Source organism: Phacochoerus africanus, chromosome 8 (assembly GCF_016906955.1).
Source record: "Phacochoerus africanus isolate WHEZ1 chromosome 8, ROS_Pafr_v1, whole genome shotgun sequence".
Lineage (NCBI taxonomy): Eukaryota > Metazoa > Chordata > Mammalia > Artiodactyla > Suidae > Phacochoerus > Phacochoerus africanus.
Genome location: NC_062551.1, coordinates 88,249,226 through 88,517,922, shown reverse-complemented (window position 1 = coordinate 88,517,922; position 268,697 = coordinate 88,249,226). Strand labels below are relative to the sequence as shown.

Genomic DNA, 268,697 nt, shown 5'->3' with positions numbered 1-268,697 from the left:
GTCAAGTTCAGAGAAAATATAAAACTAGTAAGAATAGGAGGTTTTGTGTTGTCAAATACTAACATTGATGGTACATCAAGCCCTTCTTCTGACATATTTACATCCCTAATGTTTAGAGTACACACGTCAGGTTCTATATCTGCTAACATCATAAATCACTGAATATTCATTGTTAGCAGGCAAACATTAATTCTACAAACTACGTTTTCTAGTTCCTTCTGCTGGGGTCAGGTATTGAAAAGTACTGTGATATAGTAAAACCGAAAAAAAGACTCAAAATTTTAAAACATTTAGTTTTTGTTGGATTTCTCTCTTTTGTCACACTCAGTCATACTGGACAGAATTTATTACTGTGGTTTCATCAATAGTTAGCTATGTGATTTGAGGATCATAGTCTCTACTAGAAGGATACAAAATATTCACAACTATCTCTTGATGTCACTTCTGTATTACTTGAGTTATTTTGCTACTTAGTTGCACCTTCTCACATTCTGAACAGGTAATTGAAAACATGTTTGAAAACCGGCTAAGTATCAGGAGATTTGGATGTACCTGAACTATTCTGCTAGCATCCCCATTGAGAATTCTCCCCCAAAGACCTGGGCATTGTTATCACAAAGGGTTTTATTTTAGCCTTAATTAATTAAAACATGCAAAAAAAGTTCTACAAACTTGTTCCTCAAGAGAGCACATCCTTTGGTGCAAGGAAAAAGTAATGGAAGTTTTTTCCCTCAACTTCCCCCTCCTAGCTTCTGAAAGTCAATTTATATGTTTGGCGAACTTCTTACGTTATGAATAATTGGTGGGAGGTAGAATCTGCCTTCTGCAGCAGAATCTGGAAATGCCAGTGACTTGCTTTCCCAGAATCCCTTGTGGCTAAGGCAATGGTCATGGGCTACACTTTGATAATCAGAGGCACTTACTGGGGACTTTGATGAGGGAGCTATACCACCAAGAAGCAGGAACCTCTAAGAATCTTTTCTGACAGTGGTGACTGTTGCAGCAAGATAGTATCTCCAGGTGTCATAGAGGCAGTGCTGTTAGTGGCAGTATCCGCTGTCCAGCACTAGGGCTATCTGTGGTGCCAGCTGCCAGGTCTCTGCTGAGAGCAGTGTTGGTATCCTTACCAGGCCAGTTCTATGGTATGACTTACTGTTGTTTCTACCTGGTTAGCATAGGCACCACACCCTATGCTTTGCTCTTCCCATAATTCTGTAAACTTTTAATACATTCATTTCTGTTTAAATCAGCCAAGGCAAATGAGTCTGTGTCACTAAGAACCCTAGATAGTACAAAATGTTAAAAGGCATTTGGACATATGGCCTGGAACATAATAGATAAAATTATTTGAGGTAAAGTGTTGTCATCAATGTAGCTAGAAATTAAAACCATGGATATAGATAGAGAAAGAGAATATAAAATAAGAAAAGAATAAAGCATAGAACCAAGCATCACTAGCTTCATCATCTAGTGGCTTCCTAGAGGAAAGTAAAATTGCAAGAATCTAAGAAGTGACTGGGATAGAAGGAAGAGATGTGGGATAGTGTGGTGTTATGGAAACTAGGAGAGGAGGGGGTTTCCATTGTGGCTCAGCAGAAACAAACCCAACTAGTATCCATGAGGATGCAGGTTCGATCCCTGGCCTTGCTCAGTGGTTGAAGGATCCGGCGTTGCCATGAGCTGTGGTATAGGTTGCAGACGCGGCTCAGATCCCGTGTTTCTGTGGCTCTGGCGTAGGCCGGCGGCTACAGCTCCTATTGGACCCCTAGCCTGGGAACTTCCATATGCCGAGGGAGTGGCCCTAGAAATGGCAAAAAGAGAAAAAAGAAAAAAAAAAAAAGAGAAAACATCTATTGGATTTAACAACTTGGAAATCATTGACTTCAGAGAACATTATTACGCTTGAAAGAAGGGAGCAAAATCCAGATTAGGGGGCTACATGGGGATAAAGAAATAGAGGTGGTGAGAATAGACGACCCTTGAGAGATGTGGTTGTGAAGGGTGAAAGTCTAGTTACCATTGCTGTGTAATAAATCAACCTGAACTTTGTGGCATAAATCAAAGACTATTGGAATTCCCTTGTGGCACAGAGGGTTAAGGATCCAGCATTGTCACTGTAGCAGCTTGGGTTGCTGCTGTGGGGTGGGTTTGACCCCCGGCCTGGGAACTTTCACATACTATGGGTGTGGCCAAAAATAAATAACTAAATAAACGAAAGACTATTTTATTATGCTTATGGAGTCCATGGCTCAAGAATTTGACATGTCACCACAAGGGTGGCTTGTCTCTCTGCTCCACAATGTCTGGAGTCTCAGCTGGGACGGCTCATACCACTGGGGGTGACTTGAGCGGCTGGGAACTGGAATCATCTGGAGGTTTCTTCCCTCACAGATCCAGCACCAAGGCCAGGATTACTTGAAAATTAGGCTCAGCTGTGACTGTCATCTGGCATCCTACACATGGTCTCTCCATGTGACTTGGGCTTCTCGCTGCATGGTGGCTGGATTCTGAAAGAGTGTCCCCAAGGGAGGATACCAAGAGGGAATAATCCAAGAGAAATAGGAAGGAACTGCATGGTCATTGGTAACCATCTCCAGAAGTTGCATTGTCTCGCTTGCCATATTCTATTGGTTAAACTAATCACAAGCCTACTAAGATTCAGGCGGAAGGGAATATAGCTGTTTTCTCTTAATAGAATGCCAGGGAATTTGAGGCCATGTTTTAAAGCTGCTACAGGCAAAGAATGAGGGTGTTAGCTAGAAGGAGACATAAGTAAAAGACTTTTGAAAATGTGTAATGATGATGGAAAGCATGAAGATGAGAGGGAGATATTAAATAAACAGGAGAAAGAATTAATAGGAAACTAATTTCTGCAAATTCAGGTAGGAGAAAGTCAAAATCTCAAATAGAGGAACAGCCCCTAGATCGGAAAACTGGAGGGCAAGATGGATAGGTGTGTTGGTTTAAAAATGCCTGCAAGGGGGAGTTCCCGTCATGGCGCAGTGGTTAACGAATCCGACTAGGAACCATGAGGTTGCGGGTTCGATCCCTGCCCTTGCTCAATGGGTTAACGATCCGGCATTGCCGTGAGCTGTGGTGTAGGTCGCAGATGCGGCTCGGATCCCGCATTGCTGTGACTCTGGCGTAGGCCGGTGGCTACAGCTCCGATTGGACCCCTAGCCTGGGAACCTCCATATGCCGCAGGAGCGGCCCAAGAAATAGCAAAAAGACAATAAAATAAAATAAAGATCCCGTGTTGCCATGAGCTGTGGTGTAGGTCACAGATGCAGCTTGGATATCCCGCGTGGCTGTGGCTGTGGTCAGCAGTACAGCTCTGATTTGACCCCTAGCCTGGAAACCTCCATATGCCGTGGGTGCGGCCCTAAAAAGACAAAAGACACAAAGGCGGGGTGGGGGTGGGGGGAATCCCAATTCCCCTCTGTATGTGTGTGAGCTTAGACTTGGCTTCTAAAGAAATGATTAAGGCAGAAATGATAGTGTTGGATTCCAGACTCTTGATGATAAAAGGCCAAGCGACTTCCTGCGTTTTCTCTCTCTGTCTTGGATCAGTTGCTCTGGGAAAAGCCAGCTGCCTCGAGATGCTCATGCGGCCATGTGGAGATGAACAGAGGCTTTTTGCCAATAGCCATGTGAGTGAGCCATCTTGGAGTGTATCCTTCTGCCCTAGACAAGCCTTCAGCTGACTGCAGTCCCAGCTAACAGCTTGACTGAACCCTCATGAGAGACCTTGAGCCAGAACCAACCAGCTAAGCTGCTCCTGGATTCCTGACCCTGAGAAACCTTGTGAAGTAATCAGTGTTTGTTGTTTTAAGCCATCAAGTTGTGGGGATAATTCATCATACGGAACTAGACAACTTATACAGATCGTGGTGCCTAAAAGTGCTACCATAACAAAAACAAAAAAAAAAAAAAAGTGACTTTGGAGTTGGGCAGTGGGTGGAAGCTGGAAGGACCTTGATGAGTGTCAGTGAAATCTTGAGTCTTTCAAAAAATAGTGGAGTTCTGATGGCTTTTGCGGAAGCTGTAAATGAGGACTTAAAGGAAAATCATAAAAATATTGGACCCTGAAGGAGGTGGGGGTCTTTGTTATGTCCTGACAGAAATTTAGCAACACCATCGCCTGCAGTGAGGTGAAACGCAGAAAACATACCTAGTGAGTTGAGTGATCTGGCTAAGATTTCTAAGCAGAGGGTTGAAGGGGTCACTTGATATCTTCTTGCCACTTGTAGTCAGCTATGAAAGGAGATAAGCCAAAGTAAGGACAATTAAGCAAAAGGAAGCCAGACTTCCTGCTTTTGAAAATTCCCAGGGTGCCAACTGATGCTAAAATTAAAAAAAAAAAAAAAAGGCTTCTGAGCAAAGATTAAATCCAAGGCAATGCCAGGAAAACACAGTCTAAAGATGAAATCAAGAAAATTACAGGCCAATATCACTGATGAACATAGTGTTGCCCAAACTTCAACCTCTGTCTGCTGGTGCTGAACAGAAACACCGAGATAGTTTTGGAGAAGAGGAAAGGAAGAGCTTTTATTGCTTTGCCAGGCAAAGGAGGCTGTCATGGTCTGTGACCTTCTTTCTAGAATAAAGAAGGATGTTTCATCAAAAAGTTAACATCTTCCATTTGTTGGGGGTTTTAGTTCTGCAGAAGAGCTCAAAGATATTTTATGTGTATCCCTTGGGGTGGAACCAGGACCCTGCCCCAAGGCTGCACTATTTTTCCCTGTCTGTTCCTCCCTTTTCTCTGCATCCCCTCCCTCCTCTGATTAGCATCTGTTTGAACCTGCCCTTTGGAATTCAGGAAGGTTCATAGAGGCTGAATTAAGCCTACAGCCTACAATCAAAAAATGGGGAACACATAAAAGCTTTTTTTGTGCCCAGGAGCTCCCACAGGGTCCTACTTGGTTTCAACAGACATTAAAAAATCCTCAGCAAAATACTAGCAAACCAAATGCAACAAAACGTTGAAAGGATCATATACCATGATCAAGTGGGATTTATCCCAAGGATGCAAGTGATAAGGATGGGGTAGGATAGTTACATGGGTAGTTGTAGAAGTCCCAATAGGGGACCATAGATAGCAAGGGAAACCTAAGGACCTTTGGGAGAACACTGTAAGTTAATAATCACTCAAAGAAACCACCAACGAAGCAGAGTTGCTTAACTATGAAACCACAAATAAAAGCATGAGATAGGCCCCTGGTCATTAAGTGAAAGATAAAATGAGGCCTGAATTCAAGTTTAGCGAGACAATGACCCTTGAGACCCAGCACCAGAGTTTAAGGGAAAGATGACTTTCCAAAAGAACAGACCCTATTTATACAGAAACCTGAGATGATTCAACATTATTTTTTCTCTTTTTAGGGCTGCACCCACAGCATATGGAAGTTCCCAGGCTAAGAGTCAAATTGGAGCTACAGCTGCCAGCCTGAACCACAGCCACAGCAAAGCAGGATCCAAGCCGTGCATGTCTGCGACCTATATCATAGCTCACAGCTACATTGGATCCTTAACCCACTGAGTGAGCCCAGGGACCGAACCCACATCCTCATGGATACTAGCTGATTCGTTTCCACTGAGCCACAACAGCAACTCCCGATTCAACATATTTTAGCGTATATTACCACCCTTCTGCTGATTTTAATAAGTACCATGCAAGTCCTAGTTTGACCTCATAGGGTCAAATACTCTCTTACCGATACAAAGGAGGAGCTAATGATGTAAGCCTGACGTCTACTCGAAGAAAGAGGAAGAGGCAGTCTTTCCCCACTCCCCACTTTCCTTAGATTATAAAAGTGCAGCCCAGGAATGTCCATTGTGGATCAGTGGTAATGAACCCAACCAGTATCCATGAGGATATGGGTTTGATCCCTGGCATTGCTCAGTGGGTTAAGGATCCGACATTGCCCATGAGCCGCAATGGAGGTTGTAGACATGGCTTGGATCTGGTGCTGCTTTGACTATGGTATAAGCCGGCAGCTGCAGCTCTGATTCAACCCCTAGCCTGGGAACTTTCATATGCTGCAAGTGTGGCCTTAAAAATACAACAACAACAACAACAAAACCCTGCAAATCAAAATTGCAATGAAATATCACCTCACTCCTGTCAGAATGGGCTTCATCAAAAAGTCTACAACTAATAACTGCTGGAGAGGGTGTGGAGAAAAGGGAACCCTCCTACACTATTGATGGGGGTGCAAACTGGTGCAACCACTATGGAAACCGTATGGAGGTGCCTCAAAAAACTAAAAAAGGAGTTGCCGTATGATCCAAATATCCTACTCCTGAGCATATATCCAGAGAAAACTATAATTTGAAAAGATACATGTACCACAATGTTCATAGTAGCACTATTTACAATAGCCAAGCCACCTAAACATCGATTGACATGATGAATGGATAAAGATGTGATATCTATATATAGATATATCTATATATGAAGGGATATCACACCATAAAAAGTGAAATAATGCCATTTGCGGCAACATGGATGGATTTAGAGATTATCATACTAAGTGAAATGTCTTACAGAGAAAAACAAATGCCATATGATATCGCTTATATGTGGAATCTTAAAAAATGATACAAATCAACTTATTTACAAAACAAATAGACTTACAGACATAGAAAACAAACTTATGATTACAAAAGAGGAAAGGGAGTAAGGAAGGATAAATTAGGAGTTTGGGATTAAGATATACATGATAGTGTATAAAAAATAGATAACCGACAAGGACCTGCTGTATAACACAGGGAACTATATACGATAAAAATAAATAAAAAATAAATAAATAAATAAATAAATAAATAGTTCCCTTCTGGTTAATCGGGTTAAGGATCCAGCATTGCTACTGCAGTGGCTCAGGTTGATGCTGTGGCACGGGTTCAATCCCTGGCCTAGGAATTTACACAGCCTCAGGCACAGCCAAAAAAAAGAAGATTCACAGAAAACTCACTTTTGTTGTTGGCTGTTTGTTTGTTTGTTTGTTTGTTTTGGTTGCTCCAAAGTATGCAAAAGTTTTTGAGCCGGGGGTTGAACCTGCACCACAGCAGTGACTCATGCCATAGCAATGACAATGCCAGATCCTTAACTTGCTAAGCCACTATGGAACTCCAGACTTACTTTTTTTTATTTTTTGGTCCTTTTGTCTTTTTAGGAACACACCCGTGGCATATGGAGATTCCCAGGCTAGGGGTTGAATCGGACCTATAGCTGCTGGCCTACGCTACATCTATAGCAACACCAGATCCAAGCCACATCTGCAACCTACACCACAGCTCAAGGCAACACCAGTTCCTTAACCCACTGAGCGAGACCAGGGATCCAACCCACACCCTTATGGTTCCTAGTTGGATTCGTTTCCAATGTGCCATGACAGGAACTCCAGTAGTTGTGTTCTTAACCCACTGAGCCACATTGGGAACTCCTAAGAAAGTACTTAGAGGAACACTCCCTGCTTGGACTGAAAGAGTCAAAGCCTATACAGAATGAAAAAATGTCTTCTGAGCTTCCAAAATTCAGCTGATGAAATGCAATCTATGAAAACTGTGCAATTGCAAACAGGCTATCTTTCATACAAAAGGAAGAACAACTTAGAGGAAAGAAGCAAGAGCCCAGAAGGTAGAACCAAGAGCCACGCAGAATTATCCCTAGTCCTAATCAAAGGATTTCCAACATTTGCCCATCTGCATTTCAGTATTGCTATAGATCAGTGTTTCATTTGTGTCTGTATTTCTGCCCTTTTTGGACAGGAATGTCCACCGTGGTTATCTTATACGTACCACCATTGCCTGTTAGGTGTGAATGAGGTGAATAACTTGACTCTTTAGTTCATGAGTCTTCAGATCAAAAGAAGCTGTATGAGGAGCTGTAATTAAGGAACTACACCCTTAGTCAGATGACAGGGTTAGAGTGGTCAGAGAATGAATGATAAGGAATTTTAAACCAATCCCTGAAATATGAATTGGAAATTAACAGACAGAAAGGAAAGAAGTATGTTTTCTGAATTGGGGCAATGGTTTATTGGTCCTTGCTTCATTTGAATTCTAATTGGCTAAGTGACAGGAACCCCAAAGTAACAATGGCTTAAACAAGATGGAAGTTTATTTTTGTCTGACATAAAGAATCTGGAGGTAGATGATCCAAGGCTAGTATGGGAGCTCCATTCTATGAAACTCTAAGGGAATCAGGCTGTTACCAACAGGAACTCTGGTTTACTTCTGTCACATTATTTTATATTTTACATTTGTTTCATGTTTTTTCGTTTGTTTGTTTGGCTGTGCCTGCAGCATCCACAAATTTCTGGGCCAGGGATCAAACCTGAGCCACAGCAATGATAACACCAAATTCTTAACCACTAGGCCACCAAAGAACTCCCATGTTTTATTGATTTTATGCTATTGTTGTTCTTCCACATAGTCCACTGGCTAGATTGAGTTTTCTTCTGCTGATTTAAAAGCTGTATATTTATATTTTGTTCACATTGTGGTTGCCCTTAATTTATTACATATAAATATATATACATATAATCCTAATGGATAATTACATGTGTCACTATTTATTTCATCCCCTCAACAAGAAAGTATTCTCATATCTCTTTTCCTCCACTCCTCCCCAATATTGGTATTATTTGTAATGTTCTTCTTGGTTTTCTTTTATGATTTCTCATTATTGCCTCATATGATTAAAGTAATCTGTTCTAAGTATATTTATCACTCCTTTTTTTTTTTTTTTTTTTGCCACACCCTCAGCAGACAGAAGTTCCCAAGCCAGGGATCGAACCCAAGTCAGAGCTGTAACCAGAGCCACAGCAGTGACAACACTTTAACCCACTGAGCCACTAGGGAACTCCCATCATTACTATTTTGAAATTTGGATCCTTCTATTCCTATAATTCTTAGACTGCATATGTATAATTGTGTGTGTGTGTGTGTGTGAGAGAGAGAGAGAGAGAGAGAGAGACAGAGAGATTTAGTTGACTGTTTTTCTCATGATCGCTCTGTTTTGGCCTGTGAACTCGTGTCCAGGGGTGGGTATTGACTACTCTGCTAATGCAGTGCTTCTCAAACTGTGTTGAAGAACAAGATTGCTTTTGTTCCCACTCTGTTGCAGGCCTATTTATTATATAAAACTTTTTAAATTCCTAATTTTACTTTCTATACTTATTACAGACCAGAAACATCCATCCTTGAACCACCCTTTGAGTGGTACTGTCCTAATGCATACTGGAAATGGTATTAGTTCAGGGTGGTATATTGTATTAGGTTTTCCATCTATTTCCTTCCTTCACTCTGAGAGGATTTTGTGTCAGCACCATTGCTATGTGACTTCAATGCCTCTCTGGAGACAAAGTGCATCTTCCTGCCCCAATGTCTGGTTTGGTTTTGTGAACTGCTTGGGCCAGTGGAATATGAGTACAGCATGCCAGGTCTCATGTGTTTCCACCAGCTCTCTCGTTCTTCCACTCTGCTGCAAGACTCATGGGACCCAAATAGAGGCTGTTCTTATAGCCCAGTCTATACCCTAGAGCCACATATGGCACATATGGCACATGGAGCCACAGAGGCTGATCTGGAAATACCAACATATAAATATTTGTTTGTTGTAAACCAAAGCTTGGCGAACTACAATTCATAGACATTTCCAATCTACTGTATTTGTAATGCCCATAAGCTAAGTTTTTTTTTTCTTTTCTTTTTTCTTTTTGGTTGCAACTGCGGTGTGTAGAATTTCCCAGGCCAGGGGTTGACTCTGCACCAGAGCAGTCACCCAGGCTGCTGCAGTGACAATGCTGGATCCTTAACCCACTGAGGGGGCCCGGGATTGAACCTGCATCCTCATGGATGCATACTAGTTGGGTTCATTACCACTGACCCACAACAGGAATTCCATGGCCAATTATTTTACGACAAAGTAGAAATTCCCTGGTGGCTCAGTGGGTTAAAGTTCCAGCGTTGTCACTGCTGTGGCTCAGGTCACTGCTGTGGCTCAGGTCACTGCTGTGGTGTGAGTTTGATCCCTGGCCTGAAAACTTCTGTATGCTGCAAGCATGACCAGAAAAGAGTGAAATGAACACCATACACAAAAAACAACTCAAAGTGGATTAAAGGCTTACATATATGCCCTGAAGCCATAAAACTCCTAGAAGAGAACTGCCTGGCCCTAAGCTTCTTGACATAGGTCTTGGCAATGATTTTTTCCTTTCTTTTTTTTCTTTTGGCAATGATTTTTTGGAGTTGACACCAAAAACAAAGGGAATAAAAACAAAAATAGACAAGTGGGACTATATCATACTAAAAGGCTTATGCATAGCAAAGGAAACAATCCACAAAATGAAATGACAACCTATCAAATGGGAGAAAATATTTTCAAATCATATATCTGACAAGAGATTAATATCCAAATACATATAAAGAATTCATACAACTCCACAGCAAAAAAACCAAACCGTCAGGAGTTCCCTGGTGGCTCAGCAGGTTAAGGATCTGGCATTGTCACTGCTGTGGCTGGGGTTGCTGCTGTGGTATAGATTCCTGGCCCAGAACTTCTGCATGTCACAGGCATAGCCAAAAACCCCCAAAGAACCAAAAACCAGAACAAACAAAAAAAGCCAAAAACAAAAACCAAAGCAAACCAAAACAAAAGTCAGAGGAAAGACAGATAACATACCATACCATATAATCTCACTTATATGTGGAATCTAAACAAAGCAAAACTGGAGTCCTCCTGTAATGCAGCAGGTTAAGGATCCAGCGTTGACACAGCAGAGGCTTGGCTCAAACCTATGGTGTGGGTTTGATCCCTGGCCTGGGAACATTTGTATGCTGTGGATGCTGCTGAAAAATAAAAAATAAAATAAACAAAACAAAGCAAATGAGCTCCTACATATGGATTGGTGGTTGCCAGATGCAGGAAGGTAGAGGGCTGGGGGAAACGGGCAAAGGGGGTCAAAAGCACAAACTTCCAGTTATAAAATAAAGATGTCACGGTGACGTAATGTATAGAATGGTAACTATAGTTAACAATACTGTATTGTGTATTCAAAAGCTGCTAAAAGAGTGGATCTTAAACATTCTCATACAAGGAAAAAATGTATAATGATGTGTGGTGGTGGATATTTACTAGACTCGCTGTGGAGATCATGTCACACAATGTATACCAATACAAAATCATTATGTATACCTGAAAAAATATATACTGTTATACATCAATTATATCTCAAGAAATAAGTAATCAGTGGGAATTCCTGTCCTGGCTCAGAAGAAATGAATCTGACTAGCATCTATGAGGACGCAGGTTTACTCCCTGTCCTCAATCAGTGGGATAAAGATCCGGCGTTGCAGTGAGCTGTGGTGTAGGCTGGCAGCTACAGCTCTGATTCGACCCCTAGCCTGGGAAACTCCATATGCTTCGAGTGCAGCCCTAAAAAGACCAAAAAAAAAAAAAAAAAAAAAAAGAAAAAAGAAAGAAAGAAAGAAAGAAAGAAAGAAAAAGTAATTAAGGATTTCCCACTGTGGTGCAACAGGATTGACAGTGTCTCTGGAGCGCTGAGATGAAGGTTCAATCTTTGGCCTGGCACAATGGGTTAAGGATTCAGCATTGCTGCAGCTGTGGCATACATCACAACTGTGGATGGGATCTGATCCCTGGCCAGGAACTCCATATGCCTTGGGGCAGCCAAAACAGAAAAAAAAAAATTATCAAAAAACAATAATATTTTGTGATCGTGACACATGAAAACTACTTGAAGTTTAAAATTCAGAGTTCATGCAATTTTCTCAGAACACAGTCATATTTATTCATTTACATATGTCTCTGGCTGCATTCATGCCACAAGGACAGAGCCAAGGAGCTACAACATACAACCCTGTTTCCCACAAAGCCCCAAATATCTATCTGCCCTTCACAGAAAAAGTTCACCAGCCTCTATTGTAAGCTACAGAGATTTTGAGGTTAGTTGTTACATTTAAAAACAGAATAGTTCCCACCATGGCTCAGTGGTTAACGAATCCAACTAGGAACCATGAGAGTGCAGGTTCGAACCCTGGCCTCACTCAGTGCGTTGAGGATCCCGCATTGCCACCAGCTGTGGTGTAGGTCACAGACATGGCTCGGGTCTGGAATTGCTATGGCTGTGACATAGGCCGGCGGCTACAGCTCCGATTAGACCCCTAGCCTAGGAATCTCCATGTGCCGTGGATGCGGCCCTAGAAAAGGCAAGAAGACAAAACAATAAAAATTAAAAATAAAAAAAGAGAATAAAAATTAAATCTCACCTTGTTTCATTTAATGTATTGCTTTGCCCAAAATAATGTCATGCTTAAAGTTATTCATCATCATAACATTAGGTTAGTATTTCCATAATTCATTCTGCTTCTCCCTACTCTATTGGCTATAAAATGTTGCCCAAACTGTGAAAGTCCTCATTTACTAAGATCAACAGTACTGGACCCAGATTTGCTCAGGGCTCTTTCCTCTTAGTGTTGTTGAAAACTCCCCCAGGAGGACTGCCTGGTAGTAAGCACATTCCTCTAGGCTGCAGGAGGGAGGCTTGCCAAACTCCTGAAGCAGAGGCCATAATTTCTGGGTGCTCCACCAGTTTGTCCAAGAGGGCCTACCGTGGGGACACATCTTCGCTCCCCAAGTTGCTCACAGGCACAACACATTCTTGTCTCAAGCCGCAGAACCATCCCAGGGGCTTATCTGTTCCTGCTGAGACAAAGGGTTCTGTAAGACCCACTCAGCACCCATGCTTGTGAACTGGCTGGCTAGGCTGGTTCTAGAAATGTGGGGGAGTCGATGCCTTTTGGGGTCCACTGCCTAGTGAGATACAGGAAGCAGCAGGTCCAGTTAGAAGATGCAGTAGTTTCATGCAGCCTTGCTGATGGCATCCCTGGAGACCAGTCACCCATGTCTGTTATGATGCTGGGGCCAACTCAGTAATGCATCTATATTTTTATTGAATTCCTTCCCTGTTTTACTCCCTTTTTTGCCCTTACTCCTGCTTCCCTGGGACTGCACTATTCCCAAAAGTGTTAGCACATAAGTTTTGCCTCAGGCACTGCTTTCTAGGAAATTAGACCCTCTCATTCTACTTTCTTCCCAAAAAGTTACCATTTTTAACAGTTTAGTATGGACCCTCTAATTAATTTACTCCCATCAGTGAGGATTTGTTTTGGTTAGGTTTTTGTTTGTTTTTTGCTTTTTAGGGCCAAACCCACCCATGGCATATGGAAATTCCCAGGCTAGGGGTCAAATCAGAGCTATAGTTGCAGGCCTACGCTACAGCCACAGCAACTTGGTGTCTGCGACACTCTCTGCAATGCCAGATCCCCGGCCCGCTGAGCGAGGCCAGGGATTGAACCCACATTCTCATGGATACTAGTCGGATTGTTTCCCCTGTGCCACAACAGGAACTCCTGTTTAGTTATTTTATATACTATAGTTTTCCTCTGAGCCTTTTTTTTTTTTCCGGCGGTGCCCATGGCATGTGGAAGTTTCCAGGCCAGAAGTGGGAACCTGCACCAGAGCAGCAACCTGAACCAATGCAGTGAAAACGCCAGCTCCCCAACTTGCTGTGCCACGAAGGGGAGCTGTAGCTGCTGGCCTACACCACAGCCACAGCAGCGTGGGATTCAAGCCACATCTTCGATCTACCCCACAGTTCACCACAATGTCGGATCCTTAACCCACTGAGTGGGGCCAGGGATTGAACCCGTGTCCTCACGGATGCTGGTCGGGTTCGTTAACCTCTGAGCCATGATGGGAACTCCTCCCTGAGGCTTATTTTTAACAATATGTTTTAGATATCTCTCAAAGTCAGTACACACAAAATTGATGTCATTCTTTTTCCCAGTGTTTTATCACAAAAAGTTTCAATTATGCAACAAAGTTGAAAGAATTTTACAGTGAATACCCATGTACACACGACCTAGACCCTTCAATTAATGTTTTAATAGACTCGCTTTATCTCACATCTATCCATCCCTCTATTCATCCATTCATTTTCCATCTTGATGGATTCCAACGTAAATTGCAAGCATCAGTACAATTCTCCCTTAAAAAATCAGTGTACAGGAGTTCCTGCTGTGGCATAGCTCCCCAAAATATACATACTTTAATTTAAAAGTCCTTTATTGCTGGAGTTCCTGTTGTGACTCAGTAAGTTAAGAACCTGATGTCATTTCTGGAAGGATACGGGTTCGATCTCAGGCCTTGCTCAGTGGGTTAAGGATCTGGAGTTACTATAAGCTTTGGCATAGGTCACAGATGCAGTTTGGAAGCAGTGTTGCTGTGGCTGTGGTATAGGCCTCAGCTGCAGCTCCAGTTCAACCCCTAGACTGGGAACTTCCATATGCTGCAGGCACAGCTGTAAAAAGAAAAAAAAAAATCGTTTATTGCTAAAAATTTCTAACCATCACCTGAGCTTTCAGCAAGCTATAGTAATACCATCCAAGATCATGGATCACAGAGTTCCATTGTGGCTCAGTGGGTTAAGGATCTAGCGTTGCCACAACCTGCAGTGTAAGTTGCAGGTGCCACTTGGATCCAGTGTTGCCATGGCTATGGCATAGGCCTGCAGCTGCAGCTCCAATTGGACCCCTAGCCCAGGAACTTCCATATGCCATGGGTGTGGCTACGAGAAAAAAAAAAAAGATCACAGATCACCATAACAAATCCAGTAATAATGAAAAGTTTGAAATATGGCAAGAACTACCAAAATGTGACATAGAGACATGAAGTGAGCAAATGCTGTTGGGAAAATGGTGCTAATAGACTTGCTCGACTCAGGATTGCAACAAATCAATTTGTAATTTAATATCTGTGAGACTTACCATAAAGCAATGTGTAATAAAATGAGATATGCCTTACAAACGATAATGCACAGAGATGTAAGCACTCATATGTCTCACTTGTAATGTGTGGACTCGGTTGGACTAAACTACATTTCCCAGAATTTCCTTTCTGTGTGTTTCCTTTAGTGTGGGCCACAAGGGAAATTTGGAGAGCAGAGGAAAGCAGCAGCCCTTTTGTAGTTCATAAACAGTGTTGGTGACCTGATGACTAACCTTCTTGGAGATAAAACCACAGCTAGAACTGCAACTTCTCTACCTTCCCCTGGATCCTCCTCCAGTTTCTCCAACTCCCAGCACAGTTGACTATGTTTTGCTCTGTGACAGAGGGCTCTGGCTTTTGTCCATATCAGCAAGACTGCAAGCAGTGAAAATTGCCATGCATGGTTCCAGTCCATCCCTGTCGGGTGCTGGCTCTTGCTGGTAGGTCCAGACTGCTTCTGATCTCCCCACTTACCCCCATCATCCCTTCCACATTGCCTGTCTTCATTTCCGTAAAAGAGATTCCCTAGAAGTGGAATTGCTGGGGCAGAGGGTATGCAGATTTAAAATTTTGATATACTGACAAATTGTCCATCCCTACCAATGTGCACTCTCACAAATGGTGTATCAGAGAATGCAAATGAAGTATTCACCTGCAAACTTCATCAAACTGGATTATTATGAATCCTTCTAATTGTTACTAAAGTGATTGGTTAAAAATAATAATAACTTTTTTATTTTTTATTTTTGGCTGAGCCTGCAGCATATGGGAGTTACCAGGCCAGGGACTGAACCCTTACTACAGCAGTGACCTGAGCCACTGCAGTGACAGTGCAGGATTCTTAACCCACAGCACCAAAAGGGAACTGCTTTTAATTACTGTAGCTTTGTATTGTATTTTACAACATTAATTTTCAGTGGAATAACTTTTTTTTATTAACACTTTATAAGGTACATTTTTTTCCTTACCATTTTACTACTTATTTTTACACTAAAATTAAAATGGTATAATTTCAGGAATTCCCGTTGTGATGCAGCAGAAACAAATCTGGCTGGTATCCATGAGGATGCGAGTTTGATCCCTGGCCTCACTCAGTGGGTTAAGGATCCAGCATTGCCGTGAGCTGAGGGGTAGGTCACAGACGTGGCTTGGATTCTGTATTGCTGTGGCTGTCGTGTAGGCAGGCAAGCTACAGCTCCAATTGGACCCCTAGCCTGGGAACTTCCATACTCCTCGGGTGCGGCCCTAAGAGGCAAAAAATTTTTTAAAAATTAAAAAATATACATATTATTTCAGCAAATAACCTTGTACAAAAGCACTAAGAAAATGTTTACTATTGTCGTTACCTCCCATGCAGTCAATCAACTTCGGCTTATTGACACAATTGTGTGGGCTTTTCTTACTAGTCTAGAGTGAATGGGTTTAAGACCAAATCTCTCATCCAGATTGAGAAGCAGATGCTGAGTTAGAGTTGGGACTATAACAGGACTAATGGGGAGTGACACTTTTGAAGGAAAAGGTGCAGAAGCAAGATTGAGAAAAGAGATCAGTCAGTGACAAAGTCTCTGCCGGCCTATTAGGAAACTCCAGAGCAAACACTGTCATATGGAGGAATCCCAGGTTTTGGCTGGGCTCTTGGAAGCTAAAGCAGTCGAAGGTACTAATAGCTGGAGGCTGTCAGCAAATTCTTTCAAGAAGAGAAATAGATCTCAGTGGCACATCCCTTGAGGTCTGCCACATCACTCTTCTCAGCTCTGTGCTAGTGAGCATGGGGATGTCTTATAGTCATTCAACAAACTTTTTTTTTTTTGTCTTTTTGCTATTTCTTTGGGCAGCTCCTGCGGCATATGGAGGTTCCCAGGCTAGGGGTCCAATCGGAGCTGTAGCTGCCAGCCTACACCAGAGCCACAGCAACGCGGGATCCGAGCCGCGTCTGCAACCTACACCACAGCTCACGGCAACGCCGGATCGTTAACCCACTGAGCAAGGTCAGGGACCGAACCCGCAACCTCATGGTTCCTAGTCAGATTCGTTAACCACTGCGCCACGACGGGAACTCCATCAACAAACATTTTTAAGCACTTCTTATACATCAGGCACTGAGCTAGATACTACTGCTATGAAGATGACTGGAATATTTTCTTTTTCTTTTTTCTTTTCTTTCTTTTTTTTATTTTCTTTTTCTTTTTCGCCATGCCCTTGTCAAGTTGGAATTCCCAGGCCAGGGATTTGAACCCACGCCGTGGACGCAACCCAAGCCATTGCAGTGACAATGCCAGATCCTTAACCCACTATGCCACAAAGAACTCCTGGAATATTTTCAATGAGCTCCTTTTCTCAAATTAGTCTCAGTCCCTGCAGAGATAGGATAGGAGCTCGCACTACTTGTGGGGTGGTTTGTTTTTTATTTTGTCTTATTTTATTTGGGCTGCACCTATGGTATATGGAAGTTCCTGGGTCAGGGCTTGCATCCGAGCTGCACCAGTGACCTACCCTGCAGCTGTGGCAATGCCAGATCCTTTAACTCACTGAGCTGGTCTGGGGATCAAACCTGCACCTCTGCAGCAGTGAGCCACTGCAGTTGGATTTTTTTTTTTTTTTTTGGTCTTTTTGCCATTTCTCGGGCCACTCCCGTGGCGTATGGAGGTTCCCAGGCTAGGGGTTGAATCGGAGCTGTAGCCACCAGCCGGCCAGAGCCGTAGCCACAGCAACGTGGGATCTGAGCCACGTCTGCCACCTACACCACAGCTCATGGCAACGCCAGATCCTTAACCCACTGAGCAAGGCCAGGGATTGAACCCACAACCTCATGGTTCCTAGTTGGATTCATTAACCACTGAGCCATGATGGGAACTCCTATTCTGTTTTGGGGTTCTTAACCCACCATACTACAGTGGGAACACCTTGTGGGGTGTTTTTTAAATGCACGATCTTTTACTTATCCATAATATAAGATAAAATACGCTAAATGAAAAGATTCAAAAGCTCTGGAAACTAGTACAGGATCTGGCAAATAGTAGGCATCGAATAAGCATTGTTGACTGAGAGGCTGTGGGAATCAGAGGAGGGGGAAATTATTTTGTCCTGGGGAATATATTTGCTGGTCACCTACTAATCAGTAACAATAAGTTTTTTTAAAAAATCAATTACAATCTATTTAGCTGATACAGGATTCAAATAAAACTCACAAAGTAGACAAAAATTTGTCTTTATAGGTCTCCCTTCCTCCTGCCTCCTTCAAGCCCTCCTCCTACCCATAATTTTTTCTTCCTCCCAATCATAATTAAAACTCAGAGTTCCAGTTGTGGCTCAGTGAGTTAGGGACCCAACATTGGCTCTGTGAGGATGCAGGTTCGATACCTGGCCTGGCTCAGTAGGTTAAGGTTCCAGTGGTTGCTGTAAGCTGCAGCGTACATCACAGATGCAGTTGGGATCTGGTGTTGCTGTGACTATGGTGTAGGCCACAGCTGCAGCTCCAATTCGACTCCTGGGCCAGGAACTTCCATATGCCAAGGCTGTGACCATAAATAAGATAAAAAAAACTCTCATTCCCTAACTCTGCTGTGAGTTGATTTGATTGTTTTACTGTAATGCCTCACAGCAATTTAAGAATGCTGTTTAATGGAGTTCCCGTTGTAGCTCAGCAGGTTACGAACCCGATTAGTATCGTGAGAATGTGGGTTCCATCCTTGGCCTTGCTCAGTGGGTTAAAGATCCAAACTTGCCGTGAGTTTTAGTATAGGGCACAGACGAGGCTCCTATCCCAAATTGTCTTGGCTGAGGCTTAGGCCTCAGCTGCCACTCTGATTCAACCCCTAGCCTGGGAACCTCCATGTGCTGTAGGTGTGGCCCTTAGAAGAAAAAAAAAAAAAAAAAAGCAATGTTTGAATGTCACAAATACATTTGCATTTTGAAACAAGAGTTTTTAAAACACAATTATTCTGTAATTGGCAGGGCTTGTGAGAGCTGACTTTGTCATTTGATGGCTCAGGCCTCAAGAGGAGGCTGTTCACCTGGGGCCGTGGCCTCAGGATTGCTACTATGGGAAAATTGTTTCTTTAGAGCAGTGTAGGCAGGGGTTTCTAGGGGAAGAGCCTACTGGGGAGTTTTCCCTGCTGTGGCTGCACCCACGTCATAATATTGGTATAAGGGAAAAGTGAGAAAGGTTTCTTATATCTGTGATCGTTCTCCCAGGTACCTCTATTTAAGTGTCCTCCCCCCCGCCTAGTACAGCTCTGCCAATGGCTGGTGAAGGCTGAGTGGGCACAGGGACTCATGGCAAGGCCCATCCTCTGCAGACTTCCACGGTGACCCCTTAAAGGAAATTGGGAAGGGATTATCTCAGAAGTTCTGCAGAAAAATTTGGCTTTCCCAGCTCCTGGTTTGGTTCCCCTCCTAGGTGCTCCCAAGCTCTATGCTTTTGCACTTAGCAAATTGTATTAAAGTGCCTCGTTGGTTTGTTGGTCATCCCCACAGACCACAAGATACTTGGGGCAGGGCTGTCTCTCATTCTCCCAGGTATCCCAGGACTTAGAAGTACTCAATAAACATTAGAATAAAGAGCAGTGGTGAAGGCTGTTATACTGTGTGTGTGTTATATTGTGATTGTTTCTGGCACAGAACCCCCAAATCCTTGGAATTTCCTAAGTGATAAGAGCAATAAAGGTGTCTTGATATTTATAACAAATCCCTTTTAATCATACCTGCATTTATCCTAATGAAGTAACTTTTTGTCCGGGTTTTTTGTTTTTTTTTTTTGTTTGTTTGTTTGCCTTTTCTAGGGCCGCTCCCGCAGCATATGGAGATTCCCAGGCTAGGGGTCTAATCAGAGCTGCAGCCACCGGCCTATGCCAGAGCCACAGAAACACGGGATCCGAACCGAGTCTGCAACTTACATCACAGCTCACGGCAACACCAGATCCTTAACTTATTGAGCAAGGCCAGGGATCGAACCCGCAACCTCATGGTTCCTAGTTGGATTTGTTAACCACTGAGCCATGATGGGAACTCCAATTAATGAAGTAACATTCGGAAAGCATCTAGAGGTGGGAGCTGGACTATTCACAATAGCCAAGACATGGAAACAACCTAAATGTCCATTGAGAATGAATGGATTAAGAAGATGTGGTACATATATACAATGGAATACTATTCAGCCATAGAAAACAACAAAATAACGTCATTTACAGCAACATGGATGCATCTAGAGATTATCACACTAAGTGAAGCAAGTCAGAAAGAGAAAGACATGGAGTTCCCGTCGTGGCGCAGTGGTTAACGAAACCGACTAGGAACCATGAGGTTGCGGGTTCGGTCCCTGCCCTTGCTCAGTGGGTTAACGATCCGGCATTGCCGTGAGCTGTGGTGTAGATTGCAGACGCAGCTCGGATCCCGCGTTGCTGTGGCTCTGGCGTAGGCTGGAGACTACAGCTCCGATTTGACCCCAGCCTGGGAACCTCCATATGCCGCGGGAGCGGCCCAAGAAATAGCAACAACAACAACAATAACAACAACAACAAAAGAAAAAAAAAGAAAGAGAAAGACAAATACCATATGATATCACTTATATGTGGAATCTAAAACATGGCACAAACGAACCCATCTACAAAACAGACACAGACTCACAGACATAGAGAACAGACTTTTGGTTGCCTAACGGGAGGCAGGAGGGAGTGGATGGACTGGGTGTTTGGAGTTAGTAGATGAAAATTATTACATTTAGAATGGATAAGTAATGAGGTCCTAGTGTGCAGCACAGGGAACTATATACAGTTTCTTGGATTAGACCATGAAGAAAAGGGAATGTATGTGTGTATATATGACTGGGTCACTTTGCTGTACAGCCGAAACTGGCACAACATTGTAAATCAACTATACTTGAATAAAAATAAAAATAAATAAAAATAAAAATAAAGGTGGGGGGAGTTCCTGTCATGGATCAGTGGTTAACGAATCCAACTAGGAACCATGAGGTTGCGGGTTTGATCCCTGGCCTTGCTCAGTGGGTTAAGGATCCAGCGTTGCCATGAGCTGTGGTGTAGGTCGCAGACATGACTTGGATCCCGAGTTGCTGTGGCTGTGGTGTAGGCCGGCGGCTACAGCTCTGATTAGACCCCTAGCCTGGGAACCTCCATATGCTGCAGGAGCGGCCCTAGAAAAGGCAAAAAGACAAAAAAAAAGTGGGGGCTGGTTACCAGGGGCAACTGCCATGGGATTAGAAGGTTAGAACATTTAGTCCCACCCCCTTAATCTCAGAGGAGGGAGGAGAGGCTGGAGATTGACTCAATTGACAAAGGTCAATGGCCTAATCTGTTATACCCATATAATGAAGCCTCCATAAAAAACAGAAAAGAATAGGGTTTCAAGAGCTTCTTGGTTGGCGGACACCTAGAGATTCGGAAGAGTGACACCCTCAGAGAGGGCATGGAAGCTCCAAGCCCTTTCCCACATACTTTGTCCTATGCATTTCTTCCATCTGGCTGTTACTGAGTTACATTCGTTTATGATAAACTGGTAATCTAGTCGGTAAACTGGTTTCCTGAGTTCTGAGAGCCACTCCAGCAAATTCTTGAGCTTGATGAGGGGATCACTGGAATCTTCAATTGGTAGACAATCGGTCAGAAGCACAGGTGATAACCTGGACTTGAGCTTGGCCTCTGAAGTGGGTGGAAGGCCGTCTTGGAGAACTGATCTGATGCTATCTCCAGGTAGAAAGTGTCAAGGAGTTCCCACTGTGGCGCAGCAGAAACCCGAGTAATATCCATGAGGTTGAAGGTTCGATCTCTGGTCTAGCTCACTGGGTTAAGAATCTGGTGTTTCCACGAGCTGTGGTGTAGGTCGCAAAGGCACTCGGATCCCACATGGCTGTCGCTGTGGTGTAGGCTGGCTACTGTACCTTTGATTCAACCCCTAGCCTGGGAATTTCCACACGCCATGGGTGAGATGGGGTTGGAGAATTGCTTGTTGGAGTTGGTACCAGAATCGCAAAGAACAAGGTCAAGGTTCCTGCCCTCCTGGAGCAGGAATTTGGAGTAAAGGAAGTTTACTTTAAAAGAAGTAAATTTTCACCCTGATAAAGTGTATATGGGTGTGTGGTGTGAGAAAGAGATAAGAGCACAGTGCAGCATGGAAGGGAGTGCTGTTTTCAGGGAGTACCGCAGATGAGGCAAGTGCGAGAGTGAGGTCACCTTTGAAGATGATGCCAGTTTAGATGCATTAGCAAAAATATGACCTCCTTGAGTTAATATTTTTATAATTTTTCACTATGATTGTTTAAAAATTTTTTTAAAGTCTGATGATTTTAAGCAGTATATTCTACTTGCTGGAAATATTCTACTTAAGCTTACTTTTTTTCAGATCATGATCTAGACCTATACTATCTAATAGGTAGTCTCTAGCCCATGTGGCTATTGAACTGTTGAAATGTGACTGGTTTTAATAACACAAAATATGCCATTTTGACCATTAAGTGGTGGTCTTTTGAGCCTGGTTTCTCTCACTTAACATAATGCACTTGAGATTCATTCATGTTCTTGAACACTAGTTCCTCCCTTTTCTTTTCTTTTCTTTTTTTTTTTTTTTTTTCCTTTTCCTTTTTGGGGCCATACCTGTGGCCTATGGAAGTTCCCAGGCTAGGGGTCAAATCAGACCTGCAGCTGCTGGACTATACCACAGCCACAGCAACTCGGTATCTGAGCTTTATCTGCAACCTACACCACAGCCCATTGAAATGCTGGATCCTTAACTCATTGAATGAGGCCAGGGATGGAACCCGAACCCTCAAAGATCCTAGTTGGGTTAGTTAATTGCTGGGCGATGAGGGGAACTCCCCTATGTAGATTTTTTGTGTGAACCTAAGTTTTCGTTTTTCCTGGGTAAATACTTAGGAGGGTCTCCAGGGCATATGCTAGATGTGCATTTAACTTGATAAAATAAAACAACTACCACACTGTTTTCCGAAATAGGTGTACTGTTTTTCATTCTCACTAGCAGCATATGAGAGTTCCTGTGCTCTGCATCCTTGCCAGTGCTTGGTATTGTCAAGTTTTGTTTTTGGGTTTTTTTTGCCTCAAAGAGGTGTGTGGTGGTTTTACTTTGCATTGTGGTTTTAATTTATATTTCCCTAATGACCAATTCTATTGACTGTCATTCCAGGTGCTTATTTGCCATTGATATACCTTCTCTGGTGAAGTTCAAATCTTTTGCTCATCTTTGAAGAATTGAGTTGTTTCTGATATGTTTCAAGATTATTTTTAGGAGTTTCCTGGTGGCTCAAAGGGTTAAGGATCTAGCATTGTGACTACTATGGTAAGGGTTCAGTCCCTGGCCTGGGAATATCTGCATGCCTTGGACATGCCCAAAAAAGAAAAGTTTATTTTTTTAGGAGTTCCCATCGTGATTCAGTCATTCATTTTGCTCAGTCAAATCTGACTAGTATCCATGAAGATGCAGGTTTGATCCCTGGCCTCACTCAGTGGGTTAAGGATTCCACATTGCCATGAGCTGTGGTGTAGGTCGAAGACACAGCTTGGATCTTGTGTTACTGTGGCTGTGTCATAGGCCAGCAGCTGTAGCTCTGATTAGACCCCTAGCCTGGGATCCTCCACATGCTGTGGGTGTGGCCCCCAAAACACACACAAATACAAAAAAAGACAAAAAAGTAGAAAAGTCTTTTTTTTTTTGTCTTTTTGCCATTTCTTGGGCCACTCCTGCAGCATATGGAGGTTCCCAGGCTAGGGGTCTAATCGGAACTGAAGCCACCAGCCTATGCCAGAGCCACAGCAATGTGAGATCTGAGCCGAGTCTGCAACCTACACCACAGCTCAAGGCAATGCCAGATCCTTAACCCACTGAGCAAGGCCAGGGAATCGAACCCACAACCTCATGGTTCCTAGTCGGGATTTGTTAACCACTGAGCCATGACAGGAACTCCAGAAAAGTCTATTTTTTTAAAGAAAACTATAGCCCTGCCTTCCTGTAGAGATGTTTAAGCATTTCTCACCTTGTTTTCTTGTGTTTTAAAGTATGTAAGAGATCTTCAATCAGCATCACAGAATTTCTGCAATCCAGATATCACCAGAAAAATTATCTTTTAAAGATTGGCTGCTGACAAACCCTTGCCAAAAGCCTGGTTTATATGATTGCTCAAAGGGTCAAAGGAATGTGCTAACTATTTGTTCCTCTAGATTTTATGAGCTCTGTCTCTGAGTCAAGCTACACACTTAGACGATATTAGCTTATGATTTAGTATTGCGTACTTGAGGTTTACTGATGGTCCATACTGGAAACAGCCCCTGTGAATTCTGTAAAACCACTGAAAAAGAATTTGCCAGAGTTCCCGTCGTGGCACAGTGGTTAACGAATCCAACTAGGAACCATGAGGTTGCGGATTCGATCCCTGGCCTTGTTCAGTGGGTTAAGGATCTGGCGTTGCCGTGAGCTGTAATGTAGGTCATAGATGCAGATCAGATCTGGCATTGCTGTGGCTGTGGTGTAGGCCGGTGGCTACAGCTCAGATTAGACCCCTAGCCTAGGAACCTCCATATGCCGTGGGAGCGGACCAAGAAATGGCAAAACGACAAAAAAAAAAAGAATTTACCCATGATATTTTTTCAGTATACCTTTTAGAGGGAACTGTTTAATAAATTCCTTTTAGGGTTTAGTGCCAGAAAAACTTCCTTGGTCCTGACAAATAGCCATTTTCCTATTATTATACAACAAGAATTATCACATTTATCAATCTTTCTGCTTACATTCTTGACTGCTAGAATACTCAGAACTCCATTTTTTAAAAATTTTTTATTATAGTTGACTTACAATGTTCTGTCAATTTCTGCTCTACAGGAAGCGACCCAGTGATTCATATATATATATTATTTTTCTCACTTTATCCTCCATCATGGAGAACTATATTTAATATTCAGTTATACCAACCACCTTTAGCTTTAGTTATCCCCCTGCTCTCCATGGCTTTTCAATTTTTATACTTCTTTTACTGTTTTATATAAGGTCCTTTATTGAGACATTATTGTGCCAGTTATTTCTGCTGTACCACACCCATCCCAAACTTGGTAGTACAAAACAACTTTTTTTTTTTTTTGTCTTTTCTGGGGCCACACCTGTGACATATGGAGGTTCTCAGGCTAGGGATCTAATCGGAGCTGTAGCCGCTGGCCTATGCCAGAGCCACAGCAACACGGGATCCGAGCCCATCTGCAACCTACACCACAACTCATGGCAACGCCGGATCCTTAACCCAATGAGCGAGGCCAGGGATCAAACCCACAACCTCATGGTTCCTAGTCGGATTCGTTAACCACTGAGCCACGACGGGAACTCCAAAACAACCATTTTGTTGGGCTTATTGATACCATGGGTCATGAATTCGGAAAGGGCATAGTGAGGGCTGCTTTTCTTTGCTCCATCCTGTCTTGAGCCTCAACTGGTGACTAACAGCTGGAAGCTAGAGTGGTTGGTGTTGCAGGAGTCACTCCAAAACGGCTTCTTTGTTCACACGGCAGAGCCAGGGTGGAAAGCTGGAAGGCTGGGCTCAACTGAAACCATCAAGCAGAGCGCCTATGTATATGGCCCCTCTGCGTGGCTTGGCTTTTCACTGCACAGTGGCTGAGTTCCAGGGGGCAGCAAACCCTCAGGGAGTTTCCCAAGAGCCATCATTCCAAGAGAGCTAGAGGGAAGGTACATGGCCTTTCTGAGCCTCAGAACAACACTTCCACCATATACTTACAGGGTAGAGCAGTCACAAGCTCACCCAGACGCAAGAGGAAGCTGTAAAGACCCCACCTCTAAATGAAATAAGTATTGAAATAATTGCCTTAAAAAAAAAAAACTACAGGAGCTCCAATTGTGGATCAATGGTAACGAACCTGACTACTCTCCATGAGGATGTGGGTTTGATCCCTGGCCTTGCTCAGTGGGTTAAGGACCTGGCATTGCAGTGAGGTGTGATTTAGGTAGCAGATACGGCTGGGATCTAGCGTTGCTGTGGCTGAAACAGAGGCCGGCAGCCTATAGCTCTGATTCAACCCTTAGCCTGGGAATCTCCATGTGCTACAATGTGGCCCTGAAAAACAACAACAACCAAAAAAAAAAAAAAAAACTACAGATACAAATAATAAGAATAATCAACTCCTGTCTGATCTTTGGTCAAAGAGATCCAAATAGAAGGTGTCTCAGCATTTACTCCTGCTCAGACCACATGGCTGGGGATGGGGAAATATAAGGCAGAGAAGCCTCTTCAGCTCCCTCCCATCTTTCCATGTTTGTTACAGAGCCATTTTTAAAAAATTTTTATTTAATAAAAGATTCTTTTTTTCCCCTTCTTTTTCCATTTTTCAAGGAATATGGAAGTTCCCAGGCTAGGGGTCAAATCAGAGCTACAGCTGCCAGCCTAAGCCTCAGCCACAGCAATGGAAGATCAGAGCTGCATCTGTGAACTACACCTCGGCTCACAGCAACGCCAGACCCTTAATCAACTGAGTGAGCCCAGGGATCGAACCCACATCCTCATGGGTACTAGTTGGGTTCATTACTCTGAGTCACAACTGGGGAACTCCTAATGAAAGATTCTTTCAGTTCTGTAGTGCTTTAGAGTTTTCAAAAGTTTCACACACACACACACACACACACACACACACACACGATTTCACAGAATCCCATAATAACCCTTTTATCCCTCCTGCCCTATATTGCCCCTCCCCCCTTTCCTCTCCCCACTGGTAACTGCTAGTTTGTTCTCTACATCTGTGCATCTTATAGAGCCATTTTTACAATTCACCAAAGCTTCTGCAAAGCTAAGGGGAAAAGCTAGATAAAATTAGACATATTACTAAGTTGGTAACAATAAGATATTTTAGCCCCCAATAATTTTTTCAGAGGACTTTAAGAAGCTTATTATTTTAGTCATGAAAGATTGATGAAAGACATCTTTCGTTTTGAGGACCAGTAAAAAGACATCTTTTCCATGAGTTGGGAATAATAAGATCAGCAAATACCTGAAAAGAGACACGTCTAACAATCAGTATTTCTCTACCTCTCCCTCTTTTTCCTCCCATTCCCTTCCTTTCTGAATTATTTAGTAGAAATTCCTTTATTAAGCACCTAAAATGTACTACATATTATTGGTGTCACTCCCATAATATCTCAAAGCACAGGTTTTGCAGCTACTTTAGTAATGTGAATAAAATGTAATATTTGGGGGTGGGAGTTTCCTTGCAGAAGAGGGGATTAAGGGCCCAGTGTTGTCACTGCAGCACCTCAGGTGGCTGCTGTGGTGCAGGTTTGATTCCTGGCTTGGGAATATGCTGCCAGCGAGGCAAAAAACAAAAACCACATTATTTCAGGGGTTGGCAAATTTTTCCCTAAAGGGCCAAATAGTATGTTATACTTTCCAGGCAATTGGCCACTTGTAGAACTATTCAACCCTGCTGTCATAGGGAAAAGGAGACATGGAAAATTTATAAATGAATATGCATGATTGTATTCCAATGAAACAATTTATGGACACTTACATTTGAGTTTCATCCAATTTTCACATGTCACAAAATATTATTCCTTTTTTGATTTGGTTTCAACCATGTAAAATTTAAAACCAATTTCAGTTCACGGAAAAAAACAGGCAGTGGGCCAGGTTTAGGCTATGGGCTATAATTTACCTTGTCCTGCAAAATCAAATGAAAAAAAAAAACAAGGTGTAGAATTGTATTTACAGGGAGTTCCCGTCGTGGCGCAGTGGTTAACGAATCCGACTAGGAACCATGAGGTTGCGGGTTCGGTCCCTGCCCTTGCTCAGTGGGTTAACGATCCCGCGTTGCCGTGAGCTGTGGTGTAGGTTGCAGACGTGGCTTGGATCCCGCGTTGCTGTGGCTCTGGCGTAGGCCGGTGGCTACAGCTCTGATTCAACCCCTAGCCTGGGAACCTCCATATGCCGCGGGAGCGGCCCAAGAAATAGCAACAACAACAACAACAACAACAACAAAAAGACAAAAGACAAAAAAAAAAGAATTGTATTTACAGTATGGGACTCCCTATAACTTAAAAGAGGAGACCTACCCATAAAGAAAAGCTTCAAAGTAAATCTACAACGTGGATTTGTTTGTTTGCTTTTTAATGCTGACGTTATAGTTAATTTCCCTCCTTTTAGTTTTTGGTAGTTTCAGATTTTATTGACAGAAATATTTTACTTTAATGATGAAAATAAACATTTTTGAAAAAAATAAATGTGCTATTCCCCTTAGCATCACATATACCAAAAATCAAGAAGAGGGAGAAAATTAGAATGAATTCTACGGTGTTGGACTACAATTAGAGTTACCTGTCTACTTGTCAATCGCTCTCTGTGTATCTGTGGAAATGTCCACTGAGAGGGCCTGAAAGCAACACTTCATAAGCAAGGAGCACACTTACTGCTCAGATCTTGGTTTCTAAAAAGAACCAAAGTTCCTTAAGAGAATTATCTGATTCCGGAGTTGGGGCAGGGAAAAAGGACACGATGAACACAGAACATCTTTTCTAAGAAAGGAATAAAGTGTTCAAATAATGATAGGAACATATCAAATGGGTACAAAAGTTGGCTTGATACTGGCCAAATCTGGGACAGTTTGAACATTAGAATAGATGATAGCAATAGATTATAGCCTAATGAATAAAACAGGAAACCATGCATCCATATGACTTAATAAATCAATAGGTGAGGGAGATTAAGAGGTACAAACTTCTGGAGTTCTCTTATCACATGGCAGGTTAAGGATCCAGCACTGTCACTACAGTGGCTCAGGTCAATACTGTGGCATGGGCATGGCCAAAAAAAAAAAAAAAAAATTTTAAGTTGTACAGCAGTTCCTGTTGTGGCTCAGTGGTTAACGAACCCAACTAGCATCCAAGGGGTCGAGAATTCGATCCCTGGTCTCACTCAGTGAGTTAAAGATCTGGCGTTGCTGTGAGCTGTGGTGTAGGTTGCATTACTGTGGCTGTGATGTAGGCTGGCAGCTACAGCTCCGATTCGACCCCTAGCCTGGGAACCTCCATATGCCATGGATGTGACCCTAAAATAAATAAATAAAATAAAATAAAATAAAATAAAAAGAGGTACAAATTTCCAGATGCAAAATAAATGAGTCACAGATATGGAAGGTACAGTGTGGGGAATATAGTTAATAATAATGTAATGTTTTTGTGTGGTGACAGATCATAACTAGACTTACGGCATTCATTTTGAAATGTACAGAAATATCCAATCACTATGTTGTATAAAAGGAAATAATATAGCATTGTAGGTTAATTAAACTTCCAAAGACAAACAAACTCATAGGAAAAGATATCAGATTTGTGGTTACCAGAGGCAGGAGGGGAGAGTTTGAGGGGTGGGGGGAGAATTGAATGAAGGCAGCCAAAACAAACTTTCAGTTATTAAAGTACTAGAGATGTAATATACAACGTGAAAAATAAAACTAACACTGCTGTATGCTATATATGAAAGTTAACATTAAATGCTAAGAGTTCTTATCACAAAGAAAAATATTTTTTCTGTTTCTTTAATTTTATATCTGTGTGAGGTGATGGATGCTCATTAAACGTATTGTGATAATCATTTCATGATGTAAGTCAAATCATTATGCTGTACTCATACAGTGCTGTATGTAAATTATATCCGAATAAAACTGGAAGGAAAAAATTAATGAATAAAATTTTAAAGGTGTGATGAGAAATGGGTGATTTATGTAGTTTCAAAGTACCTCCCTATGTAATACTTTACAAATGGAAAAAATGTACCTTTACAGTGGCGAAGCCTGGCAGACGTTTTTAATCAAGGATCCACGTGAACATCATCAGTAATGAGGTAAACTGACAAGCTGACAGTGTGGGGCACTTGACGTGATGATGCTTTGAGAAGGAAGCATCACTTCTGTGACAGTCCTGCCAAAACGAATAGTCTGAATCTAGTCAAGGTGACACCCACCAAACCAAACAGCGGGAGATCCAACAATTTAGCTGGCCTGGCCCCCTTGCCACGCCATCCGCGCAGCCAATGCCCAGAGTCGGCGCAGCCCCACGCCTCCAGACACGCCGGGCACAGTTCCCGAGCCGCCTTCTCGCCGCCACCAGGAGGCTCCGCGCACCTTCTCGCCTTTCGTCGCCGCCGCCTGGCGGGCGCGGCGCTCGGCAGGGGCCGCTGGGCGGGCAGAGACGGCAGGGCCATTGTCCCGCAACCCCTCCCGGGTTCGCAGGCGGACTGGGCCGGGCGGCCGCGCAGTCTGGGAGCCAGCGCGCCCGCCGCCGCCCCGAGGCCAGGTCTTCGGCGCCAGCTGCCCGGGCCTCCTTTGTGACCGTCTCCAGCCCCTCGGAACCCGCGCGCCGCCGCGGCTGCGCCCGAGACTGCAAATGGCGCCCGCTCGCCTCGGCGCCTCCTGCCCTGTCTGGACCCGGGACATCTCGGGGCGCCAAGCCCAGGCCCATCCCGCTGTGGCTGGGCAGGTCCCCCGCCCCCTCCCCCCGCCCCCTCCCCCGCCCCCAGAGATGCTCCTGGGCCTTTCCCGGGCAACCCTGATGCCCCGCCACCCTCCGGTGAATACCTACGAGAGTCCCAGAAACAATAACTAGATGGTTTTTTAAATTGTAAAGTGTATTTAAAAGGTATCATTTTAAAGCACAATTCAGTAGCAGTAAGTACATTCATAGCGTTGTGCAACCATCACCACCATCTAGTTGCAAAACTTTTTCATCACCTCAAAGGGAAACCTGCCCCCATTTGTAGCCATTCCCTCCTCCCTGCCCAGCTACTGGCAACCACTTATCTGCTTCTTGTCTCTATGGATTTGCCTGTTCTGAGTATTTTATATACATGAGATTATACAGTAGATGTCGTTTGTGACTGGCTTCTCTCACCTAGTGCACTATTTTCAAGATTTATCCATGTTGTAACAGGTAACTTTGTTCCTGGAGTTTCCTGATGGCACAGTGGGTTAAGGATCCTGCCTTGGCACTGCTATGACTTGCGTAGCCCCCTCGCCCCTCAGAAAGAACTTCATGACTTTTCTTTTCTTTTCTTTTTTGGCTGTGCCAGTGGCATCTGAAAGTTCCAGGGCCAGGGATGGAACTTGGGCCACAGCAGCGACCCCAGCCACTGCAGTGACAATGAGGGATCCTTAACTTGCAAGAAAACTCCAGAACTTTTTTTTTTGTCTTTTTGCCTTTTCTTGGGCCACTCCCGTGGCATATGGAGGTTCCCAGGCTAAGGATCTAATCGGAGCTGTAGCCGCCGGCCTACACCACAGTCACAGACACAGCCACTCGGGATGCGAGCCGCGTCTGCAACCTACACCACAGTTTATGGCAACGCCGGATCTTTAACCCACTGAGCAAGGCCAGGGAGGGGACCCTCAACCTCGTGGTTCCTAGTCGGATTCGTTAACCACTGAGCCACAAAGGAAACTCCGAACTTAATTCCTTTTAATGGATGAAAAATATTCTGCTGTATTTATACACCACATTTTGTTTACCCATCATAAGTTGCTGGACATTTGGGTGTTTCCACCTTTTGACTATTAAAATAGATCTGCTAAAAATGTTTGTAAGTTTTTTGTTTGAAAAAAAATTTTGTTTTCAAGTTCTTTTTTTTCCTTTTCTTTTCTTTTGGCTGTTCCCTGGGCATGCAGAAGTTCATCTGGGGCTAGAGATTGAAACCATGCCACAGCAGTGACAGCACCAGATCCTTAACCCTCTGAGCCACCAGGGAATTCCCAAATTCAATTCTTTTTTTTTTTTTTGGTCTTTTTGCCATTTTTTGGGCTGCTCCCGCAGCTTATGGAGGTTCCCAGGCTAGGGGTCTAATCAGAGCTGTAGCCGCCAGCCTACGCCAGAGCCACAGCAACTCAGGATCCGAGCCGCGTCTGCAACCTATACCACAACTCACAGCAATGCCGGATCCCTAACCCACTGAGCAAGGGCAGGGATCAAACCTGCAACCTCATGGTTCCTAGTCGGATTCGTTAACCACTGCACCACGATGAGAACTCCAATTCTTTTGAGTATATAACTAAATAGACTTTTGCTCCCCTTCTAATGTAAAACCTTACAGCCATCTGCAATTCTCTCCCCGTTGATTCTGGGAATTTCTGGAGCTGAATAAGGCATGCTCCTAGAAAAATTTCCTGTCTACCTTGATTTTCTTGGTATAGGGGACATATATGTCAATATACCTGTCCTCTCCAGGGTCCCTTCTCAAGGGATCTGTTTCTCATCCCGTCATCACCCAACGTAAACTTCCAGATAACATCCCCTGACCCTCCTACTCCACACCCTCACCTCCAGTTAGAGCCCTCCTCTGCCCAAGGTACCATATGACCCAAAAGAACCCATCCTTTGCTGAGCAAGAAACTGAGGTGTTTCTCTTTGGAGGATTTTTTTTTTTGTCTTTTTGCCTTTTCTTGGGCCGCTCCCACGGCATATGGAGGTTCCCAGGCTAGGGGTCCAATCAGAGCTGCAGCCACCGGCCTACACCAGACCACAGCAACGCAGGATCCAAGCCGCATCTGCTACCTACACCACAGCTGACGGCAACGCTGGATCCTTAACCCACTGAGCAAGGGCAGGGACCGAACATGCAACCTCATGGTTCCTAATCAGATTCGTTAACCACTGCGCCACAACGGGAACTCCCTTTGGAGGATTTTAACTGAAGGACAGGTAGGAGCAGTCATTTAGAACTGATAAATGTGCAGAAGAAAGCTAGCCTGAGAATGAATGAGGAACCTTACACAGGCACAGAGAGGTGGACAAGAAGCATAAACAAGGACAATAACAGCCTCAGCCTTGACTTTCTAATTCTAGATGATCTGTTGACTTCCTCTCCTAGGATGCTCAAAAAGTCACCTATTTTATTTTATTTTATTTTATATCTTTTTAGGGCCACACACATGGCATATGCAAGTTCCCAGGCTAGGGGTCAAATCAGAGGTGCGGCTGCTAGCCTACACCACAGCCACAGCAACACTAGATCCAAGCTGTGTTTGGGACCTACGCCACAGCTCATGGCAACACTGGATCCTTAATCCACTGAACAAGGCCAGGGATCGAACCTGAATCCTCATGGATCCCAGTCGGGTTCGTTACTGCTGAGCCACAAGGGGAACTCCAAAAAGTCACCCATTTTAATCTTGAAACAAATCTCTTAAAACTGTTCTCAAACTTTACTTTGCATCAGAATCCCCTGGGGATGGTGCTATTGTTGCTGGTCCTAGAGCCAAACTTTGAGAACCATTATCTTTTTTTTTTTTTTTGGTATTTTCATGGCGGTGCTCGTGGCATATGGAAGTTCCCAGGCTAGGAGTTGAATCAGAGCTGTAGCTGCTGGTCTACACCACAGCCACAGCAACACAGGATCTGAGCCACGTCTGTAAGCTACGCCATAGCTCACGGGAACACTGGATCCTTAACCCACTGACCAAGGCCAGGGATTGAAACTGTGTCTTCATGGATGCTAGTCAGCTTTGTTTACGCTGAGCCATCACAGGAACTCCAGGAACCATTCTCTCTCTTTCTCTCTCTCTCTCTCTTTTTTTTTTTTTTGGTCTTTTTAGGGCTGTGCCTGAAGCATGTGGAAGCTCCCAGGTCAAATCAAAACTATAGCTGCCAGCCACAGCCACAGCATGGCAACTTGGGATGCAAGCCTAGTCTGCAACCTATACTACAGCTCACAGCAACACGGGATCCTTAACCAACTGAGTGAGGCCAGGAATCAAACCTGCATCCTCATGGATATTGGATGGGTTCATTTCCACTGGGCCCCAATGGGAACTCCAAGAAACATTGTCTTAAGCTTCTCGTTCCTTGAAGCCAAAAGTGCCCTGACCGAGATGGGTGCTTGGATGTCTGCTATTGAATTCATGGCTGCTGGGAAAGCTGACATCCCAGCTGCCTCCAGTGCTCACCATTAGTGCCTGTCCGTCTGATTTAACTGCTCTTGCTACTGCCTGTGAGCCGCAGCTGTACCGAGAATACATCAGGGAAGTGCGGGGTTACAGAAGTGCAGGGCAGTCAGTTGCCCTGCCCTCCCACTTGGCCTCAAGCTTTTGCATCAGATATTCAAAGCAGTGTAGTTTGAGGTCCCAGCATCTCAAGATCTTGGATTGTGTCCATTTAGTTTCTGTCTCTAGTGCTCACACTGAAGGCTCAGGCATAGCTTCGCTGGAGCTGAGACAAATGACTCTCTTTTTTCCTGGTCAGATCCTTCCTACAACTTTCCCCCAAAACTTCACACGCATCAGCTGCACCCCTCCACTGACCCTCATACCTATCAGATGTGTTTAAATCCTAGTGATGCTCACCATATTGGTGGAACCTACCTCACCTCTATCACCTCTACATAAGGAATAACAGATGGCACGTTCTGTCCAGCATTCTAGATCACAGGTGGGTAAACTCTCTGTAAAGCAGCAGAGAGTAAATACTTGGGGTTTTGTGGATGAAAGATGTTTGTTGCAACCACTCAACTTTGCTATTGTAGTGCGAATACATATACAATATGCGATATGGAAAAGAATGGGTGTGCCTGTGTTCCAATAAAACTTTATTTGCCCAAAACATGCAGCAAGCAAATCTGACCCAACCTCTACTCAATTTTTTTTGCCATTACTAAAGTTAATGAGCCTTCAAACAGATGGAAAGGGTATTTAATGTTAGCAGTTCTATATTGTTATGAGAGAATCTTTTTAAAATCTATAGACTATAAATGTTTTTCTCAAGAGCTGGCAGTGAGCCCAGCCAATCTTAAATAAACCTGCCTCAACATTTTTTAAAATGTAAAATTATATCAATATATTGCTAAAACAGAATCAACTTCCTGTCTTCAGAGGATAAATATTTGAAACTGTTTAAAGAGAAATAACTTTTAAAACAAAAATATGCCCAAGGCTTAAAGATTTATCTAAAAAACGGAATGCCAAAACAACTGAAATGAGAAGTCAGATCTAGATTATAAGATTATATCCACTAATTTACTACTTTATTCTGTCTTGTTTTTAGTTCTTTATATATAAAAAGTAAAAATAGCAAAACAACACATGACATGGACAACACTGAATCACATAAACAGATCTGTACATAACCACTTTAACATAGAGACTAACTCAGTCCCAAAAAGCAGAAAGCTTTCCAGTCCTTCAAAAAAGGTATCAGGAGTTCCCCGGTGGCTCCATGGGTTACAGATCCGGCATTGTCACTGCTGTGGCTTGGGTTTAATCCTTGGCCTGGGAAATTCCATGTGCTGGGGGTGCAGAAAAAAAAAAAAAACGAACAAAAAAGGTATCAGCTGCTGTTGTTTTAATGGTCGGTATCATTTTCAACTTTGTCTCTTTTTTTTTGTCTTTTCTAGGGCTGCTTCTGCGGCACATGGAGGTTCCCAGGCTGGGGTCGAATCGGAGCTGTAGCTGCCAGCCTATGCCAGAGCCACAGCAACACAGGATCCGAGCCTCATCTGCAACCTTCACCACAGCTCACGGCAACGCCGGATCCTTAACCCACTGAGCAAGGGCAGGGATCGAACCTGCAACCTCCTGGTTCCTAGTTGGATTCGTTAACCACTGAGCCACGATGGGAACTCCTGTCTTTTTTTTTTTTTTTTTTTTTAATAAATACATAGCAATTTTGACAAGTGCCTTTGTTAGAGGCAATAATCTACTTGGGAACTTGACAGCTAAAGATAAAGTCAGTTTCTCTTCTGCTAAAAGTTGTTGGAAAGTGTATGACTGTAGAGCTGAGCTTAGAATGGTTGCGTCACCTTTGACTTTACGTCATCTGCCGTCACCTTTGCTTACGTTGATACGGCATTACCCACTCATCAAGCAGCGGTCTGTCTTCTCTCACAGAATCTGAAACATCCCGGCTTGGGATACTCTGCCCAGAAACTGTCTCCTATAAGGAAGTAATTGATCCTAATACTATGGGACGAGGGGTGGGACAAGTATTTAATGGAAATGTCTTCTGTTTAGAGCTCTGTGTAATAGTTCTCTTTGTTTTTAGAGAGGAGTGTTCTTAACTAATATTATATTCATAAAACTTTGTAAAATATTGCCGTGAGAAAACCAGTTAACTAAGTTTAAATGAAGCAGGATTATTAATTCATTCATGTGAGAGGATCAACCCTCAACATATTTCATTCTGAAGAAACTGTTTTAGCCACTTAGAAACTGTGTTAGAAACTTAACAGTTGTCTAATTTGAGTCCATTTTTAATCTGGAATGTACAGAAAATAGTTACATTACTTTTGTTTCTGAAGACAAAATGAGCAATAAAGGACTAAAAAATTTTTTTCATGAACCTGGATGAGGCTGTTCCTATTCTAAATTTGTCCCTAGGGTGTCTTATTCTTTTTTTTTTTTCCCCTGCTTTTTAGGGCCACATTCGAAGCATATGGAGTTTCCCAGGCTAGGGGTCTCATCGGAGCTACAGCTACCAGCCACAGCCACAGCCACAGCAACGCAGGATCTGAGCCTCGTCTGCAACCCTACACCACAGCTCACAGCATGCCAGATCCTTAACCCACTGAGTGAGGCCAGGGATCAAACCCGCAACCTCATGGTTCCTAGCCGGATTCGTTTCCTGTGCCACAATGGGAACTCCCAGGGTGTCTTATTCTGACTTTCTATAAATCAAAGCAAAAATTTAGTTTGAGACTATTTCCTGTTTACCCCCAGGGTGATTAAGCCAAATTAAAGATGATATGCATAATTTTAATCCCAAACTTGATAAATATTCCATTAACAATCAGGAGCACTGCTTCTAGGTATTTTTAGATCGTCAAGTGGCTAATCTGTTTTACTAATAACTTATATGTATTTTCACAGAACTTCAAATAAAATTAGCTTTTGAATGAACCTTTCCACAGAAAAGAAACTCATGGACTTGGAGAAAGGACTTGTGGTTGCCAAGGGGGAGAGAGTGGGATGGACTGGGAGTTTGGGGTTAATAGAGGCAAACTATTGCTTTTGGTGTGAATAAGCAATGAGATCCTGCTGTATAGTACAGGAAATGATATCTAGACGCTTGTGATGGAACATGATGGAGGATAATGTGAGAAAAAAATATATACATATATATATGACTGGGTAACTTTGCTGTACAGCAGAAATTGCTAGAACATTGTAAATCAACTATAATGGAAAAAATAAAAATCTCTAAAAAAGAAAAAAATTAGCTTTTGCAGTAGATTTCTCAAAATCACTGAGTCTAAAGAGACTTATTTAGAGATATCTAAAATACCTTTTCACTCAATACTGTAATATTATGTGGGCCACAAAATATTACAGTATTATATAATATTACTATATGTGAAGTTTTGTTTCAAATATGATTCCTTGCCAACACCCCTGAATCATACTCCATTTATATGTCTTTTTAAAAAGTTATTTATTTTTTTGGCCATGCTTGTGGCATGCAGAAGTTCCTGTGCCAGGAATTGAACCCTTACCACAGCAGTGACTATGCCAGATCCTTAGTCCATGGAGCCTCCAGGGAACTCCCCCAATTTATATTTCAAAAATCATGGGAGTTCCTGTGTGGCCCAGTGGGCTAACAATCCGGCGTTTCTCACTGCTGTGGCTCGTGTTGCTGCTATGGCATGGATTCTATCCCTGGCCCAGGAACTTCTGCATGCTGTGTGTGTGTGGCCGAAAAAAAAAAAAGATCAGCTAGAGAGGTTGGCAAAAGTAATTTCAAGATAATGCAAATTTTTTAATTTGAAAGTTTTTACAAAATGAATACATGAATATCAAATACTCGATACACATTAAATAAGTGGACAGTAAAATTTTGACTTACCTCTGTGTGTGTGTGTGTGTGCGTGTGTGTGTATGTGTGGGCGTATATGCGCATGTGTGTTGATGGTGGTTGTTTATGTTGTTTCAAATATGTGTAAGTATTATAGGCAAATAAATTAAATTAACTCCCCCAGGCTCAACATGTGATTCCCCCTTCCTACCTAAGCATTACAAGAATTCAGGCTATGATCACAAAAATTCACATGAGGCTAAAACAGCATTTTCCTCTTCTGTGGTTTTAGTCTGATGGGTACCCAAGGAAACAAATGCTATCTACAGATGGTCTTTGCTGCCTGCCCAAACACGTTTTGCTTGTCATCAGCATTGGCTTGGCAGGATCCAGTTTCTGATCCTAACTAGCTGTGTAGGAACTAAAAATTAGTCATTTCATTTCTCTGTTAAAATCTCTCTGGACAAGACTATCTCTAAAGTCCTTTCTATTTCTCAAATCCTTTGATTTAATGGTTCTGTTCCATATCTATCTGGTTTGGAAATTAACTAACTTACATGGCCAACCAAGACCCGATCCAGATGCAATGGGGCTCCTCCACATCTAAAACAGGAATAATACTTTTGTTCTATCTCATTATTGTGGGTGGAGATAATGGGAAGTTATTTGTTGCTGCTTTTTCTTTTCTTTTTGCTTTTCAGGGCCGCACCTGGGGCATATGAAAGTTGCCAGGCTAGGGGCCGAATCAGAGCTGCAGCTGCTGGCCTACTCTATAGCCACAGCAATGCCAGATCTGAGCCATGTCTACGACCTACACCATAGCTCATGGCAACTCCGGATCCTTAACCCACTGAGTAAGGCGAGGGATTGAACCTGAAACCTCATGGTTTCTAGTCAGATTCGTTAACCCCTCAGCCACGACAGAAACTCTGGATGCATATTTTAAAAAGACTAGGAGATTCTGAAAACTTTGTGATATTTTTATATCCCTGGAAAAAAATGTAGTTTAAACACCGTTCATGTCCAAAGCCACCATGTTTAGAAAAGGGAGGAAATGTCAGAAACTACTGAAGTCGCTCATAAATTGTATCACAAAGCTAGACATTTACTGAATGGGAAGGACCACAGTCACAGTAGCTTAGATAAGAAAGCCATCTCTTATCAGCATTGGCTTGGCAGGATCTGGTTTCTGATCCTGGGCTCTCAGACTGGGCTAGAAGCTCTACACAAGCACTCTCAGAGCACTCTGTCCTTGCCCCTGTTGTCACACCTAAAACTGTGTTTAATTGTCAGTCTCCCTGATTACACGCAGCAAGTTCCCTGAGGGCAGGGATTGTGCTTCTTCACTGATGTGCCCCTAGTACCTGACGCATAATAAGGACTCCCTGAATAAAGGTTGGGTAACTGTTGAATAAATAACTCTCTGTCCCCACTTATTGACCTGACAAGAGCAACAGATGCAGACAAAAGTAGCACCACATAATAAGAGGCACCATTATCAAGAGCCTAGTGCTTGGTGGTTGCCAGGTGGGTATAGGTGCCCATCAAAGTGTGATTGATGGGACCCCCAGAAATTTCCATTCAATGAGGTCCCTCTAGTATGTCATACTATATCTGCCTACTCTGAGCAGCACCAAGGGATACAGTTTGGGAGGAGGGCTACATGAAGTGCCTGGGCCAAGAGGTCAAATCAGAGCTACAGCTGCCAGCCTATGCCACAGCCACAGCAACACCAGATCCGAGCCACATCTGCAGCCGGATCCTTAGCCCCCTGAGTGAGGCCAGGGATCAAACCTGCACCCCCACTGACACTACATTGGGTTCGTAACATGCTGAACCACAACAGGAACTCCAGGATACATTTTTTTTTTTTTTTGGTCTTTTTAGGGCCGCACCCACGGCATATGGAAGTTCTCAGGCTAGGTGTCAATTGGATCTGTAGCCACCAGCCACAGCCACAGCAATGCAGAATCCAAGCCGTGTCTGTAACCTACACCACAGCTCATGGCAACACTGGATCCTTAACCCACTGAGCAAGGCCAAGGATTGAACCTGAGTCCTCATGGATACTAGTCAGGTTCCTTAACCCCTGAGCCACTATGGGAACTCCCCAGGATACATTTTGATAGGACATTTTGACTATTTATCCAACTCTTACACATACCTCAGTAAAATCTTCAGAGTATATTAATCACAAACAACTAAGCACAAAGAATGAATACTTTTCAAGGGAGGAAAAATGAGTTGGTGTGGGCTATATATTAATGGGAAATTCCTCTGGCTATATATTATAGGAACTAGGTGGGGTATCTATTATGCAATTGCTCAGCATACCAGTTGATAAAGGATTAACAGAACTCTTTTCTCTTCTGTGTGAGAGTTTGACCTTGTGTTCACTTTCTAGCTCTGTTCCCCCGGCAACCTAATAAAGTATAGTAGATCAACTACGTTACTAGGCAACATTACATATGGTAGAAATGATCTCGAATTGGTAAACTGCATCCAGACCAGGAGAACTATAGATGCCTGATAGGAAGCCACAGCTCTGAGCTTCCCTAACTAGAGTGACTCTTAGAATAGATTAGTCTCTTGTGGGGAACCCAGAAGCAATTTCTATGGGGTTGTTATAAGAGATATTGTTTCCCTGGGACAAGAGGCTTTTGAGATTTTAAGCTCCCATCATTGCCTGATGTGGGTCTGTCCCCTTGCACCTGAGCCACATGGCCAGAAGCACGGACTCTGACAGAAAGGCAACATCTGGCTCTGCCCTGCTGGTGAGCCATGCTTCCCATCCTATATCCTTCTAAGTGAATCTGATGTTGTAGTTGAGTTTGAATGTTTCTAAACATTCAGTTGAGCCTAAGTAGACCCCTGGAGGGCAATATATGACAATTGGCTTTCTTTTTCTGGTGGTAGTAGAAGCTCCACAGAGACTATGGATAGTAGAAAGATGTGAAACTGTGTGGCAAGTTCTTCTGCTTCCAAAAACAATCTAATCATATACTTCATAGTCTTCATGATGGTTAACCCATACCCATTACATGTTACTGAGACATGTATCTCAAACTGATGCCTTCCCTTAAAATCCTCAAGCTTGTTACTGCTAAATCTTCTTCATCTAAGGACATAATCCCAATCCTAAACCCCAATAATGTTTTGTATGTTACTGACAGAAGTCCAAGAAAATCAAATGGTGGAAATTCAAAAAGAAACATGGGAGTTTCCGTCGTGGCACAGTGGTTAAGAAATGCAACTAGGAACCATGAGGTTGCGGGTTCAATCCCTGGACTTGCTCAGTGGGTTAATGATCCGGCGTTGCCGTGAGCTGTGGTGTAGGTCGCAGACGTGGCTCGGATCCCGCGTTGCTGTGGCTCTGGCACAGGCTGGCAGCTACAGCTCCAATTAGACCCCTAGCCGGGGAACCTCCCATATGCCGCGGGAGCGGCCCAAGAAATGGCAAAAAGACAAAAAAAAAAAAAAAACATGCACGCCAATGTTCATGGCAGCACTATGTACAACAGCCAAGACATGGAAGCAACCTAAGTGTCCACTGATAGAGGAATGGATAAAGAAGATGTGGTACATATATACAATGGAATATTACTCAGCCATAACAAAGAATGAAATAATGCCATTTGCAACAATAGGATGGACCTAGAGATTATCATACTAAGTAAGTCAGACAGAGAAAGACAAATATCCCTGTGATATCACTTATATGTGGAATCTAATAAAAATGATATAAAAGAACTTGCTTATAAAGCAGAAACAAACTCACAGATTTCAAAATCTAATTTATGGTTACCAAAAGGGAGACCATGGAGGGGGGAAGGATAAATTAGAAGGGTGGGATTAACACATATACACTACTGTATATAAAATTCATAACTAATGAAGACCTACTGTACAACACAGGGAAATTTACTCAATACTCTGTAATAACCTATATGAGAAAATGAATGGATATATATTTGAATGATTCACTTTGCTATACACCTGAAACTAATACAACATTGTAAGTCAAGTATACGCCAATAAATTTTTTTTTTTAAATCATGAGATGGGAAAAAAAAAATCAAATGATGGATATAAAAACTGCTCTCCCAAAGTTGTCAATGAAGAATTGGAAGAAGTAAAATTATCCACCTGGAGGGTCAGAATAGATGCTAAATATCCTCCTCAAGTTATGAAGGTTCCATGTCATCCGATCACAATGGTGTGAGCTAGTGTCACCTTTTAAAACTGGGACGTATTAGAAACCAACCAAACCACCTCTGCCAAAAAAAAACCTTTTCATTTATCTCTACAGAGGCATTATTTAAAGAATTCAAGTTTTCAGAGCTTTAATGAAAAGTTTGAGCAATATTTGCTAGAAATATTGAATAAAAATTAATGGAAACCTTGCCTACCGTAAGCAACTGAATAAAGCGCCCCCTCTTTTTGAGTTAGAAGATAGTACAACCACTTGAAAGCATAAAGCAACCTACAAGGGACCAACAATGACAGGAAATACTCAAATGGTATTTAATACTCAAGTGATAATGCTTAAAACAGAGCATAATAGGAACTTCTCACCCACACCAACCCCTTGCCCCTTCCTACCCCACTACACTAGATCTCACAGAGATAATTCTATTGTCAATGCACAGAGGACACACAAGGTAAACCTAGAAGTCCAAATGAAACTGTTTGAAAACAGTTGACTGAAGGCCACTCCAGTCTCCCCACCACACTCAGCATCGGCACATGCAGCCCTGGCCTGTTGCCTTTCTCTCCATGGGGTTTATCACAACATCAATTAACAATAATGACAACAAAATATACAAAGCTTCATAGTATTCTGAACATCCAGAATACTCAATTTCACCACATTTTGCAGATTACTAGCTCCATAGCTTTCTTAAAGAATATGCAGAGTCTAGTGACAGCCAAAATATTTACATCAGAAAGGCATCTTTCTGCCAAAGGACCAGAAACCACAATGCTCTACGTCATTTGTAGATATTACAGATACGGGCCTCATTTACATTCCTTCCCAACCCTTGTTATGAAAGCCTGTTCCCTTCCCCCAAGAGAAACCCTTCCCAAAGACACCACTTTTAAATTCCACTACAAGTAAGAATCCTGTTTGCATCCATGCAACATATGTAATATAAGACAAAAGATCCCTTTGTGAACTTGGGACTGAATGCGCCAGAAAGATGCCAAGTATAAACTAAATCACTAATATTCTGCGTTGGGCCCACAAATTTAAACTTGAGAGACACTACGCAGATTATAAATATTCACCACCAAATGTGAACATAAGTTTAAAACTGAGGACAAGGGAGTTCCCTGGTGACCTAGTGGTTAAGACTTGATGCTTTCACCACTGCAACCTGGATTCAACCCCTGGTCTGCAAACCGAGATCCCACATCAAGTCCATGAAGTGGCTGCTTGCCGTGGGCAAAACAAAAACAAACAAAAATCCTAAAGATAATTTATGATCTGATAGTTCACAGAGAGAAAGTATCTCCTTTAAAAGTGACAGAATTCAGCAACCAAATCCAGTTATTCCCAAGGCCAACACACAAACTCCACACAGGCAACCTGGAACACCACAATCCGAGACATTATGGAAGAAAGAGAATCATTCAAATATTAAGCTTTATGTTCCATTTTCCTTCCAATGATTTTGCTACTTTAAATTTTAATAACATGATCAGAGCCCGGTAATGGTTCTGGAGGTATGAATCAGATCAGAATTTCTAAGTTTCCACATCACAAACCTAATCAGATCTTGGGCAAGTTATGAAAATCTGGCCTCAACTCCCCATTTCATAATCCTCTATTTTCCAAAACTTGTGGGAGCATAAGGACCCATTAACTATTATGAAGGTAACACAAAATGAAGTCCATTCATTAAAGGTATCATTTAAAAAATCCTGCTTTATCTCATGGCCGGTTTCTCGGTCTTGGTACTCTTGACATTTTGGACTAGATGCATCTTTGTCATAGGGACCGGTCTATGCAGGATGTTTAGCACCACCCCGTGCCTCTACCCACTAGACGCCAGCACTCTGCCCCAAGTGTAACAGCTGAGACTGTCTCCAGGTATCTGGCCTCTGGGGCGGGGGGGAGTCACCCCCAGTTGAAAATCACTATCTTAGAATGAAATCTCTAATGCAAAATTTATTTTGCCCCCAGTTGATCCTCTCATGGGGTCACCAGAGAGAATCATTGTTCTGCTGGAGAAAGTAGGCAGACTTGAACTGTGAGGTAGAAAAGTCATATTAAAACATCAGAAAAACTTTAAACGGAGAGAACAAAAACATCAGACACAACTTCTTGCAAAGTATATCTTCTGCACCCCCATTGAAGCTTCCCTTCTGCTAAGGTCTCTCTTTTACAACACTCACATTTTCATTTCTGGTTAGAACAGTGTTTCTCGTCCTTGATTTTTATTGTGTAACTCTTGATCTAGAAGAATAATTTCCCAGATAGCTCTGATAAAAGGTGAGTTTTTACATTTCCAATCTACCATCTGGAATGGTAGTCCTACCGGCCAATGTGTGGTTCTACTGTGCAGACTGGGATCAAAGAATTCAGGAGCAGCGGTTCCAGCCTTCTGCTCCCAGTGTGTCTTGGGCCACAGTTTGAGCAGTGCCATCCTAGGGTTCTAACTTCTGTTGAGAAGTATGGTTTAAACACCTCTGAACTCTTCAGTGCTAACATTTATTTGCAAGCCAATTTATGATTGTTGGATTATCTCTTTTTGTTCAAGAGGCAGAAAGGAAAGCGGGTTTTGTTTTGTTTTTAAAATCACCTTTTGAAATAAAACTATAGGGAGTTCCCATTATGGCTCAGTGGGTTATGAACCCAACTAGCATTCACAAGGATGCGGGTTCGATCCCTGGCCTTGCTCAGGGGGATAAGTATCTGGCATTACTGTGGCTGTGCTGTAGGCTGGCAGCTGCAGCTCTGATTTTGGAACTTCCATATGCCATAGGCACGGCCCTCAAGAGCAAAAGTAAAAAAAAAAAAAAAAAAAAGCAAAGAAAGAAATACAACTATAGTAAAATTAAAGGAAGAAAAAGGAATTTCTTTTACAATCCATGTTGGATATTTTAACATACGACAAAGTTATGAAAGTGCCTTAAAGATCTTTAATCCCTAATAGTTCCTGTTCTCTAGCCCTTTAAATAAGTACAGTCTCTTTTGTTAGAATAATTGTATGACTGCAAAGTGGGTGCAAAGATCCAGAGGACCTTTTAAAAGGTAAACAATTTAGAAATAGAACTTGCTTATATTGGCTTACCCTTTCCCTCCAATTAAAGTTCTACTCATAAATGAAGTAAAAGAATGTCAGCAGTGGCTCCTGGAAATGTCTGGAAAATGCAGGGGAGCATTTTGAGTTTTGCCCAAATGACTTGTTTTATGATCATAAAACAGGTTATTTGTATGCACAGAATTGTCAAATACCAAGCCAGACAGGGAAACCAACCAGACTTGGGCTCACAAGCTCCCTTCCCAAGGCTAACTTAAAATTTAATTCAACTGGGCAAGTCAGAGTGCCATAAGGAGGCTTTCTGCTCATTTCCATGCTTGTCTGCACATAAATACCCCCAGCCCTTCAAACCGCAATCTGAGATTTAGAAAGTACCTTTTACAATCATAGAGCCAGGCAGCCCTGCCTGCCTTATATCAATGAAGCTTTCTCCTTAATACTTCACTAGAAAATTGAAGTGTGGAATGCATTAGGAGAGGCTTGGCAGAGGTAAAACTGGTCTCCAAACTTAATATATTCCTGCCACTTTTTCAGAGAAAGAGGATGATGGCACAGGAATGCAGAGGATTGAGACCCTTGGAAAACAAGCACGGAGGCTTTCTTATCTTTCTCCAAACCAGAGTCCGGATGCACAGCAGGAAAAACGGGAAGCCTTGGGGTCAATCTTGATTGATTCAGAAAGTCTTGGGGAGTTCCCGTCGTGGCGCAGTGGTTAACGAATCCGACTGGGAACCATGAGGTTGCGGGTTTGGTCCCTGCCCTTGCTCAGTGGGTTAACGATCCCGCGTTGCCGTGAGCTGTGGCGTAGGTTGCAGACGCGGCTCAGATTCCACGTTGCTGTGGCTCTGGCATAGGCTGGTGGCTACAGCTCCGATTGGACCCCTGGCCTGGAAACCTCCATATGCCACAGGAGTGGCCCAAGAAATAGCAAAAAGACAAAAAAAAAAGAAAGTCTTGGGAAACTTGGGGCACCAGGTTAAAAAGTCATTAGTCCTTTGGGTCTCAGAATCCAACCTCCACCATGCAGTCTAACAGAAACACAAATCATTAGCAGTGAAAACACATTTCTCTCAGGGCTCCACCACATTGGACAAAGGGTGGCTGTCAATCACAGAATTAGCAAGAACCAATTCTAAACCCTCTTCTCCGCCCATCTCCTGCTACGGGAGCATCTCTCAATCCGGTAAACTGGGCCGCCTTTGGGGTCTGTTGTCAGAATCCTCTCCAGCGGTGTCATTTTCCTCACCAGATTCCACATAGATTGGCCAGTCATTGTCTGTGTCACTCTTTTCTTGGCTCTCGGACGATGCCTCCACCAGACTGAGGTTGATGGGCATCAGCTCGTCGTCGTGTGTGTCTGTCATGCAGGTGCAGCTGTCACACAGCCCGAAGCGCCGCAGCCCCTGCGATAGGTGACTCGTGAAGGTTCTTCTGCAGCCCTTGCAGGTGATGGGACGGTTGGATCTATGGACCTAAAATCACAAGCAGACACAGGAAATGCCACAGAAAAGGAGCTGAGCGGTGGCCTTCAGTGCCCCATGCGACATGGCCCCGGGCTGACCCTCCAGTCTCATTTCCCCCCCTGCTCCCCCTTGCTATCTCTGCCTCAGTTTCAGCCTCACCAGGGTCCTTGCCACTGCGGGGCCATCGGACATGTGAGGCAAGCCCTTCTCTCCATTGCCACTCCTACTCCCCTTACTAATGCTTCTCAAGGAAGTCTTCTCTGCTGCTCCAGGCCAGATTAATTGCCCCAGCTATACTTTTTTTGGTCTCCTTTTTAGGGCCACACTTGTAACATATGGAAGTGCCTGGACTAAGGGTTGAATAGGAGCCAGCCTACACAACAGCCACAGCAATGCCAGATCCGAGCTGCACGTGCGACCTACACTGCACCTTGTGGCAACTCTGGATCCTTTAACTCACTGAGCGAGGCCAGGGATCAAACCCACACCCTCATGGATATTAGTCAGGTTCCTAATCTGCTGAGCCACAGTGGGAATTCCAGAGCCTCTCTTTTAGAGGGCTCTGGATGTGGGATACACACAAGAAGCAGAGACAGAGACAGAGACAGGCGGATGCAGGAGAAGGGCCAACCACGATACCCGGGTTGCTGGAGCTGTCATTACATCTTGACCAATGTTCCTGCTACCCATGGGGTTTCCTGGGCTTCCACTGCTAAATCTCCAGTACCTAAGCCAAGCTGAGTGAGTATGTGACCCTTGCAATCTGATGAGGGCTTTGAAAACCACTTCTTTGGGATGCAGTAGACTGGACCTCTTACAAAGTGGAAAAACAGAGGGGAATGAGGATTTTAAGCAATGGAACATCTTAGAGGCACCCAGGGACCTACTGCTGCCAAGATGGACTGGAGATATAATTTGAACAACCAAAAAAGACACACAAACAAAAACTTAAGGTCTTGGGATAAGACCGTTCTCAGACAAGTGTGCTGGAGTCAGCACTGAGAGCAGACACAGTCAGTAACCTTGTACTTTTCTTAAATCTGGATTCTTTCAAAACCATAATTCACATACCATAAAATTCACCCTTTTAAAGTATACAATTCCATGGCTTTTAGTATACTCCTAAGTTGTATAACCATCACCATCATCTAATGCCAGAACATTTTCAAAACTCCATAAAGAAAGCCTATGCCCACTAACAGTCATGCCTCTCCCATCCCCACATGCCCCAAGCCACTGGGAACCACTAATCTACTCTCTATCTCCATGGGCCTACCCACTTTGAATATTTCATATAAATGGAATCACATAATAGGCGGCCTTTTGTGACTGGCTTCTATAACAGAGCATAATTCTTTCAAGACTCTTCCATGTTGTAACATGTACCAGGACTTCATTTCGTTTTATGGTTGAGTAATAGTCCATCATATGGATACACCCTATTTTGTTCATTCATTTATTTTGGCTGCACCCATGTCATGCTGAAGTGCAAAGGCCAGGGATGGAACCTGTGAAATAGCAGTGACCCGAGCCACAGCAGTGACAACACAGGATCCTTAACCTACTGAGCTACCAGGGAACTCTTATTTATTCATCTATCAGTTGATGGACATCTGGGTTGTTTCCACTTTTTGGCTATTATGAATAATGCTGTGTGAACATCTGTGGGCAAGTTTTTGTGTGAATGATTGTTTTCGGTTCTCCCTAGATGTAGAATTGCTGAGCCCTAATGGTAACTTTACGCTTAACTGTTGGAGGAAACTGACTTTCACAGTGGCTGCATCATTTTATGTTCCAACAGGCAGTATATGACATTCCAGTTTCTCCAGATCCTTGGCAACACTTTGTTATTATCTGTTTGTTTGGTTTTTTTAATGTTTATCTTTAATGATCCAAGACTGCAAGACACACTGATATACCCAGAATTGGGTAGAAATATAGCATCTCAGTGGTGCTCTATCTGTTTTTTGTTTGTTTGTTGGTCGCAGTATGCAGCGGTTTGATGTGGGATCTCAGTTCCCAGACCAGGTATTGAACCCTTGGCTGCAGCAGTGAAAGCTCAATTCCTAACCACTAGACCACCAGGGAAGTCTCAAAGGACTTTTGTTTTTGTTTTGTTTTGCCACACCCATGGCACGCAGAAGTTCCTAGGCCAGAGATTGAATCTACACCACAGCAGTCATGTCAAATCTTTAACTGCTAGGCCACCAGGGAACTCCTTTTTTTTTCTTTCTTTCTTTTTTTTTTTTTTTTTCTTTTTTGGTCGCCCCACGGCACATGGAGTTCCAGGGCCAGGGATCAGATCTGAGGCGCAGTTGTAACCTACACTGCAGCTGAGGCAACACCAGATCCTGTGCCAGGCCAAGGCTTGAACCTGCTTCCTGGTGCTGTAGAGATGCTGCTGATGCCCTTGCTCCATAGCGGGAACACCTGGTTTTTTGGCTTATGTGTTTGTTTTTTATATCAATCCTAGCATGTGTGAAATGGCATCTCATGGCCTTGATTTGTATTTTCCAAATGACTAATGATGTTGAGCATCTTTTCATGTGCTTATTGGCCATTTGTTTATCTTCTCTGGAGAAATGTCTATGCATATCCATTGTTTAATTGGGTTGTCTCTTATTGTTGAATTGTGAGAGTTCTTTATATATTCTGGCTATTAGATCCTTAGCAGATAAATGATTTACAAAAATTTCCTCCCATTCTGTGGGTTGTCTTTTCACATTCTTGATAGCATCCTTTGCATTTCAAACCATTTCTATATTGGATTTTCCAAAGACTGATTGCCCTGCTCAAAGATGATCTTATATTCAATGCCTTTTTAAATGGCCTGAATGTTTTTTAGCAAGTGGGAATCATCTGCTCACATGGGAGACAGAATCCTAGGTGGAAGCCACTAAGTCCCCTTGGGCAAGGGTCCTCACACATAGCCCTGTGTATGGCAGTATACCTCTTCCCCACCACAGGGTGATGGGATCAGGTGGGAAACCAAGGATGCAGCTTACCTTTGGCATCATATCAACTGGAACAGACCCACAATCCCCTAAGCCCCAGTGTTCCCTGCCTTTTGACAACCATCCTTAACTAGGACTTAACTTTCTTGACTTTGCTCCTAAGAAAACTAGTCTCTTACCATAAAAGTTTTAACCTTCTGTAGGTGCTGCCAACCCAGCTGTAATTTAGTAAAAGAAATATGTGTTTAAATTTTTCTGAAAATACCCCAGTGGACAGACAAATGAAAGACAGGCTGACCTTACCCTTACGTTAAAGAAATGTCATGAACCGGTCCCCGTCATTCTGAGAGAACTGCCAGCTCTTACACTTACGCTGAGCGCGTGGCTCCGCAGATGCTCCTGGCGTGTGAACCTCTTGCCACAGGTCTCACAGGGGTAGGGCCGCTCCCCCGTGTGCGAGCGGATGTGCCGCTTCAGGATGCCCTTCTGTTTGGCAGTGTAGGGGCAGAAAGGACACTTGTGCAGCTTGATGGGCACCACCAGCACCTCACCTGGGGAAGCAGATGGATTGATTTAGCTGTACTGTAAGCAGCAACAACACTGGGCACCCTTCAGTGGATGGGATCCAGAGCAGGGGATTCCACCAGCCTAGATAGAGAGGGAAGACCCCAACTCTGCCACCACCAGCTAACAGCAAGACATTGTCGGCAAATGCCAACTCTGTCTGGCTCCCAGTCAGCCAGAGGGGAAAGTAGGCTTCTGATATAGGGCTGCCAGGAATGCTATAAGGTATCAGCTTTCAAACTTCTCTGTGCTTTATAATTAGAAACACAGCTTAGGAGTTCCCTTGTGTCTCAGTGGGTTACAGATCCAGGTGTGGTTCAGGTTTGATCCCTGGCCTGGGAACTTCTGCATGCAGCAGGTGCAGCCAAAATAAATAAATAAATAAATAAATAAATAAATAAATACACAGCTTAGATTACGACCTTAGAACACACATACCTTCATGTGGACAACTTAAATCTTCCTGAAGTAACACTCATTCTGACAATGTCTATGCCCTTGATTTTATTTTAGGACAGTAATGACTGAGATCCTATAACAGACTGAATTGCACACACTCCCAAATTCATAATTGAAGCCACAACCCCCAGTGTGACTATATTTGAAGACAGGGCCTTTAAGGAGGTAATTACAGTTAAATGAAGTCATAAGGGTCGAGCCCTAATCTGATAGATTTGATGTCCTTATAAGAAGAGGCAGTGATGGAGTTCCCGTCGTGGCGCATTGGTTAACGAATCTGACTAGGAACCATGAGGTTGCGGGTTCGATCCCTGCCCTTGCTCAGTGGGTTAACGATCCGGCATTGCCGTGAGCTGTGGTGTAGGTTGCAGACGTAGCTTGGGTCCCTCGCTGCTGTGGCTCTGGCGTAGGCTGGTGGCTACAGCTCTGATTAGACCCCTAGCCTGAGAACCTACATATGCCTTAGGAGCGACCCAAGAAACGGCAAGAAGACCAAAAAAAAAAAAGAGGCAGTGATACCAAAAATGGCTTCCTCCCCTTCTCTTGCACAGAGGAAACGTCATGTGAGGACCAGTAAGAAGGCAGCCATCTTCAAGCCAGGAAGACAACTCTCACCAGAAACCAACCCTGCTGGAACCTTGACCTTGGACTCTGAGACTCCAAAACTGTGAGAAAATCAATTTCGGTTGTTGAAGCTACACACTCTAAGATATCTTGTTATGGCTGCCTGGGGGTTGACTAATACAGACTTCCCGATATGATTTCATGACCCTCAGGAGTTCGAAAAAACTATTATGATGGATCAGACCTCTGAACCAGGATTCATGCTCTCTTTAACAACGGCTCCTAAGAATAGCTTCCAGGCATGTAGAGAAGAGGTTTGCTGGGATGCAGACCCCACACTGTTTGGAATTCACATTAACTCTATATACCCGAAATCATCAAATACCTAAAAATACACTGAAATCCTTTCTTTTTTTTTTTTCTTTTTAGGGCCTCACCCATGGCATATGGAGGTTCCCAGGCTAGGGGTCAAATCAGAGCTGTAGCTGCCAGACTACACCACAGCCACAGCAATGTAGAAACTGAGCCATGTCTGCAACCTACACCATAGCTGGATCCTTAACCAACTGAGTGAAGCCAGGGATCAAACCTGCGTTCTCATGGATGCTAGTCAGATTCATTAACTGCTGAGCCACAACAGGAACTTTTAAATCTTTTTCCAATTCTTTTTCTTCTCAGCTTTTTCACATAACCATTAAGATGACAACATGGTAGTTCCTGTCGTGCCTCATGGGGTTAAGATCCTGACATTGTGTCCGTGAGGATGAGGGTTCGATCTCTGGCCTCGCTCAGTGGGTTAAGGACCTGGCATTGCCACAAGCTGTGGTGTAGGTTGCTGATGCGGCTTGGATCCAGTGTTGCTGTGGTTGTGGCCAGCAGCTGCAGGTCCAATTCAACCTTTAGCCTGGGGGTATGTATATATATTTGGTATATATTTCCATATGCCACAGGTGCAGCCCCAAAAAAGAAAAAAAAAATTTTAAAAGATGACCACATGATTATCACCCACCTGTATAAAGACTGATCAAGCTTCCTGAGTTACCCCACTGGCAGTGTTCTGAGGTCTGTTTCCTCTATCCATGGCCTTTAAGATTTTGTAGATTTCATCACATCACATTATCTTTGAAGGCACTAGTAACTCACACTTTCCAGGAACAGAAACCTGGGTTCAAGTCCTGGGTCTACTGCTTGTGTGACCTTGGGCATCTCACTTAACTTCTCTGTGCTTTATTCACTTGTAAAATAGAAATGGTAATAATTTCCTGAGATAAAGTATGGCAAGCTGAGGAGTTTCCTTGTGGCACAGGAGGTTAAAGGTCATTGCAGCAGCTTGGGAAACTGCTGTGTCTTGGGATCCATCCCTGGCCTGGGAATTTTCATATGCAATGGGTGGAGCCAAAAAAAAAAAAGCATGACCCAAACTGAATTTCAAGTGAGAACCCAATATCATTCTATGTAAGGGTGAAGATTATTCTCTTTAGTTTCTAGTTCCCACCCTAACAACACCTAACATTTTACGTAACCTATAGCAACTCCAAAATCTGTTTCCTGGAATAAAGGCAGCAATTCATGGCTCATCACTATATATGCATGTTGGATTATTTATTTCTCACTGATCACACTAGTGCTGAGATGCCAGTTTTATGCTCACTCCTCTGGCACTGTAGACTCTTCCCATCATTTATCCCCCTCAGCCTGGCATTGTCCTATAACCTTCTTCCCAATTATCTACAAAAACATTAATGAGTCCTTAGAGGGGGAGGAGGAGGCGAGGGGGGAAGGAGGAGGAGGGAGGAGGAGAGGTGGAGGAGAAGAAGGAGAAAAGACAAAAATCCCTGCCTTTGTGATGCTGATATGTTAAGGAATTTGGACCTTATTCTCGAAGCAGCTAGGGTTTTAAGCAGGGAAGGTACGTGGTGAAGCTTGACTTTTAAAGGCTCCCTGTACAGCACTGGGAACTATGTCTAGTCACTTATGATGGAGCCTGATAAGGTGAGAAAATAGAATGTGTACATGCATGTGTAATTGGGTCACCATGCTGTACAGTACAAAAAAAATGTATTGGGGAAATAAGTATTAAAAAATAAATAAATTGATACTGCTTTTCAAAAAATAAAAAAATAAAAATAAAAAATAAAGGCTCCCTCTGGGGATAATGCAGGGGAAGGATTTAAGAGAGGTGAGATTAAAGGCAGGAAGTCCAGGTGGGAGGGGATGAGTGATGACTTGAATTAAAGCTGTGGCTGTGGAGGTGGAGAGGAGGAGAGGTTTGAGAAGTAAAAGTCCCAGCACTTGGAGTTCCTGTCATGGCTCAGTCGTTAACGAATCCAACTAGGAACCATGAGGTTTCGGGTTCGATCCCTGCCCTTGCTCAGTGGGTTAAGGATCCGGCGTTGCCATGAGCTGTGGTGTAGGTTGCAGACGCGGCTCGGATCTGGTGTTGCTGTGGCTCTGATGTAGGCTGGTGGCTACAGCTCTGATTGGACCCCTAGCCTGGGAACCTCCATATGCCGAGGGAAGTGGCCCTAGAAAAGGCAAAAAGACAAAAAAATAAAATAAAAATAAAAAGTAACAGCACTTGATGACCACACTGAGGAGGAGAGAGGAGGGAAAGAGAAGTTTCTAAATGACACTGATTCTGGGTTAGCTGACTTGGTGGGTGACGGAGGAAGAAACCCAGGTAGGGAACTCGGGAGGAAAAGCATGTGCAGGATGAATAAGGAGGTCAGTTTGGGTGTTACGATGCTTGAGGCAGGCTCAGAGCATCCACAGGTAATATCTGGGTTAGACAGATAAAGCTGGAGCCTGGGGAAAGAGGAAAAGAACACAGTTTTGTTTGTTTGTTCAGCCTCACCCAGAGCACAAGGAAAGTGCCTGGGCCAGGGACAGAACCCCAAGCCACAGCAGTGATAACGCCAAGTCCTTAGACACTAGGTCACCAGGGAACTCCAGAACATAGTTTTGAGAGTTTGGGCAGATTGGAGCTGTTGCTTTAACTGAGGCCCGGCTCTCCCCTTAGCACCCTGCTTCTCTATCCCACTGCCTTCACGTCCTGGATCAGAGGAGGGTGGGCCTTCCTTGTGCTTCACTGTCAGCTCCAGACCACCTTCCCTCCCTCCTTCCTGAAAAACCTTAAGATCTTCTGAAGCTCAGGCCATCAGAGGATACTGTTCCCCATCCTTGCCCCCGTTGTCCAGGAGTCTCCTCTTTCCTTGGAGATTGATTGCATTGCCTTCAGACATGACTTCTGGCACAATTCTTGGTGTAAATATCCTTCCAACATCCTGGCCTCTTTGTTCCTTGATCTCCTTTCCTCCAAAGACCTTGTCCTCCACTCTGCCTCAGCCAGCCAATCCTAGACGGGGAGCTCTCAACTCTGCCTGCATAGCAGAATCACCCAGGAAGCTTAAAATGTAAAGCAATACTGATCTCCAATCCCTATCCCGAGCTAATGGGTGGGATGGGCCCCAAGCTTTTTTTTTTTTCTTTTTTGGCTGCCCATCAGCATATGGAGTTCTCAGGCCAGGGATCAAATCTGAGCCGCTGTTGAGGCCTACACTACAGGTGCGGAAATGCCAGACCCTTTAACCTGCCGGGCCAGGGATCAAACCTGCATCCTGGTGCTACAGAGACACTGCCAATTCTGTTGCGCCACAGCAGGAATTCCCATTATATTTTAAAAGCACTCTTCCCAGTCTCATGTACAGACAGGGATGAGACTCATAGGCCCTTACCTGGCTATTGCCAATAGCTGTATTCAGTCTGTAATTCATATTTCAAGTACCCCATTTCCAAATCACCATCTGGCGTCTTTCCCACTCACCTCCTAGGAACTCCTTCTCCACTGGGCCATTCAAGTCATGGATTATACCACCATTTTACTGCCCTTCCCTCCTCAAGTCCTCATTCCCCTCCTTCCCCAGCTGAGTGCTTGTACTCCCTCAATGAAATCACTCCTTTGCCTACACCCTCAACGGCTTCAGTCCGCTATCGCCCTCTATCTGCCTTCTTCTAGTTAAATATAACCATCTGCCTATTCTGTATGTGAAACAAGGCAAGTATACATCACTGGAAAAAAATATACAACTCTGTGTTCTGGTCTCACTTTAAATCCATCCAACCATCCCCATCTGACTACTAATATCAAAGGAGGCATGGAGTTCCCTTAGGGTTCAGGGGGTTTAAGAATCTGGCATTGTCATTGCTGTGGCTCTGGTTATGGCGGTGGTACAGGTTCAATCCCTGGTCAGGGAACTTCTGCCCGCCATGGACGTGGCCCAAAAAAGGAGGCTTTGGTTCTGCCCAGACACCCTAAATATTTCCCTGATTCACTCACTCTCCCACTCTTTTCAATGACTATTTCACACCTTCCCTCTGCTCAAATCTCCCAGCCCGCCTACCTCTTCCTCAATTTTAGCTGCTGTCCTTGCTTCTTATTTCATTGAGAAGGAAGAGCAAGCAGAAGAGGACAACTGCGTGCTCCCAGCCACCCCCTAACTTCCAGTATGAACATATATGATCTGCTTTCACTCCTGTTACTAAGAATAAATTGTCCTCCGTCCCATCCAAGGCAAGACCAGCCCCTCCATCTATACATGGACTCGGGACCCCATCTCCCCTCTCTATCAATCATCCCTCACTCTTCCATAATCAACTCTCCTCTCTCCTGGATTGTTCTCATCTGTTACTAGACCCTCCACCTTATAAAAAACCTCAAACTTATACCTCCCTTCAGCCACTGAAGGATTTCTTTGTTCCCTTCACAGCAAAGTTTCTTGAAAGAAGCAGCTATACTTCTGAGTTCTTGCTCTTTTATTTTTTATTTATTTATTTATTTTGCTTTTTAGGGCCGCACCCATGGCATATGGAAGTTCCCAGGCTAGGGGCCCAATCGGAGCTACAACTGCCACCCTGCACCATGGCCACAGCAACACAGGATCCGAGCTACATCTGTGACCAACACTACAGCTCACAGCAACACCAGATCCCTGACCTCATGGATACTAGTTGGATTCGTTTCCACTGAGCCACGATGGGAACTCCCGAGGTCTCTTTTAAGCCTGATCCATTTGGTCTTTTGCCCCACCGTATCATTGATACTGCTTACCAACTACCTCTCCATTACTAAACCCAACGATTGGTTCTCAATCAGCCTTTATGCAGTATTGAACATAGCTGATTTTGCCTTTTTCTTGGAATATTTTTTCCTTTGGGCATCTATCACTTTTTTTTTTTGGCCAAGCCCATGGCAGGCAGAAGGTCCCGGGCCAGGGACTGAACCTGAACCACAGCTGCGACCTGAGTCACAGCAGAGACAATGACCCATCCTTAAGCTGCTGTATCACCAAGGAACTCCCCATCATTCCTTTTTTTAAGGCCTCATCCTTGGCATATGGAAATTCCCGGGCTAGGGGTCGAATCAGAGTTGTTGCTGCTTGCCTACGCCACAGCCACAGCAACGCTGGATCCAAGCCATATCTGCAACCTGGGGCAATGCTAGATCCTTAACCCACTGATCAAGGCCAGGGATCAAAACTGCATCTTCACAGGTTCTTAACCAGCTGAGCCACAATGGGAACCCCCCTCATTACTCTTTCTTGACTTCCTCTTACCTCATTGGCTGCCCCTTCTCAGTTTCTTTAGCCAGTTTCCCTATTTTCCTGACCTCTAAATGTTGGTGTTTCCCAGCACTCAGTCATCAGATTGCTTATCTTCTCCTTCTAGGTCTATAAGTTTATGGGATATACAGGTTTTTTTCAATTCCATAGACTCTGAAATTTATATCTCAGCTCTAATTTCTCCCCAGAATTCTAAACGCATTGATGCAATTGCTTACTGCACATCTTTGGTGGGATATCCAACAGGCACCAGAAACATATTTAAATCAATTGCTCAAAAGAGAAATTCTAGGGTCACTTTTGCTTTTTTTTTTTAAGGGCCACACTTGTGACATATAAAAGTTCCCAGGCTCGGGGTCGAATCCGAGCTGTAGCTGCCGGCCTACACCACAGCCACAGCAACGCCAGATCCAAGCTGCGTCTTCAACCTACACCACAGCTCATGGCAAGGCCAGATCCTTAACCTGCTGAGCGAGGCCAGGGATCAAACCTGCATCCTCTTGGATCCTAGTCATGTTTGTTAACCACTGAGCCATGATGGGAACTTCTAGGGTGATGTTTAACTCTTCTTTTTCTCATACCATTCATACAAATCATTAGCAAATCTGGTCAGCTCTACCTTTCAGAGACAGTATAGACCTAATCCAACCACATCTCACCTCTCTGTTGCTACCACACTGATTCAAGGAGCACATCTGTCACCTGGGCTATGGCAGTCACCTCCTAAAGGGTCCTCTTGTTCCCACCTATGCACTCCTATAGTCCACAGTCTTGCACACAGTACCCAGAAGCACCCTCTAGTGGAACCCCTTCTCAGAGCAAGAGTCAAAGGCCTTCTCATGGCTTTCAAGGCCCTGCCTGATCCACCCTCACTCAACTTCTCTGACCTTATCACCCATCACTCTCTGCCTTGCTTGCTCCATTCCAGCCACACCCACAGCCTTGCTCTTCCTTTTGTTTACTCGCCAAGTGTGATCCTACACCTGTGTCTTTGCCACCTTCCTCTTGCCTCTGCCTGGAATGTTCTCCCCGGTATCTGTAGAGTTTGCTCTCTTACTCCCTCAAGATTTCTGCTCAAAGGGAACCTGTTAGAAAGGCCTTTCCTGATCAACACTAAATAAAATAGCATCCCCTTCACGCTCTATCAACTTTGTCCCCTGCTTTAATTCTTTGTATTATGTAGGTACTTACTGTTTATTATCCGGCTCCCTGCACTAGAATGACTGCCCTTTGTTCACTGTGATGAACAGTGCCCAGCTTATAGTAGGTGCTCAATAAATACCTGTTAACTGGATGAATGAACAGGAGTGATAAGATGCTGACGAAGCAAGGCAGTGTTGGAATGCTGATACACTGACATGAGGCTGACAAGGAATGGGCAGAGGTAAGAGCAATGGGTACTCATAGTGTTAGAAGCCAGGGCAAGAGAGAATTTCAAGAAGGAAAGATCAGAGTTAATTACCAAGAGAGGTCAAGTAAGTTAACACCTGAAAATCATGCATTGGATTGGCTCTGGAAAGCTGACATCAGGACAGCAGTTTCAGTGGGGGTGGGGTGGAGGGGGGATGGAAGCCAGACCACAGTGGGCTGAGAAAAGAATGGGAAGGAAAACAGTGGAGGTGGTCAGTAGAGACGAACTTTTTAGAAACCAATGGGAGGTGCTAGGGTGGGGGGCAGGAGGTCTCAGGGAGGAGCGATCACAGGTGGACCATATGCTCTAACCATGTCTGCAAAGGTGAGGGATGAGCAACGTGAATATGGAACTGTTGTCACAGCCTCTGGACCATCTCCCTGCCCTGGTCTCCCATCTTTGCACCATCTGTACTGAGGCCAAATTAATCTCTCCTGTCCACTCCCAAGCTCAGAAACTACCAAAAATTCCTCTGTGCCTACAGATAGAAACTCACCTCTTAGTATCTAAAGTTTTCCATGATCTGACTCAGATTTCTCCCTGGGGCTCCTCGTCTTACCCTCAGATGCCACTTTCATAAAGCTTCTCTGATCTATCACTAGGAAGCCAGTTCTTCTTCTGGACTACCGTGAAACTCACACCGCCATCTGTCTTCCAGCCTTAGTACCTTTCTGCCACTTACACGTGTCTTAGCTCCTCTAAGACATCATTGGTTCTTTGAGAGCTAGAGCCGCTTCTGACTTACCTTTGTATCTTCATAAGCAAGGTGCTCAAGTATCTAAGCAAGTAAATGAATGACCAAACAAATCAGTCCTACTCTGTGCCTTGGCACTTGGAATAAATTTACTCCAGAGCCATGTGAACAAAATAAAAACCTGGCAGACACCAGACATGGGGAGCAGCCAGGGTAACTGCTTCACCACAGGCCCCTGTAGTTGGAAACATGCATTTTCACTGACAGATGGACTTGAAAGAAGGTGGCATAGAGCTAAATTACTATTTCTTGATACTTGTACTTACAGGCAGAGAGGGTGAGATAGAAAACCATTGCACTGAAATCCTCTATCCCCTTATGCTGCCTTTACAGTTTGTTTTATGAGTGAAATGAAGCCAGCCCAGGCTGCTAGTTTTAGCTATAACACTTTCCAGTTCTGCATTCTTTTTTGGGGGGTTGGGGGGGCGTGCCTGGAGCATATGGAAGTTCCCAAACCAGGGTTCAAACCCACGCCACAGCAATAAACTGAGCCACAGCAGTGACGATGCTGGATCCTTAACCCACTGAGCCATCAGGGAACTCCCAGTTCTACATTCTTAAGAGATGCACTAGGCGCTCTGGGTCTCAGTTTCTTCATACTTCCTCTACAAACTATTGAGGCACTATGAGGGTCTGATGGATGGGAAAAGGGCAGACACAGTCTGTGAAGTGTTACTGTGTGCACAGAAATTAGATTTCAACAAGTTCCCACAGTGTGTTCACTGAGAACAGATACTACCTTTTATTTTTATTTTATTTTTTTGCTTTTTAGGGCTGCACACATGGCATATGGAGATTCCCAGGCTAGAGGTCGAATCGGAGCTACAGCTGCCAGCCTACACCACAGCCACAGCAAGGCTAAATCCGAGCTACATCTGCAACCCACACCACAGCTCACAGCAACGCCAGATCCTTCACACACTAAGCAAGGCCAGGGATTGTACCCGCAACCTCATTGTTCCTAGTCAGATTCATTTCCACTGTGCCACAAAGGGAACTCCCAGCCACTACTTTTTAAATGCTGGTTAAGCCAGTGTCTCTGAGGACCAAGAAACAGTATTTTCAAGTTTCTCAGGTCTAGATTTAATCAGATATACAGAGCATTCTTGCTTTTAAAAAAATGAGTTTTGAAAGTCTCAAGACAGACTCCATTTCCTGGGTCCCTCCTATGTGTACATGTTATTATATTTTTGTTTGATTTTTTTTTCTTTTTTTTTTTTTTTAAGTATTGAGAGCTCCCTGGTGGTCTAGTGGTTAGGATTCAGCACTTTCACCATTGGGGCCCAAGTTCAATCCCTGGTCTGGGAAATGAGATCCTATATCAAGGCCAAAAAAAAAAAAAGGTCTCAAGACCGTCATTTAGTAATGATAAAATCACATGATTCCCCCTACTTAATCAACTTTCAATGCTCAATACTGAATGGTGAATTAGAAATGTGACTCATTAAGGTCTTGGCTTGAGATTTTAGAAGCCATAGGGTGCCTTCATCAGCAAGATGACAGCCAAGTCTATTTCTACCTCCTACAAGATAATTTATAACACAATTACCTCACCTGTTGAGACATCTCAGAATTGTTCAGGCTACACATGTGGCTCAACTAAATTCCTTTAAAACACAAAAGCCTACAAAAGGACTTAAAAAATTTACTCACATGAAACCAAATCCAACTCTAAAATAGCCTCAAGTAGATCACACCATCAACCATGACATGTTAACTGAGTGACCATGTGGGCCAGGCCCCAGGGTTGACACAAAGAAGGATAAACTTCCTACTTATATAAAACATGTTATCATATGTGAGAAAAAATTCTGAAAACCTTTTCATTTGGTGCTCAACCCTGTGAGAAAGACAAGGTGGGAGTGTTTATTTCTGAACAAAATGGGTTCTAAGAAATTTCATGATTGGAGTTCCCATCGTGGCTCAGTGGTTAACGAATCTGACTAGGAACCATGAGGTTTCAGATTGGATCCCTGGCCTTGCTTAGTGGGTGAAGGATCCAGCATTGCCAGGAGCTGTGGTGTACGTCGCAGAAACGACTTGGATCCCAGGCCTTGCTTAGTGGGTGAAGGATCCAGCATTGCCAGGAGCTGTGGTGTACGTCGCAGACACGACTTGGATCCCACGTTGCTGTGGCTCTGGCGTAGGCCAGCAGCTGTAGCTGTGATTAGACCCCTTGCCTGGAAATCTCCATATGCCATGGGAGCAGCCCTAGAAAAGACAAAAAGAACCAAAAAAAAAAAAAAAAAATCATGATTTAATCAAAGTCCCCTGGCTGGTTAGTGGAAGAGAGTGGGTTCTTCCCATGTCTCCAAACCGCACTCGACGTGCTTATACTTTAGTTGCAGAGGTAAAAGACAAACATACGGGAATAGACAATGCCCTGCACACAGCAGGTGCTCAACACCTGACAGGTGGTGGCAGCGATGATATAGTGATAACAGTGGCAGTGAGGATAGTGATGATGATGGTAGTGAATGACAAGGACGAAGATGATGGCGGGTGACCACGAGGCACACAAGTATGTGCTAAATGACTGGCAGAGATGATGGAGGCTCGTGGGGCTCACCTGAGTCCTCTCCATACCAGTCAGTCTGCATGTCCATCACGGAACTCATGGCTACTCCTTCACTATCTGGTCTTCCCTCCAAACTCCGAGAAAAGGGATGGCCCACACCCTCTTTGCTCTGGACGGCACTGTTGCGCAGGAGCGCCTCCAGGAACTGCTTCACGTGGTAGTTACTGTAAGCCAAGTCAACAGCCTGGCCGCTGGGCAAACCCCCCTCCACATGGGCCAGGCTCAGTGGGGCAGCGCACTGCTGCAGCTGTCCCCCAGCCTCCACCTCTCCTTCGTCGGCATCAAACTCCACCTTGGGCTCTATCTGTTTGGGCAGCGTGGAGAGGTCACTGTCCACAGAGCCACTGCCCTGGCTGTCTTTTACCACCAGTTCCAGAGGGTGGCAGCCTCTACAGTCACTGCAGGGAGACTCTCTTGGCTGGTCCACACTCTCCTCCCCCTCCGCTGGAGAGACCAAGCTCTTGGGACCACCAGAGGTCCCTTCCCTGCCTGAACTGGTGCTTCCGCTGTCCACCTGATGAGCCGCTGCGGCCGCGGCTGCTGCCGCCGCCGCTGCGGCAGCCGCCACCGCTGCAGCCACAGCCGCCTCCTTCTCTATCTTTCGGCAGATGTCAAGGGACGATCTGATGTATGTCTTGCAGAAGTTCACCACGTCGTTCATCTGCAGATAGCTGGCAGCTGACATAACTTCAATCACATTCTCCCCACACAGATCCAACTTCCCAGAGTAGAGGAAGTCTAAGATGGTGGAGAAGGCATCGGAGGTGACAATGTCCAAGGAGGCGGTGCTGTGCCGCCCGCTGTCCTGGATGTAGTGAATGAGCAGGGCTCGGAAGTAGCCGCTGTTAGCAAACAAGATGTTCCTGTGGGCCTTGAAGATCCGCCCTTCCACAATGATGCTGCAGTCACAGAAAAAGTCCCTCTGCCGCTGTTCATTCAACTCCCCCAAGAGCTTCGAATAATAGGATTGCATCTCCATTTCTCCACCAGCTGCTGCCCTTCGTTCAGGAATAGCCTGGATCTCTGCCAAGATTTTTTTTTTCAGTTAATTCACAAATCTCAAAACCTTACCTCTAATAAGATGTTCATTTTTAATTTTTTTCTTTTAATTCTTCCCCAAAACCCTGGTTCAGGAATGCCTTTATGATATGGGCTGTTTGGGAGCTAACAAAAAGCCAAGGTTGTCTAACTGGGTTAACTCATAAAAAACCAAGTAACTACAGTTAACTGTACATGGGCACAGTACTTATTTCATATTTTATATGGATTCTTTCAATGAATTCTTACCAAAAAAACCTATAAGTATTTTTTTTTTCTTTTGTTGTTGTTATTGTTGTTGTTGTTGCTATTACTTGGGCCGCTCCCGAGGCATATGGAGGTTCCCAGGCTAGGGGTCCAGTTGGAGCTGTAGTCTCCAGCCTACGCCAGAGCCACAGCAACGCAGGACCGAGCCGCGTCTGCAACCTACACCACAGCTCAGGTCAATGCTGGATCCTTAACCCACTGAGCAAGGGCAGGGACCGAACCTGCAACCTCATGGTTCCTAGTCGGATTCGTTAACCACTGCGCCACAACGGGAAATCCATAAGTAAGTATTAATAGTAAACAATACTGTGCTTACTAGTATTACACTTTTTCTGATAAGGAAATTGAGACTCAGAGAGGATAGGTGACCTAGCTGTAAGAGAGCCAAGACTCAAAACTAGGTCAGTTAACCTCCAGAGTCCATGTTCTAATGAACTACATTCTACATTTTTCAAGGCTCAAAATATAGTTAACACTGGAATCTAAGAACTGCAGTTTCCAATTCAGTCTCCAGTGTCCCAATACAGAACTTACAGACTGGCAAGTACAGTCTTAGCTCACATCTGTTACCATAAGACTGTGGAAACATTTGGTGGATGCTTGGGCTAGCCAGCATGCAGTCTCCATTCTTAAGAGTTTTAGGGCCTCTTTTGGCTTTGGTGGAATCATCCTTGCCCCATCCATGGCCAATGTGCTTGGCATAAAGGTGGCACCATCTCCAGGCTCCAGATGTGTAAGATGTAAGAGAAGCTAAAATCATCAAAATATCTTACCCTCTGACCCCACAGTATTGGCTCAGAGATGGCCATGTGATTTGGCCAGAGCCAATGAAATGCAATGAAGTGTTTGCCGGGGGTTCCAAAAAAGAGCACCCTCTGCTCTGTGGGCATGTGGGATGTGAGGCATGCTGCTGCCACACCACAAGGGGAACCAGGCTAACACAGATGAGAGCCCAGCTCAAGCAGGAGCAACAGATGGAGCCCAGGGACACCATCTGAGCCCCAGTTCATGCTGTGCTAGAAGCCAATTAAGTCTTTTTGATTTAGCTGGTGGTCTAAGTTGGATTTTCTATCTTCGGCAACTGAGACACTCCTAACTGATTGACTCCACGACCCTTGGTTCTCTCCTCTATTTTTTTTTAAATGGCTTCACCCAGGGCATATAGAAGCTCCTGGGCCAGAAACTGAATCTGAGCTGCTGCTAGAATTCCTCTCTGTATTTTTATGTCTTGGTTCTTCTCTGTCAGTGGACTATAGGCCCTTTGAAGGCATAAGCCATGACTTATTTCATTTGATTTCCCTCACAGCACCCAGCAAAGTACATTAGACAGGAGTTGCTGCCGTGGCACAGTGCGTTAAGAATCCTTCGAGTTCCCATCGTGGCTCAGCAGTTAAAAAATCTGACTAGCACCCATGAGGACGAAAGTTCAATCCCTGGCCATATTCAGTGGGTTAAAGGATCCAGCATAGCCGTGAGCTGTGGTGTAGTTCACAGATGCGGTTCGTTTCCTGCGTGGCTGTGGCTGTGGTCTAGGCCAGCAGCTGTGGCTCTGGTTCCTCCCTGGCCTGGGAACCTCCATGTGCCCTGGGTGTGGCCCTAAAAAGCAAAAAAAAAGAATCCTACTGCAGCAGCTCCAGTCACTGCCTGGGTACAGGTTTGATCCCTGGCCACACGCAGTGGGTTAAAGAATCTGGCATTGCCGTAGTTGTGGCGTGGGTGGCAGCTGAAGTTCAGACTCAATCCCTAGCCCGGAAACATCCATATGCCCTGGGTGCAGCCCTTAAGAAAAAATGCTTTGGACAAAGTATGTTTGTTCAATACAAAGGAATACTCCTTCTTACCGGCTAAGTAGAACAAGTATAAATCACGTTAAAATTCTTCTGCTAGTGACAAACACAGAAGCTGACCTTCCCTGAGCTCTCTTCTCCATCCTTGCCCATCTCACAAACCACACAGCCATCTGTCAACTTAGCACTTTTATTTATTGACCCACTGAGCTCAGAGAAGTTCCTACATCTTCTCCCTCCAATAGGAATCCCAAAAGGCCTAGTGAGAGCTGCCAACCACAGCTAACAACTCCTCAGCACTCTTCCCGAAGAGAAACGGAACACGATAATTACCTCATCCAACAGAAATGAGGCACCTCCCCCCTCCAGAAAGTCTTTCCATGGACAAAATAGATCCCTCAAGGCCTAAGCACTAACTGAACAGACTTTACTCATAAAAGACCACCAACAAGCTTATTAAATGGCAGTTTACACCTACATTATACACATTTATAGCAAGTGATGCATTAAGTTTAGAAACTAGAGAACCAATTAGGGAAAGAAGTAGAGGAGCCTCTATAAGCAAGTAAACTGACAAACTTCAAAGTGAGAACTGACAGCTAGGAAAAGGTAAAAAAGTTACAAAAAACCGACTTAGAAATGTTTTCAAAATATCAGCCTGAGGCCCCCTAGCTAAGGGTATTAAATGTTCCTACATATTCAAAATGGCCTAAAGACATCACGAAATTATAGCCCAGGGCTATAATGGATGGGCCTAAATCATCGAGATGATTCCTTTCATATTCATTTTAAACTCAAGGAAGTTATAATTTCAGGAATTTTCTTTCATCCAAAGTAATTACAACTAACATTTTGATTCAGAAAGGAAGAGAACTGTCAGATAGCTAAAAAATGCTAATTCTGCCCAAAAAAACCAACTCTGAAAGTTTTCATAGGACTAAGGTTTCACTGTCATTCTCACCTCTTTCAACTGCTCCAAACAAACCTCTTGGTCTTTGGCAATCAAAATATTAAGGGAAAAACAAGATACAGGAGAATGTTACATTTAAATACATTCTAGTCTTCCTCTAGTCTTCCTCAAAACTGAAAGTCCTACCAGACTGGGAAAGTCACGTTTTTCAATGTAATAATGTCCACTGTTGATGCAAATGTAATTTGGAACACCATTTCAGAGGGAAATTTATCAATCTATATCAAAACTTAAAATGTTACACATCTTTTGCCCCCAAGATTCCATGGCTAAAAATGACCCTTTTGGAGGTATTCCCAAAAGTATATCAAATCATAATTTCAGAGATGTCTATTGTACCAGGTTTTTGTAAAACCTGGTTAATGCAAAAGTAGAAACAATCTGAATGTCCACCAATAGGGGACAAATTAAATCAATGAGGTACATTCACACAGGGGAATAATATGCAACCATTCTTTTCATGAGTTGGAGTTGTATGTGTTTGTATGAAAAGATCACTAAGATATATTGGAAAAAGGCAAGATGCAAAACAAAATATAGCATACAACCCTATCTATGTATATGCTCTTGCTGGTATATGTAAGAAGTTTTTTTCCTGGGAGATTATATGAGCAAGAATTAACAACAGATACCGTTGAGGAGAGGGACTAGGGGCTAAGAGGTGTGTGGAAGGACCTTTATTTTTCATTTATAACCTTTTGATTATAACAATATATAATTATAACAATACATTGTTACATCTTTCACTGTGTGTGCACATATTGCTTCTTTTTTTTTTTTCTTTCCTTTTTAGCAAAGAATAAAAAGTGGAGGGATTAAGGAGTTGGTAAATCAGGGAGATAAATACCTAAGTAGGTAAAGTACTTTTCAACTTGTGGAACGTTCTTATCTACAGGGTATCCTCCCAGGCACTTGCATTTTTCACTGGAAGATGCTACTTTTCAGCAATAGCGCCAGAAACTCATTTCCTCTGACATTCTCTCTGCAAACATTCTGAATTCCACCTGGTCATCTAAACACTCCCTGACTTTGCGAAAGTCTATCTACATACTTTGTTCAAATGTTTCTCCAATCCTGTATTTGGCATACAGTATGGAAATATTTATTCACATCAATCCCACTTGCCTTTGTCGTTCTGCATCCCTGGGACATGCTGAAGATCACCACTTCTCCTGGAAAAGAAGCTCTTAGGGTACATCACTCCCAGAGGCACATTTATCCACAGTCTAGCAGCGACCCTCCCAACCTTCCCATGGTTCAATTCAACACTTACTGGCTACATGCAATGCCTGACACAAGGAAGATGCCAGAAATAGAAAAATGAACCAAGTACAGCCGTCCTCCAGGAGAGGGCAGATGCCAACACCACCACCTGCAACAAACTCCCACACTCCCCTGGGGGGATCGCTGTCTTCATTCCAGCGCCAAAAGCAGCTTTGAATTCCACCCACTCTTTCTGACAATGCTCCTCCAGTCTCACCAACAGAATAATGAAAACCTGCTCATCAATCGTTAGCATTTACTGAGCACGACTCCTCATGAAGCACTGTAAGAAGTACTTCACAAGCATTAATTAATTTTAACCTCACTATAACCCGGTGCAATAGATAAAATCATTACATCCTCTTTTTCAGAGGAGAAAATTGAGGTTCAAATTACAGATAACACACTCAAACTAGGATTGAGACTGAGCTTGGTTTGGGTCCAGAGTTGACGTCCTTTAACTACTATGCCAACTGGACTTCCTGAACCCTCCAGAACGCCGTGAGAAGGGCTGGGGAAGTCATTCACTCCTTTTCCCCAACGCACGGAGTGGAGGGGAACGACTCGGAAGAAGAGTTTCCACTCCCACAGAAAGTATTTCTGGATCAACTTCATCTTTGATTCACCGGTTAAACTCGCAAAACAAGAGGATGCTCCCCCTCATCTGGAGTCTGACGACCCTGCAGAAATCACGGGAAGCGGTTACTGGACACGATCTTGGGCCCTTGAGTGTGGGAACCGAGGCCCTGTCCCTCCCATGGCCTCTCCGGCACAAAGTGACCAGCGCCGCGACGGTCACTGCCCCAGCCTGGCCGAGTCTTTGCGCCCGGGTATCTTCAGAACGAGCGCGCGCCCAAACCACCAGCTGAACGACGCCGAGGCTGAAGGCGGCCCAAAGTCTGGGAAAGCGGAGGACTTGCTGCCCCGCCGCCCCTCCCCATGCTGGAGGGGAGGGAGGGGATCGGTCATTGAGGGCAGCTTCGCTCGGGGGTTCGGGGAGTCGCCGGGGCCAGGTGGTCAGAGGGAGGCCGAGCGAGGAGTGTCCCCGTCCGCTACCCCCCATACCCCCCACCGGGTGCCCTGAATGCTCCCCAAGCCAATGAAAACCTCAGCGTAAACCTGCTTCTCGGCTCTCACCTTCCGGTGGGTTCCAGCCGCGCGGCAGCCGAGCTACGCGCAGCGACACGCCCCCCTTTCATTCACCTGTCGCCCCCTCCAGTGAGAGGCGAGGCAGCTGACCAATCATGGACGCTCCTGGGCTCAGAAAGGCGGACCCTTTGGCCAGCAGGTTGTTCAATGGCGCCGGTGCCCGCTCGGGAGGATGCGCTCTGAAGGCTCCAGTACTCGCTGGGTGATGGGAATTGTGGTCTCAGTGTTCATTTTTTCCAGTAAAGATACTGTGGACGAAACTACAAGTACCAAGATGCCAAGAGGGGCAAAGACCAGTGCTTGTAAAAGGCTGGAGATCGGTTCTGTCTTCTGAGACCAGCTCGAGGGACCTGCCAAGTATCGGCCTCTTTGTCCGGAGAGCTAAAAGCACGTCGTGCATATTAATACAGCCTGGAGAATAAGATCTATAACCTGTCAGTCCGCACACTTTTTACAACTGCCTGAGCTCTTCGCAAAAATTCTGGAAATGAATAAAATGATTTCACCTACTCAACAGGTTTTTCTTGAACACCTGAAACACTCTCTTCCCCTGAAAGGCTTTCAGATTTGTATTTACAAGTGAAATTATTAAATAGCATTACCTACATGTTCCTAAGTAATAGTACAATCACGTTCTGGGAAAGCCGTGTAAGAGACAAACCAGGTTACCACTCTCAGAGACCTTAGTTCTAATGGGGGGGGGAGTGTATTTGTTTGCTAGGGCTGCTCTTAACAAAGTACCGCAAACTGCTTAAAAAAACCAGAAATTTATTGTCTCACTATTCTGGAGGCTGAAAGTCTAAAATCAGGAGTAGTCACGGTTAGTTCCTTTTGAAGGAAGGAGGTCTGTTGCAGGCCTCTCTGGCTTATAGAGGACCATCTTCATGGTCACATGGTGTCCTCCCTGTACACATTTCTGTGTTTAGATTTCCCCTTTTTATAAGGACACCAAATTGGATTAGGGGTTCACTCTACTCCAGTATGCCCTCATCTTGACCAATTACATCTGCAACAACTATTTCCAAATAAGGTCATATTCTTTTTTTTTAATGATTTTTAAATTTTTTCCATTATAGTTGGTTTACAGTGTTCTGTCAATTTCTACTGTAGAGCAAGTGACACAGTCACACATATATACATTCCAAATAAGGTTATATTCTGAAGTACTGGGGTTAGAATTTCAACATAGGAATTGGGGGAGTGATGGGGAACACAATTCACTCCATAATAGGGAGAGATGGCCAATAAAACTTTAAACAGGAAATAAGGGAGTTCCCTGGTAGTCTAGTGGGTTAAGGATACAACACTGTCACTGTCGTGGCTCACGTTCAATCCCTGGCCAGGGAAATTTCACATGCCATGGGTTTGGCCAAAAAAAAAAAAGGAAATAGATGAAGTAAATGGCAAAAAAAACAGGGTAGTGAAACAACAAAGAATGATTTGGTGGCTAGGTTAGGTTAAGGAACAGAAATGGCCTCTTTGGTTGAAGGTATTTCAGCTGAGACCCTAATTAAGAGGAATGAGCCATGCTAAGATTAAACAAAAGAGTATTCCAGGCAGAGGAAGAATTAGTACAAAGGCTCTAAAACAGAAATAAGAGGATAACCCCTGGGGAAGGGGGGTGGATGACAGGCAGATGAGCTTAACGAACACGCAACCTGTGCCATCACATGAAGCCATACTCTCAGAAAGGCCCCATCTTGATTTAATGTGCACTAGCTTAATTGCCCTCTTGCAATTCTTAATAATTTTTTAACATGGGAGCCCTATATTTTCATTTCGAACTGGGCTCCAAAATTATATAGCCAGTCCAGGTGACAGAAAATGTGAAGATAGGGGAGGAGAGGCCAGATCACATAGGGATTGGTAGGTCAAGTTGAGGGGTTTGGATTTTTTATTGTTTTTAAGTGTGATGAGATATCTTTGAAGGATCTTAGGCAGGCTAGAGATATGATCTGATAGTAGTGCTTCCAGTAAAAGATGCAGAGAGCTGGGCTTAGGGTAGAGGTGGTAGACATGAAGAGGGCTGGTTTAGAATATATTTTACAGCTCGGCAATGATTAAACTGCAGTTCACGCTAAAGATAACTTGGGTGATCTAGATAAAGATAATTAAGGAGTGATGGGAGTTCCCATTGTGGCTCAGCAGGTAACAAAACCAACTAGTATCCATGAGGAAGCCGGTTCCATCTCTGGCCCTGCTCAGTGGGTTAAGGATCTGGCGTTGCTGTGGCTGTGGAGTTGGCTGGCGACTACAGCTCTGATTTGACCCCTAGCCTGGGAACTTTCATATGATGTGGGTGGGCCCTAAAAGTAAATAAATAAAGAGATAAAAATTTTTTTAAAAATAAAAAAATAAAGAGTTGAAATGTCAGCCAGACACCATTATATAATCCAGCAGAGAAAAGCAGTCTACCTGTCTCTTACAAAACCAAACACACAAAGAAGGATAGCAGCAATTATATATTTTCTTTCAGGGTGGCTCTCCTTGCCACCCAGTTCCCAGTGACCAGCTCAGGTCTCAAGAACATCTGAGCCTCATGGCAGTGGAGAAGTCATCAGAAGGGAGGCAAAAAGACAAACAAACAAACAAAAAAAACTTCAATAAAAAAATAAAAATAAAGGGACTTTTTAGGGCAGCCTTAAAGAAGATACCTCTGACCATGAGGTATAGGAGACATATTTTTTTAACGTACATTTATTTATTTATTTATTTATTTATGTCTTTTTAGGGCCTCACCCACAGCATATGGGAGTTCCCAGGCTAGGGGTCAAACTGGAGCTGTATCTGTAGGCCTACACCACAGCCACAGCAACATCAGGTCCGAGCTGCATCTGCGACCTATACCACAGCTCAAGGCAATGCCGGATCCTTAACCCACTGAGCCAGGCCAGGGATCAAACCTGCATCTTCGTGGATCCTAGTCAGGTTCATTACTGCTGAGCTGAGATGGGAACCCCTATAGGAGAAATTCTTATGATCCCTGGATTTGATATGGCCTATTGTGGAAAGTACTATTTCCAGACCAACAAAACCTTCTGTATTTAATGTCCTGAACCTCAGTATATTATTCAAGGTTCAGGTATAAGAAAGTGACTAGTTTAAACGGAAAAGGGTTCATACAAGGAATCAGGTAACAAATTCTTGAGAAGGCTATAGAAGCAGACCCTGCAGGAATGACTCCAAACTGCCCCACCAGGGTAGCTGCAGCCTTTGCTCAATCAGGAAGAAGTCAGGAAGCCACCACTGTACCTGCTGAGTTTAAAAATATGCCTCTGCATCTGCAATCCATGGATCCGAAAGTCACCATCACCATCGCTGCTTCCAAAACAGCCTCTCAACACCCATGAGGCTAGCGACTGGGACCCTGGGACCCACCTTCAGAAACTCCTCACACCTCCACTGCATGCTCACCCTAAACATTAAGTAGTGGGAAGGTGGCCCCCACCTCTCTTCTGCCTTCCAAACTTGGCCATGGCATTTTAATTTTCCAGTTTCTGCAGCACGAGAACATAAGAGGGAGATAAGAAAGGATGCTCGGTAGGAGTTCCTGTTGTGGTTCAGCGGGTTAAGAACACAACACAATGTCTATGAGGATGCAAGTTTGACCCCTGGCCTCGCTCAGTAGGTTAAGGAATCTGGCATTGCCATGAGCTGTGGTATAGGTCGAAGATGCTGCTGGGATCCCATGTTGCTGTGGCTGTGGTGTAGGCTGGCAGTTGCAGCTCTGATTCTCCTTATGCTGAATGTAAAGCTGCATAAGGAGAAAAAAAAAAGGAAGGAAGGAAGGATGCTTGGTTCCAATCCAGCACACCCAACACCATGGATGGCACAGCACCGTGATACTAAATCTAAAAGCTAGGAGCTCTAAAGCAAAAGAGAGAATTAAAAACTCTCAAGTGAGGACTTCCCATCATGGCACAGTGGAAACGAATCTGACTTGGAACCATGAGGTTGCAGGTTTGATCTCTGGCCTTGCTCATCGGGTTCAGGATCCAGCGTTACCGTGAGCTGTGGTGTAGGTCACAGAAGCGGCTCAGATCTGGCACTGCTGTGGCCGTGGCATAGGCCAGCAGCTTTAGCTCCGATTAGACCCCTAACCTAGGAAGCTCCATATGCCGAGGGTGTGGCTCTAAAAAAATAAAACACAAAAAAACTCTCAAATGACATTTTCCTATAGGACAATCAATTCTTGCCGAAGGAAGATGAGAAACTGATACCACAGGCACCATTTATTTCCTTTGCCTGTCCTTTAATCATTTCCATTAAAACTATAATAGGATATTTTGAGCTGCTGGTTGTTATTGGTTTTACCACACCAGAGCAGACTGATGTAGCGAGGTATAACCTCCCCCCCTTTCTGGCAGCTCTAAGTGACTGAGGACTGTTCGATGTCAGGAGTCTGCTTCTGTCAAGAAGTTGACCTTTCTGGAGTGTTACAAAGAATACATTCATGAAAACCTCTAGTGGTCTGGGACAAATTGTGAATATTCACAAGGTAATTTTTACTGTACAGAAAAGGAAAAAAACAAATCCCCTACCCCTAATATCAGGACATAATCTGGCCTGATGGTGCTTTGAGGAAGCACTTGTTACAAATGGGTGGAGGGATGGTGTCATGATGCCATCTGGCTGCAAGTATTTAATGGGGCAAGTGCTTGACCCAGGATCAGACATTGCAGAAACTGTAGATGTTGGCCCAGGTTCGGTCCTCACAGAACCACAACAATCCTCCCTCTGATACATGCACAGAGTCACAGACTTTGTGCTTTACCTAGATGGGTGCCAAGTAGGGTGAGGAGCAGGCTCCCTTTTTTTTTCTCTCTCTTTTTGCCTTTTCTGGGCCCACTCCCAGAAAAGAGAGCTACAGCCACCAGCCTACGTACCTACACCACAGCTCATAGCAACGCCGGAACCTTAACCCACTGAGCAAGGTCAGGGATCAAACCCTCAACCTCGTGGTTCCTAGTCAGATTCGTTAACCACTGAGCCATGATGGGAACTCCCATTGTGTTTTGTTTTTTTTTTTAATACATGTCAATGTTTTGCAAGGAAACACAGTAGTAGAGAAATGTATGGTGCCTCCTTTTCTGATCTGTGAGTACTCCTCACGTGAGGTCTGGTTAAGAATTATCAATTGGGGGGAAGGGAGGCAGTGGGAGGGATTGGGAACTTGGGGTAAATAGATGCAGAATGTTGCCTTCAGGATGGATTAGCAATGGGATCCTGCTGGGTAGCCCTGGGAACTCTGTCTAGTCACTTATGATGAAACACATAATGTGAAAAAAGGAATGTATACATGTAAGTGTAACTGTGTCACCATGCTGTACAGTAGAAAAAAATATGTATATAAATAAATGATTTAAAAAAAGAATTATCAATTGGCTAGAAAAAAAGAAAGAAAAAAAAATTTTCCCTACCTTAAGTGGCCTAATCCATAGGCTGTGAAAATGAGATTTCAGAGATCTTGCGGCTCAGTGGTTAACGAACCCAAGTGGTATCCTTGAGGACAGAGGTTCGATCCCTGGCCTCACTCAGTGGGTTAGGGATCTGGTGTTGCCATGAGCTGTGGTGTGTGTCATAGACGCGGCTTGGATCCTGCATTACTGTGGCTGTGGTATAGGCCAGCAGCTACAGCTCCTATTTTACCCCTAGCCTGGGAACCTACATATATGCCCCAGGTGTGGCCCTAAAAAGACCAAAAAAAAAAAAGAGAGAGAGAGAGAGATTTCTAGGAAGGAATGTAAACATGGTGTTTTATGATGACACCCAGCAGGCTTCTCCCCCAAGTCCCTTCCAATTGCTTGTTTTCTCTATGGATGACGAAATTTCAGGGTGTTCATTTTCCCAACTTGGATTGTGGATAGAGAAGCACAGGGACCAATAGACTTCCAGAGTTTGGGTACAATGAAGTCATTGAACAGGACAATATAGGGAATTCCTGTTGTGGCTCAGCCGAAACAAATCTGACTAGAATCCAGGAGGTTGCAGGTTTGATCCCTGGCCTTGCTCGGTGGGTTAAGGATCTGGCATTGCCATGAGCTGTGGTGTAATTCGCAGACAAGCTTGGATCCTGCATTGCTCTACTGTGATGTACGCCAGTGGATACTGATCCAATTAGACCCCTAGCCTGGGAACCTCCATATGCCACGGGTGCAGCTCTAAAAAGCAAAAACAAACAAACAAACAAAACGGCAGGACAATGTATAATCCCCCAGACTGAATAAAGAGTGCCAATCATGCCTGCATGTTTGAGACCAAGGAACCCCTGATGGACATACTTGACTACAGGATTGTATCCATTAGCTGTATTTGATTTCTGTTTGGGGAAGATGGGAAAAGGCTATACCCCTTCACTAAGACTATATTTCTCTCCAGAGCAGAGGGGGCTGGAACCATTGCAATATAACAAAGAGTAGCTACCCTGGCAAGTCACGGAGCATGTTCTGATGTCAGGAAAAGGCCACCAATGGAAACTCTCCAGGGTTACCACTGTGGCACAGTGGGTTAAGAATCTGGCTGCAGTGGCTCAGGTTGTTGCAGAGGCAAGGGTTTGATCCCTGACCAGGTGCAGTGGGTTAAAGAAGCCAGCATTGCAGCTGCAGAACAGATTCAATCCCTGACCCAGGAAATTCCATATGCCACAGGTATGGCCATAAAAGAAACAAATAAACAAAATCTAAAAACCTCTTCAAGTTAGCATTCAGGCAGCTTTGGCAGTGAGCAAAAACTCAGATGATATTCAGTCTCTCACTGGCAGCCACATTACTGGTGCCCCAGGATTTGGGATGTGTGTGGCCTATTACGGGGGCCATTTATGAGATAAGCAAAATGTGCTATATACATACGATGGAATATTATTCAGGCATAAGAAGGAACAAATCACTGATATATGCTACAAGTTGCACAAACCTCAAAAACGTACCAAGTGAAAAAAGCCAGACACAAAAGGTCATATTTTGTTTGATTCCTGTTATATGATATATCCAGAATAGGCAAACCCTAGAGACAGAAATCAGATTAGTAGTTCCCAGGGGATGGGGGAAGAGGAAAACAAGAATATGAGGTGTTTCTCTGGGGTGATGAAAAATTTGAAACTATAGAGAGGTGGTAGTTGTACCACATGACGAATACACTAAATGCCACTGAATTGCATACTTTTAAATGAACTGTATATTATATGTTACATGAATTTTATTTCAATTTTGTTTAAAAGCTTGGAGAAAAAAAAGTGATCTTAGAAGGGAGTTCCCGTCATGTCTCAGCCACTAAAGAACACAACTAGCATCCATGAGGATGCAGGTTCGATCTCTGGCCTTGCTCACTGGGTTAAGGATCTGGCATTGCCATGAGCTGTGGTGTAGGTCACAGATGGGGCTCGGATCTGTGGCTGCAGCTCTGATTGGACCCCTAGCCTGGGAACCTCCATATGCCGTGGGTTCAGCCCTAAAAAGACAAAAATAAATAAAGTGGTCATGGAGAATATCAGCTAATCAAATAAGTCAGATAAGTGTAGGTCAATTAAGGGAGGTTCTTCTGGGGACTTCCTGTCATGACTTAGCAGTAATGAACCTGACTAGTATCCATGAGGATATGGATTTGTTCAGTGGGTTAAGGATCAAGTGTTGCCATGAGCTGTAGTGTAGGTCGCAGATGTGTCTTGGATTCTGTGTTGCCGTGGCTGTAGTGCCGGCTGGCAGCTGTAGCTGAGATTCCACCCCTAGCCTGGGAACTTTCATATGCCACAGGTGTGGCCCTATAAAGACAAAAAAAAAAAAAAAAAAGAGGGAGGTTCTTCTGGGAGTTCCTGCTGTGGTGCAGGTTACAGATCCAGCATTGTCTCTGCAGCAGCTCAGGTAGCTGTGAAGCATGAGTTAAATCCCCAGCCCAGTGGAATGGGTTAAGGATATGGCATCACAGCTGCAGCTCAGCTTCGATCCCCGGGATCAAATATGCAAAATTCCATATGCCATGGGTGTGGCAAAAAAAAAAAAAAGAGAGAGAGAGTCTTCTTTTTTTTTTATTTGTCTTTTTGCCATTTCTTGGGCCGCTCCCTCGGCATATGGAGGTTCCCAGGCTAGGGGTCGAATCGGAGCTGCAGCCGCTGGCCTACACCACAGCCACAGCAGTGCGGGATCCGAGCCACGTCTGCGACCTACACCACAGCTCACAGCAATGCCGGATCCTTAACCCACTGAGCAAGGCCAGGTTCCTAGTCGGATTCGCTAACGACTGTGCCACAACGGGAACTCCGAAAGATTCTTCTAACATTTAATCCAAGTTTTGAGACTGGACTCGATTTCTCAGCAAGAGTGTAGACGGTTGTCTACTGAGCCACAAAGAAGGGCTTTTTCCTTTCATGCCTAAAGATTTTGATCCTCCCTTAACTGACAAGACTAAACCCTCATTGCTGGAGAAAACTTAAGTCCCTTCTTACTCCCTGGCCAGAACCAAAGTCCAAACCTAACATGTCCTGTAGGATGAAAAGCAGACCAAAAATAGGGAAGAGGAAGTCTGCCAAAAGAAAAAAAATGCAGGAATTTGCTATTTTATATAATGAAAAAGCAGGAGACTATTTATGGAGGTGGATTTGGAGGGTACTTAAGGAAAGCCTGAATATAATTTCAAGTTAAAATGAAGGTATTGATCTGAGTATACTTACTGGAGAGTCTGCATTCAATATGCTCCCTTTGGCAGCTGGCAGCTGTTATTCTAGCTTTTTGATGAGTCGGTTTATGCAAACATGAATACGATACTGACCCATCATTAATTGATATGACAGAAGAAATCTCTTGGCATAAGCCAGAGGAAGAAATCCAAAGATCTCAGGAGGTGTGAGGATTTAGTAAATCTCTATATGCATCTTGCTGACCAAGACAATAATACATTCCATGAAAAGGCCCAGAATTCACCTTCTTTGCCAAAGCTGAAGAACAGTTGATGAGGGAAGTGCCAAAAATCATTAAAAAGCATTTTTCTGACCATCCGTCCTCTCTAAGCCAGGAATGGCAGTGGATGGGTCTGCAATTGAAATAGACTCTCATCTCAAGGAGGATGGGCAGATTCTGGGGTGATAGAGCCCAGGTGGTGGCAGTTACCTATCAAATACAATGTGAGAAGGGCTACCAATAAGCAGCAGAAACTTCAATGCCCAATGAACAAGGCCTATATTGACGTAATAGACCATTTTGATCTTTCATCCAATCCACAGACTCAAGTCAATTTACAAGTGCCCAGACCACTAAGAAAAAAGAAAATTAAGGACCTTTATGGAAAAATCCAACAAAAACACCATAAGACCGTATTCTGAGTCTTTCTCATGCTTTGTTCATAGAACCTGTGCTCAGAGACTGACCACACTTATTCCTGAGCATCTAAAATGCCTCTGTGCTGTGTAAGAGTGTGGGCTTATGGAAATGTGTCAATCAGTGTCCAGTTAGGAAAACAAGAGTCCACCCTGCATATTTTAAGCAGAGAGGCATTTAATACAGGTGATGATGGGAAGATGTTACCAGAATCCAGGTTCTTGTTCACAGAGCCAAAGAACGAACTTTGAGAACACACAAGCAGCAAGCAAGCAAAGTCTTTATTACAGGAAAGCAAATAGCTCCTAGGACAGCTGGGAGGGAGAAGAAGAGTCCCCCTCATTATTGACCTAGAGGGGGTTTTAATCCCTTAAAGATGGGGGGTACCAACGTGTGGTCCAGAAAGATGTGGTTTTCTCCCATGGGCCTTGCCCAGTTACCTATATCAGTCCTTGTCCAAGAGGGGTCTTAGGGGTGGAAATGTCCCATAAGACTCATGGTTTCTTTGCCCTTCTCTTCCCATAGACTGAGTCACAGGGGGTTAGAGATTAATGTCCATCTGGGTGTAGGTACCCTCCTTATAGTAAACAAGGCCTGTGGGAATGTTACTCCCTGGAGCCCTTAAGCCACAAATGTTAATCAATTGCCATATCAAAGAATGCATCAAAACCCATGCTCCTACACTGACTACCTGAGTTAGTATTCTGTCTCACAGGGACTTGGTCACAAAGATATGTTTTCTTTCTTTTTAGGGCCAGACCTGCAGCATATGGAAGTTCCCAGGCTAGGGGTCCAATCAGAGCTACAGTTGCTGGCCTACACCACAGCCACAGGCAGGATCTGAGATGTGTCTTCAACCTACACCACAGCTCACTGCAACACTGGATCCTTAACCCACTGAGCAAGGCCAGGAATCAAACCCACGTCCTCATGGATACTAGGCAGGTTCATTAAAAGTTGAGCCACAACAGGAATTCCTCATTTACATTTTTATAATGGTTGTGTTCAAAAACTAGTTTATAAAATTCCCAAAATTTTAATAGTAAACTCTAGAAAGCTGAACTAGAACCATTCTGCTGGCTTTTAGGCATGTCCTATACTGCCTCCACTAGCTACTTAGGCATTTTCATTTCGAATGAAAATAACCACAATTTATGTAGCTGGTCCTGCCACCAACTCTATGCTGGAATTTCCACAGCAGAATCAGGGTGGGTTTTGGAAACTTCGCCTCCTAGATCATCCCAGGTCTGGTTGCCTTCCATTGAGGAAGCCCAGCCTCTTCAGAGGAGCCAAAAGGGTATCCTAGGACCATTTCCTGTCCCCACTACAGGAGACAGGCAGCCAGCTTCACTTGAATGAGTCCACAGCACCATCTGGTGGCATCTGGATGTTAGGGCCTCCTGGGAGCCAAAACTGGGAGGATCCTGGGACAAGAATTGCTGACCAAGAGGGATCCAGCAACACAGAAGAGGGGATGTGGGTCAAAGGAGGGTTTGAGGGTCAGATACAGGGTGAAATCATACATTCATACTTCACCAAGAGAACTTCCTGTTGTGGTGCACTGGAAACAAATCCGACTAGTATCCATGAGGTTGCAGGTTCAATCCCTGGCCTCACTTAGTAACTGTAGGTCACAGACATGGCTCAGAACCCACATTGCTGTAGCTGTGGTGTAGGCCGGCAGGGGCAGCTCCAATTCAACCCCTAGCCTGGGAACTTCCATATGCCTCAGGTTCAGCCCTAAAGAAAAAAAAAAAAAGTATCCATACTTCACCAAGAGCTATAAGAGAACTTAGAGGTCATTAGAGGATGGTGAAAAAACAGTTCCAGAGAGAAAAAAAAATGACCAATGCCCATAACCCAGGATTAAAATCTACCTCTGCTGACTCCCAATCCAGTGTTCTTTCAACATTTAATCCAACAGATGCTAATGAATCCTCTACCAGTGCCTAGGTCAGGGTTAAGGGGCTAAGATAATAATAATGACTACAATAAGGACTCTGGCATATGATGTGTTAGGTGTTTAACTTCTTTTACTTAATTCTCACAACAACCAAGAATGGTATCCCCATTTTAATGATGAAGACACTAAAGCCAGGAGAAGTTACTTGCCAAAGGCCACAGTTGCTGGGAAGTGGCTGAGCTGGGATTTGAACCCAGATCTGCCTGATGTCTTTGAAGGGAGGCAAGGATCAAGGTACGTGGATGACCAGATAGGGAAGCCCAAAGAGATCCCAGAAGAGGCCACTCGTCCGCACACATTGAGGACCACATGGGCAAACAGTGTGCTAGTCCTGGGGGTGAAGCAATGCAATCAGGTGGGTAGAGAGCACTGGACACAGCCCTGGCCCCCCTGCAGCCTCTGGGCTGGGAGGGGATACAGGACATGAGACTGGATGAAGTGAAGTCATATGCTATATGCAGAAACTTGATTTCGTCAGACAGCCTTGGGTTCAAATCAGAGTTCTGCCATTTCCTATCTGGGTGACCCTGGAAAAACCACTCCATCTCTCTGAATCTCAGCTTCTTCCACTACAAAGTAGCAAGCAGAAATAGTTCCCACAAAGTACACTCAGGTAAAATGCTCACCTGATTAATAAATGGCACCATTAGCACATGGTCCTTATGTCAATTACCTTCACAGCATGAGTCATTTCCTTATTCAAAAAACTCTAGCGACTCTCCTCAGTCCATGTATCAGGTTTAAATTTTTAGCCGTGCATCCAAGGCTCTCAGAAATCTGGATGTTAATAACTTTTATAGCCTCACCTCCGTCTTCTCTTTTCCCTTCTCATTTTAGCCACTCCAGCTTGCTCCCAATTAGTCTTGTCTTTGTCCTTACTCTCCTTACATTTTATTTATTTATTTATTTATTTATTGCTTTTTGGGGCTGCATTCGGAAGTTCCCAGGCTAGGGGTGGATGAATCGGAGCTGCAGCTGCCAGTCTACACCACAGCTCATGGCAATGCTGGATCCTTAACCCACTGATCGAGTTCAGGGATCAAAGCTATGTCATCACGGATTCTAGTCAGATTCGTCACGGCTGAGCCACAGTGGGAACTTCAGACTTTTTTTTTTTTTTTCCCCACTTTACAGCAAGGGGGTCAGGTTATCCTTACATGTATACATTACAATTACATTTTTCCCCAGCCTTTCTTCTGTTGCAACATGAGTATCTAGACAAAGTTCTCAATGCTATTCAGCAGGATCTCCTTGTAAATCTATTCTAAGTTGTGTCTGATAAGCCCAAGCTCCCGATCCCTCCCACTCCCTCCCCCTCCCATCAGGCAGCCACAAGTCTCTTCTCCAAGTCCATGATTTTCTTTTCTGAGGAGATGTTCATTTGTGCTGGATATTAGATTCCAGTTATAAGTGATATCATATGGGATTTGTCTTTGTCTTTCTGGCTCATTTCACTCAGTATGAGGTTCTCTAGTTCCATCCATGTTGCTGCAAATGGCATTATGTCATCCTTTTTTATGGCTGAGTAGTATTCCATTGTGTATATATACCACATCTTCCGAATCCAATCCTCTGTCGATGGACATTTGGGTTGTTTCCATGTCTTGGCTATTGTGAATAGTGCTGCAATGAACATGTGGGTGTACGTGTCTCTTTTAAGTAGAGTTTTGTCCGGATAGATGCCCAAGAGTGGGATTGCGGGGTCATATGGAAGTTCTATGTATAGATTTCTAAGCTATCTCCAAACTGTTCTCCATAGTGGCTGTACCAGTTTACATTCCCACCAACAGTGTAGGAGAGTTCCCTTTTCTCCACAGCCCCTCCAGCACTTGTTATTTGTGGATTTATTAATGATGGCCATTCTGACTGGTGTGAGGTGGTATCTCATGGTAGTTTTGATTTGCATTTCTCTTATAACCAGCGATGTTGAGCATTTTTTCATGTGTTTGTTGGCCATCTGTATATCTTCTTTGGAGAAATGTCTATTCAGGTCTTTTGCCCATTTTTCCATTGATTGATTGGCTTTTTTGCTGCTGGGTTGTATAAGTTGTTTATATATTCTAGAGATTAAGCCCTTGTCGGTTGCATCATTTGAAACTATTTTCTCCCATTCTGTAAGTTGTCTTTTTGTTTTCTTTTGGGTTTCCTTTGCTGTGCAAAAGCTTTTCAGTTTGATGAGGTCCCATGGGTTTATTTTTGCTCTAATTTCTATTGCTTTGGGAGACTGACCTGAGAAAATATTCATGATGTTGATGTCAGAGAGTGTTTTGCCTATGTTTTCTTCTAGGAGTTTGATGGTGTCCTGTCGTATATTTAAGTCTTTCAGCCATTTTGAGTTTATTTTTGTGCATGGTGTGAGGGTGTGTTCTAGTTTCATTGCTTTGCATGCAGCTGTCCAGGTTTCCCAGCAATGCTTGCTGATTTTTTTTTTTTTTTTGGCTTTTTTAGGGCCACACCTGTGGCATATGGAAGTTCCCAGGCCAGGGGTCGAATCAGAGCTACAGTTGCTGACCTACATCACAGCCATAGCAACGCGGGATCCAAGCCATGTCTGCAATCGACACCACAGCTCATAGCAATGCCATATCCCCGACCCAGTGAGCGAGGCCAGGGATCAAACCTGCATCCTCAAGGATACTAATCAGAATTGTTGCCACTGCACCACAAAGGGAACTCCCCAGACAATTGTTTTTAAGAGTAAAAAGTGTAGTATGTCAGAGGGTGGTAAGTAGTGTGAAGAAGAAAACCAAACAGGGGAGAGGAGTGGGAATGCTGGGTTTGCAAGTTGCAATTTTAAATAATGTAGTCAGAGTAAGATGATGATATTTGAGTCAAGATTTGAAGGAGGCAAAGTTCTGAAGCAAATGGATATCTGGGGTAAGAGAATTCTAATCAGAGGGAATAGCAAGTTCAAAGGCCCTGAATCAGGACAGTGCCGGGAATTTTCAAGGAACATCAGAGGGGTAACATAGTTGAAGCAGAGGAACTAAGAGGCCTAGCAGGTCAGGGTCAGATCAACTACGTAGGGCCTTAAAAGAAATTGTGAGGATTTAGTGGCTTTTCCTCTGAGTGAAATAAGAAGACATTGGAGAATTTTGAGCAGAGGAGGATTGTGATCTAATTTACACATATTTTATTGTGGTAAAATACACATAACATAAAATATACCATTTTAACTATTTTTTAAACTATTTTTAAAAATGTATTGGGGATTCCCACTGTGGCACAGAGGAAATGAATCCAACTAGTATTCATGAGGATGCAGGTTGGGTCCCTGGCCTTGCTCAGTGGGTTAAGGATCCAGCATTGCCCGTGAGCTGTGGTGTAGGTTGCAGACACGGCTTGGATCCTGAGTTGCTGTGGCTATGGTGTACGTTGGCACCTGTAGCTCCAATTTGACACCTAGCCTGGGAAATTCCATGTGCCACAGATGCGGTCCTAAAAAGCAAAAAAATTAAATTAAATTAAATTAAATTAATTTATTTTATTGAAGTACAGTTGAGGTACCATATTGTGCTAATTTCTGCCGTACAGCAAAGTGATTCAGTTATACATACACACGTACATACATATTCTTTTGAACTATATTTTATTACTGTTAACTTTTTGTTTCGTTTTGTTTTTGGCCATGGCCTTACGTGGTATCTCAGTCCCCAGACCAGGGTTTGAACCCAGCCCATAGCAGTGAAAGTACTGAGTCCTAACCACTAGACCACTAGGGAACTCCCTGTAGTTGACTGTTTTTTGTTTGTTTGTTTGCTTTTTTAGGGCCACACCTGCAGCATTTAGAAGTTCTGGGCTTAGGGTCGAATCCGAGCTGCAGCTGCCAGCCTATACCACAACCACAGCAACTCAGAATTTAAGCTACAGCTCACCACAAAGCTTGATCCTTAGCACACTGAGCAAAGCCAGGGATCGAACCTACATCCTTATGGATACTAGTCGGGTTTGTTACCACTGAGCCACAACAGGAGCTCCCAGCTAACTATTTTTAAATGCACAGTTCAGAGACATTAAGTACATCTTCATTGCCAAGCAACCATAACCACCATCCATCTCCAAAACTTTTTCACCTTCCCAAACTCAAACTCTGAATCCATTAAACAATAACTCCTCATTTCCATCTTCCAGCAGCCCCTGGTTACCACCATTCTATTTTCTGCCTCTACGAATATGACTATTCTAGGCATCTCATATAAGTGAAATATTACTGTATTTGTCCTTTCATGACTTACTTCCCTTGGTGAAATGGCTTCATGGTGCTTCCATGTTGTAGCATGTGTTAGAATTTCCTTCCTTTTTAAGGCCAAATAATATTGCAATGTATGTATATATACCACATTTTGTTTATCCATTCATCTGTCGATGGACACTTGGGTTGCTTCCACTTCTTGGCTATCATGAACAATGCAGCTATGAACATGGGTGTACAAATATCTGTTTGCCTTCCCACTTTCAATTTTTTGTGGTATATGCCTAGAAGTGGAATTGCTGGATAACATGGTAGTTGTATATTTAATTGTGTGTGTGTGTGTGTGTGTGTGTTTAGAACCACACCCGAAGAATTTCTAAAGGATAGGGGTCGAATCAAAGCTGCAACTACCAGCCTACACCACAGCTCCCAGCAATGCCAGATCCTTAACCCACTGAGTGAGGAAGGGATCAAACCCACGTCTTCATGAATACTAGTCATGTTCATTACTTCTGAGCCACAGTGGGAACTCTGTATGTTTAATCTTTTGACAAGTCACCATATTGTTTTCCATAGCAGCTGCACGATTTTATATTCCCACTATCCTGTGTTTTTTTTTAAAAAAAGATTACTTTTAGGATTAATTAAGACTAGACTAATGGAAAGCAAAAGTGGACACAGAGATACGAGTTATCCAAGTGAGAGATGATGATGACCTGGACGTGCATAGTAACAGTGAAGGTGGTGAGAAACATCTGGAGTCTGTTGTTTTTTGTTTTTTATGTTGTGCCAACTAGATGTGCTGAGGAATTAGCTTTGGAATATGAAAGAAGTAAGGAATTAAAGTCTCCAGGCTTTTTGGTTTGAGCAACTGGAGGGATAAAGTTGCCATTTATAGCTTTGGGGAAGTGTGCAGGAAGTTAAGTGGATACATCAGGAGTTTGGGGACATGTTAAGTTTAATAGGTCCATTATACATCCAAAAAGAGATAGTGATCTAGGTTTCAGAGATGTGTGAGTTAGAGAGAAAACTGGAGAGACACCAGTGGCATTTTAAAGTCATGAGACTTGATAACATTACCTGAGGAATGACTGCAGACATTGAAAAGGAGAGAGTCAAGGACTGAGCCTTAAGGATATTCTAGCAACAAGAAATGGATGAGAAAATGGGAGTTCCGGTAGTGGCGCAGCGGATCCATGAGGATGCAGGTTTGCTCCCTGGCCTCACTCAGTGGGTTAAGGATCCAGCATTGCCATGAGCTGTGGTGTAGGTTGCAGAAGTGGCTCAGATCTGGTGTTGCTGTGGCCAGCACTGTAGTTCCAATTCAACCCCTAGCCTGGAAACTTCCATATGCTGAGGGTGTGAGTCTTAAAGAAAGAAAGGAGGAGTTCCTATTGTGGCTCAGTGGTTAACAAATCCGACTAGGAACCGGGAGGTTTCGGGTTTGATCCCTGGCCTCACTCAGTGCGTTAAGGATCTGGCGTTGCCAGTGAGCTGTGGTGGGTCACAGACGCAGCTTGGATCCTGCATTGCTGTGGCTCTGGCGTAGGGCAGTGGCTACAGCTCTGATTCGACCCCTAGCCTGGGAACCTCCATATGCCGTGGGTGCAGCCATAGAAAAGGCAAAAAGACCAAAAAAAAAAAAAAAGGAAAGAAAACAGCGAAGAACCTCGAGGAAATGCTTGTGAGGTAGAAGGAAAGTCAGGAGGTCATGATGTCCTGGTAGCCACGTGAAGAAAATGAACATGAAAGAGATCAATTGCGTTAAATAAGATACTATAAAGAGCTGAAAATTGGTCATTGCCCTTGGCACCCTAGCAAAAGTGATTCAAAGTACAGGGGAGAGGTAGAAACCTCACTGAAGTGAGCTCAAGAGAGAATGGAGGTGTTCCCACTGTGGCTCAGTGGGTTAAGGTCCTGACTGCAGCAGCTGCGGTGGCTTTGGAGATTCAGGTTCAATGCCGGGTGCACTGGGTTAAGGATCCACACTGCCGCAGCAGTGGCATAGGTCGCAGCAGTGGCTTGGATTTGATCCCTGGCCCAAGAACATCCATATGCGGCTAGTACGAGTGAAAAAAGAAAAAAGAGAATGGAGGAGTTTGTTGCAAAGGGGACCAGGGAAATGATGAGGGTCAAGGTTTTGTTTGCTTACGATGGGGGTAATAAAAGCATACAGGATGACACAAATAATCCGGTAAAGAGGGGAAAGAGAACGCAATGGGGGAAAATAATTACTAAAGCTACGCCTTCAGACAAGAGGTAATGGGATCCAGTACAAAGTATGAGGATGCAGGTGCAGGCAAGCAAATGAGGCAGCGTGGGCAGTGGAAGCCTGCTCCGGAAAGTCTGTCTCTAGCTCACACACACACACACACACACACACACACACACACCCCATTACACACACGCGCATACACACTCAATCCCCTTCCTCCAGACTGTCTCCGGATTTCTCCAGACCCCATCCAGCTCACGCTATTCTGAGTTAAGTCGCCAAGAACTGAGGTAACTAAATGTGTGTCTCCCCAATATCCTGAGACCTTCTCCCGAGGCTGCATCGAAGTCACTTCTGAATTTTCCTCCAAACACCTCCAAGCCCTGGCCCAGAGCTCCGCAAACTGCGGTCGCTGAATTAGCCCAAAGAGCCCCAGGCAGCTGCTATGCGGCTGGTTTCATAAAGGGGGGCGGTCCTAGCCTTGAACTCAGGGCCTACGGACATTCGAGCAGCGGCCAGGCTCGCTCCCTTTCTTCCTCTACTTCCAGTTCTCTAAGCCCACAGCCAGAGGGCTGATCTTGGTCCAAAGCGGCCACCGTATCGCATGTCCGCTGATATCGATAAAGGTTCTAGGTTGGTGGGGTGGGGCTAACAGTGAGGGGGAGGGGGCCTGAAGACGAAAATGGGTGAGGATTGGACCGAGCGTTCAGGGGCGGAGTTTAGGTCCGAACTCTGGACAGAGACTAGAGGCAGCTTAAAGAGGCGGAGCCTAGTGAAGGAGCGGGGCGGAGATTGGGCTGAGGGCGGTGTCGGCCTGTGGATTGGGCCCCGCTCTCCGGGGCGGTGCTTGAGGGGGCGGTGCCGTGTCGGAAGTCAAAGGTCAGTAAATAGTGATGATGTCATGCGGGCAAGATGGCGGAAGGGTGAGCCCGTCATCTAGTTCTCGGGCGTTGGGCCCTGAATTCTCCCAGGGTTGGGGTGCTGGGCCAGGGTCCTCGCGGGGAGCTGGAGGCCAGCGTGGGCGTGGACGGAGCTGAAAAGGCGGGGAGTCGCAGAGTGAGGGGGTGGGGAAGCGGCTTTCGAAGCCTCGGTCCGCGGGCCACATCTGAGGGGGAAGCTGAGACCCGATTTTTGCGCGGGCGAAAGTCGCACCGCGGGGCCGCCAGATGTGTCTGTCTTCCACAGGGAGGACGTGGGATGGTGGCGGAGCTGGCTGCAGCAGAGCTACCAGGCAGTCAAGGAGAAGGTAAGCCGGGCCAGCGCCCTTTCTAGGGTAGGGCCCCGCGCCGCCTCACTGCAACCTGGTCCGAGCCACCCCGCCCGACCTGTGTGGCCGCCAAGCCTCTGGGATGAAACCGACTGAGGCCCTACTTTTAGCTCCTGTTGGTCTAAGGGAGAACACAACCCGACTCAGACCAGTGTCTAACTACCGTGAAATAAAGACAGTCTTAGAGGCTGGAGCGACCGTGTCGTGGAAACCCATGGGAAGGAACAATTTATTTTTGCTTGGAAAGTACACAGCTTCGTAGAAGAGAGAACATTTGATCTAGACCTTGAAGAAAAAGGACTCTAGAAATAGAAGCTTACTCTTATATTCATTCAAATATTAAGAGTCTATGCCACAGCCAGCACTCTCTGACAGGTCCCGAGGATACCGATGTTAGCCAAACAGATGCAGTTCTGGGTCTCCCAAAACTCAGTCCAGTGGGGAGACAGCAATCCCTGTGGGATGAGTGAGACTTGGCTTTGCCAGTGGACAGTGCCCGGTGCATTCCTGTTTCATTCCATGCTAGTTTGTCAAAACCAACCCAACTGAATTCTGGAAAAAGTTAATTACTATTTACCTCAAGCAATTGGGGTGAGTCCTGCTTCAAGGCTGACTCCAGGAGGCTTCCCTCCTACACCCCAACAAATCTAAGAATGCCCTGAGGTGTTTATGTTGTTGATGAAGACTCAGAGGATTTCAGTCTGAGGCTTAATGGAAGAGACCCCAAAGTAGCTTGCTTCTTGTTGAGCAATCTGCTGGAAGGAGTCTGACATTCATTTAGCGAATGTGGTATGAGGGCCTCTTGTGTGTGACTCTCAAGGTTGGTCTTATCATGACTCACAAAAATTAGTAGTTAACTAGCCTTCCATCTTTGTTTTCTTATTTGAATTTAGGGGAGTCGGTGTTGTTTCTGCCTTTGACGGTTCCCCATTTGGAAAGAAAAGATTTAATTTTCTACATCTCTATGAACCTGGGCAAGTGATTTAACCTCTCAAGCCTGTTTCTCATCTGTAAAATGAGAGTCTAGTAATACCTGACAGGATTGTTCTGGAAATTAAATATGTAAAGGTAAAGCACAGAGAACAATACCTAGCACATAGTAAGTACTGTATAAGCCTTAGCTATTTTTATTAAGTACTGAGAGTGATAGGGAAACCTCTCAAATACCACCCGTCCATTTTTCCTTCCATTTCATTCTTGGTCTTTCAGTGCTTACGTGGCCTTGCTCCCCTTCCTATTCTGGCTCCATCTGTACCACTCAATTCCCAGCATCCCTAATTCTTTTGTACCCCATAGTATATATTGCCCTAGAAAATACAGCTCTGAGATGGTACTGTAATCTGCCTTCCTCTGCTCCTTACTTCCTCCTGGAGTGTGTGTGTGTGCTTGCCCACAGACAGTGGTAGGAAAGTCACGTTGCTCTTTGGCCCTACCACAGGTTCCCCAAACTCATCTGGGACCCTCACCCCCAAACCCCTGCCCCAGCAAGTTTTTTCAGTCTCATCTTTGCTTCTCCCCGTGCCTTGAGAAACTTTGCCCAAATCTAACTCTCCCCTCAAGTCCCCTGTTCAGCCACTTCCTCTTTTACTTCCAAGAGACAACCTATCCTCCTACTTTTTAAAATTGGAAGTCAACAGCAGGATCTCTCTTCACTCCTTCCCCACCCAGAAGCCACTACACAGACTTATCTATATAAACACTAGGCTTCACCTCCCACTTGCCAGATTCACTGGATGTTTTTCAGCCCTTATCTTCCTGGACCTTTCTGCTGCATTAGACTAGTGATCACTCCCTCTTTCCTGAAACTCTACTCCCTTGACTTTTGTGACACGATTCTTTCTCAATTCTCCACATGGTTTTCCAGGCTTCCTTTCCTGTTTCATGAGTTCCTCTCCTCTGCCTGCCCCTTAAAGGTGGTGTTTGAGGGGCCTTGTCCTCAGCCAGTTGCTCTGTTCACCCAATACATTTCCTGAGTGAGCTCCTCTATTTTCTTATTACAGTGACTCCTAGTCCTCTTCTCTGAGCTTTAGTATTTAAGAATAGCTCCTGCTGGACAATTATCCCAGATATCCCACTGTCACCATAGACAATACACACCGAAGTCATTGTCACCATCTTCTCTCTAAACCTGCTCCCCCTTCAGCATTTTCTCCCTCATCTGACAGCACTGCAACCACCCTGTCACCTGTTTAGAAGCCAGTAACTCTTCTTGACTCTTCATTTTCCTGAGTCAACACACCTATTTAATTACCCAATACATCTTTTTTGCCTAATGTATCTTGAACCAGTCCCATCCTCTCATCCTTTCCATCACTGTCCTTATTCATATTCGTGTATTTTCTTTCCTAGACTATTACAACAGCCTCCTGACTGGTCTTCCTCCATTTCTGATCTTGTCACTCTTGGACCTATCATCCATGCCCATCTCTGGAGTGACCTAGCAGAAGTGTGAATGTCGTCATGTCCCACCTCCTTCAAACTTTTGGTGGTTCCCCATCAGCAGCAGGGCTGACCAGGCCCTCCATGGGTCGCCCTCTCCAGCTTTATCCCTCACCACTTCGGCATTGCCCTTTATTTTCTAAAATCTTGTAGGCCTCAGGAAACCACAGGCCCCTTCCTTAGCCCGGCTTCCTTAGCTGACTCCTGCTTATTCTTGAGGGCTCAGTCCAGGTTTCCCTTCACCAACTCTTCCACACTCTCCACAGTACACTGGTCACTGTTTTGCTCTCGCACATCAGCACCGTTACTTCTTGAGGGCTGGCACCGTGTCTGTTCTTATTTGTCCCCTCAGAGCTCACAGTGCAGTGAGGGAGAAACCATTCATCAAGTAATCAAAAAGAGAACAAGCAGGTGCCCCTGAGCAGCAGAGTCAGCCTAGTCTGAGGTGGCATCAGGGAAGCTTTCCCCGGGGAAGTGACATGTAAACCTAGCTCTGAAGGAGGAATAGGAGTTAGCCAGGTGAGAGGCTTCGTTCTTTGGTGGGGGCAGGGCCACTGCAGTGACAGTGCCAGATCCATAACCCACTTGCCACATGGGACTTCCCATTCATTGTGTTTGTTCACTTGTATTGAAGAGTTAGAACCATGGGTCAAGGAGGGGGGATGATGTGTTCAGACACCCTGGGGTAGGGAAGATATTCGAACTTTTGGAAAACTTAAGGAAGGCCAACTGGAGCTCATTGAGGGGCCCAGTGGGAAGGGATGAGCGTATGCTGTGGGTGAGATTAGATGGGCTTTGTAAGTGAAGGTAAAGATTTTATACTTACCATAGGATGCTGTGTAACCACTGAGGAATGTAGAGCAGGGGCAGTGGGCTGCACTGACTTAGAAAGCGCCTGCTAGGGTCACAAGGAGAAGGCAGTGAAGTATCTGATGCAGCCTGGGAAAGGGGTCTGGATGAAAGGCAGGTTGGCCTAGACTCAAGTGGCAACAGTATAGATGAAGAGGGAATTAACAGAAGACTCTTCCACTCCAGTTATGGAGTCCTGAGTCTGAAATGGAGGCATTTGCACCACAAGAGAAGCCTCTGGCTGATTGGTGAGACTCGCCCATTCAGAGACTTCCCCGGCTGGAGTTCCTCTTGTGGCTCAGCAGTAACAAATGCAACTAGTATCCATGAGGATGTGGGTTCGATCCCTGGCCTCCATCAGTGGGTTAAGGATCCAGCATGAATTATGGTGTGGTTGTGGCTCGGCCTGGTATTGCTGTGGCATAGGCCTGCAGCCACAGCTCTGATGCAACCCCTAGCCTAGAAACTTCCATATGCCATAGGTGTGGCCTTAAAAAGACCAAAAAACAAGGAACAGAGACTTCCCAGGCTGATAAAAACTAGGCAGGCCCTTCCCCAAAAGAAAAATCACCAGAACACTCAAAGGCATGCTTTAAAAAATGCAGGTGATTATCCCTGAGTAAGATGAAAGGGCTTGCAGGGGTGAGCACAGAGATAGTCCAGGAAGGTGTTTTAGAGTGGGTTTGAGGATGGAGCAAGACCAGGGGAGACTCAGCAGCTGAGTGCCTGCTGTCTCACCCTGGGGCTGAGTGCAGAGTGAGAGGCAGCAGCAGGTATCAGGTCTGTGCAGATGAGCTCTGTGGAACCTTGGAATGGTGGGACCAAGAAGGCCTAGGAGAGAATCCAATCCATTACTTCTCTTAACACCCCCCTTTGTTGAATGTAAAAAATCACACCTTTTTACTGGTGTTGCCCAAAACTGCTCATAAAAGCTTTCTAAACTATTGCTGTTACTAATGCAACATGTTTATGCAACCTTTCACACAAATGCTTTCACCTGTTGCCTTATATTTCAACTGAATTTCCCTGTAACAAAAGAAGTAAAAAGGGACACTTTTCCTTTGATTAAAAAAATCACACACGTTCTCTTCATGTTGTTTGAAATTGGAGACAAAGGTCATGACGTACAGCATAACAAAGTGACACTTCAAAGTCTGTTCTGTTTTCCGGCTACACATGCCCCCTTCCTCAAGACATGTGCTCAACACAACGACTCATCTAGTCTAGGAGAAACCCGAGGACTCAAAGTGTCTGTGCTGAGCTCAGTCCCTGTCCTCAGGGCAGCAGGAAGTTCCGGTGCTCTCTGCCGTTGGGTAATCCCAGCTTGTGGAATTGGGACAAGTGAGCTTTGTTTCTGAGCCCAGGCTTCCTGTGTCCCTTGAGTTTTCCATGTGTCTCTTTGGTACCGAAGCATGGGGAACAGGAACAAAGGGTGGTGGAGCCCGCTGGCGCTGTCATCCGTCTCTGTCTTCCCTTAGTCCTCTGAAGCCTTGGAGTTCATGAAGCGGGACCTGACCGAGTTCACCCAGGTGGTGCAGCATGACACAGCCTGCACCATTGCAGCCACCGCCAGCGTGGTCAAGGAGAAGCTGGCCGTAAGTACCCCCTGCACATTCCAAGCAACTGTCCCCCGTAGCCTGACCTACATGGGACCCAGGTAAGGGCTCCCGGTCTTTCCCCCATTAGGTGATTGTTTTTCCCTGTAGGCTCCCATTTTGAAAATTGTGTCTGTCATAAATGTAGCAAACAAGCTACATAGGTTAAGTAATAATGAGTTTTCTCACTTCTGTATTGTTTCAGCAAGTGTTTCCTCTCAGCAAAGTCATTCATTGTAGACTGTTCAGAAAATACAGATAAATACAAGAAAAAGAAAGGCCTAGAGAACTGTAATTCTGTCTCCCAGAGATTAGCTACTGTTAATATTTGAGGAGTGTACCCCTTATGTACACTTTCTTTTTCAAAACTGGAATCCACTGAATACGGTGTTTTATACTTCTTTACTTAATCATTGCATACCTCGTTCTACAGCATCATAAATGACAACGTGTTCTGTTGTGTGGATTTAACCAATTTCTAGTTTCCTATTTCAGTTTTTTTCAGTATTGTAAACAGAGGTATAGTGAACATTCTGATTGCTAAACCTTGCCATTAATATTTTCTTTGTAATAAAGTATTGGAAGGGATATAGGGTGAGTGCAGTTTTTATACCTTTTAATATCTGCTCAAAACTACCCTCCAGAAAGGTTTTGCCAACTTGTATTCTTACTGGCCCTAATGATGTATAGTGGGATTCTCTTTAGATTCTAAAAGTCAGTGTAAAAAGCAAGAATTGTATATGGTCAGAGATAGACCTGCAAACCTCAAGTTCTGATGAAGAATAGTGTGCTGGCTTTCTAGTACAGTTTCTCCTTTAGGAGTAGAACAGATTTCACTTTCTTTTTTTTTTTTTTGTCTTTTCTAGAGCCGCTCCCACGGCATATGGAGGTTCCTAGGCTAGGGGTCGAATCGCAGCTGTAGCCACCAGCCTACGCCACAGCCACAGCAACGCAGGATCCGAGCCGCATCTGCAACCTACACCACAGCTCATGGCAACGCCAGATCCTTAACCCACTGAGCAAGGTCAGGGATCGAACCCGCAACCTCATGGTTCCTAGTCAGATTCATTAACCACTGCGCCACGACAGGAACTCCAGATTTCACTTTCTTTGATCACCAGCTGAATCAATTGCCTTGTGATTCAAGGCCATTTTGGGCTTTTTTGTTTGTTTGTTTGGGGGGTTTTTTGTTTGTTTTTTTGTTTGTTTGTATTTTGCTTTTTAGGGCTGCACCGTTGGCACATGGAGGTTCCCAGGCCAGGGGTCAAATCAGAACTATAGCTGCTGGCCATAGCCACAGCAGTGCCAGATCTGAGCATTGTCTTCGACCTACACCACGGCTCACAGCAATGCCGGATCCTTAACCCACTGAACGAAGCCAAGGATCAAATCCGAAACTTCATGGTTCCAAGTCAGAATCGTTTCCACTGCACCATGACGGGAACTCCCTAACTCTTTTTTTTTTTTTTTTTCCAAGGCCATGTTCTGAAAAACATGTTAGGGAGTTTTTTAGCCAAGCTTCTTTTGTCGAATCTTGTAAAATACTGTCAGCCTGCTAAGCACGGCTACTGGTAATCATGAATGACAAGCAGTAATCCAGCTGAACTCCTGTAGGTCTAGCCAGTAGCAGAGGCACCACTTGTTTCTTTCATTTATTTATTTCTTTTTTCATTCAACAACAACAAAAAAAAGAGTTCCCATCATGGCGAAGTGGAAACAAATCCAACTAGGAACCGTGAGATTGCAGGTTCAATCCCTGGCCTTGCTCAGTGGGTTAAGGATCTGACATTGCCTTGAGCTGTGGTGTAGTTCACAGACATGGCTTAGATCCTACGTTGTTGTGGCTCTGGCATAGGCCAATGGCTACAGCTCCAATTTGACCCCTAGCCTGGGAACCTCCATATGCTGCGGGTGCTGTCCTAAAAAGACACAAAGACAACAAAAAAAAAATATGATTATATACTGGGCCAACACATACCTATTGATAGGCTCTAGGTTTAAAATGCCTGGGGAGCCTAATCAGGAGTAAATATTTCTTTGTCTTTTTCTTTTCCTTTTTTTGGGGGGGGGCCCCACCTGCGGCATATGAAAGTTGCCAGGCTAGGGATCGAACTGGAGCTGCAGCTGCAGCTGCCCACCTACACTACACCCGATCATTAACCCATGATCATTAACCGGATCATGAACAAGGCCAGGGATTGAACCGTCATCCTCATGGATACTAGTCGGGTTCTTAATCCACTGAGCCACAAGGGGAAGGTCTCACTTTTCTATAAGGTTTGCAGAGCCTGGCCCTGTCTCTCAGCACCCACCCTTGCTTGCTCAAGGGTGTTCTGACCAGTGTGGCTCAAGATTGGTGCCCCACTTGCCCCTTCTGGGAGGTCTGTTCTTATCCTGCCCATATTTCCTCAGCCTTTCATATACAATACTCTACTTCCTGAACAACGATGATGATGAAATTGTAGTATTACAGTACTGCTATTTGTTAAGTGTTTGCTATATGGCAGGCAATGTATATGCCTTATCTCTTTTTTTTTTTTAGCTATTTCTTGGGCCGCTCCCGCGGCATGTGGAGGTTCCCAGGCTAGGGTCTAATCGGAGCTGCAGCCACCGGCCTACGCCAGAGCCACAGCAACTCGGGATCCGAGCCGCGTCTGCAACCTACACCACAGCTCACGGCAACACCAGATCGTTAACCCACTGAGCAAGGGCAGGGACCGAACCCGCAACCTCATGGTTCCTAGTCGGATTCGTTAACCACTGCGCCACGACGGGAACTCCAATATATGCCTTATCTCTTAATCGCCATAGTAACCCCCCTGAGGAAGTATATTCATCTGCATTTTATAAATAAGGAAGCAGGCTCCAAGAGGATTTAGGTCTCATAACCAACAGGCAATAGAACTGGGATTCAGGAGTTCCCGTCGTGGCGCAGTGGTTAACGAATCCGACTAGGAACCATGAGGTTGCGGGTTCGGTCCCTGCCCTTGCTCAGTGGGTTAACGATCCGCCGTTGCCGTGAGCTGTGGTGTAGGTTGCAGACGCAGCTCGGATCCCGCGTTGCTGTGGCTCTGGCGTAGGCCGGTGGCTACAGCTCCGATTAGACCCCTAGCCTGGGAACCTCCATATGCCGCGGGAGTGGCCCAAAGAAATAGCAAAAAGACAAAAAAAAAAAAAAAGAACTGGGATTCAGATCCAAGATTGACCCCCAAAGCTAGTACCTTTCCCATCACTCTACCCCATAAGTCTTCTTTCCTACTGAATGTCCTTGCATGGATCCTCTCCGGTCATTTTTTTCTTTGACCTCGCCCAGAGCATGTGGAAGTTGTCAGGCCAGAGACTGAACCCGCCCCACAGCGGTGACCCAAGCTACTGCAGTGCCAACACCAGATCCTTAACCCACTGTACTGCAGGAGAACTCCTCTCCTATCAATTTTTCATCAGCCTGATTGGCCTTGAAATTTTGATGAAATAGACAGTAAAGGAGCTCTGTGCTGACATGCACAGGCCTACTGAGGCGCTGTTCTGCACCCCCATCTGAGGGATGGGGACCCTGACTGTTTCTTTCTCCTTCTCCATCCCCAGAGGTGGGGTGAAAAGTCATGAGCATTTCTCTGCGCCCCCCCCCCCCCCCCCGCCAGTACACCTTGGCCCCTGACACTTCAACCTCCGTACCGCATTCCCTGAACTGCATCCTACTCCTGGGCCACTTGCTTCCTCTGTTGCCTTCTCTCTGCAGACCGAAGGCTCCTCAGGAGCAACAGAGAAAATGAAGAAAGGGCTGTCTGACTTCCTAGGAGTGATCTCCGACACTTTTGCTCCCTCACCAGACAAAACCATCGACTGCGATGTCATCACCCTGATGGGCACACCATCTGGCACAGCTGAGCCCTATGATGGCACCAAGGTATTCACTGGTGGCTTTTCCTGCGGTTGCCCAATGACACCAGGCTTCCAGCCTGAGCTCACAAAAGCAATAATGTTCATAAAAAAGAAGTGTATGTGTATAGTTAAACTGGAGAATACAGACAAGCAAGATAGTTATGTCTAAACCCATAATCCCATCACTCAAAGCGAACCACTGATTTTTCATTGGTGTGTATAACCTTCTTTTCCTTTTTTCCTTTTTCTTTTTCTTTTCTTTTTTTGATTTTTAGGGCCACACCTGTGGCATGTGGAAGTTCCCAGGCTAGGGGACCTCCTAACCTTCTGTTTCTTTTTACTCACAAACAGTAGTAAAGATAGTTTGAGTTTTTTCTTTTTAACAAAAAAAGCACTTTGTACATGCAATTTTGGTTTTGTTTTGTGTTTGTTTTTGGCCATACCTGAGGCATATGGAAGTTCCCAGGCCTGGGATCAAACCTGCATCTGTGCCACAGCAGCAGCCTGAGCCACTGCAGTGACGACACCAGATCTTTAGCCTGCTACACCACAGGGAACTCCTGTACATGCAATTTTGTAACCCACTTTAAAAAAATTTACAATTAGAGGAGTTCCTGTTGTGGTACAACGGAAACAAATCCAACCAGGAAACCATGAGGTTGCGGGTTCCATTCCTAGCCCTGCTCAGCGGGTTAAGGATCCGGCATTGCCATGAGCTCCGGTGTAGGTCGAAGATGCGGCTCAGATCTGGCGTTGCTACAGCTGCAGTGTTGGCCAGCAGCTATAGCTCCAGTTCAACCCCTAGCCTGGGAACCTTCATATGCAGTGTGTGTGGCCCTAAAAAACAAACAAACAAAAATTTACAGTTGGAGTTGCCATTGTGGCTCAGGATGTTGCTATAGCCCTAGTGTGGGAACTTCCATATGCTGTGGGTGCGGCCCTAAAAAGACAAAAAAAATTATAATTAACTATTAGCATCCTTCCCAATCACCATCATTTTTCATATCTTTAAATTTTTTTTTTTTTAACTTTTTTGGCTACAGCTACAGCATGCAGAAATTCCTGGGCCAGGGGTCAAGCGGGAGCCACAGCAGTGACAACACCAAACCTTAACTGCTAGGCTGCCAGGGAACTCCAATGTCTTTAAATCCTTAAGTGTATATAGCATAATTCAGTCATTTCCCTAGTGTTAAGGAAGGGGAGGACTTTCTGTTTATAGCTGAAGTTTGCAACTCCTGTGTCCCTAATGGGAACACAGTTTATAGTTCATTTGGTAGACTGGCTATGAAATTAAGAAATTTTTTTTTTTTTCGTCTTTTTAGGGCTGCACCCGTAGCATATGGAAATTCCCTGGCTAGGGGTTGAATTGGAGCTGTGGCTGCCGGTCTACACCACAGCCACAGCAACACCAGATGCAAGCCACCTCTGCAACCTACACCACAGCTCATGGCAACACTGGATTCTTAACCCACTGAGTGAGGCCATGGATCAAACCGTGTTCTCGGAGTTCCCGTCGTGGCTCAGTGGTTAACGAATCCAACTAGGAACCATGAGTTTTTGGGTTCGATCTCTGGCCTTGCTCAGTGGGTTAAGGATCCGGCGTTGCCATGAGCTGTGGTGTGCGTCGCAGATGCAGCTCGGATCCCACATTGCTGTGGCTGTGGTGTAAGCCAGCAGCTACAGTTCCGATTTGACCCCTAGCCTGGGAACCTCCATGTGCCATGGGAGCAGCTCAAGAAATGGCAAAAAGACTTAAAAAAAAAAAAAGTGTTCTCATGGATACTAGTTGGGTTTAACCACTGAACCATGAGGGGAACTCCATAATTAAGAAATTCTTTTTTTCTTTTCTTTTTTTTTTTAAGGGCCGCACTAGAGGCATATGGAAGTTCCCAGGCTAGGGGTCAAATCAGAGCCACAGCTGCCAGCCACAGCTATAGCAACACAGGATCCGAGCCGAGCCTGCAACCTATACCACAGCTTATGGCAACACCAGATCCCCAACCCACTGAGCAAGGCCAGGGATTGAACCCACACCCTCACTGATACTAGTCAGATTTGTTTACTCTGTACCACAATGGGAACTCCCCAATATTAAGAAATTCTTGATGAATTGTTTTAATTTGAGGAAGTTGTATTATTTCAAAATTTTCCAGTAAATTTGGACTTTAGTAATACATTTTCACTAACATTTTTCATCTCTTAACATAATTCAGAACCATTGTATACTATAATTTTATAGCCTGCTTACACTTTATTTCCTTAGTTCCCATGGGTGAAATATGGGTGAAAGACCAGTTTTCTAGGAGCTCCGGTCTTAGACTCTACTCTGTAGCCCACAGTGTTAATTGCCAAGTCCCCAATGGGGAGAAGCTGAGTTGTCATTGATTGGCAGAAAGGAGTTGCTTTCTATCCCTCGCACTTCAGAAGTTTTGTTCTTTTCTTTCTTTCTTATAGGCTCGTCTATATAGTCTGCAGTCAGACCCAGCAACCTACTGCAATGAACCAGATGGTGAGGGGGTAGAAGTGAGGGGCAGGCTTGCTGGGCAGGTGACCAAGGGGTCTGGATTGCATGCCCTCTTTGTCTCTGGCCGCAGTGGCCGGGCACCCCCTGTGTAGAGGGGCCAGAGTGGGGGTAGTTTGAACCTTACATCTAGTGGGATGGGTTGATGGTCCCTCTTCCCCCCGAACCCCAATTGCTTCATCCCCTTCTACAGAGGCTTTGCTCCTCTCACCCCCATCCTCAGCTCAGGCTCCCTCCCAGCCCTGCTGTCTGCCTGCCTTCCCTTTGGCCTGTTTGCTAAGCCCTTGCTGTGCAGCAAGCCTTAGGCTGAGAACTGGAGACCAGAAGTGGGTCAAACCCTCAACCCTGTCCAAACCTCCAGGAACATGCTGTTAGGAGAGGGCTAAAGCAAAGATAATAGAGATGGAGTGACTGCTTCTGCAGAAAGATAGAGGCAGTGGGAACCCAGAGGATGGTACCCAGCCCAGCCCGGGAAACCTAGGGTGTGACACCTGAATTGAGGTTTTAGTGATGAATTAGAGGTAAACAGGTTGTACTTCCAGAAGTAGGTGGAAGGTGTTCAAGCATGGCACCAGGACATTTGAAGATCCAGAAAATCTAGGCCTTGGGGAAGGTCAGATAAAGGGTACATGTGAGGGCATGAGGGCAGCAGCACCACCAGAGGCACCAGACTGGAAGGCACCAGGCTAGGCAGCTGGAATTTTGTCCTAAAGAGCTCAAGATAGGGTTCTTAACATTTTTTTAAGTCACAAGGCCTTTAAAAATCTGTGGACAGTAATAAGCCCTTTCTTAACAGATTTTTATATGCAATGTGGGAATTCTTTAACCCTTTGAAGCCCATCTTTGGACTGTAGCCTGAAAAGCCCTCCTATAGAGAACTATTGAAGGGTTTTGAGGTCTGAGGCCTGAGGTGATCAGATTTTACACTGTTAAAGAGCCTTCGGGCATAGTTGTGTAGGATGAAATAGAGAGGGAGAGACAAAAGATGGGAAGACCAGTTAGGAGGCTTGGTAGGAATCCTACATCAAGGTAGAGCCAGAACCAGGAAAGTGGCAGGTGGGATGAAGAGGAAGGTGGGCATAGAAGACACTGAGGAAGTGGAATCCACAGTGACTGGATGAGGGAGGGGTCTGGGAGGGCCCCCTCCTCTCCCTCCCCCTCCTCCAGTGGATAGCTGGGTGGGAAGGTGGGGGAGGGAAGAAGATAAGCATACATTGTGTTTGCAGCATCTGCTGCTGGATGTATCCAGGCAGCCAGACCTCTGCATCTGGAGCCCAGAAGAGTAGCCTGGGCTGCAAAGACAGACTGAGGAATTGTCAGCAGGAGGAGGTTGAAACTCATGGTTGAGTGGAAGTTATCTTGGGAGAAAATGGAGACTGAGAAGAGATACGGAAAGGAAAAAGAAGAGCCCACTGAAGACTCAGAGGGAACTAGAGAAGTGGGAGGAAATTGACAAAAGTGTGAGAAGCCAGGAGCGAAGAGGGCTTCAAGAGGAAGGGAGTGGCGCCCAGGGTCAGAAACTGTGGGATGTCGCATAAAGAGGACAGAGAAGCCTCCATTAGATCCCAGCAACATGGAGTTGCTGGCGACCTGAGAACCACTGTTTCAGAGAGGAGGCGAGTCAGTAGCCAAGTGCAGTGGGCGAAAAAGCAGGCAGGCAAGGGAGAGCGTGGAGACTGTAGCCCCTCTCTGATTACTCGGGGGCCACGCCCAGATATCAGGTCCACCCACCGGTCACCCTGCCTGACCCCCATTCTTGGGCCATTTGGCTCTGGAAAAACCTTAAGCTTTCCTCATTGTCCATGTCCAGGCCTAGGTGTGGTTTCTCTAGGCCCAGTGTTCTTACCAGACCCCTGGAACTGACCGTCAGCGTCTGTTCCTCTGCAGGGCCCCCGGAATTGTTTGACGCCTGGCTTTCCCAGTTCTGCTTGGAGGAGAAGAAGGGGGAGATCTCAGAGCTCCTTGTGGGCAGCCCTTCCATCAGGGCCCTCTACACCAAGATGGTGAGGGCCCACCAGCAGGACCTCAGCCAGCTCCTGGCTTGAGGTGGGGGGAGGTGGGAGGGACATGTGCAGAGTCATTTGTGGAGTCCTCTAGCCTAGATAGCAGTGGGAGGCTCTGTGGAGCCCAACCAGCGAGGTCCTGAGCCAAGAATCCACATGAGGGAAACTAATTCGCCATGTTTCTGGCAATCATGGTAAGAAATGTAAGGGCCACCAAAACCTGATTAGAATTCTTTTCTCCCTCCTTGGCCATGCTGGGCCAGGAAGGTGGGATTGGGGGTAGAAGTACCCTACTCCGCCACTTAGCCCTTCTGAAATCCAGAGTGGCTGGGAGCTGGCCCATAAGCTGGGGACATAGACCCTACACAACCACTCCCAAAGTCTCACCTCCGCTGTCCTCTCCCTGCAGGTACCCGCGGCTGTTTCCCACTCAGAATTCTGGCATCGGTATTTCTATAAAGTCTATCAACTGGAACAGGTATGCTGGCCCAACAGGGGGAGGTACTCCACTCAGCCATGGGGGAGGTAGGCTTGATTTTGTTGAGGGAAGAAGGGGACAGAGGGTACTAAGAGTGCTGGGATCGGGACCAGGGTCTGGGAAGAGGGTTCCCTGACTCTTTCTAGCCATCTTCTCCCCCACATTTAGGAGCAGGCCCGGAGGGATGCCCTGAAGCAGCGGGCAGAACAGAACATCTCTGAAGAGCCTGGCTGGGAAGAGGAAGAAGGTAAGAGGAACTGACAAGTACCAAGTCCTGCCTTTGGGGGGCTGTCTGGGCCATTCTCTCTGATGCCTGGAGGGAGGTGACAACCCAGGGAAGAGGAAGGAATGAGTGCGGTGTTGGCACATGCCAAGGATGGGCTGAACGAACAAGGGGATGTTTACCTGGGGTGGTGGAGCCCAGGTTTAGGTACAGTAATCACATGTGTCAGTTGTAGCAGAGTTCCCTGTCAGTCCATGGGCTAGCTACTTCAGAGTCACCTGGGATGCTTATTGAAATTCCAGATTCCCTTCCCCCACTTCTGCATAAGACTCTATGGAGATGTAGCCAAACTTATAAAAAAAATTGGGGCCGCACCTGCAGCATGCAGAAGTTCCTAGACCAGGGATCAAACCTGCACCACAGCTGTAAACAGAGCCACAGCAATGACCATGCCAGATCCTTAACCTGCTGAGCCACAAGGGAACTTGTGTTTTTAACAAGCTCAGTTGGTACTCTTAACGCCTAGCCAGACTTGGAGACCGCTGGCTTAGGGATGGAGCTGAGCATCCTCTGCCTGGTAGCTCAGCTTAGGACAGTGTGTTGGAACCACCTGCACGATAATCACGTTAACACAGTTATTAAGTGCTTATAGTATATGCCCAACCTATACTAAAAGCTTTACGTGTACAATCCTTCCCACAACTTCATTATCCCTCTTTTGCAAATGAGGCAGGTAGGTTAGAGCTAAATGGCTTGCCCAAGATCATGCACGTGGGATGTAGGTGAACTCAACCTGAACCTCAAATTGACTAACTGTCTAGTTTTGGCTTCCTAAGCTATAATTGGGCTGCAGTGCTGAAAGCTGAGTGCCCAGGAAGCATGTGCTAGCCCTTTGACCAACAGAGTATTTGTGGAGAAACCATGACATGAGGAAATGCACCTGTTAGTCTTTTTTTTGGGGGGGTTGTTTTTAGGGCCGCACCTGTGGCACATGGGAGTTCCCAGGCTAGGGGTTGAATCAGAGCTATAGCTGCTGGCCTGCACCACAGCCACAGCAGCACCAGATCTGAGCCGCATCTGCAACCAGTATTGCAGTTCATGGCAATACTGCATCCTTAACCCACTGAGCAAGGCCAGGAATCGAACTTGCATCCTTATGGTTACTAGTCGAGTTCATTACCGCTGAGCCACAACAGGAACTCCATGCACCATTAGTCTTGATCAGAGCAAACCTTGGCAGGAATCTGCAGTCTCTCTTCAGAGAGCATCAAGGTCATCTTGGGGCTGACCAGGGAACATCACTTTCTTTCCCTTCCTTTCTGTCTTGACAGAGGAGCTTGTGGGAAGTTCGCCCACATCTCCAAAAGAGGTAAAGGTTCCTGTGGCCAGAACTTCCACATCCCTTGAAGGAGGACCTGGCCCTCAGAGCCCCTGTGAAGAGAATCTGGTGACCCCTACTGAGCCTCCAACAGAGGTGACTCCATCGGAGAGCAGTGAGAGCATCTCCCTCGTGACACAGATTGCCAAACCTGCCCCTGCATCTGAGGCAGCCGTGATGCCCAAGGACCTGTCCCAAAAGCTTCTAGAGGCATCTTTGGAGGAACAGGGCCTGGCTGTGGATGTGGGTGAGACTGGACCCCCACCCCTTGCTCAGTCCAAGCCCAACACCCCTGCTGGCCGCCCAAGTGGCCCAGAGCCCAGACCTCCAGCCAGAGTAGAGACTCTGAGAGAGGAGGTACTCACAGACTTACGGGTATTTGAGCTGAACTCGGACAGTGGGAAGTCTACACCTTCCAACAATGGAAAAAAAGGTAAGTAAAGGCTAAAGCCCAGGGAGCGTGTTGGGGCAGGGCAGGTGAGAGTTGTCACCTCACAAGGCAGATTTGTCTCCTTGTCACTTGAGAGGATCCTAGGAGCAGATCACCTTCACTTATGATAATGATGATGGCAGTGACAACAGCTACTCTAGGTGGAGTATTTTCACTGTATTCCATCGATTCTAAAATGCATTTCACCTCTGCAATTAGGATGCTTCTTAAAATTAATTGTTGAGGTCTCAGATTCATCACAGTAAGGTTTATGTCAGATCCTGTGCTAAGGACATAGCGTTAAATGCAGCATTATATGCTTTTAATGGAATTTCTCAGTTACCAAGGGAGCTCATTAATTTCACATTTACATCTCACAACCCCATGTTCCTGTCCTTATTTTGCTAATGAAGAAAGTGAGCCTCGGAGTCCCTGTCGTGGCGCAGTGGTTAACGAATCCGACTAGGAACCATGAGGTTGCGGGTTCGGTCCCTGCCCTTGCTCAGTGGGTTAACGATCTGGCATTGCCGTGAGCTGTGGTGTAGGTTGCAGACGTGGCTCGGATCCCACGTTGCTGTGGCTCTGGCGTAGGCCTGTGGCTACAGCTCCAATTGGACCCCTAGCCTGGGAACCTCCATATGCCGCGGGAGCGGCCCAAGAAATAGCACAAAAAAGACAAAAAAAAAAAAAGTGAGCCTCAGACATATTAGGTAACTTGTTGGACGTTACACTGCCGGGAAGTAGCAACCCCAGATTCAGACCTAGGTCTGTCTGACCCAAAACCTGTGTCCTTTACTACCACACTGTGCCCGTTTCTGTCCTTTTGGACAGTTCAACTTCAGGGCAGGACTTCCTGAGACATTGATTGCTGTTGGGGATCTTCTCCCTGGATGGTGTTAGGAAAGTCATTTAGCTTCCCTAGTGCTTCATTAATTATTATTATAAAAGATATAAACAACTTACATGTACAGTTTAAAGAAGAATAAAATGAACACTTGTGAACTTGCAGTGACCCAGCTCACATAATAGAGCTTTAGTTTCTTATCCACATAATGAAATTTTAGACTGGAGATCCTTGACTTTATGTCAAGGGGGATCCTCTCTCTAACTCTTGCAACTAAAGGACAGTGATGGCTCTGGTGTCAGCTTTTTTGCCATATCCAAGATACCTCTCCAGGGATAGCCACTTGTCAGTGAGACCTCCCCTTGCTCCTCACACACAGGCATCCTGTCTTTGCCAACACTCAGCACCAGTTGGCCACCAAGCTCACCAAGTGAGCACTGACCGGCTGGCTTGCTGCACTGGATGGGAAATGGGCCCCCTTACACCCTATCCTGCTCCCTTATGGAAACTGCTGCATTTCCAGTTTCCAATGCAGTGCTTGCCTTCTGACTCTGATTCAGTGAGGTCATCCATTGAGCTGCTACCTACTCTTTATGAGACACTAAGGAGGGAGGGGCAAGAGCTGCAGTCTTTATGATGAAGCCCAAAGCAGTATGGGACAGGCTTGGTACCGGAGGAGTGCAAAGAGAGAAGAACCTCTGGGAATCAGCAGGTGTTTCACCGAGGAGACAGGAGTTGTATAGGAGAGTTGGAGAGTTTGGGGCAGGTGCGGGGGAGTGGTAGTCCAGGCTGAGGGCCCTATACAATCCAGATGGCAGAGGGCATGGGGCACATTGAAGAGGGTGACCAAAGCCCACTTTTCTGTATTGTTCCCAGGAAAGGGAGGAACACGAAGAGAGATGGGGGTTGGCTCAGAAATAGAACTTGAGAACTTAAAATCTTGGATGTTCCCTTGCAGGAGTTAAGGATCCAGCATTGCCACAGCTGCGGCATAGGTTGCAGCTGCAGCACGAGTTTGATCCTTGGCCTGGGAACTTCCACATGCTGCACGTGTGGCTAGAGGAAAAGAAAAAAAAAAAACTTAAAATCTTGAACTGGGAGTTCCTGTCATGGCTCAGCAGTAACAAATCCAACTAGTATCCATGAAGATGCAGGTTTGATCCCTGGCCTCGCCCAGTGGGTTAAGGATCCAGTGTTGCTGTGAGCTGTGGTGTAGGTTATAGACATGGCTCACATTTGGTGTTGCTCTGGCTATGGTGGAGGCCAGCGGCTACAGCTCTGATTTGACCCCTTGCCTGGAACTTCCATATGCCTCAGGTGCGGCCCTAAAAAGACAAAGAAAAAAACTCTTGAACTGAATTCAGAAAGTTGGACTTGGTGCCACAAAGCAGCAGGGCACGCTGCCCATATTATATGCCCAACCTATACTAAAAGCTTTACGTGTAGAGGCTAAAGGTTCAGGCTCTGGAGTTTAGACAGTTCTGGCTTCATATCCCAACCTTGCTCCGAAGCCATGTGACTTTAGAAAAGGTACTGATCTTTGATAAGCCTCCATTTTCTCCTCTGTATGTTGGAGGTAATTGATTCATGATAGGTCTTCAGTGAGAGAAGAAATTTGGGTAGAGCCATGCTTTGGGGGGGATGATAAAGATGATAATAAGAGGTACTGTTCTCTGAGCACTTTCTGTGTGTCTGTACAGCTCTGCCTAAGCACTTAATAGGCATATCACTCAGTTCTCACAAAAGCCCTATGAGATCTGTGAGATTTTCCCCTTTTTTTTTTAACTGGTAGAAAACTGAGATCAAGAACCCACCTAATAAGTATTTATAAAAGCATGAAATAGCTTTTAGGAGAGTGAAGAGTAGGTGCTAGACCCAACAGGTGATGTGGGGTTGCTGCGTGTCTGGTACCAAGGGTCCATTCAAGAATTTTAAGAGAGACCAATCAGCCCTACTGTACTTCTCTCCAGCCACATTCAGTGGCTCAAGTGCAGGCACAGAACAGATGGGAAGTTGGACTTAATCAAGGTTCAAGTTTAGCCGGGGAGAAAAAAAGACAAGAGTCTAGGTGTATACAGGAAGTGATCAGAATGATCATGGAATCTGAGTAAGGGCTGGAATAAACGGTTAAAGAATTATAGGTTCCATATGGAATTGGCCTACTGGAGAGCATGATCAGAAAAAATGAGTGGTGGGTAGAAACTGGAAGAAATGAGACTGTGGGGAAGATTCAGTGTAAGCTCGTGCGCCATACTGCCTCTGACGCACTTGGGGATTTGCAAACGGGGGGCTTGGGGATTCAATGCAGAAGACTCACCAGAAGTAATTGCAGTCGCTCAGTGGGGGGAAGCTGGGGTCTTGGATTAGGGTGGGACATTAGGGACAGAGTAAAGGGAGACTTGGAGACAGTGTGACTCCTTTTCCCTCTTGGGTCCACATCTTATGAGACTTGGTCTCTGGGTACAACAGTCTCTGGGGGTGGCCAGCCACAGGGACCCCTGAGGTCCCATGGTGATGCCTGTCATTGCAGAGCTGCTTCCCACCTGCATTTTGTGCCGAGATCCATTTGATTGAGGAGACTAGACTTACCCAGCTCAGGCTCCTTCAGCAGGGAGCAAGCACAGGAGATTAGAGTAGGCCCTATGGCCTGTGGACTGGAAGGAGCCCTGGGCTTAAAGCCCCACTTCACCACTGACTGACTTGGGAATGGCTTTTGCCTCCATTTCTTCCCTGGAGGAGCAGAGATCCAATTAAATGGAATAAAATAAGCTATAAGTGATGGCACTGTAAGGTTAGTAATCACCTGAAAACTCTCCTTTCTTACTTATTATTTATTTATTTATTTATTTATTTATTTTTTGTCTTTTCTAGGGCCACACCTGCGGCATGTGGAAGTTCCCAGGCTAGGGGCCTAATCAGAGCTGTAGCTGCCGGCCTACAGCACGCCACAGCAACCCAGGGTCTGAGCTGCATCTGTGACCTACACCACAGCTCATGGCAACGCCGGATCCGTAACCCACTAAGCGAGGCCAGGGATCGAACCCGCAACCTCATGGTTCCTGGTTGGACTCGTTAACCACTGAGCCACGATGGGAACTCCCTCTCCTTTCTTACGAAACAGTAAAACTCCATCATGAAGTCTTAAATTGTCACATAGATCAGTTCTCTGCACATGCACAGTGTAATGGAGATTTTAATGCTGTCATTGTGTGATAGGACAGGGTGGTGGGAGGAGGCAGGTGGCAGAGAAAGCCCAGATTCATCTCTCTGCCACTCAAAGCCTCGATTTCCTCATCTATGAAATGGGACTGTTAATACCTATCCCAGAGAGTGGATGTGAAGTGCTCCAAAAGATGTTAGCTGATACTTTTTTATCCCAGAGGGTCTGTGCTAGCATTTAAGCTTGAAGAAGAGAGTTTCAAATCCCTAGAGGGCAGCCTGAGGTTAAGGAAAGCTGCCATGGCCATGACCACAGCTCTGAAGGGAGAAATCAGCCAGGATCCAGCTCCTAACACACAGGAAGTCTGCACTGACAGCCATGAGCAAGCCACCAGAGTGTCCCAAAAGTACAGGGAGCCTTAGATGCTAAGTCAGAAGAACTGGGTCTTCGTTGCAGACTTGCCCCTGACTATGGGACCATGTACAAAATTACTTAACTCTTAAGACCATGCCTTTCATGGCTCCATTTGTTAAATATCCACTATGTATATATGTTATAGGCACTTTACATGATACTGCTAATTTTTTTTTTTTTTTTTAAGCCACAGATGCAGCATATGGAAGTTCCCAGGCTAGGGGTTGAATCATAGCTATGGCTGCCAGTAACGCCATATCTGAGCTGCAGCTCACAGCAATGCCAGAACCCACTGAACAAGGCCAGGGATCGAACCCACATGCTCATCGATACTAGTCGATATCTCTTTCACTGAGCCACAGTGGGAACTCCTGATACTAATTTTAACAATGTTGTATCTCAAACTGCAGGCTGAGGTCTACACAGAATTATCCAGGTACCCATTTATAATATAGAAATCTGGGCCACCACCTACACGAGCTAAATCTGAATAAGGGGATGGGAGGGCAGGAATCTGCATTCTAATAGCTCTTCCAGTGGGAATTGGGATTCCACCCGGGTCTGCTTGTCTCTGCTTATGGTTAGCTGGGTGGCTAAGGGAACAGTGCAAGGCTACTTACAAGGAGCATCAGGGTTGGGGGTGGAGGGCGCGAGGGGGTGTGTGTCTCAGAGCCTGGGACCCTGGTGAGGAACAACCTGGAAAAGATGAAACAAAATATTTACAGATGGTGCCATTGGGAGATCAGAGCTTACTCTTTTTTTTTGGCGGGGGGGGGGATTCCCAGGCTAAAGGGTCGTATCAGAGCTGCACCTGCCAGCCTATGCCACAGCCACAACAACACGGGATACTTTAACCCACTGAGTGAGGCCAGGGATAAGACCTCATGGATACTAGTTAGATTTGTTACCTCTGAGCCACAATGGGAACTCCAGAGCTTACTCTTTTTAAAGGTGCTTTAAAAAAAAAAAAAAAAAGAAAGAAAAAAGATTACAAAGTAATATGTGTTCATTTTAGGGGGAAAAAAAAATTTTTACCCCATGACCTCATCACCTAGAGAGAACTATTGTTCATATTCTTGTGAATATTTTGCTCATCCTTCCTATTTGTGTGCATGTATCTATGAGCATATTTTTTAAATGGAATCATACTACGTATATAGGAACTATCTTTGTAGTTGTCTTCTTAGTAAAAACTTCTACATGTACATTTTTTTATATTGCCTGTAAGAAGTCATACCCAAATATGAATGTTTGGAGCAGTGGTTGGCAAACTTCAGCAGCATCAGAATCATCTAGCGCAGGAAGGAGTAAATGTTTTCCATTCAGAGCCAGGTCAAAATATTTTAGGTGTTGGGGATATACAGTTTCTGTCCCACCTCCTCAACACTGTTGTTTCAGCATGAAAGCAGTCATAGACAATATGTAAACAAATGGCCATGGCGTGTTTCAAAGTTTTATTTTCAAAAAACAGATAGTAGGCTGGACTGGGTCCACAGGCCATAGTTTGCCAACCCCTGATTTAGAGAAAGGGTCCATGAATATTTATTGAGTACAAACTATTTGTTCTAGTCACTTGGAATGCATAAGAGAACAAAAGAGTCCTGTCCTCGGGGAGCTTTCATTCTGCCTCCTCTATTACTAGACAATAAGCATAGTAAATCTGATTATGTAATACACTGGAAAGTGATATAATGGAAGAGAGAACCACCAGAGCAGAGTGAGGGGGGCACGGTTGCCGTTGAATGTTGGACAGTCAGGGTAGGCCACACTGAGATGGTGAGATTTGAGCAAAGGTGTGAAGGAAGCAAATAGGTTAGCCTGTGGATATCTGGGGAAGAGTTCCAGGTACAGGGAACAATCTTTGCAAAGGCCCCAGGTAGGAATGTGCCTGGTATGTTTCAGGAGTAGCAGGATCAGTGTAGGTAGAATGGTGTGACTGAGAAGGAAGAGGTTCATTGTTTATTTCTTCCAGAAGATTTCCATGGCCCCCAGGGAGCTTCTGGGCCAAAGTGCTTCTCCACTGTTGGGTAACTGTTTCGCCGTGTATATAAACATTCTATAGCCTAAACTTTAAACGCCACATAATGTTTCATCTTATGACTGCACCATTTATTTTTGTAATTTCCTAGCAGTGGACTTTCAGGTGGTTTTCGAAGTTTTCATTACTGTAACAGCAAAACAGTGAATATTCTTATGGTTATGTTTTTTACCAAATCCAAGATTCTTCCTTAGAATAGATTCCTAAAAGTGGGATCACTGAGCCAGGGAAGGGAGAATGTTAAGGACCTTTGAGGTGTATTTCTCAGGCCCTTGTAAAGGGTGCTGTCAGCCCCAGCCACAACCTCTTCACATACCCCTGCCTGTCTTTCACACTCTGGGTCATCGTTCCAGGCTCAAGCACAGACATCAGCGAGGACTGGGAGAAGGACTTTGACTTGGACATGACTGAGGAAGAAGTGCAGATGGCACTTTCCAAAGTGGACGCCTCTGGGGAGGTGAGTGGGCCTGATTGGCCACAGGGAGGCAAGCCCAATGATCCCAGGTCTCAGGACTCGCCCCACCAAGCCCAGGTGTCCCCTCAGGATGGGTCTTTGCTCCTAGCTAGGTGGCAGGCTTCAGGAAAGGAGCTCAGGCCTCCCACTCAGGCCCAGAACAGTTGTCATCAGTAGGCTCTGCCTCCCCTCGATTCCAGGGTGGATGGCTGGGAGAGTACTTGACATTAGCTCCTGTCAGAATTACCTGGGGAGCTACTAAAAAATGATTTGCCAGCCTTCCCCAGATCTTTTGATTCATGGTGGCCAGATGGGGGGAACTTGAGCAAACTCCTGGCCTTGGAGACAATTTGACAGTGTGATCACTGAACCTGAGCCTCTGTGGCCTGGCATTGATCACTGTAATCTCATACACTGTGATAGATGATGCATGTGCACACTTGAGGCATAGTCCCTGGGGAACATGGGAGCACTGGTCAATGTTCCTGAAACCACCACAAAAGCCAATCCAGTTATAAGCTCAAAGGCCTATTATTCTAAACCACTTCTCAGGATCAAGAATGGGTCGTTTTGAATCAGAGGCTGGGGATGAAGCTCTCACAGCTAATAAGGGGCAGGATTGAGGCTCCAGTCCACACATGTGATTCAAGTCATTTTATATCCACTGTCACACAAGAACCACATGGTTCCTTCCGTCATGTAGCTCAAGAACCTGCTCTAAAGAGGTGAACAGATTAGAGAGATGGGAAGGGCCTTATTTTTCATGTTGGGAGACTGAGGCCTGGGGGCAGGTAGTGACTATGCAAGAGTATTTTACACCTGTGACCTCACTATACTCAGGATAGAGAAGGTCTTGGTGCCCTCTCATGCCACAGGGCCTTCATGTCTTTGCTGTCTTTGAAGCCCTTTTTTGGTTTTTGGTTTTTGGGTTTTTTTTTCTATTTTGGCTGCCCTGTGGCATATGGAATTTCTGGGCCAGGGATCAGAACTGAGCTGCAGTTGCAACCTAAGCTGCAGCTGCAGCAACGCCAGATCCTTAACCCACTGTGCTGGGCCAGGAATAGAACCTGTGTCCCATCGTTCCCAAGATGCTGCTAATCCCATTGTGCCACTGCAGGAACTCCTTTGCAGCTCTCTTTATTTTATTTTATTTTATTTTATTTTTTTGTCTTTTTCTATTTCTTGGGCTGCTCCCGTGGCATATGGAGGTTCCCAGGCTAGGGGTCCAATCGGAGCTGTAGCCACCAGCCTACGCCAGAGCCACAGCAATGCGGGATCCGAGCCACATCTGCAACCTACACCACAGTTCACGGCAACGCCAGATCGTTAACCCACTGAGCAAGGGCAGGGACCGAACCTGCAACCTCATGGTTCCTAGTCGGATTCGTTAACCACTGTGCCACGACGGGAACTCTTGCAGCTCTCTTTAAAACTTGACATATGATAATGCAGAACAGAATCACTCTATAACCCATCATACCAGGGATTGCTGCCAACAAGCCAGAAGAGTTGCCTACAGAGACTTCAACTGGGGATTAGGGAGCAAGAGCCCCAAGTAGAGACCCTGTGAGCCCCTGTAGTCCAGTGCCATGCTTGCTTCTAATCACAGTGCCACTCTCAAGTTTCCTGCCTCTCAGACTCGTGTTCTTAGCTGCTCTGCAGGAGACAAATTTTCCTTAAGGGGTTGACTGACTTAGTTCTTATAGGCAGGGTATCCCCTTGTAGTGTCCAGTGTTGATTGGTAGAAGCTTTCCTTTGAGTCTGGAGCAATCAGAGCAGCCGACTCACCCCCTAGGCAGAGGGCAGCTCTGCTCCCCAGACATTCCTTAAGGCTAGTAGTTCGCATTTATAGGAGGCTGCATATGGCCCAGGGGTGGGGGTTGTGGGAGGGCTTTCCTGAAATGGAGGCAGCTGGGGAGCCTAGGTCTGGGCTTGACTCGGGGGAGTAAATACGTGTTTGTGCTCTCCATTATCCCCTCCTTTTGCAGCTGGAAGACGTAGAGTGGGAGGACTGGGAATGAGGGGAGCCAGAGCACGCAGCTCCCCCGCCACAGCACCTCCCACCTCCCTCGCACGTCTCAGCCCGGCCCTGGAAGACACTGACTAAGACTGTCCCCTAAATGGCCTCTATCAGCCAGAGCTCTGGGGAAATTCTGGGTTGCTCCTTGTTGGCCCTTTAGGCCTCTCCGCACATCTGGAAAGGGGCTCGATAAATCCAAATCAGGAACTCTGACTTGTGCTAACCCTAGGATGACCCGAGGGGGAGGAGACCTACCCCCACCGGAAGAGCTTACATTTCTCTGCTGAATGCCCTCTGTTCCTGGGTACTCTTGCTAGGAAGTCCCAAGGGATAGCCCTAGCCCATCTACCTGTGTAGACAGAGGCTAAACCACCAATCTCTTGGAGGACGCCGAGACAACACACTCTCACCCACAAGCAGGCAGGGAAGGCCGTGCCACCTGCCCTTGGCTAGACAGGGATGCGAACACATTTCAGTTCCTATCCCAGCGTGTAAGAGGCATTCGCTTCTGGGACATTTGCCTCTCTTAGGAATCTCCCTCCCAGGCATTTTCCATTCCTGGAAAGGTTCCTTGTGGTTCAGAATCTAGAGACCAAATTTCGAGTTCCCACCTCCCTCCTTTCACCCAGTCCAGGTTGGTATGTCCCCAATGCCTTTCCCAAGGCTTCTTCATGTCAGATGCACCCGAGTCCTTAGCCCAGCTGTGCCACCTGCAAGAGTCTGCTCTTGCTCCTCTTCCCCTCCCCAAGAAAGGAGGGGGCCACTTCAGGCCCTTCCGTGCGTTGCCTGGCAGGATACTTTGTCCAACCAGCTACCCACCTCGACTCCCCTGTAGCTTAGGACACAAGCCAGCTACCAGCGGTACAGAGCAGTGATCAAAGCCGAGTACTTACAACTCTGGTAAGCCCAACTTCGCCGCCGCAACCCTTCGGTTTCCTGAAGGGATATGTTGGGGGTGAACTTCTTGAGACTCTCATCAGGCTTCTGCAAAAGCTCTTCTTCCTGAAGGCAGATCCAGTCTTTGTGGCTCTCACCCTCCACACTGGTAAAGCGGCGCCTCTCTTGGGGGAATGAGGGGCTGCAGGAATCCCTGGAGCCCCTGGTGCTTCATGATGCTGCTCTGGTGATTCTTGTACATAATCTGGTGTGTTCACCAATGATTTAAAGGGATCGTGGTCAGGGACGCCAAGAGAGTGGTGGTCACTTCCACTTCAGACCTTCCGTGAGGGGGTGGGATGGAGAGAATGCTTAATCTTTTTTTTTTTTTTTGATGGGATGGGGTTTTCTCTTTGTAATTATTTCTTTAGTTTAATTAACCTTTTGGTTGTTTGTGCAATATTATATATTTTAAATTATAATGCATCTCCCCAGAGTATTTTCTAGCTGGGAAAAGAAAAAAGGAAAAAAAAAGATTCTAACAGCTGTTAGTTTTGTAATTAAAAAAGAAAGAAAAAAGAACTTTTTCCTGAACCTTTTCCAGATTTGCCGTTAACAGCATTAAAGAGATTCAACAGAAGCTGGAAAGTGTCTGGGGGTCTGTTCTTGTCCCCACAGCAACTGCCCTAGAGCCAGAGCAGGGTGGCTTCCTACTTAGAGCCTGGGGGAGGGTTGTGGTGGGAGGTAGTCTGGGTCCTGAGGAAGTCCCTTGTCCTCATCCCAGACTCGGCTCGGCCTTTAGGATGAGGAAGAGCCAAGCTCCCAGCAGCCCTCTCACCAAGACAAGGAGTCAAGAGGCCGTTCTGCATTCCCAACGCTTCTGCTTTTATTTGGAAAGGAAGTTGCAACAACAGTTTTTTCAGTTGCTCTTGGTCATTTTTCTCCTGTCCTCCCCCTGTATGTGTATGATTCTGGGGACTATTTTTAATTAACTTTAGTTAAACACCTGTATGAAAATCACTTGTCAGCCGTAATAAAAGGGAAGTCTGAATGAGGCCCTCTCGTTCCATGAAGATCTTTAAAGGGAAAGAGAAGTAAGGCTGGGGAGGGTATAGGTAAGATTTAGGATAAGTAAACTTAAAGTGTAAAATATATATCACCATTTTAGAAGCGGGTTTTTGGGTTTGCTTTCTCCCCCTGCTTTATTGGGGAGGACTTGCCATTGCTTTTATCAAGTGCTTGCTAGCCATGGATGCCAACTAACTTCTTCAATTGAAGGCCGGAGGGTCATGTCTGGTTCCAGGAGCCGCTTCAGCAAGTCCTGGCATTCGGCTGAGATGCCCAGATGAGTGGGGAAGGACACCCCTTTCTGCTGCTGCCACAGCATCTTGGGGATGTCTGTGTCATCAAAAGGTAGGCTGGCACAGAGCATGACGTACAGGACCACGCCCATGCTCCAGACGTCCCCTTTCTTGCTATCATGGGGAATACCCTGCAGTACCTCGGGGGCGGCATAGGCTGTGCTGCCGCAGAAGGTCTGGCTCAGCTCCCGGCATGACTTGGGCAACACCTTGGCGAAGCCAAAGTCTGTCAGCTTCAGGTTGAAACCCTGCAACAAGGCGTTCTCGCATTTGAGGTCCCGGTGGGCCACACCACAGCCATGGCAGTAGCGGATGGCCTCGACCATCTGACGGAAGAGGGCCCTGGCCCGGCTTTCAGGCAGTGGCCCTCCATTCAGCACGCAGTCAAAGACATCCCCTCCTTCAGCCAGCTCCATTACCAGGTAGATTTTCCCGTCAGCAGACTCCAGCGTCTCATACACTTGAATGATGTTCTTGTGGTCCAGGGTACGGACAATCTGGAGCTCCCGAGGCAGGAATCTCTGGATAAACTCTAAGGACACAAGGGAAAAGAGAAGGAGTGTCAAGTCCAGAAGGGCCTAGAACTCCTGACTCCTGCCTTCCAGCTCTGGCCCACCATGTCTGGGTCTTGTGCCTTGGTTCCCTTGCACAGCCTTTAACATCCAGCTATTTGGACACTGCAAAGAATGTTCACCCCTGTTGTTTTTGTAGCTAATATATTATTCAGAGGAACTGTTCCCTGTCAGCCTCAGGGACTGTTGTGAGCAGCCTGTGAGACCATGGATATCAAAATGCTTTGGAGACTTTTAGACAAAGCTGTTGAATCTGTTGTGAGGCCTGATTGCCCACAGCGTGGTGAGCCAGCTCCTCTCACCTCTGACTCCTGAGTCACAGTTCTTTCCATAAGCCCTGTCTTTTCCCAGTCTCTACCTTCCTTGGCCCCACTCCTGCCCTCTGCTAGTCCTGGCCACAGCCTTCCAGTCTCTCTTCCCCTCCTGGAATAGGAAAGCCCTGTTGGACTTGGGCTCTGTTTCTGAGGATCCTTCACCTCCTGCAAATTTAATCTTGGATTTTGGAGGGTGTGATTGTCCTTGACACCCAGCATTCCTCTGTTCCCCACTGACCTACCCCAGAGCCACACTCTCTTGCTTTCCTTGGTTCCAGATCAAAGAGGAGGAAATGGTCCTCCTGACTGGAGGAAGCGCCCACCCACTTCAGCCAGCCCTCCCTTCCTCCAAAGGGCCCCCAGCTCACCTTCTGGCCCTCCCATCTTGTCTATAATTTTAATTGCCACTTTTCTTTGGTGTTTTTTGGAAACTGCTTCCTTGACTTTTGAGTAGGTCCCTTCCCCAATGGTCTTGCCCAGCTGGTACCCATTGGAGAGCAGAAAGTCCTCCATGCTGTCTAACACCTCCTTCCTTCCTATTACCCTCTCAGCTCATGCTGCCTCTGCGAGGCAGCTCTACTCCACCATCGCCCTTGGCCCGCTCCTTTTCCCCCCAAGGACTTCATCCGCAGCCGCCCCCAGGGCTAAAGCATTCTCCGTCTGGAGACAGCAGCCGCGGGTGGTGGGGAGGGAGAGGGCCAGACATTTTAAAACTCTGGCCTAATTGTGATGTAAATGATGTGTGACTCTTGGCCAAAATGAGCAATGCTCCTATCTGCCCTCACCACCACCACCACCAAACCCTGTCCGGGTTCAATCACTGCTGCGCCCCGACCCCGCGCCAGGCAGTGAGTCGCACGCGGCCCCGCCTGTGGGGGGCGCTCCAGGGGTCTGCGCGCAGCCCAGGATGCCAGGCTCCTTTCGGCGGACGCCGCCTCCTGTGCCCCCATAGGGCAGCTCGGGGTCTGTGCGACCCATGGCATGAGCCCTCCAGCTCTTGACTCGCCACCCCGCTAAGTGCCCGGGCAGCGTGAGGTTCCCTGGCCGGAGGAACGGGTTCTATGAGGTCACCGCGCCTCGGCCCGGGTCACAATGCAGCCTTCCCCTTCGACGCCCGGGAACGGACGCGCCGCAGACACCTGCCCGGATCCGCCTGGACCGGAGCGTCCTCCCGTGGCCAGGGCTCGGGCAGCTGCTTCCGGCCTGGGACCGGTCTCGGCCTCCGGCAGGTGAGCAACAGCCCAAGGGGCGGGCGCAGGGTGGGGGAGCCCAGCTGCCCGGGAGCGGCCTGACCGCTACTCCCCGCGCAGAGCGCCCCGGGGCCTGGACATGAGTGCCCAGGAGCCCCCTCAGGGTCGAAGATTCCCCATTGAGGCTGGAGACTCCCCCGGCCTTGCCGCCGCCCCTGAGTCCCAGGACAGCCCGGAGCCTGTAGCTACGGAGCACAACCCGGTCAGGTAAGGCCGGCGCCCCTCCTTGCCGCCCCACCTTCTGTCCCTAGACCGACCCCGCCCCATATAAGGTACCACATCCACGCCCGAACCTCGGGGACCCCAAGTGCACTTCTAGACGCCATCCCAACAGGATAGGCGGGCCTCCGCCTCAGCGGCCCCTGTCACACCCCGCTTTTCCCTAGGCCGCTTCGACGCTGCCCCGGTTGCCACTGCCTGACGCTGCTGCACGTGCCCATCGACGTCTACCTGGCCATGGGCGGGAGCCCCCGGGCCCGCGCCACCTGAGTGCGCCTGCGCACGACGGCTCGGCGGGAGCCGGGCGGGGACAAGGCCCGCCGCGGGCCACCACGCTGAGGTCGCGCGCGCCAAGCACGAGACAGTGATGCACATTTTTAAATAAAAGAATGATGCACATTTTAATAAAGCACAGCATAAACTGTTCTTTTCACTCCGGGCTGGCCGTGTCTGTCTATCCCGTCGGACCGGGCGCGCCGGCTGCTCAGCCTCATCCAATAGCACCTTACCTTCTGCTGTCTACCCCCTTGGACCCAACCCCAGGGGCCCGCCTTTCCCGGTCCGCCTTCTGCTTGCTGGGCGCCAAAACCGTTCCTTGCTATTCATGACTCCTTATGGCGCGGCCTTTGTGCTCTAGCCTCTCTGCCTCGCGTCCTCCCCAACACTCTCCTTGGTTCTCCAGTAAAATTAGCATAACTGTGCTGGGCTCCGGGGGCCTAGAGAAGCTTGGGACTGGAAGGGGTAGACAGACAACTTAGAGTAAAGAGAATGGCCACTCACACCAGACCCATTTAGTTCTCCCAAGAACTAAAGATGGAGTTTTGTTTTGCTACCGGCTGTTTTGTGACCCTGAGCAACTCTGGCTTTGTTGGAGAGGTTAGGGGTGCCCTATCCATCTTGAGCCTTGATTTATCCTAGGACTGGTGGGAACGGAAGAGACTGGGGAAGAAGTCATTTTAAAAACTTCAATTTTTGGAGTTCCTGTAGTGGCTCAGCGGTTAGCGGACCCGACTAGATCCCTGGCCTTGCTCAACGTGTTAAGGATCCGCTGTTGTCCGTGAACTGTGGTGTAGACCCCAAACGCGGCTCGGACTCCGTGTTGCTGTGACTCTGGCGTAGGCCAGTGGCTACAGCTCCAATTGGACCCCTAGCCTGGGAACCTCCATATGCAGCGGGTGTGGCCCTAAAAAAGACAAAAATCTTTGATTTTGGAATTCCTGCTGTGGTGCAGGCAATTAAGAAAACGACTGCAGCCAGCAGCTTAGGTCAATGGGGAGCACTGGGTTCCATCCCTGGCTCCGGAATTTCCATATGTTGTGGGTGCAGCCATAAAAAAATTAACAAAAACAAAAATAATCTCCGGAGTTCCCATCGTGGCGCAGTGGTTAACGAATCCTACTAGGAACCATGAGGTTGTGGGTTCCATCCCTGGTCTCTCTCAGTGGGTTAAGGATCCAGCGTTGCCATGAACTGTGGTGTAAGTCGCAGACGCCTCTCGGATCCTGAGTTTCTGTGGCTCTGGTGTAGGCCGGCAGCCACAGCTCTGATTCAACCCCTAGCCTGGAAACCTCCATATGCTGCAGGTGCGGCCCTAGAAAAGACAAAAAAGACCAAAAAAGAAAAACAAACAAACAAACAAACAAACAAACAAAACCAAACTTTGATTTCTTATTCCTATTCTACAGGTGAGGGACTGAGCTTTAAGTGATTTGCCTGGAGTCCCCCAGCTGATAAGTGATGCTAGTGCTTGCCTCATCATCCTCAGACTTGATGCTGCAGAATCCATCCCTAGGAGGGGCCCATGACAGGAAGGCTGCCTGAAAGCTGAATGAGTATTTCCCACTTTCCAATTTTGCTTTAATGGAACCCGTATTATTTTAATATTGGAAAAAAATACATGTAACCCAAAAGTCAGGTTCAGTCTCCTGTCTCCCAAAAACCCTCAACAAAACGAAAAGAAAACCCACAGAATGGGAGAAAATATTTGCAAATGAATCGACTGACAAGAGATTAATCTCCAAAATTTATAAATATTTTCTGCAGCTCAATACCAAAAAAACCAAACAACCCCATCAAAAAATAGGCAGAAGATAGCAATTCTCCAAAGAAGACATATAGATGGCCAAAAAACACATGAAAAGATGCTCAACATCAGTCATTATTAGAGAAATGCAAATCAAAACCATTGTGAGGTACCACCTTACATCAGCCAGAATGGCCATTATCAAAAAATCTGCAAACGGAGTTCCCATCGTGGCGCAGTGGTTAATGAATCCGACTAGGAACCATGAGCTTGCGGGTTCGATCCATGGCCTTGCTCAGTTGGTTAAGGATCCGGCGTTGCTGTGAGCTGTGGTGTAGGTTGCAGACTCAGCTTGGATCCCGCATTGCTGTGGCTCTGGTGTTAGGCCGGTGGCTACAGCTCCGATTTGACCCCTAGCCTGGGAACCTCCATATGCCTTGGGAGCAGCCCAAGAAAAAAGCAAAAAGACAAAAAAGTCCAAAAAAAAAAAAAAAAACCCTCACAAACACCTATCTGGGCCATAGCAGGTGCTGAGAATACAGGCCTTTATCTGACAGAGCACTTGCCCTTGCAGAGCCCAGAATTCAAGGGACCCAGGGATGAATTAACAGCAGAAGAGAAGCTGGATCCAGGAGAACTTGAATTTGAACTTTGTTCTGTGGGTGACGGTGCATGACAGGATCCAACCTGGGTCACTTCCCTCTATTTTTCTCTTCCCTTTCCAGGATGTTCCTCTGTTGTGTCTTCCTCTTTCCCCCTGTAGAAGTTACTGATCTAGATTGATTACCACTTGTTAGCTCTGCAACCTTGGGCTAGTTACTTAGACTCTCTGAGTTCCTATTTCCAAATCTGTAAAAGGGGGCTAATGACACCTAGTGGAAGGTTTCAGCAGCTTCACGCACATGCAGCACCAGGCAGGAATCTTGGGTACGGCTACCACTGACCAATAGAAGCTGCTACTGCTCCTACCTTTGGCTTCAAGGGGCAGCAGAGAGCCAGCCAACCATGTGCCAAGGGTCAATGTGATGCCCAGCCTTGGAAAGGTTTAGGGAATCTCTCTTGCCTCCCTCTGTCAAGTACCTAGCAGTTCTGCTCAGGAGCTGAGGAACTTGGTGGGGGAGGGGGAGGGGGGCGGGCATTTCCAGGGGAATCCCCAGATGGGATAGGCAGAGCTCCCTCCCTCACCCTGGAAGATAAAGCTGTCCCAAGAACCCCAAAGCAGGACCCCCACATCCCAGACTCCTTCTCTGAGCCTGAGGAATAGGGAGGAGCCTGGGGAAAGGAGGGTACTCAAATCGCTGGCTTCCCGGACTTCACTCTCAGACATCTTATTAGCCAGCCCCTCCCTAGGGCACCCTCTTTTAGAAGGAGGGGGCGAAGTACAGATGGACCCCCCAGGTTACCATGGAGATGGCAGGGAAAGGGTTGCTGTATCACCATGGCAACAACCAACGTCAGCGCTACCCTTTCCCATCGCCTGATATGAGAGGGGGGCAGCCACTCCAACCACAAGCAAATCCCCCACAAAGCCTCCTTCCTTTTCTGAGCCAATCAACCAAGGGGTCGACAGGCTTAATATAGCACAGGAGTTAAAAGCACAGACTCTGATGTCAGTCAAACCTTGGTTCAAATCCTCTTTCTGCATCATCTTAGCTGTTTGAATTTGAGCAAGTCTCTTAACCCTGGAAGTCTAGTATGTACAATGGGGGATACTACGTCTCCGAGGGTTAACGTGAAGATCTCAGGGGATCATGCAGGTAATGGGCACTGGGCCAGCCCGTGGGAAGTACCCAGCGATGTTAGTGACTCTCTAGAGTCCTGGGGACTGGTCAGGGCATTGTGGCTCTTCAGATACAGACTCACAGCCCCTAGAAAGCCCCCAGGACTCTTAAGGATTGGGCCTTGAATTGGAGCATCTAAGAGTTTGGGGGGGGGGGCCTCAGGCTGAAGCCAGAGACAGTGGAATTTCCAGACTGAGGAAACCGCTGATGCCACTTACCCTGAAGCCCCATCATATCTGGTCCCTGACCCAACTTCCCCTTTCTCCTCCCCTCTGCCTGCCCCTAGGCCTTCTTAGCAGCCATCTGCTTCTTGGGACTCCATCTGTTCCTCTGGGAAAAAGGATGGATGAAGCCCATGGGAGGACATTGAGCAACCTGACGGCAGGTAGATCCGTGGGTTGGACCCCACAGGGGTGTGGATCCCCTCCAGTGCCCACTGGCCTCTCTCCACCTGCCCTTGGGGTAAGGACACTGGTATCATTCTCATTCCCTCTCTCTTCCCCCACCCCCAGTCCAGGTGACCACTGTCTATTCTGCTCCAAGTCCACTGACACTGCCCTAAATCAGGCCCCCATTAATATTCATCTGGATTACTCCAGCAACCCCCAATCAGTCTTGTGCTTCCTTCCCTGCTTGATTCCTCTAGTTGAGAATTTTATTTTTTCAGCCATGCCTAAAGCATGCAGAAGTTCCGAGCCCAAGGACCGAACCTGTGCCACAGCAGCAGCTTGAACCGCAGCAGTGACAACCCCAAGATCCTTAACCCACTGAGCGCCCAGGAACTCCCAGAATTATTTTATAAAGATCACATGCAGCCATGCTGTTCTCCTACTCAAATCTCATCAATAGTTTCTTTACAACATTTGTCCAGCCACATGGCCACGCCTGAGTTCTTCACAAAACCTTCTTCCCACCTTTTAGCACACTGTTCCTTCTGCCTGGAAGAGCCTCCTCCAATCCCCTTTCCCCCTCAGGCCTCCACAGACTGTCACACCTGAAAGAAGTCTCCTTTGGAGTTCCTGTTTTGGCTCAGCAGGTTAAGAACCTGACATAGTGTCCGGGAAGATGCAGGTTCTCTTCCTTGATTCCTCCTGAATGCCCATTTACCCCACCACACTCTGGACTCACTGAGGGCAGGGGCTGTGTCTATTCATCCTGACATCCCCGGGGCCTAGAAAGCAAGGGCTCAGGAGTTTATAGACTGTCTGCAGATGGGACTGGCTAGTGAACCACCACTTGATCAGTCCACAGAGAGGCTGCAGGGCTGTGAGGAGAAGGAATGGCAGAGCCAGCTGGGTGTCTGGAATGGCTTCCCTAAGGAACTGACGCTGGAACTGAGATGAGAAGTTACACACACAGGGACATGGAGGTGGGAAATATCTGCAGCCCTGGGACTGGTATGTGCCATGTGCGAACGTGGTGCTGAAGACAGCTGGGAAGAGGGACGTATTCACGTGTTGGAAAAGACAATCCTGGCTGGTCTGGAAGAACAGACCACGTAAGAGACGGAGAGCAACTGCCGGAGGATAACTCGGGAGGCTGCTGCCACCTCCCAGGTGAAAGGCCATGGGGCTTGGACAAGGTGTTAGCAGTAGAGATGGAGAAAAGCAATTGGATTTTTTTTTTTTCAGATTTTAATTTTCTTCGGAGTTCCCTTCACGGCGCAGTGGAAACGAATCCGACTAGGAACCATGAGGTTGCAGATTCGATCCCCCTAGCCTTGCTCAGTAGGTTAAGGATCCGGTGTTACAGATCTACGCCATGAGCTGTGGTGTAGATCGAAGATGCGGCTCGGATCTGGCCTTGCTGTGGCTTGTGGTGTAGGCCAGCGGCTACCGCTCCAATTGGACCCCTAGCCTGGGAACCTCCATATGCTGTGGGTGCAGCCCTAAAAAAGACAAAAAGACAAAAAAAAAGATTTTAATTTTTTTCTATCATAGTTTGTTTACACTGTTCTGTCAATTTCTGCTGTACAGGAAAGTGATCCAGCCATATATCTATGTATGTATATCTATGTATGTATGTATGCATATATGTGTATACCTTCTTTTTCTCACATTATCCTCCACCGTGTTCCATCACGTGACTAGCTATAGTTCTCTGTGCTATACAGCAGGAAGCAATTGGATTTATTTTATTTATTTTATTCTATTTTATTTTTTGCTTTTTAGGGCCGCACCCGCAGCATATGGAAGTTCCCAAGCTAGGGGTCTAATCAGAACTACAGCTATTGGCCTATGCCACAGCTCAAGGCAATGCCAGATCCCTAACCCACTGAGCAAGGCCAGGGATCAAACCCACATCTTTGTGGATCCCAGTCGGGTTGTTAACCGCCAAGTCACGAAGGGAACTCAGCAATTGGATTTTAGACATATCCTGGAGAGGAAAGGATTTCATAGCTGCTTGAATATGAAAAGAGAGAGGAAAGAGCCTACAACCAAGCCCAGATTTCCAGTTCCGGCAACAACCAAACTGGGGACCATGGCAGGAAGGGCAGGTGTGGGGCATGTTTGCGGTGAGGTGGACATCCAGGGGGAGGGTACAGGAGATGGGTGTGGGGCTGGGTAGAGAGGTCTGGGCTGAGAGAAGTCTCTGACACAGGTGGACACCAAAGGCATGGAAACTAACGAGCTCCCCTGGGACAGACTGTAGAAGGCCCAAGAACACCCATGATTAGGCAATGAGTCAAGGATGAGATATTTGCCTTGTGGCAACAACCAGTAAGATAGCAAAAAAATCCAGAGAGCACTGTGTCCAGAAAAACAAGGGCATAAACGTATTCCAAGTAGGCAGGAGTGTTTGTGTCAAAGTCAGTGGAGGGGTCAAGTCAGATAAAGACTCAGGAGCATCCCTTGAGTTTTGCCACAAGGAGGAGAGTGGTGACCTTGGTGAGTTATTCTTGTGGGGTGATGGGGGAGGAAGCCAGACGGCAGGGGTGGCGTGAGGAAGTAGAAAGAGCATGTGTACACAACTCTCAAGAATGTTGGCTGTGCAGGGGAGCTGGAGAAGGATCTGGGCTCAAAGGAGGGCTCTTTTCTTTTTCAAAGACAGGAAAGACTGTTTGCTGCTGGGAAGGAGCCATCGGGGAGGGAGAGGTTGGAGACAGGGAAAGGAGGAAGGGATGAGAGGGAAAATCCCCAAGGATGGAAAACAGGAGGTTAAAGCCCCAAATATGGCCACCCAACTGGGGGGTCCAAGTCAGGGCCTGTATAGGGCTCTGGGGGCTCAGAACAGCTGCCCACTCACCCCAGCAGCCGGTGTGAGTCACTGGGGTGGTAGTGGGGTAGGAAATAGTCCAAACTGGCAGTGCGGGAAAGGGAGCAGGGCCAGCATGTTCCTCAGGATCCCTAGGGGGTGGAGGAGCAGGGTCCAGCCTGGGCTCTGAGCCCTGAACCCCATCCTCTAAGCAGGACAAGGGCACAGTGTAGAAGTTGTCCCACCCTTTGTAGGGCAGACCAAGTAGTAGGAAGCCTGGGGTTTAATGATTGGCTTTGTCCCTCTCTCAACCTGTTTCCCTTTCTGCAAAAAAAAAAAAAAAAGTGGAGTAGGGCTTTTAATGTTAGGGTTGGGGCGAGGGGGAGAAACAGGATTCAGAAACCCTTTTCTAGATTCCTTCCAGAAATATATGTGAGTTTGGACTTTGCCGACAGTTGAAGGCATTCTGAAGTGCCCACAAACTCATTCCTAGCCACCAGATAAGAACTCCTGAATTAGAGCTGGCCCAAGAGAATTCCAACTGCAACATTTAATAGCGCCCCAGAGCAAGGGAAAGGCTTTTATAAAGGCCGTGGGAGCTAGAGGTGGGGCCTCCTAAGCCTGGGAGCAGCGATGCCTTTTGATGTGTGGTTTCTTGGCCGAGGGGGCTGCAGTAACAAGATGGGATCCTTAACCTACTTCGCCACAAGGGAACTCTCAGGTGTGGTTTCTTTCTACCATCAGGGGTGTGTGAGCAGAAGCTGGAGACCCCTGGGTGGAATAAGGAAGATTTTATCCAAATGGCAGCTGACCTTCCTGCCCGGGCGCCCTCTTGCTGCGTCTGCCTGTCCTTGCCTTTCTGTCCTTAATTCTGAGGGAGGAGTGTCTCAGAGGATCCTGGAGCACAGGTGACCGGCTCCCTCCCACTGAAGCTGCTGGTGAAGACAAACCAGCGACTAGACCCGGTCAGAGGGGCTGGCGCTGCCCCACCCCCCTCTGCCAGTTGACGCCTCCTGCTAAAAACAGCGGGGCCCGGGGGAACTATGGGCTTTCAGGCCTCCCCCTCCACGCCAGGGCAGGTATTAAAGAGGCCGACGCCCAGCCAGGCTGACAGGACACCATGCTCTTCACCGAGACGGCCCACTTCGTGGTGAATTTTCTTCTGTCCCGGTGAGGGGAGCCCGGGAGAGGGCGCCGGCGGGATGAAGGGCCCTGGTCTGGCAGCCCCAGGGAGGAGGAGCCCAGCTCTCTGGGAAGACAGCGGGGCGGGGGTGGGGCTCCAAACAGGCCAGGAGTGACCCCAGCCCTCGCCCCGCCGCCGCGTCTGATCCGAGGCGGCCGCCTTCTCCCCGCGCGTGGTGCCTCCTGGGGTGACCGCTGCCCCGTCTCCTCCGCAGGCGCCCCTGGGCCACTCTCCCGCACCGCCTGGACCAGTAGTTTTGTTTCTGGGGCTGCCGGGGCCCGGCCTTGCCGCCTGTCGCCACCCACCGCAGCCTGGGCGATTACTGGCTGAGCCCGCAGCGCCTGCGCCCACCGGGCGCCACCTGGCGCTGGCCTGCTCGCAATATGCTGCTACTGCCAGGGGCCACCGGGCTGGCGGATATACCCTCGGCGCGCTGGCCCAGCTGCTACGGCGTTCGCCCGCGCCTCACGTGAGCAGCCGGGGTGGGGCGGAGGCCCTGGAAGTGAAGGGCGGGGCCTACGGTAGGGGGCGGGGTCTGTGGGAAAGGGCGGACCCGGTCAGTTAGGAGTAGGATAGGCTGGGCTGGACGGTGGCTGGGAGAGCAGGAGGAGCGGACGGAACTGGGAAGGGCGGAGCCTGAGGCGATTAAGCCCGGAAGGAAGGGGCGGGCTAGGCGTACACCCAGAGGAAGCGGAGAGAGTTTTTCTTATGCTGTCTGCCCCATTTTCCCTCCTTCCAGGTGGAAACACCGGTGGCAGAATATTAACTACCAGTATCTGGGCAAGAGGAAGAGACATCTAGTTCCTCTGCGCCCGTGAGAGCCGGTGAGGAGCGAAGTCAGAAGAGGGCGCGACCTCGGAGGGGCGGGTCTAGAGGCGGGGCCTCGTGAAAGTGGCAGGTGCAGAGTGAGGCCTGAGCACCTGCTAGCCAGGCTCGAGGCCCTGAGTAGCGAGAGGCCCTGAGTAGCGAGAGGACCGGGCCTGGGTCTCGGACGGGTTATTCATTCCTGCCTTTCTCAAACCACCGCAAACTTTTTTCTTTTTAAGGATTGACAGATTAGACTATATTAAAGTTTCTGTTCATCAAAAGATGCTTAAAGAAGTAAAATAGATTTCCAAAGAAAGCTTCTCAAACATAATGCCAACTGTGTGCCTGGCACGGGAGTATGCGAATCAGCATAGGTCATGGCTTTGAGCAGCAGTCCCAGGCCTGGTGACCAAGCTGAATGACTTCGGGGAAAGGGTCTGCTTGAAGGACACTGTCCTGTGTGTGCTTCGCATCTGGGGGCATCTCTGAATGTCTGCATCACCTCCAAGTATGGTTTGTTTCTCTGTGTCTATCTCTGATCTCTTTGTCCATTTATTTATTCAACAGATACTTACCAAGGGCCTATTTTAGTGGACTATGCCAGGTTCATACTGAGTCACTGAGTTCACATGTAAAAGGGATAGTTGAAGTCCCTGTCTTCATAGAGCTTTTTCCATGAAGTTGAGAAGACAATAAAGAAGTCCAAGATGAACAGTGTGCTATGTTTGGGAAGAAAGAGCCCAGTTACTACTTTATATGGAGTGGGCAGGGACTTAATCATAGATGTAGAATAGTGCCCTGACTCATAACTGGAGCTCACTAAGGATTGCATGAATGCATGGGTTGGCCAGGAGGTCCTGCCCAAGAAGGTAACTCTCACTCAAGGCTTGAAGGTTGAGAGGTCAGCTACCCCAGACCCTGGGAAGAATGTTCTGGGGGGAGGGAACAGCATGCATATATGTCTCTGTCTCCTGGGTGGCCCTTTGCCTCTGGCTGTCTGTCCTAGGGTAGTATCCCTTCGGCTGTGTCTCTGTTCCTGTCTGCTGTCTTTGTGATCTTAGGAGCCGCAGGGCAGGTTTAAACAGGGCTCCTCCAGGGTTTCTGGAAGTGAGGTCACTGCAGAACTTATTCACTCCACTGGCCCACTCTAGCCTAACCAGCCTGGTCTGGACATCTCCCTGGCAGCGACCCCTCCCCTCAGCAGCCTCAATCCCACGATCTCTGGCTCTTTCCCAGGATAGCATCCTGCAGCTCGGAAGGAAGTCCTTCGTCCTGTGTAATCACAGTCCCTGCTGGGGCAACCGCAGCCCTTTCCTCTTATTCTGCCTCGAGGGCAGAGGGGAGGAGATGGGCTGGCCCTATGGCAGCAGATCCTGCCTGGACAGAGAGTCCAGTAAAACCTGGCAGAGTGGAGGTGACAACCCCTCTGCATCCCAGAGAGGTGAACCTCAAGGGGCAGAGAGGATCACTCATCTTAGAAGCCTCTGCCACATTCATTGCTTCATTTAATCCTTCAAGGTCCCATTTTGTAGACTGAGACTCAAGCAGGTCCAGAAAAGAAAACATGGTAGAACTGGGACCAGGTCTCTAGATAAAATAGTTATAATCATAGCAACTAATCCTTATTCTACATCTACTTTCGGCCAGTTTTTATGTTAAAACTTTGTATGCCTCGTCATAACCCTATGAGGTGGGTACCATTCTTATTCCCATTATCCTCAGAGAAGCAGACTGAGGCTTAAATGACTCAAAGCCATTAAATGACTTGCCCAAGGACTCCCAGCAAGTTTTCGGCCAAGCTGCCCGCCATCCCAGTCTGGTGTGCTCAGCTACACACCTTGTGCCCCGGGTTCCAGCGGAGTGTCACGGATGTCTGTTTTCCAGGGATTTGGGAAGACAGGGATTTGATGATCCCAAGGCCAACTTGTGCCAGGCGAGGATGAGCAGGAAGATGGCCTGGGAGCACTGCACAGTCCTGTGTCCCCTCTCTGTGGGTGAAGATTGTCTACCTTCGCCCTCTCTCCTGAGGTCTCCGTGTTTCCGTCCTTCACTGCCCACATAAAGCAGCATTCACCTCTCTCTAGCTTTCCCTGCTTTTGACGAGGGGGATCTCTATTTTCCCCATTTACATACACTGAGGCTAACCCACTGCTCCCGTGACCCGCATGGGTAGACTGGATGAGCCAGTCTGTGGCTTTGTGCCATCGAAACAGAAAAGCAGAGACATACACCAGCTCAGTAAAGTGCCACAGGAAGCTGACACTAGTTTGGGGCACATGAGTCCCCTGCAAGGTCAAGAAAGCCTTTTGGAGGTGTTTTTCTTTCTTTCTTTTTTTTAACATTCTATTTGGCCATGCCCATGGCATGTGGAAGTTCTTGGGCATCAAACCCATGCCACAGCAGCAACCTGAGCCACTGCAGTGACAATGCCAGATCCTTAATCCACTGTGCCACAAGGGAACTCCTAGAGGTATTCTTTGAGCTGAATCTTTTTTTTTTTTTTTGCTTTTTAGGGCCACACCTGCAACATGTGGAGGTTCCCAGGCTAGAGGTCTAATTGGAGTTATAGCTGCCGGCCTACACCACAGCCACAGCAATACCAGATTCGAGCCATGTCTGTGACCTACACCACAGCTCAGGGCAACGCCGGATCCATAACCTGCTGAGGGAGGCCAGGGATCGAACCCACAACCTCACGGTTTCTAGTCACATTCATTTCCACTGTGCCACGGACAGGAACTCTGTTGAGCTGAATCTTGACAGATGGGCAGGCCCCCTGGGTAGACACACAGGGAGAGTAGCAAGCCAGGCGGAACTGGCAGTGTGGAGGAAGGTTGGGTGATGTGCAGGCTGAAAGGGTTTGGTAGTCCTGCTGATAGCACCATGAGGCTGGCGGCCAGGTAGACTCTGCCTAAGATGAGGCTGCCTGGGGCTTCAAAGACAGTGAAGGCCAGAACAAGGGCTTGGATTTCTCTAAGAGGAAGTAGGGAGCCATGGACAGGTTTAAAGGAAGAGAGGCACATGGTCCCATCATGGCATCTCTAGGCCAAGAGCCCTCCCAGGGTCTCAGAGTCCACTCAACTAGGTGGTTTCCAGCCCTCAACTAGGAGCCTGTCCCTGCTCCCCTGCGACACTCTTGCAGGTCCTAACAGGGACTGAGGCTGGGAGTAGCCACCCCCCCACGCCAGCCCGCAAAGCCTCCCTGCCAAGGTCCGGCAGAGGGAGCTGAAGTAGAGGAAGGAGTCTTCAGGCGGCTACCCTGACTCACCCGGGCAGTGGTCAACAGCAGCCCCCTCTCCACCCCGAAAGATCCACTTATGACCCATCCTCTGCCCTCTGGGGGGACCCTAATCACAGAAACTGGTAACTGCAGGGCAGCCGTCCCAGCAGACCCCTAGAATCACCCCCCTCCCTCCTCTAGCCCTTCTCCCTCCACGTGGAACCTTGACCCCATATCTGGTGCTGTGAACCCCCTGAATGTCTCTGTCCTTTTTCTCCTCCTCTGCCCCTGCCAAGTTCAGGCCACCTTTGCCATTGTCTAGACCAGTCTGATCAACTGGTCATCTTGCCTTCAACTCTGTCCTTTCTAATCTGTGCCCTGGGCCTGTTTTTCTGTGTCTTGCACGTCCCTGTGGGACATCCAGGGTGATTTCCAAGGGCAGCCAGAGTTCTGGGGAGATCTGGACTGGAGACAGAGATGTCATGATGTTTAGCATGTAGATTCTCAAATAGATAACACATGCAGACGTACAGAGGAGACAGAGACAGACAGACGACAGACAGACAGACACACACACACACACACACACACACACACACACAGGGATCTTCTCTTTTTCTCTCCAGCACAGATTTCATTGCACATCATAATGACATTCCAAAGGCACCTCAACTCAGCCTGTCCAAGCCGACCTCTCTATTTCCGTTTCCATGTGGCCCCGCTGCTCCTCTAGGCCTCCTGTTGGATGACTTGGCGCCCCTTCCACCCATTTCCCAAGCTGGACCCTCAGGCACCAGTCCCCTCACTCCCAACATCCTTAGTCCTTTGCTAAGACCTGTCACTTTTGCCCCTGAAGGCCCCCCACACCTCGTTCCCATCTTCCTCCACCTTCAGCACATTTGACATGGCAGCTCGCGCATTCCTTCTGGAAACCATCTCCTCCCTCAGCCCTCAGGATGCCCCCACCCCTGGCTTTCCTGCTTTCTCTGCCCATCAGCTGAACCCCCCTGCTGGCTCCCCATCCAGAGTCTAAATGTTGGCCAGCCCCCAGCGCTGTCCCCTTGAGCAGCTCCTCTCTGTGGATCCCATCCAGTTCTGTGGCTTCCAGTTGGGGAGACCTCCAAGCTCTCCTCTGAAGTTTGGGCTCAGAGATCTGTGAACTGCCAACCTGATATCGCCACGGGGACTGAATGAAATAGGCATCGCAGACTTAAGCTCCAAGGCCACAGTCACAATCCCCAGCACGGAGGACAGTCCCTACCTCGGGAAACATCACTATTGGCTGACTCGCCCCTCTCCCGTCAGTGCAGGCCCCCGTCATCTCTTGCCTGCATTGTTTCAACCATAATAATTGCCTGCATGATTTCAACCAACCAGCTGCTACGTCGCTGTTTGTGAAGGCAGGAAAGAGAGCCTGGCTTAGGGGGAAGCCCAGAGTTCCCTATGGGGTCAGATTGTGAGGACTTGGAATGTAAGGCACAGACGTTGTCCTGGGGGCAGTAGGGAGTCAAGGTAAAGCTGAAAGCCAAGGGGGACCTGCTTGACTCTATATTTCATTCATTCTTTCATTCATTCCTTCACTCATTGACCTTATCAGCCAACAGATATTTATGGAGCCCCCCTCATTTGGAAAGTGACCTTGAGGCAGAAGAGAATGGCTGGAGGGGCTGGACTTGTGTAGAGAGTCAAGCAAGAAGGCTGATGAAGTAGCCCAGGTCCAGGTGAGAAGGGCTGGTTGTGGAGGTGATGAGCCGAGGGAGCCGGCCTGGTGATACAGCCCAGGTTCCTGGTTTGGGCAACCGAATAGTGGGAACCTCGAGCCCAGAAGTGAGGAGTGGGTGGTGGGAGACCCATACCTTCCCCCTGGGGAATCTGGAAAGTCCCTGGGAGTGGGCGGATCTGAGTCTGAACAGAAGAGTAGAAAGTCAGCAAGTGGAAAGTGGAGAGAGGCATTCTAGGCAGAAGGAAGAGCCTATTCAAAGGCCCTGAGGTGCGAGAAACTTAGCACTCTGAGGAACTAAAGGGCCAGGAGAGGCAAAGATCAGCAGGCCAAGGACAAAGAGGAGGGAAGCGAGGCTGGGAGCCTGATCTCTGGGACACAACCTGGAGCCTTGCCACCGTTCCCCACAGGTGGTAGGGCTCCCTGTGCAGACAGATAGGAGAGCAGGAGAATGTGAGGAGGGGCTGGGAGGGGATGGACAGATGAGGTGTGTGTTGGAGGGGGGTCCGGAGTATGTCTTTTCTGGGAAAATTCACTAAAAGGAGGTTCCTGGGGGACACTTTTGGGGTGTGAGAAGAAGAGAGTCTTCAGGGTTCTGGGGAGGGACAGATTCCTTTACCATTTAAGGAACTGACTGAGGTGTTCCTATCATGACTGAGCTGAAACGAATCTGACTAGCATTCACAAGGACACAGGTTCGATCCCTGGCCTTGCTCAGTGGGTTAAGGATCCGGTGTTGCCTTGAGCTGTGGTGTCGGTGGCAGATGGCTCAGATCTGATGTTGCTGGTGCTGTGGCTGTGTCATAGGCCAGCGTCTACAGCTCCGATTTGACCCCTAGCCTGGGAACCTCCATATGCCGTGGATGCAGCCCTAAGAAGTCAAAAACAAAAAACAAACAAAAAAAAGGAACTGACTGAGCCAAATAAATTTCCCTCTGAACACTTTAGCATCCTTAGGACAGTCCCTCCACCACCTGCCCCAGAAGACAGTTGCTGGAAGGGATGCAGGGTTATTCCAGGATGGTCCTAGACTCCCACCTCCTCTCCCTCGGGCAGGAAGGGAAGAGAAGGGAAAAGAAGGGGCTCAAGTCTGCGTCAGGCCTTTGCCCAGCATTTCATGTAATCACACCTAGGAACGTAGTCGAATGTTCCCATGTGCTCTGGGCCTCAGGTGTTTGCTTCTCAGGGCTTTGCATCATGATACCAGCCTGTTTATCTCGCAATAACCCTAAAAGTGGGCGTTATCATCATTCCTATTTTACAGAAGAGGAGACTGAGGCTCAGAAGAGAGGGCCTAGAGCCACACAGCTGGGAAGTGACAAAGCCAACTCTTCACCCCTACAGTTGCCTCAACACAACAATCCCTCACTGAATCCTTGCCACAACCGGAAGTGGTACCCGATGTCCTGGTTTTACAGCAGGTGTTGTGATGCTCAGCAAGAGGAAGGGACTTCTCCAGGTCACAAAGCCGGAAGGTTGCAGCAGTTTGGATCCAAATCATTTGGGGGGAACAGGTGATGGGGCAAGAACAGTGTGGAGAGGAAGGGGTGGGACTGGCAACTGGACAAAAAGAGTGTTTCAGTTTTCCTTTTAAAGGGGCTTCCCCCTAAATGGGGGATTTTGGCTGGAAAGTTGTTAGTAATCCACATTCCACTGGTTTGGCCATCTCCGCCTCAAAGGCTCCCAGGAACTGAAAAGAAACTGAAAGTTGGGAAGAGGGGAGGGGAGGAGGGAAGGGAGAGGCTGGGGACAGAGTAACTGGGTTGAGCTTCTGGTGACCTCACTGAGCCTGGGGGAGGCAGGCAGGCGAGCTGGGATTACACACCTCTTAGCTATTGGAGAAATTGAGCCCCAGAGAGACACCCCTATTTGTGGCTGGGTCCTTTGTGCAGCCACCCCCAACACACACACAGACACACACACACACAGACACACACACACACACACACACACACACAAACACACACTGCGTGGGGTCGGGGCAGGGGGAACCAGGGGAAGAGGGAGGAAAATGGAGAAACGAAAGCTCTGGGCAGGAGTGTCCTCTGTGGTGCAATGGAATTGGTGGCATCTCTGCAGTGTCAGATTTAGGTTCAAACCCCAGCCCAGCACAGCGGGGTTAAAGGATCCAGCAGTGCCGCAGCTACTGTATGGCTTGGATTTGATCCCTGACCAGGGAACCACGATATTCCACATGGTGGTCAGAAAAGAAAATAAAAGAAAATCTTAACATCTTGAAAAGGAACTTTCAGAATCCCTTGTCTCTCTGATGCAGTCACTGGTTAGATGGTGGGTCCCAGGGGAGGGCCCCTAAGGTGCCCCAGAATCCAGACCTAGGTTGAAGGCCCAGGATTGGCAGGGAAGCTACAGACCTGGGTCCTGCTGACAACCAAGCCAGAACCCAGCGTGCCAAGAGTGTTGGGGGGGGGTCAAGTCCCCCAGCTGCCTTGCCTCTCCCTGCTGACATCTCTAACTGCCCCCTCCCAAACTGGAAGCATCAGGACCCTTTGTAGATGCCTCCAGCTGAACCTCGCACAGCCATGCCCCTAAGAATTCCTGAAAAACCACTTTCTCTTAGTCCTGACCTCCTCCTCCTCTGCTCATGGAAACCTTCCGCCTCTCTGGGCTTCAGGGTCCTTCTCTGTAAAGGGGAACAATGATGGGACACATCCCACCAGGTCATGAGGTAAGTATGGAAAGCGGTTGGCACTGGGCTTGCCCGACAATAGGCATGCAATCGATGCTGGCGGCTCTTTCTGGTCATTTCTACCTTTTTAAAACTCTCCCCATGGGTCAAGGTTGGCCATCATTCTGACCTCTAGGGGTTTTCCTCCCCTCCCCCGCCCCCTTGGTCCCCTTCCTGGGGGCCGCCTCTTCTGCTGCCTGCCTCACCAATGGCATAGCTCACACTGTCCCAGGACTTCCTGGGTGACCTCATGCACAGCTTGGCTCCAGATACCCTCTCACCAGCAGCCACTCAGACATCCAGATTTCCTGGGGTCGGTTCTGACTTAGAACCTTCTGTCTGTTATCCCTTTGAGGTCACTAGCCAGACCCTGGTGTTTGGCTCAGGAAGCATGATCACATATCTATGTGCTGCAGCACATAGACTTCCGGCTGCCTCCTGATGTCCCCCTGAATGTTCCCTGCGTACCTCAAACTCAACAAGGCTAGATGTGGCAACTCCCTCCCAAGTTTGTTTTTCCTCTGATGCCCTGTCTCAGTGATGGATCCATTGTGCCAGGTGTCACCCAAAACACACATGTGGACAACATCATCCCTCCCACTTCCCACCCCATCCCAGCACCCAGCCGGTCCCGGAGCCCAGGATCCTGTCCCTTAAACCTCGACTCTGCTCCATCCCCACCCTCACTCACACAGACCATCTGCTGTTCCCCTTTGTGCTGCTCCAGGCTCTTCCTCCATCCCCTGGCCCACCCACAGGCCCCTCATCTAACCCTGCTCTGGCTCTTTCTTCTCCCCTTAAGGCATCCCTGGATGGGAAACCCCTAAGGGCAGGGGCCCGGCGTGACTCACAGCTGACACTCTGCCACATAGAAGCAGAAGGAGGAACTCCAGTCTCAGTGAGTATGAATCACAGAGGCCGAGCCGTCACTGTTCAGATGAGTAAACCGAGGCCGGGAGGAGAAAGGAGACGGGCTTACAATTCCAGAGCAGGAGGAGGCAGACCTGGCACTAGAACTGAGGTCTCTGGGCCCAGCTGATGCTCCCTGGGGGTGGGAACTGGGCTGTGCCAAGTCACCATTCCTGAGGCCTCCACTGGGACCACTTCCCCTCTCCGGGCCGTCGCTTATGCTGGTCCCTCCCTAGAAAGGCTCAGCCTCCATCTCTGACAGGAAACTGCCCACCCACACCTCACCAGGCATCTAATCTGACCCCCAACAAGGCCTTCCTCAGGGCCTCAAAGTGCCCCCACCCACCCTTTTTTTTTTTTTATGTTTAGTCTTTTTTTTTTAGGGCCACACATGGAGGTTCCCAGGCTAGGGGCTGAATCACAGCTATAGCTGCCGGCCTACACCACAGCCACAGCAACGCAGGATCCGAGCCGTGTCTGCGACCTACAACACAGCTCATGGCAAGGCTGGATCCTTAACCCACTGAGCAAGGCCAGGGATCGAACCTGCGTCCTTATGGATACTAGTCGGGGTTCGTTAACCACTGAGTCACAACGGGAACTCCTCCCACAACCTTCTTTATGGGGCAATATTCTCTTCTGCCCTCCTCCCTCCTTTGGCCCCACCCTTGCTCTCCTGGGGGCTCAGGGCACCTCAGGCCAGGACCGGGCCGAGCCTTCGCCAGAGAACTGAGACAGACAGGGGATGTGCAAAACCATGGGGTTTCTAGTCCCTGCAGCTTCCCTGCCCCTGTCCATCCCAGAGCCCCCCTGGCTGCCCCACTTCTGTTTCCCCTGCCACTCCGTCCTGGCAAAACCTCCCATCTCAAAGGTCCTGACCACCAGACCTGACCTGCTGAGGCACAGACAGCCACCCACAGGGACACTCACACAAAAAGTAGCCGCTCTCTTGTCCGTACACACTCATAGTTACACCCCCAGTCACAGCCCGACACAGTCAGCAACGCAGTCTCAAGGACAGACAGGCCCACGCCCAGAAAGTCTCAGAGAGTCACCGAGAGTCACCAGGCCTCTCTCGCTCTCTCATCCTAAATACAGATGCAGACTCGCACAACCACAAAAGTATACACCTGGTCTCACACACACACACACACCCAGTCACAAAGTCTCTCTCTCACACAGACAGATAGAGCAATACACAGTCACACACAGAAAGAAACAGACACACACAGTTGCACACAGGCCCCTGGAGATACAGAACAATGGGCGCATTGTCTGGTCTGGCAGCAGCTGGGGAGGAAGGAGCTGCAGTGTGGACCAAGGAGGCCGTGGGGGCTGCTGTACCACCCCCCACTCGCCCCTGCAGCATCCTAAGCCTCTTCCCTCCTCCAGAAGCCGGATTCAGCTAGGACTTAGATTTGCTGAGGGATTCAGCTCCCAGGTGCCCCCTCCCCAGCCTCCTCTGATGTCTGGTGGGGGGTGCAGAGGCTCCCCTGTGCACCAGACTCCCTTTGAGGCTCTGGGGACTCAGGGTCCTTTAGCCCTGATGCTCTCCTCCCGGGACCATCTCTGTGATTTGCCTGTCATCCCACGGGGCAGTCCCTGGAAATAGGGAGCCTTGGGACCTGCTCTTAACCTCTGACTCCAGCCCCTCCAGGACACACACCCTCCATCCAAGCCCTGCCAGCTGGTGCGGGCAGTGCCTGGCAGCATTGTGGGTTCCCTATTGTGGCTGAGACAGAGAGGCAGGTCACGATGTCCCTCCCTTAGTGGCAGTGGGTGGAGAAGTCACTGTCCTGTCAGTGAGCTGCAGTGGGCCATGGTGCCCTTTCCTGTCCCCAAAGCTAACTCTTCTTGCCTCCCATTCTGACCAGGCAGCCCCAGGTCTCAACAGAGAATTCTTCCAAGGCTTTCCTTACAGTTCCCAGCCCCTTTTTGTAGGTCTCTCCAAACTCTGTTACCCGCAGCTACAGGTATCTGCTGTGTGCCCTTGGGCATGTCAGTTTCCCTTTCTGAACCTCTGTCCTAGTCTGTAAAATGGGGGGGGGGGCCGCACTAATGAAGCCAAGTGTAGCCTTGGAGTGGGGGCAGGGATGGAGGCTACAAGAGTGAGTGCTGAATGTAGAAGCCACCTCCTCTGTGGTCGGATCTGTGGGCGTTCCTGATTTCTCAGGCCCTGAGGTGTCTCCACACCTCACAACCTCAGCCCTCCCAGGAGGCCTTATTTGTAGGAAGGAGGGAGTGAAGGAGGGACGTGCTGAGCTCTGCCTTTGCAACTTTGCTTCCTTCAGCCCCCATCCCCTTCCTCTTGGGGACGGACACACACACACACATATCCCAGCCAGCCAGGACTCTGGGGTTCCCCCTGGTCTGCTCTGGGGGAGTGGCAGGAGATTCCAGCTGGAGCGTCTCCAGCCACCTCTACCTGGCCCCTGACTCCTGGCTCTGTCACTCAGGCAGGGCCAAAGGCTGGCCTGGTAGCTTGGGGGCTGTCCTCAAGGGGCCATTCAAGGCCTCAGGAACTGGCATGATTTAAGGTTTGTTGAACCCTTTCCTGGGCTTCTTCTGACAGCTTGGGGAGGGTCTCTGATGCAGGGGAGCCCATGCCAAGGGAGAGTGCCAGAGTCAGACAGGTTATGTCCTCATCTGTGAGCCTCAGGCTCCTCAGCTTTCCAACCGGGATGGAGATGCCCCTCAAGGTCACAAGACCACCCCAGACAGGACTTTGTCATAGATCCAGGCTGAGGGCAGGAAGGGCCAAGGGTGAGCTTGTCTGTGGGGGTTCAGTGTGACTGGCCACCAGAGGACTGAGAAGAGGGATGAGGTACAGCCCTCACCAGTCTGATCAGAGCGACCCAGCAGCGGGTCAGATTTCCCAGGCTGCTTGGGGCCGGCAGGCAGGCACCTGGGTGGGACCTCGGACTGGTCTCCCGGCCTGAGGGGGTGCAGGACCCACAGCTTCCACGATCACATTCTCTGGAGCATAACTCGGGACCAGCCGGCTAACGAGTCTGGGCATGTGAGTCTTTCGCAGAGTTCTACAAGGACACTGACTGGGCTGCCAGTGCCCAACCAAGGCTATAGGGGCCACTCCAGAAGCTGGGATGTCCACCCTGAGAGGTGGGAGGTGAGAGGAGAGGATGACTGCCTTCTCCTCTTTCCTCTAGGAGCACTTCTCCGCGCGGCTCGCGGAGGCGCCCGCCTCTCTCCCCACCCTGGACCCCACCTGCCCCGGCAGCCGTGTGGGCTGGGGGGGCCCAGACCGCCAGCGTCTCCCACTGCGCAAGTGGGGCCAGCGACCTGAGCCCGCCTCCGCCCCTCGATTGGGCGCTCATTTAAATGTCCGGCCCCGCCCCGAGCTCCGGGCGCGTATATATGGGCGGCTCGGCGGGCGGCGGGCGGCATTCTGGCGCGGAGCAGAGAGGCGGCGGGCTCAGCCAGCGGGTCGGGCACGGAGCGGGGGTGCAGCTCGGTTTCCCCCCGACACCCCTCCCCCTCAGGCGTGAGCCCCACCCCTCCGCCGGCCAGGCCCACCCGACCGAACTATCCCCTGCGGCGCGAGCCCGGGGTGGCTCCGGGCGCCCCCCAGCAGAACCCCCACCATGGGCAGCCAGAGCTCCAAGGCTCCCCGGGGCGACGTGACCACCGAGGAGGCAGCAGGCGCTTCCCCCGCTAAGGTTAACGGACAGGTGGGTGCTTTCGGCCCGGCCCGACCCGGCCCCCTCCTCTCACACCTCGCCCCCTCTAGGACCCCGGGCCGGGGCCGCGCGCTTTGTCCGGCCCGGGACACGCGGCGCCCCCTCCCCCGCCCGGTCCCTTTGTTCTCGGCGCCGCAGCCCCCGCGGGCGAAGCGAGGGGAGGGGCGGGGAGGGGGCGCCGGCCGGGCCCCGCCGCCTTCTTTGTTCGCGGCCCCGGCCCCCGGCGCTGCCCCCCGGCCGCCCCGAGGGCCGCACGGGGAACAAAGGCGCTGCTGGGCCGCGCCAAGGGGGCACCCGGGGACCGCGGGGCGGGCGCCAGGAGGGGAGGGCACTCCCCCCGCAGACCCGACCTCAATAGCCCACGGCCTTTTTTTTTTTTTAGGGAGGAGCCGCGGCGTGGGGAGAGCCTGAGGTGGGTGGGGGCCGTTTACACAAAGCAAGAGGCAGGGAAAACAGGCGGTCCAGGTGCGGCGAACAGCGCCCCGGGGCGGCTTCCCGCCCAGTATCGGCCGCTCGGCTCCCTCGCCCGCCCGGGATCCGCGGCCGCGGGCGGCTCTAGCGCCGAATAGAGAGCGCGCCCCGGGGGAGGGGGCGCCCGGGACCCCAGCGCCTCCTGCCGGCCGCGCCGGTGCGGGGCAGAAGGGACAGGCTTGACGGGATGCCGGCTCCGGGGGTGCGGCGCAGTGAGTCGGGACCCCGTTGTCTGCGAGAGGTCAGGGGCGGGCTGGGGGAGGGGAGTCAGAGCCCCGGCCCTCACTGCTGTCTCCTTTGCCCTGCAGGAGAACGGCCACGTGAAAAGCAATGGAGACTTATCCCCCAAAGGTGAAGGGGAGTCGCCCCCCGTGAACGAAACAGAGGAGGCAGCCGGGGCCACTGGCGATGCCATCGAGCCAGCACCCCCTGGCCAGGGGGCTGAGGCCAAGGGGGAGGCCCCCCCCAAGGAGACCCCCAAGAAGAAGAAGAAATTCTCTTTCAAGAAGCCTTTCAAATTGAGTGGCCTGTCCTTCAAGAGAAATCGGAAGGAGGGTGGGGGCGATTCGTCTGCCTCCTCGCCCACAGAGGAAGAGCAAGAGCAGGGGGAGATCGGTGCCTGCAGCGAGGAAGGCACTGCCCAGGAAGGGAAGGCTGTTGCCACCCCTGAGAGCCAGGAGCCCCAGGCCAAAGGGGCAGAGGCTGGTGCTGCCTCCAAGGGCGGAGACACAGAAGAAGAGGCAGGGCCCCAGGCCACAGAGCCATCCACTCCCTTGGGGCCGGAGAGTGGCCCTACACCAGCCAGCGAGCAGAATGAGTAGCTGGGTGGGGGCAGGTGGGTGACCTTTAAGCTGCAAAAACTGTGCTGTCCTTGTGAGGTCACTGCCTGGACCTGGTGCCCTGGCTGCCTTCCTGTGCCCAGAAAGGAAGGGGCTGTTGCCCCCTAGCCACGTTCCCTCTCCTCTCCCTCCTGTGGATTCTCCCATCATCCATCTGGTCTTTCTCCTAAGGCCAGCTGAAGGTGGTCCCTTGCAGTCTCCCCAGTTAGGTTAGTGATGTGAAATGCTCCTGCCCCTGGCCCTCCCTCCTTCCCTGTCCCCACCCATGCAGAAGGCAGTTGCTGGTTTTCTCCCCCAATTCTTTTCCAAGTAGGTTTTGTTTATTCCCCAAATCCCTGAGCCAGATCTGGGGGTGCCTACACTCCCAAATCCTGAGTGTCCAGCCTTCCCCTGTTGAGTTTCTAGTCTCTCGTGCTGTGCCTAGTGGCACCTGGGCTGGGGAGGACAGAGCCCCTGTCTAGGTTTTTATAAATGTCTTACTCAAGTTTGAACCTCCAGCTTGTGAATCAACTGTCTCTTTTTTGACTTGGTAAGCAAGTATTAAGCTTTGGGGTGGGGGGAGGTCTGTAATGTGAAACAACTTCTTGTTGTCTTTTTTTTTTTCCCCCTCCCATTGTTGTAAATAACTTTTAATGGCCAAACCCCAGATTTGTACTTTTTTTTTTTCTTTTCTAACTGCTAAAACCATTCTCTTCCACCTGGTTTTATTGTAACATTTGGAAAAGGAATAAATGTCGTCCCTTTAGTGGTGCTTTTTAATGAGTGGTCTTCTGGGGTAGGGTAAGAAGACTGGTTAACCTCAAGACAGGTAAGTTTGTGGGGTTCTTAGGTTGTTGAGGGGTTGCCCAGATCCTCGTGTACACTTAAGGGCAGGGAAGTGGAAGTGAAATGAACCCAGGGATACCACTAGGAGACAGGCTCAGGAGGGTATAGAAATGTACCATTTTATTACAAAGATTCGCACAAAAATGGAAATAGTATCTCAAAAAGGAACCTAGACTACCAATCTTCACCTGCAGAATTGGGGGAGGAAGAGAGGGCAGGCAGTGTGAGTTTCTTGGCTCACTGGGGGGCAGTGGAAAGGAATGAGAACAGAACCAATCTAAAAATGGCTGATGTTACCTTAAGGAGCCTGAAAAAAACAAGGAATCCCTGAAGACCCAGTCAACCCTTCTAAAATACTCGACGAGGGCACCCTTTCAAAGTTATTAGGCACGTCAAGATTTTGTCCTATGGCTGCTTAGGTATATCCCTTCCACCTGTTATGGTTTGAAATTAAGAGGTGGAGAGGGATGGATGGTGAGGCAGCTATTAGAAACCTAACACGTGTGCCCTAGGCTCAGGAGCCTGGTTCCTGTCTAGTCCCTGGGGATATTTATATTTAATATATTTTTATATAAATACACAGAAATAGAAAATATAAAATCTGAGGGGTTGTGGGATAAAGATGGGGAACTTGGCAAGAAGCCAGAATTGGAGAGGTCTGTTCAGGCCAACTTGACCTCCTCCTTGACCCTGTGGAGAGAGCAGAGACTGGAATGAGATAACCCACCCTAGAGGCCTTGAGGCCAAGTATGGGTACAATGATTTCCATAGCGCCCAGGCTGCCCAGGTGACTGCTGAGGGCTGGGGCTTCCTAGCTCTGCCTAGAACTGCAGAGAGACACAGACTGGTCCCTGAAAGAAGCCTTTGTAAGCTGGACCAGCTGTCCCTGCGCCTTCCCTCTCAGGGTGGTGGGACAAAGGGGCTGGTGGCTCCAATGCCAGGGAGATAAGACAGCTCCTTCCTTACCCTTTGGCTTCTTGCTTCTCCTCCTTGGTTTTCTCCTCCTCTGTGACTTCTAGAATATAAGAGAGCAGGGATGGCCAAGGGCAGCCCCTTTGGAAAGACCCATGGGATCTCCACTTACCCTGAAACCCTTTCCCCAACACTACAGCTGGCTGGACATACAAAAGAGAAAAGCCCATCCCAGCCCTCCCGGCGAGCCCTGTAGAGAACAAACAGGTCAAACCGGTTTCCCAGCCTGCTAGAGCCTGAACCTGGTGGGTGGAGGCAGCCCCCTGGGAAAGTGGGGTGGTATCTGAGAGCCACGCTCCTGACCACCTGACCACCGGGAGCCCAGGCATGTCCCTGGCTCTGGGGCCTGGGAGGGCTCAATCAGCCAGTGAAGACGAATTGAGTTTCATCCTTTCGGAGAAGAGGCCTACAGGAGCTGGCAGGGCCCGAGTCAGCGCCCTCCTCCCAGTGTCCTACATAAATTCCTCCTCGAGGGCCTGGGGCTCAAGACCCAAGTCCTGGCCCAACCCTAACCCACCTTTCTTCTCTTCTGGGTCCTTCTCTTTCTCATCTTCTGTTTTGACTCTCTTGGCTTTTTTGAAGTTGGAAGAGTTCTTGCGACCACCTTCTCCCTCCTCATCAGAGTCAGAGAACTCTTCCTCACAGGCAATTCGTTTGTCCGAGGAACAGACTGGGAGGTAATGGGAAATATGGGTGAGAGAGAAAATTCTTTATCTCATGGTCTGCCCAGTGCTTTCCTGCCTGTTCCCCCAAAAGACATCAAAAGGGAAAGGAAGCTAGACTCCTTAAATTATAAGCACAGGACCTCGAGTTTCTCAACAGGTGGTAGCTTGTGGAGAATGTGGAGCCAGGAACAATGCAGGGAAGACAGAATTGCCTACAGAGTGGTAAGGTGGGGGCCCCTGGGTCTTACTTGAGATGCGCTTGTCAGGGTCTTCTTCATCCTCATCGCCACTCTCCTCTGGAATGGCATCCTCAGGAATGGCCTGCATTTGGACCCCAGGTGCATGGGGCAGCATTCTCAGGTTCTCAAACAGTCGCTGTCTATGGCCAATGGTAGAGAGGTGGCTGGGCTCTGATCAGGGACCAATCAGAGCCTCGAATGTTAAACGAGGGGTGTTGGGGTGGGGGGATATACTCACTTGATCTTTTCCAGGTACTCATTAGTGTTCTGGTTAGTCATATTGGAAGGACTGATGTGAAGTTTGAAATCTGGTCCAAAGTATTCAAAGTAGTCGTTGTACGGAAGCTCTAATTGGGGCAGGGGGTGAGAGAGTCAAGAGATCTGGTGACCATGGGGCCCTGAGAAAAGCATCTATAGGTTTATCTGGACCTGTTAGCCCAACTATCAAAGAAGCGTGCCTCCAAGATAGGGTGAGACTTGGGTACCTATAGGATTTCAATTTTTAATGTTTTTTTTTTCTTTTTTGGCTACAACCCCATGGCATATGGAAGTTTCCAACCCAGGGATTGAATCCAAGCCACACCTGTGACTTATACCACAGCTACAGCAATGCCAGATCCTTAACTCCAGGATTTCAGTTTTTTAAAAGCGACTCTCCAGTGTCCACTGGAGGGGGAGTGGTGTGTGTGTGTGTGTGTGTGTTAAGGATCTGGCACTGCCGTGCGCGTGTGTGTGTGTATGTGTTAAGGATCTGGCACTGCCGCGAGCTGTGGTATAGGTCACAGATGCAGCTCAGGTCCTGCATTGCTGTGGCTGTGGTGTAGGCTGGCAGCTGCAGCTCTGATTCACCCCCTAACCTGGGAACTTCAATATGCGAGGGGTGTGGCCCTAAAAAGAAAAAAAGAAAAATTTAGGCAATAACTCATTGTGATCACTCCTTCACTTAACTATCCCAGTTACCCTAAGTATGAATTCCAAAAGCATATACAACCGCTGGTAATTCTGTCCAGACCAGAAGCAGAGGGGAGAAAGCACAGGGTCAAGACCCAGAAAAATTGACAGCTACGGTCTGGAAATCACAAGAGGACAGCAGGAGAATCAAGTCAGAAGAGGAGAGGTTGTATGGCCAATGAGAATGGGGCTGTGAACTTCAGGACACACACGCTCCAGCACTCCCAGCCCAATCTGGCCCTGGAGCTATTACCATTAGGGATCTCTGTGTCCAGGGCCACAGCTGTTTCATATGTCCAGCACCGGGCGACATTACGAATGGTATAGCCACCTCCTCCCAGCATCAACATAGGTAGGTTGAAGCTCTTCACAAACTCCACACACTTGGCGTGCCCTTTAGTGGGAGAAGGGGTGCCAAGTTACAGGAGCACCCAGCAGGACCCTGCCCACCCGTCCCTATGCTACCTGGTCTCACCTTTGATGGTCAAATTGAAGCAACCTAACCGATCCCCCGACAGGGAGTCAGAGCCACACTGTAAGACGACCGCACTAGGCTGGAACATCTCCATTACTTTGGACATGACCTGAAAGGACACATCCTGGTCACACTGAGCCTCAAGAAAAGCTATTCGAAGTTCAGACTGAAAAGTGGGGGTGCAGCACTATCTTCTGTTACTCATCACCCACTCCTCATGCTGGGTGGTAGAGAGAAGGGAGGACCAGCCTGGGTTTCTCATTTCCCACCGTGTTCAGCCCTCCAATTTGAACGGATCTCTAAGAGCCTTCCAGCTCTAACAATACTGAGCCGAAAATGGCCTCCTTATCAACCCCCAAATCTTTCCCTTTTGCTGCTCTAAGCTCCAGTATCACTTGTTCCAAGAAGCCTTTCTGACCTTTAGTTGCATGTGCTCTATGCTTTTGGTCCTACAGACTTTGAGCCTGATACTGTGAGGAGTCTATTACTTTTTATATCTCATTCTCACACTTTTTTTGGGGGGACCACACCCATGGCATGTGAAACTTCCTGAGATCAAACCCATACCACAGCAGCAGCCCAAGCTGCTACAGTGACAACACAGGATCCTTAACCTGCTGTGCCACAAGGGAACTCCGCTCACACTAGATTCTTTTTTTTTTTTTTTGGTCTTTTTTGCCTTTTCTAGGGCCTCTCCCACGGCATATGGAGGTTCGCAGGCTAGGGGTCCAATCGGAGCTGTAGCTGCCAACCTACACCACAGCCACAGCAATGCCAGATCTGAGCTGCGTCTGCGACCTACACCACAGCTCAAGGCAATGCCAGATCCTTAACCCACTGAGCAAGGCCAGGGATCGAACCCGCAACCTCATGCTTCCTAGTCAGATTCATTAACCACTGAACCAGGACGGGAACTCCAACACTAGATTCTAATGTAACTGAGGACACAGACTTCCTCAGAGAGAATTCAGGCTTTTTTGTCGCTCTTACTACAAGGCACATAGTAGGCACTTGGTATTTGCTAAATGACTAACTTATTAGGTTACAACTCTAGTAATGGTTGGTTCCTTGTTGCTTATAGGTGACGATTTAACTACTCAGCAAGGCATTCAAGGCTCCCTTTCCCTTTGAAATACCCCAACAAATATTTCCTACCACATACTTAAGCATTCATCCCCCACGTCATGCTGGCCCACATACTACATACTGGCACCCCTGTGCTGCTGCTGGTGTGCTTCCCTCTGCTGAATGCCACCCTTCCCCTCCAGGCCCCACCCTCCTTCACCTGGGCAACTCATTTCTCAATGTCCACTCAAACATCACCACCCCTGTGAATACCCTTTCCTCAGCTCAGGAAGCAGTTTCTCTCTCACTCCTCTGTTCATCCCTCAAAAACAGCACTGACTACATGCTTCTGGGGATGTGCCTGCCTCCCATACCAGAGACTGTGAGGTCTTCATGGGCATAGATCTTGTCTTAAATATTCCTGGATCCAACAGAGGGCCTGCCCCAGAGATGGCATCGATAACTATTTGGATGAATTCCGTGCTGGCCGTGCAGCATGCAGTCAAGGGCTGAAACACATCTCACTTCTAACCAGCCTCTCAGCAGGGAGAGATTTCTGAAGTATGTTAGGGGGTTGCTACCCCTCCCTTAGATCAGTCCCATCTATAGCTCAGGGTGCTTGGGTAAGCCACTTACCGGCTTGAAAATGGCCTCATAGGACTCGTCATCAATCCCATCTCGGAGCGGGTAGTTAACAGCATAATACTTGCCTTTGCCAGCCCCAATATCCTAATCAAGAGGGACAGTAAAGTTAAAGTAAAACTCAAAGATGAAGCTAGAAAGAAGTTCAAGGATGGGGGCTGGAAGGCTAAGGAAGGAGGCAGTGGTTCTAAGAGAGAGACGCTGGGCCCATGAGGTGGGCCAGGGACAGAGCAGATCAGTACCATTCCCCTCACGGGCAAGTCTAGCTCACATCTCTGGACACACCACTGAGGCCATTTATGGGGCCAGAGATTTGAATATCCTACCCCACAGCACAAGACCTCTCCCTTTGGCTGGATTAAAGGTGGCTGGGGGCTGGACCACAGAAATAACACCCATCCCACAACAACCCTTCCCTTGCCAGGGAGCTTGCATGCTCACTCCTCTACCTCCCATTCTCCTCTCGAGAAGGAAAGCAGAAAGGGAAGAATTCTTCAAAACTGTAAATGCTCAATTATTCAAAGGCCTGCCATTGCAAACAACTGAATTAGTGCCACTTTTTCACCCAAGGGCTACTGGTATTGCAAAGTGGCTGGTTTCATTGTATTCATGCTAATAGAAGCAGAACAGTTAAATGAATCAGCTTCGAAGGATTCTTATCCAGAGGTCCATGGATAGGTTTCACTAAGAGGAGGTGCTATAAACTATCTGCCATCAGATGTAAAATTTCATGTACTTTTCCAGGGAGACAGTACAGGGCTTTCAGTCAGATGATCAAAGGGAATGTTAAGAACCCCTGAGATGGTCCATAAAGGTCCCAATTCCTAGCTCATTGGAAAGAACCTGAGGTTTCTTAGCCTGGGATTCAAGCTTTCTGGACATGTGAATAGTGTAATGCAACCCGGCTGGGGCCAGGAGGAAGTGCAATGAGTCAGGAGACCCCCATCCCTCCCAAAGCTTCATGTACCATCATTCCTTTCCTCCAGAATAAGAAAGGGAAAAAGATCATAGCAGGTGTCCCAAGCTAGGGTGTGATGTTCTGAACGGCAGAAGAGGCAGGAAGTGGTTTTTGGTGACATGAGATAGGAGACTTAGAGGTGGCAGCTGAGGGTGAGCTGGTTGGCCCCTAAAGGGAGTTCTCACCCGTAGGTCCCCAGTTCCTGGGAAGTACTCTCCATATTTATGAAAGGACACAGTCATGACTCGGTCTGTGGTATAGAAGGCCTCTTCCACGCCATCGCCGTGGTGAATATCAATGTCAATATACAGCACCCTCTGGTGATACCTAGGATCAGAAGGGGGTCAGGGGGGTCTGGGGGCTCCTTGGGAGTGGGACGCGCCAAGGGCGCCAGGTCCCAGCTTACCGGGCTGGCTGCCTCCCTCAGGTATCTCTAAGCACCAGAGACGTAGAAACTGGCTGAAGGAAGGTGGAAGAGCGGCAGGGTGTCTCCAGAGGCCTGACCAAGGCGACCAAGTCCAATCTTCCTACTCTACAGCCAGGGTCAACTCCGGCCACACAGGGACACTCTGGAGGCAGGATCTGAGCAGCGCCTGCCCCTGATCTTGCCGTGGGCTCAGATCAAATCAAGACCCCGTCAAGAAGATGGCCAGAGACACTCACCGAACACATCCTAGCCAGCACACCGCTAGGAAAAGCAAACTAGGGAGGCAAGCCCAGGGGAGAGGGAAGTGGGAACCTGGCCTAAGGTGCTCCTCCAAGAGACAAGGCCAGGCAGGCATACTTTAGCAGTTCCAGGATGGCCAAGACGATATCATTGACGTAACAGAAGCCAGATGCCTCGGACTTCTTTGCATGGTGTAGGCCCCCAGCCCAGTTCACAGCGATGTCCGTCTGCTGCTTATTAAGTTTCACAGCACTTGCTGGGCGTGGGAAGAAAGATCACAAGACTGTTACCAAGCCAATCTCCCCCTTCCCCCCAGAAGCCAAGAGAGTCCAGTAAGAGGAAGACCTGCCTCTTCAGCTACACTGTACAATTCACCAGCCAGTCCTCTCCCCCTGCCCTATTCCAACAGGGAATAAACATGATACTGGCCACTCAAAAAACTGGTTTTGAAGTTCCTACTGAGGCACAGTGGGTTAAATGTGACTATAGTGGCTCAGGTCACTGCAGAGGCGTGGATTCAATCCCCAGCCTGGCGTAGTGGGTTAAAGAATCCTGCATTACTACAGCTGCCAGGACGAAGTTTCCTAGCCCAGGAATTTCCATATGCCATGGAAGTGGCCATAAAAAATTAAAACAAACAAAAACAAACTATTCTGTTTGCTTGTTTTCTTTTTCAGCCTTAACCATGACATATGGAAGTTCCTAGGCCAAAGACGGATTCTTTTTTTGTTTTTTTTTTTTTTTTTTTTTTGGTCTTTCTAGGGCCACACCTATGGCATACGGAAGTTCCCAGACTAGTGGCTGAATCAGAGCTACAGCTGCTGGCCTACACCACAGCCACATAAACATGGGATCCAAGCTGAGTCTTCGACCTATACTGCAGTTCATGGCAACACCAGACCCTTAACCCACTGAGCGAGGTCAGGGATCTAACCCACGTCCTCATGGAAACTATCGGGTTTGTTACTGCTAAGCCATGACGGAAACTCCGGAATCTAGATTCTTATCTACTGCATCACAGCACGATCTCCTTAAAAAACTGTTTTCCAAAATGAAGGTAGTACAAAATGAAGCTACCACAAACTTACTAGTAGGCCTTAAAATTGGTTTAGTGGGTCGTGATTAATATATATTTTTCTTATGTTTTTATTTTTTGATAGGTAAGAAGTAGATTTATTTAGAGACAAAGTGTAGGCCATCTCAAGAGAGAGCGGCGCTGGGAGAAACACACTTCACAGAGAGTCTGGGCCATCTCAGACGGCAAGATGTAAGAGGACGAGAGGAGTGTGTATATATATATATATAATTATTATTATTATTTTTTTGTCTTTTTGCCTTTTCTAGGGCTGCTCCAGCGGCATATGGAGGTTCCCAGGCTAGAGGTCTAATCAGAGCTGTAGCCACTGGCCTACACCACAGCCACAGCAACGCAGGATCCGAGCCACATTTACGACCCACATCACAGCTCATGGCAATGCCGGATCCTTAACCCACTGAGCAAGGCAAGGGATCGAACCTGCAACCTCATGGTTCCTAGTCGGATTCGTTAACCACTGTGCCACGACGGGAACTCCTAAGGAGTATATATATTTTTAAATGAGAGAGACTCGAATAAAATTATCAGAATAATAGTAAAGGTAACCATTTTTGTGAAACTGGCTTCAGAGTGAGAGAGGGTGTGTGTGCACACATGAATTCATAACCTGGATAACAAGTGTAATTGTATCTCTTTTTCTTTTTTTTTTTCTTGCTTTTTAGGGCCGCACCTGTGGCATAAGGAAGCTCCCAGGCTAGGGACTGAATCAGAGCTACAGGTGCCGGCCTGCACCACAGCCACAGCAATGTGGGATCCCAGCCATATCTTCGACCTACACCACAGCTCACGGCAACACCAGAGCCCTGACCCACTGAACAAGGGCAGGGATCGAACCCGCATCCTCATGGATACTAGTCGGATTCGTTTCTGCTATGCAACAACGGGAACTCCCATAATTATATTTCTTACTATGGTTCGTGGTCCAAAAACCTTGAAGACACCAAAGGTAGCTCAGGCTTAAAATTCAAATAGGTCCAAGAAGAAGTGACAGAAATACACACCATGTCTGCAGGTGCCTTTGTGGGGGTTTAACAGCAATAAAACATACAGCAACCTGAATGGACTGATTATGTCAACTGAAGTTGGCCCATAACATAGAATAATCATGTAGTCACTAGAAATCATGCTATACATTATTACAGATAGAGGAATTTTAAAGATCTACTAAGTAAAAAATGTAGGCACAAAACTATACATATACAATGTCACATTTTTTTTTTGGTAAAATATAGATGTATGTTATGTCCAGATTTAGGCATACACAAAAAAGAATAGATGTACAAATAGCAAAATGGTAATGACAGCCAATCCATGGACAGTGTGACTGTAGGCAAATTTTTTTTCCCCTGCGTACTTCATTATTTTCTGAGATTATATTGGGAAGTGGCAGGAAGAAGAGAGGAGAGAAGGCAATGATGATAGAATAAATATCTGTGAAGAAAGGGCAGCAATGAGATCCTGCTGTATGGCACTGGAACCATATCTAGTCACTTATCACGGAACATGATGGAGGATAATGTGAGGAAAAGAATGTATATACTATGTACAACTGGGTCGCTTTGTTGTACGGTAGAAAACTGACAGAACACTCTAAACCAACTATAATAGAAAAAATAAAAGTCATTTAAAAAAAAAAAAAAAAAAGGAGTTCCTGTCGTGGCGCAGTGGTTAACGAATCTGACTAGGGAGGTTGCGGGTTCGATCCCTGGCCTTGCTCAGTGGGTTAAGGATCTGGCATTGCCATGAGCTGTGGTGTGGGTTGCAGACGAGGCTAGGATCCCGAGTTGCTGTGGCTGTGGCGTAGGCCGGTGGCTACAGCTCCAATTCGACCCCTAGCCTGGGAACCTCCATATGCCGTGGGAGCGGCCCTAGAAAAGGCAAAAAGATAAAAAAATAAAAAAAAAAAGAAAGAAAAGAAAGGGCAGAGCAATCCTGGAGGCAATCTAGAAGTTACAAATGGAAGTGGGAGATATGTGGGGAGTATATCCGACCTCTAAAGGTAATTACCATGCTCTTTTGTAAGACACAGATGATGACACTTCCCATTTTTACAGCACTTTGCAGTTCACAAATTACTTTTATGTACAGCATCTCGACAACCTCCTGAGGTCTGCAGGGAGTTCCTATATATAGGATGTCTTGGTAGGAGAGGACAGTCAAGGACACCTGTCTGTACCATGTCAGATTAAACCTGGGCTGGGACTGAACCAGAAGGACATTTTAAAGACCTAAAGTAAAAACCCACAGGATCTTTTAACATGTTCACAGTTCACCCTCACTGGGAAAGCAGCTTCAAAGACAAGCCTCACGAGTACAACCCAGCCCAGCTCTTGAGGAGGGATGTATGTTCCTTACCCACAGAGCCACCAGCAGACAGCTGACAGAACTCAAACAGGCCATCAAACACCGGACAGTCCTCACCAACGTTGACTTGAAAAACATAAGCAAAAGGTTAGTGTTCCACAATTTCCTTTAATTTTTGTTTATATGTTTATGACCTGATGGAAAAAACACAGAATCTGGATTCAGAAGGCCTGGGTCCTAGTCCAGGCTCTACTACTTCCTGGCTGTGTGACTAGGTTCAGTCATTTAACATTCTCCCCACCCCAGCTGCGCCTGTGGCACGCAGAAGTTCCCAGGCCCAGGATTAAACCTGCACCACAGCTGTAACCAGAGCCACAACAGTGACAATGCTGGATCCTTAATCCACTGAGCCACAAGAGAACTATGTCATTTAACTTTCTTGAGCTTTAGTTCATTATCTATAACAAGTCATAATGACATCTACACCTCACGCAACTGTTGAGAAGCCTGATAAAAATCTTATAAGGGGAAGCATTTAGCAAGTAAGGACTCAGAAAAATGTAGGTTCATTCCAGAGGGAGAATAATTTAGTCTCTTATTCCAGCCTGGGTTTGTTCCTGGACCTCACTCCAGCTGGAAATAAGGAACAAGAAAGTGAAGAACAGAGATCTATACTATCATCCACTGGATGCTTAACAAAGTGCTGGACACTATGGTCAGTGCCTTTTTTTTTTTTTTTTTTGCGTTTTAGGGCCACACCTGCAGGATATGGAGGTTCCCAGATAGGGGTCCAATTGGAGCTGCAGCCACTGGCCTATACCACAGCCACAGCAACGCAGGATCCCAACCGAGTCTGTGACCAACACTACGGCTCACAGCAATGCCAGATCTTTAACCCATTGAGCGAGGCCAGGGATCGAACCTGCAACCTCATAGTTCCTAGTCGAATTTATTTCCACTGAGCCACGATGGGAACTCCTGACACAACCTTCTGAAGTAGGATTTGGTCCTATTTTATAAATGGGGAAACAGGCTCAAAGAGGGGAACTGCCAGTAAATGGCAGAGGTGGTATTCAAGGATTGGTCGATCTGTCAATCTGTCCTAAAAGCCTAGGAAAATATATTCTGGCCTTTTCCCCAGTAATTTCACACACCCAATCTCATTTGACCCTCCTAACAACCCATAAAAGCTGGACAAGACAAATATCAACCCCACCGTGCAGAGGAACAAACAGATGCGGAAAAGTTAAGTGACTTGCCCAAGGTTACATAACCAGGCAGTGGCAGAACCAGAGTTCAGGTGTCTTGACTCCCACAGTCCAGTGCTCTTTCTACTACACCTAGTGACAACTGGAGGAAGGTTATTTCAGGCCTGAAGGGGTAAAAGTACTAACACATAATGTGGAAACATATGCAAATAACAATGCAAATAGAATGAAAAACACAGGAAGGGAAGCACACCTGAAGGTTGTAGCCTCAGAGCTAGAGAGGAACCTTATGGCTCCAAGACTCCTCTCACAGAAAAGGAAACTGCTGAAACATCAATGATACACAGAAGTTAAAGGCAGGGGTTGGCTAGATCCTTTTTCTCTTGTCCCAACCTTCCCACTGCCCTCGCTATGATCAAGAGAGGTTCTCAGAGTAGAGCAAGGACGATGGGCCCTAGGATGAGGAGGGCAGGAGCTCAGCCTGGACTGTGGTGACCTCTTAAGATACAGCTGGGAGTTCCCTCTGTAGTACAGTGGGTTAAAGGATCCAGCATTGCCACAGCTGTGGCTCAGATTCAAATCCTGGCCCAGAAACTTCCACATGCCATGTGCGCAGCCGCGTGTGTGTGTGTGTGTGTGTGTGTATGTGTGTGTCACGGCTGAAGCTCAAGGTTTGCCATAACCACAAGAGTTACCAACTCTGGCACTGTCCTAAACTGCCCTAAACTTGCAGGGTGCTCTGACCTGCTGCACTGCCAAGAACAGTACTACGAGGAAGTGTGACACGCATAAGGAGGTGAGCAGTGGGTGGCTCTCTCCCTCACTTTCCAGGCAAACACTGGGAGGCTGTGTCAATAAGAACTTTGGTCCCTGAGGCCAGGCTATTTATTTATCCATTGGCAACTGATTTCCCTCTCTGACTGCTTTCTTCTTCAGTGGGTTCCCAAAGCTTTGTTTATATTCCTATTTAGGATGGCCTGCAATGGGAGAAATTTTTTTTTTTTTTTTTTTTGCCTTTTAGGGCTGCACCCTCCGAATATGGAAGTTCACAGGCTAGGGGTCGAATCAGAGCTACAGCTGCTGGCCTACGGCACAGCCACAGCAATGCCAGATCCAAGCCACATCTGCAACCTACACCACAGTTCACGGCAATGCCAGATCCCTGACCCACTGAGAAAGGCCATGGATCAAATCTGCATCCTCATGGATACTAGTCAGATTTGTTTCTGCTGCGCCAGAATGGGAACTCTGAAAACTGGTATTTTTAAAACGAGCAAAAGTATCTTCCCTTGGCCCCAAACTAACACGTGGCTCAAATGGCCAGCCCAATATTCCCAGCTCAATGGAGCCATGTGATTACAGATGGAAAGGGGGTAAAATAGGAGAGCAAACCCTCACCTGCAGGACTTTTCAGAGTTTTCCTTCTTCCCATTATATGTACTTTTCTCATTCTTAGGCTGGCTTTACAATGAAGGGAAGCAATACTGGGTGAGAGATGGGGGAGCAGACATAGGCTGAGAAGGCAGTAAGAAGCATGCTGCAGAAAGAGATGCATGGGATTAAACACTGATTTCAGGATCATGCTTATACCTTGGTGGTGGTGGTAATGGGGTAGAGAGGGAAGCAAAGAAAAAGGGCATGTGTTCAAGGAAAGGTGCCCAGGAGGGCTTCAACTGCCCTGGTAAATGTTTTCTTTCTTAGCCTGGTTGTGGGGACATGGATATTCATTACATTATTTTTATATGTTTTAATGTGGTTGAAACATTTGTATGAAATATATACTAAAATATTCCAGGAGTTCCCATCGTGGCGCAGTGGTTAACGAACCCGACTAGGAACCATGAGGTTGCGGGTTCGATCCCTGGCCTTGCTCAGTGGGTTAACGATCCAGCGTTGCCATGAGCTGTGGTGTAGGCTGCAGACGTGGCTCGGATCCAGCGTTGCTGTGGCTCTGGCGTAGGCTGGTGACTACAGCTCCGATTCGACCCCTAGCCTGGGAACCTCCATATGCTGCAAGAGCGGCCCAAGAAAATGGCAAAAAGACAAAAAAATAAAAAAATAAAATATTCCATTCTAGCAAGTTCCCATCTGGTGCAGCACATTAAGTTTCCAGTTTTGTCACTGTGGCTCAGGTTGCTACTGTGGTGGGAGTTCGATCCCTGGCCTGGGAACTTCCGTATGCCGCTAGAGCAGCCAAAAAGAAAAAATAAACAAAAAATTAACATGGATGAGAATGTCTCCAAATTGTACCAGCATAGGACTTCCCTTCGTGGCTCAGCAGTTAATGAACCCAACTAGGAACCATGAGGATGTGGGTTCGATCCCTGGCCTTGCTCATTGGGTTAAGAATCTGGTGTTTCCATGAGCTGTGGTGTAGGTCACAGACGTGGCTCAGATCCCACATTACTGTGGCTGTGGTGTAGGCCGGCAGCTACAGCTCTGATTCAACTCCTGGCCTGGGAACTTCCATATGTCTAGGGTATGGCAAATTAAATAAAAAAATAAATAAATTGTAACAGCATAAACCCCTTTTATCATGCTTCTACCATGAACCTCATGTTCTGACAGACTATCTGCCAAAAAAAATTTCTGCATTTATTCATGTTCCCTCTTTTTTTGCACCACACCCATTCCTGGCCCAGGAATGGAACCTGCACCACAGCTGCAGCGACAATGAATCCTTAACTGCTGCACCACAAGAGAATATCCTTCATGTTCCCTTTCCATTGATTTTTTTTCCTTTTTTTATGGCTGTACTCACCACATATGGAAGCTCCCAGGCCAGGGATTGAATCCAAGCAGCGGCAATGCCAGATCCTTAAATCCACTGTGCCAGGCAGGGGAATTGAACCCCTGCCTCCGTTATCAACCCAAGCCACTGTGGTTGGATTCTTAACCCACAGCACCACAGCAGGAATTCCATTTTTTTTTTTTCTTTTTAGGGCTGCACTTGCAGCATATGGAAGTTCCTAGGCTAGGAGTCAAATTGGAGCCGAAGGTGCCAGTCTATACCATAGCAACTCGAGATCTGCGACCTACACCACAGCTCACGACAACACCAGATCCTAATCCACTGAGTGAGGTCAGGGATCAAATCTGCATCCTCATGGATACTAGTCAGGTTTGTAACCTGCTGAGCCACAATGGGAACTCCTCCCATTTTTAATTATTAAATATTAGGCCAGAACTTCTGATAAAGATTCTCAAAAGTCTCAAAGTGACCACAAAGCATTTCATTCTAAAAGTTCCCACTGTGTTGGAGTTCCCGTCGTGGCTCAGTGGTTAACGAATCCGACTAAGAACCATGAGCTTGCGGATTCAATCCCTGGCCTCACTCAGTGGGTTAAGGATCTGGCGTCGCTGTGAGCTGTGGTGTAGGTTGCAGACCTGGCTCTGATCCCGTGATGCTGTGGCTCTGGCATAGGCCGGCGGCTACAGTTCCGATTCGACCCCTAGCCTGGGAACCTCCATATGCCGCAGGAGCAGCCCTAGAAATGGCAAAAAGACAAAATAAATAAATAAATAAAAGTTCCCACTGTGGTGCAACTGGATTGCCAGCAACTCTGCAGTCAGATTCTTGGCCTAAAGTGGTTAAAGGATCCACGTTGCCACAGCTATGGCACAGGTCACAACTGTGGCTCAGATCTGATTCCCTGGCCTGGGATCTTCATATGCCTCAGAGTGGCCAAAAAAGAAAAAAAAAAAAAATTACATTCTAGCCAAGAGCAAGGAAACCTGACTTATTTGGTCTTACAACTTCCTAGGTTAGGTATTGATAAATATTGAAAATGAGGTCAGCTCTTAATCCTTGTTATTGTCTCCACAGACACCTGCAGTCATAAAGCACTGCACTAAGTGCTATCTCTCTGAATCAAGTCAGGAAAGTGCCTTGAAGTCCTTAGAGAGCCTCATCCCTCCTACCTCCACCTTCAATGAGAAAAAAAACTCAGACCTATTTTTTAATGCATAACTTTAGAACGCTGGTTTGAGGAAAACTAGAGCAAACCAGGAGCCAGAGCCAACCTGTGCACTCCTGAGGGCCTAATATGTCGTCTGCCTTGACAGACTGAAAATAACAAAAGCAGTAAGTCATAAGAGCAAAAGCTACTATTCACTGACAGTTGGTGTTTTAAATATATTATCATACGTATCCCCTCAACCTCCATTATGCAATAGGCACTCCTGTCTTCCTTTTATTTTTATTTATTTTTGAGCCACTCCTGTGGCATGTGGAAGTTTCCAGGCCAAGGATGGAACCCATACCACAGCAGGGACAACACTGGATCCTTAACTCACGGAGTCATAAAAGAACTCCCTTGACTTTTTTTTCTTTTTTAGCCACCCTGAGGTGTACAGAGTTCCCAGGCCAGGGATCAGATCTGAGCCATAGTTGCGACCTATGCTGTAGCTGTGGCAACGCCAGATCCTTAACCCACTGTGCCGGGAGGGGATCAAACCTGCGTCCCAGCATTCCCGAGACATCGCCAATCCTGCTGTGCCACAGAAGGAAAAACAAGGCTCAGAGAGGCTAAGGGGCTTAATCAGGAACACAAATCTAAGTGGTAGAGCAGGAATTCAAATCAAGACACCAAATCTCATTCTCTTGCTTCAGTATCAAGCTGCTTCTCTAATAAGAGCCCTCTCTGCTAAGAGTGGAGCCTGATCACTAGCCTATATAAGTTGAGGGCCTAAAGTCCCTAAAGCAAAGGAATTTCTCACCCTAGAAGAAAATAAGACCCTGCCAATTCAGGGATTAAATATCTCACTTAGATGGGACAGCAGCTCCTGGAGTTGCGGGGAGCAAAGAAACTTAATGCTTCAAAAAAGGTCTCTATGGTTCTGTAGTCATTACCACTGCATACTTATTGTAAACAAATAACTTTCTGCCTTGGGAATCAGACTACCTTGTGGCCAATAGCAACAAAACAAGTGCCACCAAATTGCTGATATTTGGAATAAGTTATCATAAACTAATCAAAACCACCTCTGGATAATATTGTTACACTGTTTTATTTATTTATTTATTTTTTGTCTTTTTAGGGCCAGACCTGAGGCATATGGAGATTCCCAGGCTGGGGGTCAAATTGGAGCTGCAGTTGCTGGCCTACGCCACAGCCACAGCGATGCCAGATTGGAGTCGTGTCTATGACCTACACCACAGCTCAGGCCAATGCTGGAGCCTTACCCCACTGAGTGAGGCCAGGGATCAAACCCAAGTCCTCATGGATCCTAGTCAGATTTGTTGCCACTAAGCCACGACAGGAACTCCTCTTCCCAAATTTGAACATATTCTACCCCATAGCTAAAATAATCCCCATAATTGCTCTAAACTGAATTAGGCTTCTGTGATGAGACCTGCTCTGAGTTTCAAGGCCCAGGGGGCAGGGGCAGAATCAAAGATTATATCATCTAGAGTCTGTCCTAATACTAACAAAGTGAGAGCAGTTGAATGGAATGACCTCTAGCCCATTTTACAAAAGAAAAATCTGAGGGGAAGTGACTTGACCAGTCAGTTAAGAGTCAGAGCTGGGACCTACATCGCCTGTGTTTACCTCCCAAGTGGGTGCTTTCTCCATTACAATAATTACAGTTTTGGGGGGACAGTGTTAGTGACCCTAAATGGACAAAGTTCAATCTCTTCCTTACAATCAGAAAACAAAGAAAACCAGACGTGAGAAAAAAGAAGCGCTCTGGCACCCTTAGGAAGCCATGGAAATCAGGTACCAGCTAAATGGGGGGTACAAGGAAAGGTCAGGTAAGCCTCGCTGACTGAAAAAGAAATCCACCTGCAGGCTTGAGAGCAGGGGGGGAACGGAACGGACTTACATCTCTGCATCTGCTTGCTGTACTCAGACATGTTATCTGGGCGGATGGAGCGCAGAAATTTAATGTAGTCATCACTGTGGTACTTGGTCATCTCCTCAGCATTGGCCTTGTGAGGGCGCTAGAGCACACAGAGGAAAAAAGCATGTTATTCTTGACCGCTGCCACCTTCACTCAGCGTTGAGCTACCCTGCTGCACCTGGTAAAAAGAAACTGCTAGTTAGATTCAGGCCTCAAGAAATTTACAATCTGGTTGAACAAGTGAGATTATAAAAGGAGGAGTTCCCCTCATGGCACAGCAGAAACGAATCTGACTAGGAACCATGAGGTTGCAGGTTTGATCCCTGGACTCACTCAGTGGGTTAAGGATCCAGCATTGCCATGAGCTGTGGTGTAGGTCCCAGACTTGGCTCAGATCCCGCATTGCTGTGCCTCTGGCATAGGCCAGCAGCTGTAGTTCCAATTTGTACCCTAGCCTGGGAACCTCCATATGCCTTGCATGCAGCCCAAGAAAGCAAAAAACAAAACAAAACAAAACAAATCAATAAATGAAAATAAAAAATTGTTTCAAGGAAGTTCCCTTGTGGTACAGCAGGTTAAGGATCTGGTATTGCCACAGTTGTGGCACAGGTCGCAACAGCAGCACGGGTTCAGCCCCCACAAAAAAAAAAAAAAAAGGAAGAAAGAAAGAAAAAAGTTATTTTACGTGGGGTTTTTTTTGGTCTTTATAGGGCTGCACCCACAGCATATGGAAGTTCCCAGGCTAGGGGTCTCCCACTGGCCTACGCCAGAGCCACATCTTCAACCTACAGCACAGCTCATGGCAATGCCAGATCCTTAACCCACTGAGCGAGGCCAGGGATGGAAACTGCGTCCTCATGGATATTGGTCAGATTCATTTCCACTGAGCCAGGACAGGAACTCCTGTTTCGAGGTTTTGTATTTTTTTTGTTTTGTTTTGTTTTGCTTTTTAGGGGCATATTGGAGGCATGTGGAGATTCCCAGGCTGGGAATGAATCAAAATTACAGCTGCCGGCTACAACCACAGCCACAGCCACAACCACACCAGATATGAGCTGCGTCTGCAACCTATACCACAGCTCATGGCAACACTGGATCCTTAACCCACTGATTGAGGCCAGGGATCGAACCCCCAACCTCATGATCTCTATAGTCATATTCATTTCTGCCGCACCACAACAGGAACTCCCTATTTTAAGGGTTTTGTTTGTTTGTTTGTTTTGTCTTTTTGTCCTTTTTTTTAGGGCCAAACCTGCGGCATATGGAGGTTCCCAGGCTAGGGGTCTTATTGGAGCTGTAGCCGCCGGCCTACACCACAGCCACAGCAACGCTAGATCCAAGCCAACTCTGCAACCGACACCAAAGCTCACGGCAACACCGGATCCTTAACCCACTGAGTGAGGCCAGGGATCAAACCCACAACCTCATGGTTCCTAGTCAGATTTGTTTCCACTGTGCCATGACAGGAACTCCCCTGTTTTAAGTTTTTAATTGTGGTAGCAAGTCTATCTCTTGAGCCTCAATTTTCTCATTTACTAAATAGTGATAGCAATATTTTCCTCACAGGGAAGTTGTGAGAATTTAATGAGACTGTAAAATCTCTTTATAAATTGGAAAGGGCCTTATAAATGATTACTTTTTAATATGAAATATAACAATACAAAATTATAACCCAAATGGCTCTAAAAAGGAAGAAAGGATGACTAGTAATAACTGAAATAAATGGGAAATCCTTTATAAATCATCATCATACCAACAATTCCTTTTTTTTTCTTTGCTTTTTAGGGCCACACCCATGGCATATGGAGGTTCCTAGGCTAGGGGACAAATCGGAGCTGCAGCTGCTGGCCTATGCCACAGCCATAGCAACACAGGATCCGAGCCGCATCTGTGACCTACGCCACAACTCATGGCAACGCCAGATCCTTAACCCACTGATTGAGGCCAGGGATCGAACCTGAGTCCTCACGGATGCTAGTCAGATTCGTTTCCATTACGCCATGACAGGATCTCCCGTGGTTATCCCAATATTCTGATTAAACCTTTCCTCTTTAAAAAAATTATCCTCCTCTCAGAGTTCCTGTTGTGGCTCATCAGGTTACAAACCTGACTAGTATCCATGAGGATGTGGGTTGGATCCCCAGCCTTGCTCAGTGGGTTAAGGACATGGCATTGCCATGAGCTGTGCTGTAGGTTTCGGATGTAGCTCTGTTCCCACACTGCTCTGGGTGCGGTGTAGGCTGGCTGCTACAGGTCTGATTCGACCCATAGCCTGGGAACTTCCATATGCCTGGGTTGTGGCCCTAAAAAGCAAAAAATAAAACAATTCTTTTCCTCTCATCCCTTAAAAGTGGGTCTCCTTCAAAGATAAATCTCTTCTAACTACCAATACTTTTATACTTTACAAAGCATTTTCAATATAGCTAATATTAATTGTTTACTCTATACCTGTCACTGATTCTTACAACCCTTTAAAGTTCATACTGTTAGTATCTTCACTTTGCAGAAACTACAGCAGAGAGGGGTGAAACTTAATTTGTCCAAGGTTACACAGCTAGTAAGCTGGAACGGGAACCCAGAGGTTGACTCTAGGTACTTACTCTCATTTAGTCCTCACTTACAATGAGGAATATTAACACTGAAAGATAGATACTGTATATAAAAAAACACTCATAGTGAAAAAAGCAAGAACTGGCTCCAAATATGAAGTTGTTTTTACTACACTAAATCCTCTACACTCTTGGCAATATTGTCAAAGCATCTAGATAGGTGACCCCTAGACTCTCACTCCACCCTGATCTCTGTCTGTCCTGAGCCTCAGATTCATAATTCCAAAAGCTTCCCAGCCAGCTCCCCTCATGAATTGCAGAAGTGCTTCAAATTCAACTGGACATAACAACTTGTTGAGAACCTAGAGGTGTTCAAATTTAACTTAACTTCCAGAACTTCTCTTAGGCTATTTTTGTTAAGGATACCAACATCCAGGAGTTCTCACAAGCTTAGCAGTAACGAATCTGACTAGTATCCAAGAGGACGCGGGTTCAACCCCTGGCCTTGCTCAACAGGTTAAGGATCTGGTGTTGCTGTGGCTGTGGCATAGGCTGGCAGCTACAGCTCCAATTCGACACCTAGCCTGGGGACCTCCATTGCCACAGGTGCAGCCCTAAAAAGACAAAAAAAAAAAAAGATACCAACATCCACTCTGGCTGAAAACCTAAGTGTCATCTTGTCTTTTCTTGCCTTCATTTCAATCCATTGCCAATCCCGTTCATTATACTTCCATAATCTTGACTGTATCCACCACCTTATTGCTCCTATGCTCTTCTTGCCAAGGTTTCCTATTCTCCCCACCATCCACTCATTTGCTCAGTACAGAAGCCAGAGTATCACCCTTGAATCCTCCTCCTTCATCAATTACATTCAGCTTCTCTTGAAACAACTGGCAATACATCTGTCAAATCTGTCTACTTCTGGAGTTCCCATTGTGGCTCAGCAGTTAACGAAACCGACTAGCATCCATGAGGATGCAGGTTCAATCCCTGGCCTGGCTCAGTGGCTTAAGGGTCCCGTGTTGCTGTAGCTGTAGTGTAGGCCGGAGGGTACAGCTCCAATTAGACCCCTAGCCTGGGAACCTCCATATGCCACAGGTATGGCCCTAAGAAGACAAAAAGAAAAAAAAAAAGTCTATTTCCTTCCTCAGGCCACTACATTTTTTTCTTTTCTTTTTTTGCTCTTTAGGGCCACACCTGTGGCATATGGAGGTTCCCAGGCTAGGGGTCAAATAGGAGCTACAGCTGCCAGCCTAGGCCACAGCCATGCAGATCCAAGCCATCCAAGCAACATACACCACAGCTCATGGCAACACCGGATCCTTAACCCACTGAGCAAGGCCAGGGATTGAACCTGCAACCTCATGGTTCGTAGTCCAATTGATTTCCACTGTGCCACGATGGGAACTCCCTCTTTTTAAATTTATTTTATTTTATTTTTTTTAGGGCCTCATTTTGCGCCATATAGAAGTTCCCAGGCTAGGCATTGAATCTACAACTGAAGCTCACAGCAACATCAGATCCTTAACCCACTAAGCAAGGCCAGGGATCAAACCTGCATCCTCATGGATACTAGTCAGGTTCTTAACTCACTGAACTACAACAGGAACTCCAACATTTCTTTTCTTTTTTTTAGGGCCACACCCACAGCATATGGAGGTTCCCAGGCTAGGGGTCCAATCGGAGCTACACCTGCCAGCCTATACCACAGCCACAGCAACACAGGATACAAGCTGCATCTTTGACTTACACCACAACTCACGGCAATGCTGCATCCTTAACCTGTTGAGCAAGGCCAGGGATCAAACCCACAACCCCATGGTTCCTAGTTGGATTTGTTTCCACTGCGCCACGACGGGAACTCTCCCAACATTTCTTTTCTTAAACTAGGTGATATTAGTAATAATGGGATTCTTTATACCCTATACATATTTTATAAAAATTCTCTCTCATAACTACTCAATATTTTATAAAAACATTCAAAAAAAAAGAACAGAAGGCGATGAATAAGAAGGCTGGGAATATTCAAAATTAGCATCCAAAGCAAGGAAGCAAAGCAGGATTCTTAATTATGTAAATAGGAAGGTGCCTGGATGAAGAGTGAGGATTTAGATTCTGGGAGAGACTAATTAGTTGTGTAGAAACAAAATTGGAGGAGAACTAAAGAGGACAAAGCCATGTGAAAAAGATTTCAACAAACATCCCCTTCACAGAAACTTTTTTTTTTTGGGCCAGGCCTGAGGAACTCAGAAGTTCCCGGGCCAGGGATAGAACCTGAGCTACAGCTGAGACAATGCCAAATCCTTAACTGCTAAGGCCATTAGGGAACTCCAGGCAGAGAAACTTCTATGAGAAGTCTAGGCAGCTTCTTTCAGAACTGACTCTCAGGAGTTCCCGTCATGGTGCAGTGGTTAACAAATCCAACTAGGAACCATGAGGTTACAGGTTCGGTCCCTGGCCTTGCTCAGTGGGTTAACGATCCGGCGTTGCCGTAAGCTGTGGTGTAGGTTGCAGACGCTGCTCGGATCCCACGTTGCTATGGCCCTGGAGTAGGCCAGTGGCTACAGCTCCAATTAGACCCCTAGCCTGGGAACCTCCATATGCCACAGCAGCGGCCCAAGAAATGGCAAAAAGACAAAAAAAAAAAAAAAGAACTGACTCTCAAAAAGCTACCAATTGAGAAGAGACACTAAAAATAATTGGCTATATGTGATTTAAGAAATGGATGTTAGGATCATAGCCCAGAGAAAAGACAATGAAAGGGATGTGCAGAGAAACAATGTTTAGGGAAGAGAACTAAAGATCTGTACTCAATAAAGAGGTAGAGCAGAAATTTCCTGGTGGCACAGTGGGTTAAGGATCCAGCATTGTCACTGCTGTGGCACAGGGTGGATCCTCGGCATGGGAACCTCCACGTGCTGCAGGTGCAGCCAATAAATAAATAAATACATAAATAGGTAGAGCCAGAGAAGGAAAAAAAAAATCACAGGAGAGAAAACAAGGTCTAAAGATTTCAGAAAGAGATTATACTGGGGTTTTGGTTTAGAAGCTTATGGTTAGAAAACCACACAGAGAAGTATATCCAATAAAGTACTAATTATCTCCTATGACAGTCACTGTGTTGCTTCCAAAAAGCCATTCTCTCCCCTCTTTCTTGGTAACAGATCGCAATTTGGTTGGGGGTTAATGCACCCAGCCCCAAGCATCAAATGTGATTAGTCTAAGCCAATTGTTGGTGAATGGTCTAAGGATGGCAAATGACCCAATGATATTTAAGAGGAAATTTGTTAAGAAACTTCTAGGAAGGGTTTTCCTCTTTAACAAAAAATAGTTGCTGTGGCTCTGGCATAGGCCGGTGGCTACAGCTCAAATTAGACCCCCTAGCCTGGGAATCTCCATATGCTGCGGGAGCGGCCCTAGAAAAGGCAAAAAGACAAAAATAATAATAATAATAATAACAAAAAATAGAGGGTTAGGTGGGGATAGTGGACAATGATCCAAATTAGGGCTGCTGTAAGGATTAAGGAAATAATTAGTAGCCCTGACTTGGTAACTAGCAATCTTTAATAAATGTTAGTTAATGTTTCCTCTTATTTAAAGATAGAATCTAGGTAGTTCCCATAATGGCTAAGCGGAAACAAATCAGACTAGTATCCATGAGGTTCATTCCTGACCTCGCTTAGTAGGTCAGGGATCTGGCATTGCTGTGAGCTGTGGTGTAGGTTGCAGATGTGGCTAGGATCGTACGTTGATGTGGCTGTGGCACAGGCCAGCAGCTGTAGCTCTGATTCAACTCCTAACTTCCATATACCATGGATGCAGCCCTAAAAAGCAAAGGAAAAAAAATCATTTTGGAGTTCCCATTGTGGCACAGCAGAAACGAATCTGATTAGTAACCAGTAAACAAATTTGATTGAACCCGCAACCTCATATGCCACGGGTGCGGCCCTAAAAAGCAAAAAAAAAAAAAGACAGAATTCATTTTGTAGTACCTCAGCATCACTCATGGAGGTTAATACAAACCCTAGGGTATGACAAGTACTTAATAAAAACCTCCTGAAAGAAAAAAAAAAGAAATGATACTTGAGGTAACTCTTGAATATGACTAAGAGATGACTGGGTTATTTATTTATTTATTTTTTGTCTTTTTAGGGCCACACCCATGGCATATGGAGGTTCCCAGGCTAGGGGTTGAATCAGAGCTGTAGCTGCCAGCCTGTAACACAGAATCCGAGCCACATCTGCAACCTACATCACAGCTGAAGGCAACGCCAGATCCTAAACCCACTGGGCGAGGCCAGGGATCGAACCTGCATCCCATGGATGCTAGTCGGATTCGTTTTCACTGAGCCACGACGGGAACTCCCTATCTCTTATTTAAAATACTTCATTTGGGAGTTCCCGTCATGGCACAATGGAAATGAATTCAACTAGGAACCAGGATGCTTCGGGTTGGATCCCTGGCCTCGCCCAGTGGGTTAAGGATACAGCATTGCTGTGAGCTGTGACATAGGTCTTTTTAGGGCGGTATCCATGGCACATGGAGGTTCCCAGGCTAGGGGTGGAATCGGAGCTGTAGCTGCTGAGCCTATGCCACAGCCACAGCAATGCCAGATCCGATCCTCGTCTGCGACCTACACCACAGTTCATGGCAATGCCGGATCCTTAACCCACTGAGCAAGGCCAGGTATGGAACCTGTGTCCTCTTAGATACTAGTCAGATTCATTTCCGCTAAGCCATGACGGAAACTCTGGAAGGTTTTTTGTTTTGTTTTGTCTTTTTAGGGCTGAACCTGTAGCACATGGAAGTTCCCAGGCTAGGGGTCGAATCAGAGCTGCAGGTGCTAGTCTATACCATGGTCACAGCCATGCCAGATCCAAGCTGCACCTGCGACTTACACTATAGTTGTGGCAATGCTGGATCCTTAACCCACTAGACCACAATGTGAACTCCAAGAAAGTATTTTTAATCCTTTTCAAAACAAGTGTGATTTTTCTTTTTTGGCTGTACCCAAGTCATGGAAGTTCCCATGCCAAGGATCAAACTCACACCACAGTCACACCACAGCAGCCACCTGAACCACTGCAGTGACAATGCTAGATCCTTAACATGCTGCACCACAAGGGAACTCCCCATTCAATTATTAAAACACTGCTCAGCAGTTCCTGCTGTGGCGCAACAGGTTCAGTGATGTCTCTGGAGCACCACCCCAGCCTAGCACAGTGGGTTAAAGGATCCAGCATTGCCACAGCTCAGCATAGGTCTCAATTGCAGCTAATCCCTGGCCAGGAACTCCATACGTCATGGGGTTGACAACAAAGAAGAAAGATACAATATATAAAATAAAATACTGCTCAGATATCACCTCTAGGAAACATTCCAAGGTTCCCTTCCTCCTTCAACCTTCATTATCTCGGCATCCTATACTTTTTTAAATTGTTGCACTTACACACTAAATTGTAGTACAATTTATTTGTGTACATGTTGGTCTCCAGCACTAGAGTGAGCTCCTTAAAACAGAGAATCTCTATCATTTACAGTGTCTGCCACATAATAGCCACTCAACAGGTCTGATGTATGAGTCATTGAAAAAATGAGATAAGTAGGGAGTTCCCGTCGTGGCGCAGTGGTTAACGAATCCGACTAGGAACCATGAGGTTGCGGGTTCGGTCCCTGCCCTTGCTCAGTGGGTTAACGATCCGGCGTTGCCGTGAGCTGTGGGGTAGGTTGCAGACGCGGCTCGGATCACGCGTTGCTGTGGCTCTGGTGTAGGCCGGTGGCTACAGCTCCTATTCAACCCCTAGCCTGGGAACCTCCATATGCCGCGGGAGCGGCCCAAGAAATAGCAACAACAACAACAACAACAAAAGACAAAAAAAAAAATGAGATAAGTAATGACATATGGGGAATCACAGCTGATAAAGTTAGGGAGGGATGAAGCTCCCAGTAACTTACATAGATTTCCATTTTCCGGTAGAGACCATAGTTAAGGAGCAAATTGTGAGTCATGCGGATTCGGTGAGGCTTCATTGGGTGGCCTTGTCCATAATAGTAATTTCCAACATCCCCTGAAGAATAAAAGAATGGCAGTTTTAGTGACACAATTAGACATACACTCCCACTCCCAGAAGAATCCATGAATTTTTAGAACAAACTGTCTTTCTGGTTCATTCTAGGCTACAAGATTCTCCCCCACCTCAAGGAAGAATAACTCCAAAAAACAAACAAAAAAACACACCAAAAAGCAAGCGACCCTGGTGAGATCGGCACCTAAGGCTAAGGATGTCAGTGTAGCCCAATTTTTCCCCCTGGAACCCACAGGCACTAGATAGCATGAGGGGGTCATTCCAAAAGGAAGAGCAGCCAGTGAGGTAACTCACCTCACCATATCTCCAAGGAATTCACTCCCACAACAGAAAAATAACCATCACTAAAAAGACAAAAAAAAAAGGAATTCCCATTGTGGCTCAGTGGTTTAAGAACCTGACTTGTGTTCATGAGGATGCACGTTCAATTCCTGGCCTCACTCAGTGGGTTAAGGATCCAGTGCTGCCATGAGCTGTGGTGTAGGTCACAGGCAGCTCGGATCTGGTGTTGCTGTGGCTTGTGGTATAGGCTGGTGGCTACAGCTCAGATTAGACTCCTAGCCTGGGAACTTCCATATGCTGCAGGTGCAGCCCTTAAAAAAAGACCGGAAAAAAAAAAAAGAAAGAAAGAAAAGAAAAAAAAAATAACCATCACTATGCAGAATAAGTCACAGTTCACCTCATGACACTTTATGGAGTTAAAGCACATTCCCATTCATTTTCTTACTGGATTCTCACAATAACCCTGTAAAATAGTTAGGACAGGGAATATTATTCCATTCATAGATAAGAAGACTGCGCTCATCATCTCCTGCTTCATCTGTAGCAATAACCTTCTAATTGATCCCCTGCCTTCAATTCAAAACTATCTGCCACATTGTCACCAGTTATTTACATGCAGAAATTCCCCAGGCCAGGGATTGAACCTGTGCCACAACAGTACCAGAGCCACAGCAGTGACAATGCTGGATCCTTAACGCACTGAGCCACCAAAGAACTAGTCAAGGACATTCTTAATCTACTTTTCCTTAATCTACTTCCTACTACCACCACCCTGCCCCAATACACACATACACTCATTCTGCTCTAGACCTGAGCAAGCAAATCATGGCCCCTGGGCCAAATACAACCAGCTGCCTGTTTTTTGTAAATAAGATATTACTGGAACACAACCATGCCCATTGGTTTATATATTGTCTATTACTGCTTTCAGAGTCATTATGGCAGGGTTGAGTAGTTGAACAGTTACCACAGAGACCTGCCCTTATGGCACACAAAGCCTAAAATATTTACCATCTGGCCCTTCACAGAAAGTTTGCCAATCTCTGCTGTAAACACACTAGACTATTACCAGCATTCACCTTCACACCAAAGTATCCTTTGTTCAGATATTCCTTTGACCTGGAATGTCCTCCCCCCTCTCCTTTTTTAAGGCTGCATCCTAAAATAAAAGGCATAGGGGTTGAATAGCTATAAGGAACACCGGATCCTTAACCCACTGGGTAAGGCCAGGGATTGAATGTGCACCCTCATGGATACTAGTCTGGGTTCTTAACCCATGGAGCCACAATGGGAACTCCTGTCCTTTTCTTCTTCTTCTTCTTTTTTTTTTTTTTTTTGTCTTTTTAGGGCCGAACCCTCAGCATATGGAGGTTCCCAGGCTAGAGGTCTAGTCGGAGCTGCTGCTGCCAGCCTATACCACAGCCACTGCAACGCAGGATCCAAGCCGCATCTGCGACCTACACCACAGCTCACAGCAATGCCGGATCCTTAACCCACTGAGCAAGGCCAGGGATCGAACCCAAAACCTCATGGTCACTAGTCGGATTCACTTCCGCTGCGCCATGAGGGGAACTGCTGTCCTTCCTTTTCTGATGATCCTCACACTACAAAGCCCAGCTCAAGAGCTAAACACATTCCTAATCAGAACAAACGATCTTTTCCTCAAAATTCTGCATAAAGTACTTAATTTTGTTTTTTATCTGAATTATTTACATATCTATTTTGTATCCACAAGACCAGTGCTCCTAGAAGGCAAGGACAAATATGGCCTGTATATCATAGAGGCTCAATAAAGACTCAAAGAATTGAAGAGAGACTCAGAGAAGTTAATACGTTTGCTTAAGACCACACCGCTAATGAGTCATCTGGGAGTCACCCTTCTAACTCCAAATCCAGTATGCTAAAAGCTACATCGGGGAGTTCCCACTATGGCGCAGCAAGTTAAGGATCCAGCATTGTCTCTGTAGCAGCTTGGGTCACTGCCAAGGTGCAGTGGCCCAGCACAGTGGGTTAAGGATTCAGCATTGCTGCGGCTGTGGCAAAGGTTGCAGCTGCAGCTCGGATTCAATTCTTGGCCCTGATTTGATTCCTGGCCAGAGAATTTCCATATGCTGAACATGCAGCCAAAAAAAAAAAAAAAAAAAAAAACAGGTTTCCCAGGTATCTACTTCGGTTTGCACCTAATCCAGAGGGCTCTGTAAGTCTACCTGGTAGAAAGTTTCTAGAACAGTATTTCAAAACCGTGCGATCTTGCACACAAGATCTCTTCCAAAGATCTCTCCTTGGAAGTCCATTGGGGTGAGACAGATCTTTCAACACCAGTAAAAAGAAAGGTCTCAACCTCTTAAGCACTGTGATTTGGAAGTGCCAGAATCAGGCTTCATTCCAGGGAGTAATGTACTGTGGGGAATGCCACTAACATCCAAGCTACACTCCAATTTTCTTTGGCATAGACGGGGCCTGGGATAATGGGAAACTTCTAAAGAACTGGATATTTAGGATCTCACCCTTTTCTCTTTTTTTTTTTATTTATTTTTTCCCCAAAACATATTTTTTTAGTTGAAGTATAGTGGATTTACAATGTTGTGTTAATTTCTGCTCTACAGAAAATTGATTTAGTTATACATACATACATATTCTTTTTTTTTTTTTAAGGTCACACCCGCGGTATATGGAGCTTCCCAGGCTAGGGGTCAAATCAGAGCTATCGCTGCTGGCCTATCTGTGACCTGCACCACGGCAATGCCAGATCCTTAACCCACTGAGCAAAGTCAGGGATGGAACCTGCCTCCTAATGGATACTAGTCAGATTCGTTAACCGCTGAGCCATGATGGGAACTCCTACATTCTTTTTTTTTAAATATTCTTTTCTGGAGTTCCGTCATGGCACAGCAGAAACAAATCCCACTAGGAGCCATGAGGTTGTGGGTTTGATCCCTGGCCTCGCTCAGTGGGTTAAGGATCCAGCGTTGCCATGAGCTGTGGTATAGGTCGCAGACGCAGCTCAGATCTGGTGTTGCTGTGGCTGTGGTGTAGGACAGCAGCAACAGCTCCGATTAGACTCCTAGCCTGGGAACCTCCATATGCCGAGGGTGTGGCCCTGAAAAGACAAAAGACAAAAATAAATAAATAAATAAATAAACAAAATATTCTCTTCCATTACGGTCTATCATAAGACTTTTTTTTTTCTTTTTAGCGCCACACCTGTGGCATATGGAAGTTCCCAGGCTAGGGATCAAATTGAAGCTGCAGCTGGCCTACACCACAGCCACAGCAATGCCCAATCTGAGCCCCATCTTGTGACCTATGCCGCAGGAACACTGGATCCTTAACCCACTGAGCAATGCCAGGGATCAAACCCTCATCCTCACAGACACTGTGTCAAGTCCTTAACCTGCTAAGCCACCACAGGAACTCCTATCACACGGCATGAATATAGTTCTCTGTGCCACATAGTAGGATCTTGTTCTTTATTGCATTCTCTCTTTTTCTTTTTTTTGGCCACTCTACAGCATATGGAGTTCCCGGGCCAGGGATCAGATCTGAGCCCCAGTTGCAATCTATGCTGCAGCTGTGGCAATGCCAGATTCTTTAACCCACTGTGCCAAGCCAGAGATCGAACCTTCAGTGTCCTGCGGCACTGAGAGATACTGCCAATCCCTCTGCACCACAGAGGAATGTCTCTCTTTTTAAATAAGCCTTATTTTTTATAACAATTTTATTTATTTATTTTTGTTTTTTGGGTTTTTTTTTTTTTTTTTGGCCACACCCAAGGCATGTCTCAGGCCAGGGATCAAACCCACAAGACAACATTAACCAGGGCCACAGCAGTGACAATGTCAGATCCTTAACCCACTGAGCCCCCAGGGAACTCTGGCCTTTCATCCTCTCCTCTTAGTCTTTGTGAGGCCTTTACTCTCAGCCAGAACCATAAGCCAGAGGACAGCATGTAGTGGCATCCAATAGGAAACCTTGTCCCATATATACACAGACTTTGAAATGCAATAGCAGGGAAGGCAGGCAGACTGTTCCCAGGGCTCCTCAGAGAACCTTATCAGCCGTGGGGACGGGTACAACAGGTTCTCAAGGCACAGGTATGACTTTCCAGATGCAGACTCAATTTGTGGCCAGTAAGGAGTCACATGGTCATTACTATGCTATACAAATGGATTCCTCCTTACCCATGTCTCTGGCATGGGCCTTGATCCCCAGCAACTCCCCTGCCTATCAACCCAGAATCCAGGCAAGGCTGAGACTTGGGGAATGAAGATAACCTATCTAGAAAGCTAAGGGAGGGCCTGAGGGTGAGGCCCAAAGACATCAGGCTTTCCTTAACAATTTTTAATTGGGTTGCTGAGACTTTAAAAGAAATCATCCTTGGAGTTCCTGTCATGGCACATCAGAAACAAATCTGACTAGGAACCATGAGGTTGCGGGTTCGACCCCTGGCCTCGCTCACTGGGTTAAGGATCCAGTGTTGCCATGAGCTGTGGTGTAGGTGGCAGACCTGGTTCAGATCCCACATTGCTGTGGCTGTGGCATAGGCTGGCAGCTGTAGCTCTGATTGGAACCCTAGGCTGGGAACCTCCATATGCAGCAGGTGCTGCTCCAAAAAGACAAAAAAAAAAGGGAAAGAAAGAAAAAGAAATTATCCTTTTAGATACAGATGGCTCTCCCCATCCACTAACCCAGGATAAGGAAGGCCTACTGTGCTATGCCATTTTATGTAAGGAACTCGAGCATCCTTTTGATATCTGTGGTGGGGTCCTGGAACCATCCACGCGCTTTTAAACTTCTAAAAAAACATTTAAAGAGCTTTCTGCACTGTTCTCATAGTTTTTTTAGTTTAAAGGAGAGTGGCCTGAGGCCTGGAAAGGTAAAGTGACTTGCCCAATACTTCGAAGCTTCTGAATGGCGGAGCCAAATCTGAGTCCCAAACTAGTGACCTCACTGCAAAATTCACAAGTAGTTTCCCAAAAAGTAAGAAATCTCCTTTCTCTAAAGACTAAGGTCTTTATGCTTTTTCTCTTTTTAATCTTAAGAGTATGGAGATCACAAACTGTGCAAACTGATATGGCTACAAAGTCACAGACTCCAGTCTCAAACGGGCAATCCTTTGGAATTATTTTCCTGGCTCCCTCTTTCTGAACAGCTGCCTCTTCAAGATTGCTACTCTACCAATGCCCTCTCCAACTCTCAGAAAAAAATAATATTCCCTCACCTCATCTTGAAAATTCCCTCCACTTTCTCCCTATCTTCTCTTCTTCAAACTTACCTACCTTTAAACTCTTCCTTGCTACTTACCCTCTCATCCCAAAAGGAACTTCAGCTTGAAAAGCTAGTGTCCCTATCTGTGCTCTGGTTTCCATTCCCTGGTCTTCTTAGGAAACTCCATCATTACTAGCCCCTCTCCCGAACATCTTTTTTTTTTTTTTTTTTTGGTCTTTTTAGGGCTGCACCCAAGGTATATACAGAGGTTCCCAGGCTAGAGGTCGAATCTGAGCTGTAGCCGCTGGCCTACACCACAGCCACAGCAACACTAGATCCTTAACCCACTGAGTGAGGCCAGGGATCAAACCTGCACCCTCATGGATGCTAGTCAGATTCGTTTCCAATGAGCCACTATGGGAACTCCTCTCCCCAATATCTTCAACCTCTCTCCCTGTCTATTTTCCATACGAATTTGCACATACTCAACTCTTAGCCATTCTATCTCCCTCTTACCAACAACTCTCTCTCTCTGCCCCAAAAGCTGCCTTTTAAAAAAGCTCAACCTGGAGTTCCCGTCGTGGCGCAGTGGTTAACGAATCCGACTAGGAACCATGAGGTTGCAGGTTCGGTCCCTGCCCTTGCTCAGTGGGTTAACGATCCGGCATTGCCGTGAGCTGTGGTGTAGGTTGCAGACGCGGCTCGGATCCCGCGTTGCTGTGGCTCTGGTGTAGGCCGGTGGCTACAGCTCCGATTGGACCCCTAGCCTGGGAACCTCCATATGCCGCGGGAGCGACCCAAGAAATAGAAATAGCAAAAAGACAAAAAAAAAAAAAAAAAAAAAGCTCAACCTGCAACAAGCACATGAAAAAATGCTCAATATCACTGATTATTAGAGAAATGCAAATCAAAACTACCACGAGACATATCTCACACCAGTCAGAATGGCCATCATTAATAAGTCCACAAATAACAAATGCTGGAGGGGGTGTGGAGAAAAGGGAACCCTCCTGCCCTGTTGGTGGGAATGTAAACTGGTACAACCACTATGGAGAACAGTATGGAGGTACCTTAGAAAACCATATGACCCAGCAATCCCACTCTTGGGCATTTATCCAGACAAAACTTTCCTTGAAAAAGATGCATGCATCCGTATGTGCATTGCAGCACTATTCACAATAGTCAAGACATGGAAACAACCTAAATGTCCACCAACGGATTATTGGATTAAGAAGATGTGGTATATATACATAATGGAATACTACTCAGCCATAAAAAAGAACAAAATAATGCCATTTGCAGCAACATGGATGGAATGAGACTATCATACTGAGTGAAGTAAGTCAGAAAGAGAAAGACAAATACCATATGATATCACTTATATGTGTAATCTAATATACACACAAATGAACCTTTCCAAAGAAAAGAAAATCATGGACTTGGAGAATAGACCTGTGGTTGCCAAGGGGGAGAGGGAGGGAATGGGATGGATTAGGAGCTTGGGGTTAATAGATGCAAACTATTGCTTTTGGAATGGATTAGCAATGAGATCCTGCTGTGTAGCACTGGGAACTATGTCTAGTCACTTATGATGGAGCAGGATAATGTGAGAAAAAACAATGTATTACGTGTATGTGTAACTGGGCCCCCATGCTGTACAGTAGAAAAAAAATTATATTGGGGAAATAACAATAAAAAAATTAAAAATAAAATAAATAAAGTATAAAGAAATAAATCAAAAATAAATTAAAAAGTTCAACCTGGAGTTCCTGCAGTGGCACAGCAGGTTAAGAATCCAACTGTAGTGGCTCAGGTTGCTGCAAAGGTGGCAGGTTTGATTCTCGGCCTGGATAGCATTGCTGCAGCTTTGGCATAGGTCACAGCTGCAGCTCGAATTCAATCCCTGGCCTAGGAGCTGCCATATGCCAAGGGTGTGGCCATAAAAAGAAAAAAATAAAATAATTTTAAAGTTCAACCTGATGCCTCCTCTTCACCAGTCCATTCATTATTCAATATACTGCAATTTAGTTTCAGTTCCAAACCCTACACAGGAAACAGCTCCTGCCAACACTTGACCACTCCCTCCTTCTTCTGCCTATTGTAACCCAACACTTTCTGGTTCACTTACCTAACTCTGGTCATTATCTCTATATCTTTATTCATTTCATTAACAAGTATTTATTGAGAAGCTACTATGAGCTAGGCAGTTTTGAGGGCTGAGCACACAAAGGTAGACATATTCCCTTTCCCTAAGGAGCTTACTGTAAGAAGTTATGAACACATAAATGAGCAATTCCAGTGCACAGTGACAAGTGCTATGACGAGGGAATACAGAGTTTTTCTCAGTCCATTTTAGAATCCCACCCTGAACCTTCTCTTTTCACCCTGTAGAACTTCTTGAATGGGATACGAGGGTGACTGCATCCTCCTCTACAACTAAAATTATCACCTGTGTGTATGTATGTATGCTGACAATCACCAAAAATCTCTATCTTCTCATTTGTCTCCTAAGCTGCAGACGTGAATGGTCAACTGCCTGCTGGACACTTCTACTTGGATATCCCCCAGACAGCTCAACAAATATTTCTTTAAAAAACAAAACCCAGGAGTTCTCTTGTGGCATAGGGGGTTAAGGATTGAGGATTTGTCACTGCAGCGGCTTGGGTTGCTGCTGTGGTGTGGGTTTGATCCCTAGCACAGGAACTTTCATATGCAGCAGGCACAGACCAAAAAGAAAAAAAAAAGAAAAACAAAAAACAAAACCCCAAGTTATCAACTGATAGGGCCTTCCAGCATCAAATTGTCCAAAACCAGAAACTTAGGATCCTTGCTTTCCTCTTCCTCACTTCTCCATTCATGAATTTCTGTCCCAGAGTGATAGTTCTAAAGTATAAATTTGATGATGTCACTAACCTGCATACAACTTCAATGACTCACAAGTGCCCTAAGAATAAAGTCCAACTTCCTTAGGGTAGTGCGCCCAGCCCTTCAAGATCTGACCCCCATTACCTTCTCCAGCCTCATCACTTGCAACATTTTTTCTTACCCCTGCTCCCTACCTTCTAACACTGTGCCCCCAAATCTGTATTTCTGCCATACTGTACCTATACCTGCTGTTTTTCAAAGGTGCTGTCCTCTCTCTTACTTCTCATCTTGCTACCATCTTTGCCCTTCCTGAGCCTGGCTAAAAACTCCTGTTCTTCAGGTCCTAACTGAGATGACACCTCCTTCCCTGACTCCTCGGGCAAGGTGGGTGCTTCTTCTCTGTGCTCCTAGAACACTTGGAGCTGTCCTTCCTCCCATCCTGATAGTGGAGAGCAAGTGTCTGTCATCGTCTATCTGCTTCTCCAGACTAAGAGGAAGATGGCAAGTGCTTTGATCATCCCATGGCCCCAGCCCCCGAACCGCTATCTACAACAGAGGAAGCTGCTGCTCAAAAGATTTCTGTTCAACAAAAAAAGCCTGTTTTAACAGGTTGCATCCATCCCTTCCCAACCCCAGGGGTCCCAGTTTCCAGTAGCAACTGCAGGCCCCGCTGGGAGACAGGGGGAGAGGAGTTGGGGACCTCTAGGTGGTGAGCCCTGCAAGCCTCTCACCAGAACAGATGAGGAAGGAAAGAGACTGTGAGAGACCTTCGGATTCTCAGCAAGACCATGTAACCCTGCAGCCTCCTCCATCAGATTCTGCCTCCCACCTCGGACGTAGCCTCCCCTCTAGGAGGCCTCCTCAAACTCCACATCAGACTTCAGGATTCCCCACCAAGGTGACCTCACGCTTCCCCAGGAGACCCTCTCGGCCTCGACCCCCTCCCTCAGCCCCGACCTCCGTCCCCTGGGCCTCCCCCCTCAGGCTCCACCCCCTTTCCTCTTAGCCTCCTCCCTCAGCCTCGACCTTTTTTCAGCCTCCGCCCTCAGCCTCGACCTACTTCAGCCTCAGCCTCCTTCTCTGTGCCTCCTCCCTCAGCCTTTCCCTAACGCCTCAGCCTCCTCCCCTCGGATCTTCTCGGCTCCTTCTCCTGGATCCCGCCTGGCCCGGTCCTGCCCCGCCCCCGCCCCCGGCGCGAGGACTGTACTCACCGTCGTAGTAGTAACAGACTTTCCTCTTGGTGCCCTGAGTCTGCGCCATCTTGCTCGCCTCCCGTCCCTCCCGTCAGTCGGTCCGTCCGCCCTCCCGCCGGCGGCTCCGCTCAGCGTCCGACCAGCGGGCAGGGGGCGGGCCTTCAGTGCGCTCCGCCCGTCCCCGCCCGGGCTCACCTATAGCCGCGCAGCCCGGGCACCGCTCCAGCCAATCAGCGGCGCCGGGACGGCCCGGAACTCGGCGGGGGGCAAGGGCAGCCCGGCGAGGCCTCCGAGGGCCCCCTGGGCCTGTACCAAGGTCCGCGACAGGGGGGTGGGGCTGCCCCGGGACCGTACCACTTGTCCCGGGGGAAGAAAGCCGAGCTGCAAACTTCGCTGTCCCATTGGCGTTGGAAGCTCACTCGGAGGTCAGAGGCCAACTTTGGCATTTGACAGAGAATCAATGGAGGCCTACGGTGGGAAGTGACTTGCGTAAGGTCACTCAGCTAAGTTTGGAGGAGGAGAAATAAATTGACAAAGAACAGGAAACTGCTGTAGGCCAAGGGCTTTGCCATGGCTTTACCGACATTATCTCAGTGTCTCTCTTATGCCTCATGATGGCTTTAGAGGGGGGCTTTTTAATCCCCATTTTACAGATAAGGGTAATGAAGTTAAGAACTTCATGACCTCCTCAGAGTCACACAGTTAGTAGTCACATTCAATTTTCAACTGTAGGTTTTTGTTGTTCTTGCTAATTTTTTTGTTATGCCTACCATGGACCAGAGAGGCTCCTAAGTAAGTGGCAGAACCCAGCCATTCTCACTCTAAAGCCTACCTTCCTGGTGCTGTCACCTAGAATGACTAAGGAGTGCCTTTAAACTTGGAGGAAATTAGGAGTTCCCATCGTGGCACAGTGGAAACGAATCTGACTCTGATCCATGAGGTTGCGGGTTAGGGATCCAGTGTTGTGGTGAGCTGTGGTGTAAGTCGCAGACATGGCTCAGATCTGGCATTGCTGTGGCTCTGGCATAGGCCAGCGGCTACAGCTCCGATTAGACCCCTAGCCTGGGAACCTCCATATGCTGCTGGTGTGGCCCTAAAAAGACAAAAAATAAAATAAATAAATAAATAAACTTGGAGGAAATCAATGGTCCCCTTATGCTGGAGCAGAGTTCCTCATGGATAATTCTTTGTTGTCAGGTAATTCTGTGCACTGTTGGGTGCATCCTTGGCTTCTACTCATTAGATGCCAGTAGCACTCCTCCCCGAGCTGTGACAACAAAAAGTGTCATTGTAAAATGTCTCCAGGTCAAGAGGGGAGGGTACTCATGGTCCTATAGTCAATATGATATATTTTTATGCCTCTTTACAGTTTAAAGACTGTTTGGGTACTTGTGTTCCTTACTTGGGAATTGCATTTAGGCCATTAATTATAAAGCTAACAGGGCAATTCTCCTGTACAAGCAGCAAAGGACCAGGAAATAAACCCTCTTCCCAGTTCTGTATTTCTCTTTCCTAACTAGGAAAGTTTCTGGGCCTCCATTTCCCTCTTAGTAAAATGGAGAGTATGAGAATACAAAATTCACCTACTCTGGAGTTCCCATCGTGGCGCAGTGGAAACGAATCCAACTAGGAACAATTAGGTTGCGGATTCGATCCCTGGCCTTGCCCAAGTGGGTTGGGGATCTGGCATTGCTATGAGCTGTGGTGTAGGTTGCAGTCGTGGCTCAGATCTGGCATTGCTATGGCTGTGACATGGCCATAAGCTGTAGCTCCAATTGGACCCCTGGCCTGCGAACCTCCATTTGTGCGGGTGAGGCCCTGGAAGTTAAAAAAAAAAAAATTCACCTACTCTGCGGCTGCAGCAGTGTCCAAAGGAGGAAGTGGGCGTGGATTAGATGAGGTCATGGGTGTGGCAGCATTTTATAAAATGCAAAACAGGAATCACACACTTCAAGATGCCTACAGAGGTCAGGCAGGTGGTGTAAATGAGTGGGTTTAAATTATATTTATGTTACTAATATTAGTTTGATTCAGGCACTTTGCTTTTTTTTTTTTTTGTCTTTTTGCTATCTCTTGGGCCACTCCCGCGGCACATGGAGGTTCCCAGGCTAGGGGTCGAATCGGAGCTGTAGCCACTGGCCTACGCCAGAGCCACAGCAATGCGGGATCCAAGCCGCGTCTGCAACCTACACCACAGCTCACGGCAATGCCGGATCGTTAACCCACTGAGCAAGGGCAGGGACCGAACCTGCAACCTCATGGTTCCTAGTGGGATTCGTTAACCACTGTGCCACGACGGGAACTCCTGCTTATTTTTAAAATTGAATTCTTTTTCACTTTCATAAGGAAGTATGTCCTTCCCCCATCTTTCTTCAAGCACACTGCCATCTTCAGGAATCTTTCATTTTCTCACTTTTTAATGGAAATATGGGTGCAGAAAACCATTTCGTCTTCCTCTTTGTTACAAGAACAACAGCACAATCATGATGATAAATAGCCACTAACCCTCAGTTTCTTTTTTTTCTTTTTTTGTCTTTTTAGGGCCGAACCCAAGGCATATGGAAGTTCCCAGTCTAGGAGATGAATCAGAGCTGCAGCCTACACCACAGCTACAGCAATGCAGGATCAGAGCTGCGTCTGTGACCAAGACCACAGCTCACAGGAACACCGGATCCTTAACCTACTGAGCAAGGCCAGGGAGAGAATATGCATCCTCATGGATACTAGTCAGGGTTGTTACTTCTGTGCCACAACGGGAGCTCCGTCACTCAGTTTCATTGTCTGGAAGCCATAAGGTGTGCCTCCAAAAGGACAGGTAAGCCCAAAGGAGCCAAATCTTCCTGTTTTTTCAAGAGAAGGTGGAAATCTGGAGTTTTATGTAAGACCCCCCCAATTTTTATAAACTGACTGCTAACTCCATCTATTTTCAAGACAGCAGTAAGAGCCATCCTTTTAAAATGTAAGTCAGATCATGTCTTGGCTCAACACAAATCCCTGCAAAGCCTCCTCAAAATGACTCCTGAAAAGGCCACAAGGCCCCAGGCCTCTTGGGTTTCATCCCGCTCCCTCAGGTCACCGTTACCACTCAGAGCTTCCCGGGCAAGCTTTCAGCCTCAGGCTGTTCCCTCTCCCTAGCTGCTCCTTACCCAGATCTTGTGACTCATTCCCTCACCTTCTCCAAACCTTTGCTCAAAAATCACCTTCTCAATGAGCCCTTCCCAGACAAGCGTCTTTGAAACTACAAACCTCCCCCAAACATGACATTCCTTTTTTTTTTTTTTTTTTTTGGCTTTTTATGGCTGCACCCACAGCATATGGAAGTTCCCAGGCTAGGGGTCTAATCAGAGCTGTAGCTGCCGGCCTACACCACAGCCACAGCCAGATCCGAGCTGTGTCTGTGACCTACACCACACCTCATGGCAGTGCCAGATCCTTAAACCACTGCGCAAGGCCAGGGATCGAACCAGAAACCTCATGGTTCCTAGTTGGATTCATTTCCACTGAGCCAGGACAGGAATTCCCCAAACATGACATCCCTAAGTCTCCTTACCTTTTCCCTTTAGCACTGTCACCTTGTAGCATGTCATATCATTTACTTCTTCGTGAGGTTTATTGTCTATCTTCCCTTACAGAACGTAAGCTCCACAAGAGATTTTACTTATCTACTGCATAGCCTGTGAGCCCAGAATTGTGCCTGGCACACAATAGAGATTCAATAAATATTTGTTAAGTGAGTGAATTAACTCAATGTCTAAAAACACCTTCAGGGTGAATCTGAACATACCTGAGGTCAAATATAGCCCTTGAATCAACAGCTGTTAAAAATGCTGAGACCCTTATATAATGGGAGAGGGGAGTATCTTGGGACACATCTACTCTCTAGAAGGTTCTGCGTAGGGGTTGCCCGTAATCCCTTGGGGTGGAGGGTTCAAAGGGTTCAAAAAACCCGTACAGCAAAGTATAAGGCCCCCAACATCAGCAGGGCTGGAAAAAGTTCAGATATCCCCTCATCCTATCTTTTACCCTGATTCAGGGTGTCTCAGTTTCCATCCTCTGAACGAACACCTCCTCCCCCCTCCCAAGGAAGAGGAGATGGGAGCGAGGAGCAGAAAGATGTACAATCTTCATCAACAAATAGACATTTATTGACAAGCTCCTGATGTGTGCCAGGCACCAAAGAGGAGCACACAGAGGTATTAGATAACGTCCTGGTCCTCAAGGAGCTTCTTGATGACCAAGAGAAAGGAAAAGGGGTGGGAAGAAGCTGGTGGTCATCACAGGCCTCTCTCCTCTCTTTGGTAGTCTCAGAAGGGGGAGGGGGCAGAAAGGGACAGCTTGGACAAGTGTCCAAGACATATATGCACAGGCCACACATATAAAGACACATGTGCTCAGCCAACTGCAGAACCCGTGTACAGGACACAAGACGTATATGTGTCATGCTGAGTGGAATTCACATGCACAGTCCATATGTGCAAAGCCCCATATGGGTGAGACCCAAGAACTGCATCTCCCCCAGCTGGGTTGGCTAGATGGGGGGTGGGCTCCAAGCCCCAGCCGGCTGGACCCCTCAGGGCTGGGGCTGGTACTGGCCCTCCGTGGCCGTGAAGAAGTCCTCCAGCACGCTGCGCAGGTAGTCAAAAGTGGGCCGTTCCTCCGGGCGCTCCTTCCAGCACAGCATCATGAGGTGGTACAACTCCTCTGGGCAGTTGTCAGGTCGTACCATGCGGTAGCCTCGCTCCAGGTTCTGAATCACCTCAGGATTGGTCATTCCTAGAGGTGGATGGGAGAACTGACATCACGGCTCCAGGCTTTGGAAACCCACGGGCAGGTGTGATGGTGAAAACATTTGACAAGGGGTATGTTGCGAGCACCCGTAACACACGTGTGTGGCCCTGAGACCTTGGGTGAGCCACCGTTCCTCTTTGAGCCTCTGTTTCCTCATCTGGAAAAGGGGCTAATAGTAGTTCCCACCTCATAGAGTCATTATGAGGATTGAGTGAGAGTGCATATATAGCCCTGAGGCTGGTGCCTGGAGATGAAATGCTGCATAAAGAGTACTTGTGATAAATATTAGGTGGAGAAGGATGCAGTGGTCAGGGCCCCGGAGTAGATGGGGGCTCACAGTCAGGACAGGGATGGGGAGGCTTCTCTGACTTTGGGAACAGGCACATGAAATGCTACATCAGGAAGCCAGATGGACCCCAGACCCCAGGAAGGTAGACCCTGCAAGGGTCAGAGAAGATTCACCAGGCCCTTCTGTGACCCAGATGAAATCATCTTGGGGTGCCTTCCCTCCCTTTGTGCGGGTCCTGGCCCCACTGGTAGGGTCCTTGCATGTGGACTCCAAGAGAAGCTGCTCTGAAGAACTGCATGGTCACAGCATGAATACAGTTCCCTATTTCTAAAGTGCCCGTGTGGCCTCTGGTCTTCCCTTCAGCCTCCTGGGAAGAGACTGCGACAGGCAGTCCCCAGAGCCCAACACCTAGAAGGTCCTAGCAAAACAGAAGTTGTACTCGTGCAGAACTTCCACCTGGGAGTTCCTGTCGTGGCTCAGCAGAAACGAATCCAACTAGGAACCGTGAAGTTGTGGGTTCGATTCCCTGGCCTTGCTCAGCGGGTTAAGTATCCGGCGTTGCCGTGAGCTGTGGTGTAGGTTGCAGATGCAGCTGGGATCCTGACATTGCTGTGGCTGTGGCACAGGCTGGCAGCTATAGCTCCAATTAAACCCCTAGCCTGGGAACCTCCATATGCTGCTAGTGTGGCCCTAAAAAGCAAACAAACAAACAAACAAACAAAAAAAAAAACAAAAAACTTCCAACTGGATCCGAGTCAATAGAGACCTCCCTTCCCCAGGCCATGCCCCTGGAGGGCCTCTAGCTATGCATCCCTCACTTTTCAAAATCAGGACACTGAAGGACATAAACCGGGGGAAAGCACCCGTGGCTGGAGTCAAAGGTACAAACCTATTGGCTAAACCCAGCCTAAACATAGTCCAAGGAACTACTTTGGCTTGGTTCCTATTGTGTTTTTAAACAATTTGAATCATCACCAATACTTTAACATGGGCAAGATTTCCTAAAACTCTAAGTTTTGGCTTCTCTTGAAACAACAAAGTTCTGTTTTGGGGGCCAATGTGTCTTAATAGCAACCATCTGCTGGAGCAGATGCAAGTTCAGCCAGGTCTGCATTACTCCCCCTAGTCTCCCTGACCCTGAAGCCACATGTCAGTTGCCATTTATCATCATGCTTTCACTGCCTTTTTTCTTCTAACAGGAAAATTCTCTAAGGGAGCATTGTGAGCCCTTGGCAGGATGACTAGAGTGTGTTTCTTTCTTTCTTTTTTCTGCTCCTGCAACATGTGTAAGTTCCCAGGCCAGGGATTGAACCTGTGCCACAGCAACAACCCGAGCTGCTACAGTGACAACATTGGATCCTTAACCCAGTTGCACCACAAGGGAACTCTGACTAGAGTATATTTCTAGCCCCAAAGCTACCCCTGGACTCTGTGATAGGGCAGATCCAGGGCAGAAAAGGCCTGCATATTCTCACCTGATTCTAAGGTGTCCTTACCATCCTAGGAGCAAAGTATTGTGCACACGGCTCTGGGGAGGCGGGAAACTTCTCCACGTTCGGCCGCTGTGCTCCATGACCTCCCTACGCTGTCTTTGTGTTCTATTTCCTTTCCCCCAGAGTTTCCTGGCAAGTTCCTTCCAAAAAATGTTCAATCCTGTCTTGGCTGAATTCAGGGGTAAAGGACTTTCTCCAGGAGATGGGTGGGGGGAGGGTGGGAATTATTTGTTTACATGTCTCTTTCACTCTACAAGGTAGGCCCCAGAGGAAAGAAAAGTCAGCGTTTACTGAGCACCTACTATGAATCAAGCTCTTTCACAAAGAGTCTTTTCTAATATCATGAAACTGAGGCTGAGAGAGATGAAGTTACCTGTCACTTGCCCAAAGTAATTATTAAAACCTAACACTCTTGGAGTTCCCGTCGTGGCTCAGTGGTTAACGAACTGTACTAGTAACCATGAGGGTGCAGGTTTGATCCATGGCCTCAGTTAGTGGGTTAAGGATACGGTGTCGCCATGAGCTGTGGTGTAGGTCGCAGACGCGGCTTGAAACTGATGTTGCTGTGGCTGTGGCGGAGGCCAGCGGCTACAGCTCCAATTCAACCCCTAGCCTGGGAACCTCCATATGCGATGGGTGTGACCCTAAAAACACAAAAGACCAAAAAAAAAAAAAAAACTAGCACTCTTGAGAACTTAGTATTGGTCAGGTACCATTCTAACTTCACACACACATTTGACAGCTAGAGAAAGAAGGAAAGAGCTGATCAAAGCCAAACAGAAAGCATCAGTGGCAGATCTGGTAATAAAAAGCAGGTCTCTTGCCTCTTGTACATATGAGGCTGCCTGTGTCAAAACTAAAGAAAGGAGCTGGGGTCGCGGAAGGAAGAGAGGCCCAGAGAGACAGAGATGGAAACCAGGCCTAGGAGATGCAGCATCTGATTAGGGAGGCAGGGGTATCACCTCTGAGAGGATAGAGGAGAAGCAGCTAGAAAATTTCAGATTTTGAGCCTGGGAAGAATGGAGTAGAAAGACGGATTTGCTGCCCATCACCCTTTCCGTTCCCACCCCTGACCCTGACCTGGGTAAGGGATGCGACCGTGAGTGACAATCTCCGTCAGCAGGATCCCGAAAGACCACACATCAGACTTGATGGTGAATGTCCCGTAGTTGATGGCTTCTGGTGCTGTCCACTTAATGGGGAACTTGGCCCCTGGAGGGAGGCAGACGGAGGTTACCTGGGTCTGTTTGGCCAGACTCTGCACCCCCCCAGTCTTCCCTCATACCCCACACCTACCCTCCCTGGCTGTGTACTCGTTGTCCTCAATGAGGCGCGCTAGGCCAAAGTCTGCGATCTTGCAGCTCAGGGTATCAGACACCAGGATATTGGCAGCCCTCAAGTCACGGTGGATGTAATTCCGATCTTCAATGAATGCCATGCCCTCTGCAATCTGCAGGCCAGGTACAGGTCAGTAGTTCTGGGCCAGATAGCCTTATCCCACTGCCCTGTGCCCAGGCCCAGCCCCTCTGCCGTCTCCTTACTTGGGCTGCCATGTCCAAGAGTTTGTTAATGGTCAGCTTGATGCCTGTGGAGGTCTTGAGGAAATCCACCAGGCTCCCTGTGGGCAAGTAAGAGTTGCTGACCCAGGTGCCAGAGCAGGGAAAGCTCCCAGACCCTCTTCCCCTAACTGGGGGTCTAGAATAGTGTCTGATGTGGGAAAAGGAAGCATAAGAGCTGAAAGTGAGGAGTATGTGTTCAGAGTGTGTGAAGGTCTTTTCCTACGGTCTAGGATGCCACAGGCTTAGAGGGGTCTGTAAGCTTCTTGTCACTAATGGCATGAAGCCCAAACTCCTCAGCCAGGCATCCAAAGGCCTGCCTGGTCCACATTTGTAGTTTTTTCTCTTCCCTCCACTCCTGCCTTTTTCACTCCACTCACTCTAGACAAATTTGAGATTTTCCGCATAGACCACTGGGCACCCAAAGCCTCTTTGTCCCATCTACTAAAAATTCTACTTTTTGTTCATGGCTCAGCTAGCCTGTTCCTCTAGAAAGCCTTTCTAGATCCTACCAGGCATAATAAATTGCATCCTCATTTACCTTCCCTGTGGCATGCTAGAACTCTCCCAAGGCACAAAGTCTGATTTTTCCCATTATGCGTAAGTAAAACTTTTCCCTGATATCAGGAACCTTGCTTTGTCCATCAATGTTCCAGCCCAAAGTAAGCAACAATAAATGTGTGCTGAATGTGTTCAATGAAGTATAGAAAGAGGTGTCCTGGGGGCCTGAGGGACCACCTCTCTGGTAGCAGAGGGTGACCAGGAGATCAGGGATGGGAGTGGCTGGGATAAAGCGAGTGACTGTTGGTGCTTCTCAAGAGATTAAAACCCTGTGTGGATTCCTGTTGTTGCTCAGCAGGTTACGAACCTGAATAGTATTCAGGACGTACGTTTGATCCCTCGCCTTGCTCAGTGGGTTAAGGATCTGGCATTGCTATAAGCTGCAGTGTAGCTCATCACAGATGCGGCTCAGATTCAGTGTTGCTGTGGCCTAGGCTGCCAGTGTAGCTCCAATTCAACCCCTAACCTGGGAACTTCCATATGCCGCAGGTGCAGCCCTAACAAGCAAAAAGAAGAAGAAAACCCTGTGTGATGATGATAACAACCTGAATGTCCCCACTATTGGTCCTGAATGAGTTGCTAAAGAGGCAGCAAATATGTAGACATATACTGCCATTCCTCCAATGTGTCCATGGCAGGCTTTACTAATCATTCTCAGAACTCACTTCCAATGGACTTCAGAATCCTTCTCAACACGGAACTCCATGCAACTACCAATTAAAGGTGGCCTACATGATAAAAACCCATTTGCCATTTCCAGACTCTATTACCCAATGAACACCCATTTTCCCTTCCTGAAGGAGGGCAAGATCTTATACTCCCAAAGAATCAGAGCCTTATATGTATAACTGAATCACTTTGTTGTACAGCAGAAATTATCACATCATAAATCAACTATACTTCAATAAAATTAAAAAAAAAAAAGAATCAGAGTCAGATAACAACAAACTTAGCAGTTACGATATGGCAGGCTCTGTTCTAACTGATCTATATGGGAGTTCTCTTGCGCAGTGGGTTAAGGATGTAGCATTGTCACTGCAGCAGCTTGGGCCACTGCTGTGGCACAAGTTTGATCCCTGGCCTGGGAACTTCCACATGCTGCGAGTGCGGCCAAAAACAAAACAAAACTGCTCTATATGCATTAATTTTCATCCCCACAAAGACCCTATAAGAAAGTTACTAATTTTTGTTATCATCATTTTACAGTTGAGGAAACCATAGCAGAGAGAAGCAAAGTGATCAGCCTGGGCCACACAATCCTGAAACCAGGATTCCAATCCAGGCAGTCAGACTCTAGAGCCCTTAATGACTACTCTTATTTCCGGGTGAGCCCACATAGATTTCTGCTGTTATTCTTGGGGGTACTGAGCATCAGAAGTGTTGGCCTAAAGCTGAGCCTAGAAATTCCTATTTACCTTCCCAAGGCTCTCAATCTGTCCAACAGTGACCAAGGTGGGAATGGGGGTGGGGGGTGGTAGGTGCTCACCCAGAACTGAAAAAGAGGGCTTTGGATCAGATCTGCCTTCCCAAGGCTCAGGGACCAAAGGGAAAGAAATGGGGCTAGGGATCTACTCATCTCCTGAGATCAAGCATCCTTAGATCAAAGTGCAGCTTTGAAGAAGGCAAAAGAGACTGCAGTCAGGGAAGTTGGGGGGTGAATGCTCCTCCAGAGCCTGCCACATCCAGCTGGGCTCCCAGTGGATCTTGGAACAACACACCCTCTTCTCCATGCACCCTCTAGTCGCCCCTGGAGGTGAGTCTTTAGGGGCTCATAAAAATTCCTCTAGAAAACCTCAGTGCTGAGCCAGGCATATCTCCCCCACCCTCACTCAGGGGCAAAGAAGAAAGCAGCACCCCCATCCCCCCACTCCCCACTCCCGCGGCCAAGCGCAGCGGCAGAGCCCACCATTCTCCATGTATTCCGTGATGATGTAGATGGGCTCCTGGGTGACCACCGCATAGAGCCGGACCAGTCGCTGGTGTTGCAGCTGCTTCATGAGGTTGGCCTCGGCCAGGAAGGCATCGGGGGACATGCTGCCCTGCTTCAGGCTCTTTACTGCCACCTTCGTGTGCCCGTTGTAGTACCCTGGGGCGGGGAGGGGTTGGGGAAGTCACTGGCACCCGGAGCCAGGCAGCTACCAGGAAACAGGGCACTGCCATGGGACTCTTGCGACCTCAATGGTCGCCTCCCCTCCCTGCTTCCCCGCAGTCCTGGAGGGCCTCACTCACCCATCCACACCTCCCCGAACTGGCCAGCCCCCAGCCGCTCCACCAGCTTCAGCGTCTCCCTGGGAACTTCCCACTCATCCTCCCACCACGGCTTCTGGGGCTTCTGGGTCTGGCAGGGCCGGTTCAATCGCGTGCACAACCCGTCCGAAGAATCTATGAGAAGAAGGCGTGGGGGGAGGAGGGGGAGGGCTGTCAACATGGGGAAGTGGACTGGCAGGGGAGGTGTGGGGCTGTCACCTGACCCTGGGGGCTACAGGGTGCGGCACCTCACCCACTGCGGGGAAGGAAGGCGTATAATGAGATGGATGGAGGGTACCCCTCAGAGGGACTTGGGGGAGGCAGGCGGATAGGGCTCAGGTGAAGGAGCCTCAGACACGTCTGAGGGCATCCTGCCGGGCTCACTCGTGTAATGATGGACCAGTTCGTGCAAGCCAGGAAAAGTGATGCGGGGAGAGATGTAGAAGCCGCCTTTGTCCAGGTTTCGGATCTTGTAATGTTTCACCACTTCTCCTTGGTTCTGGTCGAAGTCCCGGACGGACAATGAAAAGGATCCTGAAGCAAAGAAAGGATGAAGGAACGCGAGGGGTGGCCTCCGGAGAGTTGCACCTCGATCAACGCCCCCCCCCCCCCATGCCCCGCGGGCCCCTCACCCCTGGACCTCCGCTCGCAGCCCCAGCCCGCGGCCCCGCCCAGCCGCTCACCCGCTGTGCTCTCGCTCTCCCGGATCAGGAAGGAGCCGTGCGTGTTCCCGGGCGCCAAAAGCTGCCTCTCCGCATCCTTGCGGCTCAGATTCTTGAAGAACCAGCTGTGCAAGGGAGAAGCGAAGGCTTCTCTCGTCTGTTGGTCCGTTCTTCCTCCATCACCCTCAGGCATTCACCACCACCTCTAGCACCTCTCCTTTGCTCCGAGGTCCCTGGATCTATTCCCAACCATCCCCACGACAACGAGTCCCCCACTCACGGTTCCGGCTCAAGGCTGTTTGCTTTGGCCACGAAGTTGAAAGGGATGAAACCTTCCAGGCCCGTGGTCAGGGACTGTGCTTTCCACCACTCGCCGTTCCTGGGCGACAGCAGCCGTTAGCATCATCTGCTCTGCCTCGGACTTGGCTGGAAACCCTCCCGCGGAGCCCCCAGTTTGGCCACGCCACCTCACCCTCCAGCTCAGCCTCCCATTTTGCACCACGGGCGCCCACCCACTGCAAGCCAGATCAGGGGGGACAGGAGGGCTGCAGTAGCAGGGATCCCAGCTCCCTCATACTACCACAAGGCAAGGATTGGGTGGGGTGAAGGAGGTACTCACTGCTCTAATATACGTAGCTGTTCACCCTTCTCGAAGCCCAGGTCTCCATCGTGAGAAGGCTCATAGCTGTGCAGGGCGATCACCAGGTTGTCTGTAAAGAGAGGAGGCGTCAGGGAGAACCAGCCTGAAACAGGCTGGAAGCATGAGTTCAGGGGTTACAAGGCAGCAGACAAAACTGGGGAGAAGGAGGGAGGACAGGTGGAGGGCAGGTGGGGAGAAGAGGGAGGCCCACGGCCAAGCATCCACGGCCTAATCTTCCAGGCCCTGCTGTTTGAGGTCACCTTGCAGTGGAGAGGCTGGGGGGTTGGAGCCCTCATAGGTGACCAGTGGATCCCGAACTTCAGAGCCATTCCGCATGGGCAGCTGTGGGGTGGGAGAGCAGATTCAGAAAGCAGGAGATAAAGGTCAGACCCTGGCTCCCCTTCCCACTGCCCATCTCGCCTTCACTTCAGCTCAGCTGGGTCTTATCACCGAATTTTCCAACCACTTGCTGTGTGACCTTAGAAGAGTCCCTTCCTCTCTCTGGGCTTCTTTTCCTTTCCGTATTGCAGGGGAGAGTGCTTGCTATTATTTCAAGGGTGTGTAGTGGTGGTCCATGTCTTTTTTCCGGGTTGTACACTCCACCCACCTCCCTCACCAAGTCCTCTGCCTTGCCTCTTACCGTGGCCTTGCCATCCAGTGGGACTATGGGGTAATGGCAGTTCTCACATACGTCGATGTTTTCCATCCAGTCATCTTCAGGGTTTGAGCTGCAGCTACAGCCCATGGTCCCTGGGGGAATGGAGAGGGGGCTGAAAGGGCTCCCCCAATATCTACTCCCCCTACAACAGACATGCTTGAGCCTAGCCTTGGGAACTTCCACGAGTACCTGAGATTGTCAGCCCCCCAGCACCCATTCAGCAGCCACAGAAAAGAGCGAAGTGGGGTCCTAGCTCCCAGTGAAGTCACACATGGCCCCCTGCTAAGGCCTAGGCCCCGCCCTCCCACCTGGGCTGGGCAAACCGCCACAGGCACCTTTGTTAGTCTAGTTGCCCACTTCCTGCCTCTCCCGCCTCCTGCTCTCTCTGCCCATCCCCCAAGTTGGGGGCCTAGGTTATAGAGATGACACACACGACCCAAAGCCCTAGAGGAGACCTGAATTTTAATCCTCCTCTGTTAGAGGCATGTGTGCACCCCACCTCCTAATTACAATTCCCCTCTCCAGCCTAGAAAGTTGAATGAGACCCATTCTTTCAAATATCAGCCATCAGGCCTCTGCTTCCCCAAACCACCCAACACAGTCTCCTTAGAGGCTTCTTTCTGCTTCTCCCCAGCGGAAAACCCTTCAGCTACCCTATTGGCCATACCTTTTATATATGTTGGCTTGCTCTAGCAGTGGAAACTTTTTGTCAGATGAAATCAAGCAGAACCCCATAGATAAAGCAGGTGAAAGGGGAGCTGTTCTGCATGAAGCAGAGGGGGTCTTACTCTGAAGCCCCTAGGAGTCCCTGCAGCACCTCCTTCCCCAGGGAGCTTCCTCAGAACTGCTTGAAAACACCAGTCCTCAAATAAAGTTTAATTTGCCATGCATTCGGGACCCTTTAATATCAAGATCAAATCCACCTCTTCAGTCTATTCCACACAGACCCAGGCACCTCCACCCACACATTAACACAGCTTGCTTTTTTTTTTTTTTTTGTCTTTTCTAGGGCCGCTCCCACGGCATATGGAAGTTCCCAGGCTAGGGGTCTAATTGGAGCTGTAGCCGCTGGCCTTCGCCAGAGCCACAGCAATGGGGGATCCGAGCCGTGTCTGCGACCTACACCACAGCTCATGGCAACGCTGGATCCTTAACCCACTGAGCGAGGCCAGGGATCGAACCCTCAACCTCATGGTTCCTAGTCAGATTCGTTAACCACTGAGCCATGACGGGAACTCCCACAGCCTGCATTTTGAGCTCCTCTTCCCAAAAACCTCTCACTCTCTTCTTACAATGTGGCTTTGCATATGGAGCTTGACTGCCTTAGAATACTTTTGTCCATCTATTGAACTTCAGCTCAACCTCAAGGCTCAGCTCAAATGTCACCTACTCCGTGACGCCTCCCCAGTGCTCTTTGCCCTTACAATGTTCCACTCAGACCACAATCATCAACTTAGACACTGAGTGCCATGAATGCACTAATCTATACATCAGTCCCTTGCCTCTCCTACCCCCTTGAGATGGAGATTCATCATGGGCAGGGACTCCGTTTTCTCCGCCTGAAACACCCAGCGCCCAGAACTATTCTTGTTAATAAGGAGTTGCCTGGTATATGAAAGGTTCATGCACAGATTTTCCCATTGACAATCTTAGAAACCACCCAGTCTAACCTCTGATTTTATTTATTATTTATTTATTTATTTTTGGCCACACCTGCAGCCTGTGGATGGTCCCCGGGCCAGGGATCTAAACCACGCTCCATTTGCAAATTATACCACAGCGTGGCAACCCAGATCCCTAACCCACTACCCCACAGGGGACCTTCCTAACCTCTGATTTTAGATGAGCAAACCCAGGCCCGGAAAGAGCTGTTAAAACTCACACAACTTGTTTGTGGCAACTCACGTTGCCTGAGCTGTGGTGTAGGTCGCAGACGCAGCTCAGATCCCATGTTGCTGTGGCCAGGTGTAGGCCAGCAGCTACAGCTCTGATTGGACCCCTAGCCTGGGAACCTCCACATACCACAGGTGCAGCCCTAAAAAAGACAAAATACACACACACACACACACACACACATTACAGAGAGGCCCTGGAGTCAGAGAGACCTATGTTCAAATTGCTATTCTGATATTTATTGTGTCACTTTGCTAAACTCAGTCTTCCCCAGCCACACTTTGCTTTTTCTGTCAAGTGGGGATTGTCATTCCTTTCTCATAAGCTCAGACAAGCGTTGGCTTAGTTTAGAGTTTAGGAAGACTTCCACCAGTGCCCATTCTCCCCTGCCAACCCCTGTTTTGGAAGGTGAAAGAATGGGACTAAATAATCCTCTCTGCTTTAAGTTCTTGGTTTTTTTGTTTGTTTTGTCTTTTTAGGGCCTCACCCACGGCATATGAAGGTTCCTACTCTTAGGGGTCCAGTCGGAGCTGAAGCTGTCAGCCTATGTCACAGCCACAGCAATGCCACATCCAAGCTGCATCTGTGACCTACACCACAGTCCACAGCAACATCAGATCCTTAACCCACTGATCAAGGCCAGGGATTGAAGCTACATCCTCATGGATACTAGTCAGATTTCCTTCCACTGAGACACGGTGGGGACTCTCCCTCGAGAGCCTTTTAAGGAGAATGGTATATATACTCTTCCTCTTATTGTTAGGTGTCCTGGACAGTTATGGGGAGACATTTGAGAACTCCTGCTCAGCCAGAGTCCATTCATCTGTGGCTACAAATGGCTTTTGATATTTTTGACTGCTAATGTTATAATGGCCAGGAACTGATTAGCAGCAAAAGCCTTCAGCAAAGGACTGATTATAACCCGGCACCAAGCTAACATGAGCTGAGCTGTTTAATAAGGTCCTATGCATCCTGTTGTTTGCGATATTCAAACAGACCTTGGAAAACCACAGGTTGGTTGTATTACACAGAGGGCACCAACATCAGACGAAGTGTCAATGTGGTAAGGCCCCTTCCAGACTTGACATTCTTGGAGGCTTTGAAAAAAGGCTAAGAAAAAGATGAGAAAAGTTTGGGGTTGAGAAAAGGGGATGAACTGGGGTGCAGCAATGAGGAGAGACTGGTAGATGGGGCAGAAGGAATCTAGGCTGAAGGTCACAGGGCTGGAAGCTGGTATCTGGTTAAGGCTAGGGTCACGTGGGCAGGGGAAAGGAGTCACCAGGCCTTGGACCAGGGGCCAGGAGAGCATGCAGGCAGGATCCATCTCCTGGATGAATCTGGGCCTAAAAGTAAGGACCTGACATCCCTAAAGACTGGGGCCAGGAGTGAGAAAAAGTCAAGCTGTGTTAAATTAACTTGAAAGGAACTCTGTAATGCTGCTGGTATCTGAGCCTAGTTTCTTCTGTGGCTTATTTTGTTCTCCTAGAGCCCTGCAGGTAACAGATCTTGCCCTCTACAAAAGCGTGAGTTTTGGAGTATAGAGCCTGGCAGCAATCAGAAGACCCCAGGACCTGACAATGCCAGAGATTATTTTGGTGAGTGGCTCCCAGCCCCTGGGAGCTACACACTCTGATGAGGCTCCAGGATACTATTGAAGGCTTGCAGGGTTTTTGATATTTCAAAAATCTCAAGGAGGCAAAAATAAATAAATTGGACCTAATCAAATTTAAGGGTTTTTTTCACAGCAAAGGAAATCATAAACAAAATGAAAAGACAACCTATGGACTAGGGGAAAATATTTGCAAGTGTTGCAACCAACAAAGACTTAATTTCCAGAATATACAAACAGCTTGTAAACTCAACAATCAATAATAACAAAAAAAATCAAAAAGTGAGCAAAAAACTTAAACAGGCATTTCTCCAAAGAAGATGTACAGATGGCCAATAGGCACATGAAAAGATGCTTAGCTTCGCTAATTATTAGAGAAGTGCAGATGGAAACTACAGTGAGGTATACTTCACACCGGTCAGAATGGCCATCATTAAAAAGTCTACATGGAGTTTCCATTCTGGCTCAGCGCTAACTAGCTTGACTATTATCCATAAGAACAAGAGTTTGATCCTCAATTAGTGGGTTAATGATCCAGCATTGCCGTGAACTGCAATTCAGATGTGGCTCAGATCTGGCATTGCTGTGGCTGTGGCCAGTAGCTGTAGCTCCAATTCGACCCCTAGCCTGGGAAATCCCATATGCCACAGGTGCAGCCCTGAATGACAAAAATAAAGAAAAAAAAGTCTACAAATAACAATTGCTGGAGAGGGTGTGGAGAAAAAGGAACCCTCCTACAATGTTGGTGGGAATGTAAGCCACAAAGGAGAAGAATATGGAGGTTCCTTAAAAAAAAACCAACTAAAAATAGGAGTTCCCGCTATGCCTCAAGGGGATAGGAGGCATTGTGGGAGTGCTGGGATGCAGGTTCCATCCCCAGCCCAGCGCTGTGGGTTAAGGGTCCTATGTTGCGGCAGCTTCTGCTTAGGTCGTGACTGTGGCTTGGATCTGAACCCTGGCCGGGGAACTCCATGTGTCAGGGGTGGCCAAAAAACAAACCAAAAAAAATCCCTGAAAATAGGAAGTTCCCTGGCGGCCTAGTGGTTAAGGATTTGGCATTGTCACTGCTGTGGCTTGGGGTTCAATCCCAAGCCTGGGAACTTAGGCATGCCAGGAGTGTGGCCAAAACAAACAAATTAATTAAATAAAATATCATTTCTGAATTACTCACAGAAGGATAAATTGAAGTCCTTGCTCCACCATGAAATGGATTGTTTATACAATATCTTTCTTTTTTTTTTTTTTCAGGGCCCCACCCACAGCATATGGAAATTCCCCGGCTAGGGGTTGAATAGGAGCTACAGCTGCTGGCCCCTGCCTCAGCCACGGTAACATGGGATTTGAATTGTGTCAGCGACATATACCACAGCTCATAGCAATGCCAGATCCCCAACCTACTGATTGAGGACAGGATACTATCCTCAGTACTATCCAAATCCCTCATGGACACTAGTCGGATCAGTTTCTGCTGCACCACAAAGGTAACTCTGCTTATACAATATCTTGAATTTTAAATTATTCTGTCACATTAAGGAAAAAAAAACTAAAAATAGAGTTACTACATGATCTGGCAATCCTGCTCTTAGGCACATATCCAGAGATAACTTTTATTCTTAAAACATACACTTGCATGGAGTTCCCATCGTGGCGCAGTTGTTAACGAATCTGACTAGGAACCATGAGGTTGCAGGTTAGATCCCTGGCCTTGCTCAGTGGGTTAAGGATCTGGCATTGCCGTGAGCTGTGGTGTAGGTCACAGACATGGCTCAGATCCTGAGTTGCTGTGGCTGTGGCGTAAGCCTGCAGCTACAGCTCCAAGTAGACCCCTAGCCTGGGAACCTCCATATGCCACAGGAGCGGCCCTAGAAAAGACAAAAACAAAGCAAAACAAAAAAACAAAACAAAAAAACATACACTCGCACTCCAATGTGCATAGTAGAATTTTTTTTTCCTTTTTTTTTGTCTTTTTTGTTGTTGTTGTTGTTGTTGCTATTTCTTGGGCCGCTCCCGCGGCATATGGAGGTTCCCAGGCTAGGGGTTGAATCAGAGCTGTAGTCACCGGCCTACGCCAGAGCCACAGCAACGCGGGATCCGAGCCGCGTCTGCAACCTACACCACAGCTCACGGCAACGCCGGATCGTTAACCCACTGAGCAAGGGCAGGGACCGAACCCGCAACCTCATGGTTCCTAGTCGGATTCGTTAACCACTGCGCCACGACGGGAACTCCTTTTTTTTCCTTTTTTAGGGCCACACTCATGGCATATGGAGGTTCCCAGGCTAGGGGTCTAGTCAAAGCTACAGGCTGCCACCTACACCACAGCTCATGGCAACACCAGATCCTTAACCCAGCGAGCCAGGCCAGGGATTGAACCCACAACCTCATGATTCCTAGACAGATTCATTTCTGCTTCACCACGACAGGAGCTCCCATAGCAGCATTGTTTACAATAGCCAGGATGTGGAAGCAATCTAAATGTCCGAAGACAGATGAATGGATAAATATGTGGTATAAATATATACAATGGAATACTACTCAGCCATAAAAAGGAATGAAATAGTATCATTTGCAGCAGCATGGATGAACCTAGAGATTATCACAGTAAGTGAGTTAAGTCAGAAAGAGAAAGACAAGGTTCCTGTCAGAAAGAGAAAGACAAACCCACATAGTATCCATGAGGATATGGGTTCGATCCCTGGCCTTGCTCAGTGGGTTGGGGATCCAGCATTTCCATGAGCTGTGGTATAGGTCACAGATGCAGCTGGGTTCCCGTGTTGCTATAGCTGCGGCATAGGCCAGCAGCTGGAGCTCCCATTAGATCCCTAACCTGAGAACTTCCATATGCCGTGGATGTGGCCCTAAAAAAACCCAAAATAATAACAATAAAATTAAATTTAAAAAAGAAAAAGAGGAGTTCCCCTCGTGGCTGAGCACTTAACAAATCTGACTAGTATCCATGAGGACACAGGTTTGATCCCTGGCCTCGCTCAGTGGGTTAAGGACCTGGCATTCCCGTGAGCTGTAGTGTAGGTTGCAGATGCAGCTCATATCTGGCATTGCTGTGGCTGTGGGGTAGGCCAGTGGCTACAGCTCTGATTAGACCCCTAGCCTGGGAGCCTCCATGTGCCACGGGTACGGCTCTAAAAAAGAAAAAAAAAAAAAAAACTTAAAAAAAAAATCTGAAGGGAGGAGTTCTATTGTAGCACGGTGGGTTAAGAACCTGGCGTTGTGGGAGTTCCCGTCGTGGCTCAGTGGAAACAAATCGGACTAGTATCCATGAGGACTTGGGTTCAACCCCTGGCCTGGAAGCTTTCACATGCGCAGGCATGGCCAAAAAATAAAATCTGAAGGGAAATTGTACTATGATTTGTTTCTTAGTTTGACAAATTGTTTTATTATTCCCTCAAAGCATAATTAGGTCAACCTCTGATTCAAATGGGAACTAGAAAACAAGAAAATTACTACCTAAACGAGGGAGTTTAGTAAGCACAAACTTCAAAATCAGGAGATCCATGGGGAAAGGGGGAAAGCACAATTGGGATGGGGCAGAGGCATCCTTGAAGGGAAGCGTTTAGAAGCACCGATGTAATTTACCAGCCTCATTTTAAAGGTGGAGAAGGTGGCAGGTCAGAGAAGTTAAGTGATTTTTCCAACAGCACATGAGGGCTCTTGGCAGAGGTGGAACTCAAATCAGTGCCCTATCTCCTTTATCAAGGAACTTTCCTCTGTTCTCCACGTCTTGGAAAGTCTAAAGGGGGTAGGGAATCCTGAAAAGTCATGGAGAAAATGGAGCAGAGAGGGAGGTCTGCCTGAGTGGGATCCCCTCGCCATCAGAAACGTGACTGTTGTGCTATTAACAAAGGCCTTTCTCTCTAAGACAATTCTCCCTCTACCTAGAATGTTTTTTTTTTTTAGTATACTTGTACTTGGCTGGTGAATACAATTCTGTGCATATCGAGGCATGGGAATCAGTGAGCCTCGTGCTTATGTGTACATACCCGTGGTATGCAGGAGTCAGTGTGTTCAGATGGATGTGTGACAGAATGGGGGTATGTATAGCTTGTTTGTGTTCCTATATAAGTGTGAAGTCGTATATGCATGTATTTATTTATATAAAATGTGGATCCCATCCTGGTCTTAATTTGACGAAGATTGCTGGGTAGCCAAAATGATTAAACCAGGTTAATAAATGAGGTCAGCAAAAAGAAGATCAAAGATAAAGCTTGATATAAATTTCTCATTGTAAGGAAGAAGGAAAGAAAGAAAGAGAAATAAAGAGAGAAAGAGAAAGGAAGAAAGGGAGAGAAAGAGAGAAAGGGCAAGAAAGAGAGGGAAAGAAAGAGAGAGAGAGAAAAAGAAAAAAAGAAAGAAAGAAAGAAAGAAAGAAAGAAAGAAAGAAAGAAAGAAAGAAAGAAGGAAGGAAGGAAGGAAGGAAGGAAGGAAGGAAGGAAAGAAAGAGAGAGAGAGAGAAAGAGAGAGAGAAAGAGAGGAAAAAGAGAGAGAAAGAAAGGAACAGATCCAGAGAATCCTCAGGGCTCTCAGGACCAACAGCAAGGGCAGATTCTAGGGTGAATGAAAAAGGATATTCTCTTCTCCCAAATCAAGAATTCAAAGTCAATAGGAGGAATTTGGTAGATTTTAGACCTCCTCTGACGAAGGTCTGTAATGTTCTCAAACTCAAGATTTATCCATGGTCTAGTCCACAGAGTACTTTGTGCCAGTCATAAAGGGCCACCTCTCCCTGGGGTTCAGAATTGGAGATTGGAGTAAGGGCTAGATTTCAGGTCCCACACCTTCTTTTCTCTTCTTTTTTTTTTTTTTTTTTTTTTTTTTTGCTTTTTAGGGCCACACCTAAGGCATATGAAGTTTCCTAGGCTAGGGGTCAAATCAGAGCTACAGCTGCCGGCCACCGCCATAGCCACAGCCATGCCAGATCCAAGCCACGTCTGTGACCTACACCACAGCTCACAGCAGTGCCAGATCCTTAACCCACTGAGTGAGGCCAGGATCGAACCCCCAACCTCATGGTTCCTAGTCAGATTCTTTGCTGCTGCACCACGACAGGAACTCCGGTCCCATCCCGTCTTGTCCCTTACCACAGTGCACAGCACAGTGGCTCTGCTCACATTGTGTAGAACTGATTAAAAAAAAAAAAAATCCCAGGCCGCTTGAAGCTCCTGGACTACATGTTCTGATTGTTTAAGAATCATAGCACAATGAGCCCTGATTCATGCCTACTTGTTCACTTTTGTAACCTTCATAGACATTATTTTGCCTGGCTCCGTAGATATCTTACCTAGCATGTTTTGTCTCCTTAAAAAAAAAAGGCAAGGGAATTCCCTGGTGGTCTAGTGATTAGGACTCAGGGCTTTCACAACTGCCCAGGTTCAATCCCAGGTCTGGGGACTGAGATCACACATGAAGCTACTGCACACTGAGGCCAAAAAAAAAAAAGAAAAAAAAAAGCAAACCTTTTTCTCTCCTAAATTGTAATCCTATTCACTTATTCAACATTCTGTCCAAAGTGTGTGGCAGCTTCTTGCCTGAGTTTCTTGGGCTAACATTTTATGTCAAGAGCAGGCAGAAACAAACAAAAAAACAAAAAACAAAAACAAAAAAATGCAACAGATTCAGAGCTCCTTTGCGGCCCAGCAGTTGCGGATCCACGTTCAGGATCTAGCATTGCTGCAGCTGTGATGCAAGGCACAGTCACAGCTCCAGTTCCATCTCGGACCCAGGAACTGCCACATGCAGCGAGTGCAACCATTGAAAAAACAGAGAGAGAGCTGGCAGGCTCTTCCACCACAGGGCACTGTTGTCCTCTGGGCCACCTTGTGGCAAAATCTGTCAGGAATAAATTGAAACATTTTCTTGGCCTTTCTCTTTGGCCAAGACTTGGTTATTGTCAAAGTTGAAGACGTTTAATAAAGAGCCTTGGGTACGGATGCCCACATGGACCCCTCATCGTGGTGCTCGAGAATGAGGGTTGACAAACAGAGTAAATAATTTCCAGTGGGTAAAGCAAGGATGTGTCCCGAGTTTCTTGATTTTCACATGTTCCTCTTTGACATAATACCACTTTCGAATGAACTCTGTGAGTTCACAGAGTTCACAAAAACAGAGAAAGAAAAAGATAAGCTGTCTCTTGTGCACAAACAAATGGCTTATTTTCACAAACTGGGGTGGCTTGAAGGTAGAACTGATTCTGCTAGTTAATCACTGCCGTAAACAAGGGCCGTAGAGTATTCTAAGGCTGGTATTTTGGGAAGAGGCTCTGCAACTATTAACTTGCTTGTCCCTAGAAATCCCTTTTACCGAGTCCCCTTCCTCACGTACCTCTGTATGTATTTTGCATCATGGTTTTTTTTGTTGTTTTTTTTTTAATCAGGATGAAGGCTTACTTACAGTTTAGCAATCTACACCACTTTATTAAAATTTCTTAAGGATAACCTGACCCCCTTGCTGTACAGTGGGAAAAAAAAAATTTCTGAGAGTCCGCTGGTCAGGGAGGCTCAGCTCACCATGTCCATGTCATAATGACCCAAGTTCATTCCCAAGGTCTCATAACTCATTGGTAAAGGGCTTTGGGGCAGGTTACTATATCTCTCTGAACCTCCCTCATCTCCTTTATCTTCAAAATGGGAGGGGAATTCCTGGTGGCCTAGTGGTGAGCCCAGGTTCGATCCCTGGTCACATCAAGCTGCTGCATGCCGCAGCCAAAAGCAAAGAAAGGAAGGAAGGAAGAAAGAAGGAAGGAAGGAAGGAAGGAAGGAAGGAAGGAAGGAAGGAAGGAAGGAAGGAGGAAGGAAAGAAAGAAGGAAAGAAAGAAAGAAAGAAAGAAAGAAAGAAAGAAAGAAAGAAAAGAAAGAAAGAAAGAAAGAAAGAAAGAGGGAAAGAAAGATTCATGAGTTCCCTAGACATCTAGTGGTTAAGGATCCAGTATTGTCACTGCCATGGCTCAGGTCTGATCCCTGGCCCACATGCCACAGGTGTGGCAAAAAAAAAAAAAAAAGAAAAAAGAGAAGTTTCCATCATGGCACAGTGGTTAATGAATCCGACTAGGAACCATGAGGTTGTGGGTTCGATCCCTGCCCTTGCTTAGTGGGTTAACGATCCAGCGTTACCATGAGCTGTGGTGTGGGTCGCAGACGCAGCTCAGATCCCGCGTTGCTGTGGCTCTGGTGTAGGCCGGTGGCCATAGCTCTGATTAGACCCCTAGCCTGGGAACCTCCATGTGCCGCAGGAGAGGCCCTAGAAAAGGCAAAAAGATAAAAAAAAAAGGAAAGAAAAAAGAGTAAAGAAAAGACCTGCATCTAGGGCTGTTGTGAACATAATATATATATATATGTATAGGTAATCCCATATAATAAAATACTTAGCATGATGCTTTGTACATAGTAAGGACAAAGTAAATAAGAACAATAATTTGTTGAAGCCAGCATGGGCCTTTCATTACCCAGCCTTAAACATTTTCATTTTCCTTTCTGATTTTTGGCACTTCCACGGACCATTTTTTCACCTTTAATATGTTTACCTCAAATGGAAACTTCACTACCATAAATGGAAAACCAGTATCACCAGCCATAAATAGAAATTAGTATATATTAAAATGAACCACACTGTGATACCTAAATTCACGTTTGTAAATGTTCATTCATTACCCCTTAAGATCGCTCACCCATGTCCATGATGCACAGGTCACATTTGGGGAAATGCCACCGTGCAAGATGGAACTCTGGGCTTAGGCCTCTGTGGGTGAGTTAGAGGAGGCACAATTTTCTTACTTGGCCAGCCCAACAATAAAAATTTAATGGCTTTGTCTTATGTGCCAGGCTCTGATCTACAGCTGGACACAGAGGTGAGCAGACAGAGAAGTTTCCTCCTCTCCACTTGGCCTTGCTCTCTGTGACAGAGGTGGGTGCCCCTCTGGCAGGTCACTCCATTTTCTCTTTTTTTCTTCTTTGGTCTTTTGTCTTTTTAGGGCCACACCCACAGCATATGGAGGTTCCCAGGCTAGGGGTCGAATCAGAGCTACAGCTGCCAGCCTACACCACAGTCACAGCAACTCAGGATCCGAGCCGAGTCTTCGATTTACACTACAGCTCATGGCAATGCCGGATCCTTAACCCACTGAGCAAGGCCAGGGATCAAACCCGCGTTCTCATGGATACTAGTTGGATCCAGCAACCACTGGGCCACAATGGGAACTCTGGTCACTCCACTTTCACGGAAGGTTTTTACAGTCTGTCTTCAGCTCTCTGATCACTGTCTGTGACTCTCAAAAACACTGACAGCACAAAACAGCAACACTTGCCAGGAAGCAGCAACTCAAAATCACCACCATTACCCATTAACCAAGTTAATGATACTTAGCTAAAACCGTTGAAAAGATGTGGTATATCTCCCTGTATTGACATGGGAAGACGTCCTAGATATAACATGGCAAGCAAATTACATACAGTACAGAATACAGAGTATAAGCCTATTTGCTTTTAAATGTGGATATGTAGGAGATTTTTTTAAGCCAGGCTCTTTGCTAAGCCTTGTTTGTTTTTTTTTTTTTTTTTCATTTTTTAATGCTAAGCCTTTATTTGCATGATTTCATATAATTCTTGTAATAATCCTATGAAGTGCTATTATTATCTCCATCTTACAGATGCAAAAACCGAGGCCCCAATGGGGTAAAGCAATTTGTCTGAGGCCTCATAACAAACAAATAAGGGGTGGAGCGGTGACTCGGTCTATCTGCCTCCAGAGATTAGGTTCTTTTCAGCGGCTACACATAGGAAAATACAGAAGGATGCATGCCAAATTTGTCTACAGTGAACATAGCCCAGAAGTGAGGTTAGAGGGAGCTGCATTTCTTATATTTCTCTCTCTCTCTCTCTCTCTCTCTCTTTTTTTTTTTTTTGTTTGTCTTTTTTAGGGCCGAACTCACGGCATATGGAGGTTCCCAGGCTAGGGGTCCAATTGGAGCTGCAGCTGCTAGCCTACGCCACAGCAATGTGGGATCCCAGCTGTGTCTGCAACCTATGCCACAGCTCAAGGCTACACCAGATGAACACACTGAGCAAGGCCATGGATCGAACCTGCATCTTCATGGATGCTATTCAAGTTCATTTCCTCTGAGTCATGACGGGAACTCATTATATTTCTTTTCTTTTGGCCGCTCCCAAGGCGCATAGAAGTTCCCAGGCTGGGGACTGAATCCTCTCTATAGTAATGACACAAGCTGCTGCAGTGATGACAATGCTAGATCCCTAACCCACTGCGCCACAAGGGAACTCCTCTTGTATTTCTTTGTATGCCTCTGTACTGTTTGAATTCTTTTTTTTTTTTTTTTTTTGCTTTTTAGGGCCACACCTGCAGTATATGGATGTTCCCAGGCTAGAGATCGAATTGGAGTTGCAGCTGCCAGCCTATTCCACAGCTATGGCAACACAGGATTTGAGCCAAATTTTTGACCTACCCCGCAGCTCACGGCAACCCTGGCTCCTTAACCCGTTGAGCAGGGCCAGGTATCAAACCCGCATCCTCATGAATACTAGTCAGATTCGTTACCATTGAGCTACAACAGGAATTCCTGAATTATTTTTTTTCTACACACGCAGCATGCGGAAGTTCCTGGGCCTGGGATCCAACCTGAATCTGAGCCACAGCACTGACAACACCGAATCCTTAACTAATAGGCCACTAGGCTACTCCTGAATTTTTAAAAACAGCCATGTGCTATTTTTTAATTGTAAAACAAAAAAACCAACAAAACCACCACCAGTGCAAAAACGGTAAGAGACACAATCACCTGAAAAAGATCAAGCGTACAGCTTGCCCTTCCACTCTTCTCCTTGTGTCAAGAGGCGTAGGCGTGGAATATGGTATGTGGGAAATTAAGGTTCTGCCGTCACGGAAGTCTGGGAAACACTGGGTCAGACAAAATCAAACAGGCGCCTTCTCTGGGGAGACTTTCAGAGCTTCGACAAGTTAACCTTGACTGTGAAGTTCATACGGGACACTTCGTAACTGAGACCATGTTGATTTGGCCCTAGAACTGTTTCCTATTTTTTAATTTAATTTTACTTTTTTGTCTTTTTGGGGCACACCCGTGGCATATGGAGGTTCCTAGGCTAGGGGTCAGGTTGGAGCTGTAGCCGCCAGCCTACGCCACAGCTCACAGCAACGCTGGATCCTTAACCCACTAAGCGAGGCCAGGGATTGAACTTGCATCCTCATGGATACTACTCTGTTTCGTTAACCATGGAGCCATGACAGGAATTCCATAGAACTCTTTTCTTTCCAGGTGCCTCATGGAACTAGGGTTCTTTAGAACAAGCATTGGAAATGCAGTTTTGGATACTTTAAAACCAACTTGGAAATTGATTGTTAGAAGCCATATCGCTGGATGGTATCTTGGTCCCACCTGCCCCCATCCCACCCACATATGCAGCTCCCCTCTGCACTGCTTTCATTGAATTGAGCTTGGCCTGGAAGCCATCAGCTTGTGGGTGTATGGATGGACGTGCAGGATCCAGTGTGTGATGTATGCACAGTCCCTGCCTCTGCCTGTGAACACACACACACACATCTCACAATGATGATGTGAATGGTGTTTGGGTTAGAAAGGAAGGGTGTGTGTGAGGGTCTGTGAGGGGCTGTGTGTGGGACCCTCCGCTAAGGTAGACTCTGTGATCCAGCCTAGAATTCTCACACCCACTACACACAGGAAACAAACTCATTTGCAAAGCCACACCACAAGTATGCGGGAATGGGCGGAACACTGGCCTTGCCAAGGTGCTGAGTAGGAGTAATTCTGGGTGCGGATAGCACCCCCCCAACTTTTGATGCCCAATTTGAAGAAGAAGGGGGGGTGCCTAACCTCTGTTAAGCACCTACTACGTATGTCACGTACTACCCAGGGGACATCACAGCCATTATTTTCCCTTTGATCCCCTACAAGCTTTCTGGAAGAGAGGGATTTTTTTTCTTTTTCCTTTTTGTCTTTTTAGGGCCACACCCAAGGCATATGGAGGTTCCCAGGCTAAGGGTCAATCAGAGTTACACCTGCTGGCCTCCACTACAGGCAGAGCCACGCCAGATGTGAGCCAAGCCTGCAGCCGACACCACAGTTCACAGCAACTTGAGATTCTTAACCTACTGGGTGAGGCCAGGGATCAAACCCACATCCTCATGGATACTAGTCAGGTTCGTTACCGCTGAGCCATGATGGGGACTCCCAAGGGATGTATTATTGCCTCTTTACCAATAAGTAAATTGCAGTTCAGAGAAGTGAAGCCATTCAAGGAAATGGAGGAACCGGAATTGTGCCTGGGTCGGCCTGACTCTGAACCAGAGGTCCTTTGCTTTACACCAAACTGTTGGCTCTCTCGCTTTTGGTCTTGCGCTGAGGTCTCTGCCCCCAGGGGATTCCAAGGAACAGAAATCAGAGACAGCGATCTTGGCTTCATGTCCTAGGTTCTCTGTAAAATGAGCCTTTGTCATCAGAAGTGCCTTGACCCTTCCAAGAAACCTTCTGGATTGCCTAAGGGAAGCCTTCTCCCGTCCCCTGAACCCTCTGCCTGTTCCTTTGCCCCATCGCTTGGCTCTTTTTCCCTTTAAGACGAACCTCTGGGTGTCCCTGATGTGGTTCCGCAGCTTAAGAACTTGACTAGTATCCACAAGGACCCAGGTTCAGTCTCTGGCCTTGCTCAGTGGGTTAAGGATCCGGCGTTGCCATGAGCTGCAATGTAAAAGTCACAGACACAGCTCGGATCTGGTGTGGCTGTGAGCTGTGGTGTAGGCTGGCAGCTGTAGCTCCGATAAAACCCCTAGCCTGGAAACCTCCACATGCAGTGGGTGCGGCCCTTAGAAAGAAAGAGAAAGAAAGAAAGAAAGAAAGAAAGAAAGAAAGAAAGAAAGAAAGAAAGAAAGAACGAACGAACGGAAGGAAGAAAGAAAGAAAGGAAGGAAGGAAAGAGAAAGAACCTCTGTTCCTGAGCCCCAAGGGCAAAGGACCCTGAGTCATCTATCAGCACAGGCTGGGGATGGGGTAGCTCTTTGTGTGGGTCCGGGGTCTGGCTGAGTGTAGGGACAGCCAGCATGCTTCCCAGCCCCCACAAGAGGCTGCAGGCCTTGGAGTTGGGGACAAAAGTAAGGCTGTGATAAGCCGACTCTCATTGGAAACTATGCGTCAAGAAAAGCTCCAAAGGTGGAGGGTGAGGCAGGGGAAACCTGGAAAATCTGGCTCAGGTGGGGATTTACCCAAGAAACTGCAGGCCGAGAGCTAGAAAGTGAGGGGGTGGGCAGGGAGCTGACTCTGCCTCCCTGGGCCTCCATCTTCCTGGGGTTCGAAGCAGGAATCAGCAGGACCCATTTGTCCTCCACAGGCAGTGAGTGGGATGGGGGGTGGGAGTGGGAGGGAGCACAGGGAAGAGGGAGGGCATCCTGCGGATACTCTGCAGGGCCGGGAATGGCGACTTTCCAGATGGAAGTTCAGATGTTCCTTGCCCAGGGCCAACTGCACTCCTGTCCAGGATAAAAATAGCCCTTCCTCTGCCCTTCTCCCATCATTCTCTTACCGACCCCCCCAACTTCCCAGAGTCAGGTCAGACACTTGCAGCCTGGAGGCCCCATCCCAGATGATAAATATCCCCTCACAAGTCCATCCGCTCCCAACGGAAGACTCCTCCCTGTCTCAACACAGGCTGGTCACTGAGGCTAAAATCACTTCTCATGTGTCCAGACGGATGCCCTGGGTGACTCTCTCTCTCTCTCTCTCTCTCTCTCTCTCTCTCTCTCGGGAGATTCTTGTCACCGGGGTCTGCCCCAGCTATCAGAAGGATTCTTGGGGCCCCTGACTCAAGCCTCACCATCACCCTGCCCATGGGTGGGGAGTCGCACCCATGGGTGGGTCATCACCTCTCTGGGGACCGGGCTCTGCTGCTGCCTCGCTGATGGACTTTGGGGATGGAATACATTGCCCAATCTGGGCCTCGGGTTCTGATCCAACATGGAAGGAGGGATTGGATTAGGGATTTCTTTTTTTTTGCTTTTTAGGGCCACACCCGAGGCATAGGGAGGTTTCCAGGTTAGGGCTCAAATCGGAGCTGTAGCCACGGGCCTACGCCACAGCAACAGCGACATGAGATCCAAGCCGTGTCTTTGAACTACACCACAGCTCATGGCAACACCAGATCCTTAACCCACTGAGCAAGGCCAGGGATCGAAACCACAACCTCATGGTTCCTAGTTGGATTCATTTCTGCTGGGCCACATCGGCAACTCCTGGATTTAGGGATTCCCGAAGGACTTTTTGATACCTGACATTCTATGTGACAGATCCCCAAGAAAAATGCTCCCAGTGAGGGGGCATTGATGTGACACAGGCAAGAGGCAACAACTACACAGGAAAGAGGGGGTCCAGCTGCTCCGCCTGCCTCCCACATGACCTCCAGCCAGGATTTTCTGTCCCCCAAACTGAAGGGCTGCTCCATATCAGGGGAGCCTGGCCTCAGGCCCAGCTGCAGCGCCCCCCACCCCGCCTCCCTGCCCCCCCGCCCCTAGACCACTTTCCCCAGAACTCCTTACCTGCCCAGCCCAGGAGCCCTCTGGCCCCATTCACATGGTCTTCCTGGCCTAGCCTGGCTGCCCAGACACAGCTTCAGCTCCCCTCTGCGTTGTAGCTACCGCCTGTCTCCTCGCGCCCACGTCCCACCCTGACTTCCTGCCTCCTCCTGAGGGCTCTGCAGCCAACCGGGCCCCAGCAACCCAACCACAAGCCTCCAGCACCCCAAGCTTCCTGCTCCCATAGCCCCCCACCCCTCAGCCCTTGAGGGTCCTACACATCTCCAGTCCAGGTCCTACGCATCCCCGGGGTGTCACCTGGAGGCGAGGAAGCCTATTTAATGGAACATCTCTCCTGCCCCCGAAGGGTGCACCTGGACAAGAGATTCAAGGGAAGCCTTTAAACCCCGGTGAGCAGGAGGCGAGCAGACACCCACTCAGCTTTCAGTGAAAGGCAAATCGCACTGCTGCACAGTCTGAGAGCCGAGTGACCCTTTCATTACAGTTCAAGGGCAAAAGTAACATCGCTTCAGAGTCAGAGGGGAGGAACTATCCCTGCAAGATCACTGGAGAGCAGACATCCGTGTTAGAGGCAAAGAGACACCAGGTGAACACTGCCGCTAGTGTCAGCAGCAGAACAATAGCCATGCCATCTCAGGGCACAGGACAACAGCTCTATCCTATGCAGAGTGCAGGGTAACGCCCCTCTTACAGAAGAATGATGGACAACGGGTTGCTGAAGGAAGCAGGCAGGACAACCCCGTGTCTTAAAGGGGGCACAGTAACAGCCTCTGTTGTGGGTAGAGGGCAGGGCGACACCCCCTAACTAGGACCGGAGAGTAGGGGGACCCATCTAACCCAGATAGAGGCACGGCCACTGCCTGTGTCAGAGGCACAGGGCCTGACACCACCTCCTGCCACAGGAGGCAGACCGAACAAACATGCCTTCCCAGGCACACAGGTGCAGGCGGCAGATGGGCATCGTTTCGTCACAGGCAGGAGGCAGGGAGCGTGGCACAAGCAGCAAGCAGGCCAACAATCTTCCTTTCTCCTGGGGCTCGGCTCAGGGTGGCCGAGGGCCCGGTCACCAGTGTTAGAAGGAACACTAAGTGGCTTTTATCAGGCTCAAGAGCTGGGCCTGCACCCTACCAAGGGGGAGGAAGGCATACATATGTTACCTCGGCCTGAAGCTGCACTGAGGGAGGGGTTGGGGGAGGGGAGCCCACAAAACATTGTTGGGGTTTGTGAGGTGGAAGCTGATGCTTATGCACCTCAGCTGCGGAGAGAAGGGGGAGACAGGAAATGGGTGGGGGGAAGAGGAAGTCTGAGTTGGAAAGTCAGACAAAGGGGGTAATACAGAAACAAAAGCTGAGAAATACAAAGTTAAAAAAAAAAACAAAAAACACAACAAAAAAACACTTACGGGGCCCCAGCTCCCCTTGCTATGAACCTGAGCACCTCAGGCCATCGCTGGGCCTCCGCACAACAGCAAACACAGCACTGAGGAGAGCAGCAAGGCACACGACAGAGTGCATGTTTCTCGAGCGCTTACTGTGCTTTATCTCACTTAAGACGTGTCCAACTCCTTGTGAAGTGAGAATTAGCACTTCCACTTTTTTTTTTTGTCTTTTTAGGGCGGCACCCTCAGCATATGGAGGTTCCCAAGCCAGGGGTCAAATCGGAGCTATAGCTGCCGGCCTACTCCACAGCTCACGGCAACACCAGATCCCAACCGAATCTGCAACCTATACCACAGCTCACGGCAACGCCAGATCCTTAACCCACTAAGCGAGGCCAGGGATTGAACCTACGTCCTCATGGATACTAGTCGGGTTCGTTAACCCCTGAACCATGAAGGGAACTCCCACTTCCAATTTTTTTTTGGCTGCACCTGCAGCAATTAGAAACTGTACCACAGCAGTGACTTGAGCTGCTGCATTGACAACACGGGATCCTCAATCCACTGTGCCGCAAGGGAACTCCAGTATTTCTATTTTAGAGATAAAGAAAGAAACTGATGCAAGTGTTAAGGGACCTTCTCAAGATCTAACAGCAATCAATGGTGGGAGTTCCCTTGTGGCAGAGCAGGTTAAGGACCTGGTATTGTCACTGCAGGAGCTCTGGTCCCTGCTGTGGCACAGGTTCCATACCTGACCGAAGAACATCCACATGTCCCAGGCGAGATCAAAAAAGAAAAGAAAAGGGAGTTCCCGTCGTGGCGCAGTGGTTAACGAATCCGACTAGGAACCATAAGGTTGTGGGTTCGATCCCTGCCCTTGCTCCGTGGGTTAACGACCTGGCGTTGCCGTGAGCTGTGGTGTAGGTCGCAGACACGGCTCGGATCCTGTGTTGCTGTGGCTCTGGCGTAGGCTGGCAGCTGCAGCTCCGATTCGACCCCTAGCCTGGGAACCTCCATGTGCCTCGGGAGCGGCCCAAGAAATGGCAAAAAGACAACAAAAAAAAAAAGAAAGAAAGAAAAGAAAAGAAAAGGAATCAGTGGTGGAGGTGGCACTGACAGCTACCAGGTCCTGCTGCTTTTCAGCTGCCCATCTACCTAAGTCATCTTCCATGGGGTGATTTTTTTTTTTTTTCTTTTCTAGGGCTGCACCTGTGGCATATGAAGGTTCTCAGGCTAGGGGTCTACTCGGAGCTGTAGCTGCCTGCCTACACCACAGCCACACAGGGTTCCAGCCCAGTCTGTGACCTACGCCACAGCTCACGGCAACACTGGATCTTTAACCCAGTGAGCGAGGCCAGGCATTGAACCTGCAACCTCCTGTTTCCTAGTCAGATTCATTAACCACTGAGCCATGACAGGAACACCTCCATGGGGTGATTTAGAATTTTAATTTCTTCCCAGTTCTGCTCTTGATAAGATGGAGCGATAGAGGTGGAGCTGGGGGAGAGATGGGGACCCATTAGTCCATCTTTACCCCCAAGGCCGGCCTTCTTTCCTGCAGTAAAATCCCTGGTCCCGGGAAGAGGGGACATACAGTGACCTTGGGCCTGAATAAATGACTGCAGAGACCTTGATGGGAAGCAGAGGTTTATTGAGGAGCCTGGGGCAGGGCTGTCTGTGAGCTCCTCCCCTTCCTCCCACCCCACCCCCATGCGCAGCAGCAGGAGCAACAGGATGCTGGGGCTTTATGCTCCCAGAGAACTGAGTGACTCTCTCCATCTCTCCCCTCGCCCTTTCCAGGTGCTGGCTCCTCTGGGACACCCCTCCCTTTCTTTTCCCAGGTGGGCAGGGGATGACGTAGCAGGTGGCCCAGGGGGCACGCAGGTGGCCCTCAGCAGAGGGTGAAGCGCCGGGCGCTGATGTTCATGCGCGTGAGGCCCAGGTGCCGCAGTGGCGGGGCCAGGGCCAGGCCGGCCCCAGGCTCCAGCTCCAGCTCCAGCTCGGCCTCGTTCAGCAACTCTTGGTGCAGGTGACAGGCTTGGTCAACCTTCAGCCGGTGCAGCTGCGCCCGCAGTCTAAGCAGCTGCCCTGCCAGCTGGCGGTCCTGTGTCTGCATCTCCCGCTGCAGCCGAGAGGGGGCGTAAGCTCGCTGACCGCCATTCTTCCCTTCTCGTCAACATCCTGGGTCATTGCATTGACTGTGTCCTCCCCACCCACCCCTCACACCTCAGCTTGATTCATCATGATCAGCTTGAGATCTTGATTCTCAGATGGTGCTCTAAAACCAAGCTAAGGAAACTTTATTACACAAATACAGGTGCCCAGGGGCCAATCCTAGTTCAACTAAGTAGAATCTCGAATTTGGAGGCTGGACATTTTTGTACTTGCCCATATTGGGTTAAGAGCCACCTATTTAACACTCACCTCCTCTGTCTATAGCGTGGTCAGTTCTCCTTTGTATCTTTGGGTACAGCAATTCCCAGAGTATGGGAGGCCATGCCTTCCCCCATTTAACTGGTGGCCCGCAAAGGCAGGGCTCTGTCCTCTGAGCCACAGGAACACAAGGTCAGTATATTGGATGGACTCCATCTTCAGCAAGCCACAAGAGTGGGCAGTTGCCAGAGACAGGGTCCATTCTCATCCCCTCCCCACACCCAGGGTCTTGGGCCCTAAGGAAGACTACCCCCAAGGCCCTCTATAAGGTTGCCCACCCCACCAGACTCACCAGTTCCCGTCGGAGCCACTCAAGGGCAGATTCCATTGAGTCAAAGCCACAGATGGCCCCAGGTCCCTCCGGTCCGGGTCTGGCTTGGGCCTTGCGCCAGGCCTGGCTCTGGACCCGGGCCGACCACTCCAGATATGAAGGCCGCCGCGTCTGCAGCTGCAACTTGACCGTCAGCGCCTTTACAGAGTCCAGGCTCTCTTCTTCCTCATCTTCCTCATCTTCTTCCCCTACTGCCTGGAATTTCAGTGGCCCCAGGGACATGGTTGGGAGTGAATGACAGGCTGCAGTTCTGGGATTAGGGAAAGCCTGGCAATATTGCCCAGGAAGAGGTGACAGAAGCTGATGGTGAAAGAGATGTGCCAGGGAGTGTTGGATGGTGAATGTTCAAGGTGGGTCAGGGAGGCTTGAATATATCAGAGCGGGTAAGGAGATGGGTGTGGGAAGCTGCATGTGAAAGGGCTGGGATTTTCCTGGACTGCTAACCCAGGAGCCACGTGATGCCCATCCGGGTGGGGGCTGGGGGAGCCCTGCTCCTCTGGCCCCTTGGATAAAATTTATTGTCTTTGTCCAGAAGGAGACACCCAGTTCCCAGAAAGGAAGTTGCTCCAGGATAAGAAAAGCATCATCCACACCAGTCTTGGACCTCTTCCCAAGACCAAGGTTAAGGGAATGGGGAGGGAATAGGAGACTTGATAAGCTGTGCCCTGTGTCCACTCATGTCACTGGCCCTTTGGCAAGGGAATCGTGTCTAGATCCCTGGCTCGAGAGTCAGAGACCTGGGTTCTGGTATAGGCTCTGTGGGACCTTGGACAAGTCACTGACCCTCTATTGAGACAGGCCAATTATTTCAAGCTCTATTCTAAAGAACTTCATGTTCCCTTGGAAATCCCTCAAGGATGATGTGTGGGGCTAAGTGCAGCATTGGGCTCCTGGACCTTCTTCTCCCGGGAGAAGTTCCCTTTTTAAAACTGTGTTGCAATGTAACACACACAGAGAGAAACTTCCATGTCAGAAGTATGTGGCTTGATGAGTTCTTCCAAACTGATTACACTTATATAAGCAGTACCCAGATGGAGCGAAGGAATATTACCAGCATCCAGGAAGTCTCCTTTGTGCTCCTGCCCTATCGCAACTCTTCTAAGGGCAATGTAACCAAACATAGGGCTTGCTCATGTGCCCCAAATGCAAAAAGCCAAGATCTGACTTTGCAACAAAGTAAGGGTTCATTTCCGGGGTGGGGGCAACAAAGGAGTAGGAAAAAAGCCCCAGATCCACTCCAACTTGGTCTTTGAGGGTTAGATTTTTGTTTTTGTTTTTTTTTTTAAGGGGAAGAACAAAGAGGCTGGGATTAATCATCATCTTGTGACGTTTCTGTTTCTGTGACATTTCTTCATTTCCTTTTTTCTTTCTTTTTTTTTTTTCATCTTTTTGGGGCCACACCTGCAGCACATGGAAGTTCCCAGGCTAGGGGTCGAATCAGAGCTGCAGCTGCTGGCCTATGCCACAGTCACAGCAATGCCAGATGTGAGCTGCATCTTTGATCGACACCAGAGCTTGCAGCAATGCCAAATCCTTAACCCACACGTAAGGCCAGGGATCGAACCTGTGTCCTCATACTAGTCGGGTTTGTTATTGCTGAGCCACAATGGGAACTTCTCTGTGATGTTTCTTAATTGTAGTTTCAGGCGTCAGGATGTCTCTGGTTTAAGATTATCTGGCTAGGGAGTCCATGGCTGCGGGCTGATGAGCTGTTACCTCATCTTGCCCTGGAGAAACAACTGGAGTTTGTCTGTTAATGACGATATCTAGAATAGCCATTTTAGCACATTAAATGATGCTACTGACAACAGCAATTTTAGTTACCTCACTCTGGTTGATTATTCAGTTAGCACAAGATTAAGGTCAAAGGGGACAAAAAGGGGATTAAAGTTTGGATAGAGAGAATCATAAACTCAGTAAGAGAACTTGCTTTTATTTTTTTTTAATTCTTATTTTATTTTTGTTTGTTTTTTTGTCTTTTTTAGGGCCGCACCCACGGCATATGGAGGTTCCCAGGTTAGGGGTCTAATCGGAGCTGTAGCCACAGCCACAGCAACGCCAGATCCAAGCCGGGTCTGTGATCTGCACCACAGCTCATGGCAACACTGGATCCTTAACCCACTGAGCGGGGCCAGGGATCGAACCCACAACCTCATGGTTCCTAGTCGTTGTTAACCACTGAGCCACAACGGGAACTCCGAAAAAATAAAAATCTTAAAAAAAAAGAATGCAAAAAAAAGAGAGAGAGAGAGAACTTAGTTTTAGGGGGACTTGGTTTCAGTGATACTACCCTAATTTCTGACAGTTTGTTCTCAAACTTTAGCATGGATCAGAATTGCCTGGAAAGCTTGTTTAAGCAGATTGCTGGGCCCCATTCCCAGAGCTTCAGATTCAGTGTGTGTCAGGTAGGGCCTGATAATTTGCATTTCTGAGGAATTCCCATCCCAGCTGATTTCAGCTGGTCTGGAATTTTACAATTCGTACTCTTTTATGTCTGATTCCTTTCACAGAGTGGTTCCAACTTTATGTTTATATGATGGGGGGGAGGGTCCACTGATGACTTCATTATTTGAAAGAAGGGTCTTGCACACACACAAAAGCCTGGAACCTGGTAGACCAGAAGGCTCGTTAAAGGCAGGGAGACATCTTATTCTTCTTGGCAATTAGCCTTTAACACGGTGTAGGCATCAGTGTTAAAGAAATATAAGAACACTGGGATGGATGGCTCTTCCAGCTTAAGTGCGTCTTTTCCCAGGCTGAAAACTCTGTGAACGGAACTTTCCTTGCATCTCAACACCCAATGTAAGGCCCAGCTCGGTGCAGAGTCCATTCATGTTTGGTGGAAGGATGGAGAGACGCGGGATGGGGCTTCAGTACCAGAAGTGGCCCCCATAGAGGGCGCCCTCAGGCAGGGACTTCCAGCTGTGGTGGGGGAGGGGCGCCAGCGACACAGCTGCTTGTGTTTAAGGTGGACCAGGGGATTTCCCCCCCACCCTGCCTCCGCCGTAGGGGAGGATGCAGACAGTTCCCCGTTTCACATCTACCCTCTCTAGCCCTTCCACCAGGGTACAGGAGAAAGATGGTCTTTTCCTTTATTTTTTGAAATCAGTGGGAGTGCCAGCTCCCCAGCATTAAAAACAACAGCAACACACAAAAATGAGGTCCTCCGGCAACTCAGGCAGAAGGTAAAGGGCTTTACCAAGGTTATTCTCCCCATTTCACAGATGATGAAATTGAGGTTTCCTTAACAGTTTCTACTAGCCCCAGGGTCTCACTAAGAAGTGTTGGCAATGGGGGGGGGGGGCGGGTTCCCGTGAAGCTGTGTGATCTTTTCCTCCAATGGGCCTCCTTAACAGCTGTCCTGCCGGCGTCGCCAGCTGCCCAGCCAGTTCCTGTCCCTTTCGGAGCCCGCGCTCACCCGCCTGACGCTCCTAGAGTCTGTCCTCCTGTCGGGCCCCAGGCCCACTGCTGGAGGAATGGAGTTCTCGGAGCTGATACGTACGGGCCAAGCCCAAGCCGAGCTCCTGCGGGGCTCGGAGGCGCCCCCGCTGCGCGGCACGCTCTGCGTCACCGGCCACCACCTGCTGCTGTCGCCAGGGGCCCAGGCGACTCCAGATCTGTGGCTGCTGCTGTTGCGTAGTGTCGACTCCATCGAGAAGCGGTGAGAGACGTGGCGGCGACGTCCGGGTAGTTGGGGAGCGCGCGGCTCCGCAGGGAGAGGGGGAAGGGCAAGCGCAGTTGGAGCTGGTGCGCCCCTGCATAACCTGCGACCCTACGAAACTCCCTTCTCCTCCCCTGGTCGGGGGCGGGGGACATTAAGCCTAAACCCGTACATCTCTAGGGTCGAGGGTGACTCCGGCACCATCACGCTGCGCTGTAAGGACCTGCGAGTGTTGCAGCTAGAAATAGAGGGCGTGGAGGCGACGCTGGACATCGCCCGCTCCATCGAGGTCCGCCAAGGGTGCACCAGAGTCCCTTAAGCTCCCCTATCCCGTAACGAGGGGAGTCAGCGGGGGTTATTGCTCAAGGGGGCCCAGCATCCAGTGTTATTCTGGAGCAAAGCTAATGGCAAAGAGATGCAGGGGGTTCTGGAGTAGATGGAGAGGCGAGAGCTGCGGAGCGGAGGGCTGGATTCCGACCTTTCCCAGATGCCTTGACTTCCTTCCCAGGCGCTGTCCTCCCTGGAATCAGTCATCACCTCCTTTCCATTCTTCTACCGTCCCAAGAGCTTGAGATTGGGCGATGCCTGGCACTTCCACCCGCCCGAAAGCTACTACAAGAGAGTAGCTCGCGAGGTGGGCGCGGTCGTGGGGGCCTGGGAATGTGGAAGAGCCGGCCCTGGAAGGGGAGCAGGGACGGGGCACTCACTGGGAGCCCTAGACCTGATCTTTGCTCCTTCTTGTGCCACAGACCAACGCTTGGCGGCTGAGCGAGGCGAACGAGGACTTCAGTTTGTGCCCCAGTTACCCCCGCGCTGTGATCGTGCCTCGAGCGGTGAACAACGATGCCCTGGCGCGCAGCGCCCGCTTCCGCCAGGGAGGCCGCTTCCCGGTTCTCAGCTACTACCACGCTCCCAGCGGAACTGTGAGCCCCGCCCCTCCCCAGACCCCGCCGCTAGGAGCCTCTGCTCCCTCCTTGGGTCTTCTTTGCACTGGTCTGGCCAGTTCGTTGCCCGGCTGTTGCCCGGCGGCTGCTGCGGGGCTCCGGCTCTATTCTGGCTCTGCTCCCCTCGGCTCAATCCTGCTTTCACCGACGCGGACACCGCCCCTCTCTCCGGTTTTCGGAGTCTCGCCTATGTCCCTCCCAGACTTCGGCTGGTTTGGGCCCCCTGGAGCCTCGTCCCTCCTTTGTCAACCCATGACCTACCCACGGTCTACCCATCGGGTCCCTACCCACTCCGGCCACAAGCCACCCAGACCTGGGTCCGACGCCCATGGGCCTCCTGCGCCCCTTCCGGCTCTAGCCCTGCTCCAGTGTGTATGTAGCCCTGGCCTAGAGACCCTATGAGCAAAGTCCCTGAACCAGGGCTAGGTGGGTACGGCTTCCGGAGCCGAGTCCTTGTTCGCAGGCGCTGCTACGTTCCAGCCAGCCCCTGACTGGGCCTCAGAAGCGGCGTTGTGCTGAGGATGAGGAGCTGCTGCGAGCCGTGCTGGCGGGGGCTCGCCCTGGGGCCCAGGGTTTCATCGTGGACACTCGCTCGACCCAGGCTGCCAAACAGGCGCGCATGACTGGCGGCGGCACCGAGTCCAAGGCTGCCTACCCGGGCTGGAAACGGCTGCACCGGCCCCTGGAGAGGTAAGGAGCCTTCCCACCCTCTCCTAGGCTCTCTCCTGCAGGACTTTTCATGGATGTGGTTGGGGGACGGGTGTCTTCCAGGAACCTTGAGGTCTGACTGTTAGGTCTCTCCCGGAAGCCATCCTGCCAAGTGAGCATCCCACTGACGGAGCCCATGCCTCTGTAGGCACAGCAACTCTGCCTAGAAAAAAGTACCTCTTTAAAACTCTTTTCCTGGTTTTTCCAGAAACAACCCCACCACACAAACACACACCCCTCTGCACTGGTCCCAGCCCTGCCCTGAAGGCTCTGCCCACACAGCTGTCATCTGTTCCCTCTGTCTCCAGAAGCTGGTAGCACCACGAGGAGATCCTGAGGCAGTTTTTGTGCTTTGAGGAGAGTGGACTGCTTCCTTATCCAGAATACAAAACTCTGTTTATTCATTTATTCAACCCACATTGACCTGGCACAGAGGCTGAGATGGTGGCCAGCCCAGATGTGGCTGGAAGATCAGCAGTAAACAGGCAGCTGGAATTCAGTGTGATACGTAGCAGCACAGAGAAGGCACCTGTCTCTTAGGTCATCCAGAGAAAGTTTCCCTGAGAACAGGATGCTTTAGCTGAGACCGGGGAGGAGGGGTGAGCCTGGGGCGGGGGTGAGGGGGACACTCCAGGTGGAAGGCGCTGCAGGTGTGTGGGGCAGGGAGCCCAGTCATCTGTCCTGTTTTGGAACTGTGTGCACCTCAGTGTGATGGGAGTGTGGAGTGTGAGGAGGAAGCAGAGAGGGACAGATGGAGGTGGAGAGGCTGAAGGGGTGACAGGGCCCAGAGCAAAGGTCTTGTACGCCACGATTTTGAGCTTAGATTTTACCCTAAAGGCAGAGGGGAGCCACTGAAGGCTTTCAAACAAGGCTGACAAAGTCTCAATTAGATTTTCTGGCAGGAGGTTACTGGTGATCTAGAGCAGAACGGTTCCTGGGAAGTAGGAGCAGATACCAGAATCCCAAGAGCATCGTGTTGTCTTGTCCGGGGGGACTGTGTCAGACTGGGGTACTTCAAGGGTACTGTGACACCTTCATCAAATTGGGGGTTTCCCAGGGTATCCTCTGTTTCTTCAGAGGGCTAGGTGACCCCTCCCCAGGTATTGCTCTTGCCCCCCCAATAGACTAGGTCTCCCCAAAAGGTCTCCTCCACCAGACTGGGGAAGCCTCAAGATTGGGGAATCATTTCGATCCAATTAGATGGGCTCCCCAAAGGGCCCTGTGTCACTCTTGTCACATGGGCTCCTCGGAGGGCTCTATCTGTCCATCCTGGGTCTGGAGCACTTGTTCCCAGGCTGTGCTAGGGCTGGAGGAGGGATAAGCAGACTCCCACTCGTACAGGGGGCGGCCCCTACAGGAGAGCTTCGTGCGCCTGGTGGAGGCCTGTGGGGACCTGGAGCAGAGCATGGATCGCTGGCTTAGTCGACTAGAGGGTTGCCGGTGGCTGTCACATGTGAAGGAGACACTGAGCACCGCCTGCCTAGCAGCCCACAGCATGGAGCGGTAAGGTCCCTACCCTACAAAACAGAACAGGGCAGGGTGGGCACAACACCAAGGCACAAAAACCATGTCTCATTATGCAAATGCACCCTTCAAATGGGCTCATTCTATTCCTGGCCTGGCACCCCAGGCAGGGAAGGACTGGCCAACTGTTGACAAGCCCTGGGCCCACAGGGAAGGGGCCTGCATCCTGGTGCACGGGGCTGAAGGCACAGACAGCACCCTGCTCGTGACTTCACTCGCCCAAATCATCCTAGACCCCTTGAGCCGCACCATGGCTGGATTCCAGGAACTGATAGAGCGGGAGTGGATCCAGGTAAGTAGTGGCCCAGCCCAGCCCTATCCCTCCCTCCAGAATCCCTGCTTTCTTGTGCCCATCGCTCTGCCCCCTCCCCAGGCCGGCCACCCCTTCCAGCTACGCTGTGCCCACTCGGCCTTCTCCCACGCCCGCCCCAAGCACGAGGCACCCACCTTTCTCCTCTTCCTGGATTGCGTGTGGCAGCTGGGCCGCCAGTTTCCGCTGTCGCTGGAGTTTGGGGAGGGGATGCTGTTGGCGCTGTTTGATCACGCCTATGCCTCGCCTTTCGGCACCTTCCTCTGCAACAGTGAAAAGGAGAGGTGAGCTAAGGGGGCAGACGCAGGATGGGGCGGGCACCTGCCGCTTCGGCATCTACTTCCTTAGAAGGACACCATTCCCTTTCCTTCCCCTTTTAGAAAAACTGAGTGTCCCCTTCTCTCCTACCTCCAGACCTCATACTTCCCCTTCACTTCTGCAAAGCTAGAAATGGATGGGTCCAAGGCCAGTCCTTCAGACCTAACCATTCTGTCTATAGCCACGAAGCAGCCCACTCCTAGCTCAGAAACACGGACTCAAGGGGAAAGTTGTTGTCAAAACCATTTCTGGGGCTCTCTCCCACACTGCAGACTTGATACTAGTGAAGCAATAGCTTAGAGGTTGAAAGCTGAGTCTACTTGTTTGGGCTCAAATTCTGGCTCCACCACTCACCTGCTAGGTGATCAAAAACAACCCTGGAGCCTATTTCACCAAGAGCAAGGAAAGGGTGATAATTGTCACCATTATTGAGGGGTGAGCTATGTGTGTGTGTGAAGATTTGCCAAGTGAAAGTGTTTAGCACAGTGCCCGCCACTCAGTGGGCACACAAGTGGTAGTTATTTTTATTATTTAGTTGACTTGTATGTGCTCCCAATGAGCTCCCATTAGCCATCTTTGTCTCATCAGACTGAGATGAGAGGAGGGTTCACTCTTAAGAAGGTGGAAATCATACTTAATTATCTTTGGTTGCCCCCGGGGGCCTCCTCCCCACCATGTTGTTTCACTAACTCTGCTCATCATTCAGGTTAGAAGCTGTTGTTTTTTTACCTTCCTCTCCCCCATTCTTCCTCATGAGCTTTTTTCCCTTAAGAATTTTTTAGCTTAGGGAGTTTCTGTCATGGCTCAGTGGAAACAAATCTGACTAGCATCCATGAGGATGCAGGTTCAATTCCTGTCCTTGTTCAGTGGGTTAAGGATCTGGCGTTGCTGTGAGCCATGGTGTAGGTCACAGGCAAGGCTCGGATTTGATGTTGCTGTGGCTGTGGCTTAAGACAGCAGCTACAGCTCCAATTCAACCCCTAGCCTGGGAACTTTCATATGCTGCAAGCGTGGCCCTAAAAAAAAAAAAAAAAGCCCCTCCTACTACCTAATCTAGTTTCCTTTCCATGTGGACCATTCCTCACCATTCTTACCTTTATCCTTAAAATAAATAAATAAATAAATAAAATAAAATTCATCAGTTCAGTGATTACACTGGACTGAATGTGGTCCTATTAATGGTTACATTAAACCCTTTCTCACTTTTTTTGCTTGTTGGGGCCACACACGCAGCATGTGGAAGTTCCCAGGCTAGGGGTCAAATCAGAGCTACAGCAGCTGGGCACAGCCACAGCTACACCAGAGCCAAGCCGCATCTTCAACTTACACCGCAGCTCATCGCCATATCAGATCCTAATCCCCACTGAGCGAGGCCAGGGATCGAACCTATATCCTCATGGATACTAGCTGGGTTCATTACTACTGAGCCACAACAGGAACTCTTTCCCACTTTCTTGTTTTTGCTCATGCAGTTCACTCCCTCCCAGGTCCTCCCATGTTTTTGCACAGCTGGTGAACTTCTGCTGATAGACCCAGCTCAAATGGCCCATTCTTCTTATTGCTTTTAGGGATGCACTTGCAGCATATAGAAGTTCCCAGGCTAGGGGCCCAATGGGAGCTACAGCTCCAGCCTACACCACAGCCACAGCAATGTGGGATCTGAGCCACATCTGCAACCTACACCACAGCTCACAATACCAGATCCTTAACCCACTGAGCAAGGCCAGGGATCGAACCCTCAACCTCATGGAGAGCAGTTGGATTGTTACCGCTGAGCCACAATAGGAACTCCAAATGGCACACTTTTTTTTTTTTTTGGTCTTTTTGCCTTTCCTAGGGCCGCTTCCTGAGGCATATGGGGAGGTTCCCGGGTTAGGGGTCCAATTGGAGCCGCAGCAACCGGCCTACGCCAGAGCCATAGCAATGCAGGATCCGAGCTGCGTCTGCGACCTACACCACAGCTCTCGGCAACGCTGGATCGTTAACCCACTGAGCAAGGCCAGGGATCGAACCCTCAACCTCATGATTCCTGGTCGGATTCATCAACCACTGCGCCACAACGGGAACTCCCTTTTTTTTTTTCTTTATATAATGATTTTAATTTTTTTCGTTATAGCTGGTTTACAGTGTTCTGTCAATTTTTTACTGTGCAGCAAGGTGACCGTTACACATACATTATAGATTCTTTTTTCTCACATTATCATGCTCCATCATAAGTGACTAGACATAGTTCTCTGGGCTACACAGCAGCATCTCATTGCTTCTCCACTTCAAAGGCAATAGTCTGCATCTATTAACATCCTGCTTCCTCCCCCTCCCCCTTGGCAACCATGAGTCTATTCTCCAAGTCCATGATTTTCTTTTCTGTGAGAAGGTTCATTTGCCACATGGCACATTCTTAATGAGCCTTCCCTGATCTTTCAGGCAAAGCTAAGCAGAATTCCTTAAGAACTAGAATTTTGTCTCATTCCTATTTGATCGTAGTGCCCAGATGAGGATCTGACTGGCAGTAACATCTGCAGGAGAGGTTTTCACTGCCCTGGGGGAGTGGTCACCCTGCTAACCAGGGCCCCAGAATCCCAGAGGACATAGCTGAGGCTGGAAGCACTCTCTCTCCCTCCCTCCAGATGCCTGTGTGAAGTGAGAACTCGAACGCACTCCTTGTGGTCTGGGCTCAACCAGCCAAAGGAGCAACGGAAACTCCGGAACCCGCTCTACGTCCCCAACCCCTCAGCCATCTGGCCATCTGTGGAGCCCCAGAGCCTGCGACTGTGGCAAGGTGACCCCACCCCTCCTCCTCCCCTGGGGAGTTCTCCCCTCTGCTCAGCTTCCTTACCTGTCCTCCTCCTCAGGCCTGTTTCTTCGCTGGACCCGTCCGCCTGAGCCTTCAGAGGTAGCATGGGAGAAGGTGTGGCAAATAGTGACAGATCAGGAGAAGGCAGAAGGCTCTCAGCCAACAGTTTCAGCCTCTGAGCCCCAACCCTAAGCGTTCCTTGGATAGTGGTTGAGATGTTCCTGAACCTTCTCCAGGCCCCTCAGCACCTTTGGACCTTGGAAGAGGGTCCCTGCAACCCAGCCTGGCCCATAATACTGAAGTGCCAGGTTTGAACTGTCCCAAGTGTAGGGAGGAGATCCAAATAATAAAGGCATCCGTGACTGGTATCAGCTTGCGGGGGTGTCACTGAGAAAGGAAAGTGATGAAATAGGCCCTGTAAAATATCCAACCAGAAACCATTTATTTCCAAACTAATTTATTTCTCAGAGTCCAAAACCTTCTGTGACCCTAGCCCAGACGGAGATCCAGCTTCTTAAGCCTCAAACTCAAATTCAAAGTACTGCGGGTCGAAGTAGTGGATGCGGACATAACCGTCTTCCCCACCGCTGCTGTAGCTGAAAGAGACAGCCGGGGCCCAGTCAGATGCCTGCCCTGCGGGAGGCAGGCCTGGGGATGGTGGCTGGGGCAGAGGTGGGCAGACCAGAGCTGAGCCCAGCGCCCTTCACCGCACCGGGTTCTACCTTTTGCCATCAGGATGGAAGGCAACGCTGTTGATAGGTCCGAAGTGACCCTTGACTCTTCCGAATTCTTCTTCAAAGGCCAAATGGAAGAACCTGGAGGGGGGAGGTGTTGGGAAGAGACAATCATTCTTCATGTCCTTTCAAAACACATCAGGGCAGTAGGGGGTGGGGGGTGGGGAGGGGGTTCCCATCATGGCACAGTGGAAACAAATCCGACTAGGAACCATGAGGTTGTGGGTTCAATTCCTGGCCTTGCTCAGTGGGTTAAGGATCTGGCATTGCCATGAGCTGTGGTGTAGGTCGTAGACAAGGCTCAGATCCTGAGTTGCTGTGGCTGGGGCAACTCCAGGAACCTCCATATGCCTCAGGTACAGCTCTAAAAAGATAAAAAAAAAAAAAAAAGCATGTCAGAGGGGAGTCCCTGCTGTGGCACAGTGGGACTGGTGGCATCTCTGCAGCACCAGGACACAGGTTCCATCCCTGTCCCCGCACCCACATAGTGGGTTAAAGGATCCAGCATTGCCACAGCTGAGGCATAGGTTACAGCTATGGCTCAGATCTGATCCCTAGCCTGAGAACTCCCTATGGAGTGCCAAAAAAGAAAAAACGAAACAAATAAAACAAAACCCATGTTGGATGTACCATTCCCCAAACACAAACTATAAAGTGGGAAACTAGGATACAGAGAAATGATGAGCCTCTGTAGCTCAGCAGGTTAAGGATCCAGTGTTGTCGCTGCTGTGGCACGGATTTGATCCCTGGCCCAGAACTTCCACATGCAATGGTTGCAGCCAAAAAAGGGGAACATGAATGTGAACAAAATAAGACAAAGTTGGAGGAAGACTGGACCCAGACGTCTTCCTTGCTACGTGCTAGGCAGTGCTCTAAGCGCTTAACAACTATCGAGTCATTTATTTAATGTGCACGGTGGGCTTTTTTGGCCTTTTTTCTAGGGCCGCTCCCTCAGCATATGGAGGTTCCCAGGCTAGGGGTCTAATCGGAGCTGTAGCCGCTGGCCTACAACAGAGCCACAGCAATGCAGGATCCGAGCTGTGTCTGCAACCTACTAGTGTGCACAGTTTTATGACGTAAGTATATTATCATTGTCCCCTTTATACAGTCAAGGGTAATTGGGCACAGAGAATGACAACGATGTGCAGGGCTTAAGAGCAAGCCTGAGAGTGCATGGGCTTAACTGCTATGCTACACACTTGTCACAGGGGGGCTTCTCTCCCTGGCAGCCAATGAATTGAGGGACATCTTCTCAGTTATATGGTTTGTGTCTATCATGAAAGACACCTCAGGACATTTCAGTTTGGCAGAGCTCCTTTCCCCTTTACCTGGCCTCGAACTTGCCAATCCTGGTGGAGGTAGTGGTTACATCCATGGCTTCCTGACCACCGCCTAGCACCACCTGAAGGGAAGGAGACACTCTAGAGAGGCCCGAAGGGCAGGCAAGTCCATTTTCTGTTTTCCCCTCTCATCTCATAAGCCTTTAATGTCTCTCACATCAGACTGGGAAGATAGATATTTAGGATAAGGAACAAACAGAGCCTTCAGCCACCTCCTGCCCTGTCCCCTGGGCCTTCCCAATCATTCAGCCTTGTTGCTGCTCGGGGAATCTCCTCTCTGCCTGACACTATTTCACCCCAGAGTTCCTTTCCTAATTGGTAGACAAACACCTAGATCCTGGAAACATCCTGAGGCAGCAGCACGCAGGAGTGGGCGTGGGGTCCCCTTACATGGTCATAGTTGGGAGAGAGGGCAGCTGAGTTGACGGGACGTTCTGTGCGGAAAGTCTTCTGGTGTTCCAGGGTTGTGGAGTCAAAGAGCTAGAGAGAGAAGGCGGGGAGAAATCTGTAAGCGGCGGAACCTTCCTGGGGGTTGTGCAAGTGGAGAGCCACGAAGGAGGGGGCAGCCCCACTGGACCCCTTGCCCAGGCTCACCTTGGCTGTGTTGTCCTTGGATGCAGTGACAAACATGGTCATGTCCCGGGATAACTGGATGTCATTGATCTGCCGGGAGTGCTCCTTAACATTCACCAACACCTCTCCAGACTGCGGAAGCAGGAACAGTGAGGCTCTGACTAGCCAAAGCCCCGCCACCGCCACCAAGCCTCAGCCAGGGCTCCGTGCTTCGGGGGCAGGGGGGAGGTCTGGGTTGGACCTCAGTTTCCCCAAATCAACATTTACTCCCAAGTCCAAGCCTACATCCTAACCTGACCGAAGTGTACAGGTTTCATGAACACAGTAGTCCATCTAGGAAAACACACACTTAGTGCCCAATCTGTGGACCTATTAATTAACTGTCATGGACCAGCACAGCGGATTTTCACTTAATTGTTCTTCCAACAAGTATGTATTGAATGGCTACTATTTGCCAAGTACTGTGTTAAGCCCTTAACACCACCTATTTCTATTTCCGCTAAGCCTCTGAACAATCCTATGAAGGGGTTAACAGAATTTTTTTTTGGTCTTTTTGCCTTTTCTAGGGCCACTCCCTCGGTATGTGGAGGTTCCCAGACTAGGGGTCTAATCGGAGCTATAGCCACCAGCCTACCCCACAGCCACAGCAACATGGGATCCAAGCCGTGTATGCATCCCACACCACAGCTCACGGCAACACCGGACCATTAACCCACTGAGCAACGGCAGGGATCGAACCTGCAACCTCATGGTTCCTAGTCAGATTTTTTTTTTTGTCTTTTTGCTATTTCTTGGGCCACTTCTACAGCATATGGGAAGTTCCCAGGCTAGGGGTCTAATCGGAGCTGTAGCCGCCAGCCTACGCCAGCGCCACAGCAACACAGGATCCAAGCCATGTCTGCGACCTACACCACAGCTCACGGCAACACCGGATCATTAACCCACTGAGCAAGGGCAAGGATCGAACCCGCAACCTCACGGTTCCTAGTTGGATTCGTTAACCACTGTGCCACGACAGGAACTCCATTTAACGGAAATTTTAAAGGAAAAAATTACAGTTCAGAGAGGTGGTGTGACATGCTGGAAATCACGGAACCAGTAAGAGGCAGAGGTGGCCTTACAACAGGGTCTTGGTCACAGTTCACGAGAACCACGGCATTCTTTTCTTCTTTTTCAGCCTCGCCTGCAGCATATGGAAGCTCCCGGGCCAGGAATCCAATCTGAGCTGCAGCTACCACCTATGCCAGATCCTTAACCCACTGCACTGGGCCTGCAATGCCTAAACCTGGGCCAGGGATCAAATCCATGCCACCTCAGAGACAAATCCATGCACTGGGCCAGGAGTTTTTTTTTTTTTTTTAGGTCTTCTCAAAGGGCCATTTCATCTCCCGATTTTCCTTCCCACTAAACCACCTGATAGACTGTATAGTACAAAGAGTTTTGGAGTTTGCCTTTAAAAGTACTTCTCAGAGCTCCCACAGTGGCTTAGCAGGTTAGGAACCTGACATAGTGTCTGTGAGGATGTGGGTTTGATCCCTGGCCTCACTCAGTGGGTTAAGGATCTGGCGTTGCCACAAGCTATGGTATAGGTCACAGATGTGGCTCAGATCCAGCATTGCTATGGCTGTGGCACAGGCCTACAGCTGCAGCTCCACTTTGATCCCTAGCCAGGGAACTTCCACATGCCACAGGTACAGCCATAAAAAGGAAAAAAAAAAAAAAAAGTAATGATCTGTGCCTCAATTTCTCTATCTAGAAAACAAGATTATTAAACCCCCCCCAGGGTCGGAGTTCCCATTGTGGCTCAGCAGTAACGAACCCGACTAGGATCCATAAGGATTCGGGTTCAATCCCTGGCCTTGCTCAGTGGGTTGGGGATCCAGGGTTGCCGTGAGCTGTGGTGTAGGTCACAGACGCAACTCGAATCCCACATTGCTGTGGCTGTGGTGTAGGCCAGCGGCTACAGCTCCAATTTGACCCCTAGCCTGGGAACCTCCATATGCCGTGGGTGCAGCCCTAAAAAGAAAAAAAGAAAGAAAGAAAAAAAGAAAAAAAAAGACAAGTATTATGTCTGATCTTGGTTCCTTTTCCCTTCCTGCAGGTAGGCCTGGTACCTTAGTGGACCAGAGTCAGAGCTTGTTGAGTGACTGACTAATCTTTACATTCTTATATTGCAGGATTCCCCAGAATCCCAGGCACTCACATCAGAAATGTGAGCCAGGGAGTTCCCGTCGTGGCGCAGTGGTTAATGAATCCGACTAGGAACCATGAGGTTGCGGGTTCGGTCCCTGCCCTTGCTCAGTGGGTTAACGATCCGGCGTTGCCATGAGCTGTGGTGTAGGTTGCAGACGTGGCTCGGATCCCGCGTTGCTGTGGCTCTGGCGTAGGCTAGTGGCTACAGCTCCGATTGGACCCCTAGCCTGGGAACCTCCATATACCGCGGGAGCGGCCCTAGAAAAGACAAAAAAAAAAAAAAAAAAAGAAATGTGAGCCAGCCTGGCCTTTATCCTTTCCCTAACTCCCCATCTCATCAGTCGCCTGGAATGCCTCGTGACTGTCAGGTACTCCACATTCCTGCGGCGATTGCCTAGTTCATGTCTATTCTCCAAACTATAGCCTGTAAGAACTTTCTAAAGAGAAAACCTGATCATTCACAACAATTTGAAGATTCTCAACTGCTGAAGGGAAAAATCACAACTCCTTATCTCCTGACACGTCCTTCGCTTCCAGCTTGAAGCTCTATTTATTTATCTTCACGGTCTAATGTACATGCCACCTCTTCTGTGACAGAGGGCACTTTCTGTACTTGGCTGAGACCTCTATGGTGGCACAACTCACAATCTGACTTGTGTGAGCTATTTGTGCTTCTTCTTCTTCTTCTTTTTTTTTTTTTGCTTTTTAGGGCTGTACCTGTGGCATATGGAGGTTCCCAGGCTAGGGGTCAAATCAGAGCTGTAGCTACTGGCCTACACCACAGCCACAGAGCTGAGCTGCATCTGCTTCCTACACCACAGCTCACGGCAACATTGGATCCCCAACCACTGAGTGAGGCATGGGATTGAACCTGTACCCTTGTGGATAGTAGTCAGATTCATTTCCACTGCACCACAATGGCAACTCCCCTGATTTACTTCTTTGTCCTCAGAGCCTAGCATGGGGCCTAGCACTCAATAGTGGCAGGAAAATACTTAGCTGTGGTCATTACGAATATATCCTGAGTACTTGGTGACAGGTTTTTCTGAACACCTGCTATCATTCAATCTTGAAACATCTTACAGATGAACAGGCAAGTTATGTAATTTGCCCAAGATTACATACTTGGAGAGTGGTGACATCTGTGTATGAATCCAGCCCTCGCTCTACCCACTGGGCTTATAAGCTACTGCAGTGACAAAGTCAGCTCCCTAACCTGCCATGCTGCAAGAGGACTCCCATAGAGAATCATTCTGGGAGTTTCTGCTGTGGCTCAGCAGGTTAAGAACCAAATATAGTGTCCATGAGGATGCAGGTTCAATCCCAGGCCTCACTCAGTGGGTTAAGGATCCAGCGTTGCTGTGGCTGTGGAGGAGGCCTACAACTGCGCTCTGATGCGACCCCTAGCCTGGAAACTTCCTTATGCTGCAAGTGCAACCATTAAAAAAAAACAAAGAGAGAGAGAGAGAGAATCATTCCGATGGGCTTAGGGCCCACCCAGTCTCTTACCTTGGCACTATACTGGTTGAGCTCTCCACCCTCATGGCCCGCAATGATGCACTCTCCCAAGGGTCCCCAAACAGCACTGGTGATCTTGGAGTCATTGCAGGGGATCTTCATGTAAGGCTCGTTGCTGTCTGTGTGGGGCAGCAGCTGTCAGGCCCTGGGCTCTGGGGCCACATCCTTCACCCCAACCCTAGTCCTTAGCCCCAGTGCCGGCTCACCAATCTGGCTTGGGTCCCGGAGATCAAAGAAGCTCACGAAGCACTGGTAGCCCATCTGCTTGTCCGTGGAGAACATGATGATGTTGCCCCCAAAGTCAAAGCCACAGGTCCGAACTGCTGAGTTGGTCTTGAGGAGGGCCAACTGTTTCCCTGCGGATAGGCAGAGCCTGGGCTACCCCTTGCCCTCTGCCACTGAGGGGAGGACATTCCACCTGCCTGTCGTCACATCGAGCTGTTTCTCCTGTGCTGGTGACTCCCACCCCACCCGCTTCCTCACTGCTGTGCTTTGGCTCAAGTCTTTTTTTTTTTTTTTTTTTGCTATCTTAGAACCTCACCCGCAGCATATGGAGATTCCCAGGCTAGGTGTTGAATTGGAGCTACAGCTGCCGGCCTATACCACAGCCACAGCAACACGGGATCTGAGCTGTGTCTGTGACCTACACCACAGCTCACGGCAATGCCAGATCGTTAACCCACTAAGCAAGGCCAGGGATCAAACCTGGGTCCTCATGGATGCTAGTCAGGTTCGTTAACCACTGAGCCACAAAGGGAACTCCTGGCTCAAGTCTTTTAAGTTCTCTCCACAGTCCCCCCTCAGACACCCTGCCACGGTGGCACTCAGAGTGGACTGCATTATATGTCTCTGCCTCTGGATGTGCTCCTCCCCAGCAAAGACCTGCTCTAGCTCTCTCCGTGTCCACAGAAGAGAGTTAGTAAACCGAGCGGCTTAATAGGCTCCCTGTCTCCTGTCTGTTCCTCCAATGCTCCCCATTGCCACCTGGGTTTGTCAAACATGCTCTTCCCTGCTCAGGGACCTCACAGCGTGCGGAGTCCTACAGAACAAAGCCCCTGCTCCTGAGTTGGCATTCAAGGCCTGGTCTGGCCCAAGCCTGCCTCATCTCCACTGCTGTCTTCCATGTAGCAGAAATTCTTGCCCGATCAGATGACTTGGACATGACACTTGCCGTGCGTTCAGTCCTGACCTATTTCTCATCCTTCAAGCCCTGGCTCATATGACATTTACCATGGGAAACAGTCCCAGGCGGCTCCCATCCCCATTCCAGGCCGTCAGTTGCCCCACTCTGGCCTTCTGCAGTGCTCCTTGCTTTCTCTCACATGGTCTGTGTCTTACTGCAGGGCCTCTTTTCTCACCTGTCTCTTTTTCCCCAGACTAGGAACCATCTCTGGATTTACCTCTATTTCCCCAGAACCTGGTCACCTAAACCAGTATATCGTAGGTCCTCACTGCTGAAAAAGGATCCAGGCTTACCTGTTTCACAATCCCAGAGACGACAGCTGTTGTCAGCTGAGCCGGTGAGGACATGCTTGGTGTCCCCTGAAGAGGGTGTTAAGAAGCACGACAGAGCTCACCTGAACCCTTGTCCTCTTGGAAGGCCAACCTCCCAGACAGCCCCCTTCTTCTCTGATCTCAGAACATCATAACCTCCCCATCCAAAATGGAAACTTTCCTAAATGTTCTCCCAACCGATGAATGGACCAAAAAGTAGGAGGTAGGTATCATTCTCTAAACCCACAAGAGCATCTCAAACTCCCAACTCCAAGTCAGCTGCCTCTCTGCTGCTGGCTGACGCTGGGAGCATAGACAAGGATACAGTCAGCGTCCACACACCACACAGCGCCGGTATGGCCCATGTAGGTGCCCAGCCTCTCACCATTCACAGAGTACCATACATTGACAATCTGGAGGAATCAATGACAATGTGACAGCATGACAGGTGTCCCAGCAGAGCAATGGCCTCCTATTTTCCTTCAGGGGCCCCCAGCAGGCTCCAGCCAAGCCAGATTCTGCCCTCTCCTGCTCGTCTCTTGGGAAAGAGCAGGTGGCTGTTAAAAAAAGACCAACTCCTAGATTCTCCTCCTTCCCGCTGGGGAGTCTGAAGGCTTCCAAAAAGTCTCCATTTGCCACTATCCCAGTCCTTCCCCAGATTCCTAAACCCTCAGAAGAATAAAAGGTCAAGTTGAGTGCCAGCCTAAAAAGCAGCAACTTTGGTGCTCTGTCCCAATGGGAACAGGTGGTAGTAAGAAAGCCTGGGTTCCAGTCCCTGCTCTGCTACTCTCTCACTGTATTATCTCAAAATGAGTGCCTCTCCCCTCTGATCTTCGGTTTCCCCATCTGTAAAGTGGCCATGACAATAATGCCTTCTTCAAAGCATAGCTCTGTAGCTCTAACAAAATAATGTCTAAGCAATTTATAACATGAGTAACATTAACTAGGTACTCACACACACCAGGTATTGTGCTAAACTCCTTACCTGAATAATCCCCTTTAATCCTAAAGATAACACCATGAGAGAGGTACTATTGCCACCTACATTTTGTAAAAAAGGACACACTACATAGTGAATGCAGTCACGCTGCTCAGTCACACTGCTACTGAATGCAGGATTCAAACCAGGTCTGTTTGGTTTCAGAGCCTCCAGGTTAGTCACTAGAGTTAACCTCCTCCATATGGAGGTGCCTCAACAGGCAGTAATGTGAGGGGCTGTTTGCAGTCACTGACAGGGTAGGGCCCAAAAGAGCTGACTGAAATGACAGCAGGGACATCTTCACTAAGGCCACTGTGTCTCTAGCTGCTCAAGGATCAACTTTCCCCTTCTACAGGTGGTCTGTTCCCCTATTTTTGTAGAATAGCTTTCTTCCCCAGAATGGTCTCCTCCCCGCCCCCCGAGAGCTGACCCTCCTCCCCGTCCCCCTTCCACAATGGTATTTGCTTTTCTTCTCCCCGGCTACTCCTTCCTCCTACCAACAATTGAGTTTTTCTTCACTTCTCTCTCACCTAACCACGGGATGGTCTCTCTCTACTCAGAATGGGGCGCTCTTTGATTTCTACCTCGCGGCAAAACTGGCTAGTCTACCCTTCGACCCAGCAGAAGCAACTCGCCCCCTCCCAGGCTCCCTCTGTATGTCCCGCCGGCCCGCCCTCCGGCGGACGCTCACAGGGTCCTTGGCCACCGTGAAGAGGAGGTCTCCCTCGCGGTTGTACTTAATCTGCGTAATGGACCGCTCATGGCCCTGCAGCAGAATCGGCTTCTGTGGGGACAGGACGAGAGTGTCAGTGCCCAGAAGAGGCCCATGCCCCAGCCAGGACCCCCATGGAAACACCTCCAACTAAAGAGAACTCACCATACCGGCGAAAACGCTGGGAAGGCGGCAACGTGAGTAGAAGCGGAAGAGGGTTTGACGCCACTTCCGGATTACGGGTCTCCGCCCTTTCTTTCCCGGAAGTGCAGAGGGGCGGTGTTGCCATGGCGGCGACCCTGGGTAGGCGGCCCCGCCCTTCACTCGGCTTTCAGACCCTCTTCCGGAGCTCATCTCCTTCTCCATTTCCACCATCTAACCCGACCCCTGATGCAACCCCGAACCTGGGATCCTGGATCCATCTCCCCGGCTTCCCGGGGTCTGTCCTAGTGGCCAGACGCCGCGGAGCCTCCAAGAGGAAGAAGGGATTTGGGGGCGGGAGCTGGGGCTGGGTGGCTGAAGGAGGGTTGGACCTGTGTGGTGGGCCTGCGGGGGGAGGGGGTGTCACTCGCATCTCCATCCAGGGCAAGTGCTGGCGCTGGTGCTGGTGGCCGCTCTGTGGGGTGGCACACAGCCGCTGCTGAAGCGGGCCTCCTCCCGCCTGCAGCAGGTTCATGAGAGGACCTGGGTCCAGCAGTTGCTGCAGGAAATGAAGACCCTCTTCTTGAATACTGAGGTGCGTCTGTGAATGACCCGTCTCTTGGGGGTAGCCCATAAGAATTTGGTCTCTGGAGTCAGACACGTCTGGGTCAGAATCTGCATCCCACCACTTATTTGCTAGAAGCTCTTGGATGAGTCCTTTGTGGGCCCTGAGCCTCAATTTCATCATCTGTAAAATGGGAGTAATAATGGTAACCATCTTACTGGGCGGTTGTGAGGACTGAGTGAGGTCAGGCACATTAAAGCTCTGAGCGTTGGGCCTAGTAACTAATTAGGGCTCAAATCTGTGATTCTTTGAGCTGTATTATTAGTATTTTATTTTTTGCTTTTTTTGGGAGGGAGGGTGCTGCACCCATGGCATATGGAGGTTCCCAGGCTAGGGGTCTAATCAGAGCTGTAGCTGCTGGCCTACTCCACAGCCACAGCAATGCCAGATCCAAGCCATGTCTGCAACCTACACCACAGCTCATGGCAACGCTGGATCCTTAACCCACTGAGCAAGACCAGAGATTGAACCCACAGCCTCATGGTTACTAGTCAGATTTGTTTCCACTGCACTACAACAGGAACTCCTAAATATTATTAGTATTTTATTATGGTGATCCCTCCAACAGACCTTTCTTGGGGGAGGGCTTAGGGTTCAAATTGGCCTTGGGGAGGGAGGATAAGGAAGGATATAGAGAACTATTTCTGACCCCAAAGCTCCCTGTCTAGGCTAATGGGAAAGACAAGAAATAGACACAACTGCCTCTTAGGCTAAGGGCTTTAGGTGAGGTACAGATAAAGTGCATGAGTTCAGAGGATGGAGGCTGGAGGTAGGAGACTGGGGGAAGGCTTTAGGAAGGTAGGGACATTGGCACCCAGAGACTTGCAGAATGGGGAGGATAGGAACCAGCAGGGCTGAGAGGGAGGGCATTCAGGGCAAAGGCGTGGAACTCAGTGACTTTCCCTCTACCCTGGAAGGGTCCTTTTCAGAGGGTTTAGTCCCCAGGCTCTTATAGCCACCTCTCCATCCAAGGAAAACTGTATCTCCAAGTTCAAAGAAAGCAGCTAAGTTAATCACACTGACTGCAGTTTTCTTTTGTTTCCAGTACCTGATGCCATTTTTCCTCAACCAGTGTGGCTCCCTTCTCTACTACCTCACCTTGGCATCAACAGGTGGGTCTTTGGCTTAAAACTGCTATGTGGTAGTGGTGGAGGCTACTCAGGAGAGTCACTGTGGGGAGAGTATCTAAAATACCTTGTTGGAGCCTCCGTCATGGCTCAACAGTTAACAAACCCGACTAGCATCCATGAGGACGTGGGTTCGATCCCTGGCCTCGCTCAGTGGGTTAAGGATCTGGCATTGCTGTGAGCTGTGGTGTAGGTCACAGATGTGGCTCGGATCCCAAGTGGCTGTGGCTGTGGCCGGCAGCTGTAGCTCTGATTTGACTCCTAGCCTGGGAATTTCCATATGCTGTACTTGTGGCTTCTGAGGGAGCATGGAGTCAGAAGACCTGAGTTTGAATCCTGAGTTTTGCTGTGACTTCATCTGGAAAATGGAGTCATGAGATACCTATTTTATTTTATTTTATTTAGTTTCCTGTTGTTGCACAGCAGAAAGGAATCCGAGTAGTATGCATGAGGATGTGGGTTCTATCCCTGGCCTCTCTCAGTGGGTTGGGGATCTTTATTTTAATTTTATTTTGATACACCCATAGCATAGAGAAGTTCTTGGGGCAGGGAATGAACCCACACCACAGTAGTGACTTGAGTCACAGCAGTGACAATGCTGGATCCTTAACTCAGTCAGCCAGCAGGGAACTCCAAGATACCCTTATGAAAAGACTATCTTGATGATGTAATAAAAGTGTTTTGTATCTAGAAAGACTTTTTTTTTTTTTTTGCGTCTCAGAGATTCTTTTCATTCTCATCTCCCAGATCTGACCCTCGCGGTACCCATCAGTAACTCTCTGGCCATCGTCTTTACACTGATTGTTGGGAAGGCCCTTGGAGAAGATATTGGTGGAAAACGTAAGTCAGGCCACTGCAAGTTCAGGAAGCCACTACAGGGCTTTGACACCCCTGGGTAATTTTTTTCCATCTCCCATGTTCGGGTAAGGAGAGAATCATCCCCCATTGTACCCCTTTCCTCTGCAGCTCTCTTGTTTCCTTTGGCCATCAGAGTTTCCTTCCCCTGGATAGTCTGGGGACAGACCCTTTCTGAGCCCTTCCCTCAGACCTGAACCAACTCCTGCTGGTGTGGCTATTCTCAGAATCCCTCAATTTCTGCCCATTATCCCAGGAGCATTCACAGGCATGGTGCTCACCGCGGCAGGAATTACTCTCTGCATCACAAGCTCAGTGAACAAGACTCAGGGGCAATCGTCTACGCTTTGAGTGGGCCAAGGCCACCCTCCAGCTCTGCTGTCCAGGGAGCCCCTGGGCCAGGAGGTAGAGGCCATGAGCATGAGCATGCGGACTTAGCCCTCCCTCCCCTCCCCTCCCCCCACCCCATCCCAGCCTCAACTTCTTCATCTCTTGGGATAATAGCTACCTCATGGATCATAATAAGAGAACAAGACGAGTTTCTGTCTTGGTGCAGCAGAAACGAATCCGACTAGGAACCATGAGGTTGCGGGTTTGATCCCTGGCCTCGCTCAGTGGGTTAAGGGTCCAGCATTGCCGCGAGCTGTGGTGTAGGTTGCAGATGCGGCTTGGATCTGGCCTTGCTGTTGCTCTGGTGTAGGCTGGCAGCTGTAGCTTCGATTCGACTGACCCCTAGCCTGGGAACCTCCATATGCTGCAGGTGTGGCCCTAAAAAGCAAAAAAAAAAAAAAAAAAAAAAAAGAAAGAAAAAAGAAAAAAAAAGAGAGAGAACAAGAGTGAGAGGGTTTTGTAACTTTCAACTGCTGGGATTCAGCGCAAGAAACTTCACAATCACCTTCAGCAACCTTTTTGCCCCAGCAGCACTCTTGCTGTCATGTCAGGTCCCCAGATCTGACACTGTTACTATGGCCTGATCTGGACTGTCCCAGCAGCATGCTTGGTGGACTGCAGAATCCCAGCTGCAAGGAGAGCGCCAGCTATACTCTTTGAGCCAGAAATGCCAACGGGAGGCCTCCAGGCTCAGCCTTGGCTGGCTGAGGAGGAACTGAGGGGGAGGTGCACAAGAACGGCAGAATGTAGGAGGCAGATGTAGGAGTTCCCTTTGCGGCTCAGGGGAAACAAACCTGACTAGCATCCATGAGGGTTCAGGTTTAATCCCTGGCCTCACTCAGTGGGTTAAGGATCCGGCGTTGCCATGAGCTGTGGTGTAGGTCACAGACTTGGCTCCGATCCCGCGTTGCTGTGGCTGTGGCATTGGTCAGCAGCTGCAGCTCTGACTCGACCCTTAGCCTGGGCACTTCTGTGTGCCTAAAACAACAACAAAAAGGACAGCAGATGTAGGGGAAGGGGAGCTGGCTCTTAGTCTTGCCTGTCCCTGAGGTAGGTGGAAATCCTCAACTGCTGTCCCCCTCAAACAGATAAACAACTGTGAGTCCCCACACTGCCTGACTCCAGCATGTGGCACAACGCTGGCAAGCAGTTGTCTGTAATAAATCTGCAGGAAACAGGTGGAGGATAGTAAGTATTCTTTTATTGTGACAGACCTGCTCCAAGGTTGTGGTCTCTCCCCCAAGCTCAGTTGTCCAAAGACCCTCATAAGGAAATGGCCTCTGTGGCTGGGGCCGCTCTGCTCAGAGAGGAAAGGAAGACTGGGCTGTGGGTTTAGGAGCAGGAGCGGGACCGAGAGGCTGCGGCGTACCCTGTGAGCCCAGGGAGGCGCTGGTTCCTCGAGAACAGGCTGCTGGCGATGGAGGATAAAAGTTGGCTGCAGCGTGGAGGTCCCTAGTTCCTGGCTGGAGCTACTGGCTCTCAGGATGGCAGAACAGGAGCTGAGGCTGGGATAGCTGCCCCCACCCCAGGCTGGTTTGCTGGGAACAGGGCCTCTTCCACTGTCTGTGCTGCCCTCTGGAGGAGGCAGGAGGCCATACAGAATGGAGCCATTAGCCACCCTGTGCCCCCTCTCCAGCCCTCAGCCTCAGCCTGGAGTTTCCCCGACCCCAGGAAAGGAAGAGACTAGAAATTAAGATCTGCCCTCTCACTTAACAAGGTGGGAAGTCCAGCTCAGGGAGGAGATCTGCTCACAGTCACGAGGGAGAACTGTTTCTGGGACCCAGGGCTGCGGGTTTCCAGCTCAGAACCCCTGTCCCAACACGCGGCCTCCAGCCCCAGCCCACCTGATCCAAGGGCTCCTCTGCCTGGGTGTTTTCATCATTTGCCACTTCCTGGGCCCCTGCTGTCTCCTTCCTCGGGTGGGGAGCCCTGTACACTCCCTTGACTCCTATGCAGGAGGCAACGAGTCGAGCTCAGGCTGAAGAGCCCTCAGCATTCTTTCCCTTGACCTTCTCTGCCAGCCCCCTTCCCTCCCCCAGCCTAGCTCCACATTCCTCGTGGCCTCGGAGGGTGGCACGTTAGTTCACAGGCAGGCCTTTGGCCCCCATCCCCATCTGTTCCAAATCCTACCCCTGAAATGTCATTGCTTTGAGTTTCCATGTGCTGCTCTTCCTAAGGCTAGTCCCTGTGAAGAGACAAGGGATTGGCTATGCACATGGGGGAGCAGGGAACAATTGTGCTGAGGTTGGGACCAGCTTTGAACCTGGGCATTGTGTCCCTAAGGACCTCCCCCCACAATTGCACGGACCATCCTGTGTCATTGTCAGGGGTTGGCTGAGAAGCTCTTAGATTCTGGAGTCTCCTCACCTGATGGAAATGAGAGAGTAGGGAGCCTGCTTCTTGGCTGAATAGCCTGCTGGGGTCTGGCATGGAAAGCACATGGCTTAACTTGTCTGGCTGCCTTTGGAGAGGACTGGGTCACCTGTGTTGTGTGGCCAGCGGTGCTGGTTGTTCTTCCCTTCTCTGTTCCTGGGCTGGGTTTGAACGCTGCTGGTGCCTGTGGGAGCGTGCGAGAGGAGATGCTGTCCATTTGCATAACCTGTGTCCTCCCTCCCTGCTCGCTCTGCCACCAGGCTGCCTTATCCAGGGACACAGCAGATGGTGCCTGGTATTCTAGATGCCCAGTGAAATCAGGCCATGTCCCCCTATCTATCCAGGGCTCAGGCCTGGGTTAAGATGGGAAGCTGATAAGCATCCGTGGACCCTACTATGCCAGATATCCTGGTTCTCTGTCCTGGCATCCAACCTGGAGAGAAGGCGTTAGGTCCAGGAGTTCCCGTTATGGCTCAGCAGTAATGAACCCGACTAGTATCCATGAGGCAGCAGGTTCAATCCTTGGCTCTCGTCAGTGGGTTAAGGATCCAGCGTTGCCACGAGCAGCAGTGTAGGTCACAGACATGGCTTGGATCTGGCATTGCTGTGGCTGTGGTGTAGGCCAGCAGCTGCAGCACTGATTTGACCCCTAGCCTGGGAACTTCTATATGCCCCCCCCCAAAAAAAAAGAAGGCATTAAGTCCAGCAAGTCAGAGTCTTAAAGATCTTCATAGAGCTCAGATGAGCTGGCTTCAGGCCAGGTTCTGGTCTGGCCCCTGTCAATAACTGTGTTACCCTGAACAAACCACTTCAGTTCTCTGAACTTCAGCCTCTCCTCTGGAAAATGGGAATAATAATCTGTTTCAGGAGATTATTGAGAGGATATATAAGGTCAGAGCCTAAGCTGGAGGAGGTCTCAGCTAGTCTCCCCTTTCTTTCCCACCCCCACAACCCCCTGTGTCACCTACCCTCTGCTTGTGGGCCCTGGACTTTGGGTCTGGGGGATGCCTGCAATGACAAACGAGAAGGCTTGTGGTAGGCAGAGCAGGACATGGAATTGGGGGGCTTCCTCTGCTCTAACCTGCTTCCCCTCCACCTCAGTATACATACCAGCGGTCCCTGGGCAGTGAGGGGCTAGGTACCAGCAGTTCCAGATACGGGAGGGCCTTGAATTCATCCTCTCCGACGGCCACGTAGTAATGGCCACTCACCAGAGCCTCCGGTGCTGACAGTGGGAGCCCCTCCAGGGTGCAGAGTCTGGGAGAGAGAGGTGAGCAGACAAGGGCCAGTGAACAAGATGCATCTTCATAGTCAGCAGACTGTGAGGGGTGGGTACAGCTATTCCAAGGTACCCTTTGGCCACTGGCCCTCTGGGCACCTGGGCTGCTCACCCGGGCTCTGCCCTGGCTCTGACAGCTGGGGGGGTGGGGGCTTCCCTGTGGCAGAGAAAGAATTCTCATTTGGGGAAACATGCCTTCCTTGGGCCTTTTCATCCTCAAGGACAGTCAAAACCAATAGGGAGGTTCCCTTTGGGGACTTGAGGGTCTCCCCGCTCCCCAGACTCACTTGCACACAGCCCCGCTCTGTAATTTCACCTTCTCGGTCAGGAGCTTCAACACTGCTTCCCAGTCCTCGCTGGCCGTCTGGGACAGCTTCAGGCTACACGGGGGACTTAACAGGTCTCCATTCCTGAACACACTGGGATAAAAGCAGCTTGGTAAGGGGAAGGGCCCCTAGAACTCCTTCGGTGTGAGCAGAGGGTGGCACGGGGGCCAGAAGATGGCCCAAGAATCAGTGCCCTGGTCCATTTTCACCCAGCAAGCGTGTTGGACTTGTTATAGCCCCACCAGTCACCAGAGGCTCCTGGGACAAATCCACCCACATTTGCTTGGTCTCGCTGAAACGAAAATCTATGCTCTGCTCCCCAGCAGGGCACTCACTGGATATAGCAGGGGGAACCTGCAGGTAGCTGCCGGCCAAGGGCCCCATCACACGGCTCGTGAGTCACGGGAGGACCCTGAAATCCAAGTCAGGAGAGAGCTGAGGTCTCGGGATAGGGATAGGTCCTTCCAAGGTGGGTGGGGTGAAGGAAAGGAACCTGCCTGGGGTAGAAGAGGGGGCAAGAAGGTGTGGTCACACCTTTCACCACAGGGTGCTTCTACTTCCCCTAAGTCTTAGTCTTAACCCTCTCCCGCTCCTCTGTTTTAAGCTTCCTCTCTCCTTTGAGGACCACAGCCTGGAGATAAAGTAAAATGTTGGGAAAGGAGCACGGCATAGTGTCTTGCAGTGCTGCATCCCGAGAAGGCAGCAGCTGGCTCCAGAGGAGGTGTGCAGAGTGGCAGATCCTGCGGCTTCCAGGCCCCCTGACTTCCCAGACCAAACTGGGGGCAATCCCTGGAGGGGCGGGAGGACTGGGCAGGGGGCGGCCTGCCCCAGGACTCACTGGTGGTCTGCTGCTCGTCCCACCTGGATCCTTCCTCCCAGGGGATAAATAGCTGAAAGGACAGACAGATCACAGGTCATCTCGGAGAGCCTGGTTTTGTTTTTTTTTGTTTGTTTTTTTTTTTTTGTCTTTTTGCCTTTTCTAGGGCCGCTCCTGCGGCACATGGAGGTTCCCAAACTAGGGGTCTAATCAGAGCTGTAGCCTTCGGCCTATGCCAGAGCCACAGAAAGGCAGGATCCGAGCCGCGTTTGCAACCTACACCACAGCTCACGGCAACGCCGGATCCTTAGCCCACTGAGCAAGGCCAGGGATTGAACCCACAACCTCATGGTTTCTAGTCGGATTCGTTAACCACTGAGCCACGACGGGAACCATCTCGGAGAGCCTGGGATCGCAACAACCAAGCAGCTACCAGAGTGCAGGGCTGGGGTCCAGCTTACCAGGTCTGCCTTCCAAGTGGAATAGTCTCAGTCAGCAATCCAGAAACAGATGCTGACACTTGTTTTATTTATTTATTTATTTATTTATTTATTTATTTATTTATTTATTTATTTATTTATTTATTGTCTTTTTAGGGCTGCACCTGTGGCATATGGAGGTTTCCAGGCTAGGGGTCAAATCGGAGCTACAGCAACGGGCCTACGCCACAGCCACAGCCCAGATCCAAGCCGTGTCTGCAATCTATGCCACATCTCATGGCAATGCCAGATCTTTAACTCACTGAGAAAGGCCAGGGATCAAACCCGCAACCTCATGGTTCCTAGTTGGATTTGTTTCTGCTGAGTCAGACGGGAACTCCAGATGCTGACACTTGAACCTGCCTTAGGCCCTGTATCAGGCTGAACATCCAGACTGGGATCTTAGACAACAAACCACAACATTAAAGGTTGAGACCCTACTGTCTCAAATTTCCGCATTCATGAGGTGTGGGTGGTTTTATCTCATTTTGTGTGAGACTGAGAGTAACTTCAGTGACTCACCTAAGTGACACGGAAATGACAGAGCCCAGATTCTAAGTCTGTCTAGCTCCCAACTCCATGCTCCTTCCATTACAGTGAGCAATGTCAGCTGAAAGCCGAGGAAGACCCTGGAAGCCAGATCTGGGTTGGAAGCTCAGTCGTTCAGATTGTTCTCCCATCTTGGAAGGCACAGCCCCACCCTGTAAAGGGTGATCCCAGCCTAAATGGAGAGTAGTTGGTGTCTAAATGCAGCAAGGAGGAAGTGCTGGATGGATTAGAGTATTTGGTGGTGCTGGTGATGGGGGCAGAGGATCCAGTTAAGAAGAGCCTTTGGAAAAAGGGGCTCAACCAGTGGGAGTGTTCCTCTTCCCACCGGCATGAACATCAGTGTCACTCTGACTTGAACCATGGGTCCACTTTTGTTACTTGTATACTCTCAGGCAGGTTATTTCACTATCTTGATTTCCCCTTGCAAAGAACGGGGATAAGACCACCCCTTCATGGGGTTGCCATACTCCACAAGACACAGTTGTTTTGTTTTTTGTTTTCTTTTAAATTAATTCATTAATTTCGTCTTTTTGCCTTTTCTAGGGCTACTCCCGTGGCATAGGGAGATTCCCAGGCTAGGGGTCTAATTGGAGCTGTAGCCGCCAGCCTACACCACAGCCACAGCAACGAGGGATCCGAGCTGTGTCTGCAACCTACACCACAGCTCACTGCAACGCCAGATCCTCAACCCACTGAGCAAGGCCAGGGATCGAACCCTCAACCTCATGGTTCCTAGTCGAATTTGTAAACCACTGTGCCACGACGGGAACTCCCAAGACACACAATTATGTACTGAATACATGCTGTTGCTATTGCTGTTACCTCCCTCCCCAGCCTCTCCCAGCCCACTCACGGGAGTTTGCGGAATTGTTCAAAACCAGCAGCCACATAATGCCCTCCGTTCTGCAGGTCTGCCAGGCTGGTGACAGGGTGGCCATGATAAGGCGTGTAGAGAGCCCGCACAGCCAGTGGGGCCTGCACAGCTGTTGTCACCTCACAGAAGAGGCTCTCCAGGGTGGGGAAGCGGTGTTGAGTCACCACTAGCTGGTGGCCTGGGGAGAAGGGGTCCCCGTTCCGGTACACCACTACCCTCTTGGCTGCTGCCCTGCCACCGGCCATAGTGTGTCTCCTTGGCTAGAGACGCCGAGCTGTTGCCAGGCAACTAAGGCAGGGCTGGGAGCAGCGCTCATCAGAGGTGGAGTCCTGCCCTCTCACCCAGAAAGGCAGGGAGAGCCTCCACAGGAGCGTGTGTCTGCAGTCAGGGTCTCATGCATTCTGCTCTTGGCAGGGCCTCACAAGAGTTGGACAAATCTGATGACTATATACGAAGGAAGAGCCAGGGGCGCAGTGAGAGAGGCAGTGGCAGAGATCACACTGAAACACCCATGTCCCATACTGGGAGGTGGGAGGGATTCTCAGAGCCTGCCTGCCACTCTGTAGCCCAGAGGGCTAAGCTTAAAGGAAGATTAGCTTTGGGGGCTGTTCCCCAAAGATAGCTAGTCTGCTCCTGGGCTGTGGCTCCCAGCCAGCTCTGGGGAAGATGCCTCATGTCAGCAGGAAGCAAACAAGAGGGCCCAGAGTCTCTTAACCAGAGGCAGAAATGAATGCAACCAGGCTCAGAAGCTAAGGAAAACCTTTATTCTCCATCAGGCCTGCCAACTTCACTCACCCCAGGTACCTCCCTGTCCCAAAATTTGGATTGAGCCACAGGCTGAGGATAAGAGCATCCTCCTCCTTCCATTCCCCCCGCGGGTGCCAGCCCTGTGCTCTAGCTTCTCTTTGCCTCATTACCTCCCAATGGCCAGGGGCAGGGGCAGGAGGCAGAGCTGGTACCAGGGAGTTAGGATGAGGTCCTGTCTCCCTCGTTGCCCTTTCACAGCATCCCCCTTTGAAACCTGGTCCTCCCTGGTTCTGTAGGGTCTAGCCTGGTGGTCCTGTTTTCCACGGCCTGCCCCTCCAGTGGTCCTCTGCTGTGTGGTCTGACCCTGTGGAAGACAGTTTCTCAGGTGGCCTTGATCTCCACGGTACAGTCTTCTGGGTTTTCCACCCTTCATGACTAGATTCATTGGAGGTCCTATCTCTGGAGCTTTTATCACTGGAGGTCTGGCTCTTGGGTGGTTTATTCTTCCAGAGATCCAGGCCACCATGCTCTGCCAAAGACCCATCCCAGATGACGTGGTCCTCTGAGAGGCCCAACTCTCGTGGTCTAGTTTTTTGGCCATCAGGCTTTTTTTGGTCTGGCCCTCTGGGAGACTTGTCTTCAATGTCTGGGTCCTCGCAGAGTGTGGGCAGCTGTGTCCTGGCTTTTCCAGAATAGTAGCCCCTAGGTTTGAGGCCTTTGGGGGTCTGGTTCTCTAGAAGTTCTGTTAGTTGCAGGCAGGTCCCTCCAAAGATCTGTTCCCCAGCGTCTGGCTCTTTGCTGAACCTCTTCCCTACGGCCTGGTTATCTAATGGTGTGGGCAGCTGTGGTCCGGTCCGCCTGTAGCATGAGTCCCTGTACTTGGCCCCAGCAGTGGTTTTGTCTGTAGTGGCCAGTCTTTCTGGGGATCTGTGGGGCTGTGATTTGAGTCTCCAGCAGGAGTCATCCACATGGTCTTGCTCTCCAGTGGGCCTGGCTCTAGAGGAATGGTCTTCCAGTGGTGGGACTGGTTGTGACTCTCCTTTCTCACAGCCCTGACCCCCATGGTCTGGGCACATGCAGGGTTGGTCTCTGGTCTGATTCACCTCTGAAGAGTTCAGTGTTTGTTTGAGAATCAGGTACTGTTGAGGAGGAGAACAGACACTGTATCAGGCAGGCCTGCTTGGGTCTGGCAAGAGGCTTTTCCCCAACCCCACCCTTGGCCCTAAATGTGCAGAAAGGCCTTCAAGTTAGTGCCTACCTCCTTACGGCTATTGATGGCCTGCTGTAACCACAGCAGCTCCATGGCCAAGTGGCTGCGCTGATACTGGAGCTCCTGGAGCTCAGTCTGGCTGTGGGACAGTCCTGGATCTGCAGCTTCTGTGAAGGAGGAAAGAATGAAGGGAGAAAGGTTTGAGAGGCAGACACTGGGCACTGGCCTAGCATTAGACCCTGGCATCCTCCCCCTGCCTACCCATGAGTTGCTCCCAACAGGGCAGAGGGAAGACAGAAAGGAACGCAGCTTATCTACACAAGCTTTTCACTTTTCAGATGGCAACGCTGAAGTCCAGAGAGGGTCAGGGGGTTGCCCTGATCTAGGCAGAGTGGTACCTGGATTCTCCATCCTTGACATGTCTCTGGTCTCCCCTTGACTCAGTTTCCTGGTCTTCGTGCTCTGCTCATTCTGAGGCCATGGGCTTTCATCTCTGCAGGGAAAACTGCCTGAGTTTGCTGAGCTCTCTCCAGACTTCTTCAGTATCATCCCCTCCCAGATGGCCTCTTTCTCAGGCTCTTTACAGGGGAAGCGGCTCCACAGTTCCTGCTCTGGATCTGGTACTCTTTCTCCAGCTTTCCAGGTCTGATGGGATTTTGCCTTCTGAGAAATCAGAGAAGTATGAGAGTCCCAAGGCCAAATCCTCCAAGTACCAGGATACCATGATTTAACATGCAAATTGGTGAGGACTGAGGACTGGGCTGTGAGGTGTGTCTGCTGCCTTCCCCATTGAGAAAAGCTTAGCTGGAAGGGTAGATTCTGCCATTCCCTTGAATCCTCTGCCCAGGTCCCTCCTTCCCCTTCCTTCTGCCTCCAGGGTATGTATTACCTTTGGGAGAAATTGAGGCCTGGGAATCCAGCCCCTGGTCCACTGAAGTGTGCCCAGATCACCCTCGATCTCTTGTACAACAGCCTCATACTCAGCTCGAAGACTCTGGAACTGGCGTCGGACCAAGAAGCCCCGGACGCAGCCCTGGTGTGGAGAACGTGGGGAAAGAAAAACCCTTATCACTGCAACATGGGGGCGTCTTGGGGGATATTTCCCGAGGGATCATCCAGCCCCTCGGGGAAAGTACGGAGAGGTGACGCTGTGCTCTGCAGCTCCGGGGATTCGAAGGAATGCGCTAGACTCGAACAAACTCTTCCACTGATGGTCCTTCCCGCCATTTCCCCGATTCCCGCAGAAGAGTGGGGGGGGGGAGTGGGGGGCGCGTGAGGGTCCTTGGGTCCCAGCATTCCTTCAGGCCATCGGGGTGGGTTAATAGTTTCAGAGGTGAGCATGCGGGTAGGTTACTAAACGTGACAGGTTCATCTCGTCTGAGAGCCCATGGGGGAGATAATCCTAAATACCCCGACCCGCCCAGCACCTGCAGTGTTGTCACCTTCCGAACCAACCGCTCTCGCTCCATCCGGGCGCCAACTGACCCGCCCGGCGCCTGCGCACTGCGTCACCCGTCCGCGCCGCGGGCTGGGCGAGCAGATCCCGCCCCGCCGTCTCCACGGCAACCTTCCTGCGCTCTCTTGGGTTGGGAGTGGTCCTGCTGCGGTCCCAAACTCCCACTTCCAGAACTGCACAGGGAAGTGTAATCCCGCCCAATCCCCCAGCAGGATCTTCTAGATCGGAAGGGTGTTGCGTAGGGGCCTCCCCACGGGAGGTGAGGCCTAGCCGCCCCTGCCGAGTAAAGGCGCAATGAGCGGAAGGAGAACAAGGAGCCGCTTGCTTCTTTCCGGTTTAATTCCATCCAGTTCCCCCTCCCCCATAGCACCTGGAGGGGGCCCGCGGAACATCCAGTCGAGCTCATAAAAAGTCACAGTTTTAAAGGAATGAGAAGGGGCAGTCTGGGCCTGGGTCCGACTACACAGCTGATGGCTCCTCAGGCTCGGTGTTCTCGGCCAGGTGCAGCTTCTGTCTGTGCCAGTCAAGGATTGTGATGCCTTTTTTTGTTTATTTTGTTTTGTGTTTTTTGTTTTGATACCCAGAGCATATGGAAGCTCCTGGGCCAGGGATCGAATCCAAGCCCCAGCTGCTACCCTGGGATCCTTAACCCACTGCGCAGGCGCGGAGGTTGAATCAGGGCCTCTGCCAAGGCGGCAGGTTTTCCTTTTTTTTTTTTTTTTTTCTTTTTCAGAGCCACAGGTGCAGCATATGGAAGTTCCCAGTAAAGGGGTCAAATAGGAGATACAGCTACTGGCCTATGCCACAATCACAGCAACGCGGGATCCAAACCGAGTCTGTGACCTGCATCACAGCTCATGGCAACACCAGATCCTTAACCCACTGAACCGGGCCAGGGATAGAACCTGTTTCTTCATGGATACTAGTCGGGTTCGTTTCTGTTGAGCCACCACGGTAACTCCCAAGGCAGATTCTTAACCCACTGTGCTACAGTGGGAAGTCCAGGATTGTGATGCTTTGAACCCCAGTCCTTCCAACCCTATTTTCCCAACCTCCGCAGGCTTAGTTTCCCCCAACTGTGCAAAGGGGTAGGGGCCAGGGACTCTGGGGTGGTTCGTGGTCTGGGCTTGACTCCTCATCTGCCCTTCTTCCTAGGTGGCTTTCCCCCTTTGCTTTTGGTTTAGATCATGCAGGTGCATGGACTGCCACTACTTCTGAGTAGGATGAGATGCAGAGATAATGTAAGTAAAAATGCTGAAGAGTAGGAAGATATCAGACAAGATTCGCCATGGAATGGTATCAGCTAAGTTACTTGCAAACACTGACAAGCAGGCAAACCCCACAACTGTCTTTCTCTAATATTTAGGGAATTCTTGATGTACTTCTCTACCTGGGTAGGGGCAGTTTGTGGCTAATTCTGACTCAGTATGACTAAAGGGATAAGGATGTTGATTACATGTGAACATTCCTGGAGGGTGGTGGGGAGGCAGAAGCTGATTTTATCTCTGAGGCATGCACTGCATATACACAGTCAAGTCCCCTAGAAAGGATACATAGAATTACTAAGATCTTCCAGCTGAAAACAGAGAGAGAAAGGTTTCTGTCAGGAGCTTTCTGGTCTGGGGTTTCTGGTATGGGTTTAGAGGCCCAGAGCTTTCGGTTCCATGCACCTCCAGCTTTTCACCCAGGGACCAGGAATGGTCTTAGAAGCATGTTCCCCCCCCCCCGCGCCCCCACAACGCCTAGTGTCCCCAGGAACGGAAGCACCCAGCCCTGACCCACATTGCTGAGCAGCTGGTCCAAGTTGCGGTCAGCCATGGTCTTCTTCTGCTCCTCTGGCAGCCCCTCAGCGACCCCGTCCTCCTCTTCCTCCTCTTCCTCCTCCTCCCCACACACGTCCAGGCTGAAGTGCAGCCGGGCCAGCTTCTCCTGCATCTCCCGCACGTGCTCCAACTGCTCAAAGGAGCATTCCTTTCCTGGACAGCACCTGTCAGCTCTGGGAGCAAGCTAGGGACCCGGGCCCCAGCCCCGCCCCCGAGTCCGGCCCTCCAACCCCACCCACGTGCCCTCTAAGCCCCTCCCCCAGGACTCACCGAAGGCCTGCAACCGGCCTGAGTGGAAGTCATTGAGCAAGTTCAGCAGCCCTCCCTCCATCTCATAGACGTCCGTCACCTCCGTCAGGAATGAATGCTGCAGGGGGGTGCCTGCAGAGCCGCCCCCACCTCCGGCCAGCACCGGGCGGCATTTCTCCTTGCCTACCCTGGGTAAGTGGGCATGGCCATGGTCACAGGGTGAGGGCAGCCAGGAATCCCCAGGTCTTTTTTTGTGCCATCTGTCTATGCACTAATCCATCCTGCTGTCCACTCACCAACATAAATGGATGTTCGTTCTTCTGGCCCTGTCCTGGGCACCAGGAATGGTAAAGGGAAGGGAGTAGGTGAAGGGGGGAAGGGTAAGAGGTCAAAAGAAGTCTTTTTCTGCCAATGATACAGCCAGAGCTACGTCTGCAACGGGGCTCCTGGGTTCCTGTCTGAGCCCCTCACTCATTCATCCTGTGACCCTGGGGGAATCACTTGTCCTCATTGGTCCTCAGTGAACTCGGGGCAGTGACTCCCTTACTTCCATAAGAGCTCCCAAAATATCTTTCTGCCCTTCTTCTAGGTAAAAAACATTTCTTGAATTTTCCATTGCCCACAGGATAACATGGAACGCCCTTTCCAGCCTGCCCCACCCCCTCCAATTGCATTTCCTACTAGTCCTGTCCTAGCCCTGAGCTTCAGCTATACCCCACTCTGGCTGCCTTCAAACATGCCTCTCAGGCAGGTGGTGTACAAAGCCAAGGGAAACAGTAATTGGAGAAAGAACACGTGTTTAGTAGGAAACAAACACGGATACATTATAGGGTAGGAGGCACATTTCAATCATTAAAAAAAATTAAGCAGAGAATTCAAATTGTACACTCAAGCCTCCTCTCACCACTTCCTGTCCCATGACACTCCAAGACCACCAAACCACCTGTGGTTCCCAGAACCTTTCAAGCAATATTTTTCTCCCAGACTTCTGCCAGGCAAGGCTCTCAACATTCTCCCTTTCCAGTCCCTTCTCTGACTCACTTCCTGGCACGGAAGCTCATTCCCTGCTCCAAGATGCATCATCACCCTGTGGTCTCAGGGACCCCTTGGCCTTTTCCCAACACACTTGGGAGTAGGGACTGGGTCTAAGTTCTCAGGGGCTGGGGGTGAGTGGTGTGTGTGTGGGGGGGAGGGAGCCCCAGGGAAGGCATGGATTATTGCTTAGAACTATGGATTATTGCTTAGAATGATAGGCTAAAGCCTCCTTTACCTTCCTCCCTACAGGACTCAACCCTGAGTTCAGGTGCCTCCCTCCTTGCCCTGCTTCCCTTCCGTACCCACCTCTTGAACTTGGCCCGCTGCTTGGGGGATGGCAGATGAGGGAGCCCCAGGGCCAAGGAGCCGCTGTGGCTGGTGGGCACTGGGACCCTGCGTAGGGTGCCTGGGGCCTGGGCTGGCTGGGTCAGGCAGGGCTTGGGGCTCCTTTTCTTCTTTTTGTCCTCCATTGGATGCTGGCTAGGCCTCAGGCCCTGGTAGGGAGGCAGTCCCACAGAGACAGTGAATGGCAAAGCCGTTCCTCCACCCAGAAATCCCTGAGAGCTGCAGAGGACTCCCCTGGGGCTTTCTGTTCCCTCATCTGTCCAGTATGGGCAAGTATGGGTGCAGCACCTACTGCTGGGGTCACAGATAGGTATCTGAAGGACCTTCTGTGGCCCACTCCAGGTCCTTCCCTATGTTATAGCCTTAGCCTGAAAACCTAGGCCCTGCCTAGGTTGGACTGGGCTGGACCAGGCACTGTTCTTCTGCTGCAGCTGCTCCTGGATTTCCAGTCCTGTAGTTGAGGGGGTGGGGCTGGCAGAGGAAATTCAGGGGACACTGGGTGGATATGAGCTGGAAGGAGCCCAGTTTAGTATTAGGGGTGTCTTAATTCCACTAAATAGGTAAATAGAACTTATCAACTGCCTGGACAGACTCTGACAAACCCTGTCAGCATGGGAGGTGACCAAGATGTGGATGGGATAGCCTGGGACGCCCTTGGCATCAAGAAGTATCCCCGAGAGGATGGGCAGCAATGGCAGAAGCCTGGCATGCAGGCAGAGGTCAGTGTGGGCTCCCCCACTTAGATACTGGCCTCCCTCCTCTTCCACCGTACCCCCAACCGCAAACACCAGGACTCCCAGAAGTTCCACGGGACAGACTTCCAGCTGCTTAGCCCTCCCCAGTCAGGAAGTTCCTGCTTGGCTTCAGCTGCAGCCAGAGTGGGCTGGGTGGTCAGGAAGAGCAGCAGGCAAGCCTAGGCCTCTGACAAAGACTGCGCCCAAGGCTGGCACCGCTTGGCCTCTGGTCCTGCCCCGCCCCTCAGCATCAGGTCCGCAGAAGTCCCCCTGCACGCAGGTCTGGGGGCGCTTTACAGGTTTCCCCAAGCTGCTCGCTCCTAGCTTGCACCACCAAGCCCCATTCCGTCCGCACTCTGGGATGGCAGTGGCGCTGGAGGAATAAGCATTTAAATTATGGTACGAGGCTGGCTGGCACTGAGGGGGTGTGGTGGAGGGGAGACTGGAGAGCAGCAAATGCCTGGCCCAGTAGCAGCTTAGTCCATTTAGGGACTCTACGCAAGAACTGCAGCGCGAGCTCCCGCTTCCCAGGAACGGCTGGGGGCGACCTGGGATGTATTCCCCACCATCAGTCTCCAAAGCCAAGTGGCAAATAGATCGCTCAGCTAAGGAGCCAGGATCCGAACGTCATTCCACCTCCACACCCACCCTCGAAGGGGGTAACTGACCTGGAGGTTTGGGGTCTGGAGTGATGCTTCAGTGTGGGTTCCCTCCGACCTCAGCACTCTCCAACTAGGGAACGGAAAGGGTGGAAGCTGAGCTTGCAGGAGGTAATTTGCATTTAAAGAGAAAGTGGCCTTTTTTTAGAGTGGGCTGGAGCAAGATGGGAGGAACATCCCCACATTTCTGAAGCTGTCCTTCTCACTTTACCTCCCCATCTGAATTAAGGTGACTGGGTTGGTTGTGTGATGGCTATCTTCCTGTCAGCTCTGGAGAGACATTTATTAAACTGTCAGTTTTGGAGAGAAGCTAGAAGTCCCTTAAAAAATGGTGACAGCTTTAGCAGAAGTGGACCAAAAAAAAAAAAAAGAAAGCACCTAAGGCATTTTTATGTACATTTTTTTTTGTCTTTTGTCTTTCTTTTGTTGTTGTTGTTGTTGCTATTTCTTGGGCCGCTCCCGCGGCATATGGAGGTTCCCAGGCTAGGGGTTGAATTGGAGCTGTAGCCACCGGCCTACACCAGAGCCACAGCAACGCGGGATCCGAGCCGCGTCTGCAACCTACACCACAGCTCACGGCAATGCCGGATCGTTAACCCATTGAGCAAGGGCAGGGACCGAACCCGCAACCTCATGGTTCCTAGTCGGATTCGTTAACCACTGCGCCACGACGGGAACTCCTTTATGTACATTTAATCCTCATAACAGCCCTGAAGGAAGATACCATCGTCCCATTTTAGTGAAAAAACAACAAAAGTCTTTTGAGGGCAGTACTACTCCTCTTTTTTTCGGCTTTTTAGGGCCGCACAGGAGGCATATGGAGGTTCCAAGGCTAGGGGTTGAATCAGAGCTACAGCTGCTGGCCTACACCACAGCCACAGCCACAGCCACTCCGGATCCGAGCCTCGTCTGCGACCTACACCACAGCTCTCGGTATCACCAGATCCTTAACCCACTGAGTGAGGCCAGGGATCGAACCCACAACCTCATGGTTCCTAGTTGGATTCTTTTCTACTGCACCATGACGGAAATTCCAGTACCACTCCTCTGACAACATTCGGACACTCTTCACTGGTGGCCAGTGGGGGCTGTATTCAACCATTCCGAACCTGCACCCCCAGGCCTAGGGGACACGTGGGGAACATCAGGTCAAAGAGAGATCATTGCACTTACCCTGCGCTTGACGCCAGCCCCCAGGAGGGAAACCTGAGTGCCTGATGGAGGCTGACCCAGCGCTGCTGGTGCTGCCCCAGGGGGCAGATCAATGGGCAGCTATGAAAAGACCTGGCAAAGGCTGCCAGCTCGGGTCCCTAGAGAAGCCTCTGATGCAACAGGAGACAGGCTTATCCTTGGCCAGGCTGCCCTGCAGTCTTGAATTAACTGCACCAGGGCCAGCACAGTCACTGTCCTACCTTCCCCTCCCACTGGGCAGGAGCAGCTTCTCTGGGCCTGGGTCTCAGAGTTCTGGAGGGGTAGGCACTATTTCCAAAGGCACCTGAGCAGGGCGACTTCCCAGGTGCTTCCAACACCTGGACTGCTCCAGAAGGGGAGACTTCTTCAACAACAGGGGTCAGAGGGAGGGGTCTGCACAGAGCTGCTAGGGAGTGGCACAAAGGCTCCTCCAGGAAAGTAGCCGGGTGTCCAAGAGCACCTCTAGGGCGGTTATTCTCAGAGCTGCTTTACTCTGGAGCTCCAAGAATTATGGCAGTCTTGCCAGACCTCCTCCAAAGGATCTTTAACTGGAACCAATGTGGCCAGCACGGCAAAACATCAGCACATTAGGACCCTGGCTAGAAGGGGCAGAGGCTTTGTGGGGACTGTCATAGCCAGTGTGGACCCATCTGTGGAGGCTTGGAAGGAAGGGCACATCAGTTGTTTCTGCCATTTTTTGGGTGTTCATCGTATGATCTTTTGTGTGGGACCAGCCCAGGCAGGGAGTGATGAACAGGGTGCTGGGTGAGGCGCCCAGTAGGATGTAACCCTTATGAGTCCCAACTTCTACACCTAGCCTTGCTAGGAGTGAGAAACCAGCCCTCTTAAGAACTGCATGCAGCTTGTGGTCTTATCACGGAATGCAGATCAGAGGAACCTGGAGCTTCCTTCCCTTGGGTGGGCCAGTACCAAAGGGATGCTGCCCATGGCAGACAGCCCCCAATAGCAGTAATGACAGTGGCTAGTCAACTTTTTTTTTTTTTGCTTTTCAGGGCCACACCAGTGGCATATGGAGGTTCCCAGGCTAGGGATCCAATCGGAGCTACAGCTGCCAGCCTACACCACAGCCACAGCAATGCAGAATCCCAGCTGCATCTACGACCTATACCCAGCTGACGGCAACGCCGGATCCTTAACGCACTGAGCAAGGCTAGGGATCAAAGCCACCACCTCATGGTTCTAGTCAGATTCATTTCCACTGTGCCACAATGGGAACTCCATGTCTGCTCATCTTAATTTGGGCCTCCACTGGAATCCAAGCTGCAGCTATGGCAATGCTGGATCCTTAACCTGCTGTGCCAGGTGGAACTCCCGTCTCTGGTCTTGCCTTTTGCTTTCCTCATGGACCTATTTAACCACCTTCAGTGGTTTTCCCTGCCCCCAGATCTGGCCCAAATTCCTTAACCTGGCACACAGGCTGGAGGGGATCTGGCCCCTGCCTCATCTCCTCCTGCCACCCTCCTGTGCACCTGCATTGCTAGGTGAACCACTTCCTTACTAAGAGATGCCAAAATCCACTTGCCTTTTGGGTCCTAAGGCCCTTCCTCCAGGATCCAACTCTCTCCCCCTGCTGAAAGGAACAGACTTCCTCTATGCTCCCACAGCACACCAACCTTACCTTTTCCCTGAGCCACAGCAGCGACCTGAGTGGCTGTAGTGACAAAGCCAGATCCTTAACCCGTTACACCACAAGAGAACTCCAGCAGGGACAGTTTCTGATTGAAAGATATCATATATACAAAATGTAAGGCAACAGACTCTCTCTCTATATATAATTATATATATATAGTATATAATTATACTACATATATAGTGGGCATCATGCCAACTGTCAAGGGCTCTGCTCAGGCAGCCCGTGAATTTGCTAGTGTCCTGAGACTCCAGTGACGGATAGAAGGCAGGACACTCTGGAAGGTACAAGGTTTCAGGGAAGAGCCAAACTCTGTAGATCTGGACAAACTGGAGATGGCGGGATGGATCCAGAAACACCAAATGACCACGAAGGTCAAAAAAGAAAGTAAGGCAACAGACTCTTTATTTAATGTGGTTTTAAAATACATCAAAATCAAGTCCCTGGCTGTTGTGAATACCAAAAGGAGACAAAAATGCTGTCAGCACAGCTTCAAACAAATCTGGACGGCCAGGCTGGGCCATAAGGGAAGCAGTTACAGGGACAGAAGGCAGCACCCCTCCCCCAGGCAGGTGCCTGGCTGTCCCCGGGGTGAGCTCCTCTGCGCTGTGCAAGGTGGGAGGGCTAGAGCAGCGGCTGGAGAACCAACTCAGCAGGCCTCGGCCCTCCCCCATGGACACCAGGGCAGCTCCACTGGCCTTTTGTTCAGCCCTCTGCAGGGCCACCACGATGGGGGTGGAGGAGGAAAAATAACCATCTTTACAGACGTAACATTCTCTTACAGAAAGTGCCTGAGCTCAGCCCATGGTCCAAAAACCTCATGGAAAACAAATATTAAAAAGTGCTGCTGACACCTCTCAGAATCTGGTGTGCATGAAGCGCTATGCTCAGCTGGACAAGACCCTGAATACAAACTGTCAGCAGAGCCTCACTTGCAGTGGTCCCCTGGAGGAAAAGCTAGCAACCTAAGAAACCAACACAGCTCTTGGTCCTAAAACTGAGGTCACGTGCCTAAGACCTGCCCAGTGAGGAAGGAACTGGCCTTCATCCATGGACAGGCCACCTCCCTTTCATCTGGCCCAGGATCCTGGCTGGTGTGGGCAGCACCCAGGAACCTGGGCTGACTTTGGAAAGCAGAGCAAGCAGAGCAGCTGTAGTGATTGATGATTTGGTCAATGGAGAGGAAGGATGGGACCCCCACCTACAGTCTGGCTTGGATGCCTACAGGCAGACGGCTGGAGCTGAGAGCAGAGCTTCTACCTCGCTCACTGCAGCTCCACAGCAGCTAGGCTTGCTTTCAAAGAGCTACTGCGCCTTGCGGCTGATTCCCCACCCTCGCGCTGGGCTCCAACAGCCCCTCCCCGCCAAAACCATGGGCTTTACGAGGTAGCTGAAGTGAGGCGGGCAATCATGTGGGCCACTGCAGGCCTTCCTGCTCTCCCTGAAGGGCGCAGGCAGGAACTTCTGCCTCTTCCCTGTGCTTTCTTGGCCCAGCAAACCCTGAATGGGGCAGGCAGTTCTTCTGTTCCTCAGCAGAGTAGGATCTCAGCCAGGGCTGGCAAATAGGGATGTCAACACTGACACGGGCTGCTGGGGGGATCTTGAGAAATGAGGATATACCAGGGATTGAGCAGGAAATACTCTGAAGCAAATCAGTGGTACCTACCATGGGGGAAGAGAGGAAATGATGTGCCATTCATTTGCCATCTCTGGTCTAAGTCCTAACATAATTCAGGAGTATGTCACACTCTTCATGAACCTAATTATCTGAGGGATTTAAATTAAGGGCAGAAAGAGTGGGCTGTTTGTGGAAGATGAAAGGACCTGTAAGAAAGAATTAACTTCAAGGAAACATAGCGAGAAGCAAAAACTCAACCATCTGATCCATCTGGGTCTGTGGCTCCCTCAGCTACATGGAAACTGAGGCCCAGTGGACATGAGCTTACAGTAGCCCAAACCCAGCGGAGCCCTGCTTCCTGACCGGAGACTCATTCTGCTGTTCTGAAATCTGTTCTGTACAAAGACTAGCAAGTTTGCAACCAGCAGAACTCTCAGAGGATAGACTAGCAAGTATGAGGGGTAGGGGAGGGGGAGAGAAGAAGCAGACCCAAATACCTGCAGCCACTTGGTGGATTTCTGAGGCTTAGGCAATGATTGAGTCTCATTCTCATCATTACCTGTAGAAGAGAGCTGGGGGCTCCCACACAGGAAGAAGTGGGATGCCAGCGCTTATTACTTCGGCAACAGACTCAGGGCAAATCTCAAAGACTGCACACTGTGGGTGGGGGTAAAGGAAGCAGAAACAGACTCAAGAAGCCAAGGGGACAGATGGACCTGGGGCCCAGCCACTGCTACATGGAGATAGTGTGATAGCATCAGCAGTGACCCTCCCAGGACGGAAACCATAGGTAAGCTTGTGGTGAAGCCATCAGAAGCCTTTTCCTTTCTGTTACTATAAACAACCTGACTTCATTAAGCAGGAAACCTCAGCACCAAAACACAGCAAAGTGCCAGGTGGGGTGGTGAGGTGGTAGGGTGCTGGAGGCCAGGAACCCCGGCACCACTGCTACAGCACCCCTTCTTCCTCAGAAAATTCCGTTACAAACACTGTCATGTGCAAAACAAAAACAAAGAAAACAAAAAACAAAAACAAGGAAACAAAACCAAACCCAAAAACCTTCAGAAAGAATCCTTTGGGTGATCTCTCATCAATCATTTGTGCAGGCTAGAGAGGCACCTGTGAATGATAAGGCTACTGCGAAGCATCATTGGCCTGGTCCTAGAAAGACCAGGGGGCAGGGGAAGCGGTGCCTGAGGAGCTCCCTACCAGCACATCATCCTGCACAGAACATTCTCCAGGTCCCTTGTCCTAGGCAGGAAAGCAGTTCCATTGCCAGCTGAGTACCCTGTCAACGCTCTGCCCGGTGACCCCTCTTCCGGGTCAAGAGAAGCAAGGGAGCTCCTCCCAGGGGGGCTAGGAGAGCCTGAGCTGCCCAAGTCCCGCTAACAGGAGAAAGACAGTCAGGGCCTGGGCATTTCATCTGTCACGAGTCCTGAAAGGCAGGGAGGAAGGGGCTGAGTCTCAAATAGGGCAGGGAAATGCTCAAGTCACTTGTCCTGCCAGCTCACTGTGACAGCAGCCACAGATGACAGCTCTAAGACTCTTCAGCTCACGGAAGAGCCACTGACTTCATCTGTACACATTCCCACCTCCAGTGCAAGCCCAGTTTACACTTACAGATATAAATGTATGAGGCCTTGCACACATGCCATATGTATGCAAAACTGACCCATAAAATCCCAAACTGCAGAGTCTGATGCCAGCCAGGTCAGAGCACCCTGGGTCTCAGTGGTGGGAGCCTTGCATGGGCCAGGCCTGGCTGGGCTGCTCGCTCCCTTCCCTGTGCAGGCTCCCTAGGCGGTGGCGGGGGCGGGCTCCTGGGGCCCCATTTGGCCTGATGCTTCCGTGCTTGATGCTCCAGGGCAGCAAGGCGCTTCGGTGGCCCTTGGGGAGCTAGGTGCTAGGACCCTGGGCCCCTCACCACCCTGTTCCTTGGAGGCATTGGCAGCCTCTTGCCTTTGCTCAGAGCCCCCGTCAGTGAGGGGGCCCTGGCCTCCAGCACTCAGGTCCTGCACCCTCTTGTTCAGGTCATTGCGCTCTGACTGCAGCGCCCGGCACAGCTTCTCCAGCCGCTGGATTTTTACCTGCAGCCCCTCCAGCTCTTTGTCCCGCAGTGTTTTCTAGGGAGAGAAAGGGGAGCCTTCAGTGCCATGCCATCAACCTCCCACCCAACACTGCCATGTGGCAGAAAACATTCACACGCTAACAATGCTGGGGACAGGAGTTCCCGTTGTGGCTCAGTGGAAACAAATCCAACTAGGAACAATGAGGTTGCAGGTTCGATCCCTGGCCTCGCTCAGTGGGTTAAGGATCCGGCATTGCTGTGAGCTGTGGTATAGGTTGTAGACATGGTTTGGATCCCGCGTTGCTGTGGCTCTGGCATAGGCTGGCAGCAATAGCTCCTATTAGACCTCTAGCCTGGGAACCTCCATATGCCGCGGGTGCGGCCCTATAAGGACAAAAGACAAAAACAAACAAACAAAAAACAATGCTGGGGACAGACCAGAGTCAAAAGCCGGCCCCTTTCCAGGTTTACGCTGAGACTCTGACTGTCGGTCAGGCGCAGTGTGGTGTTGAGAACAGGCAAAGCTTGGAGGTGACGGAGTCCTGCATTTATCCACCTGATGGCCTTGACAAAGTACTTGGCTTTTGAGCCTATCTCTGTATCTGTTAAAATGGACCACTAACAGTTCTCAAGAGAGCTCTATGAACCAGCACATCTAAACACTCAGCAGGGCCCAGCAATCAGTTACTTTCTTTTCCTACATCTCAAGCCACACAATTAAATGATCTGGGCGGCTCTGCACACAGGCTCCACAATCACTGCCCCTTGTTTTCTGCTCCTTTCTTCCATCCCCTCCCACTACAGACCTACTGCTAAGCTCACCACCTCCCTTGGAGAGACAGCCAATGGTGCTTTTGGACTTGGACAGACGTGCACATGGGTCCTAGCTCCATCTGGTGCCAGCTGCCTCACTTCTCGGTAGAATGTACAGGACATACACCCCAGCCCCAGAGGCAGGTCGCACTCAGCCCACCTCCTCCGCCATCTCAAGTAGGGCCTTGTTGCTGCTCTCCCACCGGGACCGGTACATGGTGGTTTCTTTCTCCAGCTTCTTGATCTTCTTAGTCATCTGGGTTATGGAACATATAGAATGAAATGGTCAGGGGACTCGGCTGTCTGTGCATCTCCAAGGTGGGGAACAGACCCAAGGGCATGAGGTCCTACAGGGCGTGGTCAGTGCCTTCTGTGCCACCCTAGGAGGTCTCAAGTGCCCACCACCAATACAGGCAATGACAAGACCGCCCCCTCTCCAGGACAACCTAAAGGGCACACGTACCAGCCATGTGTCTGTCCCTAACAGGGTGGAAAGGATGTGAGCCTCCTCACAGCCCACTTATGCCCTCCTCATGGTAGCAACCACACCCCCGCTGTAAACAGTTCACCGTGAAGCACCGCGGGGATGGGGGCTTTCTGAAGGCAGGCCCAGTGTTTTTTTTTTTTTTTTTGCAGGGGAGTCGGGGGCAAACTTGGGGCATGTGGAAGATCCCAGGCTGGGGAATCATCTGCACCACAGCAGGGACTGGAGCTGCTGGAGTGACAACAACGGATCCTTAACCCCCTGTGCCACAAGGAACCCCCGCCCAATGTTTAATTCTGAATGAAGCCACTTGTGCTCCTGCAGCCACACCCAATCTGGAATACAGTTACCTTTTCCATCTCCTGTTTGAATGTGGTGAACACCTCACTGCTTTTGGAAAGAGTGTTCTGGAACTCTTCAAACTTCTCCGTGTACAGGGCAAGCTGGGTGAGAAAGAAACGCACAAGTAAGACAGGGCTTCTCTGGAGGGCACTTCTGGTCAACACACTCAGACCCATCCTTGACCTCACGCCCCAACAATTCTAATGAGATACCAGTTTCCTTTAAAACAAAAACTATATATTTGGAAAGATATAATCTAAAATGCTAAGCCTAAAAAGTAGGATTTGGGGTGACTTGTTTTATGCCTTTATGTTTTCCAACTTTTCTTTGGGAAAGAAATCTAATTTATATAATTTTTTTTTTTGGTATTTTCTAGGGCCGCACCCACGGCATAAGGAGGTTCCCAGGCTAGGGGTCTAATCGGAGCTGTAGCTGCCAGCCTTCACCAGAGCCACAGCAATGCGGGATCTGAGCCACGTCTGAGAAATGCTGGATCCTTAACCCACTGAGCGAGGCCAGGGATCGAACCCGCAAACTCATGGTTCCGAGTTGGATTCATTAATCACTGAGCCACGACGGGAACTCCTAATTTATATAAATAAAATCACCCATTCTGAGCCCGCCTCCTCAAATGCAGCATAACATTTCTGACTAGGACAGAGTCCTGCAAGCTCACCTAGCCACCTGGTCACCACCACACAGGTGCTGGGCAGGTCCAGAGAGAACAAAGCTCAGCAAGGGCACACAGGAGTCAAGGTGGTCCTAGAATGAGGGTTCCATTTCCCTCCCCCCAGGTGGGGCTCAGCATGGGGATCACAGAGGCACACCATGTAGGGGTGGGCTACACAGGCTCACCTGCTGCTTCAGGTGGGTCTCCTGTTGTTTCATCAGTTCGCACATCCTCTGGGACTCCACAGCCTCTTTGAGGAGCTATTTCCAAGAAAGGACCCCAGATCCCATCAGAAGCTCCTAAGGGTTTGTTTTTTCAGCCACACATGCCATAACCCACTAAGGCTTCCTGCTCACAGACTGGTCTGAGGAAGCAGTGCCTTGGTCTCACCAGGCAGCAACTTCTCCTGTACAAACCTGACTATGAGATAAGCTAGAACCCAGGCCCCCCACCCCCAGGGCCCAAGCCTCACAAAATCCTTCTCCCGCTGGTGCCTCTCCTCTGCCTCCTTCAGCATCTCCTGGGCCTGCTGGAGCTTGGCATCCACCAGTTGTTGCTGTAGGTCCTTGTGTTTGAAGACTTTATCGATATGCTGCAGGAAAGCATGGTGGGAGGGGTCTGCCTGTTGGGAGCTCCCTTTTTCAGGGAGGCCCCATCTGCAGAGACCAGGGCACAATGCCCAGCCCCCCACCTGAGTCTGACATGCTGGACTCCCATGTGTCCCATAGGAACACGGGACACAAGTGTCTGGAAGTCTTCCCAATCTCACCTTATTTCTCTGCCTCAGTCAGTCTGGGGTAAGCACAGGGGTTTAAGCATGAGATCAACTCCAGAAAGTCAAGTAACTAATACACCCAAACCTCTAGCCCTAAGAAAGATTACTTTACTGGACTGACAACCCTCATTTTTTTTTTTTTTTCCTGTTTTTGCTTTTTAGGGCCACACCTGCAGCATATGAAGTTCTCAGGCTAGGGGTCGAATTGGAGCTGCAGGTGCCAGCCTACGCCACAGCCATAGCAATGCTGGGATCAAAGCCACATCTGCGACTTGTGCAATGCCACATCCTTGACCCGCTGAATGAGGCCAGGGGTTGAATCTGCATTCCTCATGGATACTAGTTGGGTTCTTAAACCGCTGAGCCACAACGGGAACTCCCGACAACCCTCACTTTTGTAAATGGAAAGGGCACAAATGACACCTCTACCAGCTCAGCTGGCAGAAATTTGCTGTATCTGTAGACTAGATGTGTGCATCCCAGAGAATGGCTGTCCTGACAGCTGGAGGAGCCTTGGGAACTGGGACTAGGGTGGGGGAGCAGTGATGCAGAGAAGGTGTGGAGTCAAGTGCTACTTCAAAGGTCAAAGCAACTGAAAAGAGGGAGGTGGAGCATTGGCTGTATTTTCTGGATGTGGGAAGAGGAAGTGGCTTCGAGGTCTAGCTTGGGACAGGATGGATTTGAGTCACCTGAAAGTCCAGAGGCTCAGGGGGGCAGGGTGGGAATGCCTGAATCTGACTGGGGATGGGGGATGCACCGCCAGCTCCACAGGTAGTACCAGTGAGAGAGGAGAGGGAGAGGGCCCTCAACTTTTCCAAGTTAGGTGCCTCACTCAGGAAGCTTCCATGTTTCTCAGATCAACTCCTCAAACCAGTCTTGTTCCCAAAGGATGAAGCACAGGAAAAGAAGAGGTGGGTTGGGGAGGCCCCTCCAGACCCTGCACACACATGGTCACTGCATGTGTGGACTGTGAACCCAAGAGGGTAGGGGCTTGACCACCCACCCACCACCACATTCCAGGGCCTAGGAAGGGGTCTGGTCCAGCCCCATAAGGTAGCTGCCAGTCTCTCTTTTCATGACAAAGAAACAGAAGCCCAGGACAGCCAAGTGAATGCTGTCTGGGGACTCAGAGGGAAGGATCTGAGAGCCTGGGGCAGCACCCAACACCAGCCAAGGCACTGATATCCTGCCCTTTCACGTGGCAAGGGCAGCAGAACACCAAGTAATAAGAGCACACAGCCCTGAGGGTCCATCACTCATGATAGTTCCAGCTCTCACCTTGTGATTCCAAATTCTAAAAAAGTCTGAAAATTGAAATCATCAAAAGCAGGCAGATACAGCTGACCCCAGTCATTGTCAGGCTAACTAATAATCCAAGGGGAGCTGCCTCAGAGGTTTAACTGCATAAATCTCCATGTGTCTGACTTGGGGGTGCTGCCACAAGGGCCTGCTGGGGGCGCTATGTAACATACAGTCTGTGAACGTTTAACTCGTCTAAAATGTGAGCAGTTCTAATGCCTAAAGACACTGGCCCCGCCATTTGGGTCAAGACCGGTGGTTGTGGCTCCAGGCAAGTCTCTTCTCCTTGCCTTGGATCCCCATCCCCATGAGAATGTACAACATCACCCCCTCCGAGGACAGAGGAGGGTGGACTGTGAATGGGATGAAACCTGGAAGCTGCTGCCCGGCGCCCGGCACCTGCCCAGATCCCAGTTCCCTGGGGACCCCTCACCTCCTCCCGCAGCTCATACTGCTCAATCAGCTTCTTGAGCCTCTCTGCCAGCTCCACATTCTCCTGGCGCAGCTTGGAGTTGCGCTCATTGTGCTGTTCCATCTGCAGCTGGATGTCATTCAGTGTCACCTGGAAGTGCGAGGTCACCTCCTTGCGTTTCTCCTCCTCCTCTCGGGCCCGCTGCACACCTTCTTCCTGGGCGGAGAAGTCAGCCACAGCTCCATCATCCACTGCTCCCCAGCCGGCCTCAGGAGGCTCCCCCGCCAGTCCAGGGATGGTCTCTCCCAGCGCCCCCCCTGCTGTCCAAGTGAGGAGTAGCCAGGCTCCAAGATGTCATGCAAAGGGGACTCCTAAAGGACCTCGCTGTAGATCAGGTGACATCAAGCAAGGGACTTCCTAGAGAAGTGCAGGCTTATGTGTAAGTGCCTTTCTTTCTTTCTTTTTTTTTTTTTGGTCTTTTTGCCATTTTCTTGGGCCGCCTTCTCAGCATATGGAGGTTCCCAGGCTAGGGGTCAAATCGGAGTTGTAGCCACCAGCCTACGCCAGAGCCACAGCAGTGCTGGATCCGAGCCACGTCTGCAACCTACACCACAGCTCATGGCAACGCCGGATCGTTAACCCACTGAGCAAGGGCAGGGATCAAACCCGCAACCTCATGGTTCCTAGTCGGGTTCGTTAACCACTGCGCCACGACGGGAACTCCTCTAAGTGCCTTTCTACAGGACTGGAATCTCCTGAAGATAATTCTTCCAGGCCTCAGAATAGGTTTGGAAGGCTTATTACTCTCAGTTTAAAGTTCTTTCATCTCTGATCACCCCATCCCAGTAGTTAAAATCCAGTAATACCCAGCGTTGTCAGGGTTGTACAGAATTAGGCGCTCAGACCACTGGTAGGAAGGCAATCTGGTAAAATCTAATAAAATTTGCATACTCTTTGACTCAGACATTTCACTTCTGAGATTTATCCTATGGATAAACTCTATAAAATTAGCCAAGGACATACACAGCAAGAATTTTCAGGGTAGCTCTATATATGTAATAGTGAAGAACTGGGAACAACCCAAAATACCTTAACTAGGGCACTGATGAAATCCAGTACATCCATTCAATGACAGTGTTAAAAAGAATGACAGCCTTATATAAACTGATTGGGCAAGGTAAGGCATTGCGTAAAGTGAGAAAATGGAATAGGCTTTGAAACAACACATGTAGAGAAATATGAAAGATATGCATATACAAATGATCTGGAGGTCAGTGACCAGGCCTTAAGCAGACAGACCCCACCCTAGGGGAAGCAGAACAAGGAGAAAGGCCCAGGCACTCCTGACTGACCACCCTCTGGGAGAAGAGCCGCTCCCCTGGGGACTGCTATGGGATGGGGAAAATCTGAAGCCTGCACCTGGGTCTCCTAAGCACTTGGCCTTTACCTCACCTAATACCAGTGCGTGTCAAGTGATTACAAGTAGCTCTAACTAACGTACAGCATTTTCAGGGAAATCTGTCTATGCTGAAAGGCTGGGCTACCTTCTTTTTTTTTTTTCCTCAGCGTTTTTTCTTTTTAGGGCCACACCTGCAGCATATGGAAGTTCCCAGGCTAGGGGTCGCATCAGAGCTGCAGTTGCCAGCCTACGCCACAGCCACAGCCACGTGGGATTGCAGCCGCGTCTGCAATCTACTTCACAGCTTGCAGCAATGCCGGATCCTTGACCCACTGAGTGAGGCCAGGGATCGAACCTGCATCCTCATAGATACTAGTCGGGTTCTTAAACCACTGAGCCACAACGGGAACTCCAAGCCTGGGCTGCCTTTTAAGTGGACAGCCCACCAAAGACAAGTGAGGTCGAGGGAGTGGCCACCCACCTTGAGGGAGCGGTTGTGGCGCTGCAGCTCGCGGCACAGGCTCTCCAGCTTGCTGCGGGCCAGGACAGCCTTGCTGTGCTCGCCGCGCAGGTGGTCCTTCTCCTGCACCAGCTGGCTCTGCTTCTTCTGCAGGAGCTTCATCTGCTTCTGGGAGTTCCGGTGCTCCTCCAGCTGGGGACAGGGATGGGGATGGGGTGGGGGCAGGGCAGGCAGGTAAGAGCCCTTTGGGGCTCTCCCCGTGGGGACCCAAGGTCTCCTGAGCTGACCTGACTCCTGTCACCACAGCTCAGATGACACCATGCGGGTGCTTCACACACTCCCCTAGTAACCCCAAGGGCCCCAGCTCAAGAATCTGGAAACGGACACTCAGGATGAGCAGAAGCGCACAGCCAGCAGGTACCAATTTCTCTCCCAGCTCTGACCTCAGAAACATAATTTGCAAGACTCAGACAATAACAGTCCCCCCAACTCTCAGGACATCTGTGCCCTCAGATGAGCCCTGCCACCCCTCCTTGTGCCCTTAACAGACCCCTCTGGCCGTCTCATTGCTCCAAGACTTCACTGCTGGTTCACCATTTTTCTCAATATGATTCCTAGTATAAAGCTGGCCTTTTCATTACTGACAATCCTTCTGGCTCCCTGGCCTCGCAGTCCTTCAACTCCTCCTCAGATCCTGTCCTCTCCCAGCTCAGCCCTGCTCCCACCAGCCCATTCAGCACTGTATAGGAAAAAACGCATGACTCAGAGTCATTAACCCTGTTCTCGTTGTCTGCTGGCCTCCCGAGGCAGGGAGGGTGTGCAGACAAGGGGGAGAACTGACCAGTTCAGCATACTTCTTGCACAGAGCCGCGAGCTTCTCCTCTGGGGTACTCAGCGTGTTCAAGGTCTGCATCAGTAATGTGATCTCCTTTCCTGCAAAGCGCAGCAAGCAAAGGCATGTACCCCCTTTTCTGGGGGTCCCCTTCAGGCCTGGGCCCACTCTTCGGCCTCGGGGTAGCTCTTCCCTATCATGCTTTATGTTTCTCTTGGCTGACCTGGCTGCCTTCCCTGCTGGTCTGTGTGTTCTGTGAGGGCCGGGATCAACTCGGTTCTGCCTCAGTACTGCCCCTAGTGCCCAACCCAGAGGACGCGCTCAACTAATACTTGGTACACGAATGACTGCCTGTGAAACCTCTGTGGAGAGCACCAGGAGTGGGAGCAGGAAAACTGCTCTACCTACAGGTGAAAGACATCCCACTTGTGAATTCAGCACTACTGCTTCAATGCAAGAAAGACCCTTCTGAAAAAGGACACAAAAAGGAATAGTTCTCCTTGAGAACACTGAACTCTCGTCCACAGGGGTAGCCAATAGTGAGCTTCCCCCAATAAATAAGTAAAATAAAATGACTACACATTCCAATACTTGATTCCATGATGAAAATAACCAAAAAAATATTTTGTCTTTTTTTTTTTTTTTTGCTATTTCTTGGGCCGCTCCCGTGGCATATGGAGGTTCCCAGGCTAGGGGTCTAATCGGAGCTGTAGCCACCGGCCTACGCCAGAACCACAGCAACACGGGATCCGAGCTGCGTCTGCAACCTACACCACAGCTCATGGCAACGCCGGATCGTTAACCCACTGAGCAAGGGCAGGGACCGAACCCGCAACCTCATGGTTCCTAGTCAGATTCGTTAACCACTGAGCCACGACGGGAACTCCTCAAAAAAATATTCTTTAAATTAGGATGACAAGTAGGGGGTCGGGACTTGTGGTAGTAGGGACCAAGATGTGGGTATAATGTCACCTAACTTTGATTCTTTCTTTGGCTTTTTTAGGGCCATACCTGTAGCATATGGAAGTTCCCAGGCTAGTGGCTGAATCGGACTTGTAGCCGCCGGCCTATACCACAGCTACAGCAACAACAGGTCCTGAGCCTGAATGTGCAATCTACACCACAGCTCACGGCAATGCGGGATCCTTTAACCCACTGAGGGAGGCCAGGGATTGAACCCAAGTCCTCATGGTTACTAGTTGGGTTTGTTACCACTGAGCCACGATGGGAACTCCCTAACTTTGATTCTTTAACACACACTAACCCTCTACCTGCACCCAAGTCGCTCCCCTTTAGGCTGTGCCTGAGTCAAAAAGAGGATCAGGAGTTCCCGTCGTGGCGCAGTGGTTAACGAATCCGACTAGGAACCATGAGGTTGCGGGTTCGATCCCTGCCCTTGCTCAGTGGGTTAACGATCCGGCGTTGCCGTGAGCTGTGGTGTAGGTTGCAGACGCAGCTCGGATCCCGCATTGCTGTGGTTCTGGCGTAGGCCGGTGGCTACAGCTCCGATTAGACCCCTAGCCTGGGAACCTCCATATGCCGCGGGAGCGGCCCAAGAAATAGCAAAAAAGCCAAAAAAAAAAAAAGAGAGAGGATCAGCGTAGATAGCACAGCACTAGGCTCCTGAAGTGTTAACCTTGGGAGGCTCTGAAATCAATGCACAGACTGAAAATCGCTAGCACACAGGCCAAATACAACCCACAGATGGGTTATGTTTGGCTTCTAGTGTATTAGTTGCCAACTGTAAAAAATCTATAGATGTCACATAATAACGCTAGATTTCTGGCTTAAAAAACAAATGCCAGCTACAGTTAGCCTGTAGTTTTCCATGCTATCGTCTCACCTGGGGCCAGGTGGCAGTCAAGCCTTTGAATAAAGCAGGCATTCTCTTGGTCCTCATGGGCTCCTCTGGCTAGCTTGGTTTTATTTGAGTTTTCAACCTCATCTAATCCAATTCTCTTATTGTGTAGAGAAGTGAAAACCAAGGACCAGAGAGGAGAAAGGTCTCGCCCAAGGTCACACAGCAAGTTAGAAGTGGTGCTGGCTGACAGAGGACTGACCACTCAGGCCTCCTTCTTTCCATCTTCTCAAAGAGAGCAGGTTAGACTTCGGTTCCCACTTGCTCCCAGGCTAGAAGCCCTTGTGCAGTGAACCTGCACATCTCCATGCTATGGTTCTGCAGCCCCTGCTCTCATTAAACTATGTAGGTTGAAAATGTTCTCAAATCAGGTTGTGATGATGGTTGTACAGGTATAAATGTAATAAACCCGCTGAATGAAAAAAACATTAGAAAAAACAAAAACAAAAACTATGTAGCTGCTCTGGAAGTAGTGTTTCCTCCAAATCCTGGCACAGCAGGCTAACCCAGGAATGTCAGGTTCAAACTCCCTCCCCTCACCAGCCTCATAAGCAGCTGCCCTCTGCTCACCTAGACCTTTGGCTTTCTTCTTTTCCTGGGGCCTTCGGTGGTCTCGGTCTACAACCTCGTCACTTGCCCGGATCTCGTCTGCGCCCGGCTCCCCCTTGGAGGGCTCCTTCTCACCATTGACTACTGGGGTCTCTGGCTCAGGCTCCCCATTCCTTGAGGCATAGGTCCGGGACTTCTCTGCATCTTCAGGTTCACCAGGCTCACCCTGTGCCCCATCTTCACCTGGGCCCCCCTGATTGTTGTCTACACAGTATGTACTGAGGATGTCTTCCAATTGGCGGCTCAACTCCTCTGAGACATCACGGAGGGCCCCAGTTTTGGCTTGTGCTCCTGCAGCAGGAGGGATGAGGGGCAGAGACAGGAATAAGACCATTATGCCACTGGCTGGGATTTTTTTCAAGCCCAAACTTACTAGTTTGGGTTAAATGTTACCTAACTTCTTTAAACCTCAGTTTTATTACTGATAAAACTATTTCTCACCTCTGCCCAACCATGTTTGTTATAAGAGAAATCAAGTAAGGAGACCACCCAACAGAGGTGGCATCATGTAGCAGGAACTCAAGGTCTAGTCCACCTGCAAATGTCACTTCTTGCTATTAAAAAAGTTCCAAGAGTTCCCGTTGTGGTGCAGCAGAAACGAATCTGACTAGTATTCATGAAGACTCAGGTTCGACCCTTGGCCTCACTTAGTAGGTGAAGGATCCTGTGTTGCTGTGACTGTGGTGCAGGCTGGCAGCTATAGCTCCAATTCGACCTCGAGCCTGGGAACCTCCATATGCCTAGGGTGGGGCCCTAAGAAACAGAAAAAAAAAAAAAAAAAGTTCCAGAAATGCCTCAAATAGGAATAGCAGTTACCCACTGCTGAAAGTGGTGTTTTTGATTTGCTGGTTGGGTGCCTCATTTGACTGCCAACCTGACTTAATCCTGTCAGAAGCTTCTCTCAGGAGAGTTCTCTCCCTGTGCTCAGGGTGGGAGGCTCTATCAACTCCCCAGCGCAGGGTGGGCACTCACGGACTCAGTGGTGTCCTCCCCTCATTCTACATTTCCTCCCTTCTGGATAAACAGTGGCCTTGGCCTCTAACCCCAGAAGCTAGACTGACGCACCATAAACTCCTCCCCCTGCCCATTGGAAAAGCAGAGCTGGCACACACCCTCAGCCTTCCCTGGAGCCTGGCTGGTGGAACCTTCAGCTTCTGTCGTGGGAGCAGACTGGCTGGGCCGCCCCTGGCCTCCCTCTGGTCCTGCTTCCGGTTGCCCCGGGGTGTTTTTGGGGTTGGAAGTGTGGCCAGATTGCTTGGCAGCCCCATTCTTTTTGTCTTGGTTCTTCATTGTTGTTTGCAACGTTAGGTTATGAGCAGAACCTATAGAAACAAATACACTTGCTATTTTCCAGACTTTAAACAATTCTTCGCAGCCTGGATCTGATATCTCCACACCGGACCCGCATTAAACCGACCGGCCTTCCCCGGAGGGGAGCCAGTGGGGCTCCCTATCTCTGGTCGGTCAGGGAAGTCTGGTGTGCCCAACAGCAGGGGAGAGGAGGCCTCCTTTTTCCCCGAAGCTACTTCCCAGCACAACCCAGCCCTCTCACCACAGCCCGTGCGCGGGACAGGCTCAGGCCCAGGGACTGACGTGGCGGGACGCTGGATTCCCGGTTCCTCCCCGCCCCCCAGGCCCCACGTGTGCCCACCCCCCCCCCGCGCGCGCGCAGCCACCCACGCCCCGCGCGCCCTCTAGCCGCGCGCTCCGCCCGCGCATGCGCACAGGCCTCGGCCCCTGCACTCCAGCCCGAGTCCTCGTGCGGAATCGGCGTAATTCCCTGAACCGGCCGAAGGCGTCGGGTCCCGGGCCCTCTGCTTGCCTTGTACCCCTAACCGACGCAATACGCACCCCAACGCCGACGTCCCGACGGCTTCTCCTGCTCTGGCCTCGCACCGGAAACCCTGGGTAACTGCTGCCGGCAGAGCCGCCTGCTCGCGCCGCGGCCAATCAATAGCCCGCGCTCTCGCGGGGCTTGCTGGGAAAGTTTGAAGCGAAGGCGGCCTCTGAGGCGGGTGAGTTGGGAAGGCGGGGCGGGGCGGGGCGGGGCGGGGCGGGGCGGGGCGGGGCGGGGCGGGGCGGGGCGGGGCGGGAAACAGAAAGGACTACATGTCCCTCCATGCACCGGGCTGATCCCGACTCCCAAGCTGCAACAGGGCTTTCGTTCTTGGAGCCCAGACCCAGGAGGTCCGAAAGCAGCCAGTCATTCTGCACTGGTACTCAGGTCAACCTCCTTTCCATCACGCAGAAGTTATGATTCAGCTCCCAGAGCCTTGCGCCTGGCTGCTTTTTCCCCGCACACCTCAACCCCCTCCTTACCTCCTGCTGAGAATATCTGTGACTATCTAGGAACTCTGAGGACGAGGGATAAAATACGGGGCTGGGCATCAGATCTGTATTCCTTCCAGTCCTAATTTCATCACTAATTTGCTATGTGACCGGGCATTCTTTTCATTCCCAGAGCCTCGATTTCCGTATTCCTATAGAAAATTTTAATAACAGTAGTTCTTTGAACGCTAGCTTTCCCAGTAACTACTCCAGATAAATACTGTAGTATTTGTTACTCTCAATTTACACCTGTTAGGTGATTGTCCAAGGTCACATAGCTATTGACTGATTAGAGCAGTTTCAAAGCCAGGAAGCCTGGCACCCATCTCAACTACTGGACTACCCTGCTTCTTACTCAGGAAGAAATAATCACCATGGTGCGCTTTCCTTGAGGATGAGTCAAGGTAACTTGGAAAAGTAAATACTTAATTTCCCATCACCATTTCCACCTTGAGTCCCTCTTTGGAAGGTGCTGAGGAGGCCCTGTAAGGGGAAGTTTGGCTTCAGCAGATTCCTGAGCCTTTTCTTTGGCCCACTCCTACCAAGTCCCAGTTGCACTGGTGCTAAAGGGGAAAAAATAGCCAAACTTTTCTCAAAATGTGAAATCACAATTCTTTTTCCATTTGTCTGTAGACAATAGAATAAAACACAGCAACCTATGTGCTTGGATTTTTTTTTTTTTTTTTTCAGGGCTGCACCTACGGCATATGGAAGTTCCCAGGCTAGGGGTCTAATCAGAGCCGTGGCTGCCAGCCTGCACCACAGCCATAGCAACGCCAGACCTGAGCCGCATCTGTAACCTACGCTGCAACTCATGGCAATGCCAGATCCTTAACCCTCTGAGTGAGGCCAGGGATCGAACCTGTGTCCTCATGGATACTAGTTGGATTCTTTACCGCTGAGCCACAACAGGAACTCCTGTGCTTGAAATTTAATGCCTAAATGGTTTTGCTTTTATTTCCTGTCAATCCTCCTCATCCCCTTGGCCTTTTTAAAAAAATTATTAAAGCGTAGTTGATTTACAATGTTTCATCCCCCTCTGCCTTTTTTGTTCCAGCTATACTTTTACTATTTCCAGGATTTCCCAGGTTTTTGCAGGTGCCATACCATTGTCAATGAAAAAAATGTTACCTGCCATATCAGTAAACAAAGGATGTTGCAGCCATCAAGCCATCACATTACAGCTGCCCAAAGGTGAGCCCTGGGGAAACTCAGGGTAGAAACAAATTGCCTGCCATCTAGCAGTCTGTGCTGCAGTCACCCTCCCGCCCAAGCCCATAGAGCACCCTGAGGAGACTCAGGATGAAAAAGCACCTGATAGTGGTCCCAGTTAGCTGAGTTGCATATCAAAGGAAATAAGCCCAGACTCTTGCATCTTCCCATACACAGAAAACTGCTAAATTCCTTAACTTGAAGTATCAGGTTTTCTTTTTTCTGTCTTTTAGGGCCACACCCTCGGCAAACGGAGGTTCCCAGGCTAGAGGCTGAATTGGAGCTGTAGCTGGCTGGCCTACACCACAGCTACAGCAATGCCAGGTCTGAGCCATGTCTGCAACCTACACCACAGCTCACGGCAACACCGGATCCTTAACCCACTGACTGGGGCCAGGGATCAAACCTGCATCCTCATGGATGCTAGTCAGATTCATTTCCTCTGAGCCATAATGGGAACTCCTCAGGTTTTCTTTAATTAACGGTAATTTACCTGCAGTTTGTTGCAAAAAACTCCTATAGATCCTGGCTTCTCCCTTACGTCTTCAGAACAGTCTCTCAGAAGCTGCATCCTGGACTTAAGTACTCAGTTTTGTCTGCCAAATAAAACAACTCTCAACGTTTAGGTTGTGCATTTTTTTTTTTTTCCAGTCAACACCACCTCCCAAAATGCCCTTCTGAGTAAAACAAAACCTTTTGGGGCCCACCCACTTCAAAGAGCCTTTGCAGTGCTCTGCAGTTCCTCCTAGCTCCCTAGGTGTGGAGAGAGTTCTGTTACATCATTAGCGATGAGGTGTTGAAATTACTGCTTACAAGTCCCTGAAAATTGCAGTAACTCTTGGCTAAATTCTCTAGTCCTAAAGCCCAGCATCAGTCTGGGGGTAGAGAAGGCAGAGAATATTTTATTAAAAAAAATTTTTTTTTGGCTGCCCAGCGGCATAGGGAGCTCCCAGGCCAGGAATCAGATCTGAGCCACAGCTGTCGCAACACTGGATCCTTAACCCGCTGTGCTGGGCGGGGACTGAACCCATGTCCCAGAACTCCCGGAATGCTGCCAATCCCCACTGCACCACAGCAGGACCTCCAAGAATGTTTTAAATTGTGCAAACTGGGCATTGTTTTAGGGCTCTTAAGATGGTAAATGTTTCCCCTGGTTGAGGAGACTTCTGGGCAGTACTCTTCCCTATCCCATAGGCAGCATTTACCAGGTTACGGTGAAAGGTAATGTTGGGATAATCATATAATGGAACTCAAGCTCTGAAAGGTTTGAGATCCAAGTCTCTCAAAACTGAGGCCCTGATTATTTTCAGAAAAGCATGTGGTTAATGGCTTAAGGAGATCAACTATGAATCAGGCCTTGATGGATTTCTATAGGAAGAGGGTGTTCTAGGCAGAGATAAAGAACATACCAGGACGAGGTATGCACGGGGTGAGCAGTGGGTGGCATGTGTACCAAGAAGGGTCAACAGTGGCCTACAGCTGAGTAATGAGCACAGCAGGCAGGCAAGGAAAGAAGATTTAGAAAGTTACTTTCTCCTTTGCCATAAAAGAAAATGGCAACAGTATTAGCACCTGCCAGTGAGTCAGGGAGCCCACTGGGAGTGGTGGTGACTGGTTAAATAGAGCTCTTGCCCATTGTTTTCAAGCAGAAACTCAGGCTCAGGAGTTCCAGATATTTTTAAAGATACATCTTTATTACTGTTATTTTTCAATATTGGCCACAAATTAAAATTTAAAACATACCCTATAAGCCAACCAAAACCTTCCTTTCGGATTGTATACACTTTTTGGTTGCTGGCTTGCAGTTGCTGCTTTAGGAATTGATCTAAACCAACGTGAGCAGTTTGTGAACTACTTTGGGCTCAAAGGGAGTGGCGAAGAAACGTGAAAATCCTTTAGAGAAACTCTAGAAAATGCAAACTGAACCATAGTGACAGAACTCCGGATTGGTGGTTGTTGGGAGTTAGGCAGGAAGAGGGGATTCCTAAGGGGCATGTGGAAACTTCTAGAGGTGATAGATTCCTTCACTATCTTGA

The 268,697-nt window shown here is 48.4% G+C and overlaps 15 protein-coding genes and 1 long non-coding RNA gene across 28 annotated transcripts; 6 read left to right on the top strand and 10 right to left on the bottom strand.

Annotated features, from left to right (window-relative positions):
* Positions 1-45,868: 45,868 nt before the first annotated feature.
* On the bottom strand, positions 45,869-67,878 carry ZBTB8B (zinc finger and BTB domain containing 8B). Its single transcript, XM_047793080.1, has 4 exons — positions 67,729-67,878; positions 61,258-62,289; positions 49,691-49,869; positions 45,869-46,373 (listed from the first exon to the last, which is right to left on the bottom strand). The coding sequence occupies exons 2-4, from the start codon at positions 62,243-62,245 to the stop codon at positions 46,077-46,079; spliced, it is 1,464 nt and encodes a 487-aa protein (XP_047649036.1). The 5' UTR covers positions 62,246-62,289; positions 67,729-67,878; the 3' UTR covers positions 45,869-46,076.
* Positions 67,879-86,294: 18,416 nt separating this feature from the next.
* BSDC1 (BSD domain containing 1) lies at positions 86,295-113,341 on the top strand. The gene is made up of 11 exons (XM_047793066.1): positions 86,295-86,338; positions 86,601-86,661; positions 91,449-91,565; positions 95,305-95,472; positions 97,902-97,956; positions 99,856-99,971; positions 100,381-100,449; positions 100,618-100,696; positions 102,004-102,483; positions 109,290-109,393; positions 111,379-113,341. Exons 1-11 carry the CDS (start codon positions 86,328-86,330, stop codon positions 111,409-111,411), a joined length of 1,293 nt encoding a protein of 430 aa, XP_047649022.1. The 5' UTR covers positions 86,295-86,327; the 3' UTR covers positions 111,412-113,341.
* Positions 113,342-113,461: 120 nt separating this feature from the next.
* TSSK3 (testis specific serine kinase 3) lies at positions 113,462-115,046 on the bottom strand. The gene is made up of 2 exons (XM_047793068.1): positions 114,902-115,046; positions 113,462-114,179 (listed from the first exon to the last, which is right to left on the bottom strand). Exons 1-2 carry the CDS (start codon positions 115,044-115,046, stop codon positions 113,518-113,520), a joined length of 807 nt encoding a protein of 268 aa, XP_047649024.1. The 3' UTR covers positions 113,462-113,517.
* On the top strand, positions 114,512-116,435 carry FAM229A (family with sequence similarity 229 member A). Its single transcript, XM_047793067.1, has 3 exons — positions 114,512-115,762; positions 115,844-115,990; positions 116,170-116,435. Exons 1-3 carry the CDS (start codon positions 115,626-115,628, stop codon positions 116,270-116,272), a joined length of 387 nt encoding a protein of 128 aa, XP_047649023.1. The 5' UTR covers positions 114,512-115,625; the 3' UTR covers positions 116,273-116,435.
* Positions 116,436-123,434: 6,999 nt separating this feature from the next.
* On the top strand, positions 123,435-132,176 carry LOC125134142 (uncharacterized). Of its 2 annotated transcripts, XR_007136567.1 has the most exons (5): positions 123,435-124,171; positions 124,399-124,653; positions 124,924-125,008; positions 129,809-129,932; positions 131,196-132,176. It is a non-coding gene; the product is annotated as an uncharacterized LOC125134142 (long non-coding RNA). The 2 variants fall into 2 exon arrangements; XR_007136566.1 differs by lacking the exon at positions 123,435-124,171 and having other exon boundaries at positions 124,225-124,653.
* Positions 132,177-136,924: 4,748 nt separating this feature from the next.
* On the top strand, positions 136,925-139,279 carry MARCKSL1 (MARCKS like 1). Of its 2 annotated transcripts, XM_047793064.1 has the most exons (3): positions 136,925-137,215; positions 137,607-137,636; positions 138,004-139,279. In XM_047793064.1, the coding sequence occupies exons 1-3, from the start codon at positions 137,129-137,131 to the stop codon at positions 138,514-138,516; spliced, it is 630 nt and encodes a 209-aa protein (XP_047649020.1). In that variant the 5' UTR covers positions 136,925-137,128; the 3' UTR covers positions 138,517-139,279. The 2 variants fall into 2 exon arrangements, with proteins under 2 accessions (XP_047649020.1, XP_047649021.1); XM_047793065.1 differs by lacking the exon at positions 137,607-137,636.
* A 174-nt stretch (positions 139,280-139,453) lies between these two features.
* On the bottom strand, positions 139,454-174,797 carry HDAC1 (histone deacetylase 1). Its single transcript, XM_047793063.1, has 14 exons — positions 174,648-174,797; positions 164,951-165,063; positions 156,428-156,545; positions 149,445-149,519; positions 146,111-146,249; positions 145,512-145,653; positions 144,363-144,455; positions 142,662-142,770; positions 142,440-142,580; positions 141,474-141,582; positions 141,245-141,375; positions 140,849-141,001; positions 140,326-140,374; positions 139,454-140,049 (listed from the first exon to the last, which is right to left on the bottom strand). The coding sequence occupies exons 1-14, from the start codon at positions 174,694-174,696 to the stop codon at positions 140,022-140,024; spliced, it is 1,449 nt and encodes a 482-aa protein (XP_047649019.1). The 5' UTR covers positions 174,697-174,797; the 3' UTR covers positions 139,454-140,021.
* A 3,955-nt stretch (positions 174,798-178,752) lies between these two features.
* On the bottom strand, positions 178,753-204,741 carry LCK (LCK proto-oncogene, Src family tyrosine kinase). Of its 2 annotated transcripts, none has more exons than XM_047793059.1 (13): positions 204,607-204,741; positions 187,506-187,615; positions 187,126-187,207; positions 186,845-186,935; positions 186,506-186,604; positions 186,247-186,350; positions 185,948-186,097; positions 185,546-185,698; positions 185,223-185,402; positions 182,741-182,817; positions 182,496-182,649; positions 182,280-182,411; positions 178,753-179,402 (listed from the first exon to the last, which is right to left on the bottom strand). In XM_047793059.1, the coding sequence occupies exons 2-13, from the start codon at positions 187,608-187,610 to the stop codon at positions 179,200-179,202; spliced, it is 1,530 nt and encodes a 509-aa protein (XP_047649015.1). In that variant the 5' UTR covers positions 187,611-187,615; positions 204,607-204,741; the 3' UTR covers positions 178,753-179,199. The 2 variants fall into 2 exon arrangements, with proteins under 2 accessions (XP_047649015.1, XP_047649017.1); XM_047793061.1 differs by lacking the exon at positions 204,607-204,741 and adding an exon at positions 202,646-202,664.
* Positions 204,742-207,615: 2,874 nt separating this feature from the next.
* FAM167B (family with sequence similarity 167 member B) lies at positions 207,616-209,185 on the bottom strand. 2 transcript variants are annotated; one of them, XM_047790496.1, is made up of 3 exons: positions 208,707-209,185; positions 208,406-208,526; positions 208,030-208,103 (listed from the first exon to the last, which is right to left on the bottom strand). In XM_047790496.1, exons 1-3 carry the CDS (start codon positions 208,965-208,967, stop codon positions 208,057-208,059), a joined length of 429 nt encoding a protein of 142 aa, XP_047646452.1. In that variant the 5' UTR covers positions 208,968-209,185; the 3' UTR covers positions 208,030-208,056. The 2 variants fall into 2 exon arrangements, with proteins under 2 accessions (XP_047646451.1, XP_047646452.1); XM_047790495.1 differs by lacking the exon at positions 208,406-208,526 and having other exon boundaries at positions 207,616-208,103; positions 208,707-209,179.
* Positions 209,186-211,801: 2,616 nt separating this feature from the next.
* On the top strand, positions 211,802-219,372 carry LOC125134131 (myotubularin-related protein 9-like). The gene is made up of 11 exons (XM_047793045.1): positions 211,802-211,930; positions 212,102-212,406; positions 212,587-212,695; positions 212,915-213,040; positions 213,156-213,329; positions 213,814-214,040; positions 215,400-215,561; positions 215,733-215,874; positions 215,956-216,176; positions 218,838-218,989; positions 219,063-219,372. Exons 2-11 carry the CDS (start codon positions 212,222-212,224, stop codon positions 219,194-219,196), a joined length of 1,632 nt encoding a protein of 543 aa, XP_047649001.1. The 5' UTR covers positions 211,802-211,930; positions 212,102-212,221; the 3' UTR covers positions 219,197-219,372.
* A 72-nt stretch (positions 219,373-219,444) lies between these two features.
* Positions 219,445-228,928, bottom strand: EIF3I (eukaryotic translation initiation factor 3 subunit I). Its single transcript, XM_047793049.1, has 11 exons — positions 228,713-228,928; positions 228,527-228,619; positions 227,182-227,269; positions 226,839-226,904; positions 225,569-225,718; positions 225,354-225,481; positions 221,673-221,783; positions 221,469-221,558; positions 221,067-221,140; positions 219,727-219,819; positions 219,445-219,600 (listed from the first exon to the last, which is right to left on the bottom strand). Exons 1-11 carry the CDS (start codon positions 228,920-228,922, stop codon positions 219,519-219,521), a joined length of 1,185 nt encoding a protein of 394 aa, XP_047649005.1. The 5' UTR covers positions 228,923-228,928; the 3' UTR covers positions 219,445-219,518.
* TMEM234 (transmembrane protein 234) lies at positions 228,775-238,012 on the top strand. 4 transcript variants are annotated; one of them, XM_047793058.1, is made up of 6 exons: positions 228,775-228,850; positions 229,132-229,283; positions 230,359-230,425; positions 231,188-231,280; positions 231,552-231,610; positions 232,288-232,538. In XM_047793058.1, the coding sequence occupies exons 1-6, from the start codon at positions 228,835-228,837 to the stop codon at positions 232,402-232,404; spliced, it is 504 nt and encodes a 167-aa protein (XP_047649014.1). In that variant the 5' UTR covers positions 228,775-228,834; the 3' UTR covers positions 232,405-232,538. The 4 variants fall into 4 exon arrangements, with proteins under 4 accessions (XP_047649014.1, XP_047649012.1, XP_047649011.1 ...); XM_047793056.1 differs by lacking the exons at positions 231,552-231,610; positions 232,288-232,538 and adding an exon at positions 237,557-238,012; XM_047793055.1 differs by lacking the exon at positions 232,288-232,538 and having other exon boundaries at positions 231,552-231,909.
* Positions 233,020-239,086, bottom strand: DCDC2B (doublecortin domain containing 2B). Of its 2 annotated transcripts, XM_047793050.1 has the most exons (9): positions 238,362-239,080; positions 236,502-236,553; positions 235,999-236,075; positions 235,625-235,756; positions 235,169-235,315; positions 235,027-235,066; positions 234,053-234,242; positions 233,530-233,633; positions 233,020-233,260 (listed from the first exon to the last, which is right to left on the bottom strand). In XM_047793050.1, exons 1-9 carry the CDS (start codon positions 238,625-238,627, stop codon positions 233,165-233,167), a joined length of 1,104 nt encoding a protein of 367 aa, XP_047649006.1. In that variant the 5' UTR covers positions 238,628-239,080; the 3' UTR covers positions 233,020-233,164. The 2 variants fall into 2 exon arrangements, with proteins under 2 accessions (XP_047649006.1, XP_047649007.1); XM_047793051.1 differs by lacking the exon at positions 233,020-233,260 and having other exon boundaries at positions 233,508-233,870; positions 238,362-239,086.
* A 38-nt stretch (positions 239,087-239,124) lies between these two features.
* IQCC (IQ motif containing C) lies at positions 239,125-242,001 on the bottom strand. Of its 2 annotated transcripts, none has more exons than XM_047793046.1 (5): positions 241,767-242,001; positions 241,229-241,372; positions 240,738-241,002; positions 240,388-240,506; positions 239,125-240,268 (listed from the first exon to the last, which is right to left on the bottom strand). In XM_047793046.1, the coding sequence occupies exons 1-5, from the start codon at positions 241,806-241,808 to the stop codon at positions 239,429-239,431; spliced, it is 1,410 nt and encodes a 469-aa protein (XP_047649002.1). In that variant the 5' UTR covers positions 241,809-242,001; the 3' UTR covers positions 239,125-239,428. The 2 variants fall into 2 exon arrangements, with proteins under 2 accessions (XP_047649002.1, XP_047649004.1); XM_047793048.1 differs by having other exon boundaries at positions 241,782-242,001.
* Positions 242,002-242,116: 115 nt separating this feature from the next.
* Positions 242,117-246,793, bottom strand: CCDC28B (coiled-coil domain containing 28B). Of its 3 annotated transcripts, XM_047793053.1 has the most exons (6): positions 246,650-246,752; positions 245,209-245,396; positions 243,889-244,055; positions 243,578-243,771; positions 243,349-243,371; positions 242,117-242,309 (listed from the first exon to the last, which is right to left on the bottom strand). In XM_047793053.1, the coding sequence occupies exons 2-6, from the start codon at positions 245,370-245,372 to the stop codon at positions 242,255-242,257; spliced, it is 603 nt and encodes a 200-aa protein (XP_047649009.1). In that variant the 5' UTR covers positions 245,373-245,396; positions 246,650-246,752; the 3' UTR covers positions 242,117-242,254. The 3 variants fall into 3 exon arrangements, with proteins under 3 accessions (XP_047649009.1, XP_047649008.1, XP_047649010.1); XM_047793054.1 differs by lacking the exons at positions 242,117-242,309; positions 243,349-243,371 and adding an exon at positions 242,727-243,335 and having other exon boundaries at positions 246,650-246,753; XM_047793052.1 differs by lacking the exon at positions 242,117-242,309 and having other exon boundaries at positions 242,526-243,771; positions 246,650-246,793.
* A 3,077-nt stretch (positions 246,794-249,870) lies between these two features.
* On the bottom strand, positions 249,871-265,115 carry TXLNA (taxilin alpha). 2 transcript variants are annotated; one of them, XM_047793043.1, is made up of 11 exons: positions 264,973-265,115; positions 264,234-264,443; positions 263,083-263,412; positions 260,664-260,755; positions 259,844-260,014; positions 257,985-258,179; positions 255,950-256,069; positions 255,663-255,737; positions 254,816-254,908; positions 254,142-254,237; positions 249,871-253,223 (listed from the first exon to the last, which is right to left on the bottom strand). In XM_047793043.1, the coding sequence occupies exons 2-11, from the start codon at positions 264,409-264,411 to the stop codon at positions 252,897-252,899; spliced, it is 1,677 nt and encodes a 558-aa protein (XP_047648999.1). In that variant the 5' UTR covers positions 264,412-264,443; positions 264,973-265,115; the 3' UTR covers positions 249,871-252,896. The 2 variants fall into 2 exon arrangements, with proteins under 2 accessions (XP_047648999.1, XP_047649000.1); XM_047793044.1 differs by lacking the exon at positions 264,973-265,115 and adding an exon at positions 264,674-264,746.
* Positions 265,116-268,697: the final 3,582 nt, after the last annotated feature.

Excerpts from the sequence above, each read along its gene's own strand:
- MARCKSL1 (XM_047793064.1), top strand. The coding sequence starts at position 137,129 with ATGGGCAGCCAGAGCTCCAAGGCTCCCCGGGGCGACGTGACCACCGAG. Across the intron at positions 137,216-137,606 it reads CCGCTAAGGTTAACGGACAG|GGAGGAGCCGCGGCGTGGGG; the intron begins GTGGGTGCTTTC and ends TTTTTTTTTTAG. Across the intron at positions 137,637-138,003 it reads CGGCGTGGGGAGAGCCTGAG|GAGAACGGCCACGTGAAAAG; the intron begins GTGGGTGGGGGC and ends TTTGCCCTGCAG.
- FAM167B (XM_047790495.1), bottom strand. The coding sequence starts at position 208,967 with ATGTCCCTGGGGCCACTGAAATTCCAGGCAGTAGGGGAAGAAGATGAG. Across the intron at positions 208,104-208,706 it reads AGTGGCTCCGACGGGAACTG|CGGGAGATGCAGACACAGGA; the intron begins GTGAGTCTGGTG and ends TCTCGGCTGCAG.
- LOC125134131 (XM_047793045.1), top strand. The coding sequence starts at position 212,222 with ATGGAGTTCTCGGAGCTGATACGTACGGGCCAAGCCCAAGCCGAGCTC. Across the intron at positions 213,330-213,813 it reads ACCACGCTCCCAGCGGAACT|GCGCTGCTACGTTCCAGCCA; the intron begins GTGAGCCCCGCC and ends CCTTGTTCGCAG. Across the intron at positions 218,990-219,062 it reads GAGCCTGCGACTGTGGCAAG|GCCTGTTTCTTCGCTGGACC; the intron begins GTGACCCCACCC and ends CCTCCTCCTCAG.
- TSSK3 (XM_047793068.1), bottom strand. The coding sequence starts at position 115,046 with ATGGAGGACTTTCTGCTCTCCAATGGGTACCAGCTGGGCAAGACCATT. Across the intron at positions 114,180-114,901 it reads CAAGATGGGAGGGCCAGAAG|AGTTTATCCAGAGATTCCTG; the intron begins GTGAGCTGGGGG and ends TTGTGTCCTTAG.
- DCDC2B (XM_047793050.1), bottom strand. The coding sequence starts at position 238,627 with ATGGCCGGTGGCAGGGCAGCAGCCAAGAGGGTAGTGGTGTACCGGAAC. Across the intron at positions 236,076-236,501 it reads GGACGAGCAGCAGACCACCA|GGTCCTCCCGTGACTCACGA; the intron begins GTGAGTCCTGGG and ends CTTGGATTTCAG. Across the intron at positions 235,067-235,168 it reads TCACTGCCCAGGGACCGCTG|GCATCCCCCAGACCCAAAGT; the intron begins GTATGTATACTG and ends TTGTCATTGCAG.
- IQCC (XM_047793046.1), bottom strand. The coding sequence starts at position 241,808 with ATGGAGCGAGAGCGGTTGGTTCGGAAGGTGACAACACTGCAG. Across the intron at positions 240,507-240,737 it reads GTCAAGGATGGAGAATCCAG|AAGCTGCAGATCCAGGACTG; the intron begins GTACCACTCTGC and ends CCTCCTTCACAG. Across the intron at positions 240,269-240,387 it reads CCATCAATAGCCGTAAGGAG|TACCTGATTCTCAAACAAAC; the intron begins GTAGGCACTAAC and ends CCTCCTCAACAG.
- LCK (XM_047793059.1), bottom strand. The coding sequence starts at position 187,610 with ATGGGCTGTAGCTGCAGCTCAAACCCTGAAGATGACTGGATGGAAAAC. Across the intron at positions 187,208-187,505 it reads CACTGGATGGCAAGGCCACG|CTGCCCATGCGGAATGGCTC; the intron begins GTAAGAGGCAAG and ends CCCACCCCACAG. Across the intron at positions 182,650-182,740 it reads TCTTGGACATGGCAGCCCAA|ATTGCAGAGGGCATGGCATT; the intron begins GTAAGGAGACGG and ends CCTGGCCTGCAG.
- ZBTB8B (XM_047793080.1), bottom strand. The coding sequence starts at position 62,245 with ATGGAGATGCAATCCTATTATTCGAAGCTCTTGGGGGAGTTGAATGAA. Across the intron at positions 49,870-61,257 it reads CTGGTATGGAGAGGACTCAG|GTGAGGTGCTGGTGGTGCCC; the intron begins GTGAGCCCCACG and ends CTGCTTCCCCAG. Across the intron at positions 46,374-49,690 it reads TGCGGAGCCACGCGCTCAGC|GTCCATAGATCCAACCGTCC; the intron begins GTAAGTGTAAGA and ends TTGTGATTTTAG.
- FAM229A (XM_047793067.1), top strand. The coding sequence starts at position 115,626 with ATGCAGCCTTCCCCTTCGACGCCCGGGAACGGACGCGCCGCAGACACC. Across the intron at positions 115,763-115,843 it reads CCGGTCTCGGCCTCCGGCAG|AGCGCCCCGGGGCCTGGACA; the intron begins GTGAGCAACAGC and ends CTCCCCGCGCAG. Across the intron at positions 115,991-116,169 it reads ACGGAGCACAACCCGGTCAG|GCCGCTTCGACGCTGCCCCG; the intron begins GTAAGGCCGGCG and ends GCTTTTCCCTAG.
- TXLNA (XM_047793043.1), bottom strand. The coding sequence starts at position 264,411 with ATGAAGAACCAAGACAAAAAGAATGGGGCTGCCAAGCAATCTGGCCAC. Across the intron at positions 255,738-255,949 it reads ACCAGCGGGAGAAGGATTTT|CTCCTCAAAGAGGCTGTGGA; the intron begins GTGAGGCTTGGG and ends TCTTGGAAATAG. Across the intron at positions 254,909-255,662 it reads AGACCCACCTGAAGCAGCAG|CTTGCCCTGTACACGGAGAA; the intron begins GTGAGCCTGTGT and ends TTTCTCACCCAG.
- TMEM234 (XM_047793058.1), top strand. Across the intron at positions 231,281-231,551 it reads AGAAGATATTGGTGGAAAAC|GAGCATTCACAGGCATGGTG; the intron begins GTAAGTCAGGCC and ends CCATTATCCCAG. Across the intron at positions 231,611-232,287 it reads CTCTCTGCATCACAAGCTCA|CATGCTTGGTGGACTGCAGA; the intron begins GTGAACAAGACT and ends CTGTCCCAGCAG.
- BSDC1 (XM_047793066.1), top strand. Across the intron at positions 100,450-100,617 it reads AAGTCTATCAACTGGAACAG|GAGCAGGCCCGGAGGGATGC; the intron begins GTATGCTGGCCC and ends CCCCACATTTAG. Across the intron at positions 109,394-111,378 it reads AAGTGGACGCCTCTGGGGAG|CTGGAAGACGTAGAGTGGGA; the intron begins GTGAGTGGGCCT and ends CTCCTTTTGCAG.
- EIF3I (XM_047793049.1), bottom strand. The coding sequence starts at position 228,922 with ATGGTGGAAATGGAGAAGGAGATGAGCTCCGGAAGAGGGTCTGAAAGC. Across the intron at positions 221,784-225,353 it reads TCAACCAGTATAGTGCCAAG|TCTGGAGAGGTGTTGGTGAA; the intron begins GTAAGAGACTGG and ends CTGCTTCCGCAG. Across the intron at positions 219,820-221,066 it reads ATTGGCAAGTTCGAGGCCAG|GTTCTTCCATTTGGCCTTTG; the intron begins GTAAAGGGGAAA and ends TCCCCCCTCCAG.
- CCDC28B (XM_047793052.1), bottom strand. The coding sequence starts at position 245,372 with ATGGAGGACAAAAAGAAGAAAAGGAGCCCCAAGCCCTGCCTGACCCAG. Across the intron at positions 244,056-245,208 it reads CAGCGGGCCAAGTTCAAGAG|GGTAGGCAAGGAGAAATGCC; the intron begins GTGGGTACGGAA and ends CCACTTACCCAG. Across the intron at positions 243,772-243,888 it reads AGGCCGGTTGCAGGCCTTCG|GAAAGGAATGCTCCTTTGAG; the intron begins GTGAGTCCTGGG and ends GGTGCTGTCCAG.
- HDAC1 (XM_047793063.1), bottom strand. The coding sequence starts at position 174,696 with ATGGCGCAGACTCAGGGCACCAAGAGGAAAGTCTGTTACTACTACGAC. Across the intron at positions 142,581-142,661 it reads CTTCAATTTGACCATCAAAG|GGCACGCCAAGTGTGTGGAG; the intron begins GTGAGACCAGGT and ends CTCCCACTAAAG. Across the intron at positions 141,376-141,473 it reads GAGTACCTGGAAAAGATCAA|ACAGCGACTGTTTGAGAACC; the intron begins GTGAGTATATCC and ends CATTGGCCATAG.